This window comes from Tursiops truncatus, chromosome 20 (genome assembly GCF_011762595.2).
Source record: "Tursiops truncatus isolate mTurTru1 chromosome 20, mTurTru1.mat.Y, whole genome shotgun sequence".
Classification (NCBI taxonomy): domain Eukaryota; kingdom Metazoa; phylum Chordata; class Mammalia; order Artiodactyla; family Delphinidae; genus Tursiops; species Tursiops truncatus.
This window is the reverse complement of record NC_047053.1, coordinates 1,354,680-1,586,046: the sequence shown is the minus strand read 5'-3', so window position 1 is coordinate 1,586,046 and position 231,367 is coordinate 1,354,680. Positions and strand designations below refer to the sequence as shown.

General features: G+C 59.1%; 8 protein-coding genes, 2 long non-coding RNA genes and 1 pseudogene across 49 annotated transcripts in view; 5 read left to right on the top strand and 6 right to left on the bottom strand.

The window, feature by feature from the left end:
• Positions 1 to 702: 702 nt before the first annotated feature.
• On the bottom strand, positions 703 to 22,552 carry RNF112 (ring finger protein 112). 9 transcript variants are annotated; one of them, XM_073798191.1, is made up of 14 exons: positions 18,037 to 22,552; positions 6,000 to 6,229; positions 5,810 to 5,850; positions 5,023 to 5,305; positions 4,695 to 4,901; positions 4,455 to 4,583; positions 4,195 to 4,299; positions 3,721 to 3,771; positions 3,245 to 3,454; positions 3,037 to 3,154; positions 2,552 to 2,718; positions 2,228 to 2,476; positions 1,905 to 2,099; positions 703 to 1,394 (listed from the first exon to the last, which is right to left on the bottom strand). In XM_073798191.1, the coding sequence occupies exons 1-14, from the start codon at positions 18,041 to 18,043 to the stop codon at positions 1,323 to 1,325; spliced, it is 2,064 nt and encodes a 687-aa protein (XP_073654292.1). In that variant the 5' UTR covers positions 18,044 to 22,552; the 3' UTR covers positions 703 to 1,322. The 9 variants fall into 9 exon arrangements, with proteins under 9 accessions (XP_073654292.1, XP_033703545.2, XP_073654289.1 ...); XM_033847654.2 differs by having other exon boundaries at positions 703 to 2,099; positions 3,245 to 3,319; positions 3,398 to 3,454; XM_073798188.1 differs by having other exon boundaries at positions 703 to 2,099; positions 2,552 to 2,712; positions 3,245 to 3,319; positions 3,398 to 3,454.
• Positions 21,927 to 24,517, top strand: MFAP4 (microfibril associated protein 4). 2 transcript variants are annotated; one of them, XM_073798194.1, is made up of 6 exons: positions 21,927 to 22,027; positions 22,256 to 22,334; positions 22,547 to 22,701; positions 23,121 to 23,217; positions 23,295 to 23,477; positions 23,645 to 24,517. In XM_073798194.1, the coding sequence occupies exons 1-6, from the start codon at positions 22,022 to 22,024 to the stop codon at positions 23,851 to 23,853; spliced, it is 729 nt and encodes a 242-aa protein (XP_073654295.1). In that variant the 5' UTR covers positions 21,927 to 22,021; the 3' UTR covers positions 23,854 to 24,517. The 2 variants fall into 2 exon arrangements, with proteins under 2 accessions (XP_073654295.1, XP_033702464.1); XM_033846573.2 differs by having other exon boundaries at positions 21,938 to 22,027; positions 23,623 to 24,517.
• A 155-nt stretch (positions 24,518 to 24,672) lies between these two features.
• On the bottom strand, positions 24,673 to 46,264 carry MAPK7 (mitogen-activated protein kinase 7). Of its 3 annotated transcripts, none has more exons than XM_033846550.2 (7): positions 45,760 to 46,264; positions 28,907 to 31,145; positions 28,098 to 28,263; positions 26,376 to 27,454; positions 25,720 to 26,279; positions 25,241 to 25,374; positions 24,673 to 25,145 (listed from the first exon to the last, which is right to left on the bottom strand). In XM_033846550.2, exons 2-7 carry the CDS (start codon positions 29,136 to 29,138, stop codon positions 24,992 to 24,994), a joined length of 2,325 nt encoding a protein of 774 aa, XP_033702441.1. In that variant the 5' UTR covers positions 29,139 to 31,145; positions 45,760 to 46,264; the 3' UTR covers positions 24,673 to 24,991. The 3 variants fall into 3 exon arrangements, with proteins under 3 accessions (XP_033702441.1, XP_073654285.1, XP_033702442.1); XM_073798184.1 differs by having other exon boundaries at positions 28,907 to 31,142; XM_033846551.2 differs by lacking the exon at positions 45,760 to 46,264 and having other exon boundaries at positions 28,098 to 28,258; positions 28,907 to 29,075.
• A 574-nt stretch (positions 46,265 to 46,838) lies between these two features.
• On the top strand, positions 46,839 to 56,969 carry B9D1 (B9 domain containing 1). Of its 7 annotated transcripts, XM_073798195.1 has the most exons (8): positions 46,839 to 47,049; positions 47,575 to 47,688; positions 48,521 to 48,589; positions 49,963 to 50,074; positions 53,821 to 53,917; positions 54,698 to 54,760; positions 56,452 to 56,519; positions 56,731 to 56,969. In XM_073798195.1, the coding sequence occupies exons 1-8, from the start codon at positions 46,987 to 46,989 to the stop codon at positions 56,871 to 56,873; spliced, it is 729 nt and encodes a 242-aa protein (XP_073654296.1). In that variant the 5' UTR covers positions 46,839 to 46,986; the 3' UTR covers positions 56,874 to 56,969. The 7 variants fall into 7 exon arrangements, with proteins under 7 accessions (XP_073654296.1, XP_033702461.1, XP_073654297.1 ...); XM_033846570.2 differs by lacking the exon at positions 47,575 to 47,688; XM_073798198.1 differs by lacking the exon at positions 47,575 to 47,688 and having other exon boundaries at positions 47,033 to 47,049; positions 48,420 to 48,589; positions 53,829 to 53,917.
• Positions 56,970 to 57,983: 1,014 nt separating this feature from the next.
• On the bottom strand, positions 57,984 to 128,703 carry EPN2 (epsin 2). 11 transcript variants are annotated; one of them, XM_033846552.2, is made up of 10 exons: positions 128,559 to 128,696; positions 95,049 to 95,812; positions 78,289 to 78,401; positions 77,409 to 77,519; positions 76,789 to 76,881; positions 75,823 to 76,012; positions 65,127 to 65,300; positions 64,773 to 64,859; positions 62,570 to 62,782; positions 57,984 to 60,604 (listed from the first exon to the last, which is right to left on the bottom strand). In XM_033846552.2, exons 2-10 carry the CDS (start codon positions 95,641 to 95,643, stop codon positions 60,306 to 60,308), a joined length of 1,875 nt encoding a protein of 624 aa, XP_033702443.1. In that variant the 5' UTR covers positions 95,644 to 95,812; positions 128,559 to 128,696; the 3' UTR covers positions 57,984 to 60,305. The 11 variants fall into 11 exon arrangements, with proteins under 11 accessions (XP_033702443.1, XP_033702446.1, XP_033702445.1 ...); XM_033846555.2 differs by having other exon boundaries at positions 75,838 to 76,012; XM_033846554.2 differs by lacking the exon at positions 128,559 to 128,696 and adding an exon at positions 105,087 to 105,276.
• LOC117309511 (peroxiredoxin-1 pseudogene) lies at positions 99,040 to 101,686 on the top strand (annotated as a pseudogene).
• Positions 128,704 to 145,001: 16,298 nt separating the features above from the next.
• LOC141277338 (uncharacterized) lies at positions 145,002 to 149,491 on the bottom strand. The gene is made up of 3 exons (XR_012328555.1): positions 148,299 to 149,491; positions 147,050 to 147,226; positions 145,002 to 145,351 (listed from the first exon to the last, which is right to left on the bottom strand). It is a non-coding gene; the product is annotated as an uncharacterized lncRNA (long non-coding RNA).
• Positions 149,492 to 152,345: 2,854 nt separating this feature from the next.
• GRAP (GRB2 related adaptor protein) lies at positions 152,346 to 171,587 on the top strand. Of its 2 annotated transcripts, XM_033846608.2 has the most exons (5): positions 152,351 to 152,510; positions 158,682 to 158,779; positions 162,909 to 163,031; positions 169,034 to 169,202; positions 171,162 to 171,587. In XM_033846608.2, the coding sequence occupies exons 1-5, from the start codon at positions 152,433 to 152,435 to the stop codon at positions 171,345 to 171,347; spliced, it is 654 nt and encodes a 217-aa protein (XP_033702499.1). In that variant the 5' UTR covers positions 152,351 to 152,432; the 3' UTR covers positions 171,348 to 171,587. The 2 variants fall into 2 exon arrangements, with proteins under 2 accessions (XP_073654245.1, XP_033702499.1); XM_073798144.1 differs by lacking the exon at positions 162,909 to 163,031 and having other exon boundaries at positions 152,346 to 152,510.
• Positions 154,687 to 159,951, bottom strand: LOC141277395 (uncharacterized). The gene is made up of 2 exons (XR_012328739.1): positions 159,536 to 159,951; positions 154,687 to 155,529 (listed from the first exon to the last, which is right to left on the bottom strand). It is a non-coding gene; the product is annotated as an uncharacterized lncRNA (long non-coding RNA).
• Positions 171,588 to 172,489: 902 nt separating the features above from the next.
• SLC5A10 (solute carrier family 5 member 10) overlaps positions 172,490 to 231,367 on the bottom strand; it is a 67,691-nt gene continuing 8,813 nt past the window's right edge. Inside the window, exons 1-17 of one of the 11 annotated variants that reach the window (XM_073798137.1) lie at positions 227,230 to 228,704; positions 226,214 to 226,285; positions 225,848 to 225,952; positions 225,458 to 225,517; positions 224,651 to 224,755; positions 218,811 to 218,916; positions 218,434 to 218,514; positions 216,807 to 217,012; positions 211,404 to 211,539; positions 186,668 to 186,817; positions 179,557 to 179,664; positions 177,270 to 177,420; positions 175,914 to 175,964; positions 173,499 to 173,667; positions 173,177 to 173,345; positions 172,930 to 172,987; positions 172,490 to 172,813 (exon numbers count right to left, since the gene is read on the bottom strand). In XM_073798137.1, coding sequence (XP_073654238.1) covers positions 172,810 to 172,813; positions 172,930 to 172,987; positions 173,177 to 173,345; positions 173,499 to 173,667; positions 175,914 to 175,964; positions 177,270 to 177,420; positions 179,557 to 179,664; positions 186,668 to 186,817; positions 211,404 to 211,539; positions 216,807 to 217,012; positions 218,434 to 218,514; positions 218,811 to 218,916; positions 224,651 to 224,755; positions 225,458 to 225,517; positions 225,848 to 225,952; positions 226,214 to 226,285; positions 227,230 to 227,343 — 1,845 coding nt within the window. In that variant the 5' untranslated portion in view covers positions 227,344 to 228,704 and the 3' untranslated portion in view covers positions 172,490 to 172,809. Of the gene's footprint in view, positions 172,814 to 172,929; positions 172,988 to 173,176; positions 173,668 to 175,913; positions 175,965 to 177,269; positions 177,421 to 179,556; positions 179,665 to 186,667; positions 186,818 to 188,261; positions 189,485 to 211,403; positions 211,540 to 216,806; positions 217,013 to 218,433; positions 218,515 to 218,810; positions 218,917 to 224,650; positions 224,756 to 225,457; positions 225,518 to 225,847; positions 225,953 to 226,213; positions 226,286 to 227,229; positions 230,375 to 231,367 lie in introns of those variants that run through there. The other 10 variants (XM_073798134.1, XM_073798133.1, XM_073798138.1 and 7 more) reach the window with 10 other exon arrangements.
• On the top strand, positions 187,747 to 217,243 carry FAM83G (family with sequence similarity 83 member G). 2 transcript variants are annotated; one of them, XM_033846600.2, is made up of 5 exons: positions 187,747 to 188,268; positions 201,941 to 202,108; positions 208,917 to 209,041; positions 209,702 to 210,944; positions 216,276 to 217,243. In XM_033846600.2, exons 1-5 carry the CDS (start codon positions 187,747 to 187,749, stop codon positions 216,666 to 216,668), a joined length of 2,451 nt encoding a protein of 816 aa, XP_033702491.1. In that variant the 3' UTR covers positions 216,669 to 217,243. The 2 variants fall into 2 exon arrangements, with proteins under 2 accessions (XP_033702491.1, XP_033702492.1); XM_033846601.2 differs by lacking the exon at positions 201,941 to 202,108.

Genomic DNA, 231,367 nt, shown 5'->3' with positions numbered 1-231,367 from the left:
AGTCCTCCGTCTCCGCCCCACCCGTCCCCAGCCTGGCTCCGGGGTTTCTCTGCATCGTCATTTTGTCCCCAGCTTGCGGGCTGCAGCCTCTACTGTTGACCCGTGTGTCCCAGACCACGTCCTTCTGCCTCTGTCTCCCAACACTGCTTCCCAGAGCTGGACCTGGAGGGGAGCGTCTCGATTTCAGCACAACTGACCCTGCAGGGGACACCAGCTGGGGGATCAGGAGTTCGAGGCTCCCCTTCTGCCATCGGCCAGCTGGGGAACATCAGCTGAGACTTCCCCTCCCTGGGTTTGCATCTGTAACGCTGAGACGGCGACCTGGGGTGCTTGCCCGCTGCTAGCCCGTGGGAGTGATCCGGGCTCCTCCTGCTTTCAGCTCCCCAGCCACTCCCCATCAACCTCCACCCTCTCCTTCTGCTGGGACAGATGCCAGGTGGCAACCTCTCACAGGGTCAGCTGAGGCAGGAGAGACCAGGGGAGCAGGACCCCAACTCCTAGTGGGCAAGCCTGAGCAGATGGCCATGCCCTCAGCCTCTGGCCTGAGCCCTCCTGCCCTCGGATCCCACATCTCTGGAATTTCGGTCTCTCCTCCCATCCACAGGCCCCCGTCATGGAGCACCTTGGCTCCCCGCCCCTGTCCCCAAAGCCCCACGTAGGCTGATTCAGGAGATGTTTCAATAATTTACTGGGAAGCTGACACTCAAGCACACACGTTTTATTTTGCGTATGACGCGCCCATTAATCCTTTGCAGTTGAATAGCCTAGAAGCCCTCCTTGTGGGGCTTTGCTGTCCTCCTGGGGGCTGCATCCAGGTCTCCTGCTAACATGGACGGAGGTGTCTCCCCTAGGCTGAGGGGGGCGGGCATGTTCCATGGATGTGTCCCCCCAGGACTTTCAAAGAATCTGCTATGAGGGCTGTCGATGGAGCTCAGAATGCAACTACAGGTGTTTTCTTTGGCTTTGGACCCGTTGCTGGGATGGCATTCCACAAAGAACATGGGCACTGACCAGGCTGGACAAAGGGCACGACCACGAGGGACACGTAAGGGAACCCCATTCCCGGTGCACATGTGGGCTCCCCGGGGCTGCGGGAGAAGGGGGTGGCCCCCGTCCTGCTGGGGTAGCTTTGGAAAGAGTCTCCACTCAGGGGGGCAGGCCACCGTGCACCACCCGGACTCTTTGGCTTTGCCCGGGGGCCCCTCCTGCTCCTTCCCCAGCCTCTCATCAGGGCTCCCAATCTTGAACACCTAGGTCACCCATCCTGGGGCTGCTCCCGCCTCTGAAGGGGAGACTTCCAGAATGGCGCCCGCTTAGCCCCCCTACCATCTCGGGAAATAAGCCAGGGCGGGGAGGGTGGGCCACGATCTTGGCGGGAGACCCTGGGGTCCAGTCTATCTGGGAAGAGAGGCAGGTTAGCAGTCGTCTGCAACGGAAACAGCCCCAGACTCTGTCCAGGCTCACACTCTGCCGCCGGCCCTGAGGTCTCCTCGATTCTCGGTCACCAGTCACCACCCAGATGGGGCGTTCAACCAGGGTGGTGTGGCACACAGGGGCCCTTGGAACAGCGGCCCCCATCCCTCCCCTCCCCCCGGCAGCTCTCCTTCCCTGGAGCATCTGGCGGGCGGTCACTCCTCCTGCAGCAGGGGCGCCCGGTCCCCCTCCTGCACTCTCTCGTCCTCCTCCCTCTCCATGCAGCCCACCGTGGCCGCCAACCCGGCACCCACGCCTCCCCCGACCACGGCTGCCCCCGTGGCCCCCACTGCAGCTCCCGCGGCCACCATCCCAGCTTCTGCGGCCAGCGCCGCGGCGGCCATGCCGGCACCCACCACGCCCCCCGCCAGGCCCATGAGCCCCGCGCCCACGGCGCCGCCCACAGCGGCCAGGTGGCCGCAGAAACGCACGGTGTAGGAGTCCATGAAGGCCTTGGCCTCGGCCTGCAGCTCGGCCTCCAGGGCCTCTAAGGTCTGCTCCCTCCCCGTGCATAGCAAGGCCGCCCCGTGCCGAGCCAGGAGCGCGTCCTTCTGGGTCGACAGGAGGTTCCGCATGGTGTCTGGCAGCACCCGGAGCGCAGAGAATATGCGCTTGGTGGCCACGTCCTGTGATGGACGAGAAAGAAGGGGCCCTGACCTGGAGCCCCGGTGCCTCCCAGCGGACGCCGGCCCCCCCGCCCAAAGACTGGTCCCTCTCCCGCAGGACGCCTGGCCTCCCGGGGCCCGAGGCTCACCTGCTGCCGCAAGTACTCCTCAAACTCCTTCTTGGCAGCCTCCACCGTCCGAAGGTCGTGCAGCTGGGCAGCCATCTGTCCACGGCAAAACCCGACTGCCTCCCTCCTTTCCCCCGCTGGGCGCTGCCGGGCCCCTCGCTCCAGCACGGGGAGCCCGGCTCGCCTCCCACCCGCGTCCTCCCTGTAGCCCCATACCTCATCCGGAGAGGCGCACCCAGGCCCCGTCCTGCCCATCCAGCCCGAGAGGTTCTGCGGAGACAGCGTCGGGGGGTCAGGGGGGGCAGGGGCCAGCGGGTCTCCTGGGGCTCTGGGGAGCTTTCACACCTTGATTTCCTGAGCCAGCTGCTGCCCCGTGAGCAGGCGTCTGTCCCCCCGGGCCGCGGGGCGCCCCTCGCTCCAGTAGCCCTGGCAGCGGCTCTTGGCATGCAGGGGGGCCGCGCTCAGCACATCGGCCACGTAGGCGCGGAGGTGGCCAGCAGCATCATCTGTGTCTGAGGAAGAGAGTCCTCATGCAGAGGTGCCTGGTAAGCAGGACCGGCTTCAGGAAGAGAAAGGGGTGTCGGGAGAGGAGGAGGAGGAGGAGGGGAAGGAGGAGGGGGAGGAGAGGAATAGGGGGAGGAGGAGGGGAGGGGAGGAGGAGGAGAAGGGGGAGGAGGAGGGGGAGGGGGAGGAGAGGAATAGGGGGAGGAGGAGGGGAGGGGAGGAGGAGGAGAAGGGGGAGGGGAGGGGGAGGGGGAGGGGAGGAGGGGGGAGGGGAGGGGGAGGAGAAGGAGGGCAGGCCGGGGAGGCTTTGCTCCTGGGACACTCACCTCCCGGGCTTCCGTGGCCTTTGCTCGCCCACCGCCTCCTGGGAGCCGGCAGGAGGCAGCAGCGGGCTCGCCTTCCTTGAAGCAGCCCCTGAACCTTGGGGTATTTGCCAGACGACTTCTAGAGAGGAGTGGGGATGCGCTCTGAGCGCGCTCCCCGGCTAACTGACCTTCTGCCCCGTCTACACCTCCGCCCCATCCCCTCCCTCACCTTGATGATGTCGCCTACATGCCCCTGCCCCGCCTTGCTGGGGTGGGATGAGTCACGAACTAAGAGGTCCAGGTGCTGGAAGAGAAGGGGTGCTGATAGCAGCAGCCGGGGTGTCGGAGTCTGGGGTGACAAGTCCAGAAACGGGTATCTCACCTGGATTGGCACCATCCCATAATGCCTGCCCATCACCTCGGCCACGTGGACAAACATCTGGGGATGGGGCACAGGGGTCATGGCTGGGCCACTCCAAGGGCTGTGCCTCCCCTCCCCCTGGGCCACTGGAGGACATCTTCCCGGCTCCTGGCCCCAGGACCCTCCTACCTCTCCCCAACCAGGCACCTCCTGGTTTACCCTGTGCCCCCAACCCCGCAATCCTGCTCCAGGTCACAAAATCCTGGGCCAGAGCTGAAAGGCACCCCTGGCCTCACGGGCAGGGCAGGGACAGGGTTCAGCCCCAAGAGCAGCTGTGTCCTCACCTCCAGATACTCCAGGTCTGTATCCTTCAGCTCCTGGAAGGCCGTGAGGATCTGGAACCAAGGAGAACAAGGTGGAAGGGGGTCTGTGAAGGCAAAGAGACACTGGGAAGACCCCGGTGAGGCAGGACCCCCAGGCAGAACGTGGGGCTCAGGAGGTGCGAGGGACCAGCCCCGGGGACCCCCGCAGCCTGCAGGGCAGGGCTGGCCCGGCCCGAGGGGTGGAGGGCAGGCAGGGGGACGGTCCACAGACCTTCAGCTGCCCCAGGGGCCTCCGACCCACCTTTAGGACCTTCACACTGACTCGAGGCGCCCCCTCGCAGGGGCGCCCCAAGAACCTGCGGGGATCCCAGACACAGGGGCCTCCGGGGTAAAGGTCCCGGTCCCCGGGGCTTGGAGGGCCAGACCCGGCTGGGATGGCCCTAGTGTGGGTGGCGAGAGCGGAGCAGGGCAGGCAGAGGGGCTGGGGGGCCTCACCTGGTAGGAGCTCAGCATGGAGGTGAGGGCGCAGAGCCGGGTCCTCGTTTCCCTGCTCAGTTCAGGGCTCATGGCGTCCCCCGTGTCCACCAGGAACACGGCCACCTGTGTGGAGGCAGGGGTGCACACTGAGGGGTCAGCCTGCCGCGCCCCCCAGGTGCCTCTGCCCGCCCCATCTTCTCGTCCCAGCCCCCAGAGATTTCCTGCCCGATTCCCCTCTCCATGAGCCGGTCTGGACTCCTCTGCCCCTCCCCGCTCACCTTCCTCCCCTCCTTCCCCAACAGGAAGGGATGACTCCACATCCAGAGGCCCCTGGTGAGGCTGTTGGCTCCCCACCGGAAGCCCTGCCCGGAGCACCCTTCCCTCGGCCAGCCGCCCTCGCCGGGCTCCTGTGGGGCAGAGAAGCAGAGCATCCGTTGGCCCATCTGGCCCCCTCCCCTCCCCAAGCCAGGCTGGGTCCCTGCCCCTGCCCCCAGCCCCCGGCCCAGCCCTGCCCTCACCAGGCCAGGCAGGCCCTGAAGCAGGTGGTTTAGGAGGAAGGTCTTCCCTGAGTGCCGCTCTCCCAGGACGGCAAGGAGGCAGACGGGGGTGTCCCTGGCCAGCGGGTGCTTCAGGCAGCGGTTGACGGCCCCCATCCTCAGGATGAGGCCACCGGAGGCGTTGACACGCACCAGCAGCAGCGGCTGGGCCCTCACCGCGCAGGTCTCCTGGGCCCGGAGACAGGGCTCCCTGAGCTCCCAGGCTGGGGAGCGTCCCCCCGAACTCCACCTCCCTCCGTGACATCCCAGTGTGAGGTCAAAGCCCCCGGCCGGGAGGAGGCCTGCGCACCTGCAGCGCGGTGGGCAGCGGCCTCCGTGGCAGGAGCCTCATCCTCTCCCCCAGGCCCCGGAGGCCCTTCTGCTTGCAGGTCTTGCGGCACTCGGGGCAGCAGGGCGGCCCGCAGCCGGGGACACGGTGGGTGCTGAAGCACCGCGGGCAGAAGTCGTGGCCACAGTCCAGAGAGATGGGCTCGCGCGGCCTCTCCAGGCAGATGGAGCAGGCGGGCGGCTCCCGGGACGCCACAGGTCGGGACCCCAGCCCCAGGTCCAACTTGGGGAATGGTGCGTGGGACCTGGGGGTGGTGTGCAGGGCGTGGGGACCCCAGGGCAGCAGTCAGAGGGAGCCTGAGATGGGGAAGCCTGGAGGGAGCTGTCTTGGGCAAGTTCCCGCCCAGGTCTGCCCCATTTCTAACGGTCCAGGAGGGAAGGATGGGGTGAAGAGACAAGATGGTGCACCCTGCCCGGAGCCTGGCACAGACGCCCACGGAAATCCTCCCCCATGGCCTCCTGCTGCGAGGGGAGGGGGGGGGGTCCCTCCAGGGGTCAATGACCTCTACATACCCCAAGAGGATCCTTTCTACTACCTCCCTCGGGCAGCGGGGACCATAAGGAGAGGCCTCCCGGGGGGCAGCAGGCGGCTCTTGGAAGATTCCAGCTCTGAGCTGGCATCTGCCTCGCTGCAGCACCCACCTGGTTTTCCCATCCCTCCCTCCACAGCCTGGCGGACCCAGCCTCGTGCTCCCTCCCCTGGGACAGGTATCCAGGCCCCAGTCCTGCCGCCAGGCCCTGCCACTTACCAACTGTTGCTGCTGTTGCCCATGAAGCTCTGTTTTCTCTCCTTGGAGAGAAAATTGGGGAGAAAAACAATCCCAAAAATGTTATTTAGAAGGGAATCCAGACTTCTATCTTCATCCTGGATTCCAGGTGCCCCCATCCTCCCTCTGCAGACCCAGTCCCCACCCCCAGGTCTCAGGACCAAAGACTCGCCTGTTTGCCAAGCCGGTGACAAAAGGAAATGACTGACAAGGCAGACCTCGGCATGGGAGGCTGGCGTGGGGAGAGGGTCCAGGAGAGGGTCCGGGAGAGGGTCCGGGAGCAGGCAGGACACCCAGGAGACCTTTGGCGGCGCTGAGGCTGGCTTCCCTCCCGGAAGGGCTGGCGGAGCTGTGGCCAGTGGAGGCTGGGGGGGTCTCCCCAGAGGACACAAGTCGGCAGGGCTGGAAAATGGATGTGACAGTCGGGAAAGAGGAGGCTGCCTCTGGACTCACCCCAGGGGGAGGAGACAGGACTGCAGGAACCAGGGCTCCGGAGGGAGGGACAGAGCCGGGCCCAGAATCCCTGGCAGAGGCTGGGATGCAGGCAAGCCGGGGTGGTGAGTCGCCATGGAGACGGGAGGGAAAGATAAGGACAGGGAGGGGGAGGGTGGATGGAGAGGAAGCCATATGGGTGCGCGGTAGACACGGGACTAGGCTGGCACTGCCCCTGCTGGCCCAGCGGGGTTCTTCCGGGGCCACCGGGCAGGGGGTGTAGAAGGCAGAGCTGGGGGAACGGGGAGAAAGCATGACCTATGCTGACCTAGAGCCACGATGGCCTCCTTCCTCCCATGGATGGTCTCTGTACTGGGCGCCTGCCAGGTGCGGGGCCCGTGATGCCACCCCACGGCCTGTGCGTGATGCCACCCCGCTGCCTGCGCGCCCCTCCCTCCAGGCTGTCCCAGCTGCGGCTCTCCTCAGCGCCCTGGGCTGTTCTGACGTCGGCTGCGTGTCCCCTGGTGTCTTCCTCCTCCAGTGACTTTCACCCTCATTCAAGCTTGTGACAGTTACCCCTGGCCCTTCTAACTGCCTCTCACCTGGGCTCCTCCCATCCACCCCCCAGTTCGCGGCCAGCCCAGAGCCCTGAGCACAGCCGACCCCTCGCTGCGCAAACACCTGCCACGGCTCCCTAGTCCCATCGGATCGAAAGCCAAAGTTCCTGGTCTGCCTGAGCCTTCCTCGGCAGCCCTCCCTCCCCCGCCTCCACACCTTTGCCCAGCGTTCCCTGTGCCTGCGGTGGGGCCCCCATCCCTCCTGAGACCCTCGCAGGCCCAGCTCAGGGGCCGCCCCTCCCGCCTGGACGTGATCTTGCCCTCAGGTGGCCTGTGGCTTGTGGACCTGACCCGTGATGGGCTCTGGAGCCGGGCTGATCCGGCTCAACTCCCAGCTGACCCCTGCGAGCCGGGCCCCAGGTGCTGCCTTTCACTTCTCTGAGCTCTGGGGTGTCACGATTACATACGGAAAGCCACTTGCCCGGGGCTAAGAGTTATTCTTAAACCAGGATGCAGGGGGGTGGGATGGGACTCCTACCCTGCAGGCGGTCAGGTGAGACCACCGTCAGCAGGCAGGGATGCCCCTGCAGCCCGGGCTGGGTCTTGCTTCCGGGGACGGAGGGCCTCTTAATCAAAGCAGAGACTCGAGCCCTCAAGGGGTTGAGAGCAAAGCCTCACTGGGCGGGGGCGGGGGGCGGGGTTCAGGGCCGTGTCCACTGCTCTCCTTCGAGGCCAAGTAGGTTTTCTCGGTCACGCGGCCTCACATCCCTGGCAGACAGATGCGGGGAGAGAGCCTGGGCGCCTGACTCACGTGCACTCCAACCCCTGCCCTGTCCCAGCGTGAGACCCGGGAAGGGACTGACCTCTGGGAGCCTCCGTTTTCTCATCGCCAGGCAGAGATGTGGTAAAGCAGACGGGCACCCAGCCTTCCCCCAGCAACACTCCCTGGGCACCCGGGCTGCAGGGCACGTGTCCCACTGTGGGACAGGCCCCTGGTGGCCTGGCTCCAGCCCCTGACCTCCTGACCTCTGTTTCAGCTTCTGGGCTGGGAGGAGGGGGCTGGGGTGGGGCCAAAAATCCAGTCTCCAGACGGGGACCCTGTTTGGGGTGACTCTGGTTCCCCGGATGCAGGCAGGAGCTGCTTCACCAACCCCGGTGCACACGCACGCACACATATACGTGCACACACACACATGTGCACACACACACACATGTGCCCTTCACATCAATTCACACACACGCACACGGTCGGCACACTCCTCCTCACCCGCACTGTGCACACGTGCCTTCACTGCCCTCCCTCGCCTGTGGACCCCAAACAATCATGCACACACGTGAACACGCCACACTTAGACTCACAACTGCACACGAACCTCCGCACACACGCATATGCTCACTCATGAATGCTCACGCAAACACATTCACGTGTGCACCAAGGCCTTCACGCCCGTGCACACTTACACTCGAGCTCACAGTCCCACAGGGACACACACACGCTCGTACCCACAGGCACACGAGCTCACCCTCAACCTCACAACCTATGAGGAGGTACTGTTTCACCCTCATTTCACAGATGACAAAACTGAGGCCAGAGAGGTTAAGTCTCTCTCCAAGGTCACACAGCTGTGAGTGACGGTGCTGGAATCCCGACCCAGGCCGTCAGTCCGCCCACCTAGCCACCCAGCCACCCCTGTATCCGTCCATCTTCTCATCCATCAGCCTCCAGCGTGTCTGCCCATCCAGTCATCCGTCCTTACACTTCTCCGTCCAGAGGACAGGTATTTACTGAGCACATCACACCCGGCAGGACGCAGGCCCTGAGTACAGGCTGGTGGACACTTGGGGTGCCTCCAGTCGAGCAGGGGAGGAAGAAGGGTCCCTAGACGAGTCCTGAGGGACACGCTCTCTGCCGAGGGCTGTGGGGAGAGGCGGCTGTGAGCACGGAGCGAAGGCAGGGCACTGGGGTCTGGACACGTGGGGAGGTCGGGCCTGAAGGATGAACAGCAGTGGCAGGCAAAGGTGCGGCGGGTGGGAGGGCAACGGCACGGAGACGGAGACGGAGAGGGGAAGGAGGGGAGGCTTGGGGGCGGGGCACGCGGGCCCCGCCCTGTGGAGCCACAGGCCTCTGGGTGCTGTCAGGTGTGCTGAGCCCCGGACTTGGCTGCCTTCACGCCCAGGACTCTCCGCCCCTGCCCTCACCCAGGCCTCACCCAGGCGCGTCCGTGCCAGGCCGCCTCGTGTGAGCACCGGAGACCCGGTCGGGCCACTGTCGGGGGAGGAGGACAGGGTCCTGGAGCCGTGGGATGACAGAGCTGGAGGGAGGTGCCCTGTTCGGCTGCCACCTTCTAGCTTCGAATAAAGACCAAGGTGAAGCCAAGCATGGTGTGGAGAGAAAACAAGGTTTCTACTTCCTGGATGGTCCCTCCCAGGGCCACCAGTCCCCTCCCATCAAGGTGGCCCCCGCCCTGCCCTGAGACAGCCTCTGGTATTGAAAGGCCCCCTCCACGCCCCCCCACCATCACCGCTGGCCATCGTTACACGTGGTGTGTAGTTTCCACCTCTGTGTTCGGAGCTGGTGGGGGGCAGTCAGCAGAGGGGCGCCCAGGCCAGCCCTGAACCCTATGCTGGGCAGGACACAGTCCAGGCGCTGGCGAGGCCAGGCCCACTGTGGCTGCCCAGGACCCTGACCCTGACCCTGGCTCCGCTCCCTCTCCTGCCAGCTGCCAGGGACTTCCCATCGCAGCAGGAAAGTCCCGAGTCCCTAGCCTCCCGTTCGGAACCCCCCGCACCAGCTCATCCCCGGCTTCCTGAAATAATTTTCAGGATAGAACCACCATCGGACACCTGCTTAGCAATTTAGGGTCACGATGTCTTGCCAAGAGCTGCCTTCACTGATTCCCACAGCACAGAGACAGCCCGGCGTCTCGAACTGGGAAACAGGCTTGGGCGCGGGGCGACCGTCCAACTGGGTGAGGCCCCAAGTCTGGGCTTCACTCAGACTTGGGGCCGCTGAGGCTCAGTCTTGCAGGATGGGTGGGAGTTAACCCCCCTTCGTGAAAGGTGCTGGGTGAGGATGGGTGTTCCAGGCATGGGGAGCAGCCTGTGCAGAGGCCAGGCTGGGGTCAGTGCTGGGGAGTAGGGCAGGGTCCGGGGACCGAGGTGGCGGTCCGCAGAGCACAGACATCGGAGGGACATGGGGCAGATTTCAGACTTTCCTCGCATGACAATGGGACCCGTAAACGATTCTAAGCAGGAGGTGTGTTCTGGAACCATTGCTTTGCCCACACAGACACACTGCAGGAGACCTGGCTGCTCTGGGTGGCATCTAACTGGGCCTGAAACCCATCCCCGAGGGACAGCCGTCCAGAGCATCGCTAAGTTTCGCTGTAACAGACAGCAGTCAGAGTCACACAGAAGCTTCCACGGCCTGGGGCGGCCCAGTGACATGTGCTGAATGTCAGGAAAGGAGTAGAGAAGCCACAGTTCCAACACGGGGGACAGGAAGGTGGGCTGCAGGGGCAGCACACACAAGACGGGGGCACTCATTGATGTGGTGACAGCAAGCGACAGCAGTGAAGCTGGAAGCCCCCCCAGCGCCTTTCTGAGGTTCGCACCAGTGGGTGGGCGGTCCTTGGCGGCTGGCGGCCAACCAGCCCTCACACACCATCTCCCCCCAAACCCGAGCCCAGACCTGGCTCCCGGCCCCTCCCCCCGCGCCACCCCATTCAGACTCCCAGCCGCCCACCAGGTCTGGAACATCCAGGCAGTGGGCCAGGACGCTGAGGGACAAGGTCGCCTGGGCCCTGAGGAGCAGACTCCCCACCAGACTCCGCCCAGCTGGACCCAGGCCCCCAGACCCCTCCAAGGTAAGAGGCAGCGCCTTGCAGCTGGACAGCCAGCCAGACTGAATGGGGCCAGGGGCCCCTGCTGTCCAGGCCTCTATATCCAGACCTCTACTGGCCAGGTGGCCTAGACGAAGGCCACCCCCCAGATGGGCCGGACCAGCTGGAGGGCCCTGGACAGCACCCAGGCCTTGGCTCAAACACCAACCCTGCCCAGCTCACCGGGCCCGGTCACTCCCCTCACTCAAGCTCAGTGTCCCAGCAGTAAAACTAAAGATAATCACTGCTGTGCGGGGTTATTGCGGAGAGCCCGGCATGCAGCTGCTGCTTAATACACGTCAGCTGCTGATGAGCCATGGCGGCGAGCCTGGGCTCACCTCACTGTGCCCGCGTCTCCCCAGGCGCCTGCCCCCTGCCTGGGCTCTCAGGCCTCCCTCCTGGGGCCTGTGAAATTCCTACAGAGGCAGAACCTTCCGGGGTACTTAGGTCATGAGGACGAGGCCCCACAGATAAAGTACTGTTTCAGCAGTTTACTGCTGCTAAGAATGGTCGCACATATTCACTGGGCTCCTAAAATACGCTGAGTCCTTTAAACAACAGGCTCTCCAGTTCTCCCCGATTTCCTCTAAAGGTGGAGACGTTGCTCCACTTTACAGATGAGGAAACTGAGGCTACCCAGGTGCTCATAGCCACGCCCGCCTTCCGCTGGCCTCCCTCCCTGACTCTTTCTCTCTCACACACACAACGTTCCCCCTTCCTCTCTCAACCCCTCCCTGGGCAGAAGCTGCAGCCAGGAGCTCAGCTAGCCACCACGTAGCCTGTCTGCTGACAAAAGGAGTGTGGAGTGAGATTAGGTTAACAGGAAATGACCAGCTGACCCTGAGGTCAGGAAGGAGGGTGTCCAAAGGCTGGAGTTTGCTTCTGCTTTCCGACACTGAGTCTGGCAGCAGAAAGAGCAGGAGTCCCCACCCAGATCGGAGCAGCCGGTCCAGACTGCTCGGTCCCGGTGGCCCTCCTGCTGCCAGAGGCGCGGAGGTGGGCAGCTGAGAGGCCTGAGCAGGCTTGGGAGCTGCCCACGGGGCTCGGGCCAGCCCTGCCCATCCACAGTGGCCACCAGGGACAGACCAGGGCCTGAGAGCCTCAGCCACCCCTCCCTCCGCCACCTCTCACACACCTACCCTCCACCCCCAGCCAGGCCGGTTTTGGGGTTTTTTTAATCTATCTATTTATTTATTTTTGGCTGCGTTGGGTCTTCGTTGCTGCACGTGGGCTTTAGCTGGGGGGAACATAAAACGGTGTAGCCACTCTGAAGAACACTCCGGCAGAGTGGTCAGAACCACCTTACGACCCAGCCATTGCACTCCTGGGCCTTTTCCCCAGAGAAATGCTCCCACAGAATGTTCACACAAAAACGTGTACGTGAATGTTTACAACAGCTTTATAAACAAAGCTTACGGCAAAACACTGGAAACCACCCAGCTATCCTTCAACAGGTAAATGATTAAACAAAGCAGCAGGTCCAAATGGAGAGCACAGCTCGGCAATAAAGGGGAAGGAACTAGTGACACAGACAGTGACCTGGACGCATCTCCAGAGAATTATGTTGGATGAAAAAAGCCAAGCCCGACAGGTTAGATGTTGTATGATTCCATTCATATGACATTCTTGAAGTGACAAATTACAGAAATGGAGACCAACTGGTGGTTGCTGGGAGGGCTAAGGAGCGGGTCGGGGTGCAGGGAAGTGAGTGTGCGCATCATGGGGCCGCAGGACGGACCCTGCTGTCCTGGAAACGTCCTGCATCTGACTGAATCCATGTCGTTATCCGGGTTGTGATACTGAAGGACAGTTTTACAAGATGTTCCCATTGGAGGAAACTGGGTACAAGATACCTGGGCTCTCTCTGTATCAGTTTGTACAACTGTATGCAAATCTATCATTATCTCAGGATTAAAAGTCTAAGTTAAAAACAAAAGTAAATAACAATCTAAAGGAAGGGCGTCCCTTCCTGCTTAAAATTGGACACCGCCTTTCTGTGGCCGGTAGGGTAGTCTAATGCTCCCTCCCCACGTGGCCTGCTCACCACCTCGAGTCCCCCCCCCCACAGCCCTCCCCTCCTCCAGCCCCTCGCTCACTCCTCCCAAGCTCAGAGCCACCTTGCCCGAATCTCAACCACCGCGAGCGGCCCAGAGAGGCCCCTCAGCTGACCACGCTCCCTCCGCCGTCCAGCCACTCCTTCTCATCCTCAGGACTCTGCTGAGACTCCCGGCCCCCTGCGTGGCCCTCCCGGGGCAGCGGTCCCCTTGCTTGCCCAGCACACAGCCCCTCAGGGGCCACACGCTGGGCCTGCACGGAAGGCTGCCGCTGCATGTGTTGGTGGGACCCCAGGACGATCCCGCGAAAGAGCCCCTGTCTGCTGAGGTGCCCTGACTCAGTGCGGTCAACAAGCCCAGAGGGCCACCAGCCCAGCCCCCGGGCAGAAGCACAAAGCTAGGGGGAGTGGGGCTTTGTCCATGAGCGTCCACAATGAGCCAGGCTGGAAATGACGCAAATGCCCACCACGGGACAGTGGTAAGCAAAGGCGGGGGGGTGAGGGGAGGCCTGCATGCAGTGAGGCCCCAGGGAGCACAGCTCAGACGTGAGGGTCCCCATGGTCTCCAAGGAGCACATGGAGCTTCACCTCTGCGGTCACATCCACCGACTCTGACCAAGTGAGAAAGGAAAACTGACATCCAAAAATGTGTATCTGGGGGCTTTCCTGGTGGCGCAGTGCTTGGGAGTCCGCCTGCCGATGCAGGGGACGCGGGTTCGTGCCCCGGTCCAGGAGGGTCCCGCGTGCCGTGGAGCGGCTGGGCCCGTGGGCCATGGCCGCTGGGCCTGTGCGTCTGGAGCCTGTGCTCCGCGGCGGGGAGGCCACGGCAGTGAGAGGCCCGTGTACCGCAAAAAAAAAAAAAGTGTGTTTGGGACTTCCCTGGTGGCGTAGTGGTTAAGACTCCGCACTCCCAACACAAGGGGCCCGGGTTCAATCTCTGGTCCGAGAACTAGATCCCACACGCATGCCACAACTAAGGAGCCCGCCTGCCGCAACTAAGATTCGACACAACCAAATAAAATAAATAAATAAATAAATAAAATAAAATAGTATCCCTACTACAAGACAAAAATTTTTAAAAAAACACAAAAACGTGTATTCATCAATTCGCTTAAAATAACAATAATAAATCATCATGTGCTTACATAAATAACATATTTCCATAAAAATAACCATATTTCCCGACACAGAAAAACAGTGAGAAGGACGGTGCCAGCTCGCCTGACCGTGAGTCTCTGCGCCCTGGCTGCATGGGAGCAGCCGGGCTCTCGCGTCTTGTTCTTCGTTCAGTCTCGAGAAGCCTCATGTCGCAGGCTCTGCAAACTCTACCCCACTCCCCGGAAAACCAGGGCAGAGAGTGCAGACAACACACTAGCATTTTTACTGCAAAACTCCTTCCGATCTCTCAGACACCCTGAAGGGGCCTGGGAGACCCTCAGGGACCCCTGATGACACTCTTGAGAACCACGACATAGAACTAGAAAACAACAACACGCTATTGTGTTGAGCGAAAAACCAGACGCCCGAAGAATATGTGCTGAATGATGCCATTCATAGGAGGTTTGGGAACAAGCAAAACCACTGCAAGATGAGAGCAGTCAGAAGAGTGTCTCCCTCGGGCTGGGGAGGGGGACGCACACACGGGACCTTCTGGGGGCTGGAAACCTTCTGCCTCCCGACCTAGGGGCGGTGACACAGCAGTTCACCCAGGTAAGGCTTGGTGGAGCTGCACCCCTGCCCACGTGGTCACTAACCTCAATGAAAAGGAAAACTGTGACAGCAGGCTGATACGCCTTGGACTCGGCTTCAGCTTCGTCAGAAACGCCAGGACGTGCCCACCCTTCAGTTTGTAAGGATTAGAGGCCATGTGGGGGTCCCAGCCCCCAAGGGCATGCCCGCTCCCCATTAGAGCCAAGATCACCCTGGTGCAGCCAGGGCAGACCTGGGAGGTCACGGGACACCCACTGGCAAGGCCACCGCTGGACCAGGGAGACCGGGGGCCCTTCCCCACCCCTCCTGGCCCCGCTCTGCTGGGTGCTGGGCAGGGCACCTGCCCTGCGCTCTCACCGGGTCTGCATCAGGCAGGGGCATGACAACCAGCTGGGGATTTTTTTACCCCAGTGAGTCTGTCTCTTGACTCAAGACCAGCTCTCTTTGTAGGAAAAGAGAAGAACGGGCTCTTATTTCTGCCTCAGGCAAGAAGCAGACTTGGTGTAACCACAGAAAGACAATTAGGAACTGGGCCTTGGAATTCTCCACGGCCCTCCCTTCCCAATGTTTACTATTACACAAGCCAAAGTCTGTCCTGCATCAACACTCCTCTGACCCTCTCCTGCGTCCCCACTTGTCCTCTCTGCCCGGCCAGCCAGCTGGCGCCCGTCCCTCAAATGCAGCTGCACACTCCCACCCCAGGGCCTTTGCACGTGCTGCCTCTTTAACTCAGACTGCTCTTCACTCGAATATCCTCACAGTTCCCTCCCTCTGCCCCCCGCCCCCACCCCGCGGGTCTTCATTCCAGGGGTCGGCGCTCCAATTGGCCCCTCTCCCCAGCATCTGTCAGTGAGTCTCTATCAGGGCCCACCCATCTCGTGTCTATAAACAGCCTCGGGGGCAGAGGTGAAGATTCCCGTCTGAGCCCACATGGTTCCCAAAGCCTGAAATGTTTCGTGTCTGGTCGTTTACAGCACAAAGCTGCTGACCCAGCCTTAGTTCCTCCTGGCCTCTCACCGAGCCTTCCCGGTCCCAACTTCCCTAACTTCAATCACCTTCAATCACCAGCTCAAGTGTGTCTTGTTTTCCCTCATTACGTTCGTCCCCACCCAGCAGGCTGCCAGCCGACCCCTGCGTCCTGCTTGTCATCTTGTGCGTCCCCTCCCTGACGTGGGCAGGTGGTCCACCGGGTCTACTCCTGCGTGCATCCCGGTCACCCCAGGGCAGAAGCGCGCCAGGCCCTGGAGACGGATGCTGAGAGTGCGGGTGTCCATTTCCCTCCCCCTAAACTTCCCACATCGTGAGCGCCGGGAAGGGGCACACTGTTCCACGTGGTGACTGGCGTGGAGCAGGCGCCCCATAAACACTGAGGGATGCAGGGGTGCACATGCGTGAGGACGTGCGTGTGTGTGTCTGTGCTTGGTCAGAACCGACAGTGGTGACGAGGACCCTTGCTAGACAGAATTCTGTGCCCGTCGGTCCTTCCCATCGGGAGGAATGACACATGGGACGAGAGTCCGGGATTCCAACCCCACGCTCCTCCACTCTGTGGTTTTTACTAAATCATCTCCAGGAAGGAGTGTGAAGTGCAGGGTGCTTCCAGAAAGCAACACCACCCTTGTTCCAGCCTGCCGGCCTCCCCGTGCTGTGTGCAGACCCCCTGCACCTGCCCTGCCTCTCCCCTCGCCATCGCCCCCCAGCGGCACCCTCTCCGGGGTGCTGGGCCCCAGAACCCAGGCTTCCTCTCTCCAGCAGGGGCCGGCACCTGGGCAGACAGCTGCTCCCGCCCCAGCAACGGCACCTCAAGGTGGGGGCGGGGGACGAATCAGTGGAGCGTGGAGGAACTCTAGGGCAGGAAAACTATTCTAGACGATGCTTCGATGGTGGATACGTGTCATTATACGTTCATCTAAGCCCACAGAGTGTACAGCACCAGGAGTGAACCCTCACGTTAACTATGGACTCTGGGTGAGGATGACGAGGTGTGGGTGCAGGTCCCGTCTGGTGGGATCGTTGCTGGGGGGCCGTGTGCGCGTCGGGGCGGGGGGTACACGGGAAACCCCTGTGCCTTCCTCTTGGTTTTGCTGTGACCCTAAAAGTACTCTAAAAAACAAAGTCTGGTATTTTTAAAGGAGCAACTGTTGAACTGTGTGGTTACAGCGCATGGATTTTACGACCTGTAAGTTATACTCCTGCAACCGAGCAGCAAGGACCCTATGGGGCCTTCCCAGGAAAGGCCGTCCAAGACCATGACCTCTGCCTGCCTCTTGTTGGCAGAAAAACTTTAGCCTCCTGGGCTTTCCCTGAATTCCAAAGAATAAATTTAATCAGAGAAATGAGAAAATGCAGAAACAAAGGAAAAAAGTCAAGTAAGACGAAATAATAATAGTTTAGCCATCAAACAAGTCAAGGACCTTTCGTTCCTCCTCAAGGGCTGTAGATAACATCCTGAGCCGTATCCTTGAGCTGTTTTGCAGATACCGAAACCCCCCCACCAGGTGGAAGAAGTTAGCTGCATGCTGACCACCAGCACGTAGACCCCAGACAGGTTGGAACCAGAAGGTTGACTGAGATTCCGGAAACATCACCCTTTTATCTCACCACCAACCAATCAGAATAATGTCCAAGAGCTGGTCACACACCCCTCGACCCCCTCCTTCACTCTGTCTTTATAAACCCCCCCTGAAAGCCCTGAGGGAGTTCGGGTTCTCCTTGTGGCCCTGAAGTTAACGCTGCACTTTCCTTCACCGCAACCTGGTGTCAGCAGGTCGGCTTTAACACTCGTGGGCGAGCACACCTGAGTTTGGTTCAGTACCACCCCCATAAATCATTTTTAGAATTAAAAACGGAGATGGAAAATGCCAGAGAAAAGATAAGAACAAGTAAGGATCCATTCGGGAGGCCCAGTATCAACTAATAAAGTAATTGGGAAGAGAACAGAGAAAACGGAGGGGAAGGAAACAGGAATGAAAAGGTGACAGAGAAAAACTTACCCAGGAGGAGGACACAAGCCTCCCCGTGTGGAAGGGCCACCAAGTGGCCACACGGCGAAACAGGAGGAGCCACCGGACTCCTCCGACACCAGGGTGGACGCTGCTGCTCTCCAAAAAGGGCCTTCAAGCACCCTTTTACCCCGAAGATGTGCACCCATTCATTGATTACATTAAAACCACATCCCCAAACCTCCATCTGTGTTTCCTTCCCAGCACACAGCATCCACACAATTCACACATCGAAATGAAGCCACGCTCCTAAGTTACATGAGCCCCAGACACCCCAACCCCAAAGGCCTCCGGGTCCACCTCGAAGGTCTGAGCCCAGCACCAATCCACCCCCCCCCCCCGTCCCCCATGCGTCTTCTCTCGGCCACATTCTGAGCTCCGCCACTGAACTTGCCCCAAACCAGAACAAGGTGGGGGAGGGATGACACCAAATCCCTCCTAATTTCCTCCCTTTCAAGAAGGAAAACACGGGAGGGAAGGAGCCCACACCCCGGACGGCCCCCATCAGTCGGGACCCATGCTGGTGACACCTCTCCCGCGTGGCCCCCTCTCCGCCCCCCTGCCCACCACACACCTGTCATCACGGCACCTTCTCAAGTTCTCCCCTCTGGCACCAGGACGGCTGAGGTTGTGTGTCTGTTCACCGCTGCCTGCACGGGGGTTATGGGCTGGCCTGTGTCCCCCGAAAGCCACCTGCTGAAGCCGACCCCAGGGCAGGCCTGACGCAGTCTGACCTCACACCCCAAGGGACACCACACCCTCGTCCTGCGGTAAACCACCAGGGCCCTGCCCCTTCCCGCGGCCTCTGGGGAGGGGCCCAGGGCCGGCAGCTCGGCCAGACCCCTCCTTCCTTCCGACAGGCAGCCCAGTCTCCCTCGGAGCTGCTCATTCCGCCTGGGTTGGAGGACGTACCCTCTGCTGCAGGAGACGTGGGGGTCTCGTCCTTAGCTGTGGTCTGAGACACTCCACAGGCTGCTGGGCTTTCAGGACAAAACCAAAGACCTTTGTCAATCAGAGTCCTGGCTGGAAACTAAGGCAGACTCAGCTGTTTTATAGAGCATTCCATGAAGGGATGGTCACCTGGATGTGGGCCTTAAGGAAACCAGCATGGGGGGCGTCAAGGCACCCGGGGCCCTCCTGGGCTGCAGGGATAAGGGGAGGAGATGGGTTGTCAGGGCCAGTGAAGGGGTTATGGGGGGAGCCGTCCCTGGGGGTGCGGAGGGAGCACAGCCATGAGCAGACTGCGGTCCTGGGCGGGACAGGGCCTGGGGGGAACACCCGAACCTCTCTCCCCACTTGTCCTGCCAGTGCCTCCCACTGGCCGAATCCTGCTGGAAGCTGGGGCCACAGGAACAGTGATGCCCTGGGGACAGAGCAGGACAGAGAAAGGTGGAGTGGAGAGGCGAACGCCAAGGAGGTGGGCAAGAGACCCATGCAAGGCCCATGGGATGGGAGCCCTCACCTCCTTGAACCAGCTCTGCAGCAGAAAGGCCTGCCCAGCGGGCAGCAGGGTCCTGACAGAACGTCCCCTCCATGCCCACCACTCTGCAGCCTCGGAGCCCCTCACTGCCACCCACCCCCACTCAGGCAGCCACCTGCCCTGACAACGCCGGTCAGAGAAGCCCCTCACCTACCGCAGGGGCGTCTGCCTCAGACCCCTAACAATGGGCAGAGCGAACCAGGCGCCAGGAGGGCCGAGACCCAAGCTCAGGGCTTGCGGCCCAAGCGGAGCCAATGTGACTCAGCACCTCGCCTGCAAGGTCACCACCGCCAACCAGCCTGGGACCCGGGACCAGACTCCTCCAGGTGACCAGCACCCCAAGAACGGAATGCCCCTGCCCCTGCTCGAGTTAGCCCCTCCCTAAGTGGAGCCCAGGGCCGTGCATTACGTTAGCTAAACCAACCAACTGCACCCTCATTCCAGGCAGGGGGACCCCCAGACACGGGAAGAAATTTCCATGCTGGGCAGCCAATAAACGTGCCCACTGATACGGGTCCCTTTCAGTGCGTCCAAGGGTTTCCCTCAGACACTGTCTTCAGAGGGAGGACTGACTCACGGTACCTGTGGCCAAATTTCTTTCCCTGAAGAGTTAAACCAAGCCTCAACCACACCCAGCAAGCACAGTGCCTGCTTTGCACACCCACATATATTAAGTTTTTAAGAAAAAACTAATAGGCAAACTATGGCTGATACGACATCATTGCTTAATTCTTTCTCTTGCCTTTTTTGTTTTTGGTTTGTGTTCTTTTGGTTTTGGCGGGGGAGGGGTTCCTATGTTTATTAGTTGTACTCAGCAGAAGTCTTTGATACTTGACTTAAGACATGTTTTATTATTTGTTTTGATGACTGATTTTTCATTATTTTCCTTTCTGTAGCCTGTGCTAAAATTAGCTGGCATTTGCTGAAAAGAGAGATGTTTTGGAATTAGATTCAGCTGTGTGTAACAGGAAACAACCAAAGAGGCTTAAACTAGATAGAAGTTTCTTTCTCTGCCATGTAAAAGAGGGCTGGAGAAGGGCAGTCCAGAGCTGGCTTTGGACCTGCTCCACGATCCCCCCTGATCACCTCCCACCACCCCCTGAAGGGGCCTCCTCCTCACTGTCCAAGGTGGCAGCCAGAGCGCCAGCCATCATGCCCAGGAACAGGACAGAGGACCGGAAGAAGAGGGAATAGCTGCTGCCTTTGCACCACATCTGTTTGCATTTTCTTGGCCAAAATTCAGACATGTGGCTTCACCAAGGGAAGCTGGACAATCAGGCCAGCTAAGAATCAGGACCTCACTACTCAGGACTAAGGGAAGAATGGCTATCGAGAGGAAGGCTACCATCTCCTCCACAGACAAGGATAAAAATCACATTTAAGGCAATCCGTTCACGGAAGAACAACTACTACATTTATGATGACGACAGCACATATTTACTGAATAGTTAACAATTGTGGGCCCTGTGCTAGGCGCCTTGTATCTGTTACCCAATCCTCACACAGGCCTCTGAAGGACAGACCATGACCACACTTGCTCTACAGACGAGCAGACCGAGGCACAGAGAGGCTAGGTGACTTGTCCAAGGTCACCCAGCTAACAGGTGGCACAACGTGGATCTGAATGCAGGCAGCTGGCTCCAGGTCCCCCAGGACAACTCTCACCAGCACTTACAGAACCGGGGCCAGCTGGGCGCACCCAAGGGGCCACAGACTCAGGAGTGAGGAGGGGGCCCGGGGCCAGAGCTGCTCTCTTACTCTGAGCCTCTGCACATCTCACCCACTCTACAAATGCTCGTCCCCGACACGCGTGACGTGTGCAATGAACTGCCTGGTGCCTGTGTTTGTGGCTCCGTGGGCAGCCAGTACACGGCAGGTGCTCCGAGGACACCTGACCTGAGTGGACGCAGGCTCCACGCGGGGTCGAGACGCAGCCCCTGCCCTCCAGCGCTCAAGGCGAAGTAAGGAGATGGGCGGCCGCGGGGAAACAGAGCCGGCTCAGGCGGGGCCTCCATGCGACAAGCCTGGTGAGGCTGAGCTGTACTTTGTGAGTCACAAGCGGTCAGGTTGTAAGGCCCTCGAGGCAGGCCTCAGCCACACTTCGCATTCCTCTCAAATCCAAGGTGAGAAGTGTAGGCTCAGCCCTGAGGCCACAGGGAGGCTCGAAGCAGGGGGTGGCAGGGCGGCCCCCAGGGGAGACCATCCTGGCAGCCTGTGCCGAGGACTCTGCCGGACTCTGCCGGTCTGGGGCAGGGAAAGGGTGGCTGGAGGCTGAGGGGCCCGGACAGGAGGAGGCGGCCTTTCAGGGCTGAGGAAACTGGCCGAGAGGGGCCGAGGGGAGTCTGAGGTGGGACGGGAGCCGAGTGAAGGCATTTGGAAGAAGGGGCTGCAGCTAGGGGAAGAAAAGCACAGGAGGCCTCTGGGGGAGGGGGAAGGAGGGGGCCTGAGGGGTGCTGGAAGGGGCTGGAAGGGGCCCCGGCTCAAGCTGGCCGAGAGCACTTGGATGCCTACAGGCTGTGCTCACGGCTCAGCAATGTCCGGGGCCTGCCAGGATACGCCTGGCTGCTGCCCCTGCCCCCCAGCCCCAGCCCCCGGTCCCACATCAGGAGCTCTGGAGCTGCCCCCCACCCCACCTTCCGCTCCCCAGAACCCAGACATACCCCCCCAACCTCAGCCTTTCCCCAGCGACGACGGCTAATGAAACCCAGGCCAGGGAAGAAAAGGGAGAAAACAAACAGACGTGGGCAGGGGGGCCGTCAGGAGGCGGGGCAGGGGCTGGGGGTGCCAGTCAGGGGGTGTCCGGGCCGGTCTGAGCCCTGGGGCGTGGACTTCCGCCCACTTTGCCCCGCAGGGCTAATGAGGCCCAGGTGGTCCCTTGGCTGGGGCCCACTTCCCGGCGCCACTGACAGTGTAAGTGGATGCCGGTTCCGTGCCGGGGGAGGGGGAGAGGGGGCTCTGCAGCCACAGGGGCGGGGCTGGAGCGGCTGGCCGGGGGCCCAGCACATAACTCTGGGCCGGCTCAGTCTGGGGCGCAGTCTGGGGCAGCAGACACCCAGCCGCTTGGAGCCCAGCTGGCAGCATGAAGGTACCGGGCTGGGGCGGGGGCCTCAGGGCCACAGGGGACTGAACCCACCCTGCAGAGAGGACCCTTGCCAGGCAGGGGGCTGTGAAGGGACGGGGCTCAGTCCAGGGGAGGTGTGGAGGCAGAAGCGCAGACCAGGGGCTCCTGGCAGGGCTGGTTCGTCTGAGGGGCAAATGCAGAGGGGGCGGGGGCTCTGGGGCTGGGCGGGTGACCCTGTTCTCCTGTCGTCAGGCCCTTCTGGCTCTGCCGCTGCTGCTGCTTCTCTGCACTGGCCCCTGCGTCCCCCAACTCTTGGGGATCCGGGGAGATGGTAAGCTGCCACACTCGCCCAGCCCACAGGCTGGGCGAGGGGGCTGTCCTGAGCATCGCAGCTGGGAGTCGGGCCCCAGGGCTGAGCCTGTAAGAGGGAGCAAGTGGGCCAGACAGTACGCGCCCCCAGCTCGGGGAGGGAGGTGAAGGGGGGGCCGGGGGGGCGGAGGTGGCTGGTGTGCCTCAGGCCCCTTCTCCTCACCCCGCCCCCAGCTCTGGAGAGGTCATGCCTACAGCAGCCCCTGGACTGCGACGACATCTACGCCCAGGGCTACCAGGCGGATGGCGTGTACCTCATCTACCCCTCGGGCCCCAGCGTGCCTGTGCCCGTCTTCTGTGACATGACCACCGAGGGTGGAAAGTGGACGGTGAGTGGAGGGGGTGGGCACGGAGGCCAAGCCGCACGGCTGTGAGCCTGCGACTTCGTCTCTAAAGCAGGGACGATACAGCACAGTTTGTGCGCCTCTGCCACCACAGACTCCTAGATGCTTAAGGTAGGTTAGTGCCTGTAATCCTCACAATAATCCCGGGAGCAAGGTTACAAATGAGGAACCAAAACCCAGAGAGGTGCAGTAACTTGCCCAAGGGCACACAGCCGGCGCCGGACTCAACCCCAGGCGCCTCAATTCTAGAACGCCCCCTTCACCGCTTCCTGCTCTCGGCAGCCGCTCCCCGAGGGGCCTGGTGCCGGCACGCGCCTCACCTCGGCCCCCAGCGTGGTCCTCGCCCGGGTGAGGCCCCAGCCCCCCGGCCCCTCGAGCGTCCAGGCCCATCCTCTCTGCTCCAGGTTTTCCAGAAGAGATTCAACGGCTCAGTGAGCTTCTTCCGGGGCTGGAACGACTACAAGCTGGGCTTTGGCCGCGCCGATGGGGAGTACTGGCTGGGTAAGGCGGGGCCCGGCAGGCTGGGGGCCCCCAGAGCCAGGTCCCCGCTGACCGGCACGCCCCCCGCCCCCTCCCAGGGCTGCAGAACCTGCACCTCCTGACACTGAAGCAGAAGTATGAGCTGCGGGTGGACCTGGAGGACTTCGAGAACAACACGGCCTTCGCCAAGTACGGCGAATTCTCCATCTCGCCCAACGCAGTCAGCGCCGAGGAGGACGGCTACAGCCTCCACGTGGCGGGCTTCGAGGACGGCGGGGCAGGTACCCACTCTCGCCAGCCGCGGAGGGGCTGGGGGGAGGCCGGGCTGCCCCGCGCCCAGGCGGCCCCGCGGGCTGCGGACGCACAGCTACCCAGCGTGTGGCTCGGAAGAGGCCCCGTCCCCAGGCTGCCCCTCCCCTCCGCCAGGCGACTCCCTGTCCTACCACAGCGGCCAGAAGTTCTCCACCTTCGACCGGGACCAGGACCTCTTCGTGCAGAACTGCGCGGCCCTCTCGTCGGGCGCCTTCTGGTTCCGCAGCTGCCACTTCGCCAACCTCAACGGCTTCTACCTCGGCGGCTCTCACCTCTCCTACGCCAACGGCATCAACTGGGCCCAGTGGAAGGGCTTCTACTACTCCCTCAAGCGCACCGAGATGAAGATCCGCCGGGCCTGAGGCGCCGGCCCCGCCCCCCGCCCTGCCGCCCCGCCCCAGCCCCGCCCCGCTGCCCTCAGCGCCCGCGTCTCCCGGGGGCCCTGTGGCTCCAGCCCAACCGCTCCCCTCACACCCACGACGCCCAGCTCTCGCCCGGGCCTCCGCTCCCCTCCACCCGGCTACACGTCGGCGGCCTCCCAGACCTCCGGAAGGCACCGCCACCCGGCCTGGACTCGGACACCGTCCGGAAGGCTGCGGGCCGGTGTCCCACCTTAGCCGGCGTCCCGACTGCGGCCTCCACCAGGGCCCCGCCCCGGGAGACCGGAGGCGCAGTCCGACCCACTCCCGGCACACGCCAGGCCACCTGCCTGTGGCCGCCACCGCCACGCCCTAGCAGTCCCGCCAGCCAGCAGAGAACCTCCCATCCTTCACCTCCCTCCCAGCGGCGAGCACCACGGGCCCCCAGCCCCGTCTCACTCTCACGCTCAGCTTCCCCCGCCTGCCCGTCCCAGGCACCCAAAGCTCGACACCCAAACCGTATCTCACCCCAGCTACCGCAAGCCACACTAGAACAGCCACAGCCGAGGTAGGCACAGATTGTGAGGTCCCCCCACCCGCCCCGGGGGGGAGTCTGACCATGCGAGGTGGCAGAGGGCAACCTCTGTGGGGCTGGGAGCAAGTGGGGAGTGGAGGTCTTAATAAACCTCAGGACCTGAATGAACTGGCCTTGGCTGTTGTGCACGCAGATGCGTTTGCTTGGCCCCCAAGCTCTGGTTCCCCCACTGACGGCACCCTGCCCTTAACTCCAGAAACACGCCCTGGAGACAGGCACTAAAGGGAACCTTATATTTCACAGGCTTCGTTTTGATGGCAAAAAAAATTGTGTAATAATAATAATGTAATAATAATAAAAAAAATACAATACTGAAAAGTATCGCTCGGGGGGGTAGGGGTTGCCCCTCCTGCCGTGGCTCGTGCTGGCTCAGGTGGCCGCTTAAGGCCGCAGGGTGGGTCTGAGATGAACCTGCAGAATAATCCGAGCTGAGCTTCCCCTGTCAGGCCCGGGGCTCCAGCCCTCGGGAACGGTCCTGCGGATCTTGGAGCTGGGTCTGCCCCTGGCAGCAAGGCACAGACTGCGGGCCTCAGGGCTCCTGGAGGTCAGGCAGGTCAGCCAGCAGCATGGGGGAGTCCATCTGGATCTCACGCTGCAGGGACTCGATGTCAGCAGGGTTTATGCCGTGGCCCTCGAGCCAGTCGGCGAGCAGGGAGGCTGAGAGCGAGGCTGAGTCGGCCTGGCTGAGGGCGGCAAGGGGGAGAGTGGGGTGAGGGGCTCCTCCTGTGCTGGGAGCCCCTAGCCATAGCCCATTCTGGAGTCCCGGCCCAGCTCTTACCCGTCCTGTGGCCCGTCAGCCACGCCCATGTCGAAAGACTGGTTTAGGAATTCCTCCAGGTCAAAGCCAACGCCATAGCCCGCTCCACTGCCCTTTGGGGTGCCGGAGAACACGGGGGGCAAGGGGTCCTCCACCTGCAGGGGATGATGGCAGCTTACAACGCGGGAACCACCCAGCGCCAACTGAGGTCTGCAGGGCGCCCCACCCTGACACTGCCCTCAAGTGGCCCTGGACACCTGTGGTGACAGCCCCAGCCTCAACAAACACTGAGTGCGGGCTGGGGTCTCCAACGACCGGCTCATCAGCGCTACGCTCCTTCTGCGAGCGAGCAGGCAGGCTAGGAGAGCTCGAGCCCGGTCTGCCGCTCCGCTCCACGGGACCAGGACACACAACAGCCTCTCCTGCACCCAGCGACCTCCCAAGCCCACCTCCCCTGGATTCAGATCCAGGCATCCCCACGGCCAGGCCTCTCCCCTCACCTGCGACTTGGACAGCTGCTGGGTCACCAGGGTGACGTCGGGTGATTCGGAGGTGGAGGGCTGAGGGGCCCCCCCGGGGTCTGGAGGGGGTGGGCCAGAGGGGAAGTAAGGCAGAACGCTCTGGGCGCTGGCGCCAGGCAGCCCAGGGGGGGCCCCCAGCGGCCGGGGGGCCAGGAGGCCGGAGGAGGCGGTGGTCTGGGGTGGAGCGGCCGCAGGCCCAGCGGGCGGGCAGGCAGGCTGTGGCGGGGGGGCCGCAGGCGGGCTGCGGGGCCGGGCGGGGGGCGGCGTGGGAGCGGGGGCCGGGGGCCGGGCCATGCGAGTCCAGCGCTCCAGCAGGCTGCGGTCGTTGTCGCTGAGCACCAGGCCGGCCAGGGGGTCGGCGGAGGGGCCCCCGGAGGCCCCAGCGCCCCGCTCCTTGCGCTCCCGCTCCTGCCGCCGCTTCTCCCGCTCCTTGGCCCGCTCCTGCCGTCGCCGCCGCTTCTCCTCCCGCTCCCGCTGGCGCTCCTGGGCTGTCACCGGCTTCCGAGGCTCGGGAGCTTCCAGGGGGGCGCTGGGGCCATCTGCGGAGAAGACGGGAGGGTGACGATAAGAGCCTGTCCAGGCCTGGGGCCCCTCTGCCTCTCGCTCCCCAGCCAGCCGCGGCCTCTGCCAGGCACCTCGGAGCCGGCTCCGCAAGGACTTGAGCAGGGCGGCCTTGAGGGCAGCCTTGGTGTTGTCTGAGATGGCTCCCTCCCTCTTTGGAGGGGCTGGTTCACTGGCCGGCGGGGGCGGCTGCAGGGTCAGATCGATGGTGTCGGGCGCAGGGCCAGGGCATGGCAGTGGGGCCGGCGGAGGGGACTCCATGGCACAGTCCCCACTGGGAGCCCAGGGACTGGGCATCTCAACATCGGGGCAGCCGGGCTCACTGGCCACAGGCTGTAGGGAAGGCTGGAAGCGGATCTGCTGGCGGATGCCCTCGCGCCGTGCGTGGAAGTCTTCGATCTCGGCCACGATAGCCTCCTTAATGCGTTCCCGTGTGAGGGCTTCGCGGTCAAAGGCAAAGTCAAAGGGCGGGGCGCAGTCAGGCTCGTCATCGGGGTCGTGGTACTTGGCCAGGAAGGGGTGGCGAAGGGCGGCAGCTGCTGAGATGCGGGCACTGGGCTCAAAACGCAGCATGCGCCCCAGCAGGGAGAGGGCCTGGCGGTCGGCACCCGGGTACACCGTCTCCCAGGGCACAGGCTGGCGTGGCGGCAGGCTCTGGATGTAGGCCCGCACCCTCTCAGCCCCAACGGCCTGAATCACGGCCGGTGACGGGGTACCCAGCACCATCATGATCAGCTGCAGCTGGTGCACATAGTTTTTGCCTGGGAAGAGCTGGCGGCGGGCCAGCATCTCCCCAAAGATGCAGCCCACGGACCACAGGTCGATAGCCTGCGTGTACTCGTGCAGCGAGAGCATGAGTTCGGGGGCACGGTACCAGCGCGTGGCCACATACTCAGTCATGAAGTACTGGTGCTCGGCGGGCGAGGTGCACAAGCCTCGGGCCATGCCAAAGTCCCCGATCTTGAGCTCGCAGTTCTCGTTCACCAGCAGGTTGGAGGGCTTGAGGTCGCGATGGATGACCTGAGCCGAGTGCATGTACTTGAGGCCCCGCAGCAGCTGGTACAGGAAGTAGCGCACATGCTCCAGCGTCAATGGCTGCGAGGAGTGGATGATCTGGTGCAGGTCACTCTCCATCAGGTCCAGAACCACATAGCTGAGGGGCAGGGGAGACAGGCAGGGGCTGTCTTGCCCACCCTCCAGCCCCAGCCTCACCACGCCCTCCCGCTCCAGACAGCTCATGGCCTTACTCTCAGACTCTGCAGGGGCCACCCACTGGGTATGAAAATTCTAGATTCTCTACAACTCTTCCATTAACTTAAGTGAAGTGAAATTGCTTTTCTCTCCAGATCTAGTTTCACCATCAGAGTAAAGGTCGGGTTGGACTAAACCAGGCTGGCCAACATGTTTTGTTCGGGAGCCCTCTCCATTGTTTGGTAGTGGCTGCTTGAAAGACTACGATGAAAACTGTAAAGTCGTCTCCATTTTCTGTAGGACAGTGTTCTGTGATTGACTAGTGATGTCTGCTACGGGAATAAAAAGGTACAGATACAGAATGAACGTCCTACGTTTGCCAAGCTACATACTGAGGTCCTATAAAACTGTTACTTCTGCATTCTTCTTGAGGAATCACATGTATCCCTGGCAAAGCCCTAAGGGAGCACTGATCCTAGAATCGCAGGAATTTTCCCAGCCTGCCCTACATTAGGTTCAGCTACCCTTCTAGAACTTCAGCAATATGGCCCCAGCGTTCAGAAAAGGTCCCTGCTCGGTCTCCCTCTTCCATCCCCGCTCCTTACACAGATTTGAACTCGCCATAGGGCACAGTGGGCCTCAGGATGTCCTTGATGGCAATGATGTTGTCGTGCTTGAAGTGTTTGAGGATCTTCAGCTCCCTGAGGGTCCGCTTGGCATTGGTCACCACGTCAAAAGCGTTAGGGATCTTCTTAATGGCCACCTGCTGACCTGGGGAACAGGGGAAAAGCAGATGCCACAAGGTACCCTGGTTAGCTGCAGAGTAGCACAAGGCCCCTTTCAATACCTCCCTTTGCGGACGCAAGTGACAACAGCTACCACTTACAGGGTACCTACTTTGTGCCAGGCTCTGTGCTAAGCATAGTACATACGTTATCAGATTTTCCCTTCACCTCCTTCCTGAGGCGGGTACTCATAGCTGAAAGTTAGAGATATGGAGACCTGGGCTCAGTAGCTTGCTGGGCATTGCACAGCTAGTTAGTGGTAGACTCTAGACTCTCACACCTGTGCTCACTCTACCTCCCTACACTCTGCATCTCAGACCTCATCCATCCCACCACCAACCCCGAGCGCCAGTCTCTGGCTCCAGAACACACTCTGGAGAACCTCCATTCGGGTCTAACGCCGACTGTCACCTAAGGAGGAAGTAGGCTGATGCGCTGGCAAAGCCACCAGAGTTTCAGAGACCCGAGCCCAATACAGAGGCCGGCCCCCAGAGGCACCCAACCCATGCTTGCTGACTTGACCCAGAATTCACATCCCAGCGTCCCCTATGGCTGCTTGGGACGGGGCGGGTCTCAGCCCCCGGGAACCGGTTTCCAAACGTGCGAGCAAGGCCGGGCGGGTCGCTCACCGGTGAGGCGGCGGCGCGCGGAGGACACCACCCCATAGGCCCCGTTGCCGATGGTCTCGATGATCTCGTACTCGTCCCCCACGTCGAAGGTCACGTCGAAGGAGCGCGCCTTCAGCAGGGCCAGGTTCTTGGCCGCCACGGAGGCGGCGGGGCCGGTGGGTTCCGCCTTCCCCGGCCCGGGGGGCTCTCCGGAGCCATCCTCGCCGTCGTCCTCCTTCAGGGGCTCAGCCATGGCGTCTGCGTGGGGACGCGGGCGAGCAGGGGCCCGGCCCCGGACTCAGGGGGCCCCCCGGAGCCTCCAGGCCCGCAGGCCGAGCGGCGCACGCACCCTGTGTCCCGCACCCGCGGGAGCCCGGAGCTCAGGCCCGCGCGGGACGCGGGGTCGGCGGTGGGGGAGGCGCAGCGAGGCGCGGTCCAGGAAGAAAGCGAGGGGCGGGGCGCCCGCTCTCCTCGGTCGGCACTCGGCGGATGGCGCTTTACCCCGATGCCGCCCAGGCCCTCGGAGGTCCCGGCTCCCCGGCTCCCCGGCGTCGCCGGCTTTCAGTCCCTGGGTCGGGGTGATGGGTGGGACCCGAAGACCCACTCGCTCACTGGGTCGGGCCGCCGCCACCACCACCACCTCAGCAGCGCGCGGTCTCCCGTCCCGCCCCCCAAGACCACGCCTCCGCAGGCTCTGGCCAATCCGTGGGCGGTCTCCGCGGAGGTGCCCACCCCTTCCACTTGCTGCGTCCAATCAGCGCCCACCGGCCAAGGAAGCCGCGCCTCCACCCGCGCCCGCGCCGCTGTCCAGTCCCCCGGCGGGAGCCGCCCAACCCGCGCTCGGCTTTCGCAGCGGCTCTGCGGCCTGGTGCCCTCCTCGGACGCATGCGCGCTGGCAGCCCCGGGCGCCGCGAGACTGGAAAGCACCGCCCCCGCGTGCGCGGGCACGCGCATCCACTCCGATCCGCCAGGTGGCCTCTGGTCAGTTGCTGCTGGTCCTGGGAGCTTGGAGGGTTGAGGTGACTAGATGTTACCTTGGCGGCCGCATCACTCAGTCCCCCTCCTTCAGCCCCTTCTTCCCTTATCAGCCTCTATCGCCCCGGGGATTGCGCCCCCCATTTTCCCGATGGGCCCCGGGAGCCCGGCGCTGGGAAAGCGTCGTCCCAGGTAGAAGGTGATCCGTCCCATCCAACCACGGAGATCCCGGTCCTCCGGGTTACAGAGCGTCGGCCCGAAGCCTCCACTGACTTCCGGTGGCTGGTCTCCTCTTAGCTTCCGGCGTCGCCGGGCCTCGGCTCGCGGTTTCCCGGTCTCGGGCGTGACGCCTCCGTGGGGCGGCTCCGTCTAGCGACTCCCGCGCCTTGCCTGCGGGGCAGCGGGCGGGGCCGCGGCGTCAACTACGCCCGCTCGCTGGAGGCCGCGTGTCCACCAGTGTCTTGGGAGGAAGCGTCCGGGGTCGGGAGCCCAGGAGTTAGGCCTGAGCGCCTCGGCGAGGGTCCATCCCTTCCGTCCCAACTGGTGGCTGAAGAGTAGATCCAGACCAGAAAGGAATTTTGTTTACATTCCCCACTGTTGTGGTTGTTTTATTTTTTACTAAAACATACATAAAGTTCCACATAAGTGTATCAATCAGTTTTCACAAACCTAACACCTCAGCGTATAGAATTCAAATGGAGAAAACCAAAAATACAGAACGTTGCCAGCTCTTCAGAAGCCCTTTCTCTTTTCTTGTGGTGACAGTTTCTTTCTGTTAACTCTTCCATACTTTGTGGGGGGTTTTGCACTGAAATTTAAGAGGTTCACTAGGACCCATACATTAGGATGGAAAAGTAGAGACTGCGTTCTTAAAAACACGACATAAGGAAACACGTCTAGGAGTAGAAGGTCAGCCCCAGAACAAATAGATACCTCGTATTTCGACATGGAAAAACCACATGGGCCTCCTGAGTTAGCTGAACTATACATTTGTTTCTGATTTTCCTGACAGCACAGCAAAAAGCCAAATTCTCTCTTACGTGATTAGCCTTGAACATTAATAAACCACATTCATGGGAAGTGGACCTTTTCTGCCCTGATTTCTGAAAATATTTCCGTGATGGCCTTTCCTTAAGTGACAGTAGACAGTCTTCCCTAACTCTGAAATATGTGCGGGATAAGTTCTGCGGTGCCCGTCAGTGAAAAGAGAGGGCGTAAAGCAGCAGGACCCATAAACGCGTCTTCTCAGGGAACCTGGTGGCCAGCTCTGTGATGGTCCCGTCTGCTGTGGGAATAAAGCATAAAGTAGCAGAAGAGACCCATAAATTGCGAATCCTTTAAATACTTCTCTATAAATATTCCAGCTAGGATCGGTATACAAGTTACAGACATTTCAACTTCCTTGGCAAAAACTCCTGATTCTCACTGACTTTTGAGATTGATACACAATGAGCTGCTTTACTCCTGCCCCTACTAGGCCCTGACTCCGTCCTGGAATAGTCATCAATTATCTAACATTCTCAGCCTTGCCTTAAGACCTTGCTGCATTTGACACAACTGACTACTTCAAGAAAAAGTTGTTTCATATGGCTCAAAACTCAAATCTTAATTAAAAAGTTCAAGTGAAAAATCTTGGTCTCACGCCAGGTGGCCGATTTTATAGTTTCCTACCGGAAGTAAGAAGAAACAATATAAATTCAACACAAGCAAATACTAATACACACTCTTACCCACCTCCCCTTTACTCTACAAAAAGGTAACAAATTCTTTACAATTTTCCTGCAGATCATGCAGTATCAAAAACCAGACGGATCTCTCATTCTTTTTTTGTTATAACAGCGTTTTTGAGATATAATTTACATACCATAAAACATTTACAGTGTACAATTCAGTACATGAATTTAGTTCGTTCACAGAGTTGTGCAACCATCACCACTGCCTAATTTTGGAACATTTTCATCACCCCAAGAAGAAAGCCATTAGTCACTCCTCATTTCCCCTCCCCAGCCCCTGGCAACCACTAATCTGTGTGGAGTTGCCTATTGTGGACGTTTCAGATCAATGGAATTATACACCGTGTGACCTTTTGTGCCTGACTTCCTTCACTCAGCATAATGTTTTCCAGGTTCATCCTTGTGGCATGTGTCAGAACTTCATTCTTTCTTAAGGCTGAATATATTACACTGTATAGATAGACCACATTTTGTTTATCCCATCATCAGTTGATGGACATTTAGGTTGTTTCTAGTTGCGGAGCACAGGCTCCGGACACGCAGGCTCAGCGGCCATGGCTCACAGGCCCAGCCGCTCCGTGGCATGTGGGATCTTCCCGGACCAGGGCACGAACCCGTGTCCCCTGCATCGGCAGGCGGACTCTCAACCACTGAGCCACCAGGGAAGCCCAACTTTTAAAAACTTTTTGAGGAGCTGCCAGACTGTTTACTTGAGTGGCTGCACCACTTTACAATCTCACCAGTATATCTGAGGGTTCCAATTTCTCCACATCCTCACCAACACTTGTTATTTTCCTTTTTTTTTCTGTTTTAAATTGTAGTCATCCTGGTGGGTGTGAAGTGGTCTGTCATTGTGGCTTTGATCTGCATTACTCTCATGACTAATGATGTTGAGCATCTTTTCATGTGCTTATCGACCATGTTTCTTCTTTGGGGAAATGTCTGGTCAGTGTCTGTTCAGTTCCTTTTCTGTTTTGAATTGTGTGATTTGCCTTTTTATTGTTGAGTTGCAGAGTTCTTTATATAGTCTGGATATAAGTTCCTTATTAGACGTATGATTTACATATTTATTCCCATTCTGTGGGTCATCTTATCAGTTTCTTGGTGGTATCATTTGAAGCACAAAAGTTTTTAATTGCAATTAACTCTGATTTATCTATTTTGCCTTTTGTCACTTGTGCTTTTGATGTCATGCCTAAGAAACCATCTCATTCTTTTTTATTTTTAAAGTTTTTCATTTTTTATTTTTACTTATTTTTTTGGTGGTCACATCACGCAGCTTGCGGTATCTTAGTTCTTGGACCCCGGACCAAACCCGGGCCCTCAGCAGTGAAAGCACGGAGACCTAACCACTGGACCGCTAGGAAATTCCCATCTCATTCTTTTTTACAGCTGCATAGTACCACTTTTCAGATATAATCTATTTACCCAAGACCTATAGGTGGACACTTTTTGCTATTGCAAACGATGTAGTGCTAAAGTATCTTGAACACATCGTTTCGTGTGCTGTGAGTCCAAGCCACCCAGAAGCGGGCGTGTGCCAAGTTGAAGAGCGCTGCACTCGTGACTTTAACGGTGTCAAATCCCTGTCCTTACAGATTATATCACTTTAGGCTCCCACCAGCAGTGTGAGAGGAGGAGTCACACGGTGCTTTTTAAAAGTTTGGAGTTGTTTGCCTATGTTGACAATGGGAGACGTCCCCTAAAAATCCCGGTTTCTGGTTTCTTTTGGAAAGCTGGAAGATCTGTCAGCGTCAAAGCTGCATTTCCACAAAGCGTTAGTGGACTCTAACAGAGCGGTAGCCTCGCCATTGAAATGGGGGCTCTCCTGCTCACCGGTCCCCACCACTCCCCGACTGCGTCCCCAGCACAGGCCGACTGTCACATGCCATTCATCACATGCTTGTACCAGCGTAGAAACACCTTAGTAAAAGCAGGGAAATGAAAGAGGCCCAGGGGACATATCTCCAAAAGAAGGGGGAGGGGGAGGGGAGGGGAGGGCAGGGGGAGGAGGGGGAGGGGAGGGCAGGGGGAGGAGGGGGAGGGGAGGCCAGGGGGAGGAGGGGGAGAAGCAGCAACTAAGCTGTGGGAATGAAGAGGGTCTCCTGACACAGACCACTGCTCAGCCCTCCTGGCCGTGCCTCCTGCCTGGCCACATGCACGTCCAAGTTCACGATTTAGGCCACTGGGAGCCTCCGAAGAGGTTTGAGTAGAACACCCTTCAGAATTGCCTTCCTGAGAAATATTTCTGGCAAATGGTGTGGAAGGCATGCTTGAGAAAAGGCTGGAGAAAAGGAGATTATTATGCCGTCCAGGTGACAGCCCTGACGGGGCTCTGGACCAAGCAGCGGCAGTGGATCCCTGAAGACGGATGTGGAGGGAGGTGAGAGCAGGAAGCGTGGGTTGTGTCAGAGCTTCTGTGGAGACAATGGGGGTGTCACCAAGATCCGGACACCTGAGCTGCGTGGTGGATGCAGGTGAGGCCGTTCAGCTACATCCAAGCACCTGGTGAGCCCCGTCTCTGATCCCAGCCCCGGAGGCCCTCCTGGGCTGCAGAGCCTTAACCCTCGTCATGTTGGGCGTATCGGGGAGCCCCGGATGGCGGACTCCTTCCAACAACCTTCAGGGACCGCCCCCCTTTGTCGATAGTCTCAGCAAAGGTTCGGGGTGGCCTCTCATTGGACAGGCTAGTGGGGGGCGTGGGAGGAAGCATGCTGATTGGCCAGACCTGAGTCACCTGTCCACCTCTGGAAGGGCGAGCGGCCGAGAGCCATTTTCCCAAAGGAAACCTGGGCTTTAAGGAAGGACGGACGGCTGCCAGTAGGAATGAGATGTGCCCCACACATCTGCACCCCTCTGCCGCCAGAGGAAGTGCAGGGGAAGTCTGAGGAGCAGAGAGCAGGGTCTCTGTCCGGGAAGCTGCTATTCCGACATGACTGCCTCCCCTCCAACCCCAAAGGCCCTTAGTTTCCAGAAGACACACTTTGGGATCAGGAACAGCTGAGTTTGAATCTCCTGCTCTGCCACGTCGCAGCCAGGGCATTCTTTACTGTGTATTTCTGTGTCATAACCAGGGACACGTGGTCCCCGCCCCTCTCTCACCAGGGAGCCCAACCCTCGGCCGGCAGTGTCTGCCCCTGTGGCCGGCGCTGAGGAGGAGAGGCTCAGGCCCCGGGGGTGAGGAGAGGACGCCTGCTCAGGCGGGGAAGTCACGGAGGGACATCCAGGTCGGGACCAGCCAGGTGAGAGGACTGGGAGGAGGGGGAGGGGAGGGTTAAGCAGAGGGAGCAGCAGGTGCAAAGGGCAGGTGTGAGTGAGCTCGGCACACGTCTCGGGACACAGAGACCCGCGTGGAGGTGGCAGGGGGAGGGGCACACAGAGACGGGCTGGAGAGGTGGGCAGACGACCACCGTGCAGGACCCCCGGGGCCCTGACCTCAGTGTCCCTGTCTGCAAAGTAGGGATGTTCAGACCTCCCTGGTTGGGCTGTTTTCTGGGTTTGAGAAATGACAGCCCAGCCAGGAGAGTCCCAGGCATGGGCCTGGCCCTCTGGAGGTGCTGGACCAGCCGTGGTCACTCAGGCGGACACCCCCAGGCCCAGGGGCATTCGAGCCGTGTCTTGGGTGTGTAAACAGTTCTACCCTCACCCTCTTCCAGAGGGAGTCACTGGCCCTGTTAACAGCTGAGAAATGGGTTCAGCAGGGGAGGGGGTGAGTGACCTAGGGCCACGTGCAGGGTGGGGGTGTGCAGGGAGGGGACTGCCTCCACCCCCGGGGTTCCCGGTACCCAGCTGCGCTCTCCCCGCGCAGACACGCCTCTGTGGCTAAGGCCGCCAGCCTTGAGTCACCCAGTGAGTGGCTGGGGCCCCCGGGGGGAAGCCCGCGAAGCTCACACCCCGTCTGCAGAGGCCAAGGCAGCGGCACCAGGACCCACTGGTCAGCCTGCGGCCCCTCCCCCCTTCTCCTTCCCCACTTTCCTTAGCTGGCCCTCCTGCCCCTGCTCCTAGCAGAGAGGGTGGCCTGCGGGCCCTGAGAAGGGGGCCAGCTTAATGGATGAACCTGCAAAGGACGCTGCCTGCTCTCAGTGGGGCCCTCAGCACCAGTGGGACAGGGTGGTGAGGGGAGTCTGGGGGCCAGAACCCCTTCCGTGAGCCCGCAGGACCCACCACAGAGGTAATGACTGAGTTAAGAGCCCCTCAGCCGGTGACTTCAGAAAGCCTCAGTCTCCCCTTCTGCGTAGTGAGGGTCGTGATTAAAAGAACATGAAGAGCTGGTCTAAACTACAGCTGGTTCCCGGCCTGCTGTTAACCACGTAAACGGCCGAGGCTGGGGGCAGGCAGGACTCTGGGCAGGCTGGAGGGAGGGCCCCCAGTCGGGGGACAGGGCAAGCCATGGCAGCGGGTTCTCCCAGCCTTCAATCTGAGACGATCAGGCTGCAAATAAAAGGAAACCACCAACCATGGCCTAAACACATGAAGATTTGTTTTTCTTTCATCACAAGAAATCCAGAGGACTTTGTTGACCTCAGTTTAGTGGCTCAGTAACGCTTGTCAGGGACTGAGGCTCCACCCTTCCGACTGGCTGTCATCCTCGTGACATTTTGCCTCTCTTAGCTCATGGCTGCAAAATGGCTGCTGCACTCCAGCCATCACATTCATGCTCCAGGCAGGATAAAGGATGAAGGGAGAAGAACATGGCACTACCTCTGTCCCCTGTCATCACAAGAGCAAACACCTTCCTGGTAGCCCTCAGCAGATGTGCACTTCCGTCTCCTTAGACAGAGCTGCGTCACATGGCCAGCCCTACCTGCAAGGGAGGCCCAGAAATCAAGTGCTTAGATAGGCACCTTGCTGCCCCCCAAATCAGGAGTGGTTAGAAGTGGAGAACAGATATTGAGTAGGTAGCTCACAGGTGGAAGGGGCAAAGCCACATCTACTCATCAAGAGGGCAGGTGGGAGGTGCCCTAGTGCCCAAGACCAAGACAGGACTCTTCTCGGAGACACTGGAGGCTGGGGGGCTGGATTCCCTCACTCGGGGTCCATGGCCTCCCAGTACAGACCACCCTCATCTCTCCCGGCCCTGGGGGCTCCACGTTCCTTCCCAAAGGTGGCGGGTGCCAAGGCCCCCCCTTGGCCCAGAGCTCATATCGCAGGTGATGAGCAGTGCGGCAGGGGTGGGTGTGAGGCAGGTGCTGGGCGGCAGCTTCAGCTGCCCCTGCCGTCTCCTCCAGTGCTGCTGAGCCCTCCGGGCCACACCGCCACACTGTGACACACACACGCTGGCACAGTCATGGCACAGTGCTCACGTGTACACGCGGTCCACTTAGGTTGCTGGATCACAGACACGCTCATGCCCACCCAGGACACACAGAATACGGGGCATCACTGTGCACACACATTCACACACAGGGACGCACACGCAACAGCGTTCACGTACGCACAGATCTGCACACGCGGGCACACAGGGGCACACACAGATACACGAACTACTGGGACGTACGCTCCCTCCGGGCGCATGCTGGGCCTGTTCTGCCTCAGCGCCCGGAGCAGCCAGGCCAGCTCCGTCCCCACAGGTTGTAGGGGAAAGAGGAGGGGACGTTTCTGCCTGAACGTGCCTGCCCCTTGGGAGAGCTGAGCCTCGGGGGCTGCCGTGAGGGGAACCAGGACGGGCAGGGAGGGGGCTGCTGCGGGGACCTGCCCACGGGACACGGAGCCGGGCAGCGGTCGGTGCCGCGGCTCAGTCCCCCGAGGCGGGGGATACTCCCCAAGGCCAGCCTGTGGGTGCGTGGAGGGGACAGCAGGAGGCCTGCGTGGGTGGGCTGACCTCAGGGTCCGGTGGCTCTGCCTTGGGCCGCTCGTGGCTTCTCAGCACCCTCTCCTCAGCCCTGCTTCCACCACCTGCACACCCAGGCCGACCAGGACCCTGGGGGCGGGTCCACGCTCTGTCCCAGCACCTGTGGCTGCGCCGTCAGGGTGCCGTCCTTGTGGTCCCGATGGCCCAGTGGCTGGGCAAACGATGGACGACCTTGCCCCTCCCCGAGCATTCCCGAGGCCTGCGCTGGGCCTGCCTGGGTGTGAGGGTGGAGCCAGGTCTGTTCTCTGTCCTCCGTGAGCAGGGATGACTGTCACCAGGACGCCACCCTCACCGCTCACGCCTCTCCTGGCCCCTCCTCCTGGTGGCTTGGCCCGGGGCCCTCTCCTCAACCAGAACTCCTCCCCAAGCTCTGCACCGAGCACTGTCAACCCTGCTCCAGCCTGGCCCGCCCTCCCTCCCTCCCTCCCTCCCCTGAGCGCCTATCCAACACCTGGTGCTCCCCAAACGTCTCCAGGGGACGCCCCACAAGCCCCCAGGACCTGTGACCACTACCACGCTCACCAACGCCCCACCCATCTCACCCTCACGCTGATCGACCACTTGCACAGCAGGCCCGAGTCCAAAACCTCAGTCACTCACCCCACCTCACTGAGCATCTACTCTGTGCCAGACAGAATCCTGGGTGCTGGGGAGTTGGCAGTGAACACGACAGGTGCTAATCTCCCCACCTGAGGAATGTGGATTTGGGCTGGGAGAGAGCAGCAAAGCCACTCAATTACACAGCATCTCAGGTGGCAGCCCCAGGCGTGGACTCGAGAAGCGCTGACGGTGGGAGGAGGTGGTTTTACACGGATGGTCAGGGAAGGCCAGTGGAGGTGGTGACATCGGAGCAAGGACTTGACGGGAGAGAGGGAACGAGCCCTGTGGAGATCGGGCAGCGGGAACAGCAAGTGCAAAGGCCCTGAGGCAGGGTGTGCCTGGCCTGTTTGAGAATCAGCGAGGAAGCTGCAGCTGGAGCAGCCTGAGTAGGGGCGACAGGGCAGGAGAAGCACCGTTTTCACTGCTGACTGCCTGGTCCCAGCCGCCATCATTTCTCGCCGGGACCCCTGCTGTCATCTCCGAGTCACCGTCCTCTTGGTCTCCTCTCGCTCCTGTAACCAATTCCCTGCACAGCGGCCAGAGTGATCTTTTGAAAAACACAGATAGGTTGTGTCCCAACGTCCCCATCTCGTGGGATAAGGCCCTGCTCACGGAGAGTGGGGGGCAGATGGAGGAGGTGGCCGACTCGAAAGGACCAGCTGCCCTGAGGCCGAGTGCAGGGCGTGGCGGCAGCCCCAGCTGCCTGGTTCCTGTGAGGTCATCCCCTGCATTCATCTGCCTGATTTCCTCTCTCAGATTTGCTGGAAAAGCCCCGCGGAAACAGCTGGCAGGTGTGTGCAGGCCCAGGGATGGCTGGGGTGTGGGCTGGTGGGGAGGGAGTGGTCAGGATCACCGCAGTAGGAAGGAATGGCCCTTGGCGAACCTCTCAGAAGCAGCTGTGGCCCTCCACCTCCTCTGGCTGGCACCTATGGGTGGGCTGCAGATGAAACACAGGATGCCCAGCTGTGCTTGAATTTCAGATACGCAACGAACGGGTCTTTAGCTGTGGATGTCCAGTATTTTCATTTGCTAAATGTGGCAGCCCCAGCCTCCCAGCTTCCCTGGTCCCAAGCCTCAGCCCCACGTGGTGGCCAGAGAGCCCAGTTAAAACCCCAGTCGCTTCACATCCCCCCTCGCCTCGAAACCCTCCACGACTCTAAGGCCCTGAGTGATCTGGGCCCGGGGCACTCTCAACCCATCTCCTACCCCAGCGCTGTGCTGGGAAAGTGCTCTCTGAAAAAAAAAAAGTCAATAAAATGTAAAGCACTGAAAGCCCTAATTTTAGCATTTGCCAATTTCTGTGGCTGATTTAAAGCCCCCAGCACGTAGCTGGGGGCAGAGTTGCACAGGTGTCTCTGGTGTGTCGGCGCGAGGCCGTGCAAGCAGGCGCCAGTCCGCCTCTCTGTTCCTCAAGCACATTCTGCCCAGGGCCTGTGCACGTACTGTGCTCTCACTGTGCTGTGGAGATGCCCACCCCACATCCGTGCAGGCTTCTTCCGGGACTTTGCTCAGAGATGCTTCCTTGTGCATCTACCATCTACCGTAACCCGCCCCCATCACTCTCCAGCCCTTTTCTCTGCTTTATTTTTTTCTTCATAGCACTTACCACTGTCCCAAATTATCACAAACACGCTTCCTTGTGTCCCCACCAGAAAGTCAAGTGCATTAGGGCAAACAGCTGTGCCTGTCTTGTCTTCCACTTTACTCCAAGCACCTAGCCCAGGGCCTGGTACACAGTACGTGCTCAATAAATACCTGCTGAGCGAGCGGTAACTCTTGGCTCAGCGAGCTTGGTTCCCATGACCTTGGTGCTCATTCTGATGCTTGGTTGGAGCAATTCAATCCACCCCCAGCGTCCCATCAGAGGTGTTCCTTCTTTCTGCCCCGACCCCCTCCTGGCCACACCCCCCCCACAGGAGCCGGCTGGACGCAGACAGATTCCAGCCCAGGTCCACTCCCGCCCTTGAGCCTCCCTCAGCCTCGGTGAGGCTCTCTCCATCTCTGAGCCTCGTGGTTTTGTCCCCCGTGAGGGAGCATTTAACTTCCACCTCCTGAACTACTGTGGGGACCATAGTGGCTGAATGGATGGGAAAGCACTTTGCAACCCACAGCCCCTAAAATTCAGGAACCCCCATCCACCCCACTATTTCTCAGCGCGGAAGACATTTTGTAGTTATTAGAAACATCCCAGAACTATCACAAGTCCTTACAATCAGCTACACATGATGCAAAAGCATAACTCACTCAGCAACGGCATTTAAAAAAATCACCCATTTTCATCAAGTAGAAAACTGAGGAAGTGACTTTAACAATGCCATCTCCACTTCTCGACCACCACGTGGAGACACTTACGTGGCTCTGTCTCACCTGGGACGCTTTTTTAAAAAATCATCCTTCCGTGGTCCCTTTCTCACCCTTGGGGACTTCAATCCATTTAAAAATGATGTCATTCTAAATGCTCCTCGCTCTCAGCTGTTACTCTTCCTAGAGAGCTTCTTTTACCATTCCCCGGACCCCCTTCTTCCTTCCCTCAACCACCTGTCTCTCTCCTGGGCACCTGGGAAGGAGTGATGTCCCAGAGGAAAGAACCATCTGTCCAGGACCACAGAGAGTGGCCGGCACATGCCGCCCTGTCCCTCGAGCCTGTCGGGCCACGCCTCTGCCCCCGCGAGACCCAAAGATGAGGGATCAGATACCAAGGCCACAAGCGGGCTTTCTTTGCTCTACATGACGTCATCTAAAAATTCACCCAACATGACAAAATTAGGAGCTCTCGAGAAAACAGAGATTTCCCAGCTGTGGACGCCAACGCCTACGCCAAGCGCTGGGACCTGCTGGTGGGTGTGGCTTCCGGCCCACCAGCAGGCATCCGTGAGCAGGGCTGGGCATCTGATCAGATCGGTGGAGGCCTGTGCCATGTGAGTTGTTCAGTATTGTGAATGCCACCTCACCCTCACCGACTGCCTGGGACTAAGTGCGCCTCATTATCCCCTGGATTATCCCCATGCCTGAACGCTTTCGGCACAGGAGGAGAACAAAAGCTAGATGTGGAGATGCGCCTGTGAAGATCAACAGAAGCAGGCACGGTTCTTCGTGGGAGTGAAGAACGGGCAGCTCAACGCCTATTCTAACTGCGTCTCCCCTTCCTACCTTACCCGAGCTCAAGCTCCCAGACTCCCTTGCGGCTAGAAGAGGCCCTGAGACCCAGTTCTCGCTACTGGGTTGTGTGGGAGGCCCCGTCCTAGGCCAGGTCTTGCTGGGGATGCACGGCTTCTCCCCCTGCTCCACCTAGAACATAGCCCTGTACCTGGAGCTGAATCAGCGGTCTTGTTGTGAGGACAAAATCCACATGCTAAGCAGGTGGGGCGGGAAGATGGGGAGAACCCGGGTCCCTGGTGGTGTGGCCAAGCCAGCGTCAGTTCCGGGCTGTCTTGATGTTTGAGACAAACGAGCCTTATGTATTTGAGCCCTGATTGGCTTTTCCGTCACACACAGCCTGTCATGCCACATGCCCAACATGTAAACTCCTGGCAAGCTTCACTTATCCGCCTGGCTTTGGCTGACATTGAGTTTATATCCAATGGATTGAAAATGAATGGTTTTTTGTTTGTTTGTTTTGTTTTTTTTTTTGCGCTACGCGGGCCTCTCACTGTTGTGGCCTCTCCTGTTGCAGAGCACAGGCTCCGGACGCGCAGGCTCAGCAGCCATAGCTCACAGGCCCAGCCGCTCCGCGGCATATGGGATCTTCCCGGACCGGGGCACGAACCCGTGTCCTCTGCATCGGCAGGCGGACTCTCAACCACTGCGCCACCAGGGAAGCCCTGAAAATGAACGGTTTTGAAAGACCTACAGTACTTTCCGGAATTTGGCCAACGATTCAACTTGCCTGTCTCCAAGCAAGCTGGACTCCAACTGCATTACTGCCTTCGCCGTGGAGACCATTGCTCCCATTTGCTGAGCCCTGTGAGGTCGAGGTCTTATGATCCCCAGTTTCCTGTAAGCTGAGACGCAGAGAAGTTGAGCCATCAGCCCAAGGTCACACAGCTAGCGAGGAGCAGAGCTTAGATTGGAACCCAGCTCCCCCTGCTGGTTAACCCTTGGAAGAAGCTGCCCCTGGCACTTCCGCCTTGAACTTCAGGGTAAAGGGAGCAAGCCCGCTCCTGGGGCTGATTTGGAGACGTCAGGGATTCCCCCAGTCCTTCAAGTGACTCAGTGGGAAAAGGACAGTCCAGGCCATGCCCTCATCTTCCTAGTGAGACACTGGGGACCGGAGAGAGGCAATGACCTGCCCGGGACCACACTGCAAGTTGGGGACAGGCTGGAGACAGAGGCACCCTGCTTGGGCAGCTGCCCCAACCCAGACCGGGTGATTCTGTTGTGCTGCTAGAAGCTGGGGTCCCCTCCTGCCCAACTCTAGAGCCTCAGCCCTGGCCCACAAGGTCCCAGCGCCAGCACCCCCCAAAGTCCTCCGCTCACTTGTTCACTCACTCACAGTCATTCGACAAGTGCTTACTGAATGGGCGCTCGGGGAGTTTGAGTGTGGTCCAGGAGACCCGGTCAGGCCACAATCCCTCCATGGTGGAGAACGCCCTGCCCAACGAGGGCTTGTCTGGCGGACAGGATGGTCATCTGGAGCTCTACGTTCAACAGGAAGGTCAGGCGGAAAGGGTGGAAGGAACAGCACGTGCAAAGACGCCGTGATACACTGAATTATGCCCTTAAAAGGGCTTGGTTTGAAGTTCTGTGAATTCTACCTCAATACAAAGGAGGCACTTGTAATTTTAAAGTTGGGGACTTGCCTTGTGGCGCAGTGGTTAAGAATCTGCCTGCTAATGCAGGGCACACGGGTTCGAGCCCTGGTCTGGGAAGATCCCACATGCCGCGGAGCAACTAAGCCCGTGCGCCACAACTACTGAGCCTGTGCTCTAGAGCCCACGAGCCACAACTACTGAAGCCTATGTGCCTAGAGCCCATGCTCCGCAACAAGAGAAGCCACCGCAATGGGAAGCCCGTCCACTGCAACCAAGAGTAGCCCCCGCTCGCTGCAACTAGAGAAAGCCCGCATGCAGCAACGCAGACCCAACACAGCCAAAAATAAATAAATTTATAGAAAAAGAAATAATGAAAGAAAGTGGTGTATGTGTGCGGGCATCCAGTACCGCAAGGCTGAGGGGTGGGGGATGCAGGCAGCGGCGGGGGGGCCAGAGGGACCCGACAGGCCACAGAGGACCTGGACTTTGTCCCCGGTGACATTCAGCTGTGGGCCTGGCCTGTGCCCCCTTCTGCACCGAGCTCCACTGAGAGCTGTGAGGTGGGTTGGGAAGGAAGACCTAAGAGGGCTGTGAGAGGAAGGGACCCCGGTTAGATTGCACAGCCCTGCCACTACTCCCTGCGGCCCTGGGAAGCCCGGCCTCCCGCCTGCAGGACGAGCAGCACTACTGTCGCAGGGTCGCTATGATGTGGGTGCCGCAGAGCCCCCTGGGGTGTGCGGTGGCGGAGGGGAGGATGACCGTGGGTGCTGGCGGCGCCGCTGGCCTCTGCTTCTCACCTGAGATGGGGGGCAGGGCGGAGCTAGGGGATCCCCCACGCCACAGGGGCGCCGCTTCCTCTTGCCCAGGCCAGCTCCCCTTTGCCCCAACCTGGGCCTCAGGGCGGTGGTGGGGAGCGGCTGCTGCAGAGGTTAAATGTCCTGGGCTGACAGGGAGCTGCGGGCAGGGGGGACACCCACCCCTCGAGGGCCGGGAGTCCAGGCTCTCCTAAGACTGGCAGTCCAGACTTGGGTTCAAGTAACGGGCAGCTGTGCAGGGCAGAGATGGTGGCAGGTGGCAGGGGGCCTGTGCGAGGGTGGAACCAAGCTAACGGCAGCGTGCTAGGAGCCCAGCTGCCTTAGTCAGTAACCAGCCAACCCTGTCTCAAGAGAAATGCAAACAGAGCTGGGCACACACCTATAGTGAGTGTCTGGGCAGGAAAAGGGAGGAAACCTCCCCCGGGGCAGATTGGGATCAAGGGATCGAGGGATGGGGAGAGGAGATCACGATCAGTGGGGGACAGAGAGCAGACGTCAGCACTCTGGGGCCAGAGCTCAGCTGTGACGCCTCATTCTCCAGGGTGCAGGGCCCAGGCCGGCAAACGCCCACCACAGGGAGGGCCCAGCCACGTGGCCTTGGCAGGCTGGCATCTCTCTGGACAGCCGGTACCTCTGCGAGGGGGCCCTCATCTCCCAAGAGTGGGTACTCACAGGTGCCAACTGCTTTGGCAGGTGGGTGCAGCAGCCAGGAAGGGTGATGGAGAGGGCCCCAGGAGGGGGCGCCCAGCCTCTTCACCCCCCGCTTTCCACAGCTGCCCCAGTCCCACTTCAGCGTGACCCTGGGCCCACACTGACTGGCGCTGGACGCTTGTGAGAGCAAGTCCAGTGTGGAGGAGCTGCTCCTGTCCCCAGGAGGGCCTGGGGGCCTGGTCCTGGCCCGGCTGGCAAGGCCACCACCTCTCAGCAGTGCTGTTCAGCCTGTCCCTCTGGCTACCCGGTCCTGGCGTTTTTTCAAGGGGCAGCCCTGTTGGGTGCAGGGGTTTGATCCTGTCTTCGCTAAGGTCGGGAGCGGACGCCTGAGATAGCTGAGGGTGGGCCGGGCAGACAGCTGGGATGGAGCTGGGGCCCTGCACAGCCGGAAATGCCCGGAGTCCCTGAGCCCCGAGCACAGCCCAGCTCTGGCCTGCTGCTGGCTGGCACGTGGACACGGGCCTTGGGGCAGAGGGTGGCACTGGCACCTGCTATGCCTGCCCGGGTCAGCTTCCAGACCCACCCAGCCTGGAGGGCAGCCCTGGGCCCTCTCCCTGCCCCCTCCCTTGGGCCGCAGTGTGTCCCCAGTTTCACTGGGTGTGGCCCTGGGGAGACTGTGAGAGTCCAACGGATGACACGACGGAGCTGCGCTGAGAGGGACTTGGGGGTCCACTAAGAGAGGACGGGGAGAACTGGATGCCCAGGAGGGCAGGAAGTTTTGCGGCTGGACTGGTGCCAACCTGCTGAGGGTCCCCTCCCGCCCCACCTCGCAGACCTCTATATCCCGCCCCCAGAGCTGTGCAGCATCGCGCTGAGGCTGCTGCAGGCCAGCACCAGCCGAGACGCCTCCCGCCTCCAGGCTGACTGTCCTGACCCGAAGGCCAGCCTGCCCAAGGGCGCCCAGTGAGCCAGACCCCACGCCAGCCCACCCCACCTGGCGGTGCGGGTTCCAGCCTGGCCCTGCACAGGCCCCGAAAGGTGCCCCACCCGTCCCCACGGTCCCTCCTAAGGCCACTAGGCCTGGTCACCTCTCACGCTCCCGAGGGGCCACTGATCCGCACCCTGATGGCCATCCCAGAGACCCCGCCCCCTGGGGAGATTTAGGTTCTGTGCGGACGTGGGGCAGCCTTGGACATGGCCAGGTCTGCGGTTACGGGGAGCCCCTGGTTATTTGATAATAGCAAGCGTTTTGTTGAAAACTGTCCTTTGTGTAATACTGTGCCACAAGGAGGAAAGAGCTGGGCGAGAGTGGTAGCATCTGTGAAGACGCATTGTATCTGGGAGGGTGTGAGGGGTGGGGGACGGGATACGGCCAAGGCCTGGGGGAGGCCAACTCCCACCTGAGCCCCCGGCCCACCCACCCGGCCTCAGCCTCTCTTGTCAGAGGTGTGAACACTGGCTGCCCAAGCCCCCTCCCCTGTCAAGTATCTTTGCTCACCTGAGGCGGGTGGGGGGACGGTCGGTGGGCCCGGGCTGGCTGTGACTCCTCCTTCCCTCTCCCGCACAGGTGTCTCGTGCGACCCCCCTGGTCTGCTCCCAAGCTGGCAGCTGGCTGCTGCAGGGTGTGATGACCCGGGGGCCCTGCTGGGTGCGCAGCCTCCTTGAAGTCTTCACACCTGTCCACCCCTTCATTTTCTGGATCCGGGGTAAGGTCTCCAACGCCACCTTTGACACCCCAGCCAAGAGGCAGCCTTGGCGCTGGGCCAGGACCAGGCAATGAAGCAGTGAGGGTCGCGAGCCCGCGGAGTCCTGGGTTTGAATCCCGGCTCAGCTCCTTACCAGCTGCTGTGACTGTGTCCCAGTCACCTCGCCTCTGAATCTGCTTCCTCTTTTGTGCAACAGAGACTTACTCAATTATTCATCCACTCCACAGGCTGCCACCAGTGCTCACTTGTGCCAGGCAACCGGGACACGGGGTGGGCGCGGCCCCTGTCCTCACGGCGTCTGTGGGTCGGGAGAGACGAGCATTGGCCGGAGCTGTGACAGTAATAAATGTGCAAATGCGAACCGTGCTCAGAGCTAAGAGCAGGCGGACGACCCGCTCCGGCGGCCAGGCAGTGACGTCCTGAGGCCAGTGTCCTGGCGGGGCCGCGCTCGGGCTCGCCCCTCAGCGACTGGGGGTGCTCGGGCGGCCGGGGGCGGCCCCGCCGCAGCCTGTTTCCCGCCCCACGCGGAGGAGCGCCGGCGCGGGTTTAAGGATTCTCCAGGTCCCTCCCAGGTTTGTCTAATAAACTTTTGGGAGGCGAGGGTCTCAGAAGGCCCGAGGGAGCATCCGTTGACCCCACGCAGGCAGCTGCTGGTCCCACGCGGACTCTAGGAACCGGGGCCGGACCCCGACTGTCGGGGGCCTCGCTCTTGAGCCCCACGCGCGGTGGTCGTCGCCTCCGGCTCAAGACCTCCCACGGGCCTGGTGGGGCCGGGTCTGAGTGGACACACACTTCCCGTGGGGTAACCTGAACCAGGGATGTGCTGGGTCCCGCACCAACAGACACGATATAGCCGCGGATTTCGCGCCGACGGTCCCCGCGAAGCCCCGCCTCCCGCCGCGCCGCCGCACGCATGCGCTCGGTTTTCCGAAGATCCGCTTCCCAGAAACTTGTCCCGCGCGCCACGCCGTCCGTCTCCAGGGCAACCCGGCTACTCCTAGCAACCGCGCAGCCCTGCTATGGCGGCCGCGGGTCCCAGCGTCTTCCTGCTCATGGTCAACGGGCAGGTGGAGAGCGCCCAGGTGAGCGGCCGTGGACCCCGCGGGGCCGCACCCGTCCCCCCAGGGCCGAGCCTCGCCGGAGGGAGCCAGCTTGTGAGAGGCTTGGTGCGAGGTCGCGCGAACCCGCCGCCCCATGTGCGGTGTGGAAACAGGCCTGGGGGGTTGAGCGAGGCCGAGGCCACAGTCGGCCGAGCCCGCGTGGAGTCACGGGCAGGGGCCTCCACCCCACGCGACCCGCGCGGGTCCGTGCGCAGCGAGGCCCCGCGCCCTCGACTCTCAGGCCCTCGGAAGCGGGTTGGAAGGGAGGTGATCTGCTTGATCTGATGCAGCGATGGTGGCGGCTGCCCCGGTCGGGGGGGGGGGGGGGCGGGGCGGTGTCTGTTGGACGGAAGGGGACGCTACCCTCCAGTCCCCAGCACGTCCTACGAACCGTCTGTTATTTCTGTGTATAAGACATAGTGTATGCCAGCCTCCATGCCCAGCCCCGCTCAGTCAATCCTCACAACCACCTGTGAAGTAGGTATGACTGGCACCCTCATTTTACAGATGGGAAAACTTGCCCAAAAGCAGTGGCGGAACTGGAATTCGAAACCTGGTCTGATGTCAGAGCTTTGCTGGACTTGCCCTTCCAGGCTGTTTTTAAAATATTATGAGTATATTGTGAGGACTAACTGAGATGGTTTAGGTTAATCTCTGCTGGGGCCTCTTAGTGGGCATCTCCCGCCTTCCTGTTTCATCAGGGACGCTGCCCCAGTCTCCCACTCTGTCCACCTCCCCCTTGACCCAGTGCCCAAGACCCGCTTCCCCTCTTCTGCTGTGTCCCATCAGGGGCCTCAGCTGGGCTGGGTCACATGTGTCTGTGCTCTCAGCAGCCCCCTCAGCCCCACTTTTCCTCCCCCTCTGCTCGGGGCCCCTCCTCTAGCAGGCCAAGCATATGTTGCTCTGTGTGTCCTAACAGCACCCTGCCTTCTCAGACCTTTCACTTCAGCACCATTTCCTTAGAGCTGCTCCTGTGCCTGCCCCTGTGCCAGGTGCTGGGGACACAGAAAGCTCGCAGACCTGTCCCTTGTTCACAGTCTAATGGGGTTGAGAGAAATAAACAGTCAGTGCTGTGATGGAGGGAAGCACCAGGGGCTGCGGGAGCTAGGAAGTGGCCCCCCAGGACGGCCCGGAAGTTAGGGCAGGCTCCCTGAAGGATCAGTTTTGAAGGGTGAGCAGGAAAACTCCAGGTGAAGGAATGGGAAGGGTATGTCATACAGAAGGCAGAGCCTGAGCAAAGGCCCAGGGGCAGTAGCGGCCCTGGACTCGCCCACATCTTGGGCCCCAGACCCTCCGCTGAATGCCAGGTCCACACCCCCTGCTGTCTCTTGGCCCCCGCCCCCCCTCACCAGGTGCCTCACGTTCGGAGTTACTGGTGGCGCACCTGCCTGGCCAGCAGTCGGTCTCAGCGTGAGTCCCTGTGAGCAGAAGCCGTGTATGCTTATCTCCACAGTTTCCTGAGTATGACGATCTCTACTGCAAGTACTGTTTCGTGTATGGCCAGGACTGGGCCCCCACGGCGGTAAGCTGGGCCCTTTGGCCTCCCAGACTCACGGCCTTCGTGACTGGGGGGGGGTCTCTGAAGGCTCCATCACACCCGTTACCCTCCCAGTTCAGAACCAGTTGAGAGGTGGACGCTGAGTTCAGGGGGGACCCGCATGCAAGTCTGTTCCTGGTGAAGCGGGGCAGAGAACGCAGCGCCGCGGTGCTCCCTGACCCACCCCCGAGGCCGTGCTCGCTCGCGCGCCCTGTCCTGGGAGCTGGCGCGTGGCAGCAAGTAGGGATGTTTGGGCGGCGCAGGTGGGCAGGTCCTTTCACTGCACTGCCGGTCTCCTCAGCCTGTGGGGAGACTCTGGAACCCTCCTTCCAAGAGACCCCGAGGAATGGTCTGTCTCCACCAGGAGGGGGACGATGGTGCCTCTTCAGCCCGCACCACGTTACTGCCTGCGCGGCACTGGGGCGACCCTCACAGCCGCTCGGAGCCCGGTCCCTCCCCTGTGCAGCTGAGACCATAGCGCTTGTCCTCCAGGTGCCCGCTAGGCGACAGGTGCCGAGTCTCTTGGTGATGGGGATGCAGTGGTGAACAGAGCCAGGGAAGCCCCGGTCTTGCTGGGTGCACATCTTGAGGGGGAGACAGACACGGGGCAGTAAACACTCCAGGCTGTTGGCTGGTGACACGCTGGGGGAAAGCAGAGGCAAGAAAGGGAGGGATGAGAGGCCAGAAAGTCCTCATGGAGACGGTAGCCGAGCTCAGAGCTGAAGGAGGCGAGGGGACAAGCCGCGTGGAAGGCTGTGGAAAGAACTAGGCAGGCAGAAGGTGCGGAGTGTGCAAAGGCCCTGAGGCGGGGGTGTGCCTGGCATGTTTGACCCGGGAGGTGGGGGGCCAGTGAAATGGGGACAGAGAAGGGACCACATCACAGCCAGCCAAGCCACTGGTGACTTGACAGAAACACTTTGGTAGAGTGGGGGCCAGAGGTCAGATTGGGGTGGGTTCAGGGATGCAAAGTGAGAAGGAATTGGAGCTGGTGAGTGTCGACATGTCTTTTAAGAAGCTTGGCTGGGAACAAAGGGGTGGGGGGGGCATAGGGCCAAGGGACGTTGCTCTGTAACCAAGAAAGTGACACGCACACACGTGCCGATGGTGACGGGAGAGGGCGACACTGTCCCCTCAGTGAGGCTGAGGTGCAGGTGGAGCTCGGACACCAGGGGAGGGCTGGGGCCTCGAGGTTCCAGGCCCTCATGGATGAAAACCCTCAAAGACCCGGGAGCCCCTCCATTACGTCTCAGGTCCCTTCGTTTGGCAGAAGGTGGTGAAGGAAACAGCTCTCCCAGCTGCTGCCCAGGGAGGGGAGGGGCGTGGAACTGGGACATTGGCCGTCACTGTCGTCCTCGCAGGGGCTGGAGGAGGGCATCTCACAGATCACATCCAAGAGCCAGGATGCGCGGCGCGCGCTGGTGTGGAACTTCCCCATCGACGTCACCTTTAAGAGCACCAACCCCTACGGCTGTGAGTCCACGGGCCTCGTCCTGCCCCCGTGTCCACACATGGACCTTCCCTGCCCATCCCCTGGGCCCTCGACCAGCCTTGTCACGTGCTCTCAGCCACCTGGCAGTTTCCCCCTCCTCCCCGCCCCCTTCCTGCTCATCTGTGTGCACTTGACCTTCCTGAGGTTCTGACAGAGCCGGTGAGGCCCGGCCTGAAGCCTTGGGTGGCGCCTGCCTGCAAAGGGCAGAGCCTGGCTCAGCAGTCTGGCCAGGAGGCCTGCCCTGACAGCTCTCCCCTGTCCGTCACAGCTGTGCTTCTGCAGACCCGAGCGCCCTGCTCCTCCTGCAAGTCCCTGCCCTTCTCTCTGCCCGGGGGCCCTGGCCCTCATCCTACCTCTGACCTTCCCAAAGCCCTCCTCACCTGCAGTGTTTGCAGTGTTTGCTTTCTACCTTACCTGGCAGTTACCAGTCACTCTCCCTTAATAAGCGCCAACTGTGTGCAAAGCCTGGGGTTCGCTCCACAGGGGCCGTGAATACTCTCCCTATGTGGGCTTGGCCAGGCTTTGTAACCCTATCTGGTAGGTAGATTCTTCTCCACGTCTAGGAAACTGAGACTCAAAAAGTGACATCATTTGCCTTCAGCTTTACCTTGAGTAGCTGAGCATGGATTTGATTTCAGGTCCATCTGATTTCACGGTCCAGGCCTTATGCTGCGTGTGGCGGGGGCTCAGGCTTACCGGGCACAGAGGGTCTGGAGCAGAGACTGCCTGGCTGTCCTCTTGGGCGGGGACTGCCATCCTGTTGTCATCATCCATGAGAAACTTCCACAGGCTTCCTGGAACAGGGCACTAGATAAAGGACCAATCTCCTCCTGCTGACGACGGCTAGGAAAGGTGAATAAAATATTAAAAAGCAAAACCAGAAAACAGACTACTTGAAGGCATCAGACAGGTAGCAAAGTCGTGGCGCTTGAGGAGGCCAAGACCCAGGAAAAAAGCAGAGCTCCAGAGACACCCCCAGCCACAGCTCCCCTGGGAGTATTTGCTGATTCCAGCAGAGGTGATCGAGATGCTGACCGAGACTTTTGTCGGCCGCTCTGGGCTGGGGACCCAGGAGCCAGGAAGATCCTGCCACCTCAGAGCTCTGAGAGAACAGCCCGCCCTGGCCTGCAGCCCGGCTGCCCTCATCCCCGCCCTGGACATGGTGCCAAACATCCACAGACTGCGCCTCACAGGACCCCAGAAGGGTGATCTGTCGTGAGCAAGGAGGGCTTAATCCAGAAATAAGTTCGTGCAACATCTAAAGTCAACCAGTGAGACTCACTACATTAAAAAGAAAGTCGCCATCACCCCCAGCGATGGAGAAGATGTGATAAAATTCAACGCATCCATGACAGACCTGTAGCCAGCCAGGAGTAGAGGGAAGCTTCCTTAATCTGATAAAGGCTATCCACAAAACTCAGAGCAGACGTCACTTATCTTAGTGAGATGTTGAAAGATCTCTCTGTCAGATCAGGATGCTTGTCATGACCACCAACGTTGTACAATTCAAAGGTATAAGAATTAGAATCATGTCACCTGTCATTATTCACAGGTGACGTGATTATGTAGCATTTCCAAAATAACCTACAGTAAATTATTAATAAGGGGGCATGACTGCCAAATATAAGATCAGTATACAAAAATCAGTTGCAGGCTTCCCTGGTGGCGCAGTGGTTAAGAATCCGCCTGCCAACGCGGGGGACACAGGTTCAATCCCCGGTCTGAGAAGATCCCACATGCCGCGAAGCAGCTAAGCCACTACTACTGAGCGTGCGCTCTAGAGCCAGCGAGCCGCAACGACTGAGCCCACGTGCTGCAACTACTGAAGCCTGCACGCCTAGAGCCCGTGCTCCGCAACAAGAGAAGCCCGCATGCAACAACGAAGACCCAACGCAGCCAAAAATAAATAAGTAAATAAATTTATTTAAAAAATCAGTTGCTGGGCTCCCCTGGTGGCGCAGTGGTTGAGAATCTGCCTGCCAATGCAGGGGACATGGGTTTGAGCCCTGGTCTGGGAAGATCCCACATGCCGCGGAGCAACTGGGCCCGTGAGCCACAATTACTGAGCCTGTGCGTCTGGAGCCTGTGCTCCACAGAGAACAAGAGAGGCAGCGATAGTGAGAGGCCCGCGCATGTGATGAAGAGTGGCCCCCGCTTGCCACAACTAGAGAAAGCCCTCGCACAGAAACGAAGACCCAACACAGCCATAAAAAAAAAAAAAATCAGTTGCTTTCTGTATAAAAATAGAATGTGTTTTCTATTCTGTATAAAAAGTAGAAATTGATATTTTAAAAATAAATTCTTTCCAGTAATATCAAACATAACCTGTTCTACCAGCTATCAAGCTGTGATTCTAAAGCACAGTCACGAGAGCAGTTTTGGCACCAGGACAGACAGATCTGTAGGGAGCCCAGGGCAGAACTGAACATGTGCAGCTGATTCACGACAAAGGGGCAGAGCAGGAGGGGAAGGGGGTCTTGAGAAGTGGTCCTGGGGCAGCTGGATACAAGCAGGAAGAAAAGTGCAGCCTGATCCCTGCTTTGTATCAGGCACACAAAGTCCATCCCAGATGGATACACGCACGGAAACGTGAAGAGCACGATGATACGGCTTAAGGAGGATTCCACGCAGGCGGGAACCGTGGCACCAGAATGAGGACTCCTCACAGGAGCAGATCTGCGGGTTCCACTGTTAAACTTAGGGCTTCTAGTGACCCAAAGACATCAGTATGGGTGAAAAGAGACCACCCGGTTGTAAACTGGGCAAGAGGCTCGAGCAAGGCACCGCCCAAAAGAGGACGTCCGAGTGACCAAGAAACAGGACGAGGTCTCAACTTCATTTTAGGAAGAACAGTTACAATTAGGAAAATGCAAATTAAAGCCAAAGTGAGCAGCCATGATTCAGGACCAGAAGAGCCCAGTTAGGAAGCTTGAGGACGCCAAGCTCTGGTGCGGTGCCCCCAGGGAAGCAGCTCGAGTGAATGCGCGGCCTGGGCAGACACGGGTGCGCGTGTGACGAGAGGTCGCGCTGTCCCAGGAAGGAGACACAGCCCGGGCGTCCATGGCTGCCAGACAGGACTGAGTTCTCCTGCCCTGGAGACGTGACTCGGTTTGCATGCGTCTCATAAACACTGAATCCAAGAAGCTGGATGCAGGAATCTACGGACCATACGATTCCACTCATACAAAGTTCACAACCTGGGCAGAACCAAAGGACCACGTGTGGGATGCATTCTTTGGCGGTGAAACCTTACGGAAAAGGAGTGATGACCTTTGAGGCGGTAACGGGGAGGGAACAGACGTCCCCTAGCACCGGGGAGCACTTCCTCTGCGTCAGGCCCGAGCCCGGGCGTCTGGAGGACGAGGAAACAGGCTGTCCGGTGGCCACGGGTCCAAGCTGGGCAGGCCGGCTGGCTCTGGGCCTCCCCGCCTCCCAAGGATGTACCCCAATGGAGCTGCCAACAGGGAGCAGTGGGAACTGGCAGTGCTCGAGAGGAAGGGGGTGCGGGGCCTCCCTGAGCCACACGCAGACACCCCCGGGTCCCTGTGCACTCCCTGGGCCTGTCCAGTGGCAGGACCGGGGCAGCATGGGGCCCAGCCAGCAGGCTCTGCTCTCCCACCTCCCTGCAGGCCCACACCTGGGGGCTCCCGGGCCCGCCGCCCTGCTCTCCACCCTGCACCTCCCCTGGGCTTGCCCGCAGGCTGACCCCTGCCTTGTCGTTCGCAAGGGCCGCAGATCGTGCTTAGCGTGTATGGGCCGGACATGTTCGGGAACGACGTGGTCCGAGGCTACGGGGCGGTGCACGTGCCCTTCTCACCCGGACGGTAGGTCCTCCTTCCGACCTGGTCCCTCGCCGGGCCACGCGAGGCTCACCCCGGGGCATGCTTCACCTTGAGGCGGGGAGTGCGAGGGTCCCTGGCGTGGGGGCGTGGCCCACACCTGGGAGGGGGTGTCCTGGGGCATCGAGAGGGGCGGGTCCAGCCAGAGTTCCGGGGCAGCTGCGGTCGGAGTTCAGACACTCATTCCCTCGCTGCTGGCCTGAGGACACACGTGTCAGACACGTGTGACCACGGGACCTGCCCTCGGCAGGCCCCCCCGAGTAGTGGGCACAGATGGAGAGACGCAGCTCTCTCTTGTCAAGCATGGTGACAGGGTACAGGCACCGTGTTCCAGGCGCGGGGTGGGTGGCCAGGGTCAGCCGACCCTAAGGGGTGAGGACGCCATCAGAGCAGGTGGAGGGAGGAGGCCCAGCAGGCGAACCTGAGGGGTGTTGAGATGGGAAGTGCAGGGTGCGAGGGGAAGGGGGACGGGGGACGGGTGACCACAGCCGGGTGCGGTCCAGGGGACTGTCGGGGTTCCTGGAGGATGGCAGCGCGCTGGGATATTTGGAGAAGGACAAGGGCCCTGTGAGGGGCACAGTTGAGCCAGGGTTGGTTTGTAGCCCTCAGCATCCTCCCGACCCTTCAAAAGAAACAAGGCTCTCAGAGGACGCAGCCCTGGGGCGGGGCTCCGGCTCCGACTTGGCCACCCCTCGCTGGAGGCTCAGAAGGCTCCGCCACTTTTCCGTGGCTCAGCACAGCTGTCTGTGAAAACGTTTGTTTCAGGCACAAAAAGACCATCCCCATGTTTGTCCCAGAATCTGTGTCTAAACTGCAGAAGTTTACCAGGTGAGTCTCCTGCACACCCATCCCCCCAGCCACTCCTGGCCTCAGCGGTCGGGTGGAGGGCTGTCACGTCCCCCGCTGCCATGTCGTGCTGGACGGCTTCACACAAGGGCCCTCTGCCAGGAGGTGACAGCTGAGCAGGGACTAGAGCAGAGGGCGGGGCCGGCAGGGCTCGGGGCGCAGGGAGCAGCTCGGGCTCGAGGAGGTAGTGACCTTGGTGGGGCAGCCGGTGGGGCCCGCACACGGGCCTGCAGGGAGACCAAGCCCGAGGTGTCTGGCCCCTTCCCTCATCCGAGTAGGAGCTGGAGGGCTGGCTGGGCCTGGCTGGCCGACTCGGGTTGGGTCAGCTCAGCTCCGCGGTGGTGGGCCAGGCCCAGGGGAACGTGTAGCACCGCCTGGGCCCCCCGGCCGGCACCCTGCTCGGGGGAGGACGCTTCCTGGGCTCTGAGGCGCCTGCTGCCCTTGGGAGCCCTCCAGAAGCCACCGTGATGGGAAGGGCCAGCGTCGGCTGGAGGTGACAGCACCACCCCGGTGTCCACACTGCTCCACGCCCCACAGCTCCGAGGGAGGGCTGCGGGCCCCCGTGTGAGGTCTCCCTGGGGAGGGGGGGTCCTTGCTGGGAAAGCCCTCACTGCCGGCCGGGCGGCAGCAGGGGGTCGTCTCCCGCCCTTCGGAGGGGCTCTTGCCTGGGCTGGGCCGTGTGTGCTTGGGTTACGGAAATGGGGGAAGGCAGCTGGATGGACAGTCGTCCCAGATGAGGGGTCCGTGTTCCAGCAGCCCCTTCTCTCGTCCCCTCTGCTGGGCCTCCGCCTCCGGCGTCCTTCCTCGGCCTGCTGGCTGCCTGCTTCCCTGCGGCCACTTCCTGTGGCCGCCGCAGCCAGTTACCACGGGCTTGGTGGCTTAAAACCACAGAAATTAACTTTCTCACAGTGGGACCTAGTCTCTGGGGCCATCACGCAGATCCTCCAATCTGCTCTTCACACGGCAGAAAGGGTTCCCTGAGACACCGCTGCACGAGCTACTCAGGCACATCTCCGCCTCAAGGCGCCCGCAGGGCCCCTGCAGCAGCGTCCAGGCTGGCGGGGCCCTTGGGGGCTGCTTCCCCGGGCTGGTCCTCAGCGCAGCCTGGGGGCAGGTGCCGCGTAGCCCTGCTCCTCCGATGGGGAAACCGAGGTGCAGGGAGGGGGCGAGGCTCCCCTCCATGACCCCCTGTGCCCCCCCTGCCCCCTCCCTGCTCCCCTCCCGCCCCCTGCCCTCCCCACCCCCCTGTGCCCCCTCCCGCCCCCCTCCCTGCCCACCCCCAGCCCCTTGCTGGCTCACTGCATGTCCGCGGCCTGCTCTGAGGTGCGGAGAACCTTCTGCCTGGGTGGGAGGCTCAGATGTCAAGAGGCTAATGCGTTACAGCTGGAGCCCCATGGGGTAGGGGACCATTATCACGTCCCCATTAAGGTGAGAAGACCAGTGCTCAGAAATGGAAGTGACATCCTGGGTCCTGCTCTGTTCAGAGGACAGTGGAGAGCCCAGATCTGGCTCCTCTGCCCACCCCAGGGCTGGTTGTTGGGCTCTGGGTTGGGGCCCTCCTTCCCCAGGAGGATGGGGAATCACACTGTCCCAGGTTCCCGCCTTCCCCACCTCGGCTGCTGTCACCTTTCTGGGATTTCTGTCTGGGTTCAGGCTGTCTCCTATCTTCCCAGCTGGTTCATGGGACGGCGGCCCGAGTACACAGACCCCAAGGTGGTGGCTCAAGGGGAAGGCCGGGAAGGTAAAACTTGACCCCCCATCCCCCGGGCAGGTGGGACCAGGTGGGCCCCCCGCAGTCAGATGGCTGGATGCCAGGGACCCGCCAGCACACAGATGCGGGGGCAGAGCCCAGCCCGGAGGGGTTGCCACGTCCGTCCATCCCCCGTCTCCACCGCAGCCCCTTCTCCCGGTGAGGGGCGTGGGCCCAGCTAACGCTGCCCTTCTGTCCTCAGTGACCCGCGTCCGCTCCCAGGGCTTCGTCACTCTCCTCTTCAACGTGGTGACCAAGGACATGAGGAAGCTGGGCTATGACACCGGGCCTCCGGACACACAGGGGGTCTCAGGGCCCAGCACACCCCAGGGCCTCTCCCGGTGAAGGCATCGGCCCCCTGGGACGGCCCAGCGACCCACCTGCCTGACGTGCGTCGGGGGTGGCCGGTGTTTGTGTAATAAAGTGTTACCTTTTCACAGAGCCCAGGCTGGGGCAGCTCCTCTCCCCGCAGCAACTGCCCTGGGAGCAGGGCCCCGGGGCTGGCGCGGGCCTTGGGGGGCACAGCCCGGGGTGGAAGCTGCACCAGGACGGAAGCCAGCAGCCAAGCCTGGGCTCAGCCTGATCCCGGGCCCACGGCTGGGCGGCCCCCACACTTCGACACGCTCGTCCCTAAAACCAGCGTGTTGTCCACCAGACAGGCGAGCCGGGCAGCACCTCCCTTGGATGGAGAGGCCCGTGGCAGCCCAGAGGATGGGCTGCAAGCTTCCCCAAGGTGGGCAGCGCCACGGCGGGGGAGCCCCGCCTGCCCTCGGCCCCCCAGGGCCACCTGACCCCCCACGGGCCGCTTCCGGGGAGCCCTCTGGCCAGAACACCGGGCTTGCTCAGGGTTCTCCCCTCAGCAGGATTTGAGGGGAGCCCTGCAGTCTGAAGAGCCCACCTTAGCCACCACCCACTGCCCGGCTGTCACGGGGACCTGCCTTTGTCCCAGTTCCCCCATAAACTCAGGGCCCCCAGCTCACTGCGCGCTCTGGAACCGTCCGCCAATCCCCAGCATCCTGACCCTCTTTACGTGGAACCTTCCCTCCCCGCTCTGGCCCCGCTGCTCCGCAGAAGCATCTCCTGCGTCCCCGTCCCAGCTCCCTCGACACCCCAGCCGTCAGACCACACTGCGTCCACCACAGACTCCACCACCTGTCTGCTTGTCCAGTGGCCCCGGCACGTCACCAACCACACGGACAGCCCTTCCCGAGACGTGGCCTCTTCCTCAGCCCCCTCCCTCTCCCTTGTAATGATCTTGGCCTGTGCCCCCGGCAGCCCCCAGCCCCCTCCCTCCCCTACGCTCAGGCTCACACAGGCACCGAGACCGGGTCGGTGGCCTTGTGAACCGCAGGCCAAGCTGGACTCCAGGCAGGAACCAGCTCCCAAGCGCGCCTCTCCCGATGCCTCCAGATTGATAAGGGTGGGGGCGGGGGAAGGACACAGCCAGAAACCGCGTCGTGATACAAATGATAAATTATATTTATACAGTAAATAAGTATCAACAGTCAACACAAGTTCCAAACCGGCCACCCGCCCCTGGGACTGAGAAAACGGCTGGGCAACACCCCTACCACGGTGCCCGGCAGGAGGGAGCTTGATGGCATGTGTCCCACACGCGTGGCAGCACCAGTGACTTCATGATCAGTGCAACAGGCAACACGGACGAGGCGCCTGGGGGTGGGCCTGAGCCGGGAGCTGGGCGGGAGTCTGCCTGGGCCTGGGTGGGCCACTGGCTGTGACATCGGGGCCTTAAAGTCCCATCGGGAAGGGCCCCTCACTCTCACGAGGAATCATGACCCCAGTAGCGTGGTCCTGTGCCCCGTGAGGGGGTCGGCCCCTACCTCCCGGGGGAGCACCTTGCCCCGAGCCCCGCCCTGCCCCACCCTCCCCCAGGCTGCTGGGAGAGGCTGGAAGGGCCTTCGTGGATGACTCTGGAGCCCATGGTCCAGCCCCAGGTCTCGGGCTGGGCAGGAGCTCTGGGCCGGGGGTAGCCCCAGGGAGGAGCACAGGTGAGCTCTTCTACATGGCAACAGGAGTGGCCTGAGCAGGCAGTTCTGAGTCAGCCTCCCGTGCCCAGCGCCAAGGGTCAGAGCTCCTGGAACCAGAGAGGGGGGAGGGGCCCCATCCCCCCAGGAGAGACCCTCAGCTGTCAGCTGCCCTTGGTGCTAGAGGTGAGACGTCCGCCACGTAGAGTGAGACTGAGGTGCCCGCCAGGCCGGCTGACCAAACAGACAGGACTCGGGGGGGAAATGGCCCTGCTCTGGGGAGAAGCAAGTCTCTTCTGGTCTTTCATTTGTGACTTACCTAATACTTTTTTATAGTGGTGGGCGGGGTGAGGAAAGCAGGGGAGAGGGAGGTAAGATTAGTGCACGTTCGCTAAAAATCTCTTCTGGGTGAGAATGATTTTTTTTCCTCTGCCAAGTAAGAGATGATTACTTCTACGTTGCAACGGGTGTCTGGAGGGCGGGTGCGTAGGTCGGGGCCAGCCCTGGGCCCTCCCCCTGTCAGCCTGGGCTGCCCCCGACATGCCGCCCCCACCGCTGTCCCCACCTCTACCCTGAGTGTGGAGTAAGATAGAGGGGGTCACAGACACAGGGTTCCAGAAGCCTCTCCTTCCCACGTTCCCACTGTAAACGAAGTCTTGTTAACTGCATGCCTTCAGTCACAGAAAGGAGTTAGCTGATAAAACCTGGTGAGTCACATTCATATGTTAGATTTTTTTTGTCTTTAACTTTCTTCACGTTGCTTCATCAGTAAGAAAAATAGCCTCTCTCTTAGGATCTAGCCAAAAAGGCTGAAAGTCAACGGTTTGGTAATCCACCAGGAAAAGGAGTTAAAGGGAAAGGCAACTGGAGGCTACGATTTTGTTACTGTTGTAGTTTTCTTTTCCTTTTAAATAAACATCTTTTATGCATAATCAAATTCCCATATGTTTTCCTATAAAGAATTTGCTTTAGTTTTTCCATAAGGCATTTTTTGTCTCTTCCTATTTAAACTTTCTTACAGAGTTAAAACCATAAATAAGAGGATTTACACCACTAACGTGACGCGGCCAACATCTTAATCCAGCCAGACCTGGCAAATTCTATCAAAACTAGACAGTTAAATAAGAACGACGTTATAAAAATATTAGCCAAAAAAGACTATTCGATAATTCTGCAAACAAATATGAAACTGTACTAAACAAAATCTGTGCAAACGTGTACAAGCATGGAGCACGTGGCAGGGTTACGCTCAGGTTAGTTTAAAGCTTGCTCTAGTGGGTTTAAGTCAAGAGTTGTTCCACGGTGGCGCCATTTACTTTGAACTCACACACGAGTCAAAGAAAAGTAAAATACGCACAACCGTGTCCCCCAAAGGTCAGTGTCTGAGGGAGCCCGCACTCCACCCCGTCCACGCCGGGGGGGCGCCAGGGCTGAGGGTGGGGGCCGGGTCCTGGGCAGGGGGGCTCCCAGAAGCCCGGGGCTGAGGCTGGGCCAGCACCGAGCACTGCCGCCTCCTCACCCAAGGCCCCCGAGGGCTGGCGGATCTCCACGGGGGCCAGGCCTGCGGCCAGGCTGGGTCGGGGTCCTCCCGCCCGACACAGGCTCGGGGACCCACGTGCCGCGTGATGACGCCTCAGTAAGCCCACCACCTCTCGACCCTCAGGCTGAGGGCCAGGGCCGCAAAGACACCCTCTGCACACCCACCCCACTCTCAGACCCCAGTCCACAGGCGAGAGCCCCTGCCTGGCGTCCTCGGCACGGATGCTCTGCGGCGGGTCCCGGCGGGGGGACACTAGAGGAGGAATGGGTTGGTTGTGCCGGTGGCCTGAGCTGCTGACGGGGGGACGCCCAGGCTGCCCACCATGTTCACCGCAGCGGGGCCCAGCGGTGGCAGGGAGGAGCCGCCAGCCCCCAGGGCTGGGTGGGAGGCTGCGGACGTCACGGAGGCCACAGCCACGGGCTCCACAGCCGGGCCGGGCCCGAAGGACGTGCTGCTCCCCAGCACCGGGCTCCCCCGCAGCTGGTTCAGCGTCAGCGGCTGCGGCTGGTTCACCTGGAAGGGGTTGACCGGGGCTGAGGCCGCGGCGGCACCTGGAGAGAGAGCGGGCAGGGCGGCCACGGTCAGAGCTGCAGCGTGCCCGGGCCTGGACGACCCCGGCACAGCGGCCACCGGGGCAGCCCGCCCGCCCCTCTGGGCCTGGTGTTGGGACTGGGAGACTCAGGCCGTGAGGAGCCCAGCGAGGGGTCAGGCTCGCGGGGCCCAGCTCCTCCTCCGGGCTGGCACCCCGGGCGCCCTCCCTCGTTCTCTCAGCCAGCCAGCCAGCCAGCCTAGCTCTGCGACCAGAGGGAGAGGGGAGAGGAGAGAGGTGCGGGGAGAGAGGGGAGCCACGGGGGAGGCGGGAAGCGCAGGGCGGCCTGCACCTGGGGACCCTGGCATAATAAAGGCTCTGAGAAGTCCTGCAGTCTAGAAGCAGATGCAGCTCCGTCCTGCCCAGTGTTTCCCGAATTCCTCTCATACCAGAAACCCTTCCCCGCATTCAGCAGAAACATCTACTGATACCCTGGCCAAAAACCACGGGCGCTGCTGGCACTGAGTCTCCAACTCGGCCCAGCCCCTGCTCACAAAGGCTGCCAGGAAGGCAACCCCAGGTCACCAGAGGAGATGCCGCCTGCTCTTCACGAGGGCACCCCAACGCTCTTGCATCAGTCGCTCCTCGGAGCCCTGGGAAGAGGGCTGTGCAGATCAGATCACCCGGGCTAGAGATGAGCAGACTAGACTACAGAGTAGGACCAGAAAGGGGCAGAGCCAGGAGGATGGCCCTGGAGGGCCAGGGGGCTGCCAGAGCCTCCTGCATCTTGGCTGTAGCTCCAGGCCGTGACCGGCCCCCCACAGCCTGGCAGTGGAGCTCCTGCAGGGGCCCTCGGGGCAGACCCCTGGCTGTCGGCCAGCTCTGCCCTGGAGCCACCCCCGCTGGTGGCAACCACGTTCCCTACCCACCTCAGGAGCGCACGGCCGGGCAGGACCCAGGCATCACACACACACCGCTTCTGCCAGAGGGTCCCCGACCTCAGCCTGCCAAGTCCTCAGGTCTGAGGACAAACACCTTGAAGGTGACCTGTTCCTGCCCTTGGGGAGCCCAAGGCCTTTCTGGGAAAACTCTGGGGAAGGGCGGGAGCTTCCTCAAGGAAGAGGGTTGCCCGGACTGAGAAGCGAAGGGGGGGATCCGAATCCCCAGCCCCGGAGAAGAGAAGGGAGATGTCCCGGCAGAGGGAACAGGACGTGTAGCAGGGGGCAGAGAGCAGCCCACGCAGCTGAGGGGCTGAGCGCACAAGGGGCTGGCGTGGGCGGGAGGCAGAGAGCAGCCCACGCAGCTGAGGGGCTAAGCAGACAGGGGCCTGGCGTGGGCGGGGGGCAGAGAGCGGCCCATGCAGCTGAGGGGCTGAGCAGACAGGGGCCTGGCGTGGGCGGGGGCACGGGACACGGAGGCCCTGGCCACTCACTCGAGGGCTGGGGCTTGTCCTGCAGCCCACGTGGAGCTCCTGAGGGTGGAGAGCCCACCGGCAGGGAGGACGGGCTTGGGGGCAAGGGTGAGTTCCAGCCCCAGATAAGGCAGAATCCAGCAGCAGGGGCGAAGTGAGGGCTCTTGGGGTCCCTGGAGCATGGCCCAGCAGAGAGCCCAATTACCCTCAACCCGAAAATGGGGCTGCTGGGCAGCAAACCCAGGCTCCTCCCCTCAGCCCCAGCACTATGCGCCCCCAGCTGACCTAAAACTGGCGCTCGCTAAAGGGTCTCCCTGGCTGGGGCACCAAGTCAGGGGCAGCTTCTGCTCAGCCGTCTCAACTGAGGACAGAGAGGCGCGAGGGCTGGTCCAGGACGCCCGGCGCTACGCTACTGCTCAGCCGGGGCCAGCACGCCCCTGAGCCTGGTCCCCGCCTGTGGTCCCCGAGGGAAGAGTCCCCCGCAGAGGTGGAGGGGAGGTCAGCGCCCACAGGCCTGCCCCAGAGCCGCTCCCAGGAAGGGCAGACAGCCAGAGGAAGGCCGGGAAGCAAGCATACCTGGGGCCAGGAAGGGGTTGAGGGACTGCGCCGGCGGGGCTGGCCTGGCCACCAGCGAGTCCAGGTTCACCAAGGCTGCGTTGGGGCCCAGGAAGGACTCGGGGGTTTTCCGGGTGCCGCTGGGCTTGCTTGAGGCCACGGTCGCGGGCTGGGACTCAAAGGGGTCGGGGCTGGTAGTTCCACTGTTCTGGGCCGGCGGAGACGCCGCCTTGGCTGCAAGACAAGGACACACACGGGCTGGTGAGCCTGGAGGGCTCATCCAACCCCGAAGCGTCCACAGCAAACCCCGATGTCCCCGGACGCCGACTCGCTGGGGATGCGTGCGGCTGCCTAAGGAATGGGGCGTTCGCTGCAGTGCTATTTCCAACAGCCCCAACCTGGAGCCACGGTCAGCCACAGGGCAGGGCAAGTACAACCAGACCTGACTCCAGGGACGGAAGGCGCGATGAGGAAGGAGCAGGGACAGAACAGTGCAGCACAATCTCCACAAATATTAAGATGGCATTTTGGGTTGGTGGCCACACATGAGTAGTTCAGATTTTTTTAAATGTTTTCATTTTCTAAATTTTCTACAGTGAACATGAATTGCTTGACAGTAAGAAGAAAGCAAATGACTTTTAAAAATTCAGCCAACAGAGGGTGTGCTGAGGCAGGCCGGCAGGAACGTGGCTGCTCTGCTCGGCTGCTCTGCTCTGTGAGATGGTGATGGGGACACAGGTCCCGAAGAACCATCGATTCTGCACTCAGCAGCCCCACGTCCAGGAACCCAGACTCAGGAGATAATGCAAAGTGTGAGCAGGAGGTTAAGCACAGAGATGTTCACTACAGCATTATTTACTTTAGCACAACTTGAAATCAACTTAAAATGCCCTCCCCAAAATTAACGATTAAATATTGGGTTGGCCAAAAAGTTCGGGTTTTTCCGTAGTATCTTACGGAACCCAGTAACTTGTCGCTGAGCCCTACGAAGAGATACTACAAAGCTCTTTCTAGAGAATTCGTAATGTTGAAAGAAAACGTTCTCAATCCGCTTTTCCATAAAAGTGGTGGGAAAAAAAAAAAAGTGGTGGGGGCAGGATTCGACTCCCTCCATCCGTAAGAGCTCAGAAAAAGTGCTGGGAGGGAGCACAGTGGCCACATGTAGATGGAAGAATTACACATGATTTTCATTGTCTTCCATAAACTTTCCCACACTTTCTACAATGGGAACACCTCCAGAATTGGGGTAAATACTTCACAGGCCCAGGGAAGGGTGCTTAGGCTTCTCCCTGAGGGGTGGGGAGCGAGCAAGGACAGTTAGGTTGTACTTTGGCCTGTGTAAGAGACACACGGAATCTTGTTGCTTTTTTAATGCGGCAAAAGAAACCCGGGGAAGCAGCAGCTCTAAGTTGCTTCTGGGCCCCTGGAGCTGAGAGGGCCTGGGGGCGGGGGGGGGGGGGGGGGGGCGGTGCGGTGAGGGGTGCCAGGCTGCTCCTACCTTAGGCCAGCCCAGCCCTGCCTGCTGGGGGAGGCAGGGGAGGGGCAGTGGGAAACGGGAAGCGGGGAAGCCAGGAGAGGAAAGAGAAAGGAGAAAAGTTGCTCGGTGCAGCTGGGAGGGGTGGCCCTGAGGAAGGCAGGCGCCACCTGGCTCTGTCCCCAGCCCCACAGGGCTGTGTGAAGAGGGCATCCAGCCCCCTCCCTCTGCCCCTCGGGGCCCAGTCTCTCTCCCCGCTCCGACCCTGACCCCTCCCAGCCCAGGGGCGCTCGGGGAGGAGCAGGGTCTTCTGCAGAGCGCGCATGTGCATGCATGCGTGCGTGCACGTGTGTGCGTCACAGATGCCTGCCCACACAGAGAGCCGGGTGGTCTGGAAAAGGGGGCGCCTTTGGGGAGCTGGGAAGAGGAAGGCTGGTGGAGACGGCAGGACTGCGCTGGGCCAGCCGGGGAGCCAGGGCAGTGGGCTTCCGCCAGCGGCCACAGGGCCCAGGGCGCGAGGCCGAGGAACAGAGGTGGCTGGAGGAGAGGAGAGGGTGACAGAAAGCTCAAGGGCATTCCTGCCGCCGCTGTCCCGTGAATGTGAATCCCTGAGTCAGACCCCCGGCTCCCAGGTCAGACACGTGCACACGCGTGGAGTCGCCAGGTTCCTGACTGTGATGCCTGCAGCAACGGGGCTGGTCAGGGGCACAGGACGGCACAGAAACCACCACCACCACCGCCGTTACGTACCTGCTTTTTTTGAAGCTCGGAGGTTGTCAAATTCAGAAAAGTCATCTTTAATTGTACCATTCAAATTACTGAAGAGATCAAAAGCCCCTGGGGAGAGAGCGGCAGTGGCTGTGCGGTGTCTCCACTTCTCTGCCATGTGCTTCCCCATCGTGGGGGACCAGAGGTAGGCTGGCGTCTGTAGCCCTCACGGGGGAGAACCCGGAGAGTCGGGGGGCAGCGGGGGTGTGGGGTCCCTGGGTGGGCAAGGTGGGCACCGGGAGGGGCCTCCCCATGCAGAGCAGGGCTCTTGGCTGCCCCCGCCCCACCTCCCCCGCCCCAAACTGAAGCCGAGGGGCCAGGGGGCAGGGGGCTCACCAGAGGGGGACGCGGGCTTGGCGGCTGACGCTGCAGCCCAGGGGTCAGCGGCTTTCCCGGCACTGGGGGCTGGCTGCTGCGGGGCGGCCCAGGGGTCGGAGCCCTTGGGGACGGAGCGTGCGCCGGCTCCGGTGGGCACCCCCCATGGGTCGACGGAGGTGGCTGGCTTGGCACCTGTGGGAAGGCGGGGTTGGTTCAGAGATGCTCCCAGAAAGGGCTGGGCAGCCGGGGTGAGAGGGAGAGGACCTGGGGCCACAGGAGCACCCTGGGGGGAGCGCCCGGGGAAGGGAGCACGGAGCCCCCACGGCCTCCGCCACAGCAGAGCTTGCCCGGCAGCGTCCTCCCTGCCTGCACGCAGCAGACACACGGTGCGGCACGGAGAGGCATCAAACAAACAGCTGTGCGCTAACACATCCACTCCCTGAAGGATGGGACAGACTCCAACGCCCGGGCCTGTGCAGGGTGGGGAGTGGGTCGTGCATGCACGCGTGCATCCGTCCACCCGCACAGAGCACCCACGCACCTGCTCTCCCCGCGGAGCATCTCAGACGACCACTGCGTGGCCCCCGCGCCCCGCCCCAGTCGTCCACACCTCCCTCCACGAGCTCCGGTTTCGCCACGGAGGGGACCGAGGGGGCGAGCGGTGCCGGGCCCCTGAGCCGTGTGCTACCAGACACACCGTCGGGGTGCTCTCGGGGGCGGCTGTGTTCACGCAGAGGTTTATCCAGGAGACTGAGCTGCGTTGGTGTGCAGCTGAGACGTGTTGTTTACTGCTGTCTAATACTTCATCCTGTGACAGAAGGCATGGCTGGTGTAGCTGTCGCTGTGCTGCACACGCGGCCCTTCACCACAGACACGGGCATCAGCTCGCTCCTTCCCAGGCCCCTCACGCCTCCTCTCCCACCAGGGGCCTGGTCCCGTCTCTACCCGCCTCCCTTGGGTTTTTTGTTTTCATTGATTTGACGGGTTCCTTCCACATCTGGGTGCTGATTCTCTTCCTTGAGTTCCAAACACCTTCTCCTAACTTGTGGCCTTTCCCTTCACTCTCCTCATGGAATCTTTTGATGAACAGAGAAGTTCTCACTTGGATGGAGTAGAACGCAGCAGGATTTTCCTCTAATTTGTGCTTTTCGGGACACGCAGGAACTCCACCTCCACACGCCCTCGCATATGGACTGGGTCATACTTTTTACTTTATCCTTTATTTCCATGAGGGATTTATACAACTTTAGAGACTGGCATATTTTTAAAACTTCATTTTCTAGTTACTTATTACTATGCAGAGAAACAATTTAATTCGTATACTAATTTTTGTATTCAGCAATCTTGCTAAACTCTTAATTCTAATCATTGAAATACACCCTATTCTTTTTTTCTTCTTTAAATCTTTATTGGATGTTAAAGCAGCAATGCATAATTGCTTTACGTTGTTGTGTTAGTTGCATCCTATTTATTCTTTCAGTAATTCTAATAACTCTTAATTCCAATCACCTCGTTTGCAGAAACTCTTTGGGAGTCTATGTACACGGTCACATCCCTTGAAAGCGATGATAGCTTAGTTCTTCCAAGTCCCTCATTTTCCCGCCTCGCTTTGTTGGCCAGGACCACCCGCCCCAACGCAGAGCAGGGGAACGGACTGTGTCCACGTTTTGCTCTTAAACGTATACCGTTAAACGGCACCATTCACCATAATAGGCGTTTTTCCTTTCAGAAGCTCTTTATCAGGTTACGGAAGTTCCCCCTTATTCCAAGTTTGCTAAGACTACTGCGATAAAGAGCTGGTGAATTTTGTCAGCCTATTTCTGCCTCTAGTAGGATGATCACGTGATTTTTCTCTTTGGGCCTGTTCATATGGTACATTAATACATTTCCTAGTGATTTGCTCCTTGCAAACAATGTTCTTCACGATGTACTGTATCATTTGTATATTTTTCTCGTTCCGGTTTTACAGTTGCTTCTTTGCTTAGGGTTTTTGCACCTGTATTCCTAAGTGGGCCTGGCCTGACCTGTTTGCTCTCACACTGTGCATCTTCTGTCTGGTTTTGGTGTTAAGGTTATGCTAGCCCATAAAATGAGTAGGAATACTTGGTTTTCCCAGCCCCTGAAGGAGTTGGTATCAAGTGGAGTTGTTTCTTTCTTGTTTTTAATATTTATTTATTTATTTTGGCTGCGCCGGGTCTTAGTTACGGCACGTGGGATCTTCGTTGCGGCACGCCGGATCTTTTAGTTGTGGCACGAGGGATCTAGTTCCCTGACCAGGGATCAAAGCCGGGCCCCCTGCATTGGAGTCTTAACCGCTTGGACCACCTGGGAAGTCCCTGGAGTTGTTTCTTGAATGGCTTGAGAACTTCCAGCAAAGCCCTCTGGGTGATTTAGGGAACGAGAGGGAGGTGAGTGACTTACTCGGTTCCTTTAACGATTATAGGACTTTCCCTATTTACAGGTGTCCTACTGTTCTTCCGCCAGCTTTGCCAAGTCTTCTTTTTTAATTTACCCATTTTATCTAAGTCCTCAGGTCTGTCAGCACAGAGTTGATCAAACACCTCTTACGCTGTGTGGAATCTCGGCAGGACCTGCACCTACACTGTTTGGCCTTTCCTCTTTACTTTTCAGAACTATTCTTGCCAGAGATTTCTCTATTTTATTACTCTTTCCAATGACCAACTTCTGGGTTTCTGGATATTATTCTGTCTGTGTTCTAACTTGTTAGCTTCTGTTCTCCTCACTGTTTCGTTCCTTCCACTTGACTTGGGCGTGACACCATCCAAGCCTCAACACCTCATCAATCTTGTGCCTTTCTTCTGGACTAATGCAAACACTAAAAGCTCTAAATTTTCCTCTTACTATCACTTCCATTGTCCTATGTATTCTGATATGAAAATATTTACGTTATTATTTGGTTCTAAATATTTCTGCCACTATAATTTCTCATTTGACTCGAGAATGTAGAAGTGCTTTTAAAATGTCAGGCGTATGGAGTCTTCTACTTGTCTTTTTGCTACCGACTTTACACTTGAGTGCGCTGTGGTCAGCAGGTGCGTTCTATGTGATCCACTTTTTGCTACCGACTTTACACTGGAGTGCGCTGTGGTCAGCAGGTGCGTTCTATGTGATCCACTTTTTGCTACCGACTTTACACTGGAGTGCGCTGTGGCCAGCAGGTGCGTTCTATGTGATCCACTTTTTGCTACCGACTTTACACTGGAGTGCGCTGTGGTCAGCAGGTGCGTTCTATGGGATCCACTTTTTGCTACCGACTTTACACTGGAGTGCGCTGTGGCCAGCAGGTGCGTTCTATGTGATCCACTTTTTGCTACCGACTTTACACTGGAGTGCGCTGTGGCCAGCAGGTGCGTTCTATGTGATCCACTTTTTGCTACCGACTTTACACTGGAGTGCGCTGTGGTCAGCAGGTGCGTTCTATGTGATCCACTTTTTGCTACCGACTTTACACTGGAGTGCGCTGTGGTCAGCAGGTGCGTTCTATGGGATCCACTTTTTGCTACCGACTTTACACTGGAGTGCGCTGTGGCCAGCAGGTGCGTTCTATGGGATCCACTTTTTGCTGCCGACTTTACACTGGAGTGCGCTGTGGCCAGCAGGTGCGTTCTATGTGATCCACTTTTTGCTACCGACTTTACACTGGAGTGCGCTGTGGTCAGCAGGTGCGTTCTATGGGATCCACTTTTTGCTACCGACTTTACACTGGAGTGCGCTGTGGCCAGCAGGTGCGTTCTATGGGATCCACTTTTTGCTGCCGACTTTACACTGGAGTGCGCTGTGGTCAGCAGGTGCGTTCTATGGGATCCACTTTTTGCTACCGACTTTACACTGGAGTGCGCTGTGGCCAGCAGGTGCGTTCTATGGGATCCACTTTTTGCTACCGACTTTACACTGGAGTGCGCTGTGGCCAGCAGGTGCGTTCTATGGGATCCACTTTTTGCTGCCGACTTTACACTGGAGTGCGCTGTGGTCAGCAGGCGCGTTCTATGTGATCCACTTTTTGCTGCCGACTTTACACTGGAGTGCGCTGTGGTCAGCAGGTGCGTTCTATGTGACCCACTTTTCTGACGTGGCAGAGGCGTTTTGCCTAGCACGCAGCTGATGCTTTGCATCTCGCGTGTGACTGGAAAGAACGCGTGCTCTCCAGTTCTGAGACAACACCGTCACAGGCTTATGAATCATGCTGCTCCGACTTCCTCATATTCTTATTTAAACATCTTCTCCTGCTTAGTTCTGTATTCCTGATAGTCTCCATTCCTTCCCGAGATCTGAGCTTCCGTCTGGTTGTCTTCCATGTCAGCTGGAACAACTCCCCTTGGCAGTTTTTGTGGGGCTGGAAATGGTACCCTTCCACCCTCATTCCTGAAGGATACCTTTACCAGACGCAGGATTCTGGTGGGTGAGGTTTTCGGTGGTTTCTCTATGTCACCGTTGCTCTCAGGAGAAGGATGTTCTCCCGGTGGGCCCTGAGGACGTTCTCGTCACTGCTGGGACTCGGCCGCCGGCCTGACTGCCGTTCTTCTCTGCTCCCGGGGGGTCATCTCTGATGTCCTCTCCCTTTGCTGTCCTCCAGTCTCCTGACTGCACATCTGGGTGTGGGTTTCTCTGACTACCCTGTGTAGGGCTCACTAGGCTCCCCAGCTCTGAGAGGAAGCCCCTCGCCACAATTCTTGAAAGCCCTCCGTCGCTATCTTTTCAAACATTACTTTCCTGGAGCTCCAAAAAGCCACGTCCCCATTCTGCCTGCACGCGCCCCCAACTCCTCCGGAGCACTCTCCAGAAAGCTCCGTGGCTACTCGTTTACCAGGAGTCTCCCTGGACAGTGAGCTCCTGGGGGCACCAGGCGGGGTGAAAAGACCGGGCACTGCTCCCTGACGCCCGTGGACTCAGCGCCCGGGGCCCGTCCCCAGGCAGGGCATTGCACGGGGCCCGGCCGTGAAAGGGGCTCCTTGGCTTTGAAGAAGATGCACCGCCGCCGGCCGGCCTCTCCCAGGCTTGCCACGGCGACCAGGACGGACGAGCCAGGGCAGCCTCACGCCTGTCACCCACTGGCGGCCGGCCAGCTCTGGTGTGGACTTGGGGCTTCTCCAGCCGCTGCCCCCAAGCCCACAACCCTCCTGAGGCTTCCAGAAGCTCCTCCGACCTTTCACTCCCGTCCGCCCAGTGTCTCACGCAGAACAACCTCCCCTGGGATGGACCGCACTCTCCCGGGCCCACTTCGGCCAGCGGGATACCTGGTCCCAGCTGGAGTCACACAGCCGGGGTGCGCCCTCGCTCTGCCCCCAACACAGCACCTCGGGGGCCTTGGTTTCCTGTCTCAACTGGAGGAAGCTGCCAGGGTGGAAACTGCGTCAGGGAGGGAGCTGGACTGCAGGTTAGAAGAGCTGGGACGTGTCTTCAGAGCTGCCGAGATGCAACGGAGAGGACGCAGGACGGGGAGGTCGCAGAGGACCCGGACCTGGTGCCAGGCTGCTTCTGGCTCCCGTGGGGCCTCGACCTCCCCCGCTCAGCAGCACCCGCGAGAACCGCGGGCTCACAGTTCACGTCCCAGCGCGTCTGTGCCCAAGGACCCGGACTGGGAGCCCTGCACTCCTCCCCTGAGCCTGACCGCTGGGCAGACGCGCCCTCATCGGGAGACAACCCCTGGTCACCTTCCAGCACCCACCTCCTCTTTTCTGGAGGGATCCCCTGATCTTCCTCGGGAGAACTGTCCCCTCACCACTCCCTAGTCCCGGTCTGAGCGGGCGGACCCTGCGCTGCAACAGGGGAGGGTCTTCACCAGCCCACCCCCAGTCCCAGCTCCCCACTCCTGCACCCCAGAGAGGTCCATGAGGTCCAGGGAGATCCTCTCCATCCCCGGGCTGTGAGCACCCAGAGCCATCACCCAGGCCTTGAGCTTCTGAGGCCAAAGGGAGAGGGGAGGGGCCCAGGGGGTGGGGGCAGAGCAGGGGGCCTGGGTCTTGGTGACACCGGCTCAGCCACTGGGTCGAGCTGGCCTGAGGGCAAAGCTACCCATCCCCACTGGGTACAACATGGCGTCCTGCCCATCAGACGGCCTCCCCGGCCCGCTTGGGGGCACGGTCCCCACCCTGCAGCCCCCTCACGGGCACCTGCTCACGGGGGCCGAGCTCACGCCGCTCTCCCGGGCCTCAGAGAGGACCTGACACACCAAGGTGCTGGCAACCGGTGGGGCCTGAGGGACCCACAGAGTCTCAGGGCTCCACCATGGGCACCGTCGACGCTGGAGAGCACTTCTGGAAGGTTCCGGGTAAATGTCTGACTCGGGTGTAGACACACAGCTAGAGCTGCCCCGACTCTGCACAGCCCACGCAGAGAGTCCGCAAATGCCTCTGATTCAGAGGGATTCACTCACCACGCAGCTCAGGGGGCACCAGGCCAGCGGTTCTCAGCTGTGGCCCTTGGGAATCCCCTGGGGGTGTGAGTAGAATACTGACCCCCACACACACAGATGCCAAGGAGGGCCTGGGCATGTGCATTTTTAGAGGCTCCCCGAGCAGCTAGGATGGGCAGCTGGTGCGGGAGAACCACCCAGCTCCTGGGCCGCTCGGATCGCAGGCTGGATGGACAGACGGACGTCTGGTGGGGCCGGACCCTGCCATAGACAGGCGGCCCTCAGCACCACCTCGCTCCTCTGAGCATCGTTTGGCCCTCACGGCCCAGGCCCAGGCCCTGCCCTGCAAGGGGAACACGGCCCCGGCGACTGTACCTAGCATGCGGGTCACGGGCAGCTGGCGACCACGGGGAAGGAGGGGTCCTGAGGACACGGTGACCCTGTCTCCCCGAGCAGGACACCCAAGCCATGTTTTCAAGCACAGCCAGGCGCCCACTAGCCAAACAGCAGGGCACAGCATCACGTGAGGAGCCGGCATGTAAGGGGGGCCAGGCTGCCCTGCCAGGCAGAGGCCGGCTTGGAACTCCTTGGCCTCCCACCGCCCCGGGCCTCGGGCACTGCCCTCTTGACCGCACGTGGGACACGATGGACCCCGCTGTGCTCCGCCCACCACAGCCCCGGCAGGGCCACACACCCGACAAATGGGCGCTTGTTGAGTGACTGAGAGGAGGGGAGGCTAGGACCGAGGGCCCATTCACAGGGAGCGTGCCCGGCTCCACCTGAGCCCCACGACGAGCCTCATGGGACAGGGAAGCAGTCACATGGCGGGTCATGGAGTGAGCAGGGGCGGGGGCTGAGCCGGCCAAGGCTGTCGGAATCACAGGCCTGAGCCCTGCTGTCCCAGGCGGCTGCTTTGTGTCTGCCAGGTGCAGGAAGTGCCCTGCTGACCTGGCAGGCGCCGCTCTCCCTCCTCCCGGCCCCCAGCATTTCCTCCCGGGGCCCCTTGGCACAAGCTGGTAAAGGCAGGGCTCGCTACCGAGGGCGGCTTTCACAACAGCGCTTCTTTCATCCAGAGGGCGCATCCCACAGTGCTGGGGAAGAGACTCTGATCTTTCTAGCTGTTTCGGGGTGGTGGGGTGTTCCCCAAACACACACTGGCAGATTCTACCACAGACTAAGCAGTAAGCCCGACACTGTGTCTCGCTCCAGAGCGGCGTCTCAGAAGAAGGAAGCAAGTTCACGGTCACCACGGTCCAGTGAGCTTGGGAGCGGGGCTGAGGCCGCGTCCTGCAGCGCTGCTGAGGGCAGAGCGCTAGCACTGCCCACGGGAGCCGACGTCTAGAGCTTCGACTGATGCCTGGAAAGGCTCCCTGTGTACGGAAGAAAATGTCTACACGTACCCACGATGTGACCCCAACCACGTGAAAACACACAGGCCCAGGGGACGCAGGAAGCAGGCAAGCTAACATTTTAACACCGGTTCTCGCTCCCTGTTGCAGTCTGAGGGGACCTTTCCTGGACATGAGCAACCACAGAAGCCCTTAGCGGCAGTCCAGGATGGTGTGATGACTCCAGGACTGGGGGCCATGAGCACTGAGCCTGCCCCTCGCTTGCTGTGTGACCTCAGAGGAATGAACAGCCTCTCTGGGCTTTGATGCTCTGTTTTCCCCAAGTCACTGGTAAAAATGCCAAGTGCATCAGAACCGAGGAGACGGCCCTGGGTTGGGCAAGTAGCAAAAGACGGCAAAGTGGCAGTCCATGAACCAACCACACATGGCCACTGCAGGTGCATTTTGATTAGCTCCAACCATGTTCTTAATTTTTAAAATTCACTGTCAACATTTAAAAATTTGATTTCACAATCTCGGGTTTCAACCTTCTCTTACTGCTCAATGGTTATACAAAATGTGGTATGTCTATAAAATGGAATATTATTCAGCCATTAAAAAGGAATGAAGGAGGGATGTGTGCTATCATGTGGGCGAACTCTGAAAACATGCTAATTGGGAGTCACAAGGGCCATGTGTTGTGTGATCCCATGACAGACGAAACACCTGGACAGGCAACTCCAGAGACAGGAAGCAGACTGGTGGTGCGGGAGGGGCAACAGGGAGTGACTGCCTAATGGGAAGGGGTTTCCTTCTGGGGCAATGGAAAATCCTGGGATCAGTACTGATAACCGCACGCTATCATGAAGGGCTAGGAACCACTGAACTGTCTACTTGAAAATGGATAAGATGGTGAATTTTATGTCGTGTAAGTTTTATCTTGATTAAAAAAAATTTAGAAGAGCAGAACCACGTGGGCAGGATTCCCATGTGATGTTCAGCTGCCTCTGGGCACCAGCTGCCTCTCCCCGGCTGCTGGCTTCCGCTGCCTGCAGGTGTGAGAACCCCAACCACTGGAGGTGGTCCTGCCCCACCCGCAGGAGACCCCCCCAGCTCCCCACGAGGGTCAGGTGCCTGGTCAGTCAGGACACCCAGCTCCAGAGCCCAGCCCTGTCCACCAGCCAATGGGAGGGCTGGGCAAACTATGGTTGAAAAAATATGTATTCCCTCTCTCCTGACCAGGTGATACTTACCCCTGGTAAATAAGTCAAACAGTTAAACAAAAAAAAGGTAGAGAGGGAAAAGTCTGTCTCTCTCCCACCACTGCGACCCCCAAACCCCTCCCAAAAGCAGCCACTGACTGGACTCAGCGCTCCTCAAGCCCGCTGGCTTCACCAGCTCCTGGAGGGACCACGCTCTCTCCCCGGCACTGAGGAGACCCCCTGTCTGCTTACTGACCCCATACGACTTTGAAAGCGATTGAGAGTCTCTCCTGAAGAACTCCCCACCCGTAACTTGTCACAAGAACTGTTTGCAGATTTAAAGAAAAGTCCGAGCCGCTGCCTGGAAGGGCCCGTGTCCCCATAGGCAGAGCCGAGGGGCGTTTCCAGCAGACCTGCCTCGTGTGGCCACGCGTGCTCCCAGAGGGGTGCGGGGGGCACAGCACACAAGCGGGGCTGCTGTGGCCTCCGGTGAGCGACAGTTCTAGGGCACTGGCCTGGGTCTGCCCCAAGGCACAGAGGGCTCCCACCAAAGCGGGTGTGGGGCTCTGCCCAGCCCTGAGGCCAACAGCATCCCCCAAGGACAAGTGCAGGGACGCCCGCCTGGCCCTCCCCTTCCCCACCCCCACCCCTACCCCTGCCGCCCATTTCACACCAGCAGGGCCCGAGCCCTGGGCCCTCTACAGCACCGCACGGCCTCACACCTGTCATAAGCCGAGCCTTCTGCGGGAACACCCACGCCTCCTCGGGGCCCGGCCACGCCTGCTCCTCCCTGAAGACTCCTCCAAGACGCACGCCTCACGCCCGCCGGACTGCTGCCCCAGGATGGACGCAAAGACAGCCCCCGGTGCCCTGCCCACATAGCACTGCTACTAGGCTGGCGGCCTGACTCACCCACACCTGCCAGGGCCTGGAGGGCAGGGCCATTACCTGCTCCTGTCTGGGTCCCCGCACGGCAGGACAGAGCCTGGTATTCGGTGCACTTTGGCAAACTTCCAGGGAACCGAGCCGGATGCAAAAGATGGTTCTGGTTTGGGGAAACAGAGGCCCCAAGAGACACGAGCAAACTGGCGCAAAATATACGTTCGAGGTTGCAAGACAGGAAGCCCACGGATCAGCCATGGGCAGCAGGGTTGATGGAGCACCCGGGGGCCTCCCAGAGCAGCAGGCCGGGTGGGAAACCAGCCCAAAGCCTGGAGGCCAAGCCCCGTGCCCAGCGATCCGGAAGCCCACGTGCCCAAGATCTCGGCCCCAATTAAACAGAGGGCGCCACACTCCTGTCTGAACCTCCTATCACAAGTTCACCTTACGTTTGGCATTAAGCAGAACTTTAAAGTATCCATTTAGCCTCGTAAACTGATTTGCTGTTGCTTAAATGACAGGTAAGAAGAATTACAGTCAACGTGTCCCCTTTTCATTAGCGATCGCTTAAGCACGCCGTAATTGCTGGCTAATTACAGCACGATGAGTTAGACATTGCACGCTGTGTATTACGGTTTCTTAACCTGGGGTGCAATTCTGAGGCTGAGAGAGTTGACGCATGTCCCGGAGGAGGGACAAGCCCTCTCCGAGGCGTGAGGGCAGCGGAGAAGGAATCTCCCAAAGCAGAAAACCACTCACAACAGGACGAAGCAGAGCCCTGAACCGCAGTCCTCAGGGGGGCGCTCCGGGTCCTGCGGAGGTCTGGACACCCACCCCCACCACCCAGACCCACTCAGACCGCTGCCAGGTGAGAGGGAGCTGCGCGCCCTGCGGCCACTCCCCCGTCCAGCAGGCGGGCAGGGGAGACGTACGAGGGAGGTCTTTACCGAATGACGGCCAGGGGTCCGAAGTGCTGCCGGGGGCTGCCGGAGCACCCCAGGGGTTGGTGTGGCTGGCTGAAGCGGAAGGGCCCCAGGGCTCCGCCTTCGGGGCAGCAGGGCCCGCGCCGGGCAGAGCGTCCAGCAGGTCCAACAGCGTGGTCTGCTGCGGGTGGGAGCCATGCTGTTGAGACGAGGACCGAAGAAAGAGGACAGTTTACCCTGCTGCCCTTGCGGCCAATGTCCGCCTGTGCCCCTCCCAGTGCAGAGGCCTTCTGGAGGGCCCAGAGGACCCGGGACTGCGCCGCCCCACATCACCGCTTCTCAGTAAGAACCAGGCTCCACCCACACCGGCTATTTGCTGTGTGCCAAGCGCCCGCCGTCTGTCGACAGGTCCTTGGGGCTTCCCAGGAGAACAGGGGTTTTGCCTCCCTCCGAGACACGGCCCCCTGACCCGCCCGGCCCCCCAGCTGCCAGCGTCATCCAGGGCTCTCTCCCGGGGGCCGCCACACCCTCCTGCTCCCACAGCCAGCCTGGCTGCCCTCAGGGACCCCGCAGCACTGGAACAGGGAGGCCACTGGAGCCCTGGCCCTGCGGGAGGGTCTGTCTCCCGACAGGATGACGAGGTTGTCAGGGGCAGAGCCACGTCCAGTTCACCTTTAGGTCCCAGGTAGGAAGCCCGGCATAGAGTAAGGAGGACGCCGGCTTACCCTGGGCCAGGAAACTGTCCCAAAGCACTTGCCGCTTAGTGGCTTGTGGAGCAGCGGCTGGCGCTGCGCGGGGTGGGGGTCGAGGGGACGGAACTGAGGTGGGGTCAGGGGAGGGCCCAGCCCCTCGGGCGGATGTGTGTGTCACCCGCCCTCTCCTCACTGCCGCTGGCTGTGACGGCCGCTGGGGGTCGGGCTCAGGAGGGTCTCACACACTGACCTGCCCCCCACGCCCAGCCCGTGAAGCACTCACCTCTTTCTTTTTTGGAAATTTAACTGTGTCTCTGCGGCTTTCTTCCAAGGCCATCTGCAACCTGAGGTCATCTCCCCGCCTGAGGCGCTCTTCCTGTAGAGGACAATGGACCCTGAAGCTGGTGCTCCCGGCAACAACATCCCCAGGAGCCAGGCCCTCCTGGCCAGAGCCGGAAACCAAAGCCGTATCGCACGTCACTTCAAAGGAGGGTCTGGGAACGACGTGGACATGAGCCTCTCCCACCCCAAGGTGGGCCCGGGGGGGGGGGGGGGGGTGCCCACCCAGATGGGGGAAGGGAAATACTTGGAAAATACTTTTTCTCAAAATGAAAATGACTTCAAAATTCTTTCTAATTGTAGAAGCAATATATCTCCTTATAAAACACAAACAACCCAGAAAGGAATTAGAAAGAAGACAGAAATCACACGTCATTCCACCCTGCCCCCACTGTGTGTGCTTCCAGAAAATGAGTGTGTGTTTATATTTTATGATTTCTAACAGAAATGATTCGTTATATTTAATTTATATTTATTCAAGGCACAGTCAGCATATATAAAAAGACTGGGCCGACCTAGCTTTTTTATACAATACAATGATTAAATATAAGTAAACACACTCACTGCGTCTTCACCATAGGACAGGAGCAAGGAACTACAACGGGCTGGCCCGTCCGTCTGCCCCATTTTCCCCATGAGAGTTCTGCACCTCCCGTCGATGGCAGGCCGCACGTCCTGAGTGGACAGAGGGGCCCTGCCGGGAGCTGGTCGCTACATGGACCTCTGGGATATTCCAGTCACCGCGGGACCCACACCTGCCTCTTCCATCCGACCCCCCGCTGTCTCTCAACAGCACTGCCAGGCGAGAGGGGCCGCAGGCCTCGCTGCACTCCTTCGCCTTTTTTAACCAAAGGGCAGCAAGTCCGGCCTGAAAGCGGCAGCCAAGGGCCGACCCCTTTGAAGGCTGCTCCTTTCCCTTATTCTCCATCTTTTTTGTAAAAACCTGTATTTTTTTAAAATTTATTATTTATTTATTCATTCATTCATTTATTTGGCTGCTCCGTGCAGCATGCATGTGGGATCTACTTCCCTGACCAGGGATCAAACCCGGGCCCCCTGCACTGGGAGCACGGAGTCCTAACCACTGGACCATCAGGGAAGACCCTCTCCTTCTCCATCTTAATGTAACGTGTGCTTATAAAAGAAAAACTGCACACATGCCCACGTCTGAATGTCAGACTCTCATCTCCTGGGCATTTCCTCCCAGCCTCTGTCTCATCCTTTTCTGGGTCCAGATGCTCTCGACCCACCTTGCAGATTGTGGTCCGCACTCGGCGATGAGGGCTGTGGACACTTGGCTTGGAGCCCAGCCAAGCGCGCGGGAGCGCTTCCAGGAAGCACCTCTGACCGATGCGTCCCCAGGACCAACTAGCGAGAGCCCCTCGTCCGTGTGAGTGCGCCCGGGCCCCGCCCCACGGGGGCGCGCATCCCTGCTGGCACCCACCTGCTCGGCCACCTCTCTGCTCATGGCCAGCGCCAGCTGCAGCTGCAGCTCCTCTTCCCCGCTCGTTTGCGGCCGCGCCTGCTCCAGCTCTGAGGACACCCGTGGGGAGGTGGCTGCGGGGGAGGCAAAGTCAGCGTGAAGGACCAGCGCTCCCTGGCCTGCCGCCCGCTCCCATCTCACACCCACAGGGCCACCCTGGCTGGGAGACGGGGCTCTGCGAATACGCTGCGCGCACAGCCAAGGAACGTCACAACTACGCCAGCCACGCAGTGCTCGCCAGGACAAACGCCCTGGGCGGCCAGTTCAGGCCTCTCAGGGGTCAGAGCCTATCTCCACTGCACGGCTTCAAGGAGAGGGGCTGAGTTTTTACAACGTCGAGAGCACAGTTCTTGAAAAGCTGGGTCAAAGATCATTCAAAGAAGGACATGGCCTCTGTGGACTCGCTCCTCTCAAGAACCCCCCTCGCATGTGTAAGAATGTCACCGTATCTCCCGGTCCTAAGGACATGGAAAATGAAGACCAAACATTTCTGCAGTAACCCTGAAAATTTTTGTTTTTTAAGTAAAACTGCACGTTGACTTGGAAAAAAAAAACCTACGCAGCCATTGTTTGCTTAAGTACTTATCTAGCTTAAACATCTGAAGCAGCACCCGCCTTGATGAAGCAGTTCTGATGAAGGGATGAGATGTGAATTCCCAGCTGGTTCCCAAAGAAAGGGGTCTTCGCACAACCCCACTGTGGCCAGGCTGGGCCCCACATGTGGAGAACGCTGGGCTTACGCACCATCACGCTTCCTGCGCCAGGGAGCCTGGGCGCCCGCAGAAACCAGACATGAAGCTTCGGGAGCAGCAGCCCAAGAGTGCGCCACCCCTGCCCGCCGCCCCCCAGGACAGGAAATCTCAGCGCGAGCCCTGCCACCCGGAGAGCTGTGGAGCCACCGCCTCGGGTGCCCCTGCCCTGTCCTCCCTCTGGTCCTCCGGGGCCGGCCTCCCGCCAGGGCTGGGTCAGCACTCCCTCTCTCCCAGCACCCCTATTCTGCAGTTTGGTGGGTCATGTCAGAAGGTGCTCCTAGGGAAGGGCCCAGGCTCGTCTTCCCACCATCACGTCCATCCGCAAAGTCTGACAAAGCAGCTGGCAAACGCCCACTGCGTGGATAAATGGGCAGATGGAGGGACAGGCAGATGGAGGATCCCACTGCATGGCCGAGGGGCAGTTGTTAAAGACGCTCTGGCTGTATATTCGTCTGCCGCCCTCTTCCATTACATCCCTTCCAGCAGACCCAGCCCCCAGCACTCACGCAAATGCTACCTCTGCCCAAATCTCCAACCTACGCTTGCCCCTTAGGATCTGCCTCTTTGGGAGAGAGTAAACGGTGGGGAATGATGCCTGAGACTGAGGTTTCTAGACGGCTGGGCTCTGGCTACAGTGAGCAAAACGGGAGAAGAGGCGAGATGCAGTTAGGGTCCTGGAAAAACCCACAGGAGAACAGGCGAGGCTGCAGGGGCAGTGCAGGGCGGGGGCTGTAATCGGCACCACTCTGTCCTACAATTTAGGAAAGACACGTACAACACACGGCAGCGAGATTTCATCTGGGACAATCACATGGCCTGAAGCACAGTGTGTCCACTGTGATTTACTGTCAACCAAGAGAAACATTAAAAAAAAAGCCAGCAACCAATTGCCTCATGTCTACTCTAAGCTAGTGAGCAGGTCAAACAGCAAAATGCTGCAGTTATCCAAAAAACACCAACATATTTTTCTAAATAAAATCAAGTCAAATCCCAGCCTAGTGCATCGCCCCAATTAGATTTTCCAAAGCATTTCTTAAGAAATAAAGCTAGATGGTAACAGAATGTCCTCAAATCTACCTTAATAATTTTATTTCTTAACAATATACCAAAACAAAAGCACATTTTTGGTTGGTTTGTTTCCAAACTTCACCTCTGCCCGTCACAGGCGGCAGCTCTGGCTTCCTCGTGCTCTAGAAGCAACATCACCACCCAGACTGGTGGGAACAAAGGAAGCTGGCCAGTCGTGGGGGACAGTGTGGGGGGACTCCTGTGGCGCACGTGGCTCTCCCGTCCAGGTCACAGCCACTCGGCCGCCCGTTCCCAGCCTCCTTCCTGGTAAGAGTCTCTGAGGCTGCTTCCCAAAAGCCTCAGCTTACAGCAAGCATGGCGCATCCGACGCCCTTCATTTACTCCCAGATGGAAACCAGGAGTGAAGACAGGAGAAGACCTCAGACCCCATTCCACACCCCGAAAAGCCCCCTGAACAGAGAGCCCCGTCTTGGCGGGGAAAGCCGAAACTGGCCTAACGGTGGGACCCGGATGAATGGGCCGGGCTCTGCGCAGGGCCTGCCAGAGACGTGAGGCCCCCCTGTCCCCCGAGCCTCTCAGCACAGCTGCGAGGCCAGCCCAGCTTCAAATGCAAACGTGCACGTCTGCACCCCACACAGCTGACGCTGCTGGAATAACGTGTGGCCGGCACACTCGGAAATAGCTCACCACATCAGTATGGAAATTAGACAAAGGGTATTCCCCTAAACGCTGTGGTTTTCATAAGAGGAGGCACGGCTCTCAGTCACGCAGTTGGAAGAATTCACAGCCACCAGCCCACAACGTCAGCTGAGCTGCACACGGCGGTCTCAGCTGCGAGGGAGGCATCCGGCGGAGACGTTCCTGCCTTAGTGACAGCATCTCGTCTCCACAAAGGGCCTCTTGTGCCCGAGGACAGGACAGTGGACACAGAGGTGGTGGTGAGAGGGGCCTGAATGGGCCCTTCTGACCCCCGGAACCTGGCCCTCGCCCCACTCTGACGATCTGAGGGTCTGAGGGTCCACAACTCATGGGGACAGTGGAAGAAGCAGGGGTTCAAGGGGCTGGCCGCTCTCGGGTCTCAGGCTGCTTTCTGACCCAGCACCCTCTCGAGGGAAGACCGGCACCATGCGCACAAGCAAATCACTCCACGAGCAAGCGTGTCACCACCCTTCTCCTGCAGCTGAGACGGGCCCGTGGGGAGAAGCACGAAGCCTTCACCTGCTCAGTGGGCCCCCCGTTCACCCTGTCCAGTCTGCTACCCTGGCTGAGAAAGCTCGGCAGGGGAGGTTGAACAGGGAGCCTACACAAGCCCAACAGCTCCCGCAAAATACAGGCTAAGACGAGAACCAGAAACACCGCTGGCGTCTCCTGCAGGGCCTCCCGAACTCACCTTGCTCGCCTGCTCCAGGGACCGGCCGACCCACACGGGTCCCCAAACGCGCCCCTAAAACAAAGGCACTTCAGATGGGCAAGGTCGGGGAATTTCAAAAGAAGAAAGCAAAGCAGACAAGGTAATAGAAAAACAGGAAATTGCTGCTTCTCGCTGGCTACGTTTTGCAGTGTTCCTAGAAAGCACGTAAGCGGTGTCTGCAGTCACGGACGCCAAGTGCAGGGCACAGACTCTGCAGACCCAGCTGGCCCAGAGGGGGCTCTGCACGGGGACTTCTCGTAAAGCCCTAGCACGCAGGCTGTCGCCGGGGTACACGAGGCACGTCTGACAACCTAGCAAGAACGCAAGGTCGCCAGGCAGTGGGGCTCCAAGAAGACCCCATCTGGATCCAAGCACTGCCACCACCCTAACAACCCCGTGCCCGACAGCTGACGGGGATGCTGGGGCTCCCGTCCCGTCCCCACCCTATAGCAGCAGGGGGACCGCACACGAATGGCCACCTCTCTGGGCTTCTGCTTCCACGTCTATGAAGTGTGGGGGAGGGAGGGAGGGTCAGGAGGACCCAAGACACAGCAGCCCCCCAACCTGGGGGCCAGGCCTTGCCCAGGTCACTGCTCTCCACTCTGTCCACAGCCACCAGACGGCGCCCTCCATCTTGCACGGCAGAAACCAGGGACTGGTACGCGCTCTGGCCCCGGACCTCCATGGGCAGAGGACCGTGGCTCTGGCGGCCGGGGCCTCCACCCTCCTCTTTCTGCTGGTCTCTGAAGGAGGGGCTGGGGAGCTGGCACTGAGCCCAGGGGCAGCTTCTGCCCCCCCAGTGACTAGCTCCCCGGTCCAGCTAGGTTCCTTCCTTGTTACTGAACTGCAGCGAAGTGCTTACTGGGTCTTCCTCAATGTGGCGACAACCTCCTGTGTTCCACCAGCCGTTTCCCGAGTCACCGATGACCCTCGGCCACCAAGGACACTCCCACACAGAGTGGAGGCTTTTGAGCCCGTTCCCCAGGGAGACGCTCCAGGGCCCTCCCTCTCCCAGCTCACAGGCAGAAGAGGAAAGACTGCTTTTAGTCAAGCGAGGCAAATTAGGAGAAAATAAGCTCAAATCACCCCAGGTTAACATTGAAAAAGAAAAAAACCATAAATACATTGTGGAAAAGCCAAAGAGCTGCAAGATGTGAAGCGCCTGAAGGACCACCACAGCCGGGTGACCTTCAGGACGAGGGGGGGACGTGAGACTTCATAGCGGAGGGGGGACGTGGCCAAGCCCTGCCTGTCGCCCACCACCTGACGGCCCTGGCAACCCCCCCCCAACTGGATTTCAATGCAGACTCCACATCTGATTCCAGTTCACAGAAGAACAGGGCGAGGACTGAGGCAGCAGGTGGACAAATCCAGACCTCGGGCCACTCTGCAAGATGGCCGGCCCTGCGTCTCAGCACATCAGCGTCGTGAGCACAGTACGACTGCAGGGACAGGACCTCCGAGCGACCGTGCTGCTGGTGGTCTCGGTGTCGACAGTGGGCAGACAGGCACGCGGGCGGGGGTGAGACGGTCCTGACGGCTGCTGTGTACTCTGCCAGGTAGGATGACAGGCAGCCTGTCCTCACTGCCACGTTGATGGGGGAGGGGAGATGCCAGAGCCTGTTTTAAAGACTTCAGCATAAAAGGAAGCGAGGGCCACCCCTCTTTTCCTGCCCCCACTCCTCTCCCCAGAGGAAACAGCTGTTGACATTTTCTTGCGATTCCACCCAGAAAACACAAACACGTGCTCTTCCCTGGCACTCACCCACGGGTGTCTACTCACTGCCGTGCATGGGCCCCACCCAGGGTGCTGTTTCGGCCCCGGGAGAGGGGGCGTCTGCGAGCATGGGCCCAGATCCAGGCCCTGCAGCTGCTCAATCCTCCACACCGCGGCTTCCTCACCCGCAGGACGGAAACAGAGTCCCCACCGCCTCGGGCTGTCCTGAGGATCAGACCAGCTCCTGTGGGAGTGCCTGGCACGTGACAGGTGTACCACACCTGGCGCCTCGCTGGACCCTCAGTCCGGGCGGGGTCCTGCCCCCAACCCCGAAGGCCAGGGCTGAGGCCCGGAAGTGAGGTGGCTCGCCAAGGCGCCCCAGCCACGAGGGTCGAGGCTGATCTGAGGCCTTGCTCTGCATCATCGCTCGCTCCCACAGAGGAGGGAACCGGGGCCCAGAGACGTCACAGCGCCACTCACAGCAGGAGGGGAACTCAGAGCCAGCCTCAGAGCCCTGAGGTGCTCTGTGCGCTCAGTCCTTGACACTCGCACACGCCACGCCTGGCGCGTCTCCAGGCCTGAGGCCAGTCCCTGCTCTCCTGGAGCTTGTGTCCCAGTGAGGGGGGACAAGACACACACACACAGAGGGGAGGTGGGTCAGGGTGAGGAGAGCCTGTCCTGTGCTCAGGTCTGACAGAGACACTGCAGAGGGGCCTGGGCGGCAGCAAGGACACCAAGCAGAGAGCGGGTGGGGGCTTCGCCTGGGTGCAGGGGGAGGGGCTGGCATGGGCAGAGCTCCCAGAGGGCCATGACGGAAGGGCCCTGGTGGCGCCGGGGGCTCTCGGAGTCGGAGGGCCTTCAGGAGGGTGCAAGCCGAGCAGCGACGCCACCTGGCCGGTCCAGGGAGGATGGTGGGAGCTTGGGCCAGGGTGGCGGCCGTGAAGGAGGTGAGACGCGCTGGTTTCTGGGTGGCTTTCACTGAGATTCTGTTACACCTGGCAACGTTCCTGGACCATCCGGCCCGAGGTCACGAGAGAACATCTGGGGCCCGGCCTGGCCCGGATGGTGCCGACCCCCGGCAGCCCAAACTCACCCTCCCACCGCAAGTGGCCTGTGCTGCCGCCCAAGCGGAGACTCGGCCCACAGAGAGCCTCCCCCTGACCGGGGGCTGGGGCACAGCTGAGCCCCAAGGCTGTGAAGTCCTGACCCCTGGGCTCGGAATGAGAGCTTATTTGGAAACAGAGCTGCTGCAGATTCATTTGTTAACGGTTAAGCTGAGGTCACACTGGAGCCGGTGGGCCCCGACATCCAACATGACACGTGTCCTTACAAGCAGAGAAGAGACGCAGGGGTGGACACAAGGGGAGGGCAGCAGCGTAGGCCACGGGACACCAAGGACGGCCACCACCAGCAGAAGCAGGGAAGCCGCAGGCAGGACGCTCCCCTGCGGGTTTCAGAGGATACAGCCCTGCGGACACCCTGATTTGGGGTTTCCGACCCACCTCTGGCGCTGAAGCCCCGGTGGGCGGCTCCTCTCCCAGCGTCGTCTCAGGCCCCGCCTCCCCGCACACAGGCCTCCACTCCCCAGGGCAGCTCACCAGCCCCTCCCCCGCACCTGGCACCTGCTCCGCCAGCCACAGAGGGCCCTAGAGTCCTCCAGTTCCTTCCTGCTTTCAGACCACACTCCCACTCCCGCCCCCCCCCGCCCCTCCCTCAGGGAGGAAAGAGAGCCTGGGTCTCCCCGCTCGCCCTCCCCAGCAGGACGCTCTGTGGGCAGGGGTTCCTCTTGGACACCTAGAGCAGGGCAGGTGCTCTGCGGCCCGCAGAATGGGGACCTAGGCCTTCTACACCCCAGACCCGCCTGTGGCCAGGAACCTCCCCACCCTGGCTTGTTCCAGGCACAGAGCAGGAGCTCAGGCCCCTGTGTGTTCATTTTCTAGTTTAGTTTCCAGCGAGCACAAAACTGTGACTCCCCAGGGCACAGCTCACACACGCGTCACCACCACCCTGAGACACGGGTGCTGCCACCGCAGCCCACGGACGCGGAAGCCAAAGCCCAGGGAGGAAGGAGCCAGCGCGGGAGACAGACAGTGGGGACGGATGGGGCGGGCGCAGCAGAGACAAAAGGCTGCCCTGTCATCTGCTGGCAGGACTTAAGGCCCATCCTCTGCCTGAGAGAAAAGAGGGAGTCTGTGCTGCTCTCTCTGGGCTGCGGTGAGACCCTCCCCATTACGAGATCACCAGCTGGCGAGGTGGGGAAGGGAGGGCTTGTCCAAGACAGGAAGGGGTTGTTTCTCCTCACTCGTTTCCCCGGGGTCCCCATGGTTCCTGGTGCTCTGTCTACACCCATGGGAAAGTCGACCTTCACGGGGAGCATTGGGGCGAGGGTCGCACCCACAACTCCCCAGGCAGGAGCTCGGGAGGGAGGAGAGGGCTTGGAACACCGCAACTTCAACAAAGACGTAATTTCTCTCCTTCTTAATTCAATCATAAACTTAGGTTAAATGCCTACATCAGTTTCTTAGGGTAATATTTACAGACAGGAAACTCACTTTTTTTTTTTTTTTTTTTTTGCGGTACGCAGGCCTCTCACTGCTGTGGCCTCTCCTGTTGCGGAGCACAGGCTCCGGACGCGCAGGCTCAGTGGCCATGGCTCACGGGCCCAGCCGCTCCACAGCATGTGGGATCTTCCCAGACCGGGGCACGAACCCGTGTCCCCTGCATCGGTAGGCGGACTCTTAACCACTGTGCCACCAGGGAAGCCCGGAAACTCACTTTTAAAATGAGTGTTTTACTCTCGCACTGCTGGTGGGAATGTAAATTGATACAGCCACTATGGAGAACAGTATGGAGGTTCCTTAAAAAACTACAAATAGAACTACCATACGACCTAGCAATCCCACTACTGGGCATATACCCTGAGAAAACCATAATTCAAAAATAGTCATGTACCAAAATGTTCATTGCAGCTCTATTTACAATAGCCCAGAGATGGAAACAACCTAAGTGTCCATCATCGGATGAATGGATAAAGAAGATGTGGCACATGTATACAATGGAATATTACTCAGCCATAAAAAGAGATGAAATTGAGCTATTTGTAATGAGGTGGATAGACCTAGAGTCTGTCATACAGAGTGAAGTAAGTCAGAAAGAGAGAGACAAATACCGTATGCTAACACATATATATGGAATTTAAGAAAAAAAAAAATGTCATGAAAAACCTAGGGGTGAAACAGGAATAAAGACACAGACTTACTAGAGAATGGACTTGAGGCTATGGGGAGGGGGAAGAGTAAACGGTGACAAAGCGATAAAGAGGCATGGACATATATACACTACTAAACGTAAGGTAGATAGCTAGTGGGAAGCAGCCGCATAGCACAGGGAGATCAGCTCGGTGCTTTGTGACCGCCTGGAGGGGTGGAGTGGGGAGGGTGGGAGGGAGGGGGGCGCGGGCGGGAAGAGATATGGGAACGTATGTGTATGTGTGACTGACTCATTTTGTTGTGGGGCTGGGGCTGGCATACCATTGTGAGGCAATTATGCTCCAATAAAGATGAAAAAAAATAAATAAATAAATAAATAAAATGAGTGTTTTACTCTTGCACTGCTGGTGGGAATGTAAATTGATACAGCCACTATGGAGAACAGTATGGAGGTTCCTTAAAAAACTACAAATAGAACTACCATACGACCCAGCAATCCCACTACTGGGCATATACCCTGAGAAAACCATAATTCAAAAATAGTCATGTACCAAAACGTTCATTGCAGCTCTATTTACAACAGCCCGGAGATGGAAACAACCTAAGTGTCCATCATTGGATGAATGGATAAAGAAGATGTGGCACACATATACAATGGAATATTACTCAGCCATAAAAAGAAACGAAATTGGGCTATTTGTAATGAGGTGGATAGACCTAGAGTCTGTCATACAGAGTGAAGTAAGTCAGAAAGAGAAAGACAAATACCGTACGCTAACACATTTATATGGAATTTAAGAAAAAAAAAATGTCATGAAGAACCTAGGGGCAAGATGGGAATAAAGACACAGACCTACTAGAGAATGGACTTGAGGATATGGGGAGGGGGAAGGGTAAGCTGGGACAAAGCGAGAGAGAGGCATGGACGTATATACACTACCAAACGTAAGGTAGATAGCTAGTGGGAAGCAGCCGCATAGCACAGGGAGATCAGCTCGGTGCTTTGTGACCACCTAGGGGGGTTTTGTGACCACCTAGAGGGGTGGGATAGGGAGGGTGGGAGGGAGGGAGATGCAAGAGATACGGGAACGTGTGTATATGTATAACTGATTCACTTTGTTATAAAGCAGAAACTAACACACCACTGTAAAGCAATTATACTCCAATAAAGATGTAAAATAAAAATAAGATAAAATGAGTGTTTTGATGGAAATTTCCATCTATTAAACTAGAAATGATCTTTCAAAAAATTTCAGTACCCATTTTGGGCTCAGGGGCTATCAACTGAGCACAGTCGGCCCCCCGGCTGGCAGCACTGCACCTGGGCCTGGTCCGTTGGGGAAACATTTGCCAATTTCAAGAGACAGAATGATGTTCATACATTTCCCCCACTACTTTCACTTCTGGGAATTCTACATTGAAGACAATGAAGAATCTCAGAAAAGCAGGCTTTCTGCCCAAAGACGCTGACCACGTGGCTATTTACACTGTGAGAACCTGGAAACAGCTGTGACTGGGGTGGGAATGGTGAGCGACCCCTGTGAGGGGCGGCTCCCTCAGGCACGGCAGTGTGTGCAGCGCCCACATTAGCACAGGGGACACCCAGGAACCCAGACAGCACTGCCCCGTCCCCACCGTATGGACGTCTAACCTATCCAAACTTTAACCTATGAAGCCAAGTGTAGCTGTGTAGCAACACGGAAAATGCACGCAGGAAGTGAGGTGAAAAAAATCAGTGACTGTAGTATTTGTCCTGGGAATCTGGTGGTAAGGAGTCAGCTAAGGGGTGACCTCTGGGCCACTGCACCCCGTCCCACTGCACGCAGGGTTAGAACAGCCTCGGACCTGCCTGCCCGGCCCCCTCGGAGCACTACACGTGTCGCACCACGAAGGTGTCCGCCTCTCCCGAACTGGAAGCCCACGGAGCGCGAGGCCTCAGCTGCCGACCGTGAGCCCTCACTGCCCAGCGCCGGCCCCGGCACCCTTGGGCTTATGAAGTGAGTGAACGAATGCACTCACCTTCTGAGAAATGTGCTTTGAAAAGGTCACGTGGTCATGAACAACACAGGTGTAATACTTTTTTACTGTCTGCACGGCATGAAACATGAGATTCCTTCTGCTCTCGTGGAACACACTTCACACCTGTGATCCGGATCTGTCCATACAGCCGCTTCCGGGGATGCGGGTCTGATCTGGCCTTCGCTTCCTCTTCAGAGTAAGAACCCACTGGCTTTGCTCACAGACAGATGGCCGTGACAAAGCCGAACCACCACCCATTCCCACAGGCCAGGCAGCTGGGGGGTGACGACAGCATGATACAGAAAGCAGGGACGCAGAGCTGCGTCTACAACACATCTGCAACCCTAGAAAAGAAAACGCTTAGAAAAAATGTCCAGAAGGACATACACCCACATGGGAACAACAGCTGCCTGTGTGACAAGATTACGGAGTGTGTCCGTCTTCTTTTTGCATTTTCTACACCATCGGGAATGGACAGGCATTATCTTTATCATGAAAGATCTAGCAGAGTTCTTAGTTGCCGCCCAAGCCGCGCTTACCAGTTAGACCTGGAGAGGCGGGCCACGGGGGCACTGGCCCGATGGGCTGGTCACCACACCGCCAGCTGCACCATGCTCCCCACCAGCAGGCCGCGGGAGGAGGCTCATCCCGCTGCAACACCCATTTTGAGCTGCTGAAAGTCGGTGAGTCGCCTGCTGACCGTGACTCTCTGAAACAGCGTGGCCGCCGGTGGTCAGCGGAAGCGACGGGAGGAAGGGCCCGCACTGACCAGGCCCGGAGCCTCCTGGGAGCTTCAGCGCCATGCTGCCCGCGCCCGCCCGAGGCTCCGACCTGTCAGATGTGTGCCGGGGCGCTGGGACACCTCGGGAGATTTAAAAGCTCCCGGGCAGTCAGCTGGAGCCAGTGGCTTAGGGAACAGAGAAAGGGCAGTTGGCAAAATCGGGAACCGCATTTTATCACCAAACAAAATCTAACAGCTAGGAATCACACTGTTCTAAACTCAAAGTCTCAAGATACGGTACAACATTTCCACATTTCTGGAAAAGCCCACAAAGTGTATTTGCAAAAGGCTAACAGAGGCAGACACCAATGGAGATGAGCACGTCACATCAAAACACCACCAAGAAAAAGAGAATTCAGGTCGATTTAGCATTCGTTCGTTCACTGCTTACTGAGCACCTCGTGGGTCAGGCACTCAGCCCTGAGCACAGGCTCCTGCTCTGTCAGTGCGAGGAGACAAAGATAAAAGAGAAACATACTCTGAAGACAAACACAGAATACGCGATAGACAGAGATTACCCATAAATTATGGGATCTACTTTCCAACACAAAGAAAAATTAACCTTAGACCTTCCCTCTTATTTTTATTTATACTATAATTTTAAATGCCCCCTTTCTTCAAGCTGGCCATTGCAATCTGGCCACCACGCAGCCATGAATCAGACATGGCCCTGCTGTGTAACTCTTACTGAGCCTGACTCAACCCCCGCTTTGCTTTTTTCACATCCACTACTGACAGTCTATGAAACGACACTTTGTGTACCTACACTTTTACGAAGGATGCTTGAAAGACAAAGGGACAGGTGTAGCTATTGCAGCCACACCTTCCATCTTCCCTGGCACACGGCAACATCAACAGCCTAACTGACAACCGACCCCCATCAGCAGCTCTGACAGCTGTTTCAACCTCACCCTCTGACAATCACAGGGCCCCGTGGGGTAACCAGCATTACACGAGGTGGACCACACAACCGTAAAATTGCCAGGGCTCTGGGTTCAGATCCTGGCCTCGCTGCTACGACTGAGTGGATCTGGGGGGGCGAGTCCATCTCAGTGTCCTTGCCAATGACCCCCGCCCCGCTGCCTCCTACAGGAAGTGAACGGGGACCGTCAGCCTCCGGCTGCTGCAGGCACTGCAGCCCCGAGCAGCCCAGACATGCGGAGGCCTCTCCACGGCACATTCAGACCCTGCTGGGGGCCCAAGCCCAAGAAGCAAGAACGAACACCTTTGACATGTGCCGCCTGGACAGACGTGTCACTACAACTGCCACCTCCGAGGGCCTGCTGGCGCTACCAAGCAGCCCCCTCTTGATTCGATTTCCTACCTGAAGACGTGACAGCCAGCGCCGGCCTCTGCTGGACACAAGCTGCCACCGAAGATCCGGGCTCCCGCGACGTGCAGAACACACCGGCTCCGGCGAGACAGCCTCCCGAGTGAGTCCCATCTCCCGCCAAATTCCTCGCCCAACCCCTTTGGGAGCAATCAGCCGACATGGGGCCCAAAGCCGGGTGGAAGGCCCCGGAGGTCTGGGCACGCTCCCCGCCAGCTGGCTGGCCCTGCCTTCCCGATACCGGGGACCCCTGGCTGGCAGCCACCACCTCTCAGCCCTGGGCGCACCCACCCCGTTCCTTTAAAGTGTGCCCGGGCATTCTCAGCCCCATCAGGTCCAGCCCCGTCCTCTCCCACCTGGAGAAAGGCAGGGGTCTCCCACCAGCCTCCCTGGGCCCGCCTGGCCCCCCACACAGCCAGAGGGTCCTCGTGAACCTTCTCACCCTTCAGCAGGGTCCAATCCCTCCTCGGTTCCAAACCCTCCCCTGCTCCCAGCTAACTGAGTAAAAGGCAAAGGGCTTTCGATGACCCGGAGGCCCTCCACCCATCTACCAACGTGTGGCCACTCCCCATCCCTCAGGCCCAGCCTTGCCACTGCTCCAGCCCTCCGCCCTCCACCTGCCTAGGATGCCCTTCCAGACCTTGCACAGCCCAGCCCTCCTCCAGTCCAGGCTTGTTCTGGGCCTTCCCAGCACTCGGACCACCCTCCCCACTCCTCACACGCTGGGCTGTGCTGGGTTTGGGGTTTCCAGAGCATTCATGTGCAGCGTGCAGTATAGCGCTGACCATTCACCGTCTCTCTCCCCGTTAGTGGGATGGGGGCACACGACAGAGGCACACGGTGGGAGCTCAAAACGCCCTTTGCTGAGGGAATGAGGGACTGTGGGTGCCCCAAGGCCGGCAGCAGCATGGTTAAGCCGGCAGGGGGAGCTGTCTGTGCGTCCAGGGCTCTGGGCTGGACCCTACAGGGACCCCTGGGATGGAAGGGCGCTCTCCGCGAGCCGGGATCAGGGCATCGTTTCTAAGAGGGGGGTGGGTAAGCAGGGGGAGGCTAAGAGCAAGGAAAGCAATCTGAAAGCGGGCACTGAACTGCAGCCATGCGCTGCAGGGGAAGGAAAGAACTCTACAGCTGTGTGCGGGAGACCCGGAGAGGATCCGACGGGCACAGCTCAGGACAGGAAGCCCTCCTCAAACACGATCACGGTGGGCAGAGCAGCAGCTGAGGCCAGGAGTCGGCACCACGCCCAGCAGGCCTCCCCTGTGGGGCCTGGGGTCCGACCTGGGCCCCTCACGAAAGTCTGCCCTGAATCACAGCCCGCATTTCACGAGACCAGTTTCCGACAGCCAGGTCAGTGGGACTCTCCGTGCTGGATTCCAAGCCAGTGTGTTCAAAGCAGAGCCTCCGTGTGCCCACGTCAAGCCCCCACCTTATGCGTGGCACTCAGGTGAGGGCTCAGCAAGGAGTCACGGGACAGCCCCCGGCAGCCCCGCAACGGGGAGGGTGTGAGATACGGAGAGGAAAGCACTCAAAAGGGTGACACCACGTAGCACGCGTTTGCCTAAAACTCATTCAGGGTTTGAGAAACTGCCTAAAAACAAAGTCGCTCACCCATTTTACCCTTAATTTCTCAAGAGCTGAAGGAAAAGAGAACTCCGTGTGGGCTGCGGGCCGAGCAACTTGCCGATGTGCGTATGTGCGGGTGCCGAGTGGGGGGACCCACGGGCCCAGGCACGGGGCGGCCCGGGCCTGGGCTTCACGTGCAAGCGTCCTAGGAGAGCTGGGGGCCAGGGGGACACAAACAGACCCCCCCCAGTTACTAAACGGGTAGGCCCCGGGGGCACTGGGAACCTGCAGGCGCATCAGCGAGCCTTCTGGGGAGCCTTTGAAACACGCCTGCCCGTCTCCCAACAGTGCAAAGCCGGTTCTCTCTGCGGAGTCCAGTCCAGGCCGTGAGGGGAGCAGAGGCGCGAAGGAAACATCCCAGAGCTCAACAAGGCGATCACACGGGCACCTGGGGGCAGGGGTGGGGGGCGATGTGTGTGAGGCACGATGAGCGGAAACCGTTTCCAGGTCGTCGGGAAGCGGCACAGAGGCGCCTCGCTGGCGCCCCTTCCGGTAAGAGCAGAAGAGAAGGGAAGACTTTCTTCTCTGAGGCGGGGCCCCTGGGGACTGAAGGCAGATCAGACCGAGAGCATTTCCTTGTGGGCAACGCTGAGAACTGTTTTCAGTTTAACCTGCACCAGCTGTAGACTGTCCGGGATACACCATTAATCAATCCAAAGAGAAGCCTCATTTTCGTTACCCACTGAGTTAGGGACCTTCAAACACCATGACCTAGAATCGCAACAGAGCGAACTCTGTTCCCCACGGTCACGGGGATCTCAGGAAGGACGGCAGTTCGCCGAGAAGCAAAAACCATCCCATTTTGTCCTCCACCCGGCACGCGTCCCTGCACTGCAGAGATGGCTCCCGGCCACCGGCGCCGAGGCCCGGGAGTGCCTGGCGGGGCGAGGCTGGAACCACGCACTGCGGCCAGGCGGCCCGGTCTTTCCCACGCCCGGGTCTGCGGCCAGCATGACCCCCTCCAATTCCTCAGGGAGCGGGACGCAGGGAGAGCCCAGCTGTCCCCAGGCCTTAGGTGAACAGCACCCCCCACCCCAAGGCCCTGAGCGCACACAGCCGCAAGCCAGGCCACGGGCCCAAGTGAGGCAGGGCTGGGCCAGGACTCCAGCGCAGCAGGAGGGCAGCCCCGGGACGGCGGGCAGGGCAGGAAGGGCGGGCGCTGGCTCAGTAGCAGCGGCTCCTTGCTCTGACCCTGCGGGGCCTCTGTGCGGTGCTGGGGACACAGCAAGGCCTCCAGTGCTGTGGGTCACAGACACACACACACACAGTGACAGGCCATTAGAGGGACAGGCAGCAGCAGAGGCCGGGCCCAGCGAATGGACCCTGAACATGCAGCTCGAGCTCAGGGTCTCAGGGGATGAGCCAGGACCACAGCAGCGCCGGGATGGGCCGGGGAGGCCAAGGCCGGTAGGACCGGACCCGAGGCCCCACCCACTCCTCCCTGCCCCGGAACACCCTCGGACCGATGGACGGGCCGCCGCCTCACCTAGACGACAATGACCGCAAAAGGCAGGCCAGAGGAGCAGCCCCCAGCGCCCATACAGCCCAAACGCGGCCACTTCCCCAAGAGGAGGCCTGGGGCCCAGGACTCAGCCCACCTGCAGGGGCCTTTCTCGGGTGGAGAGGGGCTCCCTGAGGGTAACACACAACTTCGCTTCTTAAGGGCAATCTTCCTTTTATGGTGCAACCTAGCGCAAGGGCAGCCCCTAGAGCCCCTGGGGTGCAGGTTCCATTTCTTTCAAGGGGTTTCACGAAGGTCACAGACTTTGCCTAAGCAGAGCCGTTCAAACTAAGTGGGAAAACGACAGGAACCAGAAGTGGGACAAGAAACGCTGACCTCTCTGAGCTTGACAATCACTGAGAATTCTTAGAGGCAGGGAGTCTGACCTTACTATGCAAATCTCCTATTTGACACTTCTCAAGACGCTACTGAAACCTGCTGAACTAAGCAAGGTCCACAGCGGTTTGTCAAACTGCAAACAACTGCCTTAAAAAAAAAGTTTTACGCTGACAGTGTTACTTATTCCAAAAACAAAGGGTGTGGTGACCTGCACTTTTGTTTTCACAGCAGGAAGAGACAGTTTCTGCATCCCCCAGCCCGCAGGCCGCCCGGACCCCCGCCTCGCCACCACACTGCGAAAGCAGAGAGGCGCCATTCCAGGGACCACGTCGGCGAATGACAAGGATGCCAACGTGGCTCCCGGACCAGCTTCCGTCAGGCCCTGAACCCCACTTCTATTTTTTGAGGTCTCCTCCAAACGCCGGGCAAAGACCCAGAGTCATCGACGTGCAAAGCGAGAAAACAGAGTAGCCCCTGCCAGCACGGACCCAACCGTGCGACCGAACGACTCTCGATCACAGGCAGGGAAGGCCTCGCCCACGCCGGCTACTGCACAGGCTTCTGCCCTCTCCCTCTACAAGTGAGGCAGACACACGCCACCTCACCCCAAGATGCTCAAGCAGAACAGACACCGAGCCAGTCGGGAGCCCCACAGCCCAGTCAATAGGAAGACACTGAACATGAGGTTAAAGCAAGCAGGTGATCCAGGACAGCCAACCCCCGTTGCTAGGCAGCAGGAGCAGGCCGGGCCCTTCGCTGCAGACCTGCCCCAGGAGGAAGCAGGCGACTCGGCCTCCACGCCCGCCTCCCGCCCACCACCCCCGGGCCAGCCCTGCCCACGCAAACAGAGTCAGAGCTCAGAGCAGCAGAGGCTCTCAGGACCCCCAAAGTGCCTCTGGGACTGCAACTCCAGGCGGACTGAGGGCACCGCCGTCGGCTGCCAGCAGTGAGAACGGAGGGGCCGCGAGCTCTGGCTCAGCCCCGGTGCCCAGCTCTCGGCCACTACTCACAGCCGTGGTAGGAGGCCGGCGACCCCCCGGCCTTGCCGTACTCCTGCTCCGAGTAGCTGGTGGACAGGTTGGGCTGGCTGGAGCCCCGGCCGAAGGTGAGCTGGCTGCTGCCCATGCCGGTGGCCACCTGGGCCATGCGTTCCTTGGTCTTGAGCGCCTGGGCCCGCTCGGCCTTCAGCCGCTCCTCGTCCTTCAGCAGGGCCACCAGCTGCTTGGCCTTCTCGCGCACGTTGACGCCCTGGTCCTTGCCGTCGCGGTCGACGTACTGGAAGTCCTTCAGGGTCTGGATGGCGAAGATGTTCTCACGGCACTGCTGGGCCACGCGCTCCGAGCCCGTCTTGATGAGGTAGTCGAGCAGCGTCAGCGCCTTGTACACGTGCCGCCAGTTCTTGCCGTGGTCGTTGAGCCGCTTCCACACCATGCTCATGATCTCCGAGAAGGCCACCACGTTGTAGGTCAGGTCCGCGATCTCCGTCATCAGGGAGCTGGACGGGCCCCACGGGTCGTTGGAGGTGGCTTCCCGGACTTTTATTTCAGCTTCCGAGTAATTGTTCACGATGTTTTTCATCTGCCGTCTGATAGACGAAGTCGTCATCTTTACTTTCTCTGTGACAAATGTAAAGCCCTTCAAAGAGAGAAGCTTCCCTGTCCCAGGCAGGTTCGCACCCCGTGAAGGTTCAGTCTCCGTAATGGGTCTGGAGCAGGGTCCCTGATGGTCATTTCCTCTGCTGGAGCCTCAGGTCCGAGAAGCCGGAAGCCATGACCTAGAGAAAGAAGACAAACGTTACTGTGCACGAGCCCCCCACCCCCGGGACGGCAAGCATTTTGCAAACAGCAGGCACTGGTCAGCCAGGGCGGTGAGTGGACGTCCTCCAGCCCCCAAGGACAAAAGAGATGCCATCTTCCCTTCAAAACTAAGATGAGATCGATATTACAAGTTAAAAATGAATAAAGTTTGGGACCTCCCTGGTGGCACAGTGGTTAAGAACCCGCCTGCCAATGCAGGGGACATGGGTTCGAGCCATGGTCCGGGAAGATCCACATGCTGTGCAGCAACTGAGCCCGTGCACCACAACCACTGAGCCTGCGCTCTAGAGCCCGCGAGCCACAACTACTGAGCCTTTGTGCCACAACTACTGAAGCCCGCGCGGCTCAATGAAGAGTAGCCCCTGCTCGCCGCAACTAGAGAAAGCCCACATGCAACGAAGACCCAACACAGCAAAAATAAATAAATTTAAAAAATGGTTAACTTTAAAAAAAAAAAAAGGAATAAAGTTTAAACTCAAGTTTAAGCCTCTGGAAGGAAAGCAGTAACACCGTAACTACTGTTCTATTTTCAAAACACTTCCACTGGATCGGCTCTGCTGCGATTGTGTTTTTCTTATAAATTTATTTATTGATTTGATTTATTTTTGGCTGCGTTGGGTCTTCGTTGCCGCGTGCGGGCTTTCTCTAGTTGTGGAGAGGGTGGGCTACTCTTCGTTGCAGTGCGTGGGCTTCTCATTGCGGTGGCTTCTCAGGAAAGTCCCCGATTGTATTTTGATTGTATTTTTCTTCCACCGCCAGGCAAAAGCCAGCTAGAACAATCTAATGCCTGTCTACACTGGCTTGGGCACCACGCTTCTAACTGCGGGGGATTCTCCGTGACCACCTCTTCTGACTTCTTATAAAGGCTCCCAACTCCCCTTCTAGGGCAGGGCTCGGGCCCTCCACTAGGCTTTCAAAAGCCTCGGGCATCTGGCCCGAGCTGTGCAGTACAACCTTACAAATAATCTGGTTCTACCCCAATTTCCTCACTTCACAGAGGAGAAAACTGACGGCTACACATTCACAGGACACCCAGCCCTTTGCCACAAACACACCTCTCCAGGGAAGAAACATCTGCGGAGCTGGAGTGAGGGCCACACCTCTGGCCACGGGCTCTGGTCCAGAGTGTGGGGATCCCAGCTGGCTTGGTTGCCAGTGAGCGCCCAGCACTGTGCCTGACGTGGGTAATAAACACTGCTGATAGATTTGTGAAACAGATTAGAAACAGTGTCCCTTCCCTCAGGAAGGCACAGTCTGGCAGGGGACAGAGGTGAGCACAAGGCATCTGAGGACGCAAATCCAGAACAGCTCAGCCGGCTGCTGGGGGCCGCAAAGGCGGGCACGGAGAGCACTTTCTGCACAAGTGACCTGCAGGGAGGTCTTCAAAGGGGGAGACTTCCGGGAGGCAGCAGGGGAGTGACTGCTGGGTGATTCCTCTCCTCCAGAAGGAGGAGCCAGGCCCAGAGCCCACAGGGGCCGCCAAGGACAGAGCAGTGCAGCCGGGCGGGGACAAAGCCAGCAGCTGCCCCACACTCCACCCCACCCCAGCCGCCTCTGGGCCTCTGGCCTGGGAAGGAGGCGGGTGGCCTCGGGCCCGGCTCTCCACAAAAAGCCTTCCAGGTAAGGATCGTTCCAGCCCTGGTGCAGACGGGGAGCCTGGGCCCCCAGGGAGGATTCGCTGCTTCGCCGCGACCCCTATGCTGGGCTGCTCCTGCCAGAGGGACGACGGACGGCCCCCACCGGCCCCATCCACAGCCTCAGAAGTGAGGGAACAGAAGTGTCGGGAGGGGAAGCTGCGGGAAATGCCCAGTCCGCACAGGGAGCCAGCCGACAGGGGGAGCACAGAAGCCCACCCTAGTGACAGTCGCACATGTGTCCCTCAGCAGGCCAGGAAGCCTGCTTCCTTCTGAAGCCACAGAGCGTACGGGCTTCCGCGTGGGTGGGCACAGCCTGCCCCCTCACTGACCAACCGGCTCTCACAAGCCCTCTACCGTGTGTCCCAGGACCAGGGCCAGGCGCTCTGATGGGGACCTGCGTGCGTGATGTGACCAGGCTGGCCGTCCACGCCGGCGAGAAGACGGGCCTCCAAGGGGAAGGGCTCTGACGTCCCAGAGCAAACGCTTGCCAACGTCACACCAGTCACCCGAAGTCCCCAGGGCCCGGGCCCACCTGGCACTTTATCTATCACCCACGGGGGGCTCGGCAGGCACGAGCGCCCTGCTCCTCGGAGAAGCAGGTGGGCTGGAGAGACCCCGGCCACCTTCCTCCAGGTCAGGAGGCACTCCGAGGAGGCACAAGAGCAACGGTCCTGGTAAACAGGCCTCAAATGGTTAAAGATGTAATGAAAAGAAACCACGTCCTGGGGGAGAGATACTGTGTCAGGCTCTGCTGCCCATCCTCTAGTCTGGTGCCCTCCCAGGGTAGGCTGCGAGGCCCAGCCAGGGCACCCCCTGAGCCTCCCAGGCCCTTGGTGGCAGAGAAAAGGCAGCCGTTCCCGCGAGCGAGGGCTGGGTGCCTCTGCCCTCCCGGACCCAGGCTGGGAAAGGAACCCGGACAGCTGAGAAAGAGGGGCTACGGCCCAGCTTGCAAGGACACCTGTTAGCAGTCTCTCTGAAATACTTCGGCTTTGAGAGGGGAAAAGCTAATGAAATACTTGTTACAGTCAGAGAAAGCATAGGAATGTACTGTGAACAGCTGCGTGCTGTTTTCCTAAAGCTACAGAAAGGGCGAGATGGGGGTAAGCAATTCCTGAAGGGGAAGGGGCCCCAAAGGCGCCTCCGAGGAACCATCCTCAGGGCCCACCTGCTCCGCGCCTGCCTCACCTGAGACTGCAGGTGAGTCTCTGACGCTGTGAGGGGCCTCCTGGGCCCTCAACGGAGGATGCGGGCACTGTGGGTCCATCCCACTCGCCCCGCAGACCTCAGACCTCGTTTTCCCATTTTGAAACCTCCCCCCTCCACCCCAGGATTGCCTGTAAACGCCCAGACATCTTCCTGCCAGCAGACACCCGCCGGGGCTGCCCTTAAAGCCCCGACACTCCCCAAGTGCACACCCAGCCCTGAGCTCTGTTCTCTTCTCGCTCTTTTCTGAACAGCTTGCAGGCCCCACTCTCCAAACCTTCCTCCTCGATTTGCCTTCCGCTCCCAGCTTGCTGAGCCTGCAGAGCAGCAGGCAGGAGCCAAGGATGGAGCCGGACAGGACAGGACACTGCCTGAACCTGCGGGCCCACCTGGGCCCGAAGCCCCGTACCCTGCACTTCACAGCTGCAGGAGTCCTCGCGGCCACGTGTAACCGGCAGCCTGTGCGCTCCGTCCTGGGCAACAGCCAAAGAGCACACTCGGAGCCTCCAGGACAGGTGCGGGGACTCCAACCAGGCCCCCAGGCACGGCTGACCCACAGCCCAGGCCGACCGAGGAGCTGCATCCCTTAGTCCTCGACACGTAGGCACCCCAGCCAAACTCTGGGATCATCACTCTTTTCCGAAAGCAGCTTATAATGGTGACCATAAAGTAACCACTGGATCACATTTGCCGAGGACAGGCTAGGGCAGAAAAATTCTGGCATATCTGAAAACACGACCAGAATTCGACTGACAGTGGAGACTAGAAATAGACTGAATAAAACAGCAAATAGAACAAAACTAAAAAAAACAAACAAAAAATTCCGAGGCTAGAGTGATGCCCCTGGAGGCAGGAAGAATTCCACAAAAACATGCTCCGAGGGCCTGGAGAGCTGGGTGGGGAAATTCCTTCCAAATCTGGAGTCCCGGACCAACCGTGGGAGGGAGAAGCTCTCCGTGGTCCCGCAGCCCAGGTGGGTCCCTGCTCAAAGCCCACGTGTGCCTCGGCTATCGTGCTTCTGTGATGGGGCGTGGCTGGCCAGGCGCGGAGAAGATGCAGTCGGTCGGGGTTTCCACCAACCCCCACGGAGACTTCGGGGGCTTTTCAGGGATCAGGGATCATTATCAGGGACCAGGACCAGCTATGAGGGAAAGGCAGCAAACGCCTCTCGCCTCCCCAAACCTAACAGTCACAGGCCAGGCCAGTCACGAGCAGTAGATCCCGCTGAATGAATGTACCCCAGACGGCAGCTCGCACCATCTGCATCTGGCAGCCTCCTGCGACTTCCTCAAGGCAGGTGACAGCCTTCACACCCACGGGGCTGGGGTGGGGGGAGCAGAGGGCCAGCCAGAAAAGGAAACGTCGCTGGGTAGAGAAATCAAATTTTATATCTCTATCCCAAAAGCGGGCTTAAAGAAAACTTTGCATTCATGTACTGAAAGAATTGCAAAAATGAACATGACACTTAACTTCCAGATGATAAAGCAGGTAGTGAAACCGCCCACACAGGAAGAGCCCCGGGGTGCCAGTGAACTGGCTGTAGTGGGGCCTGATGGCCCTGCCCCCATGCTGGATGACCCCTGCCCCCTCTAACTACCCCCCTAAAGAGCCCCTGGGGCTTCTCCCAAGACACGACAGTCGCGGAACAAGCAGAGGAAAATTCAATGTCAGACATCCTCCTGTGGACTTCACCTGTTCTCGATTTTTCTAAAAGTAGAAATCAGTACTGAAAACACACATGAGGAATTTCGTTTTTCTTTATCAACGTGGCCAATCATTCAGTCTCTGGGAAGAGCAGCCCTGGGCGCAGATTACACAGGTGTTGAAACGTGGTCATTTTAAAGGATGATGTGAAGCAAGGACCGGGGCTGGGAGACATGGTTCTGGCCGTCCGACAACGCAGTCACTTAGAAATGGGGATGTGACAAGCTGCACCGCCCTCACAGGGTCGAGGATCAAACACCCTGACGGCTGGACCACGTGGATGCACAAACGTGCCACAGAGGACAGAGTCCCACCTCTGCCACTCCTCAGAGTAGCTTTGCAAATGACCAACCACAGACAACATTCTTAAAAACTCCGGCCAGCGTGTCTCCTTCCTGACTGTCCTCTGTGGCTTGTCCGTGAGACCTGCTGATAGCAATAAGTCTTCAGGAAATGCCAAAATAGGGCACCGTGCCCCCCAGTTCGAAGATCTCAGCCCATCTGACTACAAAGGAAAATATGTTGTGTTCTGCTTTTGCCCTCTTGACCTCACCTGTGTGTGCCCCACGGAGATCACTGCTTTCAGTGACGGCCAGAGGAACTTGAGAAACTCAACTGCCAAGTGATTGGTGCTTCTGTGGATTCTCACTTCTGTCACCTGGCATGGATCATCACACCCAAGAAACAAGGAGGACTGGGACCCATGAACATTCCCTTGGTGTCAGACCCCAAGCGCACCACTGCTCAGGACCATGGGGTCTTAAAGGCCGATGGAGGCATCTCATTCAGGGGCCTTTTTATTATTGATGATAAAGGTATCCTTCGGCAGATCACCATAAATGACCTTCCTGTTGGCCGTTCTGTGGAGGAGACACTGAGACTAGTTCAGGCCTTCCAGTTTACTGACAAACATGGGGAAGTGTGCCCAGCTGGCTGGAAGCCTGGCAGCGATACCATCGAGCCTGATGTCCCGAAGAGCAAAGAATATTTCTCTAAGCAGAAGTGAGCGCTGGGCCATTTTAGGGCCAGGCTGCAGTAGGTGGCCATGAGAACAAAACCTCTTTTGTACTACTGTCATGCTTAAAACACAAGACCTTCCACTCAGCCCTGATGTGGTGTGGGACAGGACAGGCCTTTCCGGCAGGGGTTGGGGAGGCCAGCCTTTCTTCCTCTGGAGGGAATGGCCCGAGCAGTATTATGGGGCAGGCAAACTGATGTGTATAGTAGTAGGGTATCACTTTTGGTCTTTTGTAGTTTTATTAAACTTGAGCTGAGGAGGAAAAAAAAAAAAAATCCAGCCAGAAAGCGAACAGCGTGGAGCGGTAGAGCACACAGAACCAGGAGCCGGGAAAGCGGGGATCAGGCCAGGCCCAGCCTCCCGCCCCTAAAGTGACGGGGCAGACCAGACCAGCCGAGCTGCCCAACCCTCCCGTCCCCAGGCCCTCTTTCTGACAAGTGGCTCAATTCCCTGCCATCTCCGTGGTGTCACGGGCGGCCCCTGCCCCAGGTCAGCCACAGAGAGGCTAGAGTTCCGGCAAGAAGCCTCGCGGTGCATGTTTCTTTGGCCTGTGCGGCTTCCTGCGGACCGTGGAGTATGAAGGGCAGCCCTCACAACACAGCCCCCCTCCAAGGAAGGCAGCTTGCACACGCGTGACCCCCGGGCCAGAGTCTCCATTCTAACATGCTGTGACTCTGCTACCAGAAATACCCACTAATGGTAGGTGGCAATGCCACCCAGAGACTGGGGGGGGCAACCGACGGCTTCAGACCCACCCCACGGGGCAGGCCCAGCGATGGATTACAGTCCGATCAGTAGAATCTTCCAGCTTGAGCCATTTGGGAAAAAAGAAGAGCTACATGGGAAAATTTAGAATTCCCATGATTTCATGCTTAATTTAGACCTGGCCGGTCTCTGTGGTGGCGCTAAGTGCTGGGCTGTCGCCATGTCCTGAGGAGCCCGCGGGAGAGCGGAAGCCAAAGGGGGGGCTGTGGACCCCGCAGCCAGAATCCTGGTTTCAGGCTCAGCAGCGACCTGACAGTGTTCTCAAAAGGAGCTCAAGATGCTCGCCCAGAGGAAGCCCGCGCGGGTAAGGAACAGGTGCCTGCACGCTGTGTAAGTGCAAACCAAGGCCGTGAGAAGAAGGGGCAGTTGCTCACCTCGGCCCTTAAACCAGCAGGGCCGGGAGGTCACGTCCGACTCTCCCCACGTGGCCATGCAGGAACGGGGCTCCCACGGCTTCGGGGAGTGACGGCTGATGTCCACGGGTCCTCACAGGCCCAGCCCAGGCCGTGCGGGGGGTGAACCAGAGCCCCAGAGACCAGAAGACGGGCGCACTGGGAAGGTGAGCTCTTCACGTGCCACCCACGTGCTGCGCCCTCTCCCCCGTCATGTCGCTGGTCGCTGGAACGACCTGCCTCCACCTGCCGCCTCCCGGCACTGCCGCTACACCGGCTCTTTCTTGTCAGCTTAGACCTCGCCTCCTCGGGACCACGCGTCACTCTCTCAAGTCACCACCTTCCACGTGTGGCGGAGCCCCCCTCTCTGTTGGACAGCTTCCTGCTTATGCCCCGTTTATCTGCTCCCCCCGCAAGCGCCGGGCCCTGCCCCTCTTCACCGCTGTGTCCTTGGCGCCGAGGACGGAGCCCGACCCCGGGAGCGCTCTGACGTGCGCTGAGTGAATGAACACAGAGGGAAAGAAAGGAAAACAGCACCCCCGCCCCCCCTACGCAGACACCGGGGTTCAGTCTCCCACTCAGTCTCCCTCGGGATCTCTGTCACTTTGGGCAGAACAGCTGCTCTGCTCACCAAACATGCAAAACCAAACTACGTGGTTAAAAGTTCACGATGCCGGACCCGAGGACAGGGACAGACAAGTGTGCAGCGAGCACACCCCGCGCGGATGGAGGCCCCGAAGCCCCGCCAGCCTGGGCTCAGGAGCAGCAGCCTGGGCAGCGTGCGAGGCGAGGACGGACGTCTCCTGTCTGGCCACAGGGACCTACAGCCTGCCTTTTCAGCGGTGACCGGAGGCCAGGGGACGCAGTGAGGACGGCCGCTACTCAGCGCTGCGTGACAGGGGTCCAGACACCTGCTTGCTCCCGGCTGTGCCAAGCTGAGTGTGTCTCTGAGGGTGCTTCTCAGCAGCCCCCCGAGGACAGCCAGGAGACAGCGTCCACGGCGGGGGAACAAGCCTACAGAAGCAACAAGGGCCCAGGGAGAACGCGCTGGGCAGGAGGTGCCTGACCACACGCACAACCTTTAAACACGGGCACCGGCTCCAGCTCCTCTCCTGTGTGGCTGGCATTTCCAAGCAAGGTCTCAGATGTGCTAACTCTCTGATACTAGCAGTCATCGTAAGAGAACAGGCTTAGAATAGAAACCGAAAATAGAAGAGGCTCTCTAAACAGAAACTGGAGAATCCTGACTGAGCCCTGGCTGTATGCCAGGCGTACCTACTCCCTGAACCTTGTAAGAATTCTACAGGGAGTAATTATTCTTCTTACCCTCATTTCATGGGTGAGGAAGTGGAGGCACAGAGAGGTTAAGTAACTGGCCTAAGCTACAGGCCAGCAACTGGTAGGACCAGGATCTGATCCCAGACCTCTGGCTTCTGGTCCCACCCTCTTAATCTCTATTCTTATTCTGTTTAGCTTCAGACAAATCCAATGCTCAAAGTCATGAGAACAATGAATTTTTACTCACTGAATCCGGAGGTCTAGAAGGGCCCCTCCTGTCTAGGTGCTGAAAAGGCCAAAAGATGGCAGAGAAGCAACTGTTTTCCTACCCCCTGTTCAGCTGGCCACAGGACATCCTGTCCAGCTCACCAAACGAAGAGGGCAGGAGCAAAGATGCTGGAACTGGAAGGGGCCCAGCCCCCGCCTGCGTGCGGACGCTAGTTCTGAGCGGTGTGGTGCTGTCCTGGGATCGGACCCTGGTGTTCCCAGCTCCTTCCAGTGCAGCCTACAAAGAAGGGGGCCTTTAACGCTCTCCAAGAAAGCTTCACCCTGGGACATGTCAGGTCCCACAGACGGCAACACGACAAAATCCGGCAGGGTAGGAGCCTCAGGTACCAGAGACTCCAAAACGATTTAAAAATTAGCCCTTCTGGAGGACTTCCCTGGTGGCACAGTGGTTAGGAATCCACCTGCCAATGCAGGAGTCATGGGTTCGAGTCCTAGTGTGGGAAGATCCCACATGCCGCGGAGCAGCTAAGCCCATGCGCCACAACTACTGAGCCTGCGTGCCACAACTACTGAAGCCCGTGTGCCACAACTACTGAAGCCCGCACGCCTAGAGCCTGTGCTCTGCAATGAGAAGCCTGCACACCTCAACAAAGAGTAGCCCCCGCTCAATGCAACTAGAGAAACCCCACGCGCAGCAACGAAGACCCAACACAGCCAAAAATAAATAAATTTATTAAAAAAAAATTAGCCCTTCAGAACTCACACCCTTAAGAAATGGTACCTCTTTGGCTACAACCGTGTCTTCTGCTAAATTAGCCACACGGGCAGTAACAACCCGAGAACGCGGATTATTCCTTTAAAACAGCCGCCATTTGAAACACCACCAGGAAAAACCGGGTCTCGGTGATGAAAGGTAAGCTTCCTCTTTTGGTTCAGAATAAAAGTGCAACTTCCCTCCTTCCCCTCTGCTGGAGACCTGCCCAGGGTGTTACTCTGCAACACTCACCGGGCTCTCAAATGTCACGGTCGGCCCAGAAAAGGCGCACCCGCCCGAAGCTCTTCCTGCCGCTCCTCTGTCCTCTTAAGTGTTTGTGACATGCTGTTGGGCATATACAAAAGCAGAAGCACCAACCACATGTGGGGCCCAGACGAGGCACTCCTGTCACCCAGGCCCCTTCCCGCTCCCCCACCCCAGCAAACAGCTCGGGTTCTGAGTTCCTCCGTCCCTTGCTTTTAAAAAAGAAAATGATCTTACCACACATGTACCACTGCCACAACCTGCTCCGGCATCGACACTACGTGTCTGAGACTCGTCCACACGTGTGGCTGCGGGTCTGGGGCGGCTCATCCGCGTCCCTGCTGTATGGTAGCTGCCTGTGCTCACGTGTAACAGTCTCCCCACTCACGCTCCTGTCCGTGGACACCTAGACCGAGCTCACCTTTTCGCCATCGTGAACAGTGCTGGTGTGCGCATGTGTCCCCTGGGGCTCGTGCACCCAGTGTTCTAGACCACGTTCCTGGGATCAGAACTACTCCACAGGGTGTACGAGTGTCCTCTGAACTGTGTTTTGAAAATGCTTTTGCTCTTGTAACATCATTTCATCATCACAGCACAAAGAGAGATGAACAGTTTAGCTGATACTAGATTCAACAAGCACTTTTCACACACTCGGTGCTTAAAGAATGGTGCTCACAGGGAAACACACACACGACGCGGCTCCTCGTCTGGGTTGGGACACCCACGCAACCAAGGCAGAGGCGCGGGAGGATGGGGGGACCGCAGGGCACGAGGGAGGCGGTGATGAGGCGTGGGGACGTCTGCGGGCCTCGCTAAGGGATCCGGACCTGCCGACCTCGGTCACTCACCTTCCAGATTTCTGCCAAACCCTCCAAGTAACAGTAATAATGGTTAACGCTCACAGGGCATCTCCAGTGTGCCAGGTGCTTGCTTAGGAATTCTCTCCAAGCTGCACCATCGTTTGCTTAATAGTTTTCTTCAAATCAATTTCCTTTTTTTTGGTCATGCCTTACAGCTTGTGGGATCTTAGCTCCCGGACCAGGGATCGAACCCAGGCCCTCGGCAGTGAAAGTGCTGGGTCCTAACCACTGGACTGCCAGGGAAGTCCCTAAATCAATTTACTTTTAAACTCAAACACCTGCATTAAGTAATAACGTACATGAAATCAGGTATCACTGTTACGGCATTTGGGGGAGGGGTTGTTTTTCTACTGTTTAGTTTTTATATTTCTATTTGTTTTTATAGATATAAAATTCACCATTTTAAAGTGTACAATTCACACTCAATTTAGCACCCTCACAGTGTTGGATAACCGCGGCCGTGGTGGGCGTTCTCATCCCTCCAAGGAGACCCTGCATGTCGGCAGTCACCACCCACTCCTCCTTCCACCCGGCCCCCCGCAGGCGACCAGCAGCCTGCTTTCTGTCTCTGTGGACTCACCTATTCTGGACACTTCACATACATGAAATCACACAGTATGTGGCCCTTTCACTTAGCGTATATATATATATATATGGGTTTTTTTTTTTTCCCCGATATGCGGGCCTCTCACTATTGTGGCCTCTCCCGTTGCGGAGCACAGGCTCCGGACGCGCAGGCTCAGCGGCCATGGTGCACGGGCCCAGCCGCTCCGCAGCATGTGGGATCTTCCCGGACCGGGGCATGAGCCCGTGTGCCCTGCATCGGCAGGCGGACTCCCAACCACTGCGCCACCAGGGAAGCCCCGTCACTTCGCATATTTTCAAGGTTCATTTACACTGCACTATCCATCAGTACTTCATCCTTTTTTATGGAGGAGTAATTTTCCATCGTATGGATAGACCACATTTTATTTACCCACTTGTCAGCTGGAGGACACCTGGGTTGTTTCCATTTCTTGGCCGTTATGCATAACGCTGCTGTGAACTTTGCGTACAAGTTTTTGTGTGGACGCGTGTGTTCAGTTCTCCCGGGCAGATACCAAGGAGCAGGGCTGCTGGGTCACGTGGTAGCTCTCTGTTTAACTTTCTGAGGAACCGCCAAAGGCACCATGGCATTTTATAGATTAAAAAACTATTAAGATGAGTAATGTTCAACTGCTACCACTTAAAATTATTTTAAGATACACTGCTGCAGTCAAAGCTACTGGAGTGGGTTTGCGTGTCCGGGGGGCAGAGAGGTGGCGCCGCGGAGGCGGGGCTTCTGCAGTACTGATGGAGCCGCAGCAGGCCGTCGGCGGGGCGGGGGCAGCAGCACAGGACGCCCACAGCAGAGGCTGGCGGGAATGGCAGGGACACAGAGGCACCTTTAACAGGATGTCAAGGTGCAGAGGGTGAGCCGGTTTCAGGAGAAGGTAAGAGGCAGAGCAAGCAGTTTCATTTCAGAGGAACGTAGCTGGAGGTGCTGGCAGGACAGGCACGGAGGATGGAGACGGCCAAGGAGCAGCTAGTGCTGAGGGCTGGGCGGGGCGCTGGAGGAGCCCAGGAGAGCAGGGATGAGGGCGCAAGTCAGAGGAGGTGAGTGGCCATCAGTGAAGTCCAAGAAGGGCCAGGAGCGGGGCAGAGACACAGGAGAACCATCCAGTGCAGGGGAGGCGAGAGCTGAGGGTCTCAGGGAGTGGTGCTAACTGACAGGGACGCAGGGAGTCCAGAGGATGTGGCAAGAAGCCAGCCTCAGGCTGGGAGAGCTGCACGCGTCCTAGTTACGCCGACCAACAGCTCAGACACCCTTGTGTGGGAGCGCACGGCCCGCCCAGGCCTGCTGCGTGGAGGCCCAGGCCCCCGTGGCAGGACACTGAGCCCGGCACCACCACCTCCCCTTCCCTGAGCGCCCCCCGCCCGCGTGCGGCCGGCTTCCGGCCCTCCCCCGCCTCTCCCTCCTTCCTCCCCCAGACCTCTGGACTGCGGGCTCTCGGGGGACAGAGGCCCCGACTGTCTGCACACTTGGCTGCCTCACAGGGCCTGGCGCGGAGCCGGGCACACATCTGCTGCGGGAAGGAACGACTCGACCCCACCTGCTCACACGCCGCCCCCGATCTCGGCAGCTCTCCCCACCCTCACCTGATGCCCAAGTCCAGGACCCACAGACGTCTTGCGGAGCAGGACACACGTCCTACGATACTGCTGCGGTTTAAAAACAACAGCTGGTCGGAGCGGAAAGATGGGTGGCCCCAGCGTCACGGGTGGTCACCTCCTCCGGGAAGCGCAGTGGAGGCCTTCGAGGCCCCACAGATGACGACCTGAAAAAGCTGCGTGGACAGAGGTGGAACCCTCCGCCCCTCCTACGGGTCTGCAGCGCGCCCCTGCCGGACCCTCCTTGGCCCCGCGGTCCCCCGTCACACCCTCCAGGAGAGGCCAAGGTCAGGCAAGGCGGCACCGAGTCCGTTTCACACTAAGTGAACAAGCAGAAACAAACCGCGGTTTCCATACCGTATGATTTTTTCAAATTCTTAAAAGATGAGAAGTACACTGCTAAATGTCAAAACACAAAAGCCAAAAAGAAACTAAAGTTGTTATTTTCCTTTCGGTTTTATCTCCATTAGCCAAATGCTTTTGGTTCAAACAATGTTTACATTGCCTTTGTGCTACTTTGTTTAGAAAAATAATAATAAAGGAGTGCGCTTCCAGCACTGACGACGGCGCATACGCAGGTCTGTCCAGAAAACACTGCATTTTAGGGGAGAGCTGTCTACTTGCCCCAGAATACTCACTGGCCACCAGCCTCCTCCTCCCTCAGTCAGCCTGGGGTCACTAGGGGGAGGACAGGGCGGTCCTTCGGCACATCCGTGCTTCCCAGCGAGGATGGACCAAGACCCGGGGAGGCCGGGCCCATGCACTCAGTGACCACAGGCTCCACTGCTGCTGGCCAAACTCACCAAGGTGACAGCTGCCTTTCATAACAGCCCACTGTGTGCCACATCCCGCAAAGGAGGCATTTTACAGGCGAGAAGAGAGGGTGGGTGAGCTCTGCGCTGCCCCTGCTGAGCCCCAGCGCCTGTCGGGAGAGCTCAGGGAGCCCGGTCCTCAGCCCGGGAGCCTAACGTTCCTTCCATGAGGCTGCCCTTGTCCTCTCCAAGACCACCACACACTTCTAAGCTGCTCCTTGCAAGACTCAAGGTCTCTCCACCAACCAGCTTTCAAGGAGGACCCATCAGTGGCAGGTAACTTTCACCCTGGAGCTCCACCTTGCTAGTGACCCCTCCAGACAGGATCCTTCCCCTGGGCCCCCGGATGCCCGCTCCGCCTCTCTGCAGTCATTAGTTCTGTGCACCAAACATTTCTAGTCCACGGCTTCCAGGGCCTGGGACAGAACTGCATTCCCCACCCCCCTTCTGGGTCAGCCACGGCCCTGGCCAGTAAAATGTGGCAGAAGTGACGTGTGTCGCTTTGTGTCCAGCACTTTAGAGGCCAGTGTGCAGTTCTCCACGTTCCTTCCCCAGCGTGGGGGTGGTGCAGGCCTGTGTCTCTACCCAAGAGAAAGGACACGGTGCCCACGGAGCTCACAGCAGCATCGCTCGTAACAGCCAGAAAGTGGAAAAAGCTTCCCTTCAACAGATGAATGGGTAACTAGAATAATAAAACGTGGTATATCCATACAGCAGAACAGCATTCAGGCTGAACACGTAAGGAGGTGCAGGCACCTGCTTCCACACAGTGAACTGTGAAAACACGCCGAGGGAAGCACACACACAAGGCCACACACTGCTCCATTTCTACGAGTCGTCCAGAACAGGCAAGTCCAGAGACAGAAAGCAGACCGACAGCGGCCAGAGGCTGGGGGACGAGGGGGAAGGGGGTGACTGCTTAACGGGTACGGGGTTTCTTTTGGGGGTGATGAAATATTCTAAAGTAAGATTACACGGATGGCTGCACAACGCTAAATACACTAAAAGCTTTTGCACTATATATTTCAAATGAGTGAACCTTATTGTGTGGTACTAAATCACCTATCCATAAGGCTGTGAATAACAACCAAAAAAAAAAACAATGGCCTTCCATCAGCCTGCTCCACGAATGATGACAGTGACCACACACCCTGGACACGCAGCCTCTGCACAGATGCAAACACATCCACACCACTGTATGCTCATGCTGAAAACCTGTCTGTGGCCAATTAACTTAAAGTCCTGGAAGGAAGCCAAGGTCACGGTTCTGTCCCCATAGGACCAGACTCCATCCCAAAGCCACAGTCTGAATCTTTAAGAGGAGATGGGGGGGAGGGGTACTTAAAAGAATCTGGCTAGATTAGAATAATTCCTAGCCTGAAAAAATATTTACATGGACTTCCCTGGTGGTCCAGTGGTAAAGAACCCGCGCGCCACAACTACAGAGCCCACGTGCCCTGGAGCCTGTGTGCCACAACCAGAGAAGAGAAAAACCTGCACGCCACAGCTAGAGAGACGCCCAAGTGCCCCAACAAAGAGGCTGCGCGCCGCAATGAAAGACCCTGCATGCCGCAACTAAGACCCAACGCAGCCAAAAATAAATAATAAAATTAAAAAAAACATTTACAGCTCATTACACAACGAACCAACCTTCCAAAAATATAAAGAACTCACAGAAATTGAGAAGTAAGCAACCAATAACTCAAGAGAAAAATGGGACAAGAACTGTCCACAAAAAAATGTAAGTGGTCCCTAAGCATATGAAATGATCAGCTCACGTTTCAGAAAAATGCAAATTAAAGCTACCTCGAGGGCTTCCCTGGCGGCGCAGTGGTTAAGAATCCACCTGCCAATGCAGGGGACACAGGTTCGAGCCCTGTCCGGGAAGATCCCACATGCTGCAGAGCAACTAAGCTCATGTCCCACAACTACTAAGCCTGTGCTCTAGAGCCCGCAAGCCACAACTACTGAGTCCACGGGCCACAACTACTGAAACCGGAGTGCCTAGAGCCTGTGCTCTGCAACAAGAGAAACCACCGCAATGAGAAGCCCACGCACCACAATGAAGAGTAGCCCCCGCTCGCTGCAACTAGAGAAAGCCTGCGCACAGCAACAAAGACCCAATGCAGCCAAAAATAAATACATCAAAATAAATAAATCAAAGAAAAAAAAAAGAAAAGTACATTGAGATACTCTTTACATCCGTCAGGTTGGCAAAAATCCAAATGTTTGACTCTACCTTCTGCTGGTGAGGCCGAGGGGGAAACGGGCCGGTGGGAGGGCAGGGTGTGATAACCCCTGTGGACGGCTTTGGCAAAATCTATCAAAATGACAACTGTGTATTACCCTTGGACCCAGCACTGTCCCTGGGGAATGCTACCTGCAGCTCCACCTGCTTACGTGGGGAAGGAGGACACGTAGGTAAGATCGATCCTCTCAGGAATGTTATGTAACAGCACGTGAGGAACAGCTGGAAGCTGCCGTACAGGGGATGGGATTTAAAACAGTACAGGAGGGCTTCCCTGGTGGCGCAGTGGTTGAGAGTCCACCTGCCAATGCAGGGGACACGGGTTCGTGCCCCGGTCCGGGAAGATCCCACATGCCGCGGAGCGGCTGGGCCCGTGAGCCATGGCCGCTGAGCCTGCGCGTCCGGAGCCTGTGCTCCGCAACGGGAGAGGCCACAGCAGTGAGAGGCCCACGTAACGCAAAAAAAACCCCAAAAAACAGTACAGGAGGAGAGCATCACAGCACTACGCTCACAGAGAGGACGTGGCTCTCCAAGAAGCGACACGGAAAGTCTCTAGGCTACACTGCAAGCAAAAAAGCAAGGGGTAGAATGTGTACAGGGTGCTATCTTTGATTTAACACAAAGGGAGAAATAAGAATATAAATTTGCTTTTGCTTTATTTGCATAAAGAACACTGGAAGGCTATTCAGATACTAAAAGGGGTTGCTATTAGGGAGAACGGGGTGGGGCGGGGGAGGTCAGAGGTAAAGGGTAGGATTGCTCAGAATGTACTTTAACACCTTCTCAGTTCAGAACCATGTGGATGTATCGCCTATTCAAAAGCTCATATATTTAAGAAAAATAAGCCCCATCCTCATTTGGCCAACAGGTCCCTTGGCCAGTGCTGGGACAGCACCAGCGCAGGCATCCGCCAGGGCTGCATCCTCCCCCGTGAGCTGTCAGCGCTCCACCGCCGGCCGGGGCAGCTGGAGGCTGCACGGGCTCGCGTCTCCCCCTTCGCACCCTCAGCATCCACAAGCCCACCTGACCCGCGCCCCCCGCCCCGTCTGGCTGGTTGGAGTGGCCCTTCTCCCCACCCTCCCCAGCGTGGCCCAGTCTGGCCTCACCCACCACCAGGTGCGGCACCTGTGTCCTCCGCGCCGCCAGATGCAGCCCCTGGCTGCAGAGTGCCCGCGTGGACACAGGTGGATGGCGCCCCGGGCAGGAGCCTCCGGGCCAGGCAGGGGCGGCGTGCGGGCGGAGCCCGCTCCCAGCAGGACAGCTGTGACCACAGCCCGCAAGCACAGAGAGGGGCACTCAGGGTCGGCCCTGGAGGCCAGCGACAGAACTGCACCCTCCCATGGGGCCCTCCCTCGGCCTCGGTGAAACTGAGAGAGACGCAGAGCTGCGGGGAGAAGGAGGGCCCTCAGAGGATGACAGCACTGGTCTGGGAACTTCCCTCTGAAGCGACCTGATGCTCAGAAGACGCCAGATCAAGGGGTGCCGTGCTCCTTCCACATCACCTCCGGCGAGGAGAGACACCTCAGGGTGCCCAACGCCAGATTACATTCTATGAGCCTCGCGGGGCAGTTTCTTCTTTTAAATCTCATTTCTGAGAGCTTGATTCAGAAGCAGTGTGCTAAAGAAGTGGGGTTTTTTTAAAAGAAGACAGTATTTGCTTCCCTCTTCCTAGTTTGAAACCAACTTTCTTTTTCTTCCCTTGCAGAGGCCTTTAAATTTCTACTGCAAGGATTTCTTCACCATCCACCGGCTGGCAGAGCAACGCAGCACTCAAATCGACGCACACCTCCCTGTGACAAGCGCACCAGGCCTCCCCCCGCCCGGCGCTGTGCTGGCCCTCACGCGGCAGGCCCGCCGCCCTCCCGGGACGGGCGGCCTCGGGGGCAGGCTGACATCTCCTTCCTGTGGTGACTCTGTGACCAGCCAGGCGGGCAGGGAAGCGGGGACCTCTCCCCAGCGCGGCAGAGCTGCTCACAGGGCCTCTGGCTGGGCACCAGCTGTGTCCATGCCAAGGGCCCCAGAGGGAGCTCACTCAGCACTGACTTGTCCTGGGTCACCCTGAAGTGACCCGTGGACACACAGCCTGGGCTGGAGCAGGGGGAGCCCATGAGCCTCGGGCAAACACATTCCTGAGGAACTGGCCTGTTTTCTCCCCTGGAGACTCCCCAGAGGAGATGCATGAGCAGGTTCATTCAGAAACACCAGAACCACGGCGGCCCGGAAGTTGCTCTCAAAGACACAGCACCCTGGCACTCCGGGCCTGGGAGGCCCTGGAGGTCACACAGTCCCACTCCCTGGTCTACATCATAAAGGGGAACCTGGGCCCAGAGAGCAGCAGGTGACTGCCCAGGGGGCCGCCGGCCTACACGCCCCATCCCTCCCTCCCTCCCCCCCCATCAGGGTGCCCTCTTCCCCCCACCGTCCGACTGCTGAATAAGCCCCTCGTTCCCCACAGCCTCTCCTCCCGCCCTCCAGACCCCACCACCCACAGCAAGGGAGGAGGGGACAAACCACAGGGGGCAGCTGGCCTCTTCCCAGCATGGCCATTCGAGGGTAAGCTCTGTGCCACCCCGTGACGGTCACACAGGCCACAGAGACCCCTGGGCACTAAACAAACAGCGACTCAGAGAAAATAAACCAAAATATTAATAGCGATCACAGTGACAAGGCTAGTTCTAGTTTGGTCCTTCCTACTCATACGAACTTTCCAAATTTTCTTCCATGACCATTAAAACAGGCGTCCTAAACATTCCCCCTGAGACTTGGTACAGAAGAGACACCCCACTTGGAAATCCTATATTGGAAATCCTATATTGTATCATCTATTTCGGTAGAGCTCACTTTAGTCTTTGGAAACTACTGATAATCAGATGGTAAAAAGGAAAAAAAGTTACCAAGATTTTTGTTCAAAGTTAAAAGAACTAAATGAAAAAAACCTGGGATTTTTTGGAGGGGGGGAAGAAATAATAAAAGGTTTGGTTTGGTTTGTTTAAAGAAACATTTGTTTCTCTTCCTTCAAATGTTAAAACCTGTTAACATCTTGCAGTTAGGTTAGATAGTGATTTCTTGTACTACTTACTTTATTCTTTTCTTCTGCCAATAAAGTATATTTTTTAAATCAAGAACGAATGTATTTTCTTTCATAATTTCTTGTTTCTCTTTAAAGCAGGAACAGTGCCCCTCTAACGCACAGATGGGATCAGATTAGTTGCGAAGACCATGTTCTAAATGCTCTCCTTATACACCGGGTCTTTTCTAGAACTACATTCTATAGCAAATGGTATTAAGCATGACTGGGTCCCATGCACGGGCTTGTGTCCTGAATGGCCCGTAGACGTTGTCACAAAGCCGTGCTCCCACCAGGCAGGCCCAAGGCCCTCAAAGCAAGATCTCCAGTCGCTCATCCCCAGCCTGTCCAGGAGTTGAGGCTTCTGCAGCGCTGGCCAAGGAGAGCTTCCCCCTGGTTCCACGGGCAAGAGAACGACATAATCCACTTGACTCGGCTTCTCTGAGCTCAGACCACCACCTCCGGGTCGGCTCTCCTCCCCGACTCCATCCTTTTTGTCTATTTATCCTGCCTTGTTGCTAAAAAGATGTGAAACGGACAACAGCGGTGGCCCCCAAGCCCAGCCACATGCTTGAATCTCTGGGGAGCTTTGGAAACACACTTATGCTCAGGCCCCATCCAGCACAGTTAAAACAGAAGGCGGTGCGGATCCAGCATTTGAGAATTACTGGCTGAGAGAAAGCCAGGGAACATAGTGAAAGTGAGTAAATGAAGAAACCCAGGCAATAGGGAAATAGAAAGGGAGGAAAAGAAAGCTGGGCCGGAAGGCAAGGTCAGAACCCAAAGTGCAGAGACCATACCAGAGCTGGGACAGATGACTGGCTCTGCACTGAGTTTCCTGGTGGACAGAGCAAAAGTGATTCACACTGCCCACAAGACAGAAAGAAACCAGATTCACAGGAGAAGCTTCTCCTTGTCCTGGGACCTGAGATGAACACCTCCCTCACGTCCTCCAAAAGCAGACACAGAGCATGAAGGAGATGAAGACGTGCTCCCAACACCAGGACTGGAACCACCTATGAAGCGGCCAAGGGTCCCTATGCCCCCAACACAGCAGCCCTTGACCCACACTCAGCAGCTGGGCTGCCCACTGACTGCTCGCCGGAAATAACCTCCTACCAGGAATCAGCGCCCACATATACACCATGCTACCGAATCACTGCATTGTGCAGCCGACCGCCAGGTACGTAACCAGCCATCCTGAGCTCAGCACGTGGTCACGAAGACGCAAGGGCACCGACTCTGACCATCTCACTGAGGAACATGAGGAAAGGCGCCGACCCCGTGCCAGTGGCTCTCGTGAGAACACCCAGTCTGTCCCCGTCACTCGGGGGGCAAGTCCCACGCCTGCCCAGCACTCCCCTCACCGCCGTGCTCAGAGAGGCCACCATCCACCCCCAGACCCGTGGCTGTGGCCACTCAGGTCGGGAGGGGCAGGGCCTGTCCTCGGACGGCAGCCTTCTGAGCGGGCCTCGAGGCCACCGGAAGCAGAAGACGGCCACGTGGGCCTGGGCGCCCCGAGCACGACGCTGTGTGCGGTGCGCTTCCCCGATCCGTGTGTCACGCTCAGCAGTGAGCTCCTTTAAATGTGTGTGTTAAAATCAATGGAGTCAAGAGTGAGTCACCCTCCTGCCCACTCATAGATGCCATTTTCTTTTTGATCCACACACCACATCACCACATTTCAAATTAAGTACTGACAAGCTAACTATTCACAACTGCCAAAGGTGGAAACAAACCAAGTGTCCATCGACAGATGAACAGATAAACAAATCGTGGTCTATCCACACGATGGAATATCATCCAGCCATAAAAAGGCAGGAAGCGGGCTTCCCTGGTGGCGCAGTGGTTGAGAGTCCGCCTGCCAATGCAGGGGACGTGGGTTCATGCCCTGGTCCGGGAAGATCCCACATGCCGCGGAGCGACTGGGCCCGTGAGCCATGGCCGCTGAGCCTGCGCGTCCGGAGCCTGTGCTCCACAACAGGAGAGGCCACAACAGTGAGAGGCCCGCGTACCGCAAAAAAAAAAAAAAAAAAAGGCATGAAGCCACTGACACTTGACCACAGGGGTGACCCTGGAAGACACGATGCTGAGTGAAAAGAAGCCAGACGCAGAGGGCCACATGCTGCGTGGTTCCAAATATGTGAACTGTCCAGCACAGGCAAGTCCACGGGTGCCGGGTCGGGGAGGGGAGGGAGAGGGAATGACTGCTGATGGGCACAGGTTTCCTTGGGGTGACGGAAAACTCAGGAACTAGATGGTGGTGATGACTGCACAACACGGGGAATGTGCTTAATGCCACTGAGTTTTTACACTTTAAAATGGTTACCATAGTAAATTTTATGTTATATGTATTTTACAAAAAAAAAAACTAAAATAGCAAAATTCTCATTGTTTTGCCTTAATAGAAGTGCTAATAAAATTCAACCCACATCGGGCTTCCCTGGTGGCGCAGTGGTTGAGAATCTGCCTGCTAATGCAGAGGACACGGGTTTGAGCCCTGGTCTGGGAGGATCCCACATGCCGCGGAGCAACTGGGCCCGTAAGCCACAACTACTGAGCCTGCGCGTCTGAAGCCTGTGCTCCGCAACAAGGGAGGCCGCGATAGTGAGAGGCCCGCGCACAGCGATGAAGAGTGGCCCCCGCTCGACACAACTAGAGAAAGCCCTCGCACAGAAACCAAGACCCAACACAGCAAAAATAAATTAATTAATTAATAAACTCCTACCCCCAACATCTAAACAAAAGGAAAAGGGAAACCTCAAAAAAAAAAAAAAATTCAACCCACATCCAGATTTTGTATAAATATGATCGTTACTCTACAACCGAAAAAAACAGCTTCAAACTCACAGGGTATGAACATCAGAATTAGGACTGCTGGTGGTCAGTCCTCACATAAAAACAAGTTTCCAAAGAGTCCACATCTGTGAGCGATACACATTGAGGCACTTATCAATGAAGTCAAGTCTGGGATTTGCTTTGAAATAATCTGGGGGCGGCGGAGAGGGGGAAGAGCCTACTTACAACCGTCAAAGCTGAGTGATGGGGGTTCACTGAACTATTCTATTTTTGTAAGTTGGAAATCCTCCATAACAGTAAGTCTTGCTTTGTTTTCAAGCAAATTTCCAAAGATCTCTGACCTGCTGGATCATTTTCTGTGTAGACAAAAGAACTAGATGCCCCTAAGCTGTCAAACCCCAGAGGCTCAACCCGGCACCCTCCACCTGGGCCCCACAGCACGGGGTCACCTGGGGGCAGCCCTGGCCACAAGAGGCCACACAAAGGGCTCCCCGAAAACAACCAGAGCCCCAGGTCAGACCACCGGGCAGCAGCACACAGAGGCGTCCGTTCTGGTCCTTCACACTGCCACCCAACATGCCATCTGGGCCCCGAAATGCCTGCCCCAATTCAGCTGTCAGCTGGGGTCCAGGCGACGCCTGCAAACACGGGGCGCTTCCACTGAAATGCCTTTGCCAGAGCCCCAGCACCTCGCAGCACTGCGGACGGAGCTCGCCTCCAGGCCAGGGCCCGAGTAGCAGGATGCTGCCAGACCTCCCTCCCGAGACGCAGGAGGAGGCCGATACTTGTCTCTCTTTCTCCCTCTTCTAGAACTAGGTCTGCAGGGAGGCAAGGCAGGTATCTCCCTCCACCTCATCCCGCATCATATTCCCAGTGTCTAGGAAAGCACGTGGCACATGGCAGATGTTCAACTAAATGCTGCTGTGTCGTCCTGACTCGATGGATACGGCTCTGAAGGTGCACTGGAAAGACCTGCTTTTCACAAATGCCGATGCAAGAGATAGGATGGAAAGCACCAGGATGTACCAGCGTTGGGCGCCAGAAAAGCAGGGGACAGGAGACGAGGAGTTATGGTACAAACAATACCACCTAAAATAGCACCAGAGATGCTCTGGAATGTAGAGCCTGGGGGTGGGGGGGGGTGGAGAGGACGGAGGGGGGTGTGCCGGGCAGAGGAGGGTGCGGGACAGGGTATGGAGGTGGGGGAGGGGAGTCTCGCAGGGACAAGGAAGAGGACACGGCAGAGGGAGGTAGGAAGCTCCACCACCCTGAGCACGGGCCTGCCATGACGGGACTGTGTGTGAGGCCTTGGGTCCCCAGAGCAGGGCCCAGGCAACGAAGGGAGACGAGTGGGCACGACGGGAGGGGTGGGGGCTGCAAAGAGCTGGCGCTCGCAACCCCATCCAGAGATGGCGCCGACCCTGGCACTGACCCAGTGTTGCCAGGCAACAGTGCAGGCCCTCGGCTGCCAAGTGTTCTGATTTGTCAGTGAAGCTGCAAGTCTGGACTGCTATGTAATATCTCCTGATTTTCACGTTAGCATCGGGGTAGACAGAATAATGGCCTCCCAAGATGCCCAATCTTGATCCCAGTTACATGGCAAACGGGAGTTACAGGAGCAGATGCGATTAAGGTTTCTAATCAGCTGACCTTAAAACAGGGGGAGGATCCTGGATGATTCGGGGGCACCGTGTAACCACAAGGGACCTTAAAGTACAAGTGGGAGGCAGAAGAGCCCGTGTCAGAGGGACGTGGTGCGAGAGGGACAGGACTGGCTGCCGCTGGCTTTGCAGAGAGAAGGGACCACGAGGCACAGACGGCCTCGGGAGCTGGAAAAGGCGGGGGAACAGGGCTCCCCTAGAGCCTCCAGAAGCAGCTAGCCCTGCCTACACCGTGACTTTAGCTCCCTAAGAGCCGTGTGGACTTCTGACGCATACAACCGTGTTGGCTTAAGCCACTGCGTGTGTGGTAGTTTGTTACAGCAGCCATAGGAAACCAATACAGCAACCACGTTAATTTTTAGCAAGAGGCACAGTACGACCCAGACGGAAAGCATCGGTGGGCTGCATGGAGCCCAGGGCACACGGGGAGGGCTGAGGGCCGGGCCGTCCCTGGGAACCCAGCACCAAGCCTGACACACAGCAGCCTCTCACGTGCACCCCAAGGTACGGCCGGGGTCCCTCACCTTGACAGTCTGGTCACAAAGGTGTCCAGGGGTTTCTGGAAAACAGAGCTGCTTGGCTGTCAGGACGCCTTTGCCCAGGGGACCTGCTCACCACGCGTGAGGGCGCTGCCTCGGCCGTCCCCCGCCCCCCGCCCTGGGACCTGAGGAACCAGCCTCCAGTACAGGTCGGGTGGCTGAGAACCCTCTCCAACCCCACCTGCTGCGGCAAAAGAAAGGAGTGTGGACGTTTCGGGTACCCGGCCAGCGCCGGCACCACAGCAATGACATCACCTTCGCTTGTCTCAAACCACAGAGGACCTCCTCTCATAGGAGCCTTTTCAGCTCCCCAGGCGCGGACAGAGCAGGGCTGCTCTGAGCACCCACGGCCCGGCCGCTCACTGCCAAGACTGTGTGAGAAGGACGGCGGGCTCCCAGCCCACTCCCGCTGCCGGGGGCCCCCTGTCCCCCAGAACGCCCGCTCTTCTTTCAGGACTCTACTTATGTACCATTTCCTCTCTGACACCCAGGTGCATTCTCAGTGTCTGCACCACTTTCTAAGTGTCTCTCTCGGGGCTGACACTACTTGTCCCATGTCAGGAGCCACTCTCTGCGGACCATCAGCTACGTGAAGGCAGGAACTTACTTTGTTTTTAATTGAAGTATAGTTGATTTACAATATCATGTTAGTTTCAGGTGGACAGCACAGTGATTCAGTTGTGTGTGTGTGTGTGTGTGTGTGTGTGTGTGTACTTTTTCAGATTATTTTCCCTTATAGGTTATTACAATATATTGAGTATAGTTCCCTGTGCTACAGAGTAGGTCCTTGTTGGTTATTTATTTTATATATAGTCGTGTGTATATGTTAATCCCAAACTCCTAATTTATCCCTCCCAGGTACTTACATCTTGTATGTATTCCCAACGTATAGTGCATAACATACATGTGTTCAATAAACATTGAATAACGACTGAATGAACTGGACTGTAAACTAATCTTTTCTGGAAATACCATAAATGATGATATTGTGGTATGTGTTAAATACACCAGGTAAAACCTCACTTCTGATCTTTAATCAATAAAGTGAATCTACCTGAATTAGGAGCCTTAAATTACAACTATCTTTACTGTAGTTACTTTAAAGAAATGTAGTCTTACATTTTACAAGTAGTGTCTGTTGCAGTCATTACAATCAGGGGTGCAGGAAGGAACCTGGCCCCCAGGCTGGACGGGCAGCTAAGGACCGGTGGCGCCTGCTCCACAGACGTGTCTAAGAGCCAGGCTCAAGGAGGCCACCAGACTGGTGGGCCACCGTCTCTTCTGCCCTCACCTTGCTGGCACTCTGCTAACCCAGCCCCGCCTTCCCAAGGTGGCTCAAAGGCAAACCTGGTCATCCTGCCCCTCCTCCTCTGGCACATTCCACCTAACCTGCCCCCTGGCCTCCCCTGCCCTCCGCGGCAGCGCAACAGTAGCTCAGGGCCCCAGCGCCCCACACACACCTCACGACTACAAAGGCCTCCTGCTCTCTCTGGCTCCAGCCTCCTCCCACCTCCTAATCCCTGACACTCCCAGAAGCTCCCTGAGCACACAGTTCAGCCTCTTAGCCCACACAAAGCATCTGAATCAGCCGAAGCACTTCTAACAAACCACTGGCTCCCACTCCGCAGTCTGGGGTGGGGCCGCAACACAGGCATTCTGAAAAAGCTTTCCAGGCCATGCAACCTGCAGGTGCGGCCAAGGATACGAACCGCAGGCTTCCGAGGCGTCGCAGCCACCTTCCCGGCCGGCAGGAAGGCCCCGAGGTCCTTGCCTCCCCCACTCGCTGTGACACACACCCTGGGGCTGGCTCCGGGGCTGGGGCCCATGCAGCCCCAGGAAGCCAGCTTGGCCAGGCCCTCACCCACGGGAGCTATGCCACGCGGCAGGCCCCGCCAGAGGCCCCCTCGCTCGGGTCCCTACTGCCGCACCCCCCAGTCCCAAGGCCGTGGCCTCATCACAGCCAGTGGCCGCCTGGCCACCTCGGTGCTCGCTGCTCTCAGCAGGCATCGGCCCAGCAGAGCTGCTTCCGGAGCCTGCGCCGCCCCCCCCCCCGCCCCCCCGAGGCACCCACCCATGCCCGCGTCCTCTGCCGCCTTCTCCCGGACGCAGCTCCCTGTCCTGCCAGGTCCAGCTTCAATCCTACCTTCTCCCTGACTCTTCCAGACTTTTCTCCATTCCTGACTTCCTGACCAAGAATCAAAATCACAACTCAACAAACCACCAGTTTCTGTGTCACTGACGTTAACTGTCTTCTCAGTTAGACCGAGCTCCTGCTGGCGAGAGCCATGGCGCCTCTCGGACACCCAGCACTCTGACCCTAGAGACTACGTGCCGCATAACCCCAAGGCTGACGCTGACCTCAAATGTCAGCCCTACTGTCAAGGAACTGCCCTTGATTTGATGCTCATACTTCTACATCAACCAACTGCCTCTCATAAAGTGGCCCAAAAATTATTTCTCTGACCATCCATTTCCCAAATTTTTGGATCCAAAGTACACTCGTTATACCCCATGACAGCTCTGGGTATCAAACGGGCACTCAGGGCTTCCCAGGTGGTGCAGTGGTTGAGAGTCTGCCTGCCAATGCAGGGGACACGGGTCCGTGCCCTTGTTCGGGAGGATCCCGCGTGCCGCGGAGCGGCTGGGCCCATGAGCCATGGCCTCTGAGCCTGCGCTCCGCAACGGGAGAGGCCACAATAGTGAGAGGCCCGCGTACCGCAAAAAAAAAAAAAAAAAAAAAAAACAAAAACGGGTACTCAGGGAGGACGTACTTTCAAATAAAAATGTGACTTCTCAGCCCGTCAGTATTCCTTTATTGCCATGACTTTGGGGGAGGGGGACACAGAGAAGCGGACAGACTCTGGATAGCAACTTTTCAGTCTCATGATTTAGTCACCTCAGAGTCTTAAAGAGGTTACAGAACAACAAATTCGAGTCCAAACCTCCCGGGCCTCCCAAGAGGGCAGGGCACGTACTGACACATAGCTGTCTATCACCCCTTGCTTGGGAGCTGCAGGCAATCTTCAAACCTTGGGAAAGTGAGCGCAGCCCAGCCTCCTCACCCTTGGTACGACCAGAAAAATGACCCATTTGCTAGAAGTCACGCATGAACTGCCTGTGAGGAAGGAGATGCTCCACGTTTTTACTTACACGTGACGTTTTAAAACTACGGAGTTCTTCAGCATGAATCTGATCACATATTACCAGACCATTCTTTAGTCCTAAATTCCCACGTGTCATGTTTACAGAACAAATGAGCAGAGCTTCACGATTACAGAGCAAAAAGGAAGAGCCCCTTCTCTCAAAGAGCAATTTGGGCAATGATTTTAACACAGCTTTGCAAACACAGGAACCCTTACCAGCCACAAAGACTTCCTCCCGCAAGCCCAGCTGGGGCTCCCCCAGGGCCGTGCGCTACACACCCAGGCAGCTTCGGGTCTTAGAACTGACTTCTGCGGCCCTGGGCAGGGAGGGGAGGTGTTGCCATAGAAACAGCTTCCTGCGCTCCAAACTCAGGCACGCATGGGACTGAATTCAGGTCCTGCCGGGCACTGGGTGGGTGCATGTGAACAAGTCCGACCCCTCCGAGCCCCAGCTCTGCTCTCCTGCGAAATGCCTGCGGGTTTGCCATGATCGTACAGTGAGGTAGTGGGAGCACCTAACACGGCTGCGGGCCGAGGCCATGGAAATAGTGTGGTTTTCAATCTGACGCTGGCGGCAGCAAATACCAGCTGGGGCGCTGACTGGCTGTGTGGCCTGAGGCAGGCTGCTGAACCTCTCTGAGACTTAGTTTTTGCACAGGCAAAAAGAGCAGTGGTGACAGGTCTTGGAGGATCACAATGAAAATTAACTACTGGGCATAAAAGGAGTCACACAGGGCCTGGCACAAAGGAGACACTCAAAGACCATCAGGGCTCACACACACCCACGTGTTTGGTTTTGATGGACAAGCTGATAATTACCTACTGGAGGAAAATCATTTTTTTTCCAAACTCTAAACACCAAAGAATATGAAATCACTCGGAATTGTTGGAGGGAGGAGTGACTTCCATTAACACCAGTGGCCGCCCCAGTGGCCCCGTGGGAGTCTGCTCCGTGACCAATGCCACACCCCCTGCCCTTTCCCAGCTGCATTTCTAAAGGGCCTTGACAGTGAACATCTCGCTTGATGTGTGGGAATGAAGAACCAGCTTCTCAAACAGGATCCTGGATTTACTGCCTCTTTGAAGGGCACTGACATCTTACGTTCCCTTCATGAAGGAAAACATCCCAACTAACCCACAGGGTCACGACGCCTGTGACCACAGCCCAATTACAATCACGTAAGAACAAGTGAAAACATCGCTTTGAGAAAACCAAATTCCCTTCGCAAGGGTCATGCCATCATCTGAGCGATATACAGTAGCACCTGAGGGGCGGAACAAGTGAAAACATCGTTTTGAGAAACCAAATTCCCTTCGCAAGGGTCATGCCATCATCTGAGCGATACACAGAAGCACCTGGGGGGCAGAACAAGTGAAAACATCGCTTTGAGAAACCAAATTCCCTTCCCAAGGGTCATGCCATCATCTGAGCGATACACAGAAGCACCTGGGGGGCAGAACAAGTGAAAACATCGCTTTGAGAAACCAAATTCCCTTCGCAAGGGTCATGCCGTCAGCTGAGCGACATACAGAAGCACCTGGGGGGCAGAAGGGAGCCGCTGTTGGTGAGCCTCCGGCACAGCTGGCCCTCACAGGCTCCCCACACGCCTTTTCACTCTGTCCTCTGGGCCACGGTTCCCAAATCTGGCCCCAGAACCAGCAGCATCAGTAACACCCAGTAACTGGCTGAAGATGCCCATTTTCAGGCCTCACTCCAGACCCACTGAATCAGAAACTCTGGGGGAGGGGCCAGCGCTCTGAGCAATGCCGATGTGCACCAGCGTCTGACAAAGACCACTAGTCTATCTGCAAAGTGGTTATTATTGGCCCTCTTTAGAAGCAAGGAAACCAAAGCTCAGTGATTAAAGGGCCCGAAGCCATCCAGCCAGGAGGCCAATTTGTGCCCACATCTGATTCCAAAGCTACTTGTCACACGGCCTTAGTAGCCAAACTATCTGTACCATTTGGTGTCCTCAGCTACAGAGCCACCGAGATGTGATGATGACACTTCCTTAAGAGGGAGGGTGGGAGTGAGAGGCGGGACGAAGCCTGCGCTCAGAAGTGATGAATTATAGATGCTTTTAAACCCACATCATGCATCAGCCCTGGATGGTCAGCCGCCCCGCAGGGCGAGCCCGCTTCTCCCTGCTCCGCTTGTTAGCTGGGTGCCATGAAGAGGACACAGGGGTCCCTCCACTGACCTCTGTGCCCCAATTTCTACCACTGCTTTGACCAAAAAGAGTAAGAAGCTACCCTCCCTGTCTCTAGAGGGCTGGCGCATTCGGCCCAGACCAGGACTAACAGGAAGGCACAAAGCGGCCCCAGCACCTGGGTGGGCCGGGGCTGAGTCACCAGAAGGAATCCGGCGCATGCAGGGGGTATTATAACAGTGCCACAGATCTGCTTCAAAGGCGCCAGGCCAATTTTTAAAACCAAACCCTAAATTTCGCCTCGATCAAGCGGTCCACGAAACTCTTGATATTCGAACCTCAGCACCTTCACAGATCCTAAAGTTAGGAAAAAGACAGACATCTCCTCGTTCACAACTCCCAACCTTCTAAATAAACTTGATGACTTTCAGATCACAAGCTTATCCTTCAGCTTAAGTGAGTACTCATCATCACTGCTTTCTGCAGTGGCTGGTGGAGTAGCAGGGACCCAGGTTTGGTAATCACACAGGCCTGAGTTTGACTCCTGGCTGGGTCAGTTCCTCAAAGGTTACCGAACCTCTCTGGGCCTCAGTTTTTCCATTCATGGATGGGTGACAATCCCTGTGTTACACATGGATGTAAAGACAAAATGAAATTATGTTCAACAGCAGCAACAAAGTCTGCTCAAACAGCCTTGTATTTTAAGACATCAAAAACCTGGAAGATAGGTGTGGCCAAACAGCCCGTGGACAGATGCTACTCAACACACCCTCTCCGCTTCACAGACACTTACTTCACTGTGTTTGTTTTTCTAAGTTTCTATTTTTAGACACCTTGAACAAGCTAACTAAGACCAAAGAAAATTCCGTTGACAAACTTATCAGAAAGCTTGTCAATTTTCAAAAACTCAACAGATGGGGATAAATGGTCATTTCACAATGCATCTGACAAAAGCAAAACCTGCTCTCTCCCACCTCAGCAATCTTAATCAGGTCACCCCACAGTACTCCGTCCTCCTCCAACTCACAGCTGGGCTTAGAGTGCGTCTCTTCACCCCAGTACTCAGTTTCTCAGATGAGGTAACAGGTATCATAATATTTGGGGATCCAACAGCCAATAGGTGAATCCCAGCCCCATCACCTACTGGCTGTGTGACCTTGAGCACAGGACTGATGCTCCTGGGCCTCAGTTTCCTCACCTGTAGAAAGGAGATAATACCCACGTGACTGACATAGGACTGCTGGGCCACCAGCAGCAGTTTTTGCAAGAGCAAGACAGAACAATGGAGCCTACAGCAGGGATGGGTAAGTGTGTTCCCTGCCCGTCCCCAGGACTCCTTGCACACCTCACATCTTCAGCAAGTACCTGCCACACACCAGAGACTGAGCTGGTGCTGGGGAAGCAAAGGCAGGGTGATCACCGGCCTCAAAGACGTCACAGTGTCACAAGAGCCCCAGATACACAGACAGCGTGCTAAGTGCTCCAAAAGAATGCCTGGGGTGGTGAGGCTCAGGGAGCAGAGCTGGAGGGGCCCAGACGCTGGGGTAGCTGGCTGGCGAAGGCTGGACAGAAGATCTGTTTAAACAGAATGCTTGAGTGGAAAGCCCAGCAGACAAATGGGGGAGTAGGACTAGATAATTCCTCATATCCTCCCAGACTTTACTCCCCCAAATCCAAGCCCTTTGATTTCTCCAAGGCTCAGGGTCAACAGGTCCTCATGCCATAAAATGCCAACAACCACATTCATCCACACCCCACCAATCCAACAGGAAGATTCTGGGGAACAGTGAGAACAGTTCTCAGAAAGCTTTGAAAACTTTAACACGCTCCACAAGAGTATGACAATGGGGGCTTCCCTGGTGGCGCAGTGGTTAAGAATCCGCCTGCCAATGCAGGGGACACGGGTTTGAGCCCTGGTCCGGGAAGATCCCACATGCCACGGAGCGGCTAAGCCCGTGCGCCACAACTACTGAGCCTGCGCTCTAGGGCTCACGAGCCACAACTACCGAAGCCCGTGCACCTAGAGCCCGTGCTCTGCAACAAGAGAAGCCACCGCCATGAGAAGCCCGCGCGCCACAACGAAGAGTAGCCCCCGCTCGCCGCAACTACAGAAAGCCCGTGCGCAGCAACGAACACCCAATGCAGCCAAAAATAAATTAATTAATTTTTAAAAAAAACCTCAAGAAGCAAATAAGCTTTAAAAATATAAAATAAAAATACAGATATTGGGCTTCCCTGGTGGCGCAGTGGTTGAGAGTCCGCCTGCCGATGCAGGGGACACGGGTTCGTGCCCCGGTCCGGGAAGATCCCACAGCCAGCGGAGTGGCTAGGCCTGTGAGCCATGGCCGCTGAGCCTGCGCATCCGTCCGGAGCCTGTGCTCTGCAGCGGGAGAGGCCACAACAGTGAGAGGCCCACGTACCACAAAATAAATAAATAGATAAATAAATAAAAATACAGATATTAAAAAATATATACAGATAAATATGAGATGATCTTGGCAACTTCTCTGACACAATCACCTGTCCCAAAGATAACTGCTGGAACAAGTACCATTCAGAAACCTGCAGGCCCTTTGGATGTTCATTTAAATACAGATGAAAACTTAATTATCAGTGCAAATTCAATCACTGCTGTGAGGGACTGGGTATATGATTGGTCAGCACCTACCATCCATATCTAGAGCTACAAGAGACACAAGTTTTCTGCCAAATCTTCATTATCCTACATAACTGGGGGAGCGCATGGACAGTTAAAAACTAAAATTCACCTTTTCAATCATTTTAACCTCCTGTTCCAATCCCTTCTTTCACAGGGCATTTCCTGAGGTGGAAAGGAAGAACTCACACTTCTCATCTTTTCCTGTCCATTTTCTTACGTGAACGTTGAAAAGTGGAAGGGGATAACCCTCAACATCTCTCTAAAAAAAATTCTGAAACATCCTGGAGAGTGCCCTGGAACCCAAGCATCGAGTTCTGGCACTGACACTGTATTGCTGCATGACCTTGGGCCAATCTCTCTGGGCCTCAGTTTCCCCCATCTGAACCCTCACGATGGTTAAGCCCCATCCTCCTTGCAGCACAGACTCAGATGCGTCCGCAGGGCAGCAAAACAGTGAAGGGCCCCAGACGGAGCCCCTGGGCGGAGGAATGGGTTTCCACAGGCCCCTACCGGGGTTTCTGGGGGAGCAAGTTGCACCCACCCCCGCCAAGCCACCGGACCAACTCCTATCGCAAACAAAAACCTGTTGGCACGGACTCCTCTAGGAATGGCCGGCCTCTCCCAAGGCGCTGGGCTGCTGGGGAGCCGCCCCACGGGGAGAGAGAGGAAGGGTCTCCTGGAAGACGCGGCCCCGCGTACCCAGTCACCCACCCGACCAGGCCGGCAGAATCGCCGGGCGGGGTCTCTGCCATCCCACGCGGAACAAAAGGCAGCTGGAGCCTGGCTCTGCCGCCCCCGATCCCGCTGGGCTGTGGGGCGGGGGCGGGGAGGGAGAACCAGGTCCCTGGGGAAGGGAGGGGACCCGCGGCAGCCCAGAGAGGGACGGCCGGCATCCTGGACGGGGGATCCCTCCCCCGACTCCCGGAGGGAAGGGCCGCCTGGCCCGGGGAGGGGAGCAAAGTGCCCCGGGGAGGAGGCGCGGGGTTGTTCTAGGCTTAAAGGTAAACGGTGAGGCCTGGAGGGGCTCCCAGATCTCGGGTGGGAGGAGGGGGAGCCCCAGGCTCCGAGGATACGAAAGGAAAAGCTCCCCGAGGGGAAATGGGGGGGTCTCTGCAGCGGAACGAGGGACCCAGATGGGGAGGGGGCCGTTCTCCACCTCGTGGGGCGGGTAAGAAGGGGTCCCGCCTGAGGTGGAGACCCGGCTGGGACTGCGGGGGTGCATGCTCTGGCGGACGGCTGGGGGGGCAGCGCTCTGGGGGCGTCCGCCCGTGAAGGGGCAGGGTCCGCGACCTGGGCCCGCTCCGGCCCCCGAGCCCCGTGGCCCCAGCTCACCTGCGCTCCTCCGGGCCGACCCGGATGCGCGGCTGCGGCCGCCAGTAGCGTTGGGGAGGCGGGAGCGAGGGGAGCCACCGGAGACGCCGGCGCTTCCAGCTCCGTTTGACACCCACACACCAGCCAACATGGCGGCCGGGAGGGGGCGCGCCGACTGCGTGCGCGCGCCCGCCGGCCCCGCCCCTCCGCCAGTCCAGTCCCCGCCCCGTGTCCCCGAGGCCCCGCCCCTCCGTCCAGCCCAGGCCACTTAAGGCCCCGCCAGGTGCCCTCTGGCCCCGCCCCGCGCCTGCTGGCATCCCACCCCGGCCCAGCCAGCCCAGACCCCTCGTTCCCCGACCCCAGGGCCTCCACCCGGATACCCACGACCCCACGCAGACTACCCAGCCCTCCCACCGCGCCCCACAGCCTACGCCCCAATACTCTACAAATAACCCCGAAACCCCACACACGCGTCCCAACGACCCCAAACCACCACACAAACCCTGGCAAATTCATACCTGAACCCTCGCACACGGCAAACTTCACTCAGACCCCACAAATCTCCCCATGCCTCAGGCACATCTCACAGCTCCACACACCCTCTCCACCCCCCACACACGCACAGAGCCCCCAGCCTGAGCTAAAACACGCTTCCCCTTGCAGTGTGCACTTGTAAACATCACCAGGTCCAGGAGGTGGAGCTGGACGAGCGGGGGGCTGCCGGGGCGCTGGGTGCTGGGATAAGTGTGTTCCCTTTGTGAAAATTCACTGATGTACACTTTAAATGTGTCACTTTAACGTACGTGTTCTACTTCAATAAAACACACTCAAAAATTATTCTGAGGATGGTGCACAGGCTTTGCTAGACTGCTAAAGGGGTTGTGGCACTAAAAAGGTGGGGCTCTAGGGTCACCATCCTCCCGTGAGGGGCTTATAGACCCCCTGATTCAGGCTCACCCCTTCACAGGGCCTTGGGCTCTCACACAGGATCCACCTGTTCCCTTTGGTTCAACCAGTGCCCACGAGACACCTCCTGTGTCCCGAGCACCATGCTGGAGGAGGGGCAGACGCTGGAGAGGTGCCCAGGACCTCACAGCTGCCCAACCTGCTCCAGTCAGGGTGGGGTCAGCAGAGACCCCCTCACAGCAGGGTCTGGGGACAGATCAGGGCTTGCTAGGTTGGTAGACAGCACCATCCCTGTGGCCTGTGTTCCAAGGAGGGCCTGTTTCAGGGAGGCTGTTTCCAGAAGTCCCGCTCTGCCCTCACTTACAAAGACACCTAAGGCAAGTCACTGCACTTCTCTAAGCCTCGTGTTCCTGCTTCCTGTGAGGGAGCCAGATGCAGGAAGGCATCCTCTGTTCTCCAAGCTGGGATCTAGACTTCCCTTCTCTGGCAACAAGTAACAGGGAGAGAAGATGGGGGGAAGGAGAGAGGAAAGGGGAGGGGAGAGGGGAGATCGAGAGAGAGACACTAACACATGTGCAAACCCATGGCCATTATTCCTTTGAAAAGTCCAACGCTGGTAGTTCTAAAGGCTAGAATCCCCTTCCTGCAGTCTGCTGCCCCATCCCAATGCTCGGTGCTCCTTCTCCACCAGGACAGTGAATTAAGCCCTACGTGCCTGCCTTGAGGCAGGAACCTGAGCTCCCCATTTTGAACTTGGTCCACCCCCATCCCGGAGAAGCCCCTCTACCAGTCCAACCCTCCTTGTGAGCCCCAGCTCTCTGCTAGACCTTCCTGGGTCTGCAGGAGAGCAGAACTTTCCCTGAAATCACGGCCCCTGCCCTCAAAGAGTTTGCAGCTCCAGATGAACTTATGCCAACATGTAGTGGGTGCCTGGTGCAGGCCTGAGTGCTTTCCATAGACTGTGCAAACCAGCGCTGCCGCTAGAACTTCCTGGGATGATGGAAGTGTTGTCCAGCTGCGCCATCCACGTGTAAGCACTTGAAACGTGGCCAGTGCACCCGAGGAGCTGCTTTTTTAAGATCTTATTTAACTTTAATTGATGAATTTGAATAGCCACAGGTGGCTAGATGCTGCCACATGGAACAGCCCTGACCCCAAACCTCACCACAACCCAAGATGAGTCTTCTTACTGTTCGCATTTTACAGGAGGAAACTGAGGTTTGGAGAGATGCTGGGCTGGGTCACCCAGGCAGAGCCCAATCCCTTCCCCACCCAGCTTGCAAGTCTGCGTAAGATGCGGGTTTAGGAACGAGAGAACTGGATACAGATAAAGAGATGATGAGCCAACCACAGCCCAGGAAGTGAGTTGGAGAGCAATTCAGGGTATCGAGCCAGGCTGGGGAGTAGGGGAGGGCCTCCTGAGGCCGGAAGACCATCTCAGGCGTGCAAGGTCAGAGGGGACATTCCTGCATTCCTCAAAGACATTTCTCCTTCCTGCACCCCCTTTGAAGCCTATCGCCCTCTTGCACTTCCCTCACCCTCTTGCACTTCCCTCTCTCGATTCATCCCCCCATGAGGAGCCATTGAGGCCAGCAGCGCTATTCCCATTTTACAGATGAGGAAACAGAGGCAGGACACAGCAGTGCTGGGATTCAAACCCAGGTTCTACCGAATCCACAGCATGTAAGTTGTCTTGCAGAGGAGGATGCAGGATAAGCCATATGCTTTGTCCAAGGCCAAAGCTGTCCCAGGGCACAGGCTGGAGCAGGCACGTTCATCTGCCCTTCCTAGGGTTTGGAGATTGGTTTCAGATGCCTGATGAGGCACGGTGATGGGGGCTGGTCAGGGTGGTGTGTTTCAGAAGCGGAAAGACATGGCTGTGCAGACGGGGATGTCTCTGGGGTTGGGGAAGGAGGGCTTCAAGGGGGAGGCACTATGGGCAGAGAGAGATGGCATGCTGTGAAGACAGCATGCACCTTCTCCTAGTGAAGATGCAGCGGGTCTCAGGGATCTTCCACCAAGGTTTGAACTCTAGATTCAAAACCACTTGTCCAGCAGGAAGAGCCTATGCTGGGAGCCCCACAACAGCTAACTTCCTGTCCACCAGTTCGTTGCCTGACCTTGGCCTGTCACTCCCCCCAGTCCTCAGGTTCCCCATCTGTGAAGAGTAATAATCCCTCCCACCTTGAGGGATTGCATTAAAGTTCATAATGAAAAAGCAGAGTAGGAAATGCTTTGGAAGCTGTAGATGGGTGTTAGCAGTGGTTCTTATTAAGATACAGAGATAAAGCTATCCTGGTCCCTCCAGGCGCTGGAAGTCTAAAAGAGCAGAGGAGTCATGAACACAAACTGAAACTAAAACGCTGAAGTCACATAGGAAATCATAAGAGAAAGGGCTGTGAGAGCTGAAAAGGAAACTTCCTTCTCTCTTGCAGAGAAGGAGCGATCAAGGCCGACTTCCTGAAGTAGAGGTACTGGAGCTAGGAAATAGCAATAATGATAATAACACCAAAGCAGCAAGCACTGTGCAAACGCTCTGCATGGATTATTTCATTTCCTGTTCGTAACAACCCTGAGTTTTAGACCATCGTTATCCTTAATTTACAGTTGAGGCTCAGAGACACTCAGCGATTTGCCCATAATCACACAGCTAAAAAGTGGCAATGCTAGAAACGTCAGGCCTGATTCGAAAGCCAAACGAGAGGAGTTTGAGCAGACTGAAGGAAGAGATCCCCTCTCCCCTCCAGCTCCAGGTACATTATCAAGGCCAAGCCAATCAGTGCATCTCTCCTGGTCATAGTGATTGATTCAGCAATGGGCATATGACTTAAGATGGGCCAGTGAGACTCAAGCCCTGGACTTCCACAGAAACCATTGAAAAAGAGGAGGTTGTTCTCCCGCCCCATCGCCCCCATCCCCATCAGGCAGCTTCGCACTGGGAGAGCCAGGCTGAGAATGAAGCCAACACAGAGGGATGAGGGAGGAGAGAAAAGACAGATTTCTCCTGACATTGTTTGAACACCTGGAACCAGCCATGCCTGAAGTTTTAACCCTGGACTTTTTAGCACATAAGCCAATACATCAGTTACGACTATTTCAAAAGAAAACCCAGCTCAAACTGGCTTAAATGATAATCGGTTTTAATTGGCTCATTTAACTAAACTCTCCAGAGCTAGAGCTTCAGGTGATCAAGGTTCTGGCTCCATTTCTTTGACATATACCCCCCAAGCATGTCAGGATTTTCCTGGGCTGGTGTCTTGATTGGCTCTAAATTGGCTGTAGCAGACCCATGCCTCACACCTGTAGCCAGGATAAGACTGTCTCTCTCTCTCCAAACCAGGAAACTAGTACCTGAGCCTTGCTCTGATTGGAAGAACTTGGATCACGGGCCCATCCCTGAGCCAACTGTGGGGAGTTCGATGAGGAATCAGGGTGATTGGCTTAGGCCCACCAGGGCTCCCCCCTGGAGTTGGGGGGACAGTTATGGGAGGGGAACACACACTGGGGAGGTGGACAGCACGACCACCACTCAGCTGAATTCTCTTTTCGCCCTCAGCCAGTTGACTTGGTACCCAGATTCCTGACAATAACAGTCATCAACCCCATTTCCAAAGAGTTTTCATTTAATTTTTTGACAGCTCCAGGTTTTTTTTTTTTTTTTTTTTTGGCTATGCCACACGTGGCATGTGGGATCTTAGTTCCCCGACCAGGAATCGAACCTGCGCCCCCTGCATTGGAAGCGCGGAGTTTTAACCACTGGACCACCAGGGAAGTCCCTCCAGGCTTTTATATTTGCAGTATTTACTGATAATTCTGTTGAGATTTGCATAACACCTTTCTTCCAAACCTCTCATCATGCCTCAAAAACAAGTTTCTATGAACTGCCTCAGATTTCCTCCCAAGGGCATGAAGTGTAACAATAAAACACAGCAACAGCTTAATATATAGTTTTCAACCTATGACCCAACATTTGTAGTTTTTATTGGCCATTACTTTTCAGGCTTTTTCCCCTATAGTGATGAACACTGCAAACAAGATAGGCTTTTTTTTTTTTTGCCACGCCCCACAGTATGTGGGATCCTAGCTCCCCAACCAGGGATCAAAACTGCACCCCCTGCATTGGAAGCACAGAGTCTTAACCACTGGACGGCCAGGGAAGTCCAAGACAGGCCATTTTTTGGGGGGGGGGGCGCGTGCTGCGTTGGGTCTTAGTTGCTGCGCGTGGGCTTTCTCTAGTTGCGGTGAGCAGAGGCTACTCTTGGTTGCGGTGCACAGGCTTCTCATTGCGGTGGCTTCTCTTGTTGCAGAGCACGGGGTCTAGGTGCGCGGGCTTCAGCAGTTGTGGCACGCAGGCTCTAGAGAACACAGTAGTTCAGTAGTTGTGGTGCACAGTAGTTGTGGCTCAGTAGTTGTGGCGCACAGTAGTTGTGGCTCAGTAGTTGTGGCACACAGGCTTAGCTGTTCCGCGGCATGTGGGATCTTCCCGGACCGGGGCTCAAACCCGCGTCCCCTGCATCGGCAGGCGGGTTCTTAACCACTGTGCCACCAGGGAAGTCCCAACAGACCATTTTAAATTGTTTTCTTGAATCTACACGGACTGAAACATCTTACATGCACTATTTCAGTAAACAGTCACCACTGCCCTGTGAGATAGGTAGGCACTCTTGTTCTCACCATTTTACAGAAGAGCAAAGTGAGGCACAGAGAGGGGAATAATAACTGCTGGCCCAGCTGAGGAGCGGCAGGGTTGAGATTTCACCCAAGTCCAAGGGAGTCAAGGACTGGCATCTCCTACAAAGCACCCCTTACTTGGAAATGTGCCTGATATCTTTCTGCTAGAGACTGGCTGAGTGCCCTGAAAAGGCCATAGCTCTTCTCTGGCCTCAGAAAGGTGCTGTTTTTCCTTCCTCAGAAAATTTCCGGATGAGTTGGATGCCCTCCACCTTCATAAAGCTTTCAACTTGGATCAAGAGTTGAAACATAATCACCCAAAGCTATAACTCAGAGACATCTGCCCAGCCAGCAGCATTTGAGCTGGGACTTTAAGGGTGGCTAATTACTGGTTATGAGGAGAGCAAGGAGAGCAACCCTGGGAGGGGCAAGGCTGAGCAAAGGACCAAGCGGCAGGAATCATGGACCAGTGGTGCGATTTAGCTGGACCGCAGGATGCACAGAAGAAAGCAGCAGGGGGTGAGTCAGGAGAGAATGGCTGGAAGGAGCCTGGTCTCGTGTATTTCTGCTAACTCTGCAGCTGCTGAGAGCAGCCTTCTCCATTAGCAGTCAGGGGCAGGCGTATCCCTGGCTGGCCAATGAGAATTCGCATCTCCATGGCCATAGTCATTGGTTCAGGGCTGGGCATGTGACCCAAGCCCAGCCAATAAGAGCCATCCCCAGGATTTTAGCTAAAACCATCAGAAAAGCGGCCCTCTCTGCTTCTGAGATTGTGGGCACCAGGAACCATAGAAGCTGGAGCTGCAAGGAGCCCTCTCTGTCACCTCACAGACACAATTCTTAATTGTTCAGACCAGTTCGGACCAGCCCAGAAAAAAGAGCTGTTGAGTCAGGCTGGCGTCATCCTAGCTTTCTTAAAGGACATCTCCACTGTTGCCTCAAGCAAAGTTTTCTTTTGACAGAAACCTCAAAGTCTTTCATTCCTTTTTCTTCTTTCACCTATTCTCACCCTCTCTTCCTTCTCTCCTTCCTTCCTTCCTTTCTCTTTCTTTTCACATCTCTTTTTCTCTTTGTTCCTCTCTCTTTCTTCATTATTATTTTTTTTATTTAATAAACATCTTTTAAAATAATCTTTAAAAAAATGCATGCACACATTCTACAAATACCCGGCCAGTACTTTTCAAAACTGCCACTGTGTGAAACACAAGAAAGACTAAGAAGACAGACTTGAGGAGACTAAGAACACAGGACAACTCAATGCAATGTGGTGCCCAGTCATACCTGCTTCACGGTCCTGAGATGATGGAGGAAGCATTCAGTCCAGGGCCACATGCAGAGTGGGTCCGCATCCGCTCAGGACTCAGCATTGCTGGAAGAATGCCAAGGGGCTGGCCTTGGCTCAGGAAGGGGCCCTGGGCCAGGGCTGATGGAGTGGCATGTCCGGATCTACCAGTCTGTCCAGAGACCTGGGAACACGGCTCACCTCTGCTCATTCATGCAACCGTCCTTTTCTGAGCTCCTCCTAGTGAAGCTGGGGCTGGGGCTGAAGCAGGCTTGTGCCAGGGCTGCCAGGCTGTGGAGAGGCTGACACAGACACAGCAGTTAAAAGGCCAGGACAGAGGGGTCCCAAAAAAGAGGGCAGGAGGCCAGTGACTCCAAAGGGTGAGACAATGCAAATATAGGGGCCACTTGGACCAGAAAAAGGCCAAAAAAAAAAAAATTCTCCCACTCCTTTTCTTCCTTCTGCTTCTTTCTCTTCCTTATTTTCTTCCTCCTCTCCTTTCCTCCCTCCCTCCCTTCTTTCCTTCCTTCCACTTTTTTCTTTAATTTCTTATAAGAAAAAAAAAAAGGTGGGTACATAAAGCAACTTTGTTATCAATTTTTGCAAATGTGCCTAAGAGGTACTGAACAGAAAGATGAGAAAATTGCATCTTCGTTCTCCTCATCTGAGCGCCGGTTGTGAGCCGCCCACACACCCAGACAAGGGCGGGAGGGACAAGTGGCCAGCTGGGACCTGCCAACCAGCCTGGGCCCTCCCAGGCCTCTCCCCATCGCTGGTCTCTCTGCTTCCCTGTGCTCTGCACTGGGTGGACGAGGATACTGAGCTCCAGGGGACGGGAGGGGCTGCCCTCTCCAGGCTCCTCGGTGGGCACGGCTCCCCCGATCCTGCACTGCAGCCCCACCCATCACCCGGGGTTCCCCAGATGGCCTGCATTTGCTGGCCTCTGAGCATCCGTGTGTGCTGTTCCCTCTGCCTGGAGCCCCCTCTCCACCTTTTGGGATCCTTCTAGAAGTCAGCCTGGCTGAGTGCCCATAGGCTTTTAGGATCCAGTGGTCACCCTGCCCTGGGAGCCTTCCTGGATGCCACAGGCATCCTGGCACCTGCCTCCTGGACGGTGACAGTGTAGGTTCTGCACCCTGTGGTCCAGCAGCTTCTTGGAGAGGGGGAGCTGGGACTGGCCTTTCTTACCTGTGTCTCCTCCCCCTGCACAGTTCTGGCATAATTATGCTCAGACGGAGCATAATGTCCGAGTATGTTTGTTGAGAGTAAACGATGGAAGACAGGCCGTCCCTGGGGGAAGGCACTCCGCAAGCCCAGGGGTATCCGACTGTGGTCAGGGGGTGGGGGGCACTTGTAGCCGCACCCGGCACCCCACACAAAGAGCAGTTTTGGGAGCCAGAGTCCAGCCGCCGCTCTGTGCCCCAGACCACGGCAGCACGCAGGGACCCTCAGAGCCTCAGCTTCCTCCGCGCAATTCGGGGGCGGGGCTGCCGTGCCTTGCCGGCAGGGCTGCTGGGGAGACCGAATAGCGTCACCCCTCCCAAGCCCTCCAAGGACTTTGCAGCACACTTAGAATCAAATCCACAGCCCCGCCCCACCGCGGCTAGAAGGCCTTGCCCGCCCTGCCCCCGCCCCACTCTCCCCTCACTGTTCACTGTTCGCTTTGCCAGGAATGCCCTTCCCCACACGCCCGGACGCCCCGCGCTCCATCCCCTCAGTCCGTCTCCCCAGCGGGCTTCCCCGACCGCTAAAATGGGGCCCCCTCCTCACCTCCAACCCCGAAGCCCGCTTACCCTACACGCCTGCCCACGTTCTTGCAGACTTGAGTCACAGCCTGCCCTGTCCACGGGGGGACTCCAGGGCTGTCTGAGCCAGCCTGGCCTGGGTTCCAGTCCCGACACCACCGCTCACCAGCTGGGAGACTCTGGGCGACCTCCAAGCCCACCCTGCGAGTCTCCCATCTGTGAAGTGAGGTGTGAAGCACTGTCTGGCAGGGCGACTGCAAGGATGGAGCAGGTCTGGGAGGCCACCTTCTCTGGGCAGAATCACTGCACACAGTAGGTGTGACACCCACATGGACACCACCACGGCAGGCCCCTCTCCTAAGCACTTCCCTGGTAGCTCCTTTAATCTTCACACCGATCCAGTTGGAAGTCACCCTCATGATCACATTTCACCAATGAGGAAACTGAGGCACAGGAAGGCAAAGTGACACAGCTAAGAGGCGGCAGCCTGGGGCTTGGAACCCAGAGTCTGTGTCCTTACCCACTCCCTCCACAAATGGGGGCTGTAAATAGCACTTAGAGCCTGTCCTGTGTGCGTGGGAACTGTGCTCACGTTCAATCACGTTTGAAGACTCACTGACCAAACGTCTGCATTTGGCGCCCCAGAAGCCCAGCTAGAGCAAGGATTCAAATGGAAGCTGTTCGTTTGCATGTGACCCCAGGAATCACCTTCAGGGGCATGGGGAAATGAGACAGGGAAAGGGAGGAGCCCACAGCTGTGGGTGCCTGACACAGCCCTTTGCTGTGTGGTCCTGGACCAGCCACCATCCCTCTCTGAACCCAAGTTTCCTCTTCTATAAAGGAGGCCGTAGCCACCCAGGAGATAGAGTGGGAGGTCTCCCGGGACTGAGAGGGGTCCCGGCTCGGCTCCCAGCCCCAGTCCGAGCTCCAGGAAACAGAGGGTGCCCCAGCGAGGGCTGTGTGTGGGCGCAGAAACCACAGGAGGGCAGGCACAGCGCCCAGGCTGTTACCACAGGGGCTGCAGAGAAACCACATCACAGCCACCACAGCCTCCACCATCCCACAGCGACTTCCGCTGCTGCCTCTCTCAGGGAGCGTCTCCTCCCAGCAGTTAGCTGTCCCCTCCATCAGCACCTGTCCCAGGTGGCCCGGCAGCCTTACCAAGGGAGGCTGGCCGCTGTTCCGGAGGCTGTGCAGCTGCAGGCCCGCTTTAAAAAGTTACGGACACTCCTGCGGTTGAGCTCACGTCCCTGCGTTCCAGCACTTGTGACCTCGGGCCAGTCAATTCCCTGCCCTGATCCTCAGCGGCCTCCTGACCTAGTCCACTGTCCGGCAGCTGAGCCTCCTGCATCCTCTTGACTTTCAGCCTTTGCACTTGTTGTTTCCTCGTCAGTCGTGCAATGTCCTTGAGGGGCGGGGGGGGGGGGGGTAAGCCCCCACTGGCCACCCTCCTCAGACTAGCTCGGCGCCTTTCGCCTCCCCTCACCTACCCTCCCTCAGTAGCTCTGAGCCCAGGTTGTGAGGTAGTGCTTACCCCTTCGCAGCCTCTGACTCCCCCACTGCAAAGCCCATGAGAGCACAAACTTATCTTGCCTCCTGCCAGACCTCAGGGCCTAGCACAGGGACTGGCATACAGCAAGTGCTCAATAAATGCTCATCAAATAAATGAATTACTGTCTGAAACACCTGTCCTTGGTCAATGGCTTGGTCTCCCAGGACCAGACTTAAATGTCACCTTCTCCAGGCAGCCTTCCCTGATTGCTTCCGTGATTCCTTTTCTAGGTTTTCAGAATCCCCCCGAAATTTTTTCCAAATCACAGTTGCCTAGCCTGTCAGGCGTTGCCACCCAGTTACCGGGACCCCAGCCTGCCCCCCATCCCCCCTTCTCCAAGCGACGAAGAGAGAGCTGGAGGGGGAGGAGGGAGGAGGCACAGACTGTGTAGGAGGTGGCGCGGGTGACCAGGCACTGCCCAGAGTGGAGAAGTGAGCAAGGCCCGCGGCCGGAAGGAGGTGGGGGAGGGGCGGGGAGGTCGGTGGTGGCGTCAGCCTCGCGGAGGGCGTCGGGGGTGTGTGCGTGTGTGCTGGTATTTCCTGAGGCTGCCCGGAAATGCCTGGGGCCGACCTGGGGCCCCAAGAGGGGGGTGGCCGGGGAGGTCCACACCCTTCCTCCACGCCAGCCAGGCTTAGGTCACTGCGAGCCTTCCAAGCAGCCGCAGGCATGTTGCGGGCGTGTTGTTCGGTGCCCGTCACAGACAAGAGGAAACTGAAGCCCAGAGGCCCAGGCTGCGCCCTCCAGGCACCGCCCCCCCCCCGCCCCGCGCCCCGTCAGGGCTGCGTCAGCCCCAGCCCCTTCATCCCCCCAGCGGGGAGGGACCAGACACGGAGGTGGAAGGGTTCGTGGTTGCGTGGCTGAGCCCTGGCCTGCTGGGCCAGCAGAGGCCAGCTCCTCGCGCTGGTACATCTCCGCCCCCACCGGGACCACAGAATGGCAGGCTCCCGGCGCGCCCCATTTCACACGGAGACTGAGGCCCCAAGAGGGGCAGGTGGAGGAGTCAGAGTCCATCCTGGGCCGGACAGCTTCTACCTGAGTTCAAATCCTGTTTCATCTTCTGTAGCCGTACGGCTGGACAAGCTGCTTTGCTTCTCTGAGCCGCTGTTCCTTCCCCTATGGTGGAGATATAGCCGGGCCTGGCTCCGAGGACTGCAGTGAGAAATAAGTTGATCTGTGTAAATCGCTGTGCAGGGCACATAGTGTGTTTTCAGTAAATGCCAGTTATTACCACAGAAACATGATCAGGCCTCCCCCACCTCCAAACAAAAAGCCTCTCCCCTTGACCTTTACCCTCCACAGACTCCTGCCTAGCCTCTCCTTCTCCCATGTCTTCTGAGTTCTATCAAATACACATCTTCTATAAAGTTAAGCATGTGTTTGACTACAAAAAATAGAAAACAGATCAGAGTGGCTCAGACAAATAGGAGTGCATTTTCCCCCATCCCAATGAGCTTGGAGATCAGCTATGGCTGGCACTGCTTTACCAGGCCAGTGATGTCAGGGTTCATAACTCTGCAATTTCTTGGCTTTTCCCTCTTGTTTGCAACACAGCTGCTAGTGCACCTGGTGTTGCATCTGCATTCACATTTAAGACAGGAAGGAAGAGGAATGGTTAAGTTTAGGGTGAACTGAAAGCATTTGTCCCTTTTATCATGAAGAGAAATAATTTTCCAGAACCTACCCCTACCCCCCCCCCACCCCACCGACTCCTTAGATCTAATCAGCCAGAACTGTGTCACATGACCACTCCTAACTGCAAGGGAGACTGGGAAGGTGAGTCATTTCTCCTCTCCAGTCTCTTAAGTGGAAGGCAGCAGGGGAGGGGGTGTTGGGGATGGCAGATAGGTCAGTCAGCTGATGTGGCTGCCACACTTTCCCTCCATCTCCCCCTAGCTCGGCCACTCCCTAGGCCGTGCTCTCCTAGTCGCCCTGACCGTCTTCCTCATCCAGTGGCCACCCCATTTCCATTTCTCTTTGGAAATTGGAAGCTCTGACAACTCTGGGTCTGCCTGCACTTCTGCAGGGCAGCAATCTGCTGATGTTGAGCAGGGCTGCCCCTTTAGGTAGGATACGACTGTTCACCTCAGTCTCCACCACTCCCTAATGTCTCACATGTATTCATATTTCTTGTCTAGCTCTTGTCGGTGTTGGAATTTGCACCCCTGAATTAATGTATTCATTTTCCCCTCCCTGACCTTATTTCAGGGAAATAACACACAAAAACATCCTTTTAGGTATTTCGTAGGTGTGCAGCAAGAAGTTTCCTTTCCACCACAGACCCCAGGCACCCAGTTCCTCTGCTTAGGGATAAATAATCAATACCTTGTTTAAAACTTTAGAGATATTTTATACACATACAGGCAAATCTACCTGTATTTCCCATCCCCCAACCCCTTTTTCACTCAAATGTGAGCATATACTCCACATTGTTCTGTGCTTGGTTTCCCCCCAATTTACAATATCTAACAATATCACTTACAGATCACTTCCTGGGACTTCCCTGGTGGTCCAGTGGTTAAGACCCTGTGCTTCCACTGCAGGGGGCACAGGTTTGATCCCTGGTCGGGGAACTAAGATCCCACATGCCAAGCATCAGGGCCAAAGAAAAAAAAAAAAGAGAGAGAGAGATCACTTCCTATCTACACACAGCCACCCTCTTCATTCCTTTTTCTGGCTGCAGAGCAAGTGCCTCTGTTTCTTCCTTCATAGAGGGGGTCTGATAAATAATACCAAACCCAGAGGACCAGTGGGAGAATTCAGAAACATTGGTTTATGATGTCTCTGCGCCTGGGAGACCAGGTTTATTGCACACCCTGCTGAATGTGAGGTGAGTGTTTCCAGAACCAGGAGAGTCAGGGGCACCCAACGGGAGCCCATGGAAAACCAGCAGTCAGGTGCTTTATGTGTACTGTTTTATCTAATCCTCACAGCAATCTTCTAAAGGAGGCGCTATGATCATCTCCATTCTACAGAAGGGGAAACTGAGGCACAGAGCAGCTAGGTGACTTGCCTGGAATCACACAGCAGAGAGTGGTACAGTTAGGATTTTAACCCACAGCTGCCCTTCCAGTGCCAGCACCCAGGCAGCTGGGCACCATCCCCTGACCCAGGGCTGAGCGCCCACATCCAGATGAGCAGTGCCCAGGCTGAAGGGGGCCCTCCAGGTCACTCTGCCTGGGGGGAGACATCTGGGGCCACATTTGTCTCTGTGCTCAGAGCAGGCGAGGTTCAGGGTCTCTTTATCCGTGGTATGGGGCTGGGTCACTCAAGTGACCTTAGGAACCCAGAGGCTCTGGAGCCAGACTGCTCCATCCCAGCTGCGTGGCTTTGGACAAGTCACTTCCCTCTCAGAGTCTCAGTTTTTTCATCTGTAGAAGGGGACCAAAAATTGCTCTTCAGTCATGGCATTGTTGGGGGATAACTTATCTAATAAATATATTCATCACTTAGGAAAGTTCCTGGAATATAGAAACATCAAAAAAAAAAGCTTATTATTATTATTATCATTGACAACACTGTCCCTGGAAGCTCTTGCAGCAGAAAGTGGGAGGGTCACCCAAGGAGCCAATCCTTCCTGCTGGCCTTGGACCCAGGACCTGGAAGGGGCTTCAGGCCACCCCCCGACACCCCGTTCTAAGGGGATCAGACTCAGGCCTGGGGAGAGGCAGCCTCGGTGAGGCAGGCCCGGTACCGGTACCGGTACTGTAGGCGCCCCCCTGCCGGGCCCCCTGCCACCCCTCCCCCATCTCTCCAGGCTCTCAGGATGAGGTCACCTCAGCTTCTCCCCCAGTGACCACAGACCTTCCAGCCGTGCAGGCAGCCCCTTGACCTCTGACCTGCACGGACTCCAGGCTCTGACCTCAGGCTGTGACTGAGCAACGGTTCTGCCCTCATCACCCCTCCATGCGGAGCAGGGGAGAGGGCGCTGTGTAGGCCCTGGGGACGCTCCCTGGCAGGAGGTGGACCCCATTGTCCAGACCTTCCCCGGGAGGGGGAGCTGGGGCCTGGGGGGTGCCAGCAGGGGGACGCCCCCGTGGGAGCACCCATGTCCCCATGTCCACGAGCACCGGAAAGGCTAAGCGCTGCGCCTACCCCCGTGCCTCCACCCCTTGGGGCCTGAGCACGCATCAGCTCCGGGGGCCACTCCTGCCGTCCGCCCAGATCGCCACGCTCCGCCATTTGCGCGCTTCCCCAGTCTGGGGGGGCCTCCCGGGCCTTCCCGCCCCTCCACCGGCTCCACCGGCACCCCCGGCCCTGCTCCAGCCCGCCACCCACTCATTTTGCAGGACAGTTAAAAAGTCACCTCCTGGGAAGCCTGCCCTCATCCTGCTTCCCTCCTCAGGCTGGTAAAGGTCTTCCTGTTCCGGGAAGCCCGCTCCGGCCGGATCTCCCCGCCCCCCCCCCCCCCCCCCCCGGTGCGGACGCTCGGGCCCTCTCCCGCGGGGTCAGCCCTCCAGCTCCGGGCGCCCTCTGGCGGCGACTCTCAGATCGCAGTGCCCTCCGCCCGCCGGGGACGCAGCCTCGGCACCTCGGGGTGCCGGTGCTGAGCTGGGCCCTGGGATTCGGCAGATCCGAGGATGCGCAAAGTCACCGCCTCAGGACGCAGACAGGGCCTAACGACAGTCAAGCCGCATAGGGTGCGCTATAAAGAAAGGAGGGGGACAGAGCGTGGCCGAGGAGGTGCTTCGGGTGGGGCATGCCGGGGGCGGCCTCAGAGGGAGGGGAGGACAGTGGTGTCCCCGCCTCGGGCTGTCGTGGACGGCAGTGTGTAGCACACGCGTCCCTCACTGCCTGCAGTTCTCCGGGCTCCTCGGCTGGTTCCTCCTCCCCTTGCTGGTCTGTTCATGTCGGGGCGCCCCTGGCGCACCCTGGGCCTTTTCTCTGTCTACCCTAACTCCCCGGGGTGACCTCAGTCCAGAGTCTCTAAGCACCAGCTATGCCCTGACATTTCCTAAAATATCATCCTCGGACCTGGCCTCTACCCTGGACTCCAGGCTCATGCATCCAACACCCCCGCATCTGGAAACAAGCTCCCCGTCTTTCCACCCACCAGCTGCTCCATCTCTAAGACCTCTGTCCTGCCCATCGCTCAGGGCAAGAACTCTCTCTCTCTCATTCCCTGCGTTGGGTCCACCAGCGAATCCCATTGGCTACCAGCAGAGGGTACCTGGAACCTGACCCTGGCCCCCTCCCCGCCCCCAATGCCGGTCACCTGGACTATGCAGTGCCCTCCTCACCTGCCTCCTGTCCTCCACCTGTGTCCCCAGTCTGATCCTCACCCCTAAGTCGGACCTCATCCCTCCGCCTCTCAGGACCCTGTCTGGGCTCCCAGCTCGCTTGGAGTCTTACTGTGGTCTGTGAACCACCCTCAGAGCAGGGCCAGGTTTTGTGGGGCCTGAAACTCCTGTAATATAGGAGGCCTTCTCTATGAAAAATAATACAACCTTACAAATACAAAACGAGGGAACCTGGGAGGAAGGGGGAGTCAGAGTGGCAGAGAGTGGTCTTAACCAGTTGTGATGAAGATAGCTTGCTTGTCTGGTACAGGCTCTTCGGAAAGCAGAATCTGCATTGTGAGCACTGAGGAGGGTGGTCACCCCGGGGACATGCTGGCAGAAGCAGGAGGCGGGCAGGGAGCTGGGCCTCTGTGGACACTCCTCGAGCCCCTCGTTTCTGACGTGGGCCCTTTCCCGTAAGCATATGCTACTTCCGTAGAAACGTTTCCTAAGAGGATAAAATGAATTAAATACAGGAAATTCATGAAATATTATCAAAGGAAACATATTACATCTCCAACCTGGGTTTCTTGCAAAATGTTTAAATTGCCCTTTTTAATGGAGCTCCTGGAAAGGCACTTGCACGTTTTACAAAAGCTGTGACTGCGTGAGCTCATTGCAAGGTCCCTGCCAGGGCCTTGGACACCTGGGCAGCTGAGGGACTGCAGGTTAAGCCTTGTCAGCTTCTCGGTGAATGTGCTCCCATCCCCCTGCCTGTCGCCTCCTGGCTTCATCCCCCACCCCTCACCCAGCAGCCTCCTCGCTGCTCCTCAAACCCCCGGCACACTCCCACCGCAGGGCCTTTGCACCTGCTCTTCCCTTTGCCCGGAATGCTCCTCCCCCAGGTCTTCCTGTGGCTCCCTCACCTCATACTGTTTGTGAGAAACAGTATCCAGCAGTATTTCATAACTGTCTTGGTTTTATCGTAGTTTCCTTGTTATTATGTGTAAAGCAACACTAATTTTCCACTTAAGAGTATCGATGTGCAAGTTCCCCCTTTCAATACATTTACTGACATTTTAAAAGACGTCTTCAAAAAAAAAGTCATCTGTTCGTGGAACCGTTTTCAGTTTTATTAAGTAGTATTAATTCAGGGAGGTGGGGTGCAAGTCCGAGAGTTGCGCGAACGACTTGAGGGAAAGGCCGCCGGCCCTGGCCTGGCCCCGCCCCGGTGGCTCGGCCCCCGTGGGACCCCAGACGCCGCCTCACTTCTCAGACAGGAAGGCGGCCTGCAGTTCCGAGAGACGCCGCGGGAGGGCAGACGCGGCCGCCGACCGAGGGATGCGGGCAGAGAAGCTGCGGCGACCGGAGACCGTGGTTCGATCCCCGGATCCTCCGCTACCCAGGCTGCTCTTTAATCCCTCCCCCGGTAAAACGGGTTCCTGTAAAGGTTAAATACCGTGACTATAACATATAGTTTCTGAACCCGTTTTCCCCCCAACTTCATCTCAGATCGGAACTGCGGACCTCCCGCAAGAGCTGGGGGAGGCCATTTAATGAGCTAGAATAATTTAAGGAATTTTTATTTAGCTGGTGTGTGTTACAGAGAGCGTGGGAGTAGAGAAACGACGTGATTAAACAATGCAGAAAAAAGAAAAGAAAGAAAAAAAGAAGAAACTGCACTTAAAGAAAGCTACCTATAATCCTATTTCTCATCAATAAGCATAAGGATATTGGTATAAAGCTTTGTGGTCTTTTAAATTTTTTAAACTGCAAACACACATACACAAATATAAATATATGAATATTTGCCCACAGACTCAGGGGTGCAAGAAATGTCACATTAGTTCATTAAAATTTTTTCTTTACTTTAACTAATGACTTGTTTTTATAAAAGTAATACACACTCAACAGAAAGAAACCCAAGCAATTTAGAAAGTACAAAGAAAATAAGCAGTAGAAAATCATCACAAGTGGGACTGTATATTTCATGAGTATGTTATAGAACTCTCCCTACCCAGCTTCACTCACTTCTACAGGACGAATGAATAGATGGACAGATGTGACTATTAAGACTGGGGTGGTCGTGATCCATGGTGTTTTTTTTTTTGGGGGGGGGCGCACCACCGTATGTGGAAGTTCCCCCACCAGGGATCCAGCCCGTGCCCCAGGCAGTGGAAGCGCACAGTCGTAACCACTGGACCGCCAGGGAAGTCCTGTGTGTGTAGTTGTAAATTAATTGATAGATTGGGGGTGGCGGTTTTAGGTTTATAGAAAAATTTAACAGAAAATACAGGAATTCTCATATATCCCCTCACACTCCCCTCCTCCATTTTCCTATTAAAATTTTGCATTATAGCGTGGTGCATCTGTTGCAATTGATGAGCCGATATTGATATGTAATTATTAAATAAAGTTCATAGTTTACATTAGGGTTCACTTTTTGTGTTGTACTTTCTGTGGATTTTGACAAATGTCTAATGACATGTATTCACCATTATAATAACATGTGGATTAGCTTCACTGCCCCCAAAACCCCTGTGTTACATATATTCATCCCTCCCTCCTTGAGCCCCTGTCAACAACTGACCTTCTTCTGATACCTTTTCTGTAATGTCATATAATTGGAACCATACAATCATCTATATTTTCTCCTATGATATCAGCCTATGCTGCTCTTAAAATAAAAGCCTTAAAATTAATTTTATTGCAATTTAGAATATGAAGAAGAACAGTGAAACTGAATAAATTCTGGATTTGCGATCAATTTTTTTAACCATAAGAAATGTGAGTTCCAAAATGAAAATAAAATGAGAAGGGGGAGGGAGGGGAGGAGAGGAGAAAGGAAAGAGAAAAAAAGTGAGTTCCTTTAAAAGAATCCCTGTATGGTTAAGATAGAGTTTATGAAAGTCATGAACGCATTGCAGTGCTTTTTTTTTAACCATATATTTAAATTTTAAATATGAGTGTCTCTCTGCAACAAAAGATAAGGTGACTGGATTTTTTTTTTTTACACTGAACCCTGGCAACTTCTGTTGCTTTCACTCTGTTAACATTTATAACATACTCACGTTCTGTTCTGCAGCCCTGAATCTCCCCATTTTGTTCTCGTTCTGTGTTACAAGAGATTCAGTACTCACCTTCAGTCCTTTTCTCATGGCTTTTCTGTTTCTGAGTTCTTTATTTCAATTCCTCATAGGTTGGTCAGATTTCATTACTGAGTAGTTTTTTCAAGAAGGTCCACATGGTGCAGGATCTGCTGAGAGCAGCAGTCAGGGTCCAATCAGGAGACTGGACACCACAGTTTAAACAGAAGTCTGGAGAATGAATTATTAACTATGATCAAAGAGTCACATAAGGGGAGCCCGTATGATACCCTAGTGCTGAGGGAGGGTACCCCAGGAAGGACAGACTTGGAAGGGGTTCAGACCTCCTGGGGAAAGTGTGGTCTGACCACTGGATAACAGAGAATTTCTGGTTTAGCCAGGCTGAGCTGCTGGGCTGACAAGAGGGTTCTCTCTTTAATTAAAAAACTTCTTTTTTTTTTTTATTCTTGTGATGAAGACTTTTAAGATCTATCCTCTTAGCAACTTTCAAACACCCTGGGTCATAAATCGCTCTACCAACGAACCCCGTCAAATTCTGGCTTTTTTGAAGGAATAGTGGGTGATCCATTATTTGTTCTGACTCCAGACAGGCTCCTGCTACTGGGATCATTCCCCAATTGCCTCCTGAAAACTAGCCTGCCTACAGTTTCACCTGTGCCTTGACTCTTCCCCTCCATGCGTTACCTCCCCGCAGAACCCACACTGTCCTTGAGAGACCTTTAGGCTTGAATTTCTTCGCTCTCTGTTGCAAATGAGGTCAGTCCCTTCAGGAAGAGAGTAAGAGCTATCGTTTTATGGCCGGTTTCTATCCCCAGGCAGAACCCAGGGCACAATGGCAGGCTGCTCTCTGAGTAACACCCCTGCTTCAGGACCTGAGGTCAGAGGGGAGGGGGGGGCAGCAGCCCGAGGAGCCATGAGGGACCACCAGGGTGGTCAGGGTGCCAGGAGGCCCAGCGCACTGCACTCAGGGTGGAGCCCTGTTCCACGAGAGGGGCGCCTGCCCCCCCACCCAGTCTTAGCCTCGGCCAAGAGTAGCATGAGAAATGCTGACACCCTGCTCCTTCCAGGAAGAAAGGCCTACTGGGAGCTGGGGGAGGGGCCCTGTGTTCTGGGTCTGGGGGAGGGGCCCTTTGTTGTGGGTCTGGGGCGAAGAGCTCTAAGTTCTGGGCAGGACAGTCTGGAGCGGAGAGTTAACTCACAGAGCTGAGAGGAGACTGAAGGGAGGCAGTGGTTTTGGTTCAAATATCACAGACTCTCACCTTTCTTACCAAATTTTCGTTACCTGTTCTTGAACAGATGCTTCTTCATTTCTGTTTACCCTGTGGGCCATTTCCAGAAACTTTGAATATGTTTTTCGTTGTTTTCCTACTTTTCACCAGTTTCATGGGGAGCAAGTCGGTGGACCTCCGGAGCTTGTGCTGTCAGCGTTGGTCTCTGCAGGCAGAGGTCCTGGCACGGGTGCGCGCACAAGTCCAAGCTGGAGCTGGGTGCGGGAAAAGGCTTAGCAGCAGTTCTCCAGTGAACGGGTTTTCTCTCCGTTCTCCTGGTAACCACCCCTCCCCCCAACAGGATGGAGCCCAGGGAGGTGCCTCGGGTGTTTCAGTCAGTGTCTGATAACAAAAGCTCCCACCGAGCCTCCCTAGAGCACCCGAGGGTCTGGTCCCATCTCATAACTACTGAGCCCCAACTTCACTGCACTGCGGTCCCCCGAGCCGCCCCCCCAGCTCTGGGCCTGCGATGGGAGGGGGCGGTCAATTCCTGCTCTCTGTGCTCATGGCCTGGTCTCAAGCTTCCATTTCTGACTCACCCCGGACCAGCGTGAAGGAGGGGGGAATGTTTGCTGCGGCTGCTGGGATGGGTCACCACGAGCTTCAGTGGCGTCCCAACATGAGATCATTCTCTATGTTTCTGGAGGCCAGAAGCCCCGGCCCCGCACCCCTGGGCCCAGGAGAAGGCGTGGGCAGGGCTGGCTCCTCCTGGAGCCCCCCGGGCAGAGACCCTTCTCTGCCTTTTCAGCCTCCTGAGCTGCACTCCTCGCAGCCCTCGGCCCGTCGGGCGTCTCCCAGCCAGCAGCCGGGCATCCTGCTTCGGCCATGGAACCTGCTGCTTCTGCCTGCCTCTCACGGGACACTGGAGATCCCATTTCGGGCCCACCTGGGTATCCCGGGCCCACCTCCCCATCTCGAGATCCTCAGTGTAATCGCGTCTGCGAAGCGCCTTTGTCATCTGCGGGAACCTCGCAGGCCCAGGGGGCTGGCCCTGCAGGCCTTTGGGCCTAAGGACTGAGATAGGCTTATGTGGCCTGTTCCACCATGGCCTAGCATGGCCAGTGGCTGACAATGACTTCTCCTCCTGGGGGCGGCTTTTGACGGGCCTTCCATGGAGAGCCAGCTGCAGCCCGTGATGGGGCTCGATGCCCTGCCAGCTCTGCCCACGCCCCCTCATTCCAGGCCCCAGCATCCACCCTCAGTCGGGTCCCACCAGGGGTCCTCCCAGTCAAGCCCCACTTGCAGGGTCCTGGGTGGTGTTGGGGGTTGGGCGCACGTGCCCTCCTAGCAAGATGTGCTGCTTCCCGCCCACCCTGGCCCCGCGGCTCTCCTGACGCCCTGCAGCGGCTCTGGGCCACGTTGCACAGGGCTTCCGGCGCTGCCACCTACTAGCCGGAGCCCCTAGGGAGCCCTACTCACCTTCTTGTACCTGACTCGGCACAGAATAAGTACTTTGGAAAACAGAAAATAGGCCAGTCCCCAGGCCCTCAGGCCCCAGAGGACACACACTCAGCTTCAGAAGGGGAGCCCTCCCCGCTCTTGCCTCCAGGCACCTCAGATTTGGGGCGGGGTGGATCCCCCCCACTCTCACTGCACCATTCTGAGGCTTTGAAACCTCAGCTGAAACAGAGCCGGAAAGAAGCACCTGCTAACATCCTGTCGTCCTGGGGTCTGGGCTGACGGAGCAGGGGGTGCTGGGGGAGAGGCGAGGACGGGCCCTGGGCTGAGCCTGGGCTGCTACCGCCCCCGCCCCCGGCCTTTTGGGGGGCTCCAGGAAGGTGACAGCTTCTGCAGTCTTCCTCTTATTTTCCCTCAACTTTCTTTTTGTTTGTTTTAACTAAACCTTTAATTTTGAGATCTCTGTAGGGTCACATCTATCTTACCAACTTTGTACATGGAAAACTTTCAAACCCTAAGAAAAGCTGTGAGAACGGCTGACATCCACATACCCCTCACCTGCACTCACCGATTCATATCTGATGGAGTTCATGGTGTTTAATCTACTGATCTAATCTACTATTATCCATAGCTATATAGATACACATAGAGATAGACACGGAAATATGGACTCACTCTGTCCGCTAGGAGATAGGAGATATATTTATTAGTATTATTTTTTAATTGGAGTATAGTTGCTTTACAATATTGTGTTACTTTCTGCTGTACAGCAAAGTGAGTCAGCTACACGTATACATATAGCCCCTCTCTTTTGGATTTCCTTCTCATTTAGAGCATTGAGTAGTGTTTCCTGTGCTATACAGTAGGTTCTCATTAGTTATCTATTTTATACATAACATCAATAGTATATATACATCCATCCCAACTCCCAGTTCATCACACCCACCCCTTTGCCCCTTGGTATCCATACGTTTGTTCTCTACGTCTGTGTCTCTATTTCTGCTTTGTAGATAAGATCATCTGTACCAACTTTTTTTCCACATATATGCGTAAATATATGATATTTGTTTTCCTCTTTCTGACTGACTTCACTCTGTATGACAGTCTCTAGGTCCATCCATGTCTCTACAAATGACCCAATTTCGTTCCTGTTTATGGCCGAGTATACAGGAAATATATTTCTAAAAATACAAACACATATATATATAATGAGTTTATACATATATAATGAACTTGTGTGTATATATATAATAAATTTGGGTGTATATATATATATAATGAATTTGTGATATATATATAAAATGAATTTGTGTATATATATATAATGAATATGTACATATATATATATATACAAAATTTTATTTTATTTATTTTTTTCCTGCCTCTGTCTGCGGAGAGGGCCTGGAAACAGTGACACCTCCGTACTGATGAGCACACCCAACACCAGCTGAATCCTGGGTTCTAAACACCGTCCTCCACTAAAAATACCATCTTCCACCCCTCAGAGATGCCTGGTTCCAGCGCTGGGGCAGAAGTCCTGGAAGAGCATGAACCTACCGTCAGAGAGATGGCAAGAGCTCAGAGAATGGTGGGGATGTGTCAAAAGGACAAGGGGACATCTCGAAGGGGGGTCCTACTGGCCAAATCTGGAACAATGTAAGCATCAAGATTAAATAATAATAGTAACAGAGCATAATCCAGTGACTAAAATCTGAAAGCATGATGTAACCCTATTGATATAAATGAAGAAGAAAAACTCTTTTTTTTTTTACAGAAAAAAACCAATCTGACTTCACGCTGATTCATCCAATTCCCGTCCAACAACACAGGGCTCTTCCTCGCCTTCCTCTTCCAGGTCTAGGTCTCCCTCCTTCCCTGGAGAGAACCCTGGTTCCAAACAGCTTTGCTGTATTTAGTCGTTTATGATGTTTCCCACGATACTCACACACCTGTCCCAGAATTGCCACACTGATTCCACTGCCCATAGCAAACCTTAGCAAAGGTCAAGATTATTTTCAGTCCTTGTTGACCTTAGGATTGCCATCCCGCTGAAGGTGCCCGGTGTTTAAATCAGAAGAGGCATCTTCTGAACTGGGCTTTGATGGATGAATAGGAGTCTCCTGGGAAGTGAAAGGGGAAGAGAGCACCAGGCAGAGGGCCTCGCATGTGGAAAGGCTGGAGGACGAAATGGACATGTGGGGTGTCCCTCGGCCGTGGCTGGAGCCCGGGTTTGTTCAGACAGTAGGGGAGTAACAAAGGATGAGTCTGGAGAACAGGGGGTGGGGGTAGCGGCTTGGAAGGGCCCTGGTTGTCAGGCAAGGAGTGTGGGGTCGATGCAGCAGGCAGTGGGAAGTCACAGGAGGCATCGGAGCTTAGAAACTGTGGAGGGGACATCGGCAAATGAGAGGGCGTGGCTGGGACCGCAAGACACAGTGTCTGAGCTGGGGATGGCTTTGCAGCGTTTCTGCTCTGGGTCCTCAGTTTTTATCATCTGTAATGTGGGTACAGGAGGAGGACCCACTCCCAGGGCTGCCCGGGGACTCCCTGGGGTCTGAGGTGGGCCTGTGGCTCACACGCCCTGTTCCGGGACATCTCTGCTTCCTGTTTCTCCTGTCAGGGGAAGTCTCGGTCTCAGCTTCAAAAGCACAAACACGCTCTCAAAACAAAGGAAGACGGTCCTCGACTGCAGAGGAAGCAGGAAGCTACTGGCCCTGCTCAGAGCCCGGCTGCCGGGGCTCGGGGACGGCGGCATGGAGTCCGTGGCTCTGTACAGCTTCCAGGCCACAGAGAGCGATGAGCTGGCCTTCAACAAGGGGGACACACTCAAGGTAGGGTGGCCAGAGCCGGCTCAGCTGGCCTCGCATGGGATGGGGGGGTGCTTAAAACCAGGGCCCGGACAGCCCCCCAAACAGAGTCCAGTCTCTGGAGGAAGACGGGCCCGGCTTCTCCAGTTATCAAGTCTGTGACTCCGGACAACCCACCTCCACCCTCTGAGCCTCAGTTTCCCCATCTGAGAAACGGGGAGATAGTTAGTGATCCCTCCTTTGGGGGCCATTGCGAGGGTTCAAGGAGACATCAGCCTAAAGCCTGGCAGGGGTTGAGTCAACACCGTTTCCCAGGAAAGAATTTGAAAAGACAGCTGGGGACAGAGAGAGAGAGGAAGAGGCAGAGACGGATGCAGAGGGACAGAGAGAGGGTCTTGGGAATGAAGTACACACACTAACCTATCGGGGCCAAAACAACTATGATTAGGGGTCCAGACGAGCTTCCCTGCAGGTGAGAAAGGGGAAGATAAGCCTCAACACCGCTCAGGTCCCTTGTGTGGCCTCTGGAGGAACACACGCCTTCCAGGGCGACCCAGGCAGATGGGCTCCCGGGCTCTGTCTCTCAGGAAATGTCCCTGCTTTCAAGGCTGCATCTGGAAGCAGAGCTCAGGGCCCAGACTTGGGAGGGGCCGTGCCACAGGTCAGGCGCTGGAGCTGCCACCGAGTCACGCTCAGGAAGCCCCTGCCCCGCCTCGGTCTCTGCACCGGCACGGTGGGCGTGAGGCTTCCAGTCTGAGGCGGGGCCCAGGAAGGGACAGAGCCCCGGGCCCGAGCTCAGCGGTGCGCATCTAAGCTGCTGAGGCCCCATTTCACAGGTGATTGAATGAGGCACAGGCAGGCGTCACAGCTCGCCTGGTGTGGGGTCAGAGGTGAACCCCTGTCCTTTGACCCTGGCACCTGCATCGGAACCCCGTGACACTGAACAGCTGGGCTAGGTCAGGAGGTGGGCGGTTCCTAGAAGAACCACATCTTTTTGAGGATGTCCCCCTTTCTCTGTGCTGGGATGCCAGCCCTGGGCCCCCCTGAGTGGCCGGTGGGGGGACCTGTGGACGTGCGGCCAGCGGGGGATGGGGCAGGCTTGACACCAGCACCACCGGCTAGGGCACGAGACTCGAGATCTAGGTCTGTTTCCGAGGCCTCGTTTGCCGAACCGAGAGCAGCTTGGAGTCTCTAGTTCCAGAGTTTGGGGCTTGAGAGGCCGTGGAACGGTGGGGAGCTTGGAATGGGATGACCGGTGGGTTCTACCTGAGGTTCAGAGGGATGAACCAGGGTGGGGGAGTAGATCCGTGGGGTCCTCCAAGGCAAGTGTTGTAAAGACAGTGACACCCCCGCTTCCCTCCTCGATGCCTGTGCTCACCCCTGCCCACCCAAGATGGGCCACGTTTCCCACTGAGCTTTGATAGAGCGTTGGCTGACTCCTGCTGTGTTTGCTTCTAACCGAGACTCCTGAGGGCAGGGACATAAAACAGTGCCTGGCACAGGGCAGGCCCTCAGCAAGACACGGGGGTGTCGAAGGAGTGAAGGAAGGAAGGAAGGAGATGTTAGCCGAGACCCTGGCTAAGACCCCAATGGGATCTGCTCCTAGTGTCCGTGGAGACCCAGGAGGGGACTTTCAAGGAATGACAGGCCGCCAGAGGGGCTGCTTTTTCCTTCCTTCATTCAACAAACCCTTGTCAAGGCCTCAAGCACCTGCTCAGCAACAGGCATTGTCCTAAGTGCTGAGGACACAGCAGTGGACGAAGCCCAGTCCCTGCCCTCCCGGAGCGGACCTTCCAGAGCGTGCGTGCTGTCAGGAGGTGACAAATGGGTGGAAGAAATCACCTGGGGAGATGGAATGGAGAGGGTGGGTGGGAGGGAGGGGCAGAGGGACAGCTTTAGATGGCGGGGGCAGGGGTGGTGGTCAGGGCAGTCTCTCAAAAGAGATGACACCTGAGCTGAGAGTGGAAGGACCCAGCCATGCAAAGAGCTGGGGGAGGAGAGTGGATGGAGAGAATGCAGCAGGTGGGGCTGTGGGGCGTGGGTGAGTTTGCAGTGTGGACTCACCCTAGCTACCTGTCCAGGGGTGGCACAAAATATCACACACCCTCTAAGAATGCTCTTTGGGGAGGGGGGCGTTTAACGACGTAAAAATGCTCGTGAAGCAACATTAAGTGGCAAAAAAGCAGAATGCAAAGGAACGTGCACAGAGATAATCAATAATAATCGATAGATATTAGTTTTAGGGATGGGAAACTGACATTCATGCGTTGGCTTTGTGCCTAGAAAAAAACACCAGAAAGAATGTCTTGAGGAGCTGGCGGTCACTCCTGGGAGGCACGCTGTGAGCAGATCACGCTTCCTTGTCCACACGTCTGCCTCCCCTCACAGGACAGAGATGAGCAAGTGATCCTTCCAGGGCCAGACGTGGAGTTAGGGTCCTTCCCCTCACAGCTGTACAGGTGCCGGGTCAAAGCGTGTCTTGATTTAAGATTTTTCTTTTAATTTAAAAAAATATTAAAAATGTTTGGCCATGCTGCACGGTATGCAGGATCTCAGTTCCCCAGCCAGGTATTGAACCCATACCCTCTGCAGTGGAAGCTTGGAGTCCTAACCACTGGACCCCACGGGAAGTCCCTGATTTAAGAGTTTCATGGAGTTTTTTGCACTAAATTTTAAATAGACTATTTTTAAAAATTAATTAATTAATTTTTGGTTCCGTTGGGTCTTCGTTGCTGCACGCAGGCTTTCTCTAGTTGCGGCGAGCGGGGGCTACTCTTCATCGCAGTGCGCGGGCTTCTCATTGCAGTGGCTTCTCTTGTTGCGGAGGACGGGCTGTAGATGCGCGGGCTTCAGTAGTTGTGGCACGTGGGCTCAGTAGTTGTGGCTCGCGGGCTCTACAGCGCAGGCTCAGTAGTTGTGGTGCACGGGCTTAGTTGTTCCACGGCATGTGGGATCTTCCCGGACCAGGGCTCAAACCCGTGTCCCCTGCATTGGTAGGCGTATTCTTAACCACTGTGCCACCAGGGAAGTCCCTAAATAGACTCTTTTTAAAACAGTTTGAAATGTACAGAAAAATTGAGAAGATGGTACAGAGGAATTCCAATCTGACACCCTGCCGCCCCTTCCCACCGCCCACACACACTCACTCACACACCCTTGGTAACATTTTATATTATTAACCTGGTACATTTGTTACATTAATGGAGCAATATGGATACATTATTATTAACTAATGACCATATTCAGAAATTTTGATTTTTTAACATATTCCTTTAAAATATTCTTTATCTTGATTCCTGACTTTTTTGGAGCTCTCTTAAAGTTTGTACCCAAAGTGCCTCACCCATCCCACACCAGTCCAGGGTCTCATTTCTGTAACCATAAAAACGTGGCTGCGATGCCACCCTGTGTCCCCTCGCCCTCCCCCGGGCCGGGGACAGCGGGTGGGGCTGGTGGCTGAGCTCCACGACCTGTCCCTTCGTGAGCATGTTTCCTGCGCGCTGGCTGTGGGCCAGGCCTGTCCCAGCCCAGCAGTGACCGGCGGACACGCAGATCCCAGCCTCTGGGAGCCGGCAACGATGCTACTCTTCCAGTCTGAGCTCTGCTCTTAGACGAAAGCCCGGTGGCACGTGGACCCACTCTGGACAAGGGGCCCCAAATGTCACTTCCCTGGAACAAAGCCCCCCTCGCCGACAGGCAGGCGTTTCTGGGTGCACAGGACCCCACTGCTCCCCACTGGAGGAGAGATGTGGGTGGTGGCTTCACCTCCACCTCTTCACGCACAGCCTGGCCCCCAGGACCCAGACTCGGGGAGCCCACGGCCTCTTGGCATTTCCCCGGTGGTGGCCGGTGCACCTCAGGCCCGACCCAGCCACCCTGAGCTTCCCCACCTCCTCTCGCACCTGTTGCACAGCAGCTGACGGTCATGACCGCCTGCCCGCGCTCAGGCCCAGAGCCTGGGGTTGTCTCAGCTGCTTCCTCTCTGTCTTGTGTATCTCGCCTGTCAGCCACTCTGCCAAAACCTACCCCGGATCTGACCACGTCTCAGCAGCCCCAGTCCAGGCCCTGTTCACCGCTCACCTGGGCCTGCTCTTCACAGACCCCTTGTCCCCCCAGTCCCGGAGCACAAGACCTTCAAGCTCTCACCCTCCCCATTCAACTCACAGCACTGCCCCCCCACCCGCAGACACAGGGGCCTCCTTTCTGTTCCAGGACAGAGCTTGCTCCCACCTTAGGGCCTTGGCACCGGCTGTTCCCCCTGCCTTGGACACGGTTTCCCACATCTTCTCATGTCTCATTCCTTCCTGTAATTTGGGCCTCAGCTCATGTGCCACCTCCTCAGAGAGGCCTTTCTTGCCCACCCCCACCTGTCCCCTGTTGACTATCCCCCTGCCCCCAACCAGGCATCTTCCTTCTACGTCATCCTGACGTATATTTTCAGACCACAGAGCAGAATATTAAATTACCTTGTTTACTTGTGTCCTTCCTGTTTCTTGTCTGCCTCTGCCCACTAAAATGTGACCTCCTGCTTCCTGCTATATCACTGGACTGGGCACAGCGCCTGGCACGCAGGAGGTGCTCCGTGGCCGCACTGGCCAGGGGACGGTGGCACAAGACAGCGCCCTGGAGAAGGGCACTGCAGGGGCAAAGCAGGGGCAGGCCGAGGTGTGAGCTTCACCAGGGAAGGTCGGGAATTCCCATGTCTCAGAGGGTCTGGGGGCTTTGAACAATGTCAACAACAAGAATTCAGCTAATACAACCAATCAGAACATTTCTGGGTCTTTGCCTGGAGTGGAGGTGACAGGAAAACAAAACCAAAACAAAGCTGGGGTAGATTAGGTACGTCACATCCACATGTCCACACAGGATTCTGCAGGTCACAAAACACTGCCATGTGCCATGTAGGCCGTAGACGTGCCCATTTTACAGATGTGGAAACTGATGCCAGGGCTGTGGAGAGAGTCAGCGGCAGGCAGAGTGGTCTAGAGCCCAAGGCCCCCAAGAATCTTCACTGAGTCTGTGACCCGCAGGCCCTAATTTTCTCATAAGTCGGGGGAGTTTTTTGTTTTGTTTAGTTTTCAGCAAAAGTTATCCTGAGTCAGCCACCTGCTTCCGGCTTTCCCTGGGGACGCGGGTCTGGCCCAGACTGCGGGGGGGGGGGGGGGGGGGGGGGGGGCGGGCAGGAAGGAGGGGCTCAAGGGACCTGGCAGACAGACGAGGGAGGGGCCAGGCCTGGGCCCAGGGGGCAAATCTCAGCTCCTCTTGGTAAAACCAAACCACCTGAGTTGCTGTCCCAGCCTTTGCTCCCACGGTGCTCCCTGCTTGTGCTGCGGATCTGCGTCTGATTTTTTGTCTCAACCAATATCCCCACTGGGGTTGACCTGACGTGGGGACCTGTTCTGGGACTTAGGGGAGAGATGACCCCCGGGTTGGGGTCCAGAGACAATGTGGGAGGAGGCCCAGGGTGAAGACCGGGGCGGGGGGACCCGGTCCTAAGACCCCTGCCGTGTGGCCCTGCTCCCCTCCCGTCTGGGCCTGTGTCCTCCTCTGTGAAGTAGCCTTTGGTGAAGGCAGCCTCGGGGGCTGGTGTGAGAAGGGGTGACACATGGCGAGCCTGCCCAGGGAGTGGGGAGGGAGCCCAAGCGTCCCACTCACCCGCCCGTAGCGGCCCCCCCACCCGCTCAGGTTTCGGTTCCCCTCGGCCCACCTGCGAGGCGAGGGGGTGTCCAGGCCTCGGCCCCGCTGCAGCGCAGAGGCCTATCGTTCGCTCCCCGGTGTCTGAAGCCCCTGTCTGACCATCAGCCCTGAGCTCAGACGTGAAGCTTGTAGATGCAAGTGACCCCCGTGACCACCGCTCGGCGGGGCCTCCGCAGACCTACCCCCGACCCCCGGCTCTGTGCCTCGTATCAACTGCTGTGGGCCCCCATGCTCAGGGCCACTGCTCAGGGACTGAGGGGCCCCGGATCTGTCCCCCAGCACCCGGGGGTCTGGGTGGCACAACCTGAGAGTCGCGCTCCAGCTCCCCCCGTAAGCTCAAGCCACCGACCAAATTCTCCTCTGTGACCCCCGGACCGTGGAGTCACCCTGCGACCTCGCTCTCCTCCGGGAAGTGGGCCCCAGGGCTGGTGTGGGCCTTCAGCAGGGGACAGCCGTCCCTCCTAGGTGACCAGGTGACCGTGTCTCTCCCGCCCGCAGATTTTGAACATGGAAGACGACCAGAACTGGTACAAGGCCGAGCTCCGGGGTGCAGAGGGGTTCGTCCCCAAGAACTACATCCACGTCAAGCCCCACCCGTGAGTGGCAGGCCCCACCCCCTATGTCCGCAGGGACCCCCTCACCCCCGGCCCTGAAGCCAAACGTCCACACCCAGCCTGGCCCAGGCTGAGCTGAGCTGCCTGCAAGTCCGCAGCCCGGCCTCCCGCCCTCTGTCTGGGGACCCCCGTCTCTTCCCCAAGCAGAGGTGGAGGACAGAGATGTTAGGACTTGTCCCAAGTCGTGGCAGTCGGGGCCAGCCCAGGCCACGACACTAGGACCTGGGATACCGGAGCGCATCCCGGTAGGGGCCCTGGATAGGACAGGGCGCTGGGTGCTCAGCCAGCGGGGCCCCTGGCTGCTGTGTGGCCTCAGGCAGACCCCTGCTCTCTCTGTTCCTCAGTTTCCCTACCTGCAACACAAGGAGGGCCAAGGCTCCTCTAAGAGGCCGACTCAGCCCTGTGCCGGGGTGGGGAGTGAGGGGCTGTGGAGGGGCGGGAAGGAGGCAGACCTGTGGGCAGGGGAGCCAACATGGGCTGAGCAGAGTCTGGGACACGGCGGAGAGGGAGTCACGAGGAGCCCAGGTATCCTTGGGCTTGGGACCAGCTGTCCCAGGGAAGCCCCCTTCAGGCTTCCAGTGCTGAAAGCCCTGTTCTCAGCCCCAGAACAGGCCTAAGTGGCCAAGAATCTGGGAGAAACCAAATGGATATTCACAGAGTGGTGGTTGAAGTAGCCCCAAGTCACAGTCGCTCGCTCGGTCATTCGCCCAACATCGGCCACTGCCTGAGGGGACTCACCTGGGCGATGCTGGGGACACGTGATGAGATGCTGGGGTCAGAGCAGTTGTGTCCTGTGGGAGAGACAGGACATAAAGAAACTATGACAAGGGAAGGTGGTCAGCATCGAGATAATTAACCAGGGAGGGCTTCTCAGAAGAGGTGGCAACAAGTGAGGTTTTGAAGCATGTGTGTAGGAGTTAGCTAATGAGGAAAAGAGAAGGGCATTCCTGGGAGCGGGAACAACGAGAACCCCTGGCAGTGGGACCAGCAGGAGGGCCTCAAACGCCCGGCGGAGGGTGGTGGGAGCCAGGGAGGCATTTGAGCCGGGTGGGGAGTAGAACCCCTGCAAAGGTGAAGGCAGGTCAGGGCCCGTGTGTGGCTGTGGGGTGGACGGGAGGGAGGTGCAGGGCCAGGATGGGGCCTGGAGGTCATTTCCTCTTTACCTGTCTTCGAGTTATTTCCAAAGCTGCCACCACCTCGGACTTCCTGTGTTGGGCAAGGGCCCGACCCACCCAGGTCCCCTGCCTGGGCTCCAGGCCCGTAGGGTCCCTCTGGGCTGTGTGACCTTGGGCAGGGGCCTGTCCTCCAGCCTTAAAGACTTTCTGTCATAAAGGGAGAGAGACAGCGAGAACCCGGCCAGGGCCAGGCCAGCGGAGGACACGGGGGGAGCAGGAGCCTCCAGGTGGAGGCTGTGACCCGGTGAAGGCCAGGAGGTTGGGAGGTAGCAGGCCGCTGAGAAGCCTAAGCAGAGGCTTCTGTTTGCTCAGGAGGAAAGAAAAGCTGATAGATTTTGGGGCCACGCCTGTCGGGGCAATGCTGGTGGTTCAGGCAAGCCTCCACCAGGGCAGCTGGGAGCCATGGAGGGTTCCAGTGTCCGATGGCCCTGGGCTCCCTGGGGCTGGCTCTGGCCACGTGAGTCTGGGACAGAGTGGGGATGGGGGTCAGGCCGCATGCTCACCTACCTGAGGCTGTGCCCAGATGCACCCTTGGCTAACAGCCCCTGCCCTGGCCCCGAAATAGCAGTGGGGAAAGTCCAGCTCTGTGCCTGACTCAGCCCGTTGGGCTCCAGGGTGTGGGGCGGGGGCAGGGCAGGGGTCCCAGGGGGCCTCGTGTCTACACCAGGCCTCTCCTTCCCTGAGCTCCACCATCACCTCCGCCTGCCCAGGGAGCCCACGGAGGGGGGCCGTGAGCCTCACGGGCAGGGGTCACCGAGGCACCTGACGCAGCCGCGTGGCCGGTGGGCGTTGAGGAGGGCTTCCTGGAGGATGGCTTCCTGGAGGCCGGCTTCCTGGAGGACGGCTTCCTGGAGGAGGGCGTGGTCTGCTGGGCCTGGAAAGTAGAGTAGAAGTTTGCTGGGAGGGCCGCAGACAGGCTAATGGGTGACACGTGGGCGGAGTTCACAGCAGCAGCGGTGAACACCTGCAGGCGGCAGCGCCCTCCTCCTCCCAAGGGCCCTGCGAGCTGGGTGCTCTCGTCAAGGTCTAGTGGGCAAGGAGGTGGCGGCACAGAGAGGTTGAGTGGCTTGTCCGGGGTCACACAGCTGGCAAGAGGCAGAGTGAGATCTGCCGCCAGTGCTGTGGGCCCCGGCTGTGCTCACTGGGAGGGGATGGGGGAACTGTAAGAGCAGCTGGGGGAGGGGGTGGGCTGGGGGAGAGTCGGAGGCCAGAGAATTGCAGAGCAACTTTTGGGGATCCCTGCCCTTCCCTGGGCCTCAATTTCCACATCATTAAAGTGGGGACCAAGCGAGGCGTCCACGCGCGGAGCCAGCTGTGCTCTGGGGCGTCGAGAGTGCTGCTTTCCCGGCACCCTGTCCCCGGGCCACCGAGGACCTGGTCGGGGCAGGGCGGGCCTCCTCGAGGCTGCGGTTGCAAAATCCTTTGAGGGTGACAGCCGCCCACACGCTGATGCCTCCTGTGGAGTTCTGTGGGTTCTTTGGAAACTCCCACGCAGGGCCCTGTTGGACCCCTGCTCCTGTGGCAGCCCTGCACCTGGGGCCTGCTGGGGGCTCCCCGGAGGAACGCCCTTCCGGGGCCCCCTGAGCTCAGCCTCCGGCTTGGAGGCCTCATCCGGGACTCCCAGACTCCAGAGACCCAGGCCGAGCTCTTGGAGGTTCCCTGGAGCCCCGCCTTCGGCCCCCACCTCCACTGCCTCCCCTCCACCCGCCCAGAGATGGGCCCAGGGTCCCCCCATTTTGGGGGCCAGCGATGGGCTAGAACCTCACTTCTGGGTGGGGGGCTCTGAGACACCATGTAAGGACCAGGACTTTATTTCAGACTGGAAAGCGGGCAGAGAGGGAGCCGGTGGCACTGCCACTACTGGCGGCCCCGGGCAACGGGCTCTCCCTGTGGCCAGAACCGGGGAGCCGGCACCCGAGCTGCGTGTTTGTCCTCCTGCCCCCCTGTCATCACCTGAGAACATCCAGGGGCCCAACCTGCTCCGCACACAGGCCAGTCACGTTAGTAAGAAGCCCTCGGGGGAACTGCAAGGGCTCACACGTGGCTGGCGGGTGGGGTTCCCGGCAGGACCCGGTCTGTGTGCACCTGAGCCTCTGTGCTGGGCCTGGAGGGCTCGCTGTCAACATCCTGATACAACAGGAAAAGTTCTGCCTCACATCCGCCCAGGGCCACGCTCAGACTCAGGAAGCTCCGTTGAAGGAGGGAAGGGAAATTGTGCAGGGAAGGGAGGCTCCGGTGGCCCTCAGGGCACCAAGGTCCCACCAGGAGACTCCACCTGCTCTGGGCCTCGGTTCCCCCACTAAGGGACTGGGCTCAAATCCGGGGGCCAAGAAGCCAGCCAGAGACCACCTGGACCCTCCGAGGGTGGGCGAGCCCCAAAGAGCACAGTGGGCAGGGCTGGAAGAGAAGCTGGATCCCGGCCTCTCACCCCCAGGCCCTGCCAGACCCTCGGCATTTACAAGGCACCTTCTGTATACCCAGTTCTGTTTGGTCAGAAAGTAAAGGGACTTGAACCTGTGAGAAAAAGTCCAGGTGGCCTCAGGCTGTGCATCTGTGAAACGGGTACAGGGAGAGACCCTTCCTCACCAGATCAAAGCTGCTATGTTTTTTTTTGGGGGGGGTCATCTTTTAAAATATTTTTTTACTTTTAAGAATCTGAAATGGAAAAGCCCAGCTGGGGTTGGCTGGGTTGGGGTTCACCAAGGTGTGTGTTTACCTGGTGTGGTGGGAAATGCTTGGGCTCAGGAGCCAGAATGCTGGGACTGGGCCCAACTCCTGCCTTTCACAGCACATGACCTTGGCCTCCCTGGGTAAAGTGGGTGCCGTTGTATTTCCTGTGTCTCGGGACTGCTGTGAGGACCTGGCAGTGTTGGGTGGCTGGCATAGGGGCAGGGCAGCCTGGCCTCCCCCCCGCCTCACCTGCCCCCTCTCTGCAGGTGGTACTCGGGCAGGATTTCCCGGCAGCTGGCAGAAGAAATTCTGATGAAGCGGAACCACCCGGGAGCCTTCCTGATCCGGGAGAGTGAGAGCTCCCCAGGGGAGTTCTCTGTCTCTGTGAAGTGAGTTCTGACCCAGGGTGTGTGGAGGAGGGTGGCCAGGGACAGGCCTGCAGGGTGTGGAGGGAACGACAAATGCCTGGAAGCAGGCGACCCTCTGGGGGTCGGGGATGATGCAGACCCCAGGGTGTGGCCCGGAGCAGGAGGGCTCCACGCGGCTTGGGCTGGCTGTGAGGCCTCGAGCGCCGGGCTGAAGGCTCGGCCATTGTTCTACAGCAGCAAGTCACCAGGGGAGATTGATGTGGTGGGGCTGGGGGTGGGAGAGCAGCAGGGCACCCGGGGCAGGTGTCCAGGATGTGCTCCAGACAGGGTTCCCCTGTGTGCTACATAGTGGACAGGATGGACCCTGGGGCCAGGCTGCTGGGGTTTAGATTCTGGCTCTGCCATTTCCTGACTGTGTGACTTTGGGCAAGTCCCTTAACTTCTCTGTGCCTGTTTCCTCACATGTAAAATGGGTTATTGCAAAAACTATATGAGTCATTTAGAGCCATTAGAGTAGTGGCTGGCACGGAAGCAGGGTGGCAGCCTCTGGGCAGCTCAGGACCCAATCCCAAAGGTCACAATCGGGCAGTGGAGGAATCCAGGCTGGAAGGAAGGGGCAGGAACCAGGGTCGGGGGTAAAGGGGTCAGGGCCCCAGCTGGTCTCTGTCCTTCCTACTCCCAGCGCCTGGAACAGTAGGATCTAGGTGCAGCAATTCAAGGAATTGTCACTGAGCTACATGCCACGTGCCAGGCTGTTCTAGGGACTTGGGAAATGACAGTGAAAAAAAACAAAGTTGCTGCCCTTTGGGGTTTATGTCTTAGTGGGGGAGGCAGACTGAACACATGAAAAAAGGAGACAAATGAATATAGCAGGAGCCAGTGGGCAGGGATCTGAACCTGGCGGTGGAGGCCGCCTGGGGCCCAGGAGTGAGGATCCGGAAGGAGAGGCTTCCAGGCAGAGGGAACAGAAATTGCAAAGACCCTGGGGTGGGAATGCGCCTGGGGTGAGTGGGGCAGAGCCAGCAACGGGGGGTCACAGCCAGAGAGATGGGCCTGACAGGTCCCGATGGGAAACCCCAGGGCAACAGGGCCCTGCAGAGGGTCAGCCCAGATGGCTCAAACTTTGGGGGTGTGTGTGTGCAGGACAGGGGAGGAGTCCCCGAGGGAGCGGGGGCCCGGGGTCTCCATGACGCCCGACTGAGGGAAGTTCAGTGGCAGCAGACACTCCACAGGGCGGAGGAGGTGACATCTGAGCTGGGCCCCGAAGCACGAGTAGGAGTTTGGTGCACAAAGAGGGGAGAGGGGATGCCAGGCCCAGGGAACAGCATGTGCAAAGCCCCAGAGGTGGGGCAGAGAGAGGTGGGCTTGGACAGCAAGGCATTTGTCTGACCAGGAGGGGAGACAGGCAGTTCTGCGGAGCCAGCACCAATGCTACCTTGGGAAGGGGTGTGGGAGTGCCCCTCTGAGAAATCCCAGCACAGGCCCCCCTCCCCGCCACACCCCAGGCATCCTGGCCAAGCCCCTCCCCCAGCTCAGAACCGGAACCTTGGGCCCCAGGGCTGTGGTGTGCTCACAGGACCACCAGGTGGCGCCCTCCAGCCTCGGTTTCGTCCCCCGGGGCCAGGACCGGGTCCCGCCCCGACTCTGGTCCATCGTCTCTTACGGGGGGGCCTTTCAGGGCCCTTGGAGGGCCACTGGGCAGGGATCAGAGCAGGAAACAGACTCAGGGCAGCTAGGAGGGGGGCTTCTGAGCAAGAATCTCAGCTCTGGTACTTCTCCTGTATAACCCTGGGCAAGGTACCCGAGCCTGCTTCCTCCTCTGTAAAATGAACATCTATGTAAGGTGCTTAGTGTGACGCTGGCACACGGTGAGTCCTCCCCAAATGCCAACTATGTAATCATCATCATGTTGACCCTCCCAGGGCCACACCGCGCCTCCTGGCCCACGCCCCAGGGTCCCGGGCTCTTAGCAAAGGGCCAGTGGCCACATGGGGGCGGGGAGCCCGTTTCTCGCCCTGGCCTTGCCCTGGACCTGCTGCGTAACCTCAGCAGATCCCGTCCCCGTCAGCTGTAACGTCCTCATCTGCAACGTGGAGATAGTAGCCCTGGACATCATGAAGACCAGTGACCCGATGGCCACCCTTCTGGGTGACGGTCACGCAGATCCGCGTGTGAGAGCATTTCCGCCCTCGCTGGCTGCGCTCCTGGGGACTCTGACCGCGTAGGCGTGGCGTCTCCTGCACGCTCATAAAGCCGTCGGAGGTGGGGTTCACGGGCCTTGTTCTGCCTCACGGAGTGATGGTGGCCACGGCTGGCTGCCCTTTACGAGTTTCCAGGGGGCTGCCCCCTGCACCTCTGGGAGCACGTCTGAGCTGGTGGCCAGTGGGCCGGGGCAGGGGCGCACCGCCTGGGCTGTGTTACTTTTGCCCCACACTCTGATCCGGGCTGCCGTGGGCTTCTGTGTCAGAAATGATGGTTTGCTCCCAAGTGAGATGTTCTACTTCTTTTCAGGCCAGGGGTGCCCTGGAGTCAATGATGTGTTTGCTCTGCTGCCCTGGTAGCTGAGCCCCTCCTGTGCGCCAGGCCCTGTGCCTGGCGCTGGGGATTCAACCACCAGCAAATCGGACGAAGCTGCCTGTCCTTTAGGCGCTCACGTTCCACTGGGGTGACTGACGATTTTATACATGTATGTATGTATGTATGCATATATGTACATATATATAATTTTCTAAATGATTAGTAAAATATATAAAATTTTTGAAGATGATAAAGGCTCCTGGGAAAATGAAGCAGGAAAGAATGGGGGGGCACAATTTTATGCCCTCAAAGACAGGGAGGAAGTGACCCTGGAAGCCCAGTGTGCAGGTAAGGAAACAAAAGCTCAGAGACGTGCAGTAACTTGCCCAAGGTCACACAGCCAGAAAACAGTGGAGCTAGAGCCCACTGACCCTCTGTGACCTGAAAGACCAGGTCTACCGTTCCACTCTTCTTCCCTGAGGCCTAAAGACCCAGGGGGAGTCTGTCTCCACCGGCAGTCCTAAGGTCAGTTTGATTCTCTCACGTTGGCTGCTGGAGAGGGAATCCACCCCCTTCCTCTTCACAGATGGGAAAACTGAGTCTAGAGAAGGGCCACGCCTAACGGAGATCACCTAGCGGGCAGTTAGCACCCTGGCCTCCACCCCGGGGATCCACAGGCCCTGATTGGGGGTGGGGGTGTGGTGCTGGGGCTCCTGACCTAACCCCAGCCTTGTTTATCCTCCCTGGGCTGCCGCTGCCACTCTCACCTCTGCTGCTGCCGCCACCAAGCCGGAAGAACCTGCTGGGCAGGACCGGTGGCTGCTAGCATCAGGCCTGAGTTCATCCTTGGGGTCTTCCGACAGCCCAGGGGCCAGGCCCAGCCCTCAGCCCCCTGGGTAGGTGGGCATGGGGGTCACACATAGAGACAAACACACCCATGGCGGCTCAGACAGGGATGTACACGTCCGGTCCCTCCCACAGAGCAGGGAGAGACACATGCACACACCCCAGGCTCTGCCCACTGTGGTGCACCAGCTCCAGGTGCCCCCTCTTCTGGCCGCGCCCGGGCCAGCCCACCGCCCCGTGACCCGGGTCTGCCCTTCCCTCCAGCTCAGGAGGGCTCACCCCGCAGGGCCATCCTCCTTGCTCAGGGGCCATCTGGACTCAGACTCGGGCCTGGGGAGGAGGGAGACAGGCTAGCTGGGAGAGGGAGAGACTGCCCAAGTGCTGGGTCCTCGGGCCTGTCACATGGAGGCGGGTCACTGGTCAGGCCAGGGGCTGGCGCAGCAGGACGGCCACACCCGCTCACAGATGCGGCAGCCCAGCTGGGCCCCGCTCTCCCACCACGAGCCACGCACAGGCTGGGGGGCTGGACCACAAGAGCATCCCAGGTTTGAGAATCTGCCGATTGTCAGGTTGCAAGGTTCTAGAACTCCTGGGTCCCTTGCCCCCTTCCCAGGTCTCACCCCCTGACCTGGGTGTGATCAGGGAATGCTCCGTTCTGGGTGACCCTCTGGGTAAGATAAGCTTTTGAAGATAAACTTCAAACACCAAAGTGTTCAGGGTTGTGCTCATTTGGGGCTGAGATCTTTTCAAACCTCCCACACTCTCGTCCGCCTCTTACCCAGAGGACGGGGGCCGCCCGCACCCCGGGCTCCTTCTCGGGGCCGGCGCGGAGTCAGGGCCTTCTGCCTCCCAGAATACGGTCCAGGGACCGGAAGAACCCTGAGCCCGCCGGAACAGGACACTAGGGAGTCCCCAGGCTCGGGGGCGGCCCCCAGGGCCGAAGCTGCAGCAGGCCAGATGGGGCGGGAGGCACCTGCCTGCCTGGCCATCCTCCTCCCATCCCGGGACGTGGACACGCGCATCCCACAGCCGACAGAGTGGCGGCTTAGCCATCTGGGAACAATGCTTGCTGACGGCACACGAGCGGCTTTGTCTCGGGCCGGGGGTGATGACTGTGTCTGGTCACAGAGTCTCAGGCCTTCTCTGGCCTCAGTTCTGTGCAGAGAGCTTGCTGCCCTGAGAGTGGACACGTGTTAGAGGGGCTGGGACCGCAGCTCAGAGCCGGGAGGGGAGGGTCCAGGAACAGTGCAGCCCATGAGCACTGACCCCTCGGGCCATGCTGCTTCGCCCCTGAGCCCAGCCTCTCCAGACTGGGCTAGAGCTGGGCCGCCTCCCGCCTCCCTGCCTCTGGGTGTCTGTGAGCAGCGGGTTACAGGCAGGCTGTACAAGGGGCCGAGGAACCCAAGGAGTCCCCGGACTCTGACTGAGGGCACCTGAGGCAGCTTGCAGAGGTTGGGCCATTTTATGCGGGCCTTGAAGCATGAGTAGGAGTTTGATTCAAGTTTGGAAGAAATAGTGTATTTTTCAAGCCTGGAGGCATGCTTGAAAGTGGAGGGAGAGGTTCTGTGTGGTTTGGATCCTTGACTTGGGCAGGGTGGGAGGATTCCCCCCTCCTCCCACCCCAGACACACACACAGAACAGAAGGTATTTACCTGGAATAAATCTCTATCTTAAATCTTGCATCTTAACCTTTAACAAGGCAGCACACCAGCCCCAGGGCTGATAGGTGGAGGGAGTAAGCCACAGGCAGGGATGGGCAACTGGGGGGATGGACACCATACTCCTGTCCACGCCCTAGAAACACTTGGACTGTGGGCCTGCAGGAACTCAGGCTGCCCCAAGCCTGCACAGCCCGTCCTGGCCTAGAACGTGCTGCGTGTTCCAGGCAGGTCCCTCTGCCCTGCTGGCCAGTCTGGGAGACACAGGCTATCCCCTCTGTTGGGCTGGAAGGCACTTGGTGGTGGTGGGGTGCAAGGCTGGGCAAAGGCTGGGAGAGGAGGCATCAGAGAGTATTTGAAGGAAACGAGGCTGGACGTGTCATCAGAGCCAGAACTTGAGACTGAGGTGTTAAGATTTTGCCCTGAGGGCAATGGGGAGCCACAGAAGGTTCTTGAGGTGGGGAGAGAATGCGGGGCAGGGAAGGACAGGAAGCATCCCACAGGCCTGAGCTCCTCTCACACCGGTGGCAGGATGGTCTTAGGACTCACCCCTCAAGGGACTGTAAGGGCTGGGAGGGGACGAGGTGTGGGAGGGAGAGGAGTGTTGAGGCTGGGGGACGTTGGAGAGAAGAGATGCTGGCTGACCACCTCTCTCAGAGAACCATTTAATGTTGCCAGTACACGAGCACTTCCCCAGAAGGGAGGTATTATGAGGAAACCGAGGTTCAGAGAAGTTAAGTGATTTGCTTTAGGTCACATAGCAAGAAAGTGGCCTGGTCCAAGGCCCACATCCTTTACTCCACACTCCACTCCCCGGTGGGGACTCACCGTGTCTTTCACGGAGCCGGTCAATGGGGCCTGGGACCCCCTCCCCCCGCTCCTCTCCTCCTGACTCCAAGCCTCACCTGGAGAGAAAAAGGCCTGGTTGCGGGGTGCAGGGACGGGGGGAGGGTCCCAGCTGCCGTGGGCCCTTCTGAGGTGGTCTGTGTCCTCTCCCCTAGCTACGGGGACCAGGTGCAGCATTTCAAGGTGCTGCGTGAGGCCTCGGGGAAGTACTACCTGTGGGAGGAGAAGTTCAACTCTCTGAATGAGCTGGTCGCCTTCTACCGGACCAGAACCATCGCCAAGAAGCGGCAGGTCTTCCTGCGGGACGAGGAGCCCCTGGCCAAGGTGGGCGAGTGCGGCGGGCGGGTGAGGGGGCCTCTCTGCAGGGCCCCGACCCCCCTTCCCATGTGGCAGGAGGTGGGTCCAGCCCTGCTTCTAAGATTCCGCCCGGGCACTGCAGGGAGACAAGCAGGGCTGGGAAAGGGGAGGCGGGGAAGGCAGGGAAGGGGCAGGTGGAAACTCCCCGGGTAAACTGAGCCTGCTGGCTCTCAGCCAGGACTGGTGTGTGGCACCAGTCGGTGCTCAGTGGTTGTCTGTTGACTGAGTGAAGGTACTGACACCGGCTGAGCCTCCTGGGAGCCTCCTGGCCCCACCTACAGGTAGGACACTGAGGTTCAGGGAGTGATGTGACCACCCAAGGCCACCTGCCGGGTGGGGTCCATGCTGGCTTCTGCTCTGTGGGGCGCGGGGCAGTGTGAGCGCTCGTGGGCAAGGTCCTGGCCGGGTGCAGCGGGTCCGGCCGCTCCGGTCCTCATAATAACAGCCATTTGCCAGCCAGCGCTTTCGTCCAGGGGCCCCAGGGACCAGCTCTCACGCTCATTAGGGTGACGACACCAGCCAGTGGGCTTACTAGCCCCGACGTGCACTTTTACTTGGGAGGGGGTGTCGGCAAGGCTTGGGGCTGGAGGTCGGGACCCTGGACAGCCCAGTGAACTCGAACTCTGCAGAGGACGGTGGGCACGGCCGTGGCCAAGGCCTGGGGAGGGGCTGCCGGGTCGCGGCTCCGGTCCTGCCTGTTCCTAGACTCCACTGCCTCGCCACGTGTGACCTTAGGGCCAGTTCATCCCTCACCTGGGCCTCAGTTTCCTCTCGGTCCGGTAGGGTGAACCCTGGGACCTGATATGTCGGGGAGTAAACAGTGTCTCAGGAGGAACCCCTGCCCCTGCCACTCACCCTCCGTCCCATCAGCGCACTCGGCCTGCTCTGCCCGGCCTGCCCCTGGGGGCCGGGCCAGCTCTAAGCTCAGTCTCAGGGACTCTTCGCTCCAGTCCCCGCTGGGCCTGCCTCTCAGACCTCCATCCCCTCCCGTCGCTGCCTGGGCCAGCTCTGCCCTTGGCAAGTGTGAGGGGGCCAGGATGCAGCTGGGGGCCGCCGGAGGGCTCCCCAACACCCACCACCTTGCTCTGGCCTGGCCCTGGGGTCACCGGCCCTGCAAGGCGACTCCAGAGCTGGCTCAGTCCCCTGGGACCCACGCCCCCTCTTCCTTCCTGGGCAGAGAACCGCTAATTAGCCTGTCCATGATGCTATGGCCTGTGCCGGATAAGATTCCGCAGGCTTGGGGCAGAGAGCCTGGTGGGCAGGCCGGGCCGGGGCACTGGCTGTGATCCTCATGGTGATGCCAGCAGGGGGCCCTCGTCTAGCTGCCATCTGAAGGGGGGGCAGGGAACCAAGGCCCCCAGAGGGCAGGGACTCACCCAAGGTCACCTTGGGGCATAGATGGGACTGGAACCAGGCCTGAGAGAGGAAAGCAGTGTAAAGTGACATCCTTGCCCTCAAAGCCTGGCCACGGGCAACAGCAGTGAACTGCTCGTAGCTACACAGCACTTTATAGTTTATAAGGACTGTTCCTGTGGTTCTAGGGCCTGGGGTCAAAAGTTATCACGGCTGCTGCAGAGTGTGGAGAGAGACCCCGAGACGGGCAGGGTCCTAACCAAAGTCCCACGCTGAGGCCCAGGACTCAGGTCCTTTGACCACTGGCCCTGTGGTCCCTACTGGGCCGCCAGGACACTGGCTGTGCCCTGCGTAGACACAGGGTCTGTGCCGCAGACATGCAGGGGGTGGGCAGCGGGAGGCCCACGGGCGGGGTGGCCGTCGTCTGGACCTGGATACAGAGCTGAGTTCGACCCCAGTTCTGCCCGAAAGACCCCTCTCCACCTGTGGGAAATCGCTTATCTTGGGGCCTCCGCGGGGACAGCCCAGCGGGGGCTCCTGAGGGGCCCCACTGACGGCTTCCTCTCCTCGCAGCCGCCCCGGGCCTGCTTTGCCCAGGCCCAGTTTGACTTCTCAGCCCAGGACCCCTCCCAGCTCAGCTTCCGCCGCGGTGACATCATTGAGGTCCTGGAGCGCCTTGACCCCTGCTGGTGGCGAGGCCGTCTCTGCGGGCGCATCGGCTTCTTCCCGCGGAGCTACGTTCAGCCGGTGCACCTGTGACCCAAGTGGGCCCAGGGGCAGAGCCAGTGGACCGGCCATCCACCGGGCACTGAGGCCCAGAGAGAGGACACGGGCACCCCCAGCCCAGGGCCTTGGACTGCAACATAGGCCTCCTGACAGTCCGGCCGGCCTCCTGTGCTTCACGTCAACTGGGACGGGCCCAGCGCCCCGGAAAGACCGCCTCATTCAGGGGCCCTGGGCTAGGGGAGCTCCGGGGCCTCCGCCGGCCTCTTCCCATTGGCCATCAGCTGTGTGATGTCACAGGGTGGCCGGCAGGGCCCGCCCACTCCAAACACCAATGGCACCACCCCCAGGGAGGGCTGAGGACTCCTGGGTTCCACCCGCTGGGGGCTCAAGCCAAGGAACCACGGGCTGGGTGGGTGAGCACCCGCTGGGCCTGCCATCCCCTCCGTCCAAAAGCCCCACAGGCCGGCTACTGGGGAGGCGGCCAGGGCCCCGCACACCTGTGCCTGGACTTGCTGGACAGACTCGGAGACTTTGGGCTCCACCTGGGATCCAACGCCCCTGCCCACCACAGACACTTCGGGGGGGGCTAGAGCCCTGAGGGAGGGTGGGCAAGGGTGAAAGAAACGGAGGCTGCTGCTCCTCCGCTGGCCCCGCGGGACGGACAAGCTCTGAGGGGCCGGCCCTGGACGTGGCCACCTGGGAGACATAGCTGCACCTGCTCTTACTTGTGCAGGCCCAGGTTCTACCCAGACCGGGGCCTCGGGAAGCGTGGGGGACTACAGCCCAGGTGGGGAGTTGTGGCCAGAGCTGGGCTCTGAGGGCCAGCGGCACCCAGAACGGGGCGGGCAGCCTCGGTGGAGCCCCGGCTTGAGGAAGGGCAGGGTGTCCACGGGGAAGGGGCCATCAGCGCGGTCCCAAGCAGGGGAGCCTGGGGCCCTCGGGGCGCAGGCAGACCGAGGGGGCTCGGAAGGGGCTCTGAATGCCAGGCCGGTGGTGGAGGGGTGGTGAGCAGGGAGAGGGCAGCAGGTGGGATGGGGCCGGAGCCCAGGGAGGGGGGGAGAGGGGCTCCCTCTGCCCAGCGCTGGCCCGAGACCCTGGAGCCCTGAGCTCTGGCAGATTCGCTGCTCACGACCTGGGCCCGTGAACTCAAAATAAAAACAGTGGAAGAGTAGAAGGATGCTCATCAGAAATCTCATTTTCTTTCCAATTACGACTACTGTTTTTGAAGCACCACACATTCTTTTTTCCCATTTCCTCCCTAATTTTTCAGAGCTCCTGCTTTGCGGGCTCAGCCAGCCCCGGGGCACTGACCTCCCCTGTGGCCACGAGGGGTGCCACCCTCCTCTGGGCCTCCGTACCCTTGGTGGGGAAGGGGGGCGTCCGGGGACGGTGTCAGGCGAAGTAGGCGTAGAAGAAGACGTTGACACACACGAGGAGGATGGCGTTGAAGCCACAGACGCGGGCCCAGAAAGCATGTTTCTGGGATGCTCGGGGGTCACCTGGAGGGGGTGGGAGGCGGGGACAGATGAGGGCCACAGGCTCCCACCCGGGGCCCTTGCCTCCAGCCCCGCCGTGGGTGGGAGTGAGAGGGAGCGCCTTAGGGTCACACACACACCTGTTTTGGCTCCCGAGGGCAGGTCCTGAGCCAGGGTCCACCAGGTAAGGTTCTCGATCTGCAGGGAAGGGTGAGGGTGAGGGCGAGGGTGGCGGGACGGGGGTGGGCCCAGACGGGATCAGGGGTCAGTGATGGCGAGAGGGCAGCCAAGTTCAAAAAGGGCCAGGAACCAGGGCCAGATGGGGTTACGGGTCAAGAGCTAGAAAATTCCTGAGTCGGAGAGGGTCAGGGGTCAGGCCAGGCTCACCTGGATGCCCTGGGGGGCTGGCGTCAGCAGGCTCCCAGCCACCACCACGGCCCCGCTGAGCACGAAGAGGGCCACGGCGAAGTGCAGGTAGTGGATGCTGTGCAGGACGGCAGGCCGGTCCTCGGGGTGGCCGCAGGGCGGGGCCGGGTGCAGGAACTCCAGCACCAGCCTGGTGGCACCCACGGCCAGCCCCGCCATCAGGCCCCAGAAGGCCCCCTGGGGGGAGGAGGCAGGGCAGCTGGGGCCTCGGGAGGAAGGCCAGGCTTCCCCCCGACCCAGGCACACAGGCAGTGGGGGAGATGTGCGCCCAGCCCCACCCCACCTGCTCGTTGGCCCGCCGCCAGAAGATGCCCAAGACGAAGACCGCGGTCACCGGGGGGGCCAGGGAGCTGGTCACCGACTGCATGTAGATGAAGAGCTGCCCACTGTTGGAGCCCTGCAGGACCGGGATCCAGGCCACACTCACGCCGATGAGCACCACAGTGACCAGCCTGCGGGCGGCAGCAGCGGGCCGTCCCTCGAGACCTCTCCTCAGCCCTGCCTCGCCTCCCACCGGTCCCTAAGGCTTGCTCTCCATCCGTCCCCTGCTGCTCCAGCTCCAGCCTCCTCCCTGGCCCCTGTCCACTCCTCCAGGGACGTGGCCGATCTTGCCCTCTCCAGACCCTTCCATGGCTCCCTGCCGCTGGCAGGAACCGCCCCTGACTCAGCCTGTGTTCTCATGCTCATCCCTGGGGTCTCACAGTGGCCCCCGTGGCCCCCCGGTTCTCCTGCCCACCTTCAAGGCACCGTCCCAACCTCTCTGGGCTTGCTGTCCATCTCCCACTCGCGGCGGCAGCAGCCTCATCCTGCTAGTTCACTGCTGCATCTCCCGGCACACAGTAGGTGCTCAATGCACACCCTTGGCTGCACGAATGACCCCCTGCCCTCACATTCAGGCCAGACCGACCTCCCAGCGTTCCTCTAACCCTGGTGGGCCTTTGAAGGAGCCGTGGCCTCTGGTTGGCACCCCCCCCACCCCCTACAGCCCTAGGCTGTGGACTCCCATCCACTACTGGGCGACCTCCAGCCGGAGTGCAAGGTTTGGAGCCCAGCGGTCTCAGCTGCGAAGCCCCTTCCCCGGCCCACCCTGCGTGGACTCCTCCTCTCAGCTCCTGCCTGCCTCCCGCTGGGCGTGCCCCCCCCCCGCCCCCGCAGCAGGGACACCCTTCACTCGTTCCTCCACGAGGCATTCATGAGGAGCCCACCGGAGAGCAGGGCGTGGCTTAGGGACCCAGACTTGGTGCCGAGCAGGCCTGGTCCCTGCCCAGCACCCAGAGTAGAGCAAAGAAAACAGATGAGCCTGTTCTCCTGTGCTCAGGGCTGTGCTGAAGGAGCCCAGAGGAAGCATCCAACCAGGAAGGCTTCCAGGAGGAGGCGACCCTGCAGCTTTGAAGGGGTGTGGAACCTGGCTAAGGGGACAGAGCTGGGGCGAGGAGTCCGTATGCCTCTCCCTGGCTGAGAGCCCCTCGGCTGTGTCCTGGGTCAGCTGGACGCCCCTTACCCTCAGAGGTGGGTGATGCGTGAGACCCCCTGGAACCCCGGACAGCACAATAGGAATGACAGAGGCCGTGTGTGCGGCTGGGGCGGGCCCTCCTGCCTCCTGTCCTTCCCTTCCCTTCCACGCCAGAAGGAGAGGGTGGAGGAAGGAGGCACCCCCTTGATTAGGGCTAATTAACCCTCCGCCTGGCAGGCAGCCAGCGCTGCCCGCTTCAGAGGCACCGGCAGGCTCCACCCTGCCCTCCTCCAACAGGCCCCACGTCCAACACCAGACTCAGCATCTCTTGTGGGGCTGGTCCTCTCTCTCCAGCCCGGCCTAGACTGGGGCCCTGGCCCTCTTACTGCCCTCTTGGGTTTGGTCTGATGACTCAGCCACCACCAGGCTGTCAGAGGGACCCAGAGGCTGTTCCTTCTGCCTGGAATGCCCTTCTCAACTCCTTCCCCAGCAAAACCCCCTTGTCCACCGAGGCCCAGCTCAAGATGCTCCTCCTCCAGGAAGTCTTCCTGACACCCTGCCCCCCCCACTCTGCCATCAGGATGACTGGCCCCCTCCATTGCCCCTGGGCTGCAGCCATGGTCGCAGGGGAGCCCCTCAAGGGCTGGGGGGGCTCTGAGACCTCTCTGGGTCCCCTATGTTGCCCAGTTTGATGCAGGGTCCCAGGGAGGGCCGGCAGTAGTGGACTGAATAACAGAGAAGGGTGGACAGAAGGGGCTGCAGGGGAGGACCGGGGAGCGGGGCTGGGGGCTGGCAAAGATCGGGGCCCCAGGCATGAGGTGGTCACGGCCCCAGGCTTATGATAGCTCCTCTGGCCCCCCAACCTGAGGAGACCTGGGTGGGGGTTCCTCAGCATCCCCGTGATGGCCGCATCCCAGGCTCAGGGTGCCCTCTGCTGCCCTGCGCTCTGGGAGTCCCATCTCTCCTTGGACTGAGCTCCAAGGATCCAGAGCCCACACGGCTGGAAACACAGCTTGAACAGCGCTGTTGGGCAGGGAGCAGGCTGGAGGCGCTGGGGGCTGTCCTGGTGCTTCAAGACGGAGGCGTGGTAGGGCTAAGCCCTGGCCGCACACCCAGCACCGGGCCCTTTCCACCCCACCGACCTGGCAGCTGAGATAACTGGGGCCCAGAGAAGGTGAGCAGCCCGGCCCACATCACACAGCCGGGTGCCCACAGGCAGGCTGGCAGGGCCCGGGGCGGGCTTACCTGGGTGGATGGGTGAGAAGGAGGGTCAAGGGTGCCCTGTGGGGGGCTGAGCTGGAATAGAGGGAAGACCGGCTCAGGACTCTGGCTTCAGGTGGGAGCGGGAGGCTGGGAAGTAGCAGGCAGGGGACGTGGAGCCGCCAAGGGGGGACTGAGGCTACCAGTGTCCAGGCCAGGGGGCCGAGGCACACCCTGGGCGGCAGGAGGACGTCCGGGCCCCAGTTCCCGGGAAGCCGGGGCTGGAGGGGCTCAGGGAGGAGCTGGTCCAGCAGGGGCTGGGAGGGGTGGTCCAGGTGCTGACACAGAAGCCGCCGGGGAGCCGAGGGAGAGGCTCCCTGTTCTGGATGAGGTCTGAGCTGCACCTGAGCTCACACCTGCCAGCCGGCGTGTCCCGACAGAGGCCGGCAGCTTTGCATCACGGGCTGACTGCCTGGAGCTCCAGGAGACCCCACCCTGAGGATGGGCGCCACAGGCTCCCGGCTGGAGGGGGCACTGCTGCCAAGCCCAGCACCAGAGGGCCGGGTCCCCCTCGACCGGCACAGTGGGGGCTGCATGGCTGGGAGGGAGACAGGCAGGGTGGGACTCCTGAGAGGGCATTGACTCCTCTTCATCCATCACTGAGTTTCACCCCAAAGGACTCCCGGATACTCGGCCAAGCTTGGGGATGGAGGGCTGTGCCAGGCACAACCCCCCTCCCCCCATGTGGAGGGGCATCGGGACACCAGCGGGACCGACAAGGCCTACATGTGCTATGGGAGCGAGGCTATAGTTCCTGTGGGAGGCTTTGAGGGGAGGGGGCTCATTCCTTGGTCTCAGGTATCAGGGAGGGCTGCCTGGAGGAGGGGCACTTGAGCAGAGTCTAGAAAGATCAGGTGAGTCATCAAGGTAATAAGGAGGGGACAAGTGGGGCTCGGAGGAAGTGGGCAGAAGCTCAGTGGGGCCAGGGGCACAGGGGCCAGAGGGACAGCTATGGTGTGGGTGTGGCTACACCTGAGTGCTGGCTCTGGCCCTCTCTGGGGCAGCTGGGAACCGTCATGGGGGCTAGGGGCTCAGACCTGGGGAAGGCAGATCTCTGCGTGGTTAGGGAAGGGGGCTCTCTCTGGCAGATTCCCTCAGAGATTCCGCTTGGGGTAAGAGATGCCTCCAAGATGGGGGTTGTGGCCATGAAGGGGTGGCCAGCAGAGCGATGTGGAAGGTGGGAGGGGTAGAATGTTCTGGTCTCTTCTCTCCTCTCCTTCCTGGTGTCATCCTTTCTCCAACTGGCAAACTCCTACTCATCCCTCAAAGCCCAACTCTGCTGGGGCCTCATGGGTTGGTGGTGTGGCTGGGGCAGCCCTCCTCTCAGCCCCTCCCCCATACCGTCCCACCAGCAGCAGCTCCCGCTCCCTGGCACGGGGCCGCAGCCACTTCCAGATGTCCATGGTGAAGAGCGTGCTGCTGCTATTGAAGATGGAGGTCAGCGATGACATGAGAGCGGCCATCATCACAGCGATCATCAGCCCCCGCAGGCCTGGGGGGACAGGGGCCGCTGTGACCCTGCCCGGGCCGCGCCCCCGCCCCCGGGAGCCCTCCTGCCCAGGCCCCGCCGTCTGACGCCCCTCCAAGTCCCTGCAAGTAGAGGCCCAGGAGGGAGGAGGTGGGGGGGTTGGAGGTGGTGGGAGAGAGACCCTGACATGGGAGGCTGGGGACAACGGCGGGGCTCCCGCCTCTGCTGCCTGAGCCTGCGGGCTGCTGGCAACGGGGATCTGTTCTCAGCCTCTCGCTTCTACAGAGCTTCCAGCTGACAGAGCACTTTCACACCCAGACTTCATTGGACGGTGAGGAGGTGGAAACTCAGAGAGGGGAAGAGAGTTGCCCAGGGATGCACAGCAGGCCAGCGGCAGAACTTAGGGGTGGGGCGGGGGAGTGAGGACAGCCTGGACGGGACCCTCAGCCTGGAGGCCCCGCCCTGGGCAGGGCCCAGGGGCCCAGGGCCTGGGGTTTCCTGCTACTTCCTGTGCGTGGCCACACTGTCTTGTTGGCTCTGTGAGAGAGGAGATGTGGTTGCCCAAAGAGGAGACAAAAGCCGCCTCGGTCATGGGCTGAAAACGGATAAGGGGCCCCCACCAAGGTGGGCGAGGCCCTGCTGTGCAAAGCCTGCCGGGGGTCGTGGGCTTGAGAGGGGCTGAGTGTGCAGAGGACTCAGTGATGTGTGGCTTCAGGCTGGTCGCCTCCCCTCTCTGGGCTTCAGTTCGAGTCTGTCTCCAAGGCTTCCTGTGCTTTTTCTTCAAGTGTCTAAGCACCTCCTCCACCTCTGCAGATTCCCTGTCCTCCACACCCCTTTCCCCCACCCCAGGATAAGCCACCTCCCCGGAGGGCTCAGACTTGCAGGTGCCATTGCTTGCCTGGCTCTGGTTCTGCGTCTGACCTGCTGTGTGACTTCCAGGCATCCCATGGCCCTCTCTGTTCACTTAGGCTGACTGAGATGGGGCCCAGAGGAAAGTGAGTTAAATCATGGTTTTCCTGCAGACATGTCTCCAACCTCCTTCCCTTGCTCAGGGAGGTGGATTAACTTGGGGCTTATTCTCCTCCCACTTCTCACACAGGGAGCTCAACGCCTGGAGAGGGGTTATGGCTCACAGGGCTGGGTGTCAGCGAGCCCCCAGAACAGAAGGGGCAGACGAGGCACCGGGGTGGGAAGCCACAGTGCGGCCAAGCCCCGTGCCGGTCAGTTTCCCTGTGCGGCTGCGTTTAATCCCAGCAACCATGCTGAGGGGTGGCCCGGGACAAGTCACTTTCCTCTCTCTGTGCCTCAGTTTCCCAATCTGTAAAACGCAGCTAAGAACTCTGCCTCATAACCTTACATAAGAAGCCGTTTGTGGGCTTCCTTGGTGGCGCAGTGGTTGAGAGTCCGCCTGCCGATGCAGGGGACGCGGGTTTGTGCCCCGGTCCGGGAAGATCCCACGTGCCCCGGAGTGGCTGGGCCCGTGAGCCATGGCCGCTGAGCCTGCGTGTCCGGAGCCTGTGCTCCGCAACGGGAGAGGCCACAACAGTGAGAGGCCCGCGTACCGCAAAAAAAAAAAAAAAAAAAAAAGAAGCAGTTTGTGAAAGGGCCTAACACCCAGCAGGCCTGAAAGAGGAGACAGTGGCAGCCTTTCTGGAGGGACGGGCCAGCACCGGCTAAGAGGATGAGCCTTGGGGGCAGACCGCCCGAGCTCAGAACCCAGCTTTGCAGCTCACTTGCCACGTGACCTTGGCCAGGGCACCCTGGGTCTCAGTGTCCCCATCTCTAAAGTGGGGATGATGAGGGACTTCCCCGGTGGCCCGGTAGTTAAAACTCCACGCTTCCACTGCAGGAGGCACGCACGGGTCTGATCCTTGGCCGGGGAGCTAAGATGTCACATGCCGTGCAGTGTGACAAAAAAAAAAATTAAAGTGGGAATGAAGATCACAGCGCCCAGGGTTCCTGAGAAGAGGACGCGAGTTAGCCGCATGTGAGGCCCCGGGCGTGGCACCTGGCGCACGGTGGGTGCCCTGTGTGTCTTCTATTATTGCTACTTTCCTCACGCTACGCTCATCCCACCTGGATGTCACACAGAGTCACGCTGGATCCAGAGTGGGCTCCACCGCCCCCAGGGCTCCTCCCCGGACCCCGCTGGAGCCTCACCTGTGGGCATCAGCTCCATGACCAGCTTGGGGTAGGCGATGTTGGAGCAGCCGATCTCGGCCCCGCAGGCCCGCAGGCACTCAGAGGGTACCACACAGCCCACGTCATCTGCGCGAGAGGGATGCCTAGTGTCCCCCGCCCGCCCCTCGCCTCCCTCCCTGGGGTGGGCGAGCCCCGGGCTGAGGACAGGAGCCTGGCCGCACCCGCTCCGTCACCATCTGCCACCAGCGGCTGCTCGGCCCTGGGCCTCAGTTTCCCAGCCTGGGTGCCGAGGCGGGGGCCGGCCTCAGAGACTCCTCTGGCCCTTGACACCCTCTCCTCCGGCCTGCTGCCCATCCCATGACCCCAGCTCCCTGGCCCACACCAGGCCGGCTCCCCTGCAGGGCAGCCCCGCCCAGGTGAGGCGTCCGGTCTCCTTCCCCCCACCTCCTGCCCTCAGCCCTCCTCTCCAGAGGGGCAGGTGGAGGCCCCCCACCCGGGCTGAGCCCTCAAACAAGAAGGGAGCCCAGAGCTCCGCACAAGACCCTCCAGACTCCCAGCTCCTCGGGCCGGTCTCCTTCCCTGCCCCTCTCCCCGCACCCCAGCCTCCTCCCACCCGAGCCTTTGTGCTGGGTGCTGCCCTCCCAGGCCCTCCCAGGGGCGGCTCAGAAGTCATCGCCTCCATCTGAAATAACCCCCCTCCCCCATGACCCCCTCCCCCCTCATCGCTCGTTTTCAGCACTTCACCTCCCCTGGACAACTGGGGCTGTCGGCACAGGAGGTGGTTCTGCTGCAGACCCTCCCCCGTGGCGGGGCAGCGCCCACTGCTCGCCCTCTGAGTGAACAAGGATTGAGTGGATGGCCCAGACCTGGCCTGAATCCGAAATCCCAGACTCCCCACCAGCCGCTGGAGCCTGACCCTGTTCAGGGCCTGACGGAGGGGGGCCTGGCTCCCGAGAGCGGGCGGAGGTCACAGACAGGGTCGACCCCCGTGCTGTTGTTCCTCTGGGAAGCACTCCTTAAACACCTTTGGCCCCTGCCCCCTGGGTTCTCAGCAGGGCCCGCAGAGGAAGGCGCAGAGCAAGCAAACACGGAGACACAGAGATGCGATTACGGGGAAAGTTCAGAAACAGCGGCCGCCGCTCAGCCGCGCGGCCACAGGGGCCTGTTTGGGGGGTAACGTTTCCACGCGTGGGCATTGATGTTTCCGTGACTTGGAGCCCCTGCGCGGACCAGGCACTCCTGGGTTAACGCCGCTCCTTAGATGCCCAACCCACCGTCGAGGGTCTCAGGCCCCCTCCCCAGGGCCAGAGGGGCTGGAGCGGCATCATCCCCGCCCCCATGACCCGCGTCCCCGAGTGCCAGGCTTCCAGGGCATCTGCCCCGCCAGGCCCCCACCCCTGGCACCTCCGGCTCAGTGTGTCCCACTGTCCTCCCTCCTGCCACAAGGTGGGCACCAGCTCCTCACGGCCTCCCTTCCATCCTCTCCATCCTTCCAAAGTCACCGCTTTGCTCACATCACTTACTTCTCAGGAACCCCCTCCCCGCCATGACATTCGAGGCCCTGGACAACTGGTCCCAGGTCCTGTCATCCCAGCACCGCGCACTGGCCACCCCGACCTGCTTGCAGCTCTTCACACACGCCCAGCATGCTGATGCCTCTGTGCCTTTGCAGACGCAGTCTCCTCCTGCTGCTCTGTCCCTACCCTCGCTCACCTCCCTCTTCATGGCCTGCTGCGAAGGGCTTGCTCTCCGAAGCCTTCCACAGCTCGTCCCCACCCGCTAAGGCAGAGTAGCTTCCTCCCAAGGGCTCTTAAAGCCCAGGGTTCAATCACAATTGTTTGTTTGCATATTTTACGCCCTCCACCAGACTGGGAGCTCCGCAAGGGTGGACACTGGCTTTGAATCATCTCCTCTCCCAGGTATCTCCCTGTCCAGGGCTGGGCCCAAAGGAGATGCTCTGTGAACAGTTGTAAATGAATGAAAGAGTAAACAAGTGAATGGTTGGGAACAAGGGGAAAGGCACAGAAGGAGAGGAGGAAAGGGAGAAAGGACCCCACAAAGAGCTATGGAGGAGTTCAGGCACTGTTTGATCCAGCTGCCCTACCCTACCACCTCCCACCCACAGCTATGCATATGAGAGAACTCAGGAGCAGAAAGGGCATAGCTTTCCTAGGACACGTAGTCAGACCCGGGACAGAGCCTGGGGTCCCACGGTGGGACTCTGGAGCCACTGGGGTTCAGGTGGGGGCAGGTGACAGGTCCCTCGTGACAGGTTCTGGGCTTGGACTGGCTGGCTCTGGCACCGGGAGGACCCAGCCCTCCTGGGAGGGACGGGTGATGCGTCACGGCCACATGATGGCTCCGAAAGGCCAAGTCAGGAGATTCTGCCTGGTTTATTCGGCCGGTTTCAGCCCATTCCAGGCTGCCAGGACGGGGCCTTGCCTCCGGGCGCCTCGGGCTTGCCTGCCTAAGCAGCAAGTAAGAACCACCTCTCCTTTGTGACAGCAGCAGAGGTGCTGCCACCTACACAAAGTCCCCCATTTGTGCCAACTCAGGAGGGAGCAGCCCCAGGCCAGGGGCCTGGCCTTGCCTGAGTACCGGATTCCACGGGCCTGGGAGCTCCCCGCTGGGCTCCACCTTGATATCAGCACCCCTACCCAGCCGAGGCCCACGCCAGAAGCCTGAGGGCTACCTCTCTCCTTGCCCCCCACGTCCTCCCTCCCTGCGGCCGATGCCAAGTCCAGCCACTGGGCTTGGGGACCAGGGGAGCTGCACCACCTCCCCCCTCTAACCCACCTCCCCTAAAACCGTGACTCTGCCACTATCTTCCCTGCTCACAGCCTCCTGTGGCCTCCATCCCCTGCAGGAGGGATCAGGGGACTCTAACTGTGCACTACAGCCTCTGCCCACTTGGCCACCTGGACCACTGCCAAAATTTCACCCTCAACTCTGGGCCTCTGTACCCTCTCCCTGGAACACCCTTCTCAAACCCAGGGAGCTCATACTGATTCCTCCCAGCTCGTTGCGGATGTCTGGGCTCTACAGGCTTTGAGGAAACACCCTCCACGGCACCAATAACTCTGTGACTTGTGTCCTTCCTGCCTCTCGATAGACTGTGACCATGAGCCCCATGGAGAAGCCCGGACTCCAACAGCGCACAGCACAAGCCAATGGGTGGCAGGTTCTGCCTGTGTTTGTTGACTTACTAAATGACCCTCTTCCAAGCTGGTCATTGGACACACCACCCCGAGGGGAAATCAAGGTGCTCCCCACTCCCAAGCAAGCCTGGCTTATCCCTGGGAGCCAGTTCAGATGCTGATATCACAGGGGGGAGCACACAGACCTGGCTCTGAGTCCAGTTCTCCCAACCCCTTACGATGTGATCCTGGGTATTTATTCTCTGGGGCTATATCTTTCTCTGTAAAACCCTTCTGGGGACATCCATAGGCCAACAAGTCAACTTCAATCTAAATTTCATACCTTACACAAAAAAATTAACTCAAAATAGATCACAGATTTAAATGTAAAACTATCAGACTTCTAGGAAAAAAGTAGGAGGATATCTTCAGAACCTAGGGCAAGGTGAAGAGTTTTTAGACTTAACGTCAAAAGCGTAATCCCTTAAATGGGAACTTGATAAAATAGAGCTCATCAAAACTAAAGCTTTGGGACTTCCCTGGTGGTCCAGTGGGTAAGACTCCACACCCCCAAGGCAGAGGGCCCAGGTTCAATCCCTGGTCGGGGACCTAGATCCCCCATGCATGCCGCAACTAAGAGTTCACATGGTGCAACTGAGAAGTCTGCATGCTTCAACTAAAAGATCCCATGTGCCACAACTAAGACCCAGCACAGCCAAAATATAAATACATACTTATTTAAAAAAACAACAACTAAAGCTTTTGCTCTGCATAAAACACCTGTGGGAAGGATGAAAAGAAAAGCTGCAGAAACAAATTCAGTAAAGTCGCAGCAACCAAGAGCCATACATAAAACCGGCTGTGTTTCTGTACACTAACCATGAACTATCAGAAAAAGGAATTACGAAAACAAGCCCATTTACAGTAGCATAAAAAAGAATAAAATACCTAGGAAAAAATTTAACCCAAGGAGGTGAAAGGTTTGTACACTGAAAACTGTAAGATGCTGAAAGAAATTGAAGAAGACACAAAAAAATGGAAAGGTATTCCATGCTCATGGATTAGCAGAATTAATATTGTTAAAACGTCCAAAGTGACCTACAGATTCAGTGCAATCGCTATCAAAATACCAATGAGGGCTTCCCTCGTGGCGCAGTGGTTGAGAGTCCGCCTGCCGATGCAGGGGAAAACGGGTTCGTGCCCCCGGTCCGGGAGGATCCCGCATGCCACAGAGTGGCTGGGCCCGTGAGCCATGGCCGCTAAGCCTGCGCGTCCGGAGCCTGTGCTCCGCAACGGGAGAGGCCACAGCAGTGAGAGGCCCGCGTACCGCAAAAAAACAAAAAAACCAAAAAAAACCCCAATGGTATTTTTCACAGAGGTAGCAAAAACCATCCTAAAATATTTGTATGGAGCCATAAGAGATCCTGAGTAGCCATAAAAGATCCGGGACCTTCAGAAAGAAAAACAAAGCTGGAGGCATCATACTCCCTGATTTCAAACCAAATCACAAAGCTATAGTAATCAAAATAGTGTGGTATTGGCACAAAAACAGACACACAGATCAATGGAACAGAACAGAAATAAACCCCTCGCATATATGGTCAACTGATTTACGACAAAGGAGCCAAGAATATACAATGCGGAAAGGACAGTCTCTGCAACAAATGGGTGTTGGGAAAACTGGACAGCCACAGGCAAAAGAATGAAACTGGACCCCTATCTCACACCACATGCAGAAATCAACTCAAAATGGCTTAAAGATTTGAAAAAAGACCAGGAACTGTGAAACACCTAGAAGAAAATATAGGTGGTAGCTCCTTGACATCAGTCTTGGCAATGATTCTTTTGGATTTGACACTAAAAGCAAATGCAAAGAAAGCCAAAAACAAACAAAAAACCCCCAAAACAAACAAGTAAAAAACAAGTGGGACTTCATCAAACTGAAAAGTTTCTGCACATCAAACGAAACAATCAACAAAATGAAAAGGCAACATACAGAATGGGAGAAAATATGTGCGAATTGTGTGTCTGATAAAAGGTTAATATCCAGAATATGTAAAGAACTCATACAACTCAATAGGAAAAACAAAAACCCACAAACAGACCCCAGAAATCTGATTTAAAGATGGGCAGAGGAACTGAACAGACATTTTTTCCAAAGGAGACGTACAAATGGCCAACAGGTACATGAAAAATACTTGTACAACATCACTAATCATCAGGGAAATCATCACACCTGCAAGAATGGCTACTATCAAAAAGACAAGAGATAACAAGAGTTGGCCAGGATGTGCAGAAAAGGAAACACTTGCACATGGTTGGTGGGAGTGTAAATGGGTGCAGCTACTATGGAAACAGCATGGAGGTTCCTTAAAAAATTATAAATAGAACTACCATATGATCCAGCAATCTAGGTTACATATTTTAAGGAAATGAAATCACCACCTCAAAGAGATATCTGCACGCCTGTTCACTGCAGCATTATTCACTATAGCCAAGATATGGAAACAATCGAAATGTCCTTCAGTACTTATAATACACAGATAAAGAAACTGTGACGTTTACATATATAAGAAAATATCATTCAGCCATGAGAAGGAAAGACATCCCGCCATTTGCAACAACGTGGATGGACCTCGAGGGTGTTATGCTAAGTGAAATAAGTCAGAGAAAGATAAATACTGTATGATATCCCTTATATGTGGAAGCTAAAAATGCCAAACTCGTAGAAACAGAGACTAGAATACCATGGAGTACCAGGCAGCAACAGAAAGGAACACAGCCATACACACCAACCTGGATGAATCACCAGAGAACAGATCGGTGGCGCCCAGGGTTAGGGATGGAGGTGTGGGTTTGGCTGTAGAGGGACAGCTCTGTGTCTTGATTGTGATAGTGGTTACACAAACGTACACATGTGATAAGGTTGCACACATCTACACACACGCACAGAAACAAGCACACGTAAACTGGGGAAATCTGAACGAGATTTCTGGCTGTGGTATTACTACGCTATGGTTATGCAAGATGACACCATTGGGGGAAACTGGGTGAAGGGTGCATGCAAGCTCTCTGTTGGTTTTTTTAAACAGCTTCCTGTGAATCTATAATTTTGGGCAGGCAGCTGGAGGGCTGCAGGCCCTTCAGCCCTGAGAGCCAGGACTCCCTTCGTGAGCCCCAGGGCCTCCGTGCAGGGGAAGAAAAAAAGGAGAAGCTGAGGCCAGAGAAGGTCTTGTCTAGATCCCCAGTGGCAGAGGCTGTAAGTCAGGCTTCAGGACTCCCAGGGCAGTGCTTGGCCCTGGGACCACCTTCCTCCCCCTTCTGACCATGTGCAGGGGCGGGGGGATGCAGGTGTGTGTGCATGTACCTGGGAGGGGCTGGGGGCACTATGTTCAGACACATTGTGAAGCCCCCGGGCCAGGGTGGAGTGCAGGACTAGAGGGGTCAGCGATGGGGACCACAGGCATGCTGTTGGGGCTGGGACACCGCATCACTGCTCGAGGCAGCAGACCCAGGGAAGAGGCTGACAGGCAGATGGGTGGTGGTGAGGATCCTGGGGGAGGGGGGTTCATGGGCCCAGGCCCAGTGACATCAACAGCTGGCCCTCGGCAGCAAGAGCAGTGTCCTCGGGGCCCCAATCCCAGGTGAGCACGAAGCAGCTCCTTGCAGGGCAGGCGAGGTGATGGTGGTGGCAGGACTGGGCCAGGTGCCTGGCTGGCTGCCCGCGGCATGCAGCGGGATGCGGGCCGTTGTCAGGCCAGGTTTCGTGGGCTTTGCTGTCCCCACCCTGGCAGCCTGCTTTCAGATGTGGTCCCCATACGCCCCCAGAACCGGGGTCCCAAGCCCCAGGACGCAGGGCAGAGGGCTGGACCTGACCCCAGCCCACAGCCGCCCTCTGAGGCCCTCCCTGCCCCCGGGTTCATCATGCGGGACCAGTCCTGGGTGGGCGGAGCTCCCAGAAGGGAGCGGGGCTGGGACCTAGAACTGGGTACCTGCTCTATCCACACCAGGCTCTTTGCAGGCTCCTGAGGTCGGGTCAGACCTGCCCCACCTCTGCCTTGGTGGCTCCCAGCCCGGTCCCGACCCTACTTCCGCAACTGGACAGCTGAGCATCTGCATGGACTTCCGTCCCACCTGGGAAACTGGACACAGGGTGGGACCAGGGTTACCAACAGGCTGGGGGCTGGGTGTGCTAAGGCCGTTGACTGCTGTGTGTCCTCAGGAAGAACACTGCCCCTGTCTGGGCTGCAATGTTCCAGGAGCTCTTGGACTTGGGTCCCTGAGCTGTTCAGAGTTCGGCTACCTGGGGCTGGTGGCAGCGGAGGAGACAGACACACACCGCCCAACGTCTGTGTCCGTCGCGGGTAGGGGTGAATCGGTTTCCGGCTCCGCCCCCGGTCTCATGTCACCGCAGGTGGCGGCAGCGGGGTGGGCGAGGCGGCACTGAGTCACAGGCCGCCTGTGCACCCGCTCCGCCCGCGCCGCCCGGTAAGCGAGACCTGGGCCGCGCCCCCGACCCCGGGCCCCCCGGCGACCCGCCCGCCGGCGCGCTGCCCCGAGCCTCCTCCGCACAGGCCCCTCGGGCTGCCGATCGCGGGCCCGGGGGCTTTCGAGACCCCATCCCATTCCGGAAGCCCTCGGGATGCGGGGCGCCGCCGAGCAGGGCCAGAGGTCGTCGGAGAGCGGACGACCTCCTGCCCCTCTAGGAAACTTCTGGGAAGTCCCCTTCCTGGCCTAGTTCCCCCCAGAGGTCGCCCTGGACCTCTGGCAGCTCCAGAAATCCTCTGGGACGCCGGCCCCCGTCCCCGGCAGGTTCCGGCACCCGGGGCGGGAGGCGTGCCGCCCACACACACCCCCCGCCGGCCCCTCCTCCACGCGGCCGCCCCTCCGCGGCCCCGCCTGCGCTCTGACCCGACCCTGCGGCCCGCCCCTCCCGCAGGTTCCCGGGGGCAGAGGATCGGCGGCGGCGGCGGCGGTGGCGGCGAGACGCCCCAGAACGCGCTGCGCCAGGCCGGCGACCGGGCTCCAGACCTGCTGAGCGTGCGTCCAGCCCGCGGCAGAGGCTCCCGCCATGGCCTTCTCCCAGGTGCAGTGCTTGGACGACAGCCACGTCAACTGGCGCTCCAGCGAGGCCAAACCCGAGTTCTTCTACAGCGAGGGGCAGCGGCTGGCGCTGGAGGCCCTGGTGGCCCGCGGCCCCGACGCCTTCTATGACGTGCTGAAGCGGGAGAACATCCGCGACTTCCTCTCGGAGCTGGAGCTCAGGCGCATCGTGGAGACCATTGAGGTGTATGACCCCGGCTCCGAGGACCCCCGGGCCAGCGGCCAGCCCCGGGGGCCCGAGGACGGCGAGCTCGGTGACGGCGAGGAGGGCAGCGGGGAAGAGGGGGCCCGCACCGAGGCCGAGACGCTGCCCTCGCTGGAGTACTGGCCCCAGAAGTCTGACCGCTCCATCCCAAAGCTGGACCTGGGCTGGCCGGACACGATCGCCTACCGGGGTGTGACCCGGGCCAGCGTCTACATGCAGCCCCCCATCGACGGGCAGGCCCACATCAAGGAGGTGGTGCGCAAGATGGTCAGCCAGGCCCAGAAGGTGAGCCAGCGCGAGTCCCCGGAGAGGACGCGGCAGCCTCGCCGGCGCCGAGCACACTCTCACTCAGAGCCCAGCCTGGTCTGTTGGCTGCCTCCCCTCCTGCCTTCACGGGGCTCCTTGGTTTCTTTGCAGAGGGGTAGGGCCCCTGGGTCCTCTGAAAGGTGACAGCGGCCGCCCCATCTCAAAGGGCCTTTGTGCATTGTTGGGGGCTGTTGCTGACTTCCCCAGACCTGGCGAGCAGGTTCCCCAGACGAAGGTGCTGCGATGGGGTGGGGCAGGGAAGATCACGCGGCTTTCTCTTACTGCCCCTCGGGATGGCTCTGATTCACACCTGAGAAGCAGGAGGCTCCCAGGCCCACGCGCCTACATGCCGGGAGCTTTCTGGCTGTGCTTTTGTGGGGTGGCGGAGAGAGGCTGGGGCGGGAGGTAGGCATGGAGACTAAGAGGTAGTCTGAGTCCGTCTGAGGCTGGCTTGGAGATCCAAGTTCAAGCGTGCCTGCTTCCTGGCCACGCTGGGTGACCCTCCCTGAGCCTCTCGGTGAGCTTTGCAATGGCAGATTCCAGGCTGGGATGTGAGGGATGGCGACGGTGCGGACCTCAGGGGTGGGAGTGGAGCGAGTCCAGATGAGGGTCGTCTGCCTGGACTGGAGGAACCTCAAGCGTTGTCCGGACCTCCCCTGGAGCGACCCCTGCCGAGCTGTGCAGTGTGCCGGCACACTGACACGCGTTCTGAGAAGGGGTCTCGCCCCTGGCAGCCAGCCAGGCCTCGGCTGGTGAGCCGGTGCTCCTTCACGCTTCCGTGGTTTCAGAGCACGTTCTGAGATGACTGATAAGGCCTGCCTCGTGAGCTGTGCTGAGGACGCTTCTGAAGCCAGGTCTGGGCTCAGGAGAGAGCACTGAGTGCTCAGCAGTTCTGTCCTGGCCTTGGTTTGTGGGACGAGGTATTTCTGGCAGAGTTTAACACTTTCAGTCTTCTGGGTCTGCTCAAGACCCAAACGGTGGCTTTGGGGACCGTCCTGGAGGACAGACAGGGGCCAGGGGAGCTCTTGGGCACAGAGAACAGAAGTGGGTAGGAGCTGACAAGGTGGCCATGGCTTAAGTTTCCAGAAGGGTGGAGTCCCGTCCCCTGAAGGGCCTGGCCGGGTCGGACAGCCTGTGTTGGGGAGCCTGGCCCTTGGCCTGGTCCCAGGCAGCTCTGGGGCTTCGGGTTTCTGGTCTGTGAAATGGAGGTGGCGAGGATGAAAGCTGTGAGGACGGAGTCCGGTGACTGAGTGAGAAAGAGGTGGAGGAAGCGGGGAGGGGCCTTCACCGTTTTCAGGCTGAATAACCCACACCACTCCTGCTGTGGGGTAGGAGGGCGCTGCTGACGTGGGCGCCTGGCTGGAGGTCATGGGACCCAGTCCCCCGGGAGGGCCTGTTGGGATCCCATTACCCAGCCTCCTCTCCCTTTTTAAAACTGGGGAAGTTGAGGCCCTGGGTGGGGACTTGACCTGCGGTGCCCGGGCTCCTCCCCGCCCCCCATGGCCCTGCTCCCCACCAGGAGTAGGACAGAGGCAGATCCCAGATCCCAGACGGCACAGGAACAGCTGGAGAGTCTAATCTCCCCCAGACAGAAAGACAGACGGCCTGGCCCACTGATGGGGCCAGATGGGGGAGCCTGGGGCCATGCTGGGCACCGGGGCCTCCTCCCTACGTCTCTCGTCTCTATGGCCGGAGCTGAGACCCAGCCACCCCATGCAGTCCCATGCCCCCCCGTAACTTAATATGCTCCCCACAAAAGCCCCCCAAGATTATCGGCATCACCTGTGTAAGGTGACAGCCAGGAGGAAGTCCATCCCAGGTCTGAACCCCGGTCTGTGTGGTCCCAGTTGGTGCTGTCCTGCAGCCCCCAACAGGTGGGACAGGTGGGCATTGCCCCCTGCTTTCATCCCTCCTAGAGGGAGGCTCACTGATGCCACCCCTGCCCCCACGCTCAGACAGCAGGGAGCCACAGGCCCAACAGGAGGGGCCTCAGAGGCCAAGTGCCTCCTCTCAGACGGGGACACCAAGGGCGGAGGACGGGCATTTGTTCACATCTGTCCCCTGCTTTCCAGCCTGCATCTTCCCTGCCATGTCCACCCTGGGGCCCGTGGCCGGTGTGGGGTGGGTGTGTGTGTACGGGCTGCCCTGATAACCGGAGGTGCTGTTTATTGAGTGCCGGGCACTATATAATCTCGTGTAGCGCCATCTGTTCCATTTTTAAGATGTAGTAACTGAGGCCGCACTGGTTAACCCCTGCCAAGGCCACCTGGTTAGCTCTCGGGTGGAGGAGTGGGGAGGGACCAGACCTGTGTTGTCCTCAGATTCCAGGACAGGTCCCCTGCCTGTCCTGCCCTGGCCTTGGCAGGATGCAGTGAGAGGCAGGGCAGGGAGGGGCAGCTCATCCAAGCTACCTGCAACCCTCCCACCTCCCCTGCTCTGCCGCTTCCCAGGCTCCCAGGGGCCGGGCTGTGACGCTGATGGATGCTGACAGGGTGTTTTGCCTGGGCTGCCCGCCTGTCTGCCGGGAGCTCTCCCTACCTTATCTCTCCCCGTGAATCACCTCTTTTCCCCTCGCCCCCGCATCCTCCTCTCACCCCCAGTACCAATGCAGGGACAGTGGCCTCTCTCCCCCACTGGGATGGGGATCCCGCTGTCCAGCTGCCTGGACAAGATGCTGGCCCCCTGCCCACCAGGGCGCCTGGGCTGGAACTGGTGGTGCTGAGTCAGGGCGGCCCAGCCCACTGCCTCCTCAGCCTGGCCTGTCGTCAGCACAGCGGGCCGACCCTGGGGCAGGGAAGTGACACAGCACACATTCAGCCCATCCCCGCCGGGAGCGGCTGTGTTCCCGTCAAGGCTAACGCTGAGTCCCCCCATTTCCCAGGAGATTAGACTGGAACTAATGGGCCACAGTGCCAGGAGCCAGGGGTGCTGGGGTCAGGTCCCTACTCTGCCTCCACCGCTGTGTGACCTGTCACGAGCCCCAGTCATCCCATCTGTAAAATGGGTATAGGCATTGACGCCTCTTAAGGATCCCTTCAGCTCTGACACCCTGCTGCCCTGTCCTTCTGGACTCCTCTGGGACGAAGACCAGTGGGCCCAGGGTCTGACTCCACCGGCTGGGTGGCCCTGAGCAGGCCCCAGAGATGGAAGGTCATCTGCTTGCCCCTCCCCCAGCCCCCGGGAGCCAGTGATTTATCCAGGGAAAAACCTGCCGTGGGGTTCCAACTGCATACCAGAGGCCGGGCCTGTAGCATCACGCCTAGGCTGCTGCAGCCTCTGCAAGAGAGGGGTGAGGCTGGACTGGGTTGGGCTGGGACTGGGGAGGGCCTGCCTCGGCCAAGAAAGGGGGTAGATGCTCTAGCAAGCTGTTCATCCAGGAGATGCTAAGCACCGCTCCACCCCCCCCAGGACCCCTCCACCAGGGACCCCAGGGGCAGGGGTGGGTCGTGTGCGCGTGAGGAACCTGGGGGAGCACGAAGGAGAGTGAGTGGTGGAGGCTGGACCAGAACCTGGAGCTCGTGCCTGCCAGGCCAGGGGCATTAAGCTTCTTGCCCAGGGCCACACAGCAGGAAGGGACTGGAAGCAGGTGCCACAATGCCCGCCTGACCCCACGTCTCTCCTGTCAGGCCCCTGCCTTCCCACACTGCAGTCCTGGCTCACGGCTTGGCCCCAGGAGAAGAAAAGCACTTAATGAGGCACTTATGAAATCCCAGCTGCACATCAGGTGCTGAGCAGGTACTTTACCTGCCTGGATCCTCCCAGCTCCATGGCGTCAGCTATCGTCCCTTCCGTGCAGATGAGGAAACTGAGGCTTAGAGGGGCTCACACAGGGCAGGTAACTTGTCGCCGAGCCGGTCCCTGGAGGAGCTGGCCCAGAGCCCAGCTCTGAGGTCAGTGAGCCCCCGTTTCTCTGGAGAAGCAGCGTCTTGGATGTTGTTTCGAGCCCTGCCCCTCTTGGGAGCCGTGGAGCCTTGCTGCGGGCCCCCAGCTTGACTCAGGGCAGTAAAAGCATTTTCACGAGGCTCCTAGACTCTGGGCTCCGGCAGGGGCAGAAGTCTGACCACACCAAGGCCTGGTGAGCACAGGGTCATGGGGGGCCAAGGCCCCTGGGACCAGGAGGGGGGCTCTTGCTGTCCCCAAGCAGGCGGTACCAGCACAGCCTCGACGCCCTGAGAGGCCCCAGGGGCGGCCCAGTGGACTGTTCCCAGGGACACACTGGAGCCCAGAGGGGCAGCGCCCACGCAGCCTCATGCAGTGGGTCTGGGGAGCACTTCCCAGCCCGGGGCCCCACCTGCCAGGTGGCGAACCATCTGATAACATAATCCCAGGGGTCGGCCTCCCGTCCTCTCCAAAGGCTTCCTACCAGCGGTGTTTGCGTCTTAATTGAGTCTGGGGAGTCAGAAGCGGCTCTGCCAGCAAGGAGGGCTGGCACCTCTGGGCTGGGTGCACGCCAGGCTCCTGGGGCGCCCAGGCGGTAGCCCCACCCCGGCCGGCACTGCCCTCCCTCCCAAGACCCCGGGAGGCAGGGCCTGTCGTCACACTCACATCACAGATGATGATACCAAGGTTCAAAGTGCGCCAGGGCCTGCTGAAGGTCACACCAGTCTTGGGTGGCAGGTCTAGACTGAGCTCCTGGTCTCCTTGGTCCGGCAGGCTCGCCCTGCAGCCGAGGGTCCTCCCCCTGGACCAGCAGAGGCGGGCAGTCCTCTCAGAGGCCCCTGGTTCACCCGGCCCCTTGCCGCATGACCTTGGGCCTCACATTCTTCATTTGTAAAATGGGGTCGGGCACTTGTCTTAATTAAGGCAGTAACAGTCATGAGAATGCTCGGCGCGGGGGCAGGACTGCGCCCTATTGGGACCACGCCCCACGTCCAGGCAGGCCCAGCCGGTGGGCCGCACCAGCCTTCTTCGTGAGGCCCCGGTGATCCCCAGGCTCACGCCCTTCCCATATTAAATGCCACGTGAGGCAGTGGTGGGAAGACAGTCTTTCTCGTATCACAGGACCCCGGCCACGTTGCCCAAGTTAGCCACTCCGCCTCTCTGACCTTCCGTCCTGTCCTCAGTGCCAACACCTGCCCCAAAGTAGCGGCGAGATTGACATGGAAAAAAAGCATGGTGTCTGGCACGGATTCAGTTCTCTTCCCTCTGTCCCCATCCATGGCCCCTCTGGGAGCAGTCTGGCTGGAGAAGTGGTGAGCCCCCCATCCTGGAGGGTTCAAGCAGGGGCTCAGGAGAACGCAGCAGAGAGCACGTGGGGCTCCAGTGACCCAGGAGCCTCTGCCCTGCCGGGCTGGCTCTGTGACCTCAGGCAAGTCCTCTCCAGGCCGGTCCCTGGGGCTGTAGGGTGCTCCGTGACCCCACAGCATCCGTTGCTCTTGGATCCTGGAGAAGCTGAGCTTTTAAACATCTTCGAATTTGTGACTCTACGATTTTCCAGTTTGAAAATCCTTGGCTCGTGCCATCCTCTGAGACTGTGGGCTGGGCTGGATCCTGCGCCCGGAAGCTTGGAGGACTCCGAGGCCCCAGGGGGCTGGCAGGAAGCGGGAGGGGCTTCTCCTCTGGTCTCCTCCGCCGGGCACAGCCCTGGTCAGCTGACCCCATGCTCCGCAGCCTCTGGTCTCTGCAGCATTCCTGAGCTGTGGTGAGGAGGCTGATGTGTCTGGGGAAGGCCAGAGACTCGCCCCTGGGCTGGGTGGGACGCGCTTGCCCTTCTTGACCCCTTGCCGCTGCAGCTCCTTTAACTGGCCTTAATGAGGCTCCTGTCTTAGTGCAGAGGGAAGGTGCCAGAGCTGATAACCATCAGAGGGGTGGGACTACAGGTCTTCCAATCTAACTCCCCCTTGACTGAGGAGAAGGGAGGTGCTTTGCCACAGACCCCACCCGCCCCGTAAGGTGGGGCAGAGCCCCAGGCACTGACTCTCCGGGAGTGCTGATGGCCAGGGCTTAGTTTCAGGAACCAGGATGGCCTCTGGGAGGTGGTGGGTGGAGTCACAGCTAGAACCCCCTCCAAGAGAGGAGCCCAGGAACAGGAAGCCTCTGCCACCAGCTGATTGTGTGGCTCTGGGACGGTGACTGCCCCCCCCCCCCCCCACCGCCCCGGGAGAAGGGACAGCTGTACCAGCGTTAGCAAGCTGGTCCTGGCTTGGGTCGGCATTGTTACCACATACACAGACTCCCTCCCCATCTACCCAGGAGGCCTCCTCCCCAGGCCGTTCAGGTCCTGCGAGCACCAGGGTGGGGTGGGGAGTGGGGCCATGTCTCAGTGTGGGAAACTGAGGCACAGCAGCCAGGTCTGCCCAGCCCTGCTGCTGGAGGAGGGGGCTGGGGGCAGGAGGGGTGCTCTCCCCGTCTCCGCTGCACACCCCAGTGAGCGAGGGGCAGCCTGAGCCTCGCTGCACCCTGGGGGCACGTGCAGCCCCTGGGGCCTCAGCCCCTCTGTCTGTGCAGGTCGGCCTGTGTAAATTCTCTCAGCATTCGTGTCCCTGAGGAAGTCCTTATTTCCGTCTTTGGTGTTGAAAGCTGTTTTCGCTGGGTAGGGAATTCTGGGACTGGGTAGGGAATTCTGGGTTGTTTCTCCGTTTAGTTGCTCCGGTGTCCTCCGGCTTGTGTTGACTCTGAGACATCTGCTTATCTTTGGTCCTCAGTATTCGATGATCTTTTCCCTTCTGGCTGCTTTTAAGATTTTCTCTTTGCCACTGATTTTAAGTGATGTGATTATGATGTGCCGTGGTCTGTTTCTTCACGTCTCCTCTGCTTGGAATTCATCGAACGTCCTGGGCTTGGGGATGAATAGCTTCCATCAAATGTGGAAATGTTATGGCCATTTGTTTCAAATGCTTTTCTGTCCCCTCTCCCCCACCCTCTGCCTCGGGACCTCCTGAGACTCCAGTTACACATACTCTAGACCTGTGAAGCTGACCCAGGTTCACTGATGCTCTGGTCTCGGTTGTTCAGTCTTTTTTTCTCTGTGTTCTACTGATAGGTCTTCAGGTTCACTAATCTTTTCTTCTGAAGAAGAAAAGCAGTGTCTAATCTGCTATTAATTAAAAGCAGTGTCTAATCTGCTATAAAAAGAAGAAGAAAAGCAGTGTCTAATCTGCTATTAATCCCATCCAATGTATTTGTCATCTTCAATGCTGAACTGTTTCACTTCTTGAGTTTCAATTTGGTGTTTGTTTTAAAAAACCTTCCATGTCTCTAAGTAACTTTTTGAACATACAGAATACAGTTAACTGTTTACCCATCTTTGTCTGCCAGTTCTAACATCTGTATCCATTCTGGGTCCACTTTGGTAGACTTTTTTCCTCATGTGGATCATTGTTTTCCTGTTTCTTTGTGTGTCTGGTAATTTTTGATTGGATACCAGACGTGATGAAAATTTTATGTTGTGGGAGTTTTGTTTTTTCCTTTAAACGTTTTGGAGCTTTGCTCTGGGATGCGGTTCTTGGAAACAATGTAACACTTTTGAGGCTTGCTGTTAAGCTTTTTTTACTTTTTGCGGTACATGGGCCTCTCACTGTTGTGGCCTCTCCCGTTGCGGAGCACAGGCTCCGGACGCACAGGCTCAGCGGCCATGGCTCACTGGCCCAGCCGCTCCCCAGCATGTGGGATCTTCCCGGACCGGGGCACGAACCCGTGTCCCCTGCATCGGCAGGCGGACTCTCAATGACTGCACCACCAGGGAAGCCCTGTTAAGCTTTATTAGGTGGGACCAAAGCATATTTGGTCCAGGGTAGGAGTCGGCAAATTATGGACCAAATCTGGCCTATGCCTGCTTTTGTAAATAATGGAACGGAGATGTATACATTTGTTTATTAGCTGTCTGTGGCTGTTTTCAGAGTTGAGAGGTGTGTCAGAGACACGTGGCCTGCAAAGCCTGAGACATTTGCTATATGGTCTTTATAGAAAAAGCTCACTGGCCCCTGGTCCAGGGCCTGTTTGCCCACCAGGTAGGTCGTATCCTTCTGAGAATCCTCCTGTGTGCCCTGAGTGTCAGAGGGGCCTGCGCTCTGGCTGTGGGGACGTAAATGACTCCTGGTCCTGTGTGAGCAGGACCCAGCTGCTCCCTTCCAGCGGGCCTGTCCCAGCCTCGGTGGCTTCTTCCTGTTCGTGTGCTCCTCGGTCTCCAGCTGAAGCCTCAAGAGGCAGCTCCCTGCAGGTCTCTGGCCTTCGCTCTGTGCAGCCCTTTCCTCTCCTCTGTCCTGAAAATTCTGGCTGCCAGGCTCTGAGCAGACTTCGTCTCCTCAACTCAGGGAGCCCACTGGACTCGGCCGTGGCCTGGAGGTGGCTGGGGCGGTCCTACAGCTGACCTCGCTCGTCTCCCTTCTGCCAGGGGTCATTGCACTTGCTGTGTTGCCTGTCGGCCATGGCTTCATAGGTTCTGCCTGGTGTTTATTGCTAAGGCAGGTGGGTAAGTGTAGGCTCCGTTACTCCGTCGTGGCTGGAAGTGGAATCCCAGGTCTTGAAGGCACTGTCCCCACCTTAGGACAGTGTGCAGCACGCCCTATGTGTTCCTGTGCGTCACTGCCCTCCAGCTGGCACAGAGGGAAGCAGGAGACGCTGAGGTCATGACCCCCGGCCTGTCCACCCCGAGGGCACTGTGGGTCAGTGAGGAGGCAGGAGAGCCACCGTGGCCGTCTGCTGAGCGCGGCTCCCGGGCCCGAGCGGCTTCCCAGGAGGACAGTCTGGAGCCCATGGTGCCACCGTCCTGCGTCCATCTGAGCCTTAGGGTCAGACAGACCCAGAGATGCGGACCCACTTCCTGCTTTTCCAGGTGGTGAAAGTGGCCCAGTGAGTGCCAGGGACTTGCCTGCTGTGCAGTGTGTCTGCGGCTCCCTCTGGGCCTCCTGCAGGCATCTCCGTGGCCTTGGAGGGTGGGGCAGGCAGGACAGGTACAGAGGGAAACTGCCCGCGCCGACCTGGGTCTCAGGGTCCGGGCCTCAGGGAGGCGGCGTGCCACTCGGTGGGTCACTGCCGTTTCTCCAGAAACACAGACGTGGCACTTGCTCGTGGCAGCATTTGAGTCAGGGCTTGGAGGACGGGAAGGAGTTACTGGCTTGGAGGAGGAGAGGGAGGCGCCCGGCCAGGAGGACTGTGTGTGCGGCTGCGGCGGGGTGTGGGGTGTGTAGGGAGGGCCCGTAGGGTCAGAGCCCCTGTGGGGTCAGGGCCACCGGGGAGAGATGCTGCTGCAGATGCTGGGCCCGTGGCCAGTGGTCTTCCAGCTGCGTGCAGACCCCTGGCCACCTCACCCCTGCGCCTCGTCCTCCAGCCCTGCTCTACCCACTGGTCCTGTGAGCATGTCTCTGCTCCAAGACGGATTCTGTGGTCATGGGGGAGCGGTGCCTCTAAGGCGGCTGTAGGGGCGCCGGGAGCCTCAGGCTGAGTGTCAGCCTGGCGAGGCGGGAGCCCCGGGTTGGTGGTGCAGAGGGAGGTGGGGCGTGGTGGTCAGAACTGCCTCTCCCAGACCCCTAGACACAGCCAGACAGGCTGTGCGGGGCACCCGGGCAGGACACACAGACTCAGGGCTCCCTTGGCAGGGACAGCCTTGGGTATCACATCCACCTTCCTCCCCATTTCACAGATGAGGAAACTGAGACCCAGAGAGGATGCAGCTCACCCAAAGCTAGACCCCAGCCTGGACCCCGGAGCTCCAGCTCCGTCCTTGCCTGGGCCCCGGGGAGGATGGGGGCACCCCGACCCCTCCACCAGCACCAGCAGCGGAGGTTACAGGGCTTCAGGCTGTGTCTGCCGGGGCGGCAGCCACAGGTGGAGGGTTGCTGCCCCGTGCGCTGGACCCCCCAGGAAGCACCTGGGCGATGGAGGTGCTCGTGGCGGGGCATCACCATGAGTCCGTCACCTCACTGTCCGTCACCTGGGGCCGGCCCCTCCCCTCTCTGGCCAGCGTCTGCGTCTCTCACGGGGTGGGGTGTCCACCATCCCAAGGAGATTTGGGGGATTCTGGAACCATCAGTGGGAGGATGGGTGGGAGGACGCAAGGAGGCCGCAGAGCAGCCCCGGCTGCACAGAGCGAGGCGGGGGTTCGGGACCCACGCGGGAGGCAGGGTGGAGAGGCCGCGGAGCTGTTGGTGGGGGGGTGGGGAAGGGAAAGGGAGGTGTGGGCGCCGCTGGAGGGTCACGTTTTGAGCACACCCCCAAGAGACACACGGGGAGGGCCTCGGGTCTGAGGCACGTCGAGCTCAGTGCCGATGCCAGTCCCTGCCTGGGCCCCTCTGCTCTGGCGCCACCCGGCCCCGCGCTGTCGGCCCCTCCCGGCACGGCCGCCCTCCCACAGCCCCACCACCCTGCTAATCTGTGCGGTTAGAACCAGGAGGGTTGTGGTGGCCGTGTGGCCCCTCCTGGTTCTGTGGCTGCACCTCTGAGAGGGCTTTCACGTCAGGCACGCACAGGGACCACTGGACTCCCTCCTTCCCTTGGGAACCGGGCTGGGGGGCTGGTGCCGCGACGCCGGGCCTGGAGTTCGGGACACACACCTGCCTGCCGTCCCGCCCCTGGGAAGCGGGCACATGGTCCGGGCGCTCACACGGGCGAGCCTCGGGCTGCCCGCCTCGTGCCCGCTGCGGTCTCCTGACCCACGTGGAGTGGGGACATCCCCAGATGCCAGCCTCCCTGCCGTCTTTCCCGCAGTCTTGGCCCTGGCCTTGCCCGGGGCCTCCGCGGGATACGTGTGGGCTGGCGTTGTCCTCCGGGCAGGACTAGTGTCTGTGCTCAAGCCGCGGATGTGTGAGCTGGACAGAACACAGGAGTGGGCCAGGCGGACACCCCATTTGGCAGATGGGGAAAGTGAGGGTCTAGGAGGGGCTGTGGCTTCCCCCAGGCCCAGCCATCTGGCACATTCTGAGTTGACAAGCACTCCCGAGGCCGCCTTAGGCCGGGCCGCGTGCCGGGCCAGGGTGGGGCGCTGTCTTTGAGGACCTTGCGGAGCCACGGGTGAGCCGGGCCACCCAAACAGGTAATTAGGCAAGGGAGTGAATCCCTCCGTGCCTCAGTTTCCTCGTCTGTAAAATGGGAGTAATAACCGGTGCCTCGCGGCGTTTTTAGGACTCGACGCAGTAGCGGTTGTCAGGCGCAAGGCTCTGTGGGCAGGGCGCAGGGCCCTGGGACTGGACGCGGTAGCGGTTGTCAGGCGCAAGGCTCTGCGGGCCGGGCGCAGGGCCCTGGGTTCTAGTCTGGACTGGACGCGGTAGCGGTTGTCAGGCGGAAGCTCTGTGGGCAGGGCGCAGGGCCTGGGTTCTAGTCTGGACTGGACGCGGTAGCGGTTGTCAGGCGGAAGCTCTGCGGGCCGGACGCAGGGCCCTGGGTTCTAGTCTGGAGTCTCTGGCCCTGGGGACGGGCACGCAGGGCTCGAGGCCTCTGAGAGACCCTGTGGCCCCCGTGGACAAGTCGCGGGGGCCCCCCTGGGAGCACCAAGCCCCCTCCTGCCCCAGCTCAGCTGGCACCTGTACAAGCCCTCCTTTGACCCTCAGCACCGAGCCCAATGCCTGCGACCCTGTGGGGCTCCACTGTGGGGGGCAGGCCCCGGCAGTCCCAGCCCGACAGCAGGCGGCCTGGGCTGGGCACCCTGCCTGCCTGGGCGCCGCAGGGAAGGCTCACATGGGGCGGGTCTCGCTGGGGCACGTCCCCCAGCCCGGGCCCAGGGCAAGTCCCCGTCTGCCACGGTGGGCAGAGCCTGGAACCGGGCCTGCTCCCAGGAGAATTGTGTCGGCCGAGCCGTCTCCAGGCTGGCACGTGAGGCTGTGGCCTGCGGGAGGGCTGGAGTGGCTGTAGGCCTGTGAGGTCCAGACAAGAGGGTCCCTGCTGTCACCCCTCCCCCACCTCGGGGTCCCATCACCCTCGACCGGTGGAGCCCAAGGGCGTTGTGAGCCCACCAGCTCTGATACCGTGTCTCACCTGTCCTCTCGTCCACCCCCTCAAGCAAGCTCTGGCCTTTGCACACGTCCTGGGACATGGAGCTCACTTCCTCTCAAGACCCGGCCGATTTGGGGTCAGAGAGCATACCGCCCCCCGCCGCCGGTGCTGCCGTCCACCTCCCTGCGGCCCCTGTGCCACTGCAGGCCCTGCACAGACTATACCTGCTCCCCCTGCCCTGCCTGAAACATCCCTCAGAGACTCAGACAGCGAGCTATTTTTCCCCAGGGGTCAGAGAAGACCCTGGGCCTCAGCACCGGGGAGTCCTGGCTGGTCCCACGTGAGAAAGTTGGGCCTGGAAAAGCTAGGTGTCGCTCAGGGTCACACAGAGACCCCGTCCGTGGAGGGCAGGGCAGGGAGGAGCCCCCAGAAGTACCGGCTTTGGTGCCAGGTGTGTGACGAGCGTCAACAGGGGCCCGGGGCCCAGGGGGAGCCCAGAGGGGCCTGCAGGGGCCAGCTGGGTGAGCTCACGGGAGTGTGTAGGCACGTCCCTGGCAAGCCCCAGGCCACCCGCCAGGTCACACTCCTAGCAGGGGTGGGGGTAACCCTGGCCCCCTGGCGGGCCTGGGTGGGTTCTAGCCTGACTGTCCCCAGCTTGCTTTGTGGCCCAGCGCATGACCCCTACCCGCCTCTCTGGGTAGGGCTCCTCTAGGGGGTTCTCAGACCCAGGATGGGGCCCTGGCGCCGGCTCTGGCGGGTGGGAGGGCTGGACGTCTGTTCGGGTCAGCAGCATTGGGCCCTGGTCTGCTGTGTTCCCCTTTGCTGCCCAGTGGGACGGGGAGGGGAGGGGAGAAGCGAGACTGAGGGCCAGGGCCTGCCGGCCACTGAGCCCGCTGGCTACCACGCCCCCTGGCCTTGGGCTACGTGTGCCCCTTCCCTCCTCGTGCCTTGGCTCAGGCCAGGGCCCTTGCCTGCCAGGCCCGGGCATATCACCACCCGTGCTGGGCAGTGGCTGGGCTGGGCTGGGGTAGATGTACTCTGATCTCTGGGGCCCCACCCTGAGCCAATCCACAGGCTGAGGGCAGCCGTTGTGGCCCAGGTGTGGTCAGATGACAAGAAGAGCACATGTAGTGGTCTGGGGTGTGTCCAAACCAGAAGGAGAGGTGGCAGCGAGGGAGCCTGTCCAGGGACCCAGGGTGACCTCGGTGGGCGGCCCCAGCTTCTACCTTCCTCCCTGCCCTGGACACATCTGCTCCATCTCAGCATCCTGGGGTAGCAGGCGGAGGGCATGGTGCGGCCTGCCCGGCTCGGGAATGCAACCCAGGAATAGAAACAGGGCGCCTGGACAAGCCCTGAGCCCCGGCAGAGGCGAGGGCCGCCCGGGGGCTGGGGGTGGGGGCAGGCGCTCAAATCTCAGGACACGCACCCTTCCCACTCCTCCCGCGCTCCTGCTGCAGCTTCCCCTACGCATTCCTCGCCTGGGTTTTGTTTTCTGCGGTCTTGTGTTACGGAAACAGCAGCCCGCGAACCGTGCCCCTCTCCATTCCCTGCCCCCGGAGAGTGCAGCCTGCGCCACCCACTGGGCATCTCGTACCCTGAGCGTAGATCCTACGCCTGCAGCTTCAGGGCCAGGAGAGCCGGCGCTTCCCAGGCCCGAGGCTGCAGGGAGCAGGGCCAGGGTGGGCACCAAGAGGGTGGTGGGCGCGGGAGGGCCAGGCGTCCTGGTGAGGCACCTGTCTCCCCGGCCGCGTGCCCTGACGGCCCCGGTCTCCCCTCCTGCTCACAGGTGATCGCTGTGGTCATGGACATGTTCACCGATGTGGACATCTTCAAGGATCTGCTGGATGCCAGCTTCAAGAGGAAGGTGGCCGTGTACATCATCGTGGACGAGAGTAACGTCAAGTACTTCCTGCACATGTGTGAGCGGGCCCGCATGCACCTGGGGCACCTCAAGGTGAGCCGGCTCCTCATTCAGTCGGTTCACAAACACTTGGAGCACTGCCTTGTCGGTCCGGATCCGGGAACCTAGAGTTCAGTGTCCTAGAGCCGCCCACCGAGTGGTCACGTGGCCTCTGCTTCAGTATCAGGGGACAGGACACTGCCTGTGACCAGGTGCTGAAGCCCACGTGAGGTGCTCCCTCACAGGTGTTTCCGAGCAGCCCGTGCCGCAGTGGTTCTGTCTTTGCTCACCTCCAGTGACAGGGTGCTCACCCCCCTGGCTCTGGCAGCAGGCCCCAGCTGGACAGCTCCAACTCCCAAGAAGTCCTTTCTTGGTTTTAAACCAAAATCTGTTTCTGTAAAATGTCCACGCACGGGCTTTAGGATCCGGCTCCAACAGAGGAAGCTCCCTTGGGCTGAGTTCAGGGAGGGCTTCTTTGGTGGCTGCAGAGTTGAAATGGACTTGAGGAGTGAGCAGACTAGAAAAGGCCTTCCAGGGAGGGACACTGGGGACAGAGGTGGAGTTGTCAGGTCGGGCCTGGGTTCTCAGCATTGCTTTGCTGTGTGTCCTAGAGCACGTCACCTCCCCTCTCTGGACTCCGGGATCTCACTGGTCCAACAGAGGGGCTGATGACCCGTGTGACTGGGCTCTTCTGCTCAGACACCCTGGCATCTGGTGCCTTGCTTGGGAGTGGAGGGAGCCCTCCTTCCGCCCAGCCATTGCTTGCTACCTACTGTGTGCAGCTCGCGCCCCGGAGCACAGATCAGTATGCGTAACGACAGCTAATACTTCCACAGCTCCCGTCCCAGGCACGTGACATGGTTAACTTAGGTACCCTCACGGCAGCCGGTGGGAGGAGGCAGCTGTCCCACTTTACAGATCAGAGGTGTCACTTAACGTTAGTAAGCGAAGGATAAGGGGGGTGGGGGCCAGCCAGGCTGGTTGATTAACAAGGGGCTGGGCTCCCGGGCCTGTCAGTTGTCGGCGTTGTCAAGTGATGCCCAGCCCAGCTGAGACCCTTCCAGTGGGTGTGAGCTCTCTGGGCTGCGAGTCTCTGGCTGTTGGGACATGTTTATGTGGCCTCTCTGGTGGGTTGACCCCAGCCCTGTGCTCACCCGCTGTGCTGCCCTGCCTGCCGTGTAACTAGCACCGAGAGCCAGCTCCCGGGGGAGACGGCTCAGGCCGGGAGGCCCGGAGTGTGGAAGAGGCGTCTTTTCAAAGGTGACTGCAGGGGCCTCAGCCGTGCGGGCAGCAGATCACAGAAACTCAGGGCTCTCCCTCCAGCCCTCTGCCGTGCTCAGGAAGAGGCTGACGGGCCCACTCCCCCTGAGCCCCTGCCCCACGCCCAGTGGGGACCCTGCACACCTCGCGTCCCTCTGCCCTCAGGCATCCCCCCGCATGCGGACAAAGAGGCAGGGAGGGGGCTTGTCTGTGCTGAGCGGGGATCCAAACCCTGCGTGGCCGCCCCAGAGGCCTCTTCTTAGTGGGGAAACCCTAGATGCCAGGCTCCTGGGAGGGTCTGGAGCTCCCGGGAAGGGGGGCAAGAGGGGCAGGCCATCCAGACCAGGTTTCCAGACCAGGAAAACCGAGGCCTGAGGGAGCCTGTGCCTTGCCCTGAGGCATTCCACCAAGTCGGGGCTGAACCTAAAGGCCAGTGATGGGAAGCTGGCACAGACGCGGCCACACACCCTTGGTGCCCAGTGCCCTGGCTGAGGCCGCATCTAACAGCGGGGCCGCTCTGGTGCTGCCCGCACAGGCTTCCTGGCTGCCAACCCCGACGCCGGGCCTACCTCTCTGAGCCTCCAGGGCTTTGTGACCACAAGGACGCCTCACCAGGTTGTTTGAGGATGAAAGCAGAGGAGACAGTGGCTGTAAAAGTGCTCTGAGCTAAGGAGAGGCACACGGTTGCAGCAGTAACAGGAGTTATAAACGCCGGCCCTGGGCGGAGGGCGGAGGGCGGAGGGCTTGAGATGAGGCCACAGCTCGGGGCACGGAGGGGGTCTCTGGCCCAGCCTGCCCTTCTCGCCACCTCCCTGCTCTGGGGAAGGTGGCAGGTCCGCAGGGTGACGTGCCCAGGAGCCGGATGCTGTGGGACGGCCAGGCGTCTTCTTGGGAAGGAATGTGTGACCCTGGCCACCTCATTCTCGCCTCCGAGCCCGCCCACTCCCAGCCTGGGCAGGTGGCCAGAGGCTCCTGTGGGCCCAGTCCTGGCCAAGTGTCACCTTGTCTAGAGCCTGCCTCCCTGCCTGCAGGCAGGCTGGGCCCAGACCTGTCTCGGGAGCACTTCCTTTGCTGGTAATCCCTGGCCCCACCCTCGGCGTCCGCTGCCCCTGCCCAGCTCTGCAGCGACCTGCCTTCAGGTCATGTGGGCCCAGGGTGTAGGTTGTGCCTGGTGGGGTCACACTTGTGACCAAGGGGGTGCTGGGCGCTAGGAGCCAGGCCTCGGCCCCAGCTCTGCCCCTGCACTGTAACCTTAGGCAGAGACACTGAGGTTCTGGGCCTCAGCCTTCTTGTCTGAAAAATGGGAATATCGTCATTTATTCGGCAGGGCTGCCGTGAAGAGTCAAGGAGGCCACGTGGGGGCAGGGCACTCGGTCACGAACTCCCTTCCTATCTGCGGGTGGGGCAGCTGCGGCCCCTCCCGTGAACCCCCAGCTCTGGTCTGAGTGCCAGGGGGCTTCCCTTCCCTCTCTGAGCAGTGGTCTGGCTGGGGACCCCCCCCAGTCTCCCCCTCCGGGCAGCCCCCCAGCCTGAACCCCTGAGCTCACACAACACATTCTGGAAACAGCTGCAGTATCGCTTGGGTCCCCTCCCAGTTTCCAGGTGAGGCGGGAGGACAGAACCTCCCTGACGCGAGGTTCCCAGCTGTCCCGAGCGTCCCCACCCGCCGGCTCAGCTGGGCCCCGACTCCCCCAGGCAGGGAACATGGGAACGAGTGCCCATACTACACGTGGGAACGGGCCTTGAGAAGACGACCCAACCCTCTCATCGCAGGGCCCGGGGCAGGCCACACCTGGGGGTGATGCCCAGGGCCGGTGGGAGGCAGGCCTCGAGGCTCACAGCCTAGCACGGGACCGGAGCTGTGAGATGCCTGGCTGATCCGAAAAGCTAGTCTGCTTTGTGTAGCTGAACTGGAAAAACCAGCAGCCACTTGGGCGAAGGCTGGACCCATTTCTGATGAACAAAGAATCCCCAGGCAGTGTGGTCACGGGAAGGCGCTGGGTGAGGGTTCCGGCTCACGCTAGACAGGCCAGCACTGGCTCCGATCTGGTGCCCGGGCCTCCTCCTCTCCCGACCTGCCTTCTCTGAGCCTGGCCTGGCTCTGGAATGGACTCAGGGCACTGCCTCTCAACGTTTGGCAACGTCCAGAGGTGTTTTTAATGGCCGTGGCATCTGGTGGGTGGCGGCCAGGGATGCTGTTCGACGGCCTACAATGCACAGGACAGCCGCTAACAGAGAACCACCTGGCCCAGAACGTCACAGAGCCAAGCGGCCTGGCCCAGGGGGAGAGCCAGGAGCCCCCAAGCCCTGCCCTGCCCCCTGCCCCCAAGGCTGCTTCCCATCTCAGCTTCACAACAGCCCGGGGGAGGCCAGGGTGAGTATTGGTCTCCCTACCCCATTACAGAGAGTGAAACAGGCCCTTTAGAAGAGAGCAGAGGTTGGCTGGCACACGGAGACATGGCTCTCTGTCCCTGACTTGGCCTGATCTTGCTGTCACCCCTCAGGCCTGCTCAGGATGGTCTCTGGGCCTCCCCACTCCCCCTCCGGCCCAGAAGGTGCGAGCAGACCCCTGGAGGGTGAAAGGGCCGCCAGGGTGCAGCTGCGGGCTGTCCTCAGTCCCAAGGGGCCGGACCCTGCCCACTGGGAGGCCCTGGGGCAGGTCACTCCTCTCCCCGAGCCGCCTGGCCATTGCATACGGCCGACAAGCCTGGCCTCCCTGGGCCTGAGTCCACACCATTCCAGATGTTCTCCTGTCCTCAGTGTCGGTCCCTCACTGGTCCCCCACCAGCCCCCCGAGAGGCAGGGATCACACCCCCGTCCCACTGCACGGCACAGCCCCCTCGTCCCCTCTAGTTTAGGGAGCAGCCACTGAGTGCTGGGCCCCTTCCCGGCCCCTCCCCTGATGCACTGAGTCTTCACAGCAGCCCTGAAGCCGGGGGTGGGCAGGCCCATTTCACAGACGAGAACCCCGAGGCGTGAGGAGGCCAGGTTGCGTTCGTTTGCGCCAGGACTGGAGCCTTGTTTGACCAGAGCTCGAGAGCGACCCACCTGCTCCAGTAGGAGCCTGGGCTTGTCCCCCCGGCTCCCACCAGCCCCGTGTGAGCACAGGAGGCCCCGTGGAGGTGTGGGGTGTGGTGCTGAGGCTAACCCCGCCCTCGTGCCCAGCACGGCCTGCCCTGTACATGCTTGGGGCAGATGCAGCTCTGCCATCCTCCCCGGACGTCCCCTCAGGGGCGATCACTGCGGCCCTCACATGTGAGGAAATGAGGCTCCAGAGTGTCTGGGGACTCGCCCAGGGCACCCCACTCGTCCTCCCCCTGCCTGCCACGTGCTCTGCTAGGGGCGTTCCAGGCTCAGAGACAATGCGGCTTTGTGGGATCCTCCAACTCTGCTCGCCCGAGCCCTGGCTCCTGAGACATTACCTCATCTGGGCCAGGCCCCACGGGGCGGTGTCACCCAGGAATAAACAGAAGCTGCAGAGCTGGGCTGCCGTTGGGCACAGGTGACAGGGGAAGGCCTCCCAGGATCTCTGCTCAGGCTTCCGGCCCCCAAGCGTGCTGCGCGTTCAGTACAGTCACAGACACTAATTGCCCTGGGCCGCAGCCAGCTTCCTGCTGTGCAGGCTGTGTGCAGACAGGCAGCCGGGGGAAGGGCGGGCAGGGGAGCCAGCCTGGGAGCAGAGGCGTATCTGCCTTCTGGGCCGGGCCCCACGGCCAGGCGGGCATCCATGGGACCTGCCCCTCACCCTCTGTGGGTACTGCCCTGAGGCTGCCCCGGCGGAAAGGTCCGGGACCTGTCACAGGCGGGACAGGCGCAGGAGCACCGAGGGCTGTGGGCTGGAGCGGAGATGGCCTCCAGTTCTCTCTTTTCTCCCCTCTGCCCCTGCCCAGACTCACATCCCTCAGGTGCAGAAGCCCCTCCTGTCCTCTTCCTCTGCTCCCTGTGTGTTTCATGCACATTCCCCGCTGGACGCCGGAACTGGACGGCTCTGACCCCTCACTCCCTGCTCTAAGCCCTCTGTGGCTCCCTACTGCCCCCGGGCCCCACCAGGCCCCTCAGCGGCCGTAGGGTCTTTCCTCGGCATCTGTCTGGGCCCGCTCTGCTGGCTCCTTTGCCCGCCCCCCTCCCCCAAAATCCTCCCATGTCTGAATCAGGCCTTTGTAGTCCTGGGTCTGGGGTGCTGCGTCCTCTTCCCACCCGGCCCGCTCTTCCTTGTCTTTCACACGTCAGCCCAGACGCCAGCCTTCCCGGGAGGCGCCCCACAGCTGGGGTCGTTACTTATCTGCTTCCCCCTCTCCTCCAACGAGGGATCTGTGTCACAGTCATGTCAGTGTCTGCGCTGGGGACCTCGGCAGGGGTCAGTGAACGAGTTAATAAGCTGGGGCCGGTGAGTGGGTGAGGGTCAGGGTTAGGGGATGTCGCAGAAGATGTAACAGACCAGCACCCCCCGCAGGCACAGACCCCTCTGAAGGGACTGAGGCTCCCGTCACCGGGGCCTACAAGGGGTTTCTGTCCTGGGCATGCGTCAGATCACTGGGGCTTATGTTAAAAACGGAATTCCTGACCCCAGTCCCCCCGAGTCGAACCTGGGGCAGCTGCGAGCCTGCATTTCTAACACACTGCCTGGGCGATGCTTGCACCCCCGAGCCCAAGTCTGCTTCCTGCCCTGAGGTCTACGTTGGGGTGCCCTCAGCCGTCCCCTTGACTCTTGGGGGTCAGCCAGGCTTGCCCCGCCCATGCTGGGGTCCCTCCACCACAGGCTTTTCCCACCTGCCCCTCCCTTGGAACGAGCAGCTCTCCTGATGAAAGGGGAGCCAGCCCCTGGCCCACACACACCCACAGGCTTGCGCAGAGGGAGAGCCCTGATGCCCAGAGAAAGGCAGGAGGGGCCCAGCCTTGACACGGGCCATGCTGGGTGTGCGTATGACGCCTGGGAGACCCCCCCCCCACCCCGGCTCTCGGCTCCCCTGCCATGGTTTCTCAGGGCCTTTCTAGCCTGCTCCTGAGCCGACGGCGCCAGCACAGGGAGGAGGGATGTGGCCATTCCCTGAGCTGCCCCTGGGTCCCAGGCAGGGGTCTGGCCCACGGGGAAGTAGGGGAGTTTGCCGGCATCCCTGCCCACAGTGCGCAGGGCTTAGGGGGACAGAGAAACAGCGGTGCGGGGGAGACCGGGGGCGAGGCCCGGCTGGTCACCCGTCCTGGCAAGGCCACTGATCTGCCCAAGTGCAAGACCTAGATTCCCTCAGGGCAGCCCCTCCCCTTCCCGAGCTGCACAGCCCCCCAGCCATCAGGGGGACCTTCCTGAAATGTGTCTGCATCCCCCTCCTGCTCGGGACCCTGCAGCAGCATTCTCCAGGCTGGCCCGCACACGGGGCCTGTCCGGCTGGGCTGCCCTGTGGACCCCTTCAGGCCACACCGAGACCATCCTGCAGCCCTTCATCTCCAGCCCCTGCCCTCCTCCCACCCCTACCCACCTCGGCGCGTCCCCACATGCACCGCCCCTTTCCCCAGGCCCGTCGGCGATCCCCCGAATCCCTCCCTGAGCCCAGGCAGGGTGGTCAGTGCTGGGTCGTGTAACTCTGCCCCCTGTCTCCCAACACAGAATCTCAGGGTGCGGAGCAGCGGAGGGACCGAATTCTTCACGCGGTCGGCCACCAAGTTCAAGGGTGCCCTGGCCCAGAAGTTCATGTTCGTGGATGGAGACCGGGCCATCTGCGGCTCCTACAGGTGACTCTGGCTTTCTGGGGACCAGGGGAGGGGCGGCTCTAGTTCCCAGCTGGTTTCTGCCCTTAATCCTGCCTTGTGACACCCCGGTTATTCCAGTTCACTGGTCCCCAGACTGCTGAGGTGTGAGTGGGGCTGGGCATGCCTGCACGCTGCCCACCCGTCTCGGAAGCAGGCAGAGCGACGCTTTTAGCCGTGAGACTGTTGTTCCTGCCTCGAGGTGTCAGCAGCCAGAGGTGGGCTGTGGGCCAGGCCGGCTGCGTCCTCCCAGGCCCACAGGGCGGTCACTTGGAGAGCTGCTCTCAGGGAGGGGCCCGGATGAGGACGGTGCGGTCTAGCTCTGCCAGCCCTGCCACGCAGGGGGCAGCAAGGCAGGGGCCATCCACGGCCACACGGGGTGGGCACAAGTCACTGTCCAGGCTGCACACCCGCAAGGAGCTTGCCACACAGGCGCTGCCTGAGGTCCCACACTGGGCCTGACGCTGGGGCTCGGGCCCCGTCGGGCCCTGTCCTCTGCCCCTGCTCGCTTCTCTTTAATCCCTTCTGTGGCCACGGTCTGATGGACGCTGGCCTGTGCGTGCATGGGGGTGGGGGGCTGGGGGCTGCTCCCTCTTCCCGGGCCCTGGGCCCTGCGCCTGACCAGGCTGCCGCCCTTTGTTGCAGCTTCACATGGTCGGCTGCAAGGACAGACAGGAACGTGATCTCCGTGCTGTCGGGCCAGGTGGTGGAGATATTCGACCGGCAGTTCCAGGAGCTGTACCTCACATCACACGGCGTCAGCCTCAAGGACATCCCCATGGAGAAGGAGCCCGAGCCCGAGCCCGTCGTGCTGCACTCTGTGGTCCCGCAGGTGCCCTCGGGCACCATGGCCAAGAAGCTTGTCAACCCCAAGTACGCGCTGGTCAAGGCCAAGAGTGCTGACGAGATCGCCAAGTTGTCCTCCGAGCAGCGGGAGGCCTCCAGGACCCTGGGGGTGCGGGGCACGGCCCTAGCCGAGCTGCCGGGAGACCTCCCCGAGCCGCCCCTGCCCATCCACCCGGGGCTGCTCAACCTGGAACGGGCCAACATGTTTGAATACCTGCCCACGTGGGTGGAGCCGGACCCGGAACCCGGCAGCGACATCCTAGGCTACATCAACATCATCGACCCCAACATCTGGAACCCCCAGCCCAGCCAGATGAACCGCATCAAGATCCAGGACACATCCCAGGCCAGGACCCAGCTGTGGAGGCAGAGCCAGGACTCCAGCCCCGCCCCCCAGCCCAGATCCCCCCAGGACGCGGTCCCAGCCGAGAACAGCCGCCCCCAGGGGGACACCGAGCCACGGCCTCCTGTGGCCAAGCCCCGCACAGTCCCGGTGGCAGACCTGCTTGCCCAGGAGGGCGGCGGTGTTGGCTGGGCCCCGGCAACCCCAGAGGGGCAGGCAGCCCACAACCGGACGGACCACGGGCTCCCCAGGACGGCAGGCCCAGGCCATGCCCCGCTTCAGTACCAGCTGTCTATGACCCAGGATGACCCCGACGGCGGGGGGCCGGTGGTCCCCAATGGGCTGGAGGGAGAGGAGGAGGAAGACGACGACGACTACGTGACCCTCAGTGACCAGGACAGCCTCTCAGGCAGCTCTGGCCGTGGCCCTGGCCCCGAGCGGCCCTCGGTGGTCTCCTCATCTGTGTCAGATGAGTGTTCTGAGGTGATGGAGCGCTCGGCCGCCCTCCGGAGCTGCCACTCAGAGCAGGTGGCCAACGGGTCAGCCCAGCCCCCCCGCCAACGTCTGTGCACTCCCCACATGACCCGTGGGACCTTTGGTGGACCCCTGGGTGGCTCCTCGTGGGCCCAGGGTCAGGAGAGAGAAGAGGCAGGCGCTCTGAGGATGCAGGCCCCACACCTGGCAGACAAGGAGGCACAGGTGGGTCGGGGCCCCTGCGCACCGGGGTCCTGGGAGCCCCTCCCCCACGCGTGAGCACCCAAAGGTGCCGTCTGCTGGGCAGCCGCCTCCCCAGGTCATTACCCAGCATCCCATAAAGGCAACCTGAGCCAGCTACCAGGATCCGAAAGGAAACACACAACACACCCAGAGGTTTCAGGGGTGTGGTGTTATGTGGGTGGTCTGCTCCCTAGTTTGTGGATGAGGAGATGGCGGCGGCACAGAGATGTTCCTTCACACCCTGAGATCACACAGCAGTAGGTAGTCTTTGCCCGGACCTTATGTCAAGCCATCTCCGTGTCGATCCCTTTGACTGTGGCCCTGGGGACTACTCCCCTCCCCGCTCCCCCAGGCCGGGAAACACCTTGCCTCTGTCCTTGACCTCTCCTCCTGGTGACCTCTGCACCCTGCAGCCAGCCCAGCCCCCAGGGCCCGTCCTACCTGGGAACAGCACACGGCTGATCATGCCCGGCATGATGATCAGGCCCATGGGCAGCATCTTGAGGTAGCTGGCCAGGATGGAGCCCCCCTTGGCGTGGTTCAGGTCCCTGGCGGACAGTGAGCGCTGCACGATGACCTGGGGGCAGGGGGAGGCAGTGAGCCCCAGCCTCCTCGGGATTTCTCGCCCGTGGGCCTCAGGGAGTGTGTGAGATAGGTGCTGTCCCACTAGCCCGAGACCGGCCTGAGACAACCGCGCCCACCCTAACACCCAACAGCATCCCTGCCAGTTGTCTGAGCACCTGGGGCCAAGGTTCTCTCCGGGGACTCAGTCTCCCTAGCTGTCGAGGAGGGAAGGTGTTGGTCCTGAGCAGCCCGTCACCCTGGCAGTTGTCAGGGCGGGAGAAGACCCTGGGTGGGTAGGTTATCAGGGACACCCCCCCACCTCCTGCACCCTCACGAGAGGCTGGCAGGCTCATGCACGTGCCAAGAGCAGACGCTGGTTCCAACTGTGTCGTGTCCCTGGCAGAGGTCTGGGGCTTTAGGACCTGGGTTTAGGGAAGCTTGCGTTTCAGTAATGGAAGGAGCTAGAAGCTGCAGCATGAGGGCAACTCTTCATGTAGCCTCAGGCAGCTCCTGCCTGGGCCTCTGCTTCCAGATCTGCAGAATGGGAGGGGGGTAGTTGGAACTGATGGCATCTGAGATCCCTCCCAGTTCTGACACCAAAAAAAGAATGTGGGACTTTAAACAGCTTTACTGAGACGTGATTCACACACAGTTCAGCCACATAAAGTGTACACCTCCATGGTTTTTAGTATGTTCACAGAGTTGTGCAGTCTATAACTTTGAAATACAAGTATTTTTCCTTCGGTGTTCTGCAGTTTAAATCACCTCCTGCAATCCAGAAGTAGGAATTCTTTGTGATTTTAAGTTATTTTCCAAACACGCAGGTTTGACAGGTAGCTCCTAGCATCTCCCTCTAGACACAGCTCTTGGTGAAGCATTAATTCCAGGGTGCCAGGGCAGGGCAAGCTCTGAAACAGATTTTTCTCTGGTAGATCAGGCAGGGATGGGGTCATTTTCAAAGCTCTCAGGGTGCAGCCCACTGAATCCACTAGAATATTCCTTGGTGTCCATTGGGAGACTCCACCCTCCCCGGCTCATCCTCCAGCACCTTTTCATCAACGGGAGAAAATAACCTGGGTTTACATCAAAGCAAAGGGGCTCCAGGGCATTCTGGGAAATAGTGGCTTGTAGCCTGTTCTCCATCAGAGGACCCCAGATGCTTTCTCTGTGTGGTCTTTTCCATCTTTTCCCAAGGTCTTACCTGGCTGAAGATAGTCAGTACTTAATAGTCGTGGACCTAGTGGGCCATGCTCGATCTAATGTCTGACGCCTAGGGAACAGTTAACATCCAACGGAACAAATGCAGACTCATCATGTCAGGCGTAGGAGTGGAAACAGCCTTTGTTTTAGGAGGAACCTGTTTCCACCACTGTACTCGAACTCCCTCCACTTTCACAAAAGTGGTTTTTGTAAAGGCCCAAAATTGCGTGTGTCCATCTCAGAGGCCCCTTAGTGCTCATTTGTGTTTAGGGTCCTTAAGAGAAACTGTCGTGTGTTTCTTCAGAGGCCCATCTAAGTGTCTCAGAGAAAATGAGATGAAAATCGTACTCCTGTAAAGGAGCTCTGGATCAGAGGTGATTATCCCTCAAGATTTAGGCTTCTGAGCAGTTTGTCATATTCACCTCAAGGTCCAGAAGCGAAGGCATGCCCTTGGAGGTGTGCTCACTCGCACTTACTGTGGAGCGCAGTCCCACAGAGGCTGAATAGCACTTGGATGTTGGCTGGACCGCGTCTAAAAATAGAACTCTGGGACTTCCCTGGCAGTCCAGTGGTTAGGACTCTGTGCTTTCCCTGCCGAGGGCGTGGGTTCAATCCCTGGTCGGGGAACTAAGATCCCACAAGCCCCGTGATGCAGCCCAGGGGAAAAAAAAAAAAAAAAAGAACTCTGACCTGCCCGGGAAGCCACCCCGTTACGTACAATAAACAGCTCTCAGAGCCACGCAGGAAGGCCGACGGTTATCTCCAGTAACCGCTGAGGAGGCTGCACGATGACTGCTCTAATAGTTAGCCCCAGGTGGCCAGGACCTAATCAGTAACCGACAGCATCTCTAACTTTTGTCCCCTGCTCGCTTCCTACCCGCACCAATCACAGGGTCGCCCCACCTCCCGTGTCCCCGGGCCTCGGCCTCCCATCAGGGCCTCCCATCAGGACCTCTGCAGAACTCCCTGGCTCATCTGCCTGCCTTTCAGCCTCTGCCAAATGTGAGGGACGGAAGCTGCCTCCCGTTTGCTGTAGCTCAAAATAAACTGCCTTTGCTTTTCTTAATGAAAAAAAAAAAAAAATGACAGGGTGCCCGGGCTGGCAGCGTGGGGTCTGCAGGGCAAGCTGATTCCAGTCCTGCCTCTCCGCCAGCTCCTGTGACGTGCCGTAAGTCCTTTCCTCGCTTGGGGCCTCAGTCTCCCCGTCTAGACAGCTTCTCTGTAGACCCTTCCCCTGTGATGTCCTGTGATTACAAGAGCCCAGGGCCGCGCTCCCCGCGGGAGAGAAGAATTTCCCTAAATCCCTGCGTGTCTTCCCTTATTTTGCTCCGTGCTCTTGGCGGCCAGCCCCGGGAGGTGGGCGGGACAGCCGTGGTCGCCCCATTCTACAGCTGGAGAAGCTGAGGCTCGGTGCCCCAGCAGGCAAGGCCGGGGCCTCCCCGGCAGCACCCTCCCAGTGCCTCTCTGCACAGGCCCTGCCGGAGGCCAGCTCCCTCTCCCGGCCCGGCCACTGGACCTCCCCGAACCGCTCTGTCCTCGCCTGCAAGATGTGACGTGACCCCCGACCTGCAGGGTTGCTGCAAATCCTGGATGAGGCCGCGTGTGGACGGCCAAGCCCGTGCCCGGGTGGCCGGCTGCGCGTCACCAAGTTTAGGCGTTCATCAGGGCCACCTCAGGGTCAGCCACGGCCCTGTGCCGCCCAGGAGCATTTGGACCCCTTGGCTGTGAGATGGGGACAAGAGAGCCCACGGGAACACGGGGAGAAACGAGGCAACGGGGCCCATGCACTTGACACTGCACCTGACCTGCGCGGGAGCCTGAAAAGTGGTGGCCGCCACGAGGACTGACCCAGCTGCTGCCTGAAAGACAGCCCGTCTGAAACTGCAGCAGCGGCAGGTGACGCGAGGAGCGCCGGCACCACGGGAGCGGGCAGGCCCCAAGGCCCCTCGGGTCTGTGCGCCTCCTGGGGGTGCTGACTGAGCGGCTGAGGTCGGGGAGGGGTGTGGCAGCTCTCTGCCCACCGGGCCTCTGCCTCCTGTTTATTGGGTTTGCTGGGCTCTGATGTCGCCTACGCACTGTGGCTGAGCTGGGAGACACTGAGAAGCCTAAAGAAAACGAAAAGCGCCCGTGGCCCCGGCACACAGAGCTGCCGCTTGCCGCTGGCCACACAGTGGGTGTCCCGGGGGCTGAGGAGAGTCCTGCCAAGCCCCCAGGGCCCAGGAGGTCGGTACCACGCAGGCGGGGGTTCTGGTCCAAGGCCCAGCAGTCGCCCAGGCAGACCCAGCCTGAGCAGGACGATGCGGGGGGGGAAGGCACTCTGGACCACCTTGGGGTCAGCTGCCTCCTTGTGTGACCTTCTTATCCAGGAGGCAAGCCCAGTCCAGCCCTGACCTCCAGGCCACTCTCCTGGCCTTCATGGGAGAATCTCCTGAATGCTGCCCCACCCAGAGACGCCAATGCCATGCCAGGCCATGCTGAGTGGGGAGGGAGTGAGAGGTGCCCTGGGGCAGAGGGGCCCCGGCTGGCCCACAGGGCAGTCTAGACACTTCCCCGCATGCCCTCCACCGCCGGCCTTTCAACCAGCCCCTCGCTCACCCAGGCCGGCGGCCCCCAGGCCCCCCAGGGGTGCTAGGCAGACACCTGTGGTGGGCGCAGCCTACAAGGGACTCTCCGGCACCATGTCACAGATGGGAAAACTGAGGCCCAGCCTCCCAGGGTTCCTGGACCCTCCCAACATAGATTGCCTCCCGCCGTCACAGCCCAGGCAGGGTCTCCCAGCGAGCACACAAAACACCTGTGCTCGGGAGCTGCAGAGCGCTCCTCGCCGGGCAGGCACTCCACCCTGGGCCTCAGCGTTCTGGCCTGTGGATGGGGCCGCCAGGCCTGCCTCGCAGAGAAGCTGCCCCCCTTCACCCCACAGTGACTGGCTGGGTCGACTCTTGGGCTGGCTGCCTCGCTCCTGGGTGGGGCCCTCGAGGCCACGGGTCCAGAGGCGAGGACGGTCATCAGGCCCGTGCCCGCTGAGGCTCTGGTGCTCACGAGGCCCCTTCCCGCCCAAGTGCCACCTGGAGCTACCCGTGGCCCTCGAGGCAGGCAGGGCGGGGGCATCGTCTGCTTCTGCCCAGAGAGGGAGCAGGGCCGCCTGGTGCCACCTGGTACGTGCCCAACTTGGGAAGGCCTAGAGTCAGACTCCGGAGGAAGACCTAGCCGCCACACTCACCACACACGCGGGCGCAGGGGGGAGGCACTGTCTCTGGCATCCCCGTCCGTCCCTCTTACGGAGAATGTGGAGGAGGGGGGCGGGGCATGGGGAAGAGTAGGCGCTGGCCTTAGTGCGACCTCGCAGGCGGACCGTTCCCCTGGGACACGTGGGGAAACCGAGGCACGGAGGACTGGAAGATACTTGTCTAGGACCACCCGTTGGTGAGTGGCAAGGCCAGGAAGCAAACCCAGGTGTGCCGGCTGCAGCCTGCCTGGCAAGGGCCCCTCAGGAAGGGGCAGAGCTGCCCCAGCCCCTGGGTCTCACTCACTCTGCTCTCTCTCTCCCAGGGCCAGCGGTTCCACCACTACCGAGTCCCTAGGGATAAAGATGCCTTCCCGCAGCCGTCGAGGACCCTGGGACCCCCGCAGTACCGCCCCGCCGCCAATGGCGCCCAGAGCTCTGGCAGGAAAGTGGGCCCGGCTGTGGCAGCTCCCCAGCACTGGCAGGCCAAGGGTGGCCCGGAGCCCTGTGAGCTGCCGGGTCCTGGGACCCCAAGACTGGCCCGAAACGCCAGCCCCCAGGCCGACGTCAGGGCCGCCGAGGAGCATTCCAGCCCCTTCGGAATCCCGTACTCCAAACTGTCCCAGTTGAAGCACCTGAAGGCCAGGATGGGTGGCCAGTGGGCTTCATCCGACTCTAAACGGCAGGCCCAGGCCCCCCAGGACTGCAAGGACCCCTAACACCTCGTGCCCGGGCCTGAAGCCACGCCATCCACGGCTTCCACCCCAGCCCGGGCTCACCGCTCAGGTGTTCCCTGGCCGCCCTGACCTCCAGAGCCACCCTGGAAGAAAGGAAGGGAGGGAGGGCGGTGACCTCACCTGGTCGGTGCACCAGTACCAGGTGGCCATGACGGTCAGGCCGAAGGTCATCCCGGTCCATGGGAGGTCCCCCGTGGAGGGGTCTCGGAACATGTGCATGGCGTCTGCCCGTGGCACGTGGCAGGTGGTGTTGGAGATGATCCTGGATGGGACGGCCCGGGCGTAGGCTGGCGCCAGCTGATCATACCCGCCGATCTGCTCGAAAGCTGGAGGGGGTGGGCGGGACAGGCACGGTTGGTGGCTGGCGGCCGTGACTCCCAGCCCCACTGCCCTCAGCTCACGAGTAACTTCTTGCATTAAACTCAACTTTTCCCACTTCACCTTTTCCAGGGTCTGGAAAGGTATGGACGTAGAGGGTTTTAAAAAAGGTGAATTCAAAGGACTATTTTATTTGTATTTAAAATGATAATATTAAATAAGCATTCCACACGAGGGCACCCCAGTGTCCCGCCGGCCTCTGGACGCCCACCAGCCTCAGGTGAGGAGCTCTCTGCCAGGCTGTCGACCCAAGGAAGCAAACGTGTCTTTTCTTGGCATTCGAGGACCTTCCTGAGGAATCTGAAGGGCTAACGTCCTGACCCAGGGGCTTCCAAAGGACATGACTTCGGCAGAGCTGAGTATGGCTGGGGGATGTGGCACTGAGAAGGGACACAGAGTCCCCAGAGGGGCAGGGGCACCACCAAGGCTACACCGCCAGGAGGCCGGCGCGAGCCAACCACGTTCACCCCCTCACTGCTCCTGTCTGCCTCGGGGTCTGGGCCCACCTGTGGCTTTTGCTTTGTCTGTGGTCACTCCCCCGCCCCCATCCAGACCAGGCCTGGCTGCTTGGGTGCCTCTCCCGCAGTGGGCTCCGGGTACACAGGCCCCTGGTCTGTGAGGAGGCTGGGCAGCCACAGGCCCCACTCCCCCGCCTTCCCCAGCAGGCGGCCCGCTGCCCGGACTCTGGGCTCCCGGCACCAGTGCCACCTGTAGCCCAGGCCAGGCCAGGGGGAGTGCTCAGAGCGAACGGACGAACACCAGACACGGGTTGGAAACTGCCCAGCCACAGGGTCCTAGAGTCTGAGTCTGGAAGAGACCGTTTGCTCTCCGTGGGATCCTCCTGGCTCTGCTTGCATACTTCCCGGGATGGGGATCTCACTACCTCTGGGGCAGCCCCCACCCCGAGCTTCCTCCCTGTTCCCAGACCAGGAGATCCAAACCCCCCTTCTCTCCACCTTGCCTTTGTCCCGCTGGCTTCTTGAGATCTTGGACATGCTTTGAAGCAATGGGGGCAGATGTCCAGGCAGGTCTGTGGTCTCCCAAGTGTGTCTGCACACCCACCCGCAGCCCTGCTCCCACTGAGCCCCGAGCCCGCGTGGGTGCGGACAGCCCTGCCTCCTGAGTCAGGTCCGCAGCCAGATGCCAGCCGGCCCGGAGCGGGTGACAGAAGTGCCGCTGGGCAGCAGGGGTGGGAGGGGAGCAGGCCTCCGTCACCCAGGGGAGGCCGGTGGGGGGCTGACTGCCTCGTGGCTTGACCTTGGCTTGACCTCATGAGGCCACCCACCCCCAGTGCGGACACCGGGCCCTGACAGGGCGGCACCCAGACCCCAAAGGGCTCGCTGCTGTGACAGCCCCCATGGCCTCTCACCTTTGACCGTCAGGATCACGGCTCCCACCACCATGATGAGCGTTTGCAGGGCGTCTGTGTAGATCACAGCGGCCAGGCCCCCTGTGGGTGGAGATGAGAGAGCTGGAGGGGCCCTGGCCTCGACAGGGGAGGGACAGGGAGGTGAGCAGAGCTCCGGGAGGGACAGCTGTTCCACATCGACGTCCCCTGCCCTTGCACGGGTGGGTGAGCTGTGGACGCAGCAGCCAGGCCAGCGGAGCCAGCTGCTGAAGCCCAGGTGCCTGACACGAACTGGCCAGGTCCCAGGCTGTGGGAGGGGGCGGCCCCCTGCCCCCCACCAACCGCTCGGGTTCCCGTGCGTGTCCACAGGCCACACCTGCCACCCGCAGGCGCCGTACCTGCGATGGTGTACAGGGCCGTGACGGCGAGCATGAGGATGGTGGACAGGTAGAAGTTCCAGCCCAGGCAGATGTGCACGAAGAGGGCCCCCGCGTACAGGTCGATCTGGGGACGGGAAAGGGGTGTGTGCAGGGGCCCGAGGTAACCGCAGGACCCGGAGCGCCACACACCCGACGTAGAGGAAGAAGGGGAGACCCCCCCCCACCTTCCAGGGACTGTTCTGAAGGGGAGGAAGTCCTGGCTGTGGACAAGCAGTGTGCAGGGGACGTTGCTGATGTTAATAAAGTCCTGAGTGGCCTCTGCCCACCAGGGAGCGGTGTTGCTGTTCAGTCTGGCCCCTGCCTGGGGATGGAAAAGGGAGTCCGGGAGGGCTTCCTGGAGGTGGGGGGTCCAAGAAGACGAGTGAGCCTCCATCTCCAGACCCACGTCTGTCTGGGTCCCTGGGTCCCTGTTCTCTGCTCCCTGTTAAGCAGGGCACCCCAAGAAGAAACCAGATGTGTGCCAGGGGTGGGCTGGGGGAACAGAGGGGCCGTCTCGCTTATTGACCCACCATGGGGTTGACACTGAAGCCAGGACCACGGCTCAGGCCGAGGCTGCTTCCTAGGGCTGAACTGGACACAGTCCTGCCATCCCAGGCCCTGGGGCAGCACAGAGGCAAGAGTTGAAGCCCTGGGGCGAGTCTTCTAGCCTCAGCACTGGAATGGGCCTTACGGACCACAACTGCCCGCCCCTCCCCACTGCGCAGTGGGTGCCCAGGGAAGGAGGGAGGACCCGATCCTGCGGGACCTAGGGCTGGGCCAGGGTCCCTCCCCGCCGCAAGTTTCCGAAACTGCCGTTCTGGGCTTGCTTAATGGCAGGGAGATAACCCAAAATACAGCCTTTGGGGCCAAGAGGCTCCTCAGAGAGCTGGGCAAGCCCGCGGGTTAGCTGAGCTTGCCAAGGCCTGGGGCACCGGCCGAGCTAGGAGCTGACCAGCCCTGCTCGGAGTCAGGCTTGTGGAACCCCTGCTTCCCCCAGGCTCCTCCCCTCCCCTCTCCTGGAGAGGGCACCTGCCAGCGTGGGCACTCAGACGAGGTGTTCTCGGGAGTCGGCGGCCCCTCACTCTGGCCCCCCCACCCTCCGGCTGCGAGTGTGTGTGTCCACCTCCAGCCCAAGCTAAGAAGCCCAGAGCTGCTGGATATCAGAGCAGGAAGGACTCTCCAAGCCCCCTGCTCCGTCAGACCAGGGACAAACGGAGGCCCATGGAGGGCAAGCGACCTCCCCAAGGCGAGGCTCTGGCAGGTATCAGAGATGGAGGGGACCGGCGACGGAGCAGGGGGGCTCTAGAAAGTAGCAGCCCCTCCTCCCACCTGGCTGGCCTCCAGCCACTGCTCAAGACCACTCCCTGGACCCCATCTGCCTCAGAGGACAGCCCTGGCCTGTGCGCCCAGCCTCCAGGCTCTGGCCACGCATCCCTTTAAGCCCAGGTAAGTCTGGTCACGCCGACATTCCACGCCAGGCACTTTGCTGCCTCCAGGCCTTGGCCCGCCCAAGTTCCTCTGCCCTGGGACCTCCCATCTCTGCATCTCATTGCTCAGGACTCAGCCCGCCCCGAAGCCCTGCTCCCCAACTGCTCTACTGCTCAGGGACTTCCTTCCAGGGCAGCAGATCTGAAGAGTGATGCGTGGGCAGCGGGAACAGCACAGGCACAGGTGTGGAGGTGGGACTTTAGCCGCCGATCCCCTGGGGACCCCACGCAGCTGCCGCTGGAGGCCAGCAAATGTGCGGTTGCCTGCTGGCTCTAAAGGAGACCCCGCGAGGAGCCTCAGACGACCCCCGGCCGGCTCTGACCTCTCCTTCTGCCGACGGAGCTCCCTCTCCTGGGGCCCCAGCTGAGCTGCAGCCTGCTAGAAGCTAAGAGCCCCGCTCGGACCTGGGTCTGTGTCCCTGGTGAGCACGTCGCCTTACCTCCTGAGCCTCTGGGTAGAGTGTGGGTGCAGATGTGGAGAAACACAGGCACTTGTGCTCGGCCCCCTCTGGCCCTGCTGGCCTCTGCAGGCCCTGCGCAGGGCAGGCCGCGGAGGCGCAGGCGGGACCCCTGAGGGAGCCGCTCCACTCCATAGAGCGGGGCACGGGCGCAGAGGCACGAAGCAACTGGCCCAAAGCTGCACGGTTGTGAGCAGGGCTGCGGGCTTTAGGGCTGACCCTCGGGGCCCCTGAGAGGGTTGACCCCCCCTTCCTGCACCATCCCACGGGCTTGCAGGGGCCATGAGCCCCGGACATGGGAGGGAGCTGGGCCGAGCTGACCTGCAGGCTAGGGCTGCTCCGCTGGCTCGTCACAGCTTCTCAGCACCCCGAGTGCCCCACAGGCACGTGCCCCCTGGCTGGGCCCTGTCCTGGACACCTTCCTGCATGAGACCCTACTGCCCCCTCCCTTTGTGGATAGCAGAGAAGCTGGGCAGGTCCCTGCACTGACACTTACCACGAGTTTACCCCAAATCAGCCTGTGTCCCCAACCCCCAACCTCGCCCATCTCCACAGAGGCCATCACTGTCCCTTCAGTGTTCTGGACACGTCTCACCTTTGCCACACTCCCTGCACCCAACCCACCGGCCATGGCTGTTGATTCCCAAAGTACTCCTGCCCGCCTCCACTTTCCCCACCCTGGGCCCCGTCCCTTTGGAATCCCCTCGCTGGTCCCTCCTGCACTCGGCTTGTTCAGAGGGAGCGCCGAGGTCTCTGCATCTCCACTCGCGCAGAATGAAACCCACCTCCCGGCCCAGAGGCCCTGCACGCACCCTCTCCCCAGCCCCATCGGCTTCCCTCAGCAGCTGGACCACTGTCTGCAAAGCAAACCTGTCGCTTGCTCCTTCTCTTCCGTCCAGATTTCAGCCCTGCATTTGCTGCACTGATCACCCTTGTACCACTCAGTGTGGATGCACTGCTCTGCTGACTTATCTCATCTGCCTGGAAGGAAAAGTCCTTGAGAACGAGAAATGGGTTCATCATGGGTGCCCACCCAGGGCCTGGCACACAGTAGGTGCTCAATAAACAGGCACGTTTGCATAGACCAGGGGCCGGTACACTATAGCCCACAGGCTTGATCCCATCAGGCGCACTGGTGTGTCTTTCAAACGCCAACAGCAAATTTCAGTGGTGTGTAAGTGGCATGCAAAACTGAGCATACTTTCTATCTGGCCCCTCACGGAAAACCCAGCCGAGCCTGACATAGATGATTCCATTCAGTCCCATGAGGTGTGCCGGGCACCTAGTACCACTGGGGATACACCAATGAACAGAGAAAAAATGGGGGAGGCAGACTGTGGCCATTCTAATGAAATCATTCGGCGTAAGAAGGTAGCACGTGTGTGAAAGACAGGGGGCGCAGGTCTGCACCTGCGGGGCAGCCGAGGGCCTCGCTGAGAGGGTGAGCTGTGAAAGACCTGAGAGGCAGGGGCGTGAGCCACATGGATATCCAGGAGAAGAGGTTCCAGCCAGAGGACACAGCAGGTGCAAAGGCCCTGTGGCAGGGTCATGCCTCGGGTGTGCTCAGTGTAGCTGGAGTGATGTCTGCGTCGGGAGAAGCAGGAGAGGTGAGGGTCTTGCTGGCCACGGTTGGCCTTTACCCTGAGTGGCCTGGGGTGTCAGGCCGGGTTTCTCTATTTCCCAGAGCACACGGTGATGGAGCTCGGTTCCCCCCAAGCCCGTGTGAGGCCCCCTGCCACCCATGGCTTGCTCTCTCTGCACACCACTGTCCCCACATGGGGGCTGGCGGCAGGCGGGCCCTGTGGTCTCTGGACAGGCTGCAGCTGGTGAGGGTCCTGGGCGTTCTTGGGGCTCCACCCAGTGAGGTCAGGGCCTCTGGGGGCCGGCTGGGCACACACACTGCAAACAGCTTCAGCCCCAAACATTAGCTGGGGGGCCCCAGTCCCTCCCAGACCCAGCCCGGCAATCCGCATTCCTCCTGCTTCCCTGTCCGCTTCATCCAGGCAGCCCCAGCCTTGAGGCTCCCCATTTTATAGGTGGGCAAACTGAGTCATCCCATCACAAAGTGGAGTCTGAAGTACCACGCCTGGCTCCTTCAGCGCCACACGGCAGCGCTCGGGCCCACTGGGCTCTAACGGTTGTCCCTGCCTGATTCAGCAAGTGGTGGCCACTCCCTAGGCCTCAATCGTCTTGTCTGTAAACAGGGCTGCACACGAGGTGGCCTCGAAGGATCCCCCACTTTGCCCCCCAACCCGACATTCTGGACGTCCTGCCCAAGCTATGGGTGTGACGTGTGAGCTCTGCCTCAGAGCCACCAGTAGGACGAACAGGGGGGTGGGCGGAGACGAAACCCCTTCGACCAGGGGTTGGCCTCACCAGACTGCCCCCCGCCCCCCGCCTCTCGCCCCTGTCCCCTCCAGTCCATCCTCTGGGGGTGCCGGTGGCACTAACACAGACCTGACCGTGTCACCTCTGCTCAAAGCCTCCAGGGCCCCTGGGGCACTCCTCACTCATCTCCGACGGAGCCCCCTGGGCCAGGGCGGGAACTGCCACCCAAGAGCCAGCTGCAGCCCTCAGGTCTGCCTCAGCTGCCACCGCTCCCGGTCACCTCCCTCCCAGCTCCTCCTCTGCTCCCGAGGCGCCTGACCCCTGCAGTCTGGGCCTCCGGACGGGACCACCCCAGACGCGCCCTACGCCGTGCACCTCTCTCCTTGGCGTTTGCACCCCCCATGCCGTGCGTACCCCCTTCTCCACTAGACCCCAACCAACGCAACCCCAGCAGGCACTGCCAACCCCTCTTCTGGGTCCGCACTGTCCCCCCCGCCCACCGTGACACACCTGCGTCCCCCTGTACTGAGGCCCTGCTGCCAGGGAGGCGCCCGGCACGGGGTGGGGGGGTGGGGGGGTGGGGGGGGCGGGGGGGGAGGAGCCCGCGTGGGAACTGGGCCTGGAGAGCAGCGGCGCCGTCCTGGTCGGTAGAGGGAAGCCCCAGGGGAGAACTCTTAGGATCTGTCCAGGGAAGAAGGTGGCGCCTGCTCTCTAAACACCCCGAAACCCACCCAGAAGGAGACGTGCAGACGCGCAGCTCCGGTGAAGGCCCGGCCGGCCGAGGCTCCCGGGGCTGCAGGGGCCGCGGAGGAGGAAGCCCCGGCCACGCCCTCAGAAGCGCCAGGCCTCACGCGGGAGGAAGCAGGCTCGGGGCTGCGCGGGCTCGCTCGGCCAGAAGCAGGCCGCCCAGGCCCCGCCGACCACCTCTGAGCCCTCGCAGGGGCCGGAGCTGGAGCGGCTGGACGGCCTCAGGGGACCGGCAGGCACCGAGGACTCGGGAGGGAGAACCCGAGGCCTGGTGCTGCCGCGGAGTTCTCGCGCGCCGGGGACCAGCTCCCCGCCCTCCCGGCCTCCGTCTCCCTACCTGTGAAACGCAGGGTGTGGACAAGACGCGCCCCACGCTGGCCCTCCAGCGGGGCCAGGCCAGGCCCGCAAGGGAAAGGGGGCGCCGCGGGGTCAGCCTAGCGGAGGACTGACAACCAAACGGCATCACGGGCCAGAGACCTCGGGCTCTGGGCGCCCCCTAGTGGGCGGTCCCGGCTCACCCGGTGCCGGCCCTTAACCGTAACCCCTGACACCCCGCATCCAGAACCTGGGCAAAGCAGGAGTCACGGGGCCTGCGTTCTGACCCCAAATTCGCCGGCTGCTGAGCCCAGCCCCAGGGTGCTGGGCCAGCTGTGTGACCCTAGGCAAGTCAGTGTGCCTCTCTAGGCCTCAGTTTCCCCAGCTGTTAGACAAGGCAGAGACAGATCAAGGGATGTCAGGTCCCTTCGAGGACCCCAGAGCAGGGGTGTTCCAGCCAGAAGCTGGGGGTGGGGCAGCTCACCGATATCTTGGTGAAGACAGACAGCAGCAGCGACAGGACAGACAGGTACATGCGTATCCGTTGGCCTCCATAGCGCTTCTGGATGTATTCAGGCATGGTGACAATCTGGCGGGGGCACGGGGGCAGGGGTTAAGCGTGCTGCGAGACCACAGCCCATGTTCAGGACCGGGAGCTTCTCACACTCCCAACGCCAGGCCTGGAATTCCAGGCTAAGCGCTCTGATCACATCCTGAGGGGCTCAGGCCTGGGTGTGGCAGGCTGAGACAGGAGGAATGGATTCGGGGGACTGTGCCTGGGGGCACAGGGATGAGTTTGGAGGCTGTGGTGACAAATCCAGTGAGCTTCGGCTGGTTGGGGAAGCCGGCTGTGCCCGACTGAGACAACCAGGAAAGGGGATCCCCTGGACTTAGTGACAGCCCAGCTGGGGCTGAAGGAGTGGTGGAGTCAAGGACAGTGTCCCCTGGGTGTGCCACCCAGGTGTGCAGCCCAGGTGTCTCACCCAGGTGTGTAGCCCAGTGCACAGCCCAGGTGTGCAGCCTGTGTGCTCGGGTAGATGCATCATCCCCCAGATGCAACACGCAGGTACAGCAGAAACCAACAGACGAGGCCCATGGGCTGAGGTCCAAGGGGACCTGTCTTCGTGGGCTGATGGGAATGTTAGTTGGACTAACAACAAACCCAGAACTGAGAGTTGTGGGTTCACTCACCTTGTGAGTGAAGCCAGGGGTCCTGCCCATCACCACCACCCACTCCAACCAAGGCCCGGACGCAGGCGGGGCTGTCCTGAGGCCCCAGGAGCAGACTCACCTCCGAAGAGATGTAGATGGGCACGAACACCCACGCCAGGGCCAGCAGCACGTACGTGGCCTGAGGGGGACAGAGGCAGAGTAAGGACAGCAGACACCAGGGGTCTGGAGGCCTGAGTTGCCAGGAGAACCTGGGGCGGCCCCGCCCCCGCAGCCCTATAAACAGACAGCCAGGCAAAGGCTCACGGCTTCCCGCGGCTCTTCAGCATTCTGAAGACCCAGCTTCCCCAGGAGCGCCGCCTGCCTGGACGCTGGCCACGCCGGTTGCTGGGAGCTGCCCCTCTGGCCACAGAGGGGTAGGCTCTGATGCAGCCCCATCCAGCATCTCTCAAGGTTGCTGTGCTTCCTCCCACGGCCCCACACAGCCTGGGCCCGCCTTCCAGGAGCTCACATGCCACTCGAAGCCTGCCACCGCCAGGCCTCCAGCTGCACCCGAACCCGCCAGTCCGATGAAGAGGCCCGAGCCCTCGCTGCTGGCAAAGAGGGAGGCTCCCATCTGGAGGAGAGAGAGGAAAAGGATCTAGCAAGAGGCCCACCCCGACTCCGAGCCCCACCCTTGCCACGTTTTCCAGCACCCCCGCTTGGGGACCCCCTGTCAGTCTCAGCCTGCCCCATCACTGCCTGCTTGGGCTGGCCTGGGGGGTGACGTTGGGTGAGGAGGACACACAGTGACCGCAGGGATGCAGATGAGGGCTGACCTAGAGATCAGATGCGGCCCCACTGGAAGGAGGGGCGGGAGGAGACAGGGTGTACTCACCGGCCCCCACGTCATGTCCCGGCCCGCCAGGAAGTAGCCGCTCACTGTGTTCCTGCTGGCCCGGCACGAGGACTGCAAGGACAGAAGTGGAAACTGGAGCCCTCGCGTGGCTCGTGCCGCTGCTGCGGAAACAGTCCGCTGGCTCCCCAAAGACTTAGACACACAGATTATCCCGGGACCCAGCAAATCCACTCCCAGGATACAGAGAACTGGAAACAGGTGCTCGAGCAAAACCTGTACTCGAATGTTCACAGCGGTGTTATTCACAACGCCAAAGGGTGGAAACAGCCCCAGTGCTCATCAGCTGATGGCGTTAGGAGTAGACAGGAGGAGGCCCTCCCCTCCGTGCAGGGTCCTGGGGTTCACTGCGCAAGTCCCTGTCCCCTGAAGCCCCGGGGTTCACCTGTAAACGGGGCTGGCCTTTGGCCCGGGGCTGTGGGAGAGTTAGGGTGATGTGCACAGTGCCTGCATAGAAGGGGCCCCGCTGCTGCCTGTGATGACCAAAATCGCTTCTCTCCTATCAAAGGCGGGAGAAACTGGCTTATGAACTAGGCTAGGCTGGTGGACACGGAGTTGTCAAAACAGAGACCCCCAGGTCCTGCGCGCCCCTCCCCGCCTCTGGATTCTGGCCCAGCTGGTTTGGTGCAGCCGAGAACCCCTGTGATTCTATCGTTCAGGGCGATGTTCGCCCAGTGAGTCCATCTGACATCGGAGGCGAGGCCAGGAAGACGGCGTGCCGTGCCCGGGCCCCCAGCGTGTCAGCCGCATAGAAGGCCCCAAGCCTCGCACTCGGCCTGCCCTTAGAGAGACTTCCTATTCCTCACTTTAGAGACTGAGAAGCTGCTGCCAGAGAGGGAAAGGGGCTCGGTCAAGGCTCCGACAAATCTCCCCTGGGGCTGGGAGGAGGACCCCGCGGGCACCAGGCCTCCAGGGAGAGGATGCAACGCCTAGGGATGTGCCGGCCGGTTCCCGCACCCCACTGCCCACCCCAGCTGGTACCACCACCGTCCTCTCACCCATATGCCCACGGCCACGTTCAGGGCAAAATACACGGTTATGATGGTGATGTCGACCACGCTCAGCTGCGGCCCGGGGGCGTGGGGGCCGCTGGTAGAGTTGTCCGCAGCCATCCTGCAGCAGGGCCAGCTCGAGCGGGAGGGACTGAGGCCAGGCCAGGGCAGAAAGGGCTTCCCGGCAGGAAATAAATTGATGATTAAACCGAGCCGACGGTGCCACCTCCTGCCCACGGTGTGGCCGCGTGCAGGGAAGCTGCTTCAAAGTGCAGCTACATCTCCTCCACCCCCAGTGGGGATCGAGGGAGTGGGGAGCGCTCGGGGGAGGCTCGGGCAAAGTAAAGGGAGCCTAGTGGATCCAGAGGCAACCAGAATCGTCCCAGAAAGGGGTCGTTACTGAATGGGTGGCTGAACCTGTATGTAATTCGGATAAGAAGCACGGAGGGTTGGGGACAGATGCCCCACTTCTGGGGACACTACCATGATGGCAGCCACATCCTTCTGCACCCAGCAGGCCGTGAGTGGACCGAGAGGGTCCTGGGATAGAGACTTGCGTCACATGGTTCACTTCCAGCCACGGCAGTCCTGGTCCTAGAACACCCTTCGCTGGACAATAAAGGCCTGTCACCAAATTTCCTGCTCCCTTTTCTAGACCAGTGATCAGGCCAAACCGTCCCATCCTGACCATCCCCTTGGGTCCCCAGGGTCTCCCAGGACCACAGATACTGGGTCCTAGTATCCAGCAAGCGTCTGCCAGGGGCTGAGAGCCACCCTGCTTAGCTCTTCTGCACACTGTCCCCTTTTGCGCTCAGAGTAGGTGGTACGGGTCACAGTCAAGGGACGAAGGCAGGAGGCTGGCCACCTGTCCCTGCACGACCACTTGAGGGCCAGAGCTGGGCTTCAGCTCCACATCCGACCCCAGATGCTCCCTGTTGGTGGCAATGATGTCTCTGGTTCCACTGGGTCCTTCCTGCTCAGATTGCTCACTAATTAAATCAGTGTGTACAGCCGGGTGGGTCTCCGTGGGTGACATTTGGAGTTTAACCAGGACACGCAACCCCTCCAGAAGTGTTAATGAGTGAACGGCTGCCACTGGGAACACACTGGCCTGCAAAACCAACTGTGCCTGTTACTCGGTAACCGAGGCAGAGGGTTTAAAGATTAATCCCCTCACATGCGGGACTAGACGGGGAAGAAAAAGTAAGTCACTGCTTACCGTAAAGTCAGGCAGGCTCAGACCGCCCCTCCCCAACTACCCTCACCTTCAACAAACTAGCCTCTCAGGTGGTTTTACTTCCCAAGCCATTGCTAGAAATGTATCGTGAATCAAAAGATCACTTTGGGGCTTCCCTGGTGGCACAATGGTTGAGAGTCCGCCTGCCGATGCAGGGGACGCAGGTTCGTGCCCCGGTCCGGGAGGATCCCACATGCCGCGGAGCGGCTGGGCCCGTGAGCCATGGCCGCTGAGCCTGCGCGTCAGGAGCCTGTGCTCCACAACGGGAGAGGCCACAACAGTGAGAGGCCTGCGTACCGCTAAAAAAAAAAAAAAAAAGAAAGAAAAAAAAAGAAAAAGATCACTTTGTACTGGTCAGAGGGCACAACGGGATAACATCCAGATTTATGAAACTGGTCTCCTAAAGATGCAGTAGCTGAAAGAACAGTATTTGGTCCCCGCTCTGCAGCCTGGGTCTCGGAAGGAAATAAACCACTTAGAGACAACACTGCCACCCACTCCACCTTCTGATCAAAAGGCCTGGGTAAAGGAGGCCAAGAAGAGCTGATGGATGGGGACAGCGAGAGGGCGGCAGTGGAGGAAATGAAGGAAGCATTTATGTCCTGTTTACAAACACCACTTCTGACACCAAATGTGTGTGGGTTTTCTCCACTCCGACCAATTCTCCATCCCTCTGGACACCAACTGGGTGTCCTGTGACTCAACTCAATTCTGACATTATCTGCGAGTTAGCGCAGACCCCACAGGCTAAGGGCTCAGTCCGGCAAAACTGCTCCCACTTCAGATGCCAGGTGTAAGTCCTGGGCCTCCCGTACTTCTGCTGAGCGTCTGTAAATTGGGAGCTCCCATACCCCTTCTTCAGGTTTGATAATTTGCTAAGATGGCTCACAGAACTCAGGGAAACACTCGATTACTTATGATTATTATAAAGGATATTTCTACAGGATTCAGATGAAGAGGTCCATTGAGTGGAGTCCAGAAGAGTCCTAGCACCAGTGTGTTCACCAACCTGGGACAGTGTGTTCCCTTCATCGTGTGGGGTTTTTATGGAGGTGTTATCACCTAGGCATGATGGATTAGATCACTGACACTAATAATTAGCTCAAGACTGAAAGTTTCAATCCTCTCATCATGCCTTGGTCTTTCTGGTGTCCAGCCCCATCCTGAAGCTCTCTAGGGGCCACTGGACTGTATACTTTAAAATAGTTTAAGTGGTGAATTTTATGTTATGTGCATTTTACCTTGAGGATAAAATAAATAGGCTTCTGGAATTTAAAAGGCTTTAGAGGTCTTGGCCTCCTGCGGAGATGTACTGAACCAAGGTAGGACCCTGCACCTATTAAGATTTTCTTCAAATAAACAGCAATACAAGAACAGTAGGGGACTCTAATGCCTCACTCTAACAATGCACAGATCATCCAGACAGAGAAGCATAAGGATACGGTGATTTGAACAACACTACAAACCAATAGACCTAACAGACATATGCAGAACATTCTATCTAATGACAGCAGAATACATATTCTCAAGTGCATATGGAACATCTTCTAGAATAGACTATATGTTGGGCCACAAAAGAGGTCATAGCAAATTCAAGAAGAATGAAATCATACCAAGTATCTTCTCTGACCACAGAGGTGTGAAACTAGAAACCAATAACAAGAAGAAAACTGGAAAATTCACAAATACATGGAAATTAAGCAACACCCTCCTGAACAACCAATGGATCAAAGAAGAAATTATAGGGGAAATAAAAAAGTTTCTTGGGCTTCCCTGGTGGCGCAGTGGTTGAGAGTCCGCCTGCCGATGCAGGGGACACGGCGTCTTGCCCCGGTCCGGGAAGATCCCACATGCTGCGGAGCGGCTGGGCCCGTGAGCCATGGCCGCTGAGCCTGCGCGTCCGGAGCCTGTGCTCTGCAAAGGGAGAGACCACAACAGTGAGAGGCCCGCATACCGCAAAAAAAAAAAAAAAAAAAAGTTTCTTGAGACGGATAAAAATGGAAACACAACATACCAAAACTTATAGGTTGCAGCAAAAGCAGTTCCAAGAGGGAATTATATAGCAATAAATGCCTCAATTAAGAAGCAAGAAAGATCCCCCCCAAATAACCTAACACTATGACTCAAGGAACTAGGAGAAAAACAAATGGAGCCCCAAGTTAGCAGAAGGAAAGGAATAACAAAGACTACAGTAGAAATAAATGAAATAGAGAACAGGAAAACAATAAAAAAGATTAACCAAACTAAGAGCTGGTTCTTTAAAAAAATTTAAAAATTGACAAAACTTTAGTTAGATTAACCCAGGAAAAAAGAGAGGACACATATCAACAAAATTTTAAATGAAAAAGGAGACATTACAACCAATACAACAGGAATACAAAGGATGACAAGAGGCTACTATGAACAACTATATGCCAACCAACTGAACAAGCTACAATAAATGGAAAAATTCTTAGAAACATACGAACTACCAAGATTGAATCAGGAAGAGATAGAAAGTCTGAACAGACCGATTACTGGTAATGAGATTGAGTCAGTAATCATAAATTTCCAAATGAAGAAAAGCCCAGGACCAGATGGCTTCACTGGTGAATTCTGCCAAACATTAGAGAATTAATGCCAATCCTTCTCAAAATCTTCCCAAAAACATCAAAGAGGAGCTTGAACACTCTCAAGGTCATATGACAAGGCTAGCATTACCCTGATGCCAAAGCCAGAAAAGGACACTACAAGTAAAGAACCAATATCCCTGATGAATTTAGATGCAAAAACTCTCAGTAAAATACTAGCAAACCAAACTCAGCAGCACATTAAAAGGATCATTCATCATGATTAGGTGAGATTTATACTGGGATGCAAGGATAGTTCAACATATGGAAATCAATGGGATAAATCACATTAATAGAA

Coding starts and splice junctions, on each gene's coding strand:
- RNF112 (XM_073798185.1), bottom strand. Junction 5,851..5,999: donor GTCACCGGCTTGGCAAACAG/GCGAGTCTTTGG, acceptor TTTCTCTCCAAG/GAGAGAAAACAGAGCTTCAT. Junction 2,100..2,227: donor AGGAGTACTTGCGGCAGCAG/GTGAGCCTCGGG, acceptor CGTCCATCACAG/GACGTGGCCACCAAGCGCAT.
- MFAP4 (XM_033846573.2), top strand. Junction 22,335..22,546: donor CTTGGGGATCCGGGGAGATG/GTAAGCTGCCAC, acceptor CCCCGCCCCCAG/CTCTGGAGAGGTCATGCCTA. Junction 22,702..23,120: donor CCGAGGGTGGAAAGTGGACG/GTGAGTGGAGGG, acceptor TCTCTGCTCCAG/GTTTTCCAGAAGAGATTCAA.
- MAPK7 (XM_033846550.2), bottom strand. CDS start 29,138: ATGGCTGAGCCCCTGAAGGAGGACGACGGCGAGGATGGCTCCGGAGAG. Junction 25,375..25,719: donor AGCAGCTGTCCAAGTCGCAG/GTGAGGGGAGAG, acceptor CATCCCCTGCAG/GTGGAGGACCCCTTGCCCCC. Junction 25,146..25,240: donor GCTGACGGGCCACAGGACGG/GTAAGAGCTGGG, acceptor TGCCGCCCTCAG/CCAGGCCGACTCAGCCTCGC.
- B9D1 (XM_033846566.2), top strand. CDS start 49,706: ATGGTGACGGGAGAGGGCGACACTGTCCCCTCAGTGAGGCTGAGGTGC. Junction 53,918..54,697: donor GTGCCCTTCTCACCCGGACG/GTAGGTCCTCCT, acceptor CGTTTGTTTCAG/GCACAAAAAGACCATCCCCA. Junction 56,520..56,730: donor TCAAGGGGAAGGCCGGGAAG/GTAAAACTTGAC, acceptor TTCTGTCCTCAG/TGACCCGCGTCCGCTCCCAG.
- EPN2 (XM_033846552.2), bottom strand. CDS start 95,643: ATGACGACTTCGTCTATCAGACGGCAGATGAAAAACATCGTGAACAAT. Junction 78,402..95,048: donor GCCGGCCTCCTACCACGGCT/GTGAGTAGTGGC, acceptor CCTCCCCCGCAG/CCACCTCCCCACGGGTGTCC. Junction 65,301..75,822: donor ATTCGGTAAAGACCTCCCTC/GTACGTCTCCCC, acceptor GCCTTCCCACAG/GTGCCAAGCCAGCCACCTCC.
- GRAP (XM_033846608.2), top strand. CDS start 152,433: ATGGAGTCCGTGGCTCTGTACAGCTTCCAGGCCACAGAGAGCGATGAG. Junction 152,511..158,681: donor ACAAGGGGGACACACTCAAG/GTAGGGTGGCCA, acceptor TCCCGCCCGCAG/ATTTTGAACATGGAAGACGA. Junction 163,032..169,033: donor GAGTTCTCTGTCTCTGTGAA/GTGAGTTCTGAC, acceptor CCTCTCCCCTAG/CTACGGGGACCAGGTGCAGC.
- FAM83G (XM_033846600.2), top strand. CDS start 187,747: ATGGCCTTCTCCCAGGTGCAGTGCTTGGACGACAGCCACGTCAACTGG. Junction 188,269..201,940: donor TGGTCAGCCAGGCCCAGAAG/GTGAGCCAGCGC, acceptor TCCTGCTCACAG/GTGATCGCTGTGGTCATGGA. Junction 209,042..209,701: donor GCCATCTGCGGCTCCTACAG/GTGACTCTGGCT, acceptor CCTTTGTTGCAG/CTTCACATGGTCGGCTGCAA.